Genomic DNA, 288,358 nt, shown 5'->3' with positions numbered 1-288,358 from the left:
CATAAATAGCAAGCTCAGAGGTCCCTTGCCAGTTTTTTCCATGATTAAGGGATACAGTGATACCTCGGAATCTGAATGCCCCAATACTCAAACAACTTGGAATCCGAACGAAAAGTTCGAGCAAATTTTGCCCTGGAATCTGAACGCCCTGCAAGTTGTTTGTGCGTACATTTCCCCAGTGCTCGGGCCACCCCTATGTCATAATAGAAGACCCAAAAAGGAGCAGAAAAACTTCCTGGGACAAAAAGAGGTAAGCAGGAGATGAGCAACTGTTACATTACTCAAATTAGTAGGTTTTAGGAGTGCATAAGTCTTGATTTATCAAGTACAACAATTGAGTTGTAAAGACAGTGACATTTACAGACAATGGTTCACACAGTTTTTCCACATACAATAATGCCAAAATGGGGCAGTTTTTGCTTTTAAACAGTTTTCATATTCGGTTGAAGACTTTTACCACCTTTTCATAGATACCAAAGACAATTGCAACATCTAAGCACACTCTGCCCTATTATAATTTGAGTTTGTGGGGCCCAGGAACAGATTAATCCAGTTTCTATTATTTTGAATGGGAAAAATTGTCTTGGAACGCAAACGGGTTCTGGAACGGATTAAGTTTGGATTCCAAGGTATCACTGTAGTTCTCTCCCCTATCAGGTGACTTGTATCTGGAATGGTCTACTCGTATCTCTTATTGACAAGCAGCAGCTTTCTTATTGTTTTCTTTCAGAAATACCTGATAGCAATTTTATTTCAAAAATGATTAGGAGCTCTTTTACTAAATCTTAGCATACACTGGACATTGCATGTGCCCATTACCACCTGGCCCTTAGATATAAAATAGGACATACCACATTTAATGTACACTAATGATCCATTCTGGGGATGAGCAGTTGATAAGGATTAGATTAGATTATAATAGCAGAGGGGTGCCTCCTGCTGGATGCTCATTGTTGGTAGAAGCTGACAGAGACACAGTCATTGGATCTGTTTTCATTCTCTATCCAAGCCGAAGCATACTACTTCTGTGTCACATCCAGATCAAACCTTTTAGATTCTATATCCTGCAATGCTCTATGCTACAGCTTAAGCCACAGGGCCTGAAAAACCTGTCTCTGAATATTGAATTAATTTCTGCTGATATTTGAAGCTGTTTAAGCTGCCCACTTCATGTTGGTGATATAGTTCCTGGTTTCTGGTCTATTCTTTACTGATGCTAGCATGCTATGAGTACCTAAAGAGATGGTAAACTCAAACTTTAGGGAAGGAAGGAAAGTTGCATCAATAGGAGAAACCCTGCTGGCATGTGAATGAAACTGAAGGCTTCTAACTGGCCCAAAACATCATTTCAGTGTTTGGATTGAAATATCTTCTGCAATTTGGAAAGCATGAAGAAACAGGTAGAATAATGTAGAAGCATAAAAGAAGCATTGGTTCCTTGTTAGCTAATCAGCTGTTTGGCAAACAGTCAAGAAGTACTTATGGTCCAAGTGTGAACCCCACAATTTTAATTGGACACATAGGTCAGTACTGAGCAGAACTCAGTGTTTTATTTTGTTTTTCTAAATGCCAGCTGCTGCAGGTAAAACAATCTGGATATTCAGCACTTGTATCTGGATACTGGACACTGCTGAATATCTGGATAGGGTGGTCAATGTCAGCCTTATCTGGAGAGCAGCAATTATGTCTGCTACCTAGATAGCTAATCAGATCAAATTAAGACGGCCTTTTTGTTGTCCTAACGTTATCCAGACAATTATCCAGTTAGTGAACTGAATATTATTGCTAACTAGCAGTGGCGTAGCAAGGGTAGGAGGTGCCAGGGCAGTGGCCTCATTCTGTATCCTCCTTTCCACCCCCACAATCGCACCCTCCCTTCTCCCGCACCACTTTCAGAGGCCAGCAGCAGGCCGGAGAAATTATTTGCGCTGGCAAAGATTAAAAAAGGTACGGGAGTGGAAAGGGAGGGTGTGAGCATGGTGTGAGGAGGGCGGAGAGGTGCCGTTGCCCCAACCAAGATAGCACTTGGGGCATTCATCCCCCCCTCCCCTTACTACCCACTGCTAATCAGATAAAGCACAATTACTTACTGTAACAGGTGTTATCCAGGAACAGCAGACAGATATTCTCACCTATGGGTGACGCCATCAACGGAGCCCCGGTACGGACCACTTTAAAAGTGCATTGCCACTTTAAGAGTTTAGAAAGTTCGAGATAGCCTGCACCGCGCATGCATGAATGCCTTCTTGCCCGACGTAGGGTGCGCGATCCCTCAGTTAGGATAAGCCAGCTAAGAAGCCAACCCAGGGAGGTGGATGGGTTGTGAGAATATCTGCCTGCTGTCCCTGGATAACACCTGTTACGGTAAATAACTGTGCTTTATCGGAGGACAAGCATGCTGCATATTTTCAAGCTAACAGAAATGAGATGGTGGGAGTGTTGGCCTTAGGAAAATAAATTATGTAATACAGATAGGCAGAAGTGCCCATCCCATCTGGAGAAAAAAACTTCAGACAATAGTGAGAAATGTATGTATGAACTGAGGACCAGGTAGCAGGACCAGGTGGCAGCTTTACAGATTTCCTCAATAGGAGTAGATCTGAGGAAAGCCATAGAAGCTGTCTTAGCTCTAATTTTGTGGGCTGTGACAGACTCTCCAGTGTCAGGCTAGTCTGAGCATAAGAGAACGAGATGCAGGCAGCCAGCCAGTTGGAAATCGTCTTTTTATAAACAGGATGGCCCAACTTATTTGGATCAAAAGATATGAACAATTGGGGAGATGTTCGATGAGGCTTTGTCCGGTCAATGTAATAGGCTAAAGCTCTTTTACAGTCCAAAGTATGCACAGCAGTTTCTCTAGGATGAGAATGAGGCTTAGGAAAAAACACTGGTAGAACAATTGACTGAAGTGAAAGTCAGTGACAACTTTTGGAACTTTTGGATGTGTACACAGAACCACTTTGTCATGATGAAAATGGTGAAAGGTGGATCTGCTACTAAAGCTTGTAACTCACTGACCCTTCTGGCAGAGGTAAGAACAATAAGGAATACCACTTTCCAGGTAATTAACTTAAGATGAGCTGTAGCCATTGGTTCAAATGGTGGCTTCATTAAACTGGAAAGGACTACATTAAGATCCCAGACGACAGGTGGAGGTTTGAGAGGTGGTTTCATATTGAAAAGTCCCTTCATGAATCTGGAGACCAAAGGATGAGCAGTAAGAGGTTTATCCTCGACTGGCACGTGAAAAGCTGTAATAGCGCTGAGATGGACTCTGACAGATGTAGATTTGAGGCCAGAATCAGAGAGATGAAGCAGATAATCCAACACCAAATCCACTGATAATGAAGTTAGATCATGATGATGATGAAGACACCAGGAAGGGAACCGAGTCCACTTTTGTTGATAATATTGTTGAGTGACTGGTTTCCTGGATGCATCAAGAATTTGACGAACAGGCTGAGAAAGATGTAAGTGAGATGGATTCAGCCCAAGAGAAACCGAGATTGCAGGTTGGGATGTAGAAGTGATTCCTGATTCTGAGTAAGCAGAGCAGGACATACTGGAAGAGGTATGGGCTCCCAGGAGCTGAGTTGAAGTAGAAGGGAGAACCAATATTGCCTGGGCAACCATGAAGCAATGAGAATCATGGTGGCTGCTTCTCTCTTGAGCTTGAACAGAGTTCTCAACATGAGAGGTATTGGAGGGAATGCATATACAAACAGGCTCGTCCGATCCAGAAGAAAAGCATCTGTTTCCAGACGGAGAGGAGAGTAAAGTCTGGAGCAAAACTGGGGCAACTGGTGTTTGTGAGGAGCTGCAAACAAGTGTATTTGAGGGGTGCCCCATTGAGCAAAGATAGACTGCAGAGTTGAGAGTCCATTCGTGAGGCTGAAGAATTCTGTTGAGGTTGTCTGCTAGGGAATTCTTCTCCCCTTGAATGTAGACAGCCTTCAAGAACAGATTGCGAGCTGTCGCCCAAGTCCAGATATTTTGAGCCTCCTGATGCAACAGGAGAGAGCCCGTGCCTCCTTGCTTGTTTATGTAGTACATTGCTACTTGATTGTGCAAAGGAGGAGGACTTGAGGGCAGAAAAGATGTTGAAAAGCTTTGAGGGCATAAAACATTGCTCTGAGTTCCAGGAAATTGATGTGAAATTTTCGCTCCCTGATGGTCCAAAAACCCTGAAGATCATCCAGATGAGCCCCCCAGACATAAGGGGATGCGTCCATTCTGATGACCTGGTGATGAGGGGGTAACTGGAAAAGGAGACCTCTGGATAGATTGAAGCGACTGAAGAAGAGATGATGTCACAGATATATGTTGTGAGGGATGATCCGTTGCTTGAGACCACTGAAATGCAAGGGCCACTGGGGAGTGTGAAGATGTAGTCTTGCCAGTGGTGTTACATGGACAGTGAAACTATGTGGCCTAGAAGAATTACCATGTGTCTGGCAGAACTGGTTTGAAGAGGAAGCAGCTGCTGAGAGCCTCAAGAGAATCTTGAGGTAAAAACGCTCTCATGAAAATGTTTTCTAGGATGGCCCCAATGAATTGCAGACGTTGAGTCGGAAAGAGATGTGATTTGGGGAAACTGACTTTGAATCCAAGTGATGAAAAAAAGAAAATGGTCTGAGATGTTACTTGGATCACTTCTAGAGAGGAAAGAGCCTGCATCAACCAATCGTCCAGGTTAGGAAAAACTTGAAGGCCCGGAGATCGGAGAAATGCGGGCACTAAACTCAGGCACTTCATGAAGGCTCTGGAAGAAGATGCCAGGTCGAAAGGAAGTACCTTGTATTGGTAATGACACTGATTGAGTCGGAAGGTACTTTCTGGAAGCCGGAAGGATTGGGATATGCGTGTAGGCTTCCTTGAGATCCAGATAGCAGAGCCAATCGTTCCAATTGAGGAGAGGATAAAGCAGGACAAGGGAGAGCATCCTCAATTTCTCCTGGACTAGAAATTTTTTGAGAACTCTGAGATCTGGGTACCAAGAAGTAACGAGAGTAGAATACCCAACACCGCTGATCGAAGGGAGCTTCCTCGATGGCATTCAGCTGGAGAAGAGATTGAACTTCCTGAAGAAGAAGGGAGGACTGTCCAAAACAGACTTGCTGGGAAGATGGTCTGAAGGCAGGGTGTGAAAATTGAGTATGTAACTCTGTCGTATGATGGCGAGAACCTAGAGAGCTGATATGAGGAGCTCTCAGCGATCTAAGAAGAACTGAAGACAGCTTTCAATGTGTTGAGGAATAGACTGAAGGATGGGGATATTGACTATGCTCTGAAGAAACATGTTAAAAAAGGCTGTATTGATTGTTACGGAGCAGCCCATGGCTTGTGTTGTTGCTGACGTAGTTGCTGTTGTGGCCTTTGACTCCTGGATTGAGACTGAAATGGAGTCAACGGTTTTGCAGGAAATCTTCATTGAGAAGAAGATTGTAGTCATTTTGGACTTGACTAGAGTGTCCCACATGGTCTCGTGGGCAGACAACGTCTGTGTAGCTGTGTCCATGGAAGAGCCATGAGTTTGTCCCCCAAACAAAGTGCATATGCTAGCCTGTCCTGGTGGTTAGGGTTGAGCTGAGATCCTCTAAACCAAGTAAGGCACCTCATAGCAACTGGCAGTACTGCTGCACCAGAGGTCAAGTCAAGGGTGGCATATGCTGATCTGACCATGAACTGGCAGAGCTGAAGCAAGTCTGATATGAAAATGTTATGAAAAACTGGGAGCTTACGTTCCAGAAGATATTTTGGAATGTGGTGAAGGAAAAATGGAAAGTGTATATACCCGACTGGTTGGCCAACGTAGCAGCCAAACCGATCCATAGTCTTGCCTGCTCTGCCAGGAGGTACAGATGCACAGACCCTTACTCTGGAGAAGAGATGCATGAGGAAACTGTGGCCCACCCTGAATAGTGAGTTCAAATTGCGGGGAGCCACCGGTACTGTTAGTGGAGTTTCAAAGTTTGAGGAACTCTTCGGGTGGCTGATCATAAACTAAAGCATCTAAAAATAGGTTAGAAGTTTTAGAATCTGCCTCTAAAAGAATGGATAAAGCCCCAGACATCTCTTGGATAAATGTGGTAAACGAGCTGCCTGAGAAGAAAGGTAAGTAGAATTATCCCTTGAGGAGCCCTCGGCGTTGGAGAGCAAAAGTTCCTGTTCAGAAACCCCCTAGAGATCAGAATCTCTAGCACTGTGGGATAGTGTTGAATAGTCAGAACTGAAGGCTCCAAATGCTTTGACTTGCTGAGAGTCTTGGTAGACTGCACCGATACGGTCTCTGGTAATATCTGTGAAGAAGAGTATCGGCGTCGAGAAGCTGTCAATGTCAGTTCCCGTACCAGAATCAGTGCCGCTACTGGAGACTCCTGGGTAGGGACAACTGGAGTCGATAGCTCAGACTGAAGCGGCACCGAGAGAGTCGATGTCAACATGGGAGTTGGCATAAGTAGCTGAAATTCCTCCCGTAAATCCTCTTGAAGCAATACTGTTATTCGCTGCATTAGAGAAAAGCACCTGTACTGTTGGCATTTTAGCTGGTACCTTCGGCGCCGCTCTAAGCTCTGGAGATGAGAATGCCAGTATCGAGGCACTCATCGATACCGGAGCGGAGCTATAGTTGGGGCTGCTAGAGGTCGGCAGGACTAGACTCACTGCTACTATGACCGGAAGCCCAGAGGGAGCAGGGAAAAAGTTGGCAGCTGGCTTACCCACTGTGAGGTGCAACACCACAGACAGCATAGGAAGATCCACTGTTGGCACCGATGTAGTTGGTGTGGGCTTGATTAGTACGGCCAGTGTTAAAATGCGGTGGGCGCCAGATTCCCGACAGCGCAGAACAGGAGCTGCTGCTGAAGTGGAGTGGGATTGCGCTGCTGAAGAAAAGAGCAGAGGAAGCAGAAATCGGCAAAGTTGAGAGCCAGACATTGCAAGAAGCAGCGGTGGATGGCGGTGACCACAAGTGCCCAAGCACAGCCACTGCCCATGTTGAGAACTATCGGCGGGAGGGACAGTAACAGTAAGACAGCCATAGGAAAAACGAACGCTAGGGCAATCTATAAAGGCCTGCCGAACTCAAGCCAACAATAACAAAAGAAAAGTAACTATAATCTCTTTTTCGGGGGGGGGGGGTATTATTAAAACTGAAAAATAAAAGAAAAGAGAACTGACTGAAAAGTCAGAAGCCGCGAGAGGGGGAAGGTAGCATAACAAAAAAAATTTTTCAACAGCTGTTGAAAATGCGACTTCTTAGCTCTGCGGAAACTAAGAAACTGAGGGACTGCGTGCCCTATGGGGGGTGGGAAGGCACTCATGCATGCATGGTTCGGGCTATCGCAAACTTTCTAAAGGCTTTAAGGTATGGATGCACTTTTAAAGTGGTCCGTCGGTGATGTCACCCATACGTGAGAATATGCTGCCTGCTTGTCCTGGGATAACATATAATACCAAGGCAGCTTATAAAGATAAAAAGGAAAAAATCCAAAGTACAGAAAACAATCTTCATATAGAAGACAATCCAGTAGGAAAAGTAGAGACAAATAGATGCCTCTACATGAGTCAGAGGGCCTGATGGCAGTGGCGTACCAAGGGTGAGGGGGAGTATAAAAAAATGATGGGCCAGGAGGGGTGTCAAAAAATGATGGGCCGGGGGGGTGACATAAAATGCCTCGGGTGTCACATACCCTAGGTATGCCACTGGAGAAAGGTATGAAAAGTTTATACTTTTTCGGTGGGACTATTCCATTTATTCATTAACAGAAGATCCGGTTTTCATAAGAACATAAAAATTACCACACTGGGATAGACCAAAGGTCCATCAAGCCCAGTATTCAGTTTCCAACAGTGACCAACCCAGGTCCCAAGTACCTAGCTAAATCTCAAGTAGTAAAACAGATTCTATGTTGCTTATCCTAGAAATAAGCAGTAGATTCTCTTTTAGGAAATTATCCAAGCCTTTTTTAAACCCCACTAAGCTAACTGATTTCACCATATTCTCCGGCAACGAATTCCAGAGTTCAATTACACATTGTGTGAAAAAAAATTTTCTCTGGTTTGTTTTAAATTTACTACTTAGTAGCTTCATTGCATATCCCCTTGGAAAGTGAACAAGTGATAAATCCACTCAGTATTTTATAGACGTCTATCATATCACCCCCAAGTCATCTCTTCTCCAAGCTGAAGAGCCCTAGCTGCTTTAGCCTTTCCTCATAGGGAAGTTGTCCCATCCCTTTTATAATTTTTGTCACCCTTCTCTGTACATTTTCTAATTCCGTTATACCTTTTTTGAGATATGGTGACCAGAACTGCACACAGTATTCAAGGTGCGGCCGCATAGGAAATATCTGTACCCTTGAACTACAGTGTTGCAATATTAGACTCCTGAAAAAGGCACTTTTTTGTGCCGAAACACTGGCCATGTAGAGTCTATTTTCTTATCATATACACATATGAATAAATATTACTGTGAGACTTTGTGATCTCAAATGGCGGCACTTAGGGCTCCTTTTACTAAGATGCGCTAGCGTTTTTAGCGTGCGCTAACCATGCGCTAAATGAAAAATACTAACGCAAATTCTATGGAGGTGTTAGCATTTAGCGCATGCAGCATTGTAGATATTCAATGGCAATTATCCGTACTGCTAACTAGATAAGAACCAACAAATATAGAACTCAACATTCACTCTTTAAGCAACATAAAAGAATATCAGAAATGTGACTAAAATGCTGTTACATTGCTTCACTGAGTGACACATACAAAGAATTACTGTTACCTCTACCTCTACCAAGGAGTAGTGACTTGCCTCCAGCGTTTCCTGCAAGGCCTCCATTAGGCTGCGAAGTTCCTTCTTCTCTTCCTCTACTCCTCCTAGAGACCGAGCTGTCATTTCCAGCTCCCTGGTGTTAGAGATGAAGGCAGAAAAAAATTAATTTGCAGACGTGGAAAAAAGTTGTATGAATCTATTAGAAAAAAGAGGGGTGGGCAGGGGAGGAGACATGAGACCATTTACACCCCTGAGGATGTGGTACATGGCACCCCACCTTGCGCATTTGAAAATAGATTTTCTACAATTTATTTCTGAAGCAAGAGTGGGCAGAACCCCCATACACATTGTATTTTTTGTTTAGCTTTGGATTTTTGCATCTGTAATTATCCTGAAGAACTAATAGAAAATGTTAAAGTGATCTATTTGATTACAAGCTGGCTGAAGTCAGAAACAATAGGTGAAGTTTGTCCCACTTCATGTAAGTGTAAGCCTGTTCCACTCACAGAGTCCATGGGAACCAGCTAAGCTCTTTGGGACTAGTATCTGGGACCAGGATGTACAAAACACAGTTCAGGTTGTTGAGCTAGGCGCAGGCCAGCACCAGGCTAAATCCCAGCAGGCTGCGGGGGTGTAAAGCACCACCTTTCTGGTTGTAGCAATGTCCCAACAGAAGAAAAACACACTTGCACACTGATTCTAGAACTCTGCAAGATGGCAGCATCAACCTAAGCTCCGTGTAAGCCTATCATAAAAGTTTCTTTTTTAAGAAGGTCCACCTGCATCTTCGGTAGTATTTCTTCCAGAGATGAGGTAATGTTGAATGGGCAGAAGTGAGACAGAGGGATATGGGATATTGCTGGATGCAGAGAAAAGGGTAATTCTGAATGGGGAAAGCGAGAAAAAGGGAGGCTAATACTGGATGGGGGAGAAGAAAGACCTGGGAACAAGAGATAGGGAATAAGAGGACCTGGATAGAGTGAAAGATATGGAAAGCTGTAGGTAGATACAGTGAATAAAGGGAGATTGAAGACTGGCTAGTAAGAGTGAATGAAATTTGAATAGACAGGCAGAAAAACAGAAGAAAGCTGGAAGGAAAAGATCACTGTCAGAGATGGATGTATTGGAAGAAGTGAAAAAGACAGGAGGAGTTAGAAGAAAACCAAACAGGAGACCCTGGAAAGAGAGCTAAAAGAGATACTTTGTGAATGAGAGCTCAGAGTGGATACTTTCAGTGATCGCCTGAAAGTGTGACTTTGCTAGCTAAACATCATCTGAAAGGAACGATATGACAGTGGAACTCTGTTTCTTGTTTACTTTACTGTTTTATCTGATATTGGCAGCTAGAATCAGGTCTTTAGGCAGTTATCATAGAAGTCACTAGTCTACCAATAGGTGAGAATTTCTACTGGCAAAATATTATTTGAATTAACTGAGTTAATATCTGTGAGAAATGAAAATGCTAATATATTTTCTAATGGTGTTAATTGTTGCAAAATAATGCAAAGGTGTGAACATATAAAACATAACACTTATCCTCTATAATAAAACCCTAAGCGCGAATGTGCACTTAGGACAGCGTGTTCCCTGCGAACGTGGTGTCTGGGTCCGTGCCAAATTCAATTTTCAAACACGGAGGCAGGGAACATACCGGCAACTCCCCCCTCCCGCCTTCCCGCACCGCTGATTCCATAGGCATCGGAACCCGGGGGGGGGGGGGGAGACACAGGCACCTCTGCCAGCATCTACTTCTCACCCTCCTCACCTCCTCACCCGCCCGCTGTCGCTGGCCTCGCCGTCTTCTTTCCATTGTGGCCCGCCCTCTGACAACTTCCTGTTTCCACTAGGGCTGGCTGCAGTGGACAGAAAATGCCAAGGACAGCAACAGCGCAGCGTAGCGCTTTTCTTTGAAGTTAAACACGGCGGATGGATGAGCAGGCAGGAGGGAGGAGGGGAGGAGGAGTAGATGCCGGCAGGGGTGCGTTACAGAGTGAGAGAAGCGGAGGGAAGGGAGAAATGGATATGGAAGAGGCAAAATGGGGAGAGGGAGAGAGATTCAGGGAGGGGACAGAAGGGGAAGGGAGAGATAGGGACAGAGGAAGTAAAAGAGGGAGAAATGGACATAAGGTTCGTACCAGTGGGCCAGAAGGGGTGCTGCTGGACAGGGGGAGCAGGAAGAGGTGCTGCTGGACAGGGGGGGAGGTAAAATGAAGGGAGAAGGGCTGCTGCTGGACAGGGGGAGCAGGGAAGGGGTGCTGCTGGACAGGGGGGGGAGGTAAAAGGAAGGGAGAAGGCCTGCTGCTGGACAGGGGGAGCAGGGAAGGGGTGGTGGTGGACAGCCGAGGAAAGAGAGACAGAAAGAAAGAAAGACAAACAGACAGAAAGCGGCCAAGGAGAGAGAGAAAGAAAGACAATCTATTCTAGCACCCATTAATGTAACGGGCTTAAAGACTAGTATATAATATCTAACCAGGTGTGAGAAACCAAAAGTAGAGAAACCACAAACTAAAAGACATTACTAATACATATGATTTTAACAGGGCAGAGTGTCATATAATTAAGTACCTTGAAGAGGTAACATTACAAATAAGGATATAGTAGTAAAAAGTAGAAATTACTTATAACAGGACCCATTTTTTGGTAGATAAGTGGCTATAAATGAGATTGCCTAAGAATACTTGCAAAAAGTGGTAAGTGGTAATGAAAATTAAATAAAATACTGATGAAACTCTAGTAGAAGGAATTTGTCTAACACTGTGTGCATATAGAAGTAGCAAACATTTGCTGATTCAGAGAATGGGAGGAGTAAGCATTCCTGGGACAAAATATTGTTACTACATACAATGCCTGCAGTCAAGTTAACATTGAATTAGAGGAGTCAGCATAACTAACCACAAGGGCTATTGTTTGAAGAGCTGATTTAAGCATGTCAAATGACAGGCAAGCTTGTGAGAGGAGGGGACAGTGCCCAAATATGAGCAACTGTATATATGGTCGGAGGTCCATGGAATAATGGTAATGGGAGAAGTAATTAGGGGTGGAGAAAGAAGAAGTAGGTGTGAAAGAATCTGATAGGCTGTGAACTGTCTTTGCTCTATCCAATGAGCAGACAGGCAGGAGGGTCTACCAAAAGTTTGTACTTACTATATAAACAATGAATGCACTATGCCAAGTATGCCTACCTTACCGTTTCTTTGTGCAGATCGACACCCTTTTTGGCCAAAAAAGTAAATAAATTTAGCAGCCTTGGTTTACCTAAAATCTCTGAGAGTTTTTCTCATCCTGTGGGCAACGCATTTCTCACATGTGGTTCAGTCTTATTTTACTTTTACTGCGATTTTTTGAGATCCGAGCTGGTCTCCTTAAGCATTGAGCTTTTTGCAAGTATTCTTAGGCAATCTCATTTATAGCCACTTATCTACCAAAAAATGGGTCCTGTTATAAGTAATTTCTACTTTTTACTACTATATTGCAGTTGTTCTTCAACCTCAGTCATCTGTTGTTGTGCTTGTTGGTTGTCATGGCAACCATTAAGCTTAGACGAGACAGTTCCATTGATCTTATTATCAGCAAATAATCTATAACAAATAATCTAGCAACTCAACATCAGCTTCAGTTTTTGTGACATAATCTTGGTAAATACTGCCTAATAACTATTGGTTTGAATTGATTTTATTAGAAGTTAAGCTGATCAAAAAGGATAGATCTGGAAAACATCACAGCAACCAGCACTTTACAGGCTTTACTAACTTGCTGATTTCCACCCTGATTTCCACCGAGTTGATGCTACAAGCCACTTGTCACCTGAATTAATGGTTGCATGGATATGGAACATTCTCTCTCAGAGTTGGAATATATCAAAGTTTTAATTCTGCAAGACTTATAGTGCTACTGGACACCTGATTAACCGTTGTACTTACTGCCCAGGAACAAAAATCATGTTACATAGTGTAACCAATGTAAGGTTTTTAGCACGGGCATGGTCCTCTCCTTGTGCTAACTGAAGTTTGTACAGTAAGTTAACTGGCAGGGCAATAAAAAGCACATTATAGTAGTGAGGAAGAGAATCACTTTTTGAAAATGCTTTATCCTCAGGATACATAGATCTTGAATCAGCTGAAACTGTCTACCCTCTTGGCTATATATTCTGCAGTTTTGATAACTAGTGCCCTACCAGACCTGGTGTAGAAACTTCTTTACCTTTTAATCTGTTCCTGCTCACACCTGAGTTCCTGGACCACCTCCTCAAACTTGTGTTTTTCTGCTTCCAACACTTGATTCAATCGTTCAAGCTCCTAAGAAGAAAGGACACAGAATGCTGAAATACTATCTCATTTTTTCTCTTTTGAGAGAATACTCTAGCTTTTAACAGACTTAGACTTCTTTGGTCAAACTAGAAGGATGACAGGCTGCCAGACACTTACCTCTTTCTGTTCTCTCTGCAGACACAGCTCCTCTGTCTCTTCCATCAGTTTATCTGCAAATACACAGGTAAAAGGCAAGACAAAAATCAATAGTCATTTAAAAGTTTAAGGAAGGACCCTTAGCAGAACTGCCATTGGAAATGTATTAAATGCAAAATCTTGCACCACAGAGTGCTGGCTATGTTATATGAAGCAGCTCAGGCATGTATTGTTTTATTCCTATATTCTTCCTATGCATTTGCTTTTTTCAACCTTTAGCATTCGTATTAGAGAACACTAATTATACTCAAGTAAGTGTGTAGCTGTGATATGCTGGGGTGATACCTGTGAGAAAAGCCATGTTTATTTATTTATTCAATTTTCTATTCCCAAGGGAGCTCAGAATGGTTTACATTAATTTATTCAGGTACTCAAGCATTTTCCCAGTCTGTCCCGATGGGCTCACAATCTGTCTAATGTACCTGGGGCAATGGGGGGGGGGGGATTACGTGACTTGCCCAGGGTTACAAAGAGCATCAAGGGTTTGAACCCACATCTTCAGGGTGGTGAGGCTGTAGCTTTAACCACTGCGCCACACTCTCCCCCGAGTGTGCAATGTAGACCAAAAAATGTGTTAAGATGGAAGGAGGAGGAGGGTATAACTGTTGACTGATTTAATGTATTTATCCAGGTAACCTATCCCAAAGTAAGAGACTGTTATTAGCTCCTCAAAATCTATACCACAAAGCAGAGCTCATCGAACCTAAATATTCCTGTTTCTCTTTGGCAAGCTGGAGGCCCTGGGCTTCTAGACTTTCAATCATTGCTTCTCCCAGCTGGGCATTCTGCCATGTCCTGAAAAAGAGAGAGAAGTAGGTCAGAAGGAAGATCGCCATGAAGCTGGATCTCAACTTTTTCTGTACATAACAGTGGGAAGTGCAGGAGGGTCACCACTTTCTCACTATCTCCCAGTCTTCCAAACTTGCTTTAGTTGTTTAATCCCTTCTGCACAGCTCTTGGACCTGCATATTGGAGGCAGTAAACCACATGGTTGGGAATCTTCAGTCACTTGGCACTGCCTCAAAAATGCTAATCACAGTTTCTGCCCTCTTTTCACAGATGTTCACTTTTGACCTTTTCCTACTATCAGTACCATGAATGATAGTTTTGTGGACCATACTTGCATCATGTAATGTCATTGCTGAAGATAATGGACAAGAGTCTCTTGTGTTTATGTCATTGTGTACATTGTGAACGAAATACTATTTTTATCTTTCCTGCTTACAACAACTGTCTCAATCATTGCATTATTTAAGAGATGAAGCAAGTATATATTTTTTAAATCTATTCACCTACTGCATTGACTTTGCAAACCCAAATCCCATTATCTTCCTCGTCCTTCACACATCATGACCAGCGCAATAGATGAACTACAGACCAATCACTATGGCTCAATGTTAACAGTGACAAAGAAGGTAAAAAAGATAATGTTGTAAGCAGATTTTTTTTTTGGGCTAGTACAGTCACGCTGCAATGCAGATAACAGATCAAGTCTGCCTTGCTCTTCCAATGTGTCATGAATCAAAAGTAGATCCAGAATTTTGGACTAGAGCAAAGGAAGTATTGGACCTGGGTTAAGTTAAGTGCCAGATGCCTGGTTGCTAATGTTTTCTTTAATAATTTATTAGATGTAATAGATTTTCTAGAAATGCAATGAACCGCAGTAAACCTTTGATTGTAGGAGGGGAGGATGAGGCCATCCCTTTTCAACTGAGAGTGACACTAAGACAGCCAAGTAGTTGAAAAACATTTTTTTCTGCAAAAGAATGCATCCTGTCTGATGTCTGATGAGTATCTGACAAGTTTCTCAAAGAAGCACAGTAAATGTTGGCAGATAAAGACTATCATAGGCCATCCAGTTTGCCCAGAAAGGCAGGTATGGTGTACTTGTAACTCTATTCAGGTTACACCTCCCCCACCCCACCTCCCTTAGGGTTGTAATTGATGCCTTGTGCAGTCTACCCCTTCTATGGCTCTTTTTTTTTTTTTTGGTAGTCTTTAAAGCGTGATCTGTACTGGAACTGGTGCTGTTTAACATATTTATAAATGATCTGGAAATTGGAATGACAAATGAAGTGATTAAATTTGCAGATGACACTAAACTGTTCAAAATTGTTAAAATGCATGCAGACTGAAAAATTGCAGGCAGACTTTAGGAAATTGGAAGACTGGACATCCAAATGGCAGATGAAATTTAATGTGGACAAATGCAAAGTGATGCACATTGGGAAGAATATCCAAATCATAGGTACCAGATGCTAGGGTCCACCTTAGAGGTCAGCACCCAAGAAAAAAAAAAGATAGCATGCTGAAACCTTCTGCCCAGTGTGCAGTGGCAGCCAAAAGAGCAAACAGGATGCTAGGAATAATTAGGAAAGGGACAGTAAGTAAGACCAAAAATATTATAATGCCTCTGTATTGCTCCATGGTGCAACTTCACCTTGAGTAAGCATTCAATTCCGGTCGCCATATCTCAAAAAAGATATAGCGGTTCAAAGAAGAGCAACCAGAAGGATAAAGGGGATTGAGTTTCTCTCTTATGAGGAAAAGCTAAAAAGGTTAGGGCTCTTCAGCCTGGAAAAGAGATAGCTGAGGGGATATATGACTGAGGTCTACAAATACCTGGGTGGTGTAGAAGAGGTATAAGTGAATCAATGTTTTAATCTTTCAAAAATTACAAAGACTAGGGGACACTCGATGAAGTTACATAGAAATACCCTTAAAACATATAGGAGGAAATATTACCCTGCACCATGTAGGAGCTCACACTGTTTGCTCAGCTGTTCTCTAACACTGCTGATTCCAGATGTTATCCATCAGGTTTCTTTGTATGTGATACACATTAGGACCCCTGAGGAAGGAGTGTCGGGTCCTGGTTTGGATACAAACTGTTTCATGACTATATTTATATTCATATATATGATTGTTAATTAAAGACTTGGCGTCCTATATACACCATTAGTGCAGTTTTTGCTTTTGTTTTTCGATTCAATATTTCACTGCAGTTCTGTTGGATTTTTTGCTTGTTGCTTTTAATACATTTTCCACCGTGTAACCTCATTTCATGTCCTCTAGTTCTATAGTCTCTCAGTTTCTGGAAAGAGTTGTTTTGTTCCTTATTATCTTTCAAGAATTAAAATATCTGTATTACATCTCCTCTATCTCGCCTGTCCTCCAGGTTATACATTTTCAAGATTTCAAGTCTCTTCCAGTACAGACTCCATATTATTTTGACTGCTTTCATCTGATCAGACTTAAGCCTTTTTACATTCTTGACAATATGACCTCCAAAACTGAACACAATACTCCTAATGCAGTCTCTCTAATGCAGGGATCTCAAAGTTCCTCCTTGAGGGCCGCAATCCAGTCAGGTTTTCAGGATTTCCCCAATGAATTTGTACTGAAAGCAGTGCATGCACATAGATCTCATGCATATTCATTGGGGAAATCCTGAAAACCCGACTGGATTGCGGCCCTCAAGGAGGGACTTTGAGACCCCTGCTCTAATGACTTGTACGGGAGCATTATCACCTCCTTTGTTCTGCTGGTTATGCCCCTCTCTATAAAGCCAAGCATCCTTCTGATCTTGGCCACCACCTTGTCACATTGGCCTAGATTCACTAAGTCCACCGATCGTGTCCCGACCAGTTTGCGACCCCAACCCGATTCACTAACCTTCCTCCCGATCTGATCCTCACCCGATCCGCACATGCAAATGAGAGGAAACGGCATGCAAAGTAGGAAGGGCCTCGATTCACTAAACAAATTCGACTGGGCTGGCTGATCAAAAAAGAAGTGACTGCTGAGGACCAGACGCTCACGTCCTTTCCTGCTCTCTGCCTTATGCAAAAACCCTGCTATCTGTCGCCCTGCCTCTCTGCGAGTCCGTGGTTTAAACCCGCGGGCTTACAGCGGGGCTGCACTACAGCATGTTCTGTTCTGTTCCAGAACACGCCGCAGTGCAGCCCCTCTTTAAACCCACGGGTTAAAACCACTTGCTCACGAATAGTTCTCAATCAAAACCGCGCCTGCCTTTAACATCCAGTGGGATTTTTCTGCCCTATCATAAGAAGTTAAAAGTCTGTAGCCCTCTAGGGTAAAAGCAACACCCCCCCCCACCCCCACCTAGAAAAACACTGTCAAGGAGATAGGATGTCAGAAAAATTGTCTCTGTTAGACATCCTCTGATATCAGCAATTGATTTCTCACTGTATGTAAAGAACAAAAATGCCAAAGCCAGCCAACTTTTTTTTCTGTGTAGAAAGACCAAGATATAACTGGTATTCAATAACTCACTGCCTCTCTCAATTAAAGTTTTCTGCCTTCTTACAGTAAAACTACCGTACAATTTCCTCAAAAGATTTTCACGTATTTGACACCTGACAGTGTCAAAGTAGGTTGCAGAAGAAAATTGATTAAACATCCAGCCTTTTTTTGGTTGGCATAGCAGACATTCTGATCTATATAGCAACAAGCGCATGCGCAGACCATCTACAGTCGCTGTAGGTGTGCAAGGGTGCAGAGGTGTAGGGGTGCAGGTGTGCAGGGTGTAGGTGTGTAGGTGTGCAGGCGTGTGCCTCTGATTGAGTCAATTTACATGCAGACTCATTGTGAATCGGTTGCCCGGCCCGGGATCGGATCGCCCACGGATCGGTAAGGTAAGGTTAGTGAATCTAGGCCATTGTTTTGCCACCTTCAGATCCTCAGATACCAACACCCTAAGCTCTCTTTCCTGGTCTGTGCATATCAGCCTCTTATTTCCTATTGTATAGAGTTCCTTTAGATTTCTGCATCCCAAAATGAAATCCCAGCATTATCACCTAACTGAACCCATTGTACTGCTCCATCTTCCGAGGAAGAAAAGTACAAGTTTTGTGCATAGGATGTATTATTTTTCCCACAGAAAGTGGAAAATAATTTTCAAAGAAGTCTTCAATGGATAAAAGGAGAAGTTAGGTTATTACCTGCTAATTTTCTTTCTGTTAGCCTGTAGACTGGTAAAGTCCTTACGAATGGGTTATATACCTCACTGCTACCAGCAGGTGGAGACTAAGAACAAACGTGTATATCAGGATAGCTTCCCCTCTTGCAATCCAGTCTACCGAATAGCCAAGCAGAACCTAGGAAAGACTTCAACTGAAAACAGTAAAACACACTCCGAACAGGAGTGTAAAAACAACAAACACTGGTAAACAACTGTTGGAACATGTGTAGTACTAAACCCTGGTATAGAAAATATCCCCACAGCTCATCAGCTGAGCCATAGCCGCTGTTCTTAATTCTCCCTAGAAAAATTCTAGAACCCATACAAAAAAAAAATCTGCACGCGAGCAAAACAAAAACCCGCAATCACCGCACATAGACAGATAGGGTGGGGGACTATACCAGTCTACAGACTAACAGAAAGAAAATTAGCAGGTAAGAACCTAATTTCTCCTTCTGTAGCACCTGATAGACTGGTATAGTCCTTACGAATGGGACGTACCAAAGCAGTACCCATTAAGGGTGGGACCCCGAAGGGTCGACACCAGAACATGTTCACCGAATAAGTTTCAAGTTTCAAGTTTATTAGGTTTTTATATACCGCCTATCAAGATTATCTAAGCGGTTTTACAATCAGGTACTCAAGTATGTTTCCTTACCTGTCCCGGTGGGCTCACAATCTATCTAACGTACCTGAGGTTATGGAGGACTGAGTGACTTGCCCAGGGTCACAAGGAGAAGCACGGGGTTTGAACCCACAACCCCAGGGTGCCGAGGCTGTAGCTCCAACCACTGTGCCACACACTCCTCCATCCCGATGCGCTTGAACCTCCACACGGTAGTGTCTGACAGAGGAATGCAGAGAAGACCAAACTGCAGCCTTGCAAATATCCACTGGAGGCACTAGAGAAGACTCAGCCCAAGAAGCTGCCTGACCCCGAGTGGAATGAGAAACTCTGGAACAGACTTTTTCTTCAAAAGATAAGTGGAAGCAATAGTCTCCTTGATCCAACGTGCAATAGTAGCTTTAGAAGCGTTATCCCCCTTAAGAGGACCCGCTAGAAGGACAAAGAGATGATCGGATTTCCTGATCTTATGGGTCCTCTGCACATAAGAGTGAAGGACCCGTCTGACATCCAACTTACGCAACTGTCTCCGCTCGAAAAAGCCCAACCGGCTACCCTTGGTCTGACCATCTCTGCGACGACTGAAGAGATGTGACGTTGACACATGTGGCCATCAGGACCATGAGGGGCTGACTCCAAGACTGAACTATCAACTGAAAGGCCACAGGGCTTAGACACCACTCTCCGGGATCTAGCACGTGACGACTTAGGAAGTCCGCTTGAACATTCTCCACTCCAGCTATGTGGGAGACTAAAATTTCTTGAAGGTGCAACTCTGCCCAGACCATGAACAGAGCCGCCTCCTGTGCCACCAAAGTGCTCCTGGTGCCCCCCTGATGATTGACATAGGCCACCGCCGTGGCATTCTGTTCTTTCTCATTACCGCCCAATCGCTAATATACCTTTACTTACAAAAATGCTAGAATCAATTGTAGCTAGTTAACTTACTGATTACCTGGAAAAATTCTCTTTACTTCAGTCATTTCAACATGGATTCCGTTCCAACTTTAGTACTGAAACTCTATTGATCTCTCTTCTCTCTAAAATTCAACAAATTCATTTTCAAAATAAATACTCTATTCTACTTCAATTTGATTTATCTGCAGCATTCAACATGGTTCATCACAACATTCTGCTTCAGCTGCTTTCAGATATAGGTCTTCACCAAACAGTCTTGGACTAGTTCTCTAAATTTCTCTTGTATCGCTCTTATTCAGTGAATCTTGAAGGTAAGTCATCTGTTTCTTGGCAGCCCTCTTGTTGAGTCCCTCAGGGATCTCCACTTTCCCCAATATTATTTAATCTTTACATGACTACCCTTAATATTTTTAGGTTGTCTACCTGTGAAACTCCACTTACCTATGCAGACGACATTTTCATACTGACAGAGATAGAGCCGGATATCATCGATTTAGAATCTAAAGTCAATCTTTGTATCTTGAAACTCCAATTATGGGACCAGGCCGTTCAGATGAAACTAAACACGTCTAAGATGAAGTTATTGTGGCTAGGCCCAAAATTGGACTATCTGCCTAGCTCTGTGACACTAGCTTCTGGATCCTCCTTGCAGATCGAGTTTTCTGCCAGGATTCTGGGAGTCTTTCTTGACTCCTCACTTTCTTTCAAGGCTCAGATCAATTTTGTGATTAAGAAATGTTTTTTCAATTTGCTTGTGTTGAGGAAGGTTAGACACCTTTTTCATCAACATCACTTCTCCATCCTAGTTCAGTCAATCATTTTGTCATGTAAACCGCTCTGAACTATTCTGGTACTGCGGTATACAAAAATAAAGTTATTATTATTATCTCACCTTGACTATTGTAATGTCTTTTATCTTAGTATTACAAAAACCTGCCTTTCTAGACTGCAATTGGTCCATAACACTGCTGCTAAATTGATTTTCGGGAAGCATAAGTTCGATTATGTGACACCATTGCTTCATAATCTTCATTGGCTCCCTGAGTATTTTAGAGTTCAGTTCAAATATGCTTGTGTCATCTTTAAAATTCTTCATAGCATTTTCACTCCCCTAGTCCTTTTATCTTTGAATCTTTATAGATTCTCTTTTGCAACGGGTGACCAACAACTCAAACTATCCTATCCTTCTAGTAAAGGTATCAAAGGAACTAAGATCTTTGGTCACTCTTTGTTTTTTAAGTTTTCTCAACTCTAGAATAATCTCTCACTCTTTTTAAGAAGTTCCATCTCCTTTTCTTTTTTCGTAAGTCTTTGAAAACTATCCTGTTCACTGAGCATTTTGGTAACTAACTACTTTTCGATTTCCCTTCTCTTAGTCCTTTTTAGCCTAAACTAGTTATTGTACACCAAGACAAGCTTTCCTGGATTGAAGTCTTGGTATACAAAGCCAAGCATTAGATTAGATTAGATTAGATTGTCCGAAAGAACCCTGACTGACTTGCCCATCAGAAAGGACTGGAAGGCTAACAGCGCCAGATGGATAGCTCTGGTCTCCAAGACATTGATCGACCAAGAAGCCTCCTCCATGGACCAGGTGCCCTGAGCTGAGTGACCTAGACACTGAGCTCCCCAACCAAGAAGACTGGCATCTGTGAGCAGCACCGTCCACTGCGGCTGGTCCAGACTCGCCCCTTGAACAAGATGGGAGGTCTGGAACCAACAACGAAGACTGCACCGAGCCAAGCCTGGAAGCGGAACAGGATGATCCAGACTGTGCCTCTGAGGCCACCACCTCCGAAGAAGAGCATACTGAAGAGGATGCATGTGGGCCTGCGACCACCTCACTACATCGAGGGAAGCCGTCATTGACCCCAAGACTTGGAGGAAATCCTGCACCCGAGGACACCGGGACACCATAAGCAGATAATCTGGGATTGCAATTTGCTTACCCAGGCCTCCAGAAGGAAGACTTTCCCCAAGGAGGTGTCGAACAACACTCCTAGATACTCCAGGTGCTGAGATGGAGACAACCAGCTCTTGGAAAGGTTGACTACCCATCCCAGTGACTGCAGAAACTCCACCACCCGAGCCATGACCCTGGTGATCTCCTGGAACGACTTTACTCGAATCAACTAGTCGTCCCCGTAGGGATGAACTAGAATGCCCTCTTTTCCCAAAGCCACTACAATGACCACCATCACCTTGGTGAATGTCTGCAGAGCTGTGGCCAGACCAAAGGGAAGTGCACAGAACTGATAGTGTTGCCCCAAGACTGCAAAGTGCAGGAAGCGATGATGAGAGGCCTGAATAGGAATGTGAAAGTAGGCCAGATCTAGAGAGATCAGAAACTCCCCCAGCTGAACCACTAGAATCACAGACCACAGAGTTTCCATGCAGAAGGAAGGCATGTGAAGAGCCCTGCTGACCCCCTTTAAATCCAGGATGGGCTGAAATGTCCCTTCTTTCTTTGGCACCATTAAGTAAATTGAGTACCAACCTGTGTCCCACTCCTGTGGGTGAACTGGAACCACAGCGTGGCGACTTAACAATCTTTGAAGGGTCTGGCGAAAGGCCTGCTGCTTCCATGCGACCTGCGAGGGAGAAGCAAGAAAATGGTCTGGCAAGGAACGGGCAAACTCCAGAGAATAACAGTCCCGAATCATCTCCAGGACCCACTAATCGGACGTGATGTCTGCCCTCTTCGGATAAAAATCCCTCAGCTGGGCACCCACCGGAACCAAGATGCGCGCTGGTAAGGAGTAATTGGGCAGGACAGATGGCGGGGGCACTACCAGCACCCGGTGGGGCCCACAAAAGGACTGCATGCGCTGGAAGAACCTGCCTCTGGAGAGCCCATGAGACTGGAAAGAGGCAGCCCCTCGACCAGGGCAGAAGTGGCGGAAATCACGCCCATGCCCACGAGCAGCACCACCTCGAGCCAGCGGCCTAGGCCTATTCTCAGGCAAACGAAGCACTTTAGAATCAGTGAGAGTCTGAACTAACTTGTCCAGGTCCTCACCAAACAAGAAAGATCCTTTAAAAGGAAATTTGTCAACTTAGCTTTGGACGCCGAATCCGCTGACCAAGTGCGAAGCCACAAGGTACGGCGAGCTGCCACTGCAAACGCCAATGACTTGGCAGAAGCTCGCAAGAGGTCATACATGGCATCTGAAAGATAAAAGGCACTCAATTCAATCATTGCCACCTCGCACTTGAGCAATTCCCAATCCTCAGATTTACTGTCAAGCATATGCTCGGCCCAGCGAAAACACGCCTGAACCACCAGCAAGTCACACATTGCAAGAGCTGTCACATCAAAACTCTGTTTAAGGAGAGACTCCAACTTATGCTCCTCTGGGTCCTTCAAGGCCTCACCACCCTCATCAGGCACGGTCTGCCTCTTAGAGATGGCCGAGACCACTGCGTCTACCACAGGCGACTTCAGAGTCCCTATCCCCTTTAGGAATGGGAAACAGGTAGGTCATGGAACATGCAAAATGAAAGGGAGCTTCTGGCACCGGCCACTGTGAGAGCATAATGTCCTGATGCATAGGAAAAGAGCGGGAAGCAGAGCGTATCCCTTTAAGCAAGGGGTCCATCGTACATGGGGGCTCCGACACATTGTCCTCAAAGTGAAAAACTGAGGAGACCTGAAGAATTAGCTCATGAGGCTCTTCCCGCTGAAAAATGCGCATCACAGACGCATCTTTGCTGTGGAATCCGACCCCCCATGAGGATCCTGGAAATCTCTCCAAGGGTCCAGGTCCTCATCAATAACATCTTGCTCCTCTGGGCAAAAATCCTCATCCCAAGAAACCCTCGGGCGCTTGGATGTGAGGAGTAGAAGGGGGGCAAAACCACCGATGCCTGGGGCCACACCAGGGAAGACATCAAGGGCAAAAAAAACCCTGAGACCCCTAGAGTGGACATGAAACCTCCAGCCGCCAGCACATAAGCTTTACAAAGTGCTAACATAAATTCAGGGGGAAAACCCCCGGCGGCCCCAAGGGACTCCCTGTCCCAGCAGGGGACCCTGCCATACCTTGTCCCTGTATTTCCAGAACAGAGGGAAGGTCACCTGAGATAACAGAAATTAAGAAGGAGGTTCCTGCCAAAATTGGACCTGAAACTGCCAAAATTGGAGCTCCTGTGGCCTGTCTTGTCTGAAAAGCCTGGGACTTTCCTGATGCTGAGGCACCGCCCAACACGAAAAGGAAATCCCCAGCTGCTCTAGCAGTAAAAGAATCCTTCACGAGGTACATGTGGTGGGGTGCCCTGGCCGCCAGCAACCGCTGCCGACGAGACTCCCCCACCACTCCAGCCTGCACAACGCTTGCATAGACCGGATGCGAGTAACTCGTGTCTGGAGCACAATGAGCTTTCCTCCCCCCCCCTTTAAAATGCTCATTGTGCTGAAAAATGCCCTAGCTGTAATAAAAGTGCCAGTTAAATGAGAAATAAACAATACAAATGGCAGATTTAAAGGGAATTGAGCCCTTTAGACCGGCACACCTCAGAATTTTTTTTTCACTTAGACAGAATAGACTCCATGGCTCTCAAAGCTGGAGGGCTGACCAATCAGGGGGTCAGGCCGCCGGCCAAGGCACCTCTACAAAAATGTGGGGAGGTGGAGGAAGGTGGGGGGAGGGATCCAGCGAGTTTAACAACCCCAAGGTCAGACGGATCCCCAAACAGGACCCCTCCAAGTTCTATCCAGCACAAAAGGGGAACCCAGGAGTCCAAAACAAAATTCCAACAGTACTAGAGGGGAGCCAAATTAGTCTTACTACTTGCTTTAATGGAGCCTGAAGAAGACTGGATTACAAGAGGGGAAGCTATCCTGATAAACAAGTTTGTTCTCAGTCTCCACCTGCTGGTAGCAGTGAGGTATATAACCAATTCGTAAGGACTATACCAGTCTACCAGGTGCTACAGAAGCTCATTTACCTGAAGAAATCTCTTTAAAAATGGTTCCATATTGAGTATGTAAATGCACATTCATGTACCATATTGATATTGATGTATATACACACATGTTGTGGTCACGCTTTTGCTAGAGTTTCCTATCCATTTGTCATTTTTCTCTTTTCTCCTATCTTTTTCACTTTCTCCAATATATCAATCCCCAACATTGATCTTTCCTTTCACCTTTTTTTCATTTATTTTTCTGTCTCTCTGTCCACAAAGATTTAATTCATCTCACTATCTAGTCTTCAATTTCCCTCTTTTTATTGCATCTACTTAAAGCTTTCCATTTTTTCCCCTCACCCTGGCTTTCTCATTCCTCTTATTCCCCAGTCTTGCATCATCTCTATCTTCTCTACCCCTCTCCTTTCAATCAGTACCTCCTCTCTTTATTTCTCCCTCCCCTTCAATCCAGCATACCCCCCTTTCTCTCTCTGAACCTCCTTCCATCCAGTATCCACTTCCATTATGCAGCTCCTTTCTGATAGTCTGGCTCAGTTTGTCTAATGCACACTGTTGTATCTAAGGATACATTCCAGCTGTCAGCCATAAAAGCCTGACTACTGAAAGAACAATTTTTAAAGCCATTTTGGTATGTAAAGCTGTGATTTCTTTGTGAAAACAGGTACTTACCAAACTGCATACCTGCTCATTGAGATTTAGTTTGCATCTTTTCATTGATAGCTCAAGACAAGTTTTGGTCAAGTACAGTAAATATTTCCCTGAAGCAAAGAAGAGCAAATTGACTTTTCAAGGTCAAAATGAGTGTCAGTGAGATGAGTACTATGCTATTCTTCAACTTCAGCCACCTTTCATATTTTCTCTTTTTTGTCCTCTAACATTTAGCATAAATGAAAATATGGGCTTCTCTAAACAAGCAACCTGGTGTTTCCCTTTTCCCCTACCATATGACATTTATCCAGCCTCTCCACCCTGTTCTTTCCACTCTCATGTATTGTGTGTCTTACATGAGCTACTTCATTTCTGTTACAGCATTGATTTCCATCACTGCTAATGTAAAGAAATACTTGTTCATAGTTTCTCTCAGCCTCTTCTTATCCAACTTTATATCATGATGCCCTTGTCCTTGAATTGATTTTTGTATGGAAAATTGCAACTTCTTATATAATAAAGCCTGCCAAACATTTGAATGTATCTGTTATATCCCTCCTTTCCCTTCTGTTCTCCAGTAAGTCCACGAATAGGCTATCTATTACCGACAGCATCATTTTAATAACCCTTCTCCAAATTGTCTCCATCCTCTCAATGTCCCTACAATGGCCTTCAGAATTAGATATACGGCCCAATATGCAAAGCGATTTAAGCCAGTAGGAGCCTCTCCAGCCAGCTTAAGTCACTTCCTGCTGCCTAAGTGGGGCTATTCAGTGGCACTTAATTGGAGAGTGCCATTGAATATCTCCACAGATCACCCAACTAAAAAGTGGGCAGGTCAGCGATGGCACTGTGGATGAGCACACACTAATCTTTAGAGCTTGCTAAATCAGTTAGCGCACCTTAATAAAAGGACCCCTAAATTCAGTAAATGGCACCCAAATCTGGGTGCCAAAAAATGCGCTCTGAGTCGGGCGCCAGTTATAGAATAGCGTATAGTGTTGAGATCCATTCTCAATTTTTAGGCACAAGGATTTACATCAACTGAACCATGTTGAAAATCCCTATACCTTAATTAAGCAAGATCCCATGAATAGCATGTGCATCTTTAGTGAACACCCTTGACCTACCCATACACCTCCTGTGGCCACGCCCCCTTTTTAGGTGCTCGCTAAAGGATTTGCCCACACAACTTTATAGCCTAGCACTTAGTATGATGTGCGCATAAATCCAATATCTTGCCAGTGTTCATAAATGATTGTTAGCATCCCAGTGAAGGAGCATTAAAAGCCTTTCTTTTCAAAGATGCTTTTGAACAATAAATATCTCCTTATTTTGTCACTTCTGTGACAACCACTATTGTCCCTGGTACACTGTTTCTACGTGAGCAGATTGATTCAAATTTTCGAAACCTACTCTCTCGTTTTTCCCTTTGCATGTTTACTTTTAACTTTTATTGTAGTTTTACCTTCCTTTTGTTCTTGTAAGTCCGTTATTGTCCAAGTCATTTGTTGTTTTTTTATATATAAGTTTTGTTTTTAACCTATATCCCTTTTTATGTACAACGCTTAGAATCTGTGATAGATGTTCAATCAAAAGTTTTAATAAACTTGAAACTAATACTCTCATTACTCATTTAATTGGGCAGGCGTCTAAATTTGCACACACAGTTTTAAGTGCCATTTATAGAATTCCCCTGCACATGTACTTCTGTTACTAAATTATTGTTAATATTGGGTGAAGGACAGAGAAAACAGTCTAATTACTTACACTTTTCCTGATTCGTGCAGCATTTCTAGCCACTGAGCCTGCTCACACTCAGACTCTGCTGCTAACATGATATTACCCTGGAGGAGAGAAACAAAGCATCATGGGAGATAGAACTTTCAATGCACATGAAAATATTAGAATTTATGTTTCCTATTGAAGGTGCTCTGACATTTTCAGAACTGAAGCACTAATGGGTGGCGTACTACGTTCCCTTTAAGATGAGCACGTGAGCAATTGCTCATACATTCTAGGAGCATCGCTCACAGATTTTACATGGTTGCTCACAACAATACTTGCAAATTTGGAGAATTGTTGGTTTTTAAAACTTGTTGTTCACACACACAAAATTTTTTTTTAGAACCTGTCGCTTCGATGAGAAAAAATTTGCACCTACCCAGCCAATCCTTGGAGAGAGCATTGGTGGCATATCAGAAGTATATAATGCTGTACCATCATCTAATGGGTAATCGCTATTCCTTGGAACTTAGAGGGTTATTCTATACCAGCGTGCCTATTTTTAGGTACCTAGGGATGTTTCTATACATTGTGCCTAAATCATAGACGCCTAGGAAAACGGTGCTTTCGCGTGTCAGTCTTTAAGTTAGGCACCGTTTATAGAATCCTACCTAATAGTGCAAAAGCATAGTTGCTTACCAAAACAGGTGTTATCCAGGGACAGCAGGCAGATATTCTCACATATGGGTGATGTAACCCTCAAAGCCCCGGTACGGACCACTTTAAAAGTACATCCGTATTTTAAGTCTTTAGAAAGTTTGCGATAGCCCGAACCGCGCATGCACGAGTGCCTCCCCGCCCGACGTAGGGCACACGGCCCCTCAGTTAAGATAAGCCAGCTAAGAAGCCAACCCGGGGAAGAGAGTGGGTTGTGAGAATATCTGTCTGCTGTCCCTGGATAACACCTGTTACGGTAAGTAACTGTGATTTATCCCAGGACAAGCAGGCAGCATATTCTCATGTATGGGTGACCTCCAAGCTAACAGAAATGGGATGGTGGGAGTGTTGGCCTTAGGAAAATACATTTTGTAATACAGATTGGCTGAAGCGCTCGTCCTGTCTGGAGAAAGACTCCAGACAGTAGTGAGAAGTGAAGGTATGAACTGAGGACCAGGTGGCAGCTTTACAGATTTCCTCAATGGGAGTAGATCTGAGGAAAGCCACAGAAGCTGCCATAGCTCTAATTTTGTGGGCTGTGACATGACTCTCCAGTGCCAGTCCAGTTTGAGCATAACAGAACGAGATGCAGCCAGCCAGCCAGTTGGAAATTGTTCTTTTAGAAATAGGATGCCCCAACTTGTTTGAATCAAAAGAGACGAAAAGTTGGGGAGATGTTCAATGTGGCTTTGTCCGCTCAATGTAATAGGCCAAAGCTCGTTTACAGTCCAAAGTATGCAAAGCGGTTTCTCTAGCATGAGAATGAGGCTTAGGAAAAAATACATTGGTAAAACAATTGACTGATTGAGATGAAATTCAGTGACAACTTTTGGAAGAAACTTTGGATGTGTATGCAGAACCACCTTGTCATGATGAAAAACTGTGAAGGGTGGATCTGCTACTAATGCTTGTAACTCACTGATCCTCCTGGCAGAGGTGAGAGCAATAAGGAAGACAACTTTCCAGGTGAGAAACGTAAGATGAGCTGTGACCATTGGTTCAAATGGTGGCTTCATTTAACTGGAAAGGACCACATTAAGGTCCCAGACGACAGGTGGAGGCTGGAGAGGTGGTTTCACATTGAAAAGTCCTTTCATGAATCTGGAGACCAAAGGATGAGCAGTAAGAGGTTTTCCCTCGACTGGTGTGTGAAAAGCTGTAATAGCACTGAGATGGACTTTGACGGGAGGAAGACTGGATCGGCTGGTGACCTGCCTACCGGGAGCCAAGGTAGAAGACATAGTGAGCCGCATTGACAGGATCATCAACAGTGTGGAAGAAGAAGATACGGCGGGGGTGATCCATGTGGGGACAAACAACGTGAGCAACAGGAACTACAACAGGGAAGTACTGGAGGACCAGTTCTGGATGCTAGGAAGGAAGCTGAAGACCAGAACGCAGAGGACAGCATTCTCGGAGATCCTGCTGGTACCCAGGGCAGATGAGAAGAGACAGATGGAGTTCCAAGCAATCAACGCGTGGATGCGGCACTGGTGTGAGGAAGAAGGATTCCACTTCATGCGCAACTAGACGGTGTTCTGGGGGAAGAGCAAGCTATACAGGAAGGATGGACTCCACCTCAACAGAGATGGAACAAGGCTACTTGCAAGCAACATCAAGAGAGAAGTTGAGAAGTTTTTAAACTAGGAAGAAGGGGAAAGCCGACAGTCGACCGAGAGAGAGTCGTTTGTTCGGGAATTAGTATACCTGGAGGATACCATGCAGAAAGATAGAGGGGAAGACTCACCAGAAAATACCGTACAGGAAGATATAGGGGAAGGCCCACCGGATTACAAGCAAGACAGATTGAAAGGGACACAAGAGGGTAGGAAATGCAAGAAAGGAACAGGTTGTAAACCCAAGTGTATGTACACAAGTGCAAGGACTCTAAGGAATAAGATAGGTGAATTAGAAGCTATGGCACAAAAAGATAACATTCACATCATCAGCATCACAGAAACATGATGGAATGAGGAAAACGTCTGGGAAACTGTGCTACCAGGATACAAACTACACCGCAGAGACAGAGTGGCTCAAAAAAGTGGGGGCATTGCCATATATGTCAAAGAGGGAATTGAATCAACTGGAGAGAACACACCACAACTGATGGATAAGTTAGAGTCTCTATGGATCAAAATTCTAGGAACAAATGGACTGGAAACAAAGATTGGCCTCTACTACCGACCCACAGGGCAGTCCGAAGAAATTGATGGGGAAATGACAGACGAGATTAAGCGCAACTGCAAGGGAGGCAACGTAGTTATCATGGGTGACTTCAACTATCCAGGGATAGACTGGAGCCTAGGCACCTCCGGCTGCGCTAGGGAGACCAAGTTCCTGGATACTGTAGGCGATTGCTTCCTGGAACAACTCGTCAAGAAAAATACGAGAGGAAATGCAATTCTGGACTTAATTCTAAATGGACTACGACCGGCACAACATGTAGAAGTGGAAGGGACGCTGGGAAGCAGCGATAAAAATATGATCCGCTTTGACCTAGATGTAGGTGAGAAACATTGGTCCAAAACGACGGCCACGGTGCTGAACTTCCGAAAAGGGAATTACGAAGGGATGAGACTCATGGTGGGGAAGAAGATTAAGAAGAGGATAAGCACTGTAAAAACGCTACAGCAAGCTTAGCCCCTTTTTAAGGACACAGTCACCGAGGCACAAAATCTATATATACCGCATATCAACAAAGAATCCAAGAGGAAAAAGAACAAAGAACTGGCATGGCTCACTGTAGAGGTGAAGGAAGCGATCAGAGACAAGAAAACTTCGTTTAAGGAATGGAAAAGGTAAAAAACTGATGAAAACTGGAATAAGCACAAACAACATTAATGCAGGTGGCATAAGGTGGTAAAAGGGGCCAAAAGAGACTACGAGGAAAAAATAGCCAAGGAGGCGAAAAACTTCAAGCCATTCTTTCGATATATTAAGGGGAAACGACCCGTGAGGGAAACGGTGGGGCCGCTGGATGACCGTGGAATAAAGGGTGTGCTAAAGGAAGACAAAGAGCCTTGCGAGGGAACCAGAAACGCCAAGTAATTCACTTTTCTCTTTTCTTGTTTCTCCTTTTTCTATTTTCTCTCTCTTACCCACAGCAGGAGCACACCAGCACTTCACGAGAGCAATGGAGGACCCAGGAACCCAGAGGTACTTTCCAGTATACTGCACAGAGTGTTATATGTACGACTACCTCCCCTTGGGAAGGCGGGAGTACATATGCAGTCGGTGTCAGGAACTGGAGAGCCTGAGGAAGGAGGTCGGCAGATTGAGGGTCAAGGTCCAGGAACTCGAGGGACTAGAGGGACTGAGAAACACAGAGGAGACGAACTGGTCAACCAAGGACACAGACGGAGCAAACCCCATGGTGGACCAGGTGAGGGACCTCGAGAGATTCATCGAGGAGGCCTATAGGAGGAAGGTGGAGGAACAGGACCATCAGCTGCACGGACATATGTCGGCAGACGAGACCCAGGATCCACAAGGCGACACCGGGGAAGGACCTAGCGGAGGAATCACGCAAGAGGAGGAGATCGTGATCCACCGGGAACCCGAGGGAGAGACACCACATTACACTGAGGACACAGACCTGAGACAGAGGAGGTTGCTGAGGAAAGGGAAGTCTGCTATTGTGGTGGGAGACTCGATCTTGAGAGAGGTAGATAGTCACGTAGCTGGAGGAAGGGAGGACCGGCTAGTGACTTGTCTCCCAGGGGCCAAGACACGAGATGTCACTGATAGGATCGAGAGGATCCTGGACGGAGCAGAGACAGAGGAGACTGCGGTGATAATCCACATCGGAACGAATGATGTGAGCCGGAGGAACTTCAGCATGGCCACACTGACTGACCAGTTCAGGGCCCTGGGACGAAAGCTGAAGCGGAGTACCCGGAGGATAGCATTCTCAGAGATCCTGCCTGTACCGAGAGCAGATGCAAAGAGGCAGGCAGACCTCCAGGCTGTGAATGCATGGTTGAGGAGATGGTGCCAGGAGGAGGGCTTCCACTTTGTGAGGAACTGGACGTCCTTCTGGGGAAAGAGCCAGCTCTACCGGCGAGACGGCCTGCACCTGAGCACAGCGGGAACTAGACTACTGGCAGCAAATGTGAGGAAGGAGATCGAGAGGGCTTTAAACTGAGGAGAGGGGGAAAGCCGACAGCTGATCTGATGTTGACGCTTCGGACAACAGTATCCAGAACAGATGCTGAACGGGCTGACTGCAAGGAGGAAGTAGAGAGACCGGTGAATCTTATGATCAGACAGCGAGGGAAACACCAGGTAAAGGGAGCTTGCTGGGAGGAGACTAAGGGGCATAGAGACACAGGGGGACTGGGTGGCACGAGGGCGAAAACTGAGTGCAATATAGGGGTGCCACAAGGCGAGGGGGATCAAACAGAGCCTCAAGGGATGATAGCCCAGGAGGAGACCGGTAGGGCTAGAAAACCCAGTGGAGAAGCTGGAGATAGGGGTGGCGGAAATGTGGGGAAACCGAAATCTGCGAGAGTAAAGGCTAAGGGCAAAGCAGAAGCACAGGGAACAGGAGAACTGCCCGAAATTCAAGGGGAGGCGGCCCAGGTAAATACGGAGGTGGAGGAAAAACGACGGGACCTGCGGTGCTTATACGCCAATGCAAGAAGCCTCATGGCCAAGATGGGTGAACTAGAGGTCGTAGCCAAGGGGGAGGACCTGGATATAATTGGAATTACAGAAACATGGTGGACAGAGGAGAATCAATGGGATGTGGCGCTGCCGGGGTACAAGCTCTACAGGAGGGACAGGACCCACAAGAAGGGGGGAGGCATAGCACTATATATAAAGGACTCTATCTACTCGGTCGGGATGGATATGGCAAAGAAGGCAGAGGGGCTGGAATCGCTATGGGTCAAATTGCCGGGAAACAAGGGTACAGGCATAAAACTGGGGCTGTACTATCGCCCACCTGGTACGCCGGAGGAAATCGGACACGACTTGGAAGCTGAACTGAGACAAGAATGCAGGACTGGAAGTGTAACAGTGATGGGGGACTTCAACTACCCTGGGATTGACTGGAGTACGGGTCACTCCAACTGCACCAAGGAAACAGGATTTGTAGAAGCTGTGAGGGACTGCTTCATGGAGCAACTAGTCAAGGAACCGACGCGAGGGAGTGCTACTCTTGACCTCATCTTAAATGGATTAGGGGGGCCTGCAAGAGGGGTAGAAGTGGGAGGACCACTAGGCAACAGTGACCACAACACGATCCGATTCACATTAGAAAGGGGGACACCCACAGTAAAGAGGACCGCAACAACTGCGTTCAACTTCAGGAAAGGGAACTATGTTGCTATGAGGGAAATGGTGGAGAGGAAGCTCAAAAACGTCCTTAGGATGGAGACTGTAGGAAGCGCCTGGACCCTATTCAGGGACACCCTGCAGGAAGCACAAAGAATGCACGTCCCAAGTTTCAGGAAAGGCGGCAAGAACAAGCGGTCAAAGGACCCGGTTTGGATCTCAACAGAAGTAAAGAGGGCATTAAACGACAAGAAAGTGTCCTTCCGGAGATGGAAAAAGGACCCAACGGAGGAAAATCACCAGGCGCACAGGAAATGCCAAAAGGAATGCCACCGAGAGGTTAGAAAAGCAAAAGGGAAATATGAAGAGGGGCTGGCCAGGGAGGCGAAAAACTTCAAGGCATTCTTCAGTTACGTAAAGGGGAAGCGACCAGCGAGAGAGGAGGTGGGGCCGTTGGACGATGGGGATAGGAAGGGAGTGATCAAGGAGGATAAAGAGGTAGCTGAGAGGTTGAACACATTCTTCTCGTCGATTTTCACGAGAGAAGACACATCTAACATACCAGACTCAGAGGAGCTCATGAGTGGGGAACAGGCTGAAAAATTAGAACACATAGAGGTAAGTAAGGAGGATGTCCTCAAGCAGATAGACAGGTTAAAATGCGGCAAATCGCCGGGCCCGGACGGGATCCACCCAAGGGTTCTGAAAGAACTAAGACAAGAAATAGCGGGCACAATCCAGCATGTTTGCAACCTATCCTTGAAAACTGGTGAGGTACCAGAGGACTGGAAATTGGCGAATGTCACACCTATCTTCAAGAAGGGATCGAGGGGTGACCCCGGAAACTACAGGCCGGTGAGCCTGACTTCAATTATAGGGAAGATGGTGGAAGCTATGATCAAGGATGGTATTTGCGAGCATATCGAGAGATATGGCCTACTGAGAACAAGCCAGCATGGATTCTGTAAGGGAAGATCATGCTTAACGAACCTTCTGTACTTCTTTGAGGGAATAAGCAGTCGGGTGGACAATGGGGAACCTATAGACATCATTTACCTTGATTTTCAAAAGGCTTTCGACAAGGTGCCACATGAAAGGCTGCTTAGGAAACTGTGGAACCACGGGGTGGGAGGGGATGTGCACAGATGGATCGAGCACTGGTTGTCGGGTAGACTGCAGAGGGTCGGAGTAAAGGGACAATACTCTGACTGGCAGGGAGTTACAAGCGGTGTGCCACAGGGATCGGTGCTAGGGCCGTTACTCTTCAACATATTTATCAATGACCTGGAAAAAGAGGCAAAGTGCGAGGTTATAAAATTTGCAGACGATACCAAATTGTGCGGCAGAGTCAGGTCTAGGGAGGAGTGTGAGGACCTGCAAAGGGACCTGGACAAGCTGGAAGACTGGGCAAACAAATGGCAAATGCGCTTTAATGTGGAAAAATGCAAGGTCATGCATATAGGGAAAAAGAACCCGTTGTTCAAATACAAATTGGGGGGGGCATTATTGGGAGACAGCAGTCTTGAGAGAGACTTGGGTGTGCTGGTGGATGCATCACTGAAGCCATCTGCACAGTGCGCAGCAGCCTCGAAAAAAGCCAACAGGATGCTGGGCATCATAAAGAGGGGCATAACAACCAGGACGCAGGAAGTCATCATGCCATTGTATCGAGCTATGGTGCGTCCACATCTGGAATACTGCGTTCAATATTGGTCGCCGTACCTCAAGAAGGACATGGCAGTGCTTGAGAGAGTCCAAAGGAGAGCAACGAAACTGGTAAGAGGGCTGGAACACTGCCCATACGCCGAGAGGTTGGATAGGCTGGGGCTCTTCTCTCTGGAAAAAAGGAGGCTCAGGGGAGATATGATAGAGACCTTCAAGATCATGAGGGGCATAGAGAGGGTGGATAGGGACAGATTCTTCAGGCTGAAGGGGTCAACAGGCACGAGGGGGCATTCGGAGAAACTGAAGGGAGATAGGTTCAGAACAAATGCAAGGAAGTTTTTCTTCACCCAAAGGGTCGTGGACACTTGGAATGCGCTACCGGAGGAAGTGATCAGGCAGAGTACGGTACAGGGATTCAAACAGGGATTGGACGGATTCCTGAGGGATAGGGGGATCGTGGGATACTGAGAGAGGTGCTGGGATGTAACACAGGTATAGAAAGCAAACCAAGTAATAAGTATAGAAATCCAACCAGGTCGTGCATGTGCAAGACCGGAGGGTTAGGACTTCGATGGGAAGATAAGACTCAATGGGAAACCAAGGTGGCAAGGGGGCCCCTTCTGGTGAATCAGACAGGCCGTGACCTGTTCGGGCCGCCGCGGGAGCGGACTGCTGGGCAAGATGGACCTGTGGTCTGACCCAGCGGAGGCACTGCTTATGTTCTTATGTTCTTAAAGAAATTACCGACAAATTGAACACATTTTTTGCGTCTGTATTTACCGAAGAGGATATACACAGCATACCGGAACCCATCAGGCTATAGGCTGGAAAAGAAGATGGGAAACTGACACGGTTGACGGTCAGTCTAGAAGAGGTATGCAAGTAGATTGATAGGCTTAAGAGCGACAAATCCCCAGGATCAGATGGCATCCATCCGAAGGTCAACAAGGAAATGAACTGCTTCAGCTAATAGCCAAACTGTCGATCAAATCGAGAAAGATTCCGGAAGACTGGAAGGTGGCGAATGTTATGCCGATCTTCAAAAAAGGTTCAAGGGCAGATCCAGGAAACTACAGACCGGTGAGTCTGACCTTGGTACTGGGAAATATGGTAATGGCGCTGATAAAGGATCGCATCATTGATCACCTTGACGGACACAATCTGATGAGGACCAGCCATCACGGTTTCAGTAAAGGCAGATCTTGCTTGACGAACTTGCTGCACTTCTTCAAGGGAATAAATAGACAGATAGACAAGGGCGACCCAGTTGACATTGTATATCTGGATTTTCAGAAGGCGTTCAACAAAGTTCCACATGAATGACTACTTCGGAAAATTGCATGCCATGGAATCGAGGGTGAAATACTCATGTGGATTAAAAACTGGTCCAAAGGCAACAAGAGGACATCCATGGAAAATCAGGGGTGGGAAATTGCACGGTGACACCAGGAAATACTTTTTCACCAAGAGAGTGGTTGATCACTGGAATAATCTTCCACTGCAGGTGATCGAGGCAAGCAGCGTGCCTGATTTTAAGAAGAAATGGGATCGTCAGTGGGATCTCTTCACAGAGTTAAGAAGGGGAGGGTCATTGAGGTGGGCAGAATAGTTGAGCCGTGGCCCTTATCTGCTGTCTATTTCAATGTTTCTATAGGAAACAGAGAGTATGGGTAAATGGACAATTCTCAGACTGGAAGAGTGTCACCAGCGGGGTGCCGCAGGGCTCAGTGCTTGGACCTGTGCTCTTCAACATCTTTATAAACGATCTGGACATTGGTACGACGAGCGAGGTGATTAAATTTGCAGACGATACGAAGTTATACAGAGTAGTGAAGATACAGGGGGATTGTGAAGATCTGCAACGGGACATAATCAAGCTTGAGAAATGGGCATCGACATGGCAAATGAGGTTCATTGTGGATAAGTGCAAAGTGATGCATGTTGGGAACAAAAATCTCATGCACGAATACAGGATGTCCGGGGCGGTACTTGAAGAGACCTCTCAGGAAAGAGACTTTGGAGTTCTGATCGACAAGTCCATGAAGCCATCTGCACAATGTGCTATGGCAGCGAAAAGGGCGAACAGAATGCTAGGAATGATCAAGAAGGGGATCATGAACAGATCTGAGAAGGTTATCATGCCGCTGTACCGGGCCATGGTGCGCCCTCACCTGGAGTACTGCATCCAGCACTGGTCGCCGTACATGAAGGATATGGTACAACTCAAAAGGGTCCAGAGAAGGGTGACTAAAATGGTTAAGGGGCTTGAGGAGTTGCCATACAGCGAGAGATTAGAGAAACTGGGCCTCTTCTCCCTTGAAACATTCAAAATACTGAAGGAAATAGACTTAGTAGAGAAAGACAGACTGTTCACCCTCTCCAAGGTAGGGAGAACGAGAGGACACTCTCTAAAGGAAAGGAAATTCTTCTTCACCCAGAGAGCGGTAGAAAACTGGAACGCTCTTCCTGAGTCTGTTATAGGGGAAAACACCCTCCAGGGTTTCAAGACAAAGTTGGACAAGTTCATGCTAAACTGATGAGACTGGACTCATTTGGAGCACTGGTCTTGATCTTGGGGCCACCACGTGAGTGGACTGCTGGGCAAGATGGACCATTGGTTTGACACAACAGCGGCAATTCTTATGTTCTTATGTAGATTTGAGGCCAGAATCAGAAAGATGAAGCAGATAATCCAACACCAAATCCACTGATAATGAAGTTGGATCATGATGATGAAAAAGACACCAGGAAGAGAACCGAGTCCACTTTTATTGATAACATTGTTGAGTGGCTGGTTTCCTGGATGCATCAAGAATTTGATGAACAGGCTGAGAAAGATGTAAGTGAGATGGATTTAGCCCGAGAGAAACCAAGCTATCAGATGTAGTGATTGCAGATTAGAAACATAGAAAATGATGGCAGAAAATGGCCTCGACCCATCAAGTCTGCCCATTCTAATGACCCACCCCCCAACTTCACCCCCCAAGAGATCCCACATGCCTATCCCATTTTTTCTTAAAATCTGGCATGCTGCTGGCCTCAATCACCTGCAGTGGAAGTTCATTCCAATGATCAATCACCCTTTCGGTGAAGAAATACTTCCTGATGTCATCATGAAATTTCCCGCCCCTGATTTTCAGCGGATGCCCTCTTGTGGCCGTGGGACCTTTAAAAAAGAAGATATCATCTTCTACCTCGATACGGCCCGTGATATATTTAAACGTCTCAATCATGTCTCCTCTCTCTCTATGTTCTTTGAGTGAGTATAGCTGCAATTTACTCAGTCTTTCCTCATATGGGAGATCCTTGAGTCCCGAAACCATCCTGGTGGCCATTCGTTAAACCGACTCAACTTTCAGCACATCTTTTTGGTAATGTGGCCTCCAGAATTGTACACAATATTCCAGATGAGGTCTCACCATGGATCTGTACAATGGCATTATGACTTCGGGCTTACGGCTGATGAAACTTCTGCGGATACAACCCATTATTTGTCTAGCCTTGGATGAAGCCTTCTCCACTTGATTGGCAGTTTTCATATTTTCACTAATGATCACTCCTAAATCTCGTTCTGCTGTAGTCCTAGCTAAGGTCTCACCATTTAGGGTGTAAGGTCTGAACGGATTTCTGCTGCCAAGGTGCATGACCTTACATTTCTTAGCATTGAAACTTTGCTGCCAAGTTGAGGACCAATGTTCCAGTAAGAGTAGGTCCCGCGTCATACTGGCGGGCAAAGTGCTTTTACCTACTATGTCGCATAGTTTGGCGAGATCGGCGAATAATGTTATTTTACCTTGAAGCCCCTGAGTCAGGTCTCCTATGAATATGTTAAAGAGGATTGGGCCCAAGACCAATGTTCCCTCTAAGCTGAGCGCATGAGCGATCGCTCACTATTTTCATTGGCGTTGCTCATAATTTTTCTCGTGTCGCTCACTAAAATACACAGTGGGCGTGACTGGAATCGAGCGCGGGTGGAGGTGAGAGGAAGCGGCAGCAGCGGCTCAGGCCAAGCGCCGGCACGGCACCGCATCTTAATTGATCTGAGTATGGGGAAATGAGGTCAGTGGAATGCATAAGGTCAGTAGATTTCAAAAGTAGACAGTTCTGATTTGCGGGATTGTGATGATCTCCTCGGATGATGCTGTGCCTCCGCGTCCTCCTCGGAGCCTTGTTTTTTCCATCCGCCGCTCCGCACTGCCGCCTGAAATGTTTTTTGAAGCTTCGGTCTGCCCTGCTCGCCTTAGTGTATTTTAAGTTGAAAGATGCAGCGGCGGCTCCTCTCAAGATCCCCGACTGCATCGGACTTCCGACGCAGGTGGGGATCGTGAGAGGAGCCACTGCCACGTCTTTCAGCTTAAAAATACACTAAGGCAAGGCAAGGAGCAGGGCAGACCGAAGAACAGCATGAACATACAAGTAAGGCTGGGGACTCACGCATGCGCACTCCTGCGACCACGGACCTACACCTCACAGAACACGCAGATAGGAGTGCGCATGCGCGGCTAGCGTTTTATTATATAGGATTAAGTTACTTTAAAAATCAAAGTATTTAACCCTCCCACAATCTCACGGGCACTCGTCCTCCGCGCCTGCTCATAAATTTGTGGAGTATGTAACTTGTCGCTCATGCATATTTTTTTTGCACACACCTCATCAATCCTTAGAGGGAACATTGCCCAAGACCGAGCCCTGCGGCACTCCACTGGTCACCCTTGATGTTTCGGAGAGGGTACTGTTAACCACTACCCTCTGAAGTCTACCGCTTAGCCAGTCATTGACCCATGCAATTAATGTTTCTCCTAATCCCATCGAATTCATCTTGCTCAAAAACCTGCGGTTGGGATGTAGAAGTGATTCCTGATTCTGAGTGAGCAGAGTAGGAAATACTGGAAGAGGTATGGGCTCCCTGGTGCTGAGTTGAAGTAGAAGGGAGAACCAATGTTGCCTGGGCCACCATGGAGCAATGAGAATCATGGTGACTGCTTCTCTCTTGAGCTTGAACAGAGTACTCAACATGAGAGAAATTGGGGAGGGAATGCATATAGAAACAGGTCCGTCCAATCCAGGAGAAATGCATCTGCTTCCAGATGGAGAGGAGAGTACAGTCTGGAGCAAAACTGGGGCAACTGGAGATTGTAAGGAGCTGCAAACAAGGGATAGAGGGAACAACACTTAATCCTTCCTCTGAACAAACATTAATGTAATGCTTCATAGTGGGTCTGGAGGGATAGGCACATCTCTGCCAGGCAATAACTATCAGATTCAGAGTTGTACACAAATGGTAATCTTAGAACAGGTCACCAATGAATGAAGGACCTACAGGCATCCATTTTTAGCCTGTTTTATAAAGATGCAAATGCCAATGTGTCTTTAGAAAATATTAGGGGGTAAACCTGCAGAAATCATAACTAGAATGCAGCCACAGACACTTTTGGGCATAAGTGTTCATATGTACAATACATATAGCAAGTACATGTTTAACATATGTGCTAGGGTTACCAGACATCTGGGAAAACTTGGAATGTCCTCTTTTTAGAGGACTGTCTTGACTCCTGGACAGACTTTCCAAAGCCCAGCAGTTTGTCTGGAGGGCCTCTGAGCATGTGCGGATGATGTCACATCCATCCGCACATGCTCCAAGCCCTCCAGATGCAGCCAGAGTTCATTGGGGAAGAGAGGAGGCTTTGAGGGAGCGGGGCTGGGAGGCAGAATAGGGCAGGTCTGGAGGCTGAACTGGGCGTGGCTGGGGCAGAACGGGATGGGGCTGGAGGTAGAACAGGGCAGGGTCATGTGTCCGGGGTTTTCTGGACTAAAATATGGTAACCCTAATTTGTGCACATGTTTATACCAACTTCAGAATAGGAATAAATGTGTGTCACAAGGGCGTAGCTATGGGTGGGCCTAGGTGGGCCTGTCCAGTTTCACCTCAGGTTCATTCAGTAGTAATGCGCACCATTGGTATAGTTGGTGGGGATCTCTAAAGCCTTATCAGCTGAAAATATTCTCAGCCTGAGCCTCTAGGTCATAAAAAAAAACAAAACACCTTGGCATTCAGTGACTGTGCTCCCAGCTGCTGATGCAAGCATTCTGCACATTCTCAGGGATCTCTGCCAGCCAAGGTATTCCATTTTTTAAAGTCTGGTTGTGGTGCTGGTAGGAGGGAAATTGGACAGGAGAAAAAATGCCACCTGTTGGTGCACCTAAAAATCACCTCTTGGCTACACAATTATCAGCATTTGTGGGGAAGGGGTAAAACGCGGACCTCATGGACCTTTCGGATCTAAAACCGCACGTCCTTAAAAATCTGAGGTTTGTGCCATTTGTAGTTTCTGGCTCTGACAGACCTCTATGACATTTTAGCTCTGATGGATCCTAATGCTTTTCCCTCCCTATGCTGAGACTAGCGGCAAAACTTTTGCCCTGTGGTCTGTGCCACTTTTCGTCTCAGCATAGGGAGGGAAAAGCATTAGGATCCGTCAGAGACTAAAATGTCATAGAGGTCTGTCAGAGCCAGAGACTAAAAGTGGCGTGGACCTCAGATTTTTTAAGGATATGCGTTGTGCAGTTCAGATCCCTGAGGTCCGTGAGATCAGATGCACTGCAGACCTTTGCACACATTTTTTAACACCCCCCCAAACCAAGCTATTTGCCATCCAGTGTCATATCACGGGGGCTCTCAGAATCAGTGCAGAGGGAGAGATCTGGAGGAAGGGACGATCGGGCTAATTAGCAAAAGCAAGACAGAGGAGGGAGCCGGCAAGACGGTAAACACCCGGGGGCAGCAGAGGAAAACACCGCATCACCCTTGACCGGGGCCGCACAAAATTCTTCACAGGGCCGCAGGTTGGACACCCCTGCACTAAAGCATGCATCTCTCTGTCACTGTCCAGCAAGATTTCACCAGGATCTTCATAGTTCTTCTGAAGAAGGATATTAACGATATATTCTGAAGACCAAAGTCACTTACATGAAAGTCTTTGTGAGAAATTGTGATTGCATATGGCATGTTGGGTTCTTCTTTGGCATCCACGGCACAGCCTCCCAAAGGAATAACACCCTATTAACCAAAGTATGTGATTATTTGATAAGGAGTCAGTATACAATAACAATCAATACTCCACTCATATGAAATGATCTATATTCAGTCACTCATTCTTATACTCGTCTTAAACCAGTTGATTAGTCATGTGTTGAGCATTTTATAAGCATATTTTTAAGCACACTCTTTGTGCAGGAAAAGGCCTCAGAGTTAAGGAGTACTACGCTTATAGTCTCATCGACATTCATAGTCCAGATTATACTCCATACTATAATCACTGGCCAAAAACCTGCTTAGTGTATTTTTACTATTAGTCTTTAACTTATAACTCTTTAACTATTTTTAACCTATTTTATCTTTTTTTCTTGATTGTAGCTTGTGATTAATATATTCCACACTGGAGCTCTGAATACAGACCACTTCACAGTTTGAAAAAACTAACAGAGGTTTACTTATCTTTAGTGTTTGTAGTTGTTCAGTTTTCAATCATAGATTTCATTTACTATGTGCCACCACAAACTACCGGAACCAGGACCGGAGCTGTTCCCTGCATTGTGCAGTTCAGATCCCTGTGGTCCGCGAGGTCAGATGCACTGCAGACCTTTGCACACATTTTTTAACACCCCCCCCCCCCCCCAAACCAAGCTATTTGCCATCCAGTGTCATATCGCGGGGGCTCTCAGAATCAGTGCGGAGGGAGAGATCTGGAGGAAGGGACGATCGGGCTAATTAGCAAAACCCACGGTGTGCCTCTTCCCTCCTTAGCCATTAGGGAAGGCAGAGCCGGGGGCCTGAGCTGCAGGGAAAGTGGTGGAATAAGGGTCTGGGTAAAACAAGCTAAAAGGCGGGCTTGTCAATGCACGGACCTCAGATTTTTAAGGACGTGCGGTTTTAGATCCACGAGGTCCGTAAGGTCCATGAGGTCCGTGTTTTACCCCTTCCCGCATTTGTGTGCTATTCTGGCTAGATCTGAGCTTATTTTCTAAACCCAATTTTATGCATGCTAACTCATCTCTCTAATTGGTTGGCACATATAGCATAGAACAGAACAAGAGTACAATACAAGCAGAGGAAGTGGTCAAGTAGTTAACACATTGGACTGAGAACCAGTGAAACCAGGGTTCAAATCCAATATTTATCATTTGTACTCACTGTGACCCTAAGTGAGTTGCTTTATCTTCTATTGCCTCAGGTACCCACTTATATTGTAAGCTCTTTGGGGCATGGAGGTATTGTATGTGAACATTTATAACCACTGTGCAGTGCTATGTATCTCCAGAAGCACTATAAAAATAAGTATTATTTTTTTATTTGGATTTAGCTCACACTTTGTTCAGTAATAGCTCAAGGTGACTTACGTGCAGATACACTAGGCAATTTCTTGTCCCCAGATAGCTCACAATTTAAGTTTAAACCTTATTTATAGCAGAGGATTTTTATCAGGATATGCTGTTCTCACACTGCATATTTCATTGCAATACTAACCAGTGGGCTAAACTTGTTCAGCATCCAAGGCGAAAAAACTCAGTCTCTTAAATTTGCAACTGTTTATAACATATACTTAAACAAGGTACTTCCTATAGATAGTTAAATCCAAGAATGCAGCACTGTTTCTTGTTCGATACAAATGGCCTGATATTCAGTGCTATTTAGCAGGCAGGGAACAGCTCTCGACCAGCTAAATAGCATATAGCTTGCTATCCGCCTTGCTATCTCCCTTTGAATATCCCGTTTGGTGGATTGCCCTGTGACTGGTTATGTCGTATGACATAGCTAGTCACCGCCAACATCCAGTGGCTCATCAGCTAAGTTCAGTGGCCAGGTAGACCCGCATAAAAAGTAGGTCTATCTTTGGCTGCTAAGACTTAGATGGTCAGCCAATGAATATCAGCTTAACTGGCTATGTCTCGGCCGGCCAAATCTAAACCAGAAATTCAGTGCTGGTTGACAAATATGGTACCAGCACTGAACTTCTGGTTTTACTGTGGACTAAGAGAGATTGCTATCCCCTGCGTTCTGAATATTGAGTGGAAAGTCCTTTTGCTGAATGGATAACTGAATGATGTTCAATTGACTGACTGTGGCTGGATGCTGAATTAACTGAAGGAATGGACGAACGAAGGATTGGATGTTGAATTAACTGAAAAGATGAACATTGAATCAATTGGTGAAAAAAATGACACATATTCCAAGAGTGGAGAGGGAGAGAAAGGCTACGGAGTATTTGCTTTCTATGCACGATAGAGATTTTTCCACTAGAGAAAGGGGTGCAAAATTTGCCCAAAAGTACTAGGGGTTCTGGAACTAATAGGGTCAACGTTTGTACCTTGGGTTGAAGCATGAAGCCAGGTAGGACTCAAGGTGACTGGAGGGAATGGGTCACATGCAATATTACAGGCTACAGGAACCTAGCGGGAAGCTGCTCCTTGGGTACTATACAAAAAACTGCCTTGATTGTATATAAGAATTGCTACTGCTGGGTCAGACCAGTGGTCCATCGTGCCCAGCAGTCTGCTCACGTGGCAGCCCTCTGGTCAAAGACTAGTGCCCTAACTGAGACTAGCCCTACCTGCATACTTTCTGGTTCAGCAGGAACTTGTCTAACTTTGTCTTGAATCCCTGGAGGGTGTTTTCCCCTATGACAGACTCCGGAAGAGCATTCCAGTTTTCTACCACTCTCTGGGTGAAGAATATCCTTACGTTCGTATGGAATCTATCCCCTTTCAACTTTAGAGAGTGCCCTCTCATTCTCCCTACCTTGGAGAGGGTGAACAACCTGTCCTTATCTACTAAGCCTATTCCCTTCAGTACCTTGAATGTTTCGATCATGTCCCTTCTCAATCTCCTCTGTTCGAGGGAGAAGAGGCCCAGTTTCTCTAATATTTCGCTGTACGGCAGCTCCTCCAGCCCCTTAATCATCTTAGTCGCTCTTCTTTGGATCTTTTGAGTAGTACCATGTTCTTCTTCATGTACGGCGACCAGTGCTGGACGCAGTACTCCAGGTGAGGGCGCACCATGGCCCCAGGCAGAATTAATTCGTCGAGGGCCCCTAGGCACACAAGTACACTGGGCCCCCTGCCCCGCCCCACCCCACCATGCGCCCAGGTGGAAACAGGAAGCTGTGTCAGAGGGAAGCTTTGGGCAAGCAGCACCGCTTGCACAATTACAATTCCCGTTGCCTTTCTTACCTGTTGCCGATCGGGGAGGGGGGCCACATTGCCGATCGATACAGGAGGGGCCCATTGCCGTTTAGAAAAACAATGTTGATGCCCTCCTTCATCGGGCCCCCCTGACCATTTCGGGCCCTAGGCACGTGCCTACTTGGCCTATTAGTTAATCCTGCCCTGCATGGCCTGGTAAAGCGGTATGATAACATTCTCTGATCCGTTCGTGATCCCCTTCTTTATTATTCCTAGAATTCTGTTTGCCCTTTTCGCTGCCACCGCACATTGTGAAAGGTAGTACAGTATATCAAGTGTTAATAAACATAACTGCTCCTTGTGATCCTGGGAAAGTCACTTAATCCCCATTGTCCCAGAGTGTGAGCCCACCAGGACATATAGGGAAAAATGTTTGAATACCCTGATTGTAAACCTCACTCAGAACCTCTTCAGGACAAGGAGCAGTTGAGGTCTGGGTTACCTTTCTGTTAGCTGTGCTTCTAAAGTGAAAGTGATGTGAGATACACAGGGCCGGATTTTCCTATAGGCTAACTAGGCTTCAGCCTAGAGCCTCAAGATCAAGAGGGGCCTACATTCAAATTGTTAGCAAAATTAAAATTACACTATTCTAAAAACAGTGAACAGTAAAACACTAAACCGAAAATATGGAGAAATTCTACGCTTCAGGATCGGAACCGGTTCCGGCCGCAACGGGGCGCCGACTCGGCTTTTCCCTTTCTTTTTCTCGCCCTGGGAGGAGGATCAGGGAGGGAAAGATGTCAGTCTGCAAACAGCTGGGCAAAGCCCAGCCCCGCAGGGAGAGAGGCAAAACGTGGATCCGTCAGGACAGGGCGGCCCAGACTGGCATCGGGGGGTGGGGTGGGGGTTTCAGTGGAAGGGGGATGGGAGGCAGGCAGGCTGGCATCGGAGGGGGGGTGGGGGGTTTAATGGAAGGCAGGCAGGCAGAATGGCATGGGAGTGTTCAATGGAAAGGGGAAGGGAGGCAGGCAGGCATCGGAGGAGGGGGGTGAGGTGAGGAAGGACGCACTGGGAGCACTATGGACATAGGAAGGGGCAATGTTGTGTGTTATGTTTGATTAGTTATTGTTACAAGTACTATATATGGTGCTGAGAATAAATAAGTGTTCTTGACTTTTTTTTATTTATTATCCGTGTCACATTTTTTATAAAGGTTAGTACCAATAACAACATGTTTCATTTAACATATTGATATATATCACAGTAATGATGTATTTTATTATCTCTCATGTAATTTACAAACTTAAAAATGGGAGGTGAAAGGGCCTCATGAGTGGAATAGCCTAGGGCCTCTTTTCATCTAAATCCGGCCCTGGAGATACACCTTCTGGATGAGTCACCCTGTACTGCCTTTTCATTTTAATCAGACACTATTGTTTAGCTGAAAGGCAGTTAAACAAAAGAGCAGTTTCTAAATGCCTAACTGAAAAGACCTGAAAGTTACCATTTTTCTCAATAGAGGAAGGTAAATAGTGGAGTGCCGCAGGGATTTGTATTGGGACCGGTGCTATTTAATTTATTTTTGCATGATTGGAACAAACAAGTGAGGTACTGTGTTTCCCCAAAAATAAGACACTGTCTTGTATTAATTTTGGGACCAAAAAAGGCACTAGGTCATATTTTCGGGGTAGGTCTTATTTTTTTCATGTACAATGATCATCTCTCCCTTCCTCTCCTCCACCCCAATTCTTCCTATTTTCTTTCTCTCCCCCACATGTGCAGCATCTTTCCTCCCCTCTCACCCATCCCCTTGTGCAGGAAAACCCTTGTAGCTTCTATCCCTCCCATCCCTTGTTCAGCAGAACCCTTGCAGCTTCTATCCCTTCCTTCCTCCCATCCCCCCATGCAGCATCTTTCTAACCCTCCCATCCCCCCGACACTTTCATTTCTCCCTCCCATCTGAACCCCGACCGTGAGACCAAAATACCTGGCAACAAATGGCCGTGTCGGCAGCACAGGCTGCATCTCAGCCTGCCCTTCTCACACCCGGGCGTTCCTCTGCTGCATCACTGATGATGTCATCAGCAACACAGCATGGAGCGCCAGGCGTTTGAAGGGCAGGCTGCAATGCAGCCTGTGTTACCAGGTATTTCAATCTCGTGGTCGGGCTTCGGATGGGAGGGAGAGATGGAAGAGTCAGCGGGGGGCATGCAGGGGGATGGGGGGGAAGTGTTGCTGCCGGCGACTAGGGCTTGTTTTCGGGGGTAGGGCCTATATTAAGACCTACCCTGAAAATCATGCTAGGGCTTATTTTCAGTGCAGTCTTATTTTTGGGGAAACACGGTAATTAAACCCTCTTTTACATAACCACGCAAGAGGTTTTTAGCGCCAGCTGGCACACTGAATGCTCTGCACTGCTGTGATGGTCAGAGTTCCTATGAGCATCAGAGCAGCACAGAGCATTCAGCGTGCCAACTGGTGCTATAAAAACTCTTGCGCAGTTTTGTAAAAAGGAGGTGGGGGGGGCGGTAAATTGGCAGATGACACAATCCTATTCAAAGTTGTCAAAACACATGGAGAGGCATAATCAAAATGTCTAAGTTCGTTTTGGGCCTAGGGCGCTAGTCACCCAAAGTCAGCAGTGACCAAAGTCCATTCTTGAAAAATACATCCAAAATTATTTTTTCAAAAATCGTCTACTTCTACGTTCAGCCGTTTGATCTCCAGACCATTAATACGTCTACATTCTCATCCAAAAAAATCATTCAGGTCTCAAACGCCTAGAACAAAACCTTTTGGGAATGGGAGGGGTCAGCAAAGTGACGGACTGGCCACCCAGACATGGCAACAGAGTAGTAGGGCACCTTACAGGGCACTGCTGTGAACTTCACAAAAAGGGTGCTCCATAAACATCTCACCACAACTCCCTTGCAGGTCATGGTGAGCCCCCCCAAAACTATACTATATCTACCTGTCTACAACCCCAATAGCCCTTATGGCTGCAGGTGCCACCTATATGGCAGTAGAGTAGGGTTTGTTTGTTTTTTTGGTGGACTCACATTTTCCACCATGAATGCAGTGGTTAGAGTGGCTTATGGGCCTGGGTCCTCCTCTCTATGGTTCACTAGCCTACCCCCCAGACTACTTAAGCCACCTCTGTGCAGCTCTACTAGGCTTTCCTATGCCAGGTGCTGATGTTCTGGAGGCAGGTATATATGTTTTTATTCTGATTTTTATGGCGGGGGAGGGGGGGGAGGGAGAGGGTCAGTGATCACTGGAGGAGTGTGTGGGGGTCTGTACTTTGTGTTTGCAGTGGTTATATGGTCACTATGGTCACTTTGGATGCCTTCTGGGCACTTAGACCTGTTTTTAGATCGCCTAAGTCACAATGTATAAGTTCCGTTCAGGCAGCCTCGTAAAACTTTTGATTATCCCTGCAGTACGAATAAGTTTAGGTCGGCCCACATCCTGTCCTAACCACTCCTTCAAAAATACCCCTTTCAGCTCAGGGCACACAGCAGGATTCAGAGGCCTAAAAAATCTCTGTATACATCTAAAAACCCGTTTCAATTATCGGCATTTGGACGACCTGACTTTTAGGTCTTCTGATTTGGGCGGGTTTTTAGACGTATTTCTCTTTCAATTATGAATCCCATGAGGCCTACATTTCAGGTGCCTAAGTTTTTGCAAGAATACCTTAGGAAATTGGAAGACTGGGCATCCAAATGGCAGATTAAATTTAATGTGAACAAATGCAAAGTAATGCACATTGAGAAGAATAATTCAAATCATAGTTACCTTATGCTAGGGTCTACCTTAGCATTCAGCACCCAAGAAAAAGATTTGGGTGCCATTGTAGACACTGCTAAAATCTGCCCAGAGTGCAGCTGCAGCAAAAAACAAACAAAAAAGATGCTAGGAATTATTAGGAAAGGGATGGTAAATAAGACCAAGAATATTATAATACCTCTGTATCACTCCATGATGAGACCTCACCTTGAGTATTACGCACAATCCTGGTCGCCATAACTTTAAAAAAGATATAGCGGAATTTGCAAAAGTTCAAAGAAGAGCAACAAAATGGTAAAGGGGACAGAACTCCACTCATATGAGGAAAGACTAAAAAGGTTAGGACCCTTCAGCTTGGAAAAGAAATGGCTAAGTGGGGATATTATTGAGGTCTACAAAATCCTCAGTGGTGTAGAATGGGTAAGAGTGAATCAGTTTTTCACCCTTTAAAAAGGTACAAAAACCAAGGGACATTCAATGAAATTACATGGAAATACTTTTAAAACAATGGGAGAACATATTTTTTTTAACTCAAAGAATAGTTAAGCTCTGGAATAGAGAATGACACGGTGACAAAATTCATCACCGTCCCCGTCCCCACGGATAACCGCGGGAAATAATCCCATGTCATTTTCTAGTGTCTATTTCAACCTCAATCCTTCTACACCAGCATTCTTCAAAGCAAAGCTTGAGGGTCAGTGGTTGTGGCCATTCATACTCCGATTCTTCCCTCTCTCCTTAAAGAATGACATGAAGATGGTTTCCCGCGGTTATCCGCGGGAACGGGAACGGTGATGAATTTTGTCACCGTGTCATTCTCTACACTGGAACTCATTTCCAGTTGGCATAGTTGGGTTTAAGAAAGGTTTGGACAATTTCCTGGAGGAAAAGTGCATAGGCTGATATTAAGATAGACATAGGGGAAGCCACTGCTTGCAATGGATCAGTAACATGGAATGTTACTACTATTTGGGTTTCTGACAGGTACTTGTGACCTGGACTGACCAATGTGGAATCAGGAAACTGGACTAGATGGACCACTGGTCTGACCCAGTATGGCTATTCTTATGTTCTTATGTTAAAGCTAAGAATCAATTCACATAACCACCACATAATCGCCATAAAGCTAACCAGGGTGACACATCTGTGGGAGAGCAATTTGCAAGACCAGAGCGCTGAACCAATTACTGGAGAAAGATGAGAATATCATAGTAAAAAGAAACCCAGAAATATAAGGCAATTAGGATTATTTCCTATCATATTACTTATTAAGGCCAGAACCCTCATTAACTGTCAAACAAATCACCTAGCCTCTCTTTTTATAAGCAATTTTTCCAGTTGAATAGGATTAAAAAAATATAATTGGAATCAGGAAATCTAATTAAACACTGACGGGGGAACTTTGAAAAGAAGCTCACTTCGGCAGCCAGAACACATGGTTTCAACTTAAGAAATACTTACGTTATTGTGTGGCCCGAGCCAAATCCGGAAATATCTGAAGTTTAGTAGCACAAAACAAGAAATCTTTCAAAAATTAAAGGTCTTTTAAAAACTGGCTCTTCAAGGACGCTCTCAATTGAGCTGCTCCAATTCTATAGAACACAAATTTTTCAGTGAGCTAATATCCTCTAAATGAAAATTAAGTGGGTAACAATTCCCTATCCTACTGTTCTAACCCTATATGTTCCCTTTTCCCTTAAAACATTGTACTTCAACCCATTCTCCTCCTGTTTCGTGTATTGTTATAGTCTTAAAGCATATGTGTCTTTTACTAAAACCCTGTTTTTATATTTGTAAATCACATTGGATCACGATATTGTGATCAAATCAAATTTTAAATAAACTTGAAACTTGAATTACTTATTGGGAGATGAACTATAAAATGATCATGAGACTCTATGCATCTCCCAAGTAGGTCCAACAAATTCAACTGCGACAAGATTCTAAAAGCCGGCAGCCAGAGGTGGACTTAGGTCATATGTTTTACTTCTGCAAAGCAATCAAACATTTTTGGCAGAGGGTTTTATTTTATTTATTTATTTATTTTTATTTCTTATATACCGCTATACCGTGAAGTTCGAAGCGGTTTACAATATAGATACATTTTGACAGTACATGGGATACAAGTGGGTTACAATAAGGGTTACAATAAAGATTCGTTTTGTCAGTACATGGGTCTGTAACCCTCAGAATATTAGTGTATGATTTTAATTGTAATGTTTCTTGGGTTTCAGTTTTCCCCATGTCGCCTTGACAAAGAATCCGAAACGCGTTGGCGTTCAGGGGAATGATTTCAAGGCTGAAAGCTAAGTATCATTAACCGATAAGCATTTGACACAAAACATTGTATGGAATAATAAGATAAATCACCAGAAATTATTAAGAGCAAATGAAATATTAGAAAAAAAGAATAAGTATGGAGGAGGAGGTACCGTGGGGCAAATGAAGATTTAATTCCCTTCAAACTAAGTTGTTTGTCGGGCTGTCTGATACCCCTTCTGGACCTCATATAAAATCTATATCATTACTGCAAGGATTATATCTCAGTGGACTCTGTGAATATTTATGTGTAGCCATATGCTACATGATGAGGTGTGTCTGTGGTCTCTTCATTCTGCTCTGATCAATGAGGTCACAGGTGCCCACTAATGCTACCACCCAGCAGTGGAATCTTAAAGTACCTTGTTTCTCTCTCAGGAATCACAGGTAGGAGCAGGTGCACTTTTAATCTCTTTGGTAGGCCCTGATTGATATTACAGGGGCTGATTAACACTATCACCCAACAGTGGAATCATCTAGTAAGAAATCTCTCTCTCTCTCTCAGGTACCACACTACTCTTTTCTCTCCCTCCTTTCACATTATAAACCATAAAATTATACTGCTTTGTCACCTTGTGATCACCCATCTACTCTCCCTGTTGCTTGTCCTCATCCCACCCTATGAATGTGATTGGAGTGTTTTTAAGTTTCACTTGTATATATTCTGATATTGTCATCTTTGCTCATTTCTGACCTGAAAACATTGCCTTCGATAGCTAGTCAAAAAATGAATTGTTAGTTCAATATAATAGGCATCATCTTACTTATTTTGTTTTGTTTTCTATTTATTAACTTTGAAGTGAGCTCATATGGCAACCACATTATTTTATCCAATAAGTTTGAAGTACTCTTGGAGGGCTCTCTGGTCTTATTGTATTCCACACACTTCTCACTAATCATCTGACCTTTAACGGGGATGGGTGGGAATATTTATGAATTAGGAGAATGGAAAATAGAGGGTTGCCAGAAGAGAGAGGAAGATTGGGTATCAAGCTGAGAAAGGAGGAAGAAGAGGCAGGGGTAGGAATCAAGCTGGGGAGGGGAGGGATGGGTCATGTCCTCCAGAATGTTCTAGACCAGTGATTCACAACCCTGTGCTGGAGAACCACCAGCCAGTCAGATTTTCAGAATAGCCCTAATGAATATGCATGGGGCAGATTTGCATGCCTGTCACCTCCATTATATGCAAATCTCTCTCATGCATATTCATTAAGGGTATCCCGAAACCCTGAGTGGCTGGTGGTCGTTGGGAACCACTGTTCTAGACTATAGCTCCCAAAAGGTTATGATCACTTTGGTTGTACAGAAAAGCTATTCTCATGGCTTTGTTCTACAGAGTTTGGAATATATTATCTCTCATACAGATCTTGTCTGTCTAATTAGAAAGACTGAACCAACTCTGCTGCTATTTCTTCAGGTACAAAAAGAAAAGTAGCAGACTGTACAGAGCAAGAAGTTAGTGCCACGAGCTCTCTCACCTTTGGATGGATGTTGAAGTACTTATTACTTTCAAAACTTCTTTTTTCATTTTCAGCATAGTAAAGCAAAAAACTGTCTTTTATAATAAAGAACCTGGAAAGAAGAGAGCAAATACTGTAATGATTAAGTTCAATAATGAGGCAGCCTGAAGCTTCAGTTTTTTGTTCCAACCATGTAAACAAACTGCCTAGTTGTAGACAGTATATAAATTTTTTAAATAAGAAAGAACTAGATCTACACTAGATTGCATGGCAAGCAAGCTACCAAAACAAATTTGGTTTTGGATTCCCCCCCCCCCACACACACACTGGATACCTATATAAAGCATTCTTGTGGCTTTCCAAGTAATTAATGCCATCTTCCCTAATTTACTACCCAAGCCCGAGAAGAGTACACCTTCCCCCGATATGCAATGCTATTTCACTGGCCAGGAATGGCTCTTGGCCAGTAAAATAGCGTTTGGCTGGCTAATCACTAATGTTCAGTGGGAGGTACCTGGTTATCTCTGTTAATATTTGCAGTTAGCAGCTAGCTGGTTATGTTGCATGACTTAGCCAGCTAGCCGCAAATATTGTTATGGTTATATCGAGGGTGGGAGGCGCCTGGGTCCATGACACCCCTGCCCTCTTTTCCACCCTTGCTTCTTCTAAGCTCCGCCTGCCACACACATGTGCCCCTTCCCTTCCCCCGTACCTCTTTAACTTCCCTGGTGCGAGCAGCATCTCCAATTTGCTGCCCACATCAGTCTTTGACATAACTTCCTGGTGCCACAACCAGGAAGTGGCATATTTACTTAGCCAGTTAAGTTAGAGACAGCCAAAAAAAACTTGCATATTCAATGCTGGCTGCCAGAAATGGCCTGACATTGAATATCCAGGTTTAGCATTAGTGTCAGGTGGACAGCATGCTGCCCAGCACCAGCTGAATATTGGACTCAGAGTGTTCAAGGCCGCTAGGTAGCAATTAGCCAGACTGGTCAATAGCAGCTTCTACTTGGTTAACTTCCGCTGACCAGGTCCTTTGCCTGTTATTCAGTGGCACCTAATTGGTAGTGCCTCTGAATATCAGGTATTCTTCAGTGTCTGAGGAAGAGCTAAGGAGGACACAGAAATTATCATGGCAAGACCAATATTCTGTGCCAGTACCCAGGTACTATCTGGGCATGTAAGACCACCTAAATAGCTGTCCCAACTTGCCCAAATTACTAGCTGGGTATCAACACTGAATATCAGCGATATCTAGATAACTTCAACCATCCTCTGATTCAGCATCGGTAACCACTGAAAGTCCAGGTCTAAATTAGCCCATGGTGGTCAACACTGTTCCCTCTAAGATGAGCAGGAGTCCTCCAATTGCATTGCTTTCAGTGGGGGCGATGCTTCAATATTGTGTCTTCTATCACTAGGCAGGTTTCCCAGAGCTCTGTAGAGCTTCCCTGTTTCTCGCTATTGAAAATATTATAGTGAAACAGTGCCCTATACTGGCAGGACTATAAGTAGAGGACTCCCATTCAGTTTAGAGGGCATAGTGCTGGCTAGTGCTTTAAAAAAAATCTGCTACACTCCAAAGGTTGACTATTCCCCCTATAAATACTGCTCTCACTCACAAACCATTAATGTATTGCTTTTTATTACTAGGTTTATGCTTATTGTGAGAATATGCTATAGTGCTGGTCATATCTAAATATGAAATTAGTTTACAATCAAGTAAAAAGACAGAAGAAAGAAACTCCAGTGATATGAAAAGATAGCTAATAGTGAGAAGCAGAAAGACAAGATAATAAAAACAACAGAACTTCCTCATAGATTCCCAACTTGCATCAAAGCTGATCAAACACCAAACTGAAAAGAAGAGTTTAACAACGCAATTTAAAATTTGTATTTAGATTTTAGCAAAGCATTTAACGGTGTTCCACACAGGCATCTAATAAATAAACTGGATGCCCTCGGGATGGGCCACAAACTGATAGACTGGGTCAGGAACTGGCTGAGTGGATTTGGCAGCTAAGATTTAATGCTAAGAAATGTAAAGTCATGCATTTGGGATTTGGGAGAGATAGTATGTGATGATCTTAAGGTGGCCAAACAGATCAAAAAGATGACGGCAAAAGCTAGAAGGATGCTAGGGTGCATAGGGAGAGGAATGGCCAGTAGGAAAAAGAAGGTTTTGATGCCACTGTGAGACCTCATTTAGAATATTGTGTACAATTCTGGAGAATGCACTTTCAAAAAGATATAAACAGGATAGAGTTGGTCCAGCGGAAGGCTACTAAAATAATCAGTGGGCTTCATCATAAGGCATATGTATAGGGACAGGCTTAAAAATCACAATCTGTATACTTTGGAGGAAAGCTGGGAGAGGGGAGATATGATAGAGACGTTTAAATACCTATGTGGCGTAGGAGGAGATAGTGGATGCTGAAGATGGCAGACTGGATGAGCCGTTTGGCCTAAATCTGCCATCACATTCTCTGTTTGCATAAGAAAGCTCAGTCCATATTTTATATATCAATCACAGAGAAAAGATTAAGGGGCATAGTTATCAACATGAGCTACCATTAAGGTATGTGATTTTTCCACTAACTTGTACTATTTTAACACAGATCCCATTTTATGCCACGAGACCTAGTTGCTAATAACGGTGGCTAACAGTAAAATAACACATCTAACTGTAACCCACGTTGATAAGTTTGCCCCTGAATGTAGCAGTGCAAAAGAAGTCATAGAACCACAATGAGAGTTGGGAGTCTGCTTTCCTGATGACTTTCCCAAACTGTTCAGCCTTTTCTCAACTAAGAATACAGACATTCACATGTGACAAATCAATTTTAATAAAAAGAAAACACAAATAATTCCAAAAAGCTAAGTGATATCTTTCCACATTAAAAATAAATAGCAGAAAATCATTCTGTGCCATAAAAAGGTCACATTTTGAACTGCGGAGGATATAATAGCATCAGAGTAACCCACAAAATGTTTATAATGTCATTAGAATTCTAAGCCTTGCTTATCAAATCACCATTACCTTCATGCTGATTGTACAGACTCCTTTTTCTTCACAGACCTGCTCTTTTTAGCAATGTACTTAGTGCATCTGCAGTCACTGAATAGGTAAGAAGCTATATACTAAAATTTTGTGTGGTATTCAATTGCTGGCAAAATCTCTCAAGCATACTAAATCTAACCAGTACACATATATAGTTTCTGACTGAAACTCCTCTTATACCCTCTGGAAACTGCGCACCATCAAACGCTACTTCGACCACCAAGCCTTCCGTCTACTCGTTCAATCTCTGGTATTAAGCATATTAAACTACTGCAACATTATTTACCTGGGATCCTATAAAAATACCATCAAACGTCCTAGAACAGTCCAAAATGCGGCCGTCCGCCTCATCTATGATCTCAAAAAATACGACCATGTTAGCCCCTACTACACCAAACTCCATTGGCTTCCAGTAGAGGCAAGGATCATCTTTAAGTTCGCCTGCCTCTGTTTCAAAACTCTTACAGGATCTTCCCCAATCTACTTGTCTGAGCACCTTGAAATAGCAGGCCCCTCTCGCACACGAAACGCCCACCTATTCACCTTTCCCTCCCTAAAAGGCTGCCTCTACAAGAGATTCATTGATAGAACCCTAGCATTCCAAGCGGGCAAATGGAACAATTGCCTTACCGCCCTCATCTCCAACTCCCCGCCCTACCACCTGTTCAGGAAGTCACTAAAAACCTACCTCTTCGACAAATTCCGCTAACGCTGCCTTCCCTCCTTCCCTGCACCCTCCTGACCTCGACATGCCTCCATTCCCTCTGACTACGCCCCCCTCCCAAGCCACTATGGCCTCTCTTTCTCAATCTCTGTTTTATCTAATTGCCCTGCCTTTTCATTGCCTCCATTTAACATCACTGTAAATGTACCACCGCTATAACATGTAACATCGCTGTATACGTACAGTCTCTTCTTTAGTATATGCCTTTTTATTACTGCTATTTATGTAACATCTCTGTAAATGTAACAACACTGTAATATGTATCATCGCTGTAAATGTACAGTCTCTTCTATTGTTAACCGCATTGAACTTCCATGGTATTGCGGTATACAAGAATAAAGTTATTATTATTATTATTATTATTATATCAGGAAAAGTGGTTTTAGGGTCTGTTTGCTAAAGTGTGGTGAATTTTTAAATGGAAAAGAAAACCAAAATCTAATACAGAGCTGTTGTGAAGCCTGTATCTAATTTACGGGAGCATGCCCAGCTCTATCCAGTGCAGCTGAAAAAGGCTCATTTACTGAAGGACATTGGGCTACAATGTGTGCTTAGTTCATGAAAACAGGTATTTTGCATGTTTGCGCACACCAAACCACGCATTACTTATTTTTTTCAAATTTTTTTTTTTTTTGGGGGGGTGTCATTGTCAGAGAAAGGATAAAAATAATATATAAAAAAAGAAGTGTTAACTATCTAACATAGGGTTGCCATATGGTTTTAGAAAAAGGAGAATGGCTTGAGACATCTGGGCTTTACTTCCATGGCTTTCAAACCTGGTTGTCTCAATCCGTCCTCCTTTTTCTGGAGCCATATGTTAACCCTAATCTAGCACATTAGGATTACTATGGGCAGTGGCGTAGTAAGGAGGGAGGGTCTGTCTCGAGCGCCCTCGGTGGGGGATCCAGCACCCATCCTCCTCTCCGCTTCCCTCTTCCCTTCCTCGTACCTTTTTAACGTTTGCCCCACGAGCAGCAGCCCCAACCTCCTGCTCGCGCAAGAGTCAGCTCTTCTTCTAATGTCACTTCCTGGACCCATGCCTAGGAAGTGACGTCAGAGGAAGAGTCGACGCTGGAGCAAGCAGCAGCTTGGGGGTTGCTGCTCGCACCGCAAACGTCAAAGAGGTATAGGAGAAGGGAAGGGGCATGCGCACGTGGCAGGAGGGGGTAGGGAAGAAGCAAATGGGGATGGGGTGGTAGAGAAAAAGGCAGGGGTGGGGCACCACTGCCCCGGGTGCCTCTCACTGACTGTGTGCTAACTCATCAACTCTGGCTTAATGTGGGAGCACTTAACACCTCCTAAATAGGAGGCAGTAAGTGCTCATGCGTTACCTTTCTGCAGGTACCATGTGTTAACAACAACCACTATTTCCTCTAAACCGAGTGGAAGTCCTCCAATTAAATTGCTGCCCTTGGGGGGGGGGTGCTTCAAAATTGTGTCTTCAATAGCTAGGGATAGGCAGGCTCCCTGGTGTCCTGCAGAACTTGTGATAGTGCTCCCACTGGCAGGACTATAGGAGGAGGACTCCCTTAGAGGAACAACAAGAACAATAGCTCACAACCTACCAAAAAAAAAAAAAAAAGCTTTAAAAAACGCCAAGTAAAATCTGGGCTTAATGCACGGGAAAGTCCCATATTAAAACGTGCTAAGTCCAAATTTTACCACACGTTAGTAAAAAGGTCCCAAGGGGCTGATTCTGTACGTGGCGCCTACCGCGTGTCAATTACAGACAGGTCTGCTTCCAGAATTGGAGATACCAGCGCCTAGCAAGGACCCTAGGTGCCGAAAATGTAGGCCAAAGCCTATATTTCCTATATATAGGCCTATATGTAGGCCAGAGCCTATATTTCCAACGCCTAGAGTCCTTGCAGACTCAGGGCCAGCCGCGCCTACTAAATTTGAAGTCCAGCGCCACCGCTAAACACAACCACTTCCAGGCTTAGGCGTCGGACCCGGAGGGTGCCCAGCGGCACCTCATTTTTTTCAAATGAGCTTTTGTTTTTTAATGGCACAACCAATTATCATGCCATTTAAAACCAATTAATACTGAAGTTAGGCACCAACAAGCTTGATTCTAGGCACCTGCCAGCGCCTAGCTTCCGGCATCTTTTAGAGAACACGGGCCTGAGTGTATTTGCAATTAACACAAATGCACTTTTCTCCCTCCTCTCAAGGTGGCAGTAGGTGCACCGTGCTAACTGCATAAATGACAGCGTACAGTAGAGTACACTAATTGCCATTGGCAGTCCACGCCCATGCTCTGTCCATTTCCCTCCCCATTGCGCAGTATGAAATTAGCATGTGCTGTCTTGTCACTGCAGCAACAGTTACAGTGCTCATTTGCTAATTCACATTTTATCTGTTTAGTGCACTTTAGTAAACACACACTCAAGGTATTTATATTGCCATCTAGGCACATTCTATCAGCATGGTCTGAAGAATAATCATTTGAACTCAAAAATACTGTGTCTAATGAAAATCACACACACTTTTTGTATTAAGAACATAAGAATTTGCTTCCGCTGGGTCAGACCAGAGGTCCATCGTGCCCAGCAGTCCGCACCCGCGGCGGCCCATCAGGTCCATGACCTGTCATGTTATCTTGATTTAGCCCTATAGCCCCCTTGTTTTTATCTATACTCTTTCCATACTCTTATCTACTCTTATCTGTATCCCTCAATCCCCCTATCCTTCAGGAATCCATCCAATCCCTCTTTGAATCCCCGTAGCGTATTATATAGTATATAGTTTTATTTTTTTAAAATTCTTTATTCATTTTAAAACTTTCAATAAGTGCAATACAAGATAAAAACATTTTACACTTTAAGATCACTTAGGGCTCCTTTTATCAAGGCGCGCTACAGGGGTTAGCGCGTCGGACATTTCATCACGTGCTAACCCCCACAGCAGCCTAAAATCCTAATACCTCGTCAATGGAGGCGTTAGGTACTAGCGCGGCAGGCAGTTTAACGCTTGGTATTCCACGCGTTAAACCGCTACCGCGTCTTTGTAAAAGGACCCCTTAATATTCTATCAGAAACTAATTCAAATCAAATATCCCACCCCCCAACAATTATCTTCAGTTATAAGAAAACAAAAATTATCCCCCTCCCCATCTTGGACGTGTATGTTCAAAGGGAAAAAGTAACATTCATTCTTTACAGTTTTTTGTTAATAGGTCCCAAACATCCCTAAATTTCTTAAAATGCCCCTGTTAAATAGCTATAGCACACTCCATTTTAAAAATGTGGCATAAAAAAATTCCACCAAAAATTATAACTTAGCCGATCCCAATTTTTCCAATTATTTATAATATGCTTTATGGCAACCCCTATCATAATAAGTAGTAATTTATTATTATTAGATGAAATTTGGCTCCTTGCTCTCATTGATGTACTGAATAGCACAGTATCATACGATAAAGCCACCGGACTTTCCAGTAAATTATTTAATTGACTCCATATGGATTCCCAAAAAATATGTATCAATGGACAATAGAATAGTAATGATCTAATGTTCCAGCTTCAAGATGACAGTATATAGTTTTTAAAAAATGGAGTATTTATTGAATTACACATATAGTAATCAAAAATAGTATTTGAGAAAGAAAAGGTGTACAACAGCAGTCAATTACATATTGACACAGAAAAAGAAAAAAAAATGAAAGCTTAATGTATACTTCTTAGCCCACAGAAGCAGCAAGGTGGGGGAGGGGAAACCAACGGTCTTAAGAGCTGAATCTATTAATCATTAACAAATGCAGGAACCTAGTAACAGAGGTTGCCATATTATAATGCCCTTCATTCATGGATAATAACACCGGACCAGGAGAAGCCCTAGCATTAAGAAAACTCCTTAGTTGTTTATAGTCAGTAAAAGTAAACCTATAATGTATACCCAAGTTTACTAAGTCCTTACACAGGAAATGAAGACGAAAAGTTGCATCCATTCTCCATGGACAAGCAGTATAAGTCAGCCCCACTTTTGGTGACGTCATCTACGTTCCCATATCGGAATTGCTCTCCCAGAGCTCAGGTGAGGCTTTGGGAGCCTCATCTGAGCATGTGCAGGTAGCCCTATATATACATGTGCTGTCCCTCACTAATCCAGTTTAGTTAATCCGCCCTTCCCAAACGGACGGATCACAGCTCTCCATTCAAAAACAAAAAAAACAAAAAACCCAGAAAGAAAGAAAAGAAGAAGAATGGCAAAAAACAAACAAAAAAAAAACCGAAAAGCCTGCAGGAAAACCAGGTTTCAAGAAGTGCCTGGACTGCAAACGAAAAATTAGCTCCTTGGACCCCCATGAGGTGTGTGTCCATTGCCTAGGAGAAGCACACCTCATGGCAGCCTGCTCTCAGTGCCCAAAAATGTCACACCAAAAAATCCGGGCTATAACCAGTATAATCAATAGAATTCATTGGGGCAAGGATCTGCACACCCCTGAATGCAGCTTTTCTGCCCCACTCAAGGGGACAAGCAATACAAAAACTGGTTCAGCAACTATCAGAGACACACACAGTCACAGCAAGAACACGCATACATGTTGTCCCACACGCCAAATTCCACATGCGACCCCTTCAGTGGTTCCTCAGAAAGAATTGGAACCAACACACACAGCCTCTGTCTCACAGAGTCCCAATGGATCAGAAAATCTGCAACAACCTCAAGTGGTGGACACAACAACAGAATTTGTACATGGGCAAGCTTTTCCAGCAGCCACAACACCAACTGACACTCACCACAGATGCCTCAAAACCGGGGTGGGAAGCCCACCTCCTCCATCTGAGAACCAAGGGCCCTGGTCACCTTCCGAGGCCAAACAACACATCAACCCACTAGAACTCAGGGCAATTGGGAATGCCCTACAAGCCTTAGCTCCCTGGATCTCCAACAAGACCTTACTGATCCAGACAGACAATCAGGTGGCAATGTTCTATATCAACAAACAGGGAGGCATGGGCTCACTCACCCTCTGCAGGGAAGCCCCAAAAAATCTGGACATTTGCTTTATCAACCAATACTCTCATCCATGCCACCTACCTCCCAAGCCTGAACAACGCCCTGGCGGACAGCCTCAGCAGAAAGCTGGACCCCCACGAATGGTCCCTCCATCCGGAGGTAGCCCAGGATCTCTTCCACAAATGGGGCCTCCCAACAAGGGACCTCCTCGCCGCAGAGGACAACAAGAAGTGCCCTCAATTCTGCTCCAAAAGACCGACACAATACAGTCAAACCAGGGACGCTTTCTCCATACGCTTTTCCCCCCCATACCACTCATCCACAGAGTGCTACAGAAGATCAGGCAGGAGGCAGCCACAGTGATCTTCATTGCACCCTACTGGCCGAGACAGGTGTGGCTCCCCTGCCTATATCAGATGTCGGCACAGCCGCCAATCAGTCTACCGCTGCGACTGGACCTCATCACCCAGGACCAGGGACAAACTCTGCATCCCAGATTGAAAGCACTAACACTGACAGCATGGATGTTGAAAAGCTAATCCTGGACCTTTTCCACATGTTAACCGGGGTGACTGAGGTACTGCTAGCAGCCAGACGCCCGACAACTAGGAAATCATACAGGCTCAAGTGGAAAAGGTGTGTCTCGAAAGGAGAAGATCCACTCACATGCCAGGTCCCAACAGTACTCCAATACTTATCCACAGCAGGCCTGAAAACATCCCCCATAAGGGTCCACTTGAGCACTATATTAGCATTCCACAACTGCATCGAGGACAGGACCCTAGCCACACACCCAGTAGTGTCCAAATTCATGAAAGGGCTTATAAACCTGCACCCCCCCACCCACCGCCAGCGTGGGACCTGGGCATCATCCTCCGCAGGGTAACAGCGCACCCCTTTGAGCCATTGGAGGATGTGCCAATCAAATTCATCACCTGGAAAGTAGTCTTGCTCATTGCCATCACATCAGCAAGGCGCATCAGCGAGCTACAAGCCCTGGTGACATACCCACTAGACACACAGATCCTTCATGAGCACGCAGTGCTGAGAACTCACCCAAAGTTCCTACCTAAGGTAGTCTCACCTTTCCATGTAAACCAATCGATAGTGCTCCTCTCCTTTTGCCCGGGACCACATATCAACAGCATGGAACAACTCCTACACACCTTGGACTGCACCCGTGCACTTCGCCTATACATTCAACGAATGCAACCCTGGCGAAAGGCAGTACAACTATTCGTCTCCTTTGACCCCAACAAGCCAGGAACACCAGTGGGGAAATGCACTATATCCAACTGAATCTCAAACTGCACTGCCTCCTGCTACGAGCAGGAGGGAGTGTCCCTCGAGGGAAAGACCACAGCACACCAACTAAGAGCCATGGCCGCAACATTGGCAAACCTCAGCAACACGCCACTTCAGGACATTTGCAGAGCAGCCACATGATCTACCCCACACACCTTCACCAGACACTATTGCCTGGATCGCCCGAAAACAGACCTCCAATGACTTTGGTCTCAACATACTACGAATGGTGACCAAAACGGACACAGCAAAAGACACCAATACCTGGACTAGCTGAACAGGACTATCTGATCTGTCTGAATCAGACAGAAGAGATTATTAGACAGCTTATATTCTGCCATGTTGGCACAATTTGCACAATCCAAAAAAAAAAAAAAAGCTGTTACTCAAACACCACATTGGTGATATATATTTGTTATAATCGCTATCTGTTATTGAGATACATACTCTACCATGTTGGTAGATTTAAAAAAAAAAAATAAAGAAAGAAAGAAAGGGAGTGTTGGTCCAGTTCTAAGGAGCAACATAAAGTTCCTATTGTTTACAACGCATAACCTCTGACTGGTCTCAGTAACTGGGGCTTTGTCTCTGTCCCTCACCTGACATTTATGCAGCCTCACCCTACCGCAGCGAGGTAGCGTGTACGCAGAGGGGACCATCCCCGATGGGGACCCCGTCCTCTTACACCCTCTGCATCACACAGCTGGAGAGTCACCAAAAGTGGGGCTGACTTATACTGCTTGTCCATGGAGAAAGCGAAGTTACTTACCTGTAATGGGAGTTCTCCGTGGACAGCAGGATAAGTCAGCCACACTGACCTTCCCTCCTCCCCTATGGGTGACACTGCAATAAGACTCAAGCTAGGGGAATCACTGGATTAGTGAGGGACAGCACAGGTATATATAGGACTACCTGCACATGCTCAGATGAGGCTCCCAAAGCCTCACCTGAGCTCTGGGAGAGCAATTCCGAATTGGGAACGTAGATGACGTCACCAAAAGTGTGGCTGACTTATCCTGCTGTCCACGGAGAACTCCTGTTACAGGTAAGTAACTTCGCTGAACTGTACACTCCTGGAACATTTTGAGGCACTGGCTTGTCATACTTCCAGAAAAAACCCAGATGTGCTTACCCAAAACAAAGCAGAAACCAGGTGAAAAACCTCCACAAGCAAATGAAGAATCAACAAACAGTAGAGGTCCAGAATAATGTTGGTGTGTAATTTTATTCATCAAATCACAAATCCTCTACGGCCTGCCTCAGGAACCTTTATAAATCAAAACTTTTTTGGTGTAAGCAGCACGTTTTAACATTTCAGGTTTGTATTGTGATCTGTTCATATCTACAAATAACCACGTTTTGATATGTAAAGGCTCCTGAGACATGCCGTAGAGGCCGAAACATGTGCATGTCGAGCCACCACACAAAATTTTGTGATTTGAGCAATAAAATTACACACCAACATTATTCTGGACCTCTACTCTTGTTTGTTGATTCTTACCCAAAACAAATCATTCTTACAGCTAAAGAATGATTTCAATTTCTTCTCCCAATCATTTTGCAAATCATACAGGTCTAACAGGTTTCTAGCTGCCACTTCAGCTTCTAATGGTTTCTTCAGAGACTGTCCAAGTTCAAATCACATATCCTACCAGAGCTCCCTGTTCCTCTCTTTTACTAACTAGAATATAAAAAGCTTTAACCACGAGGGGAAAGGGAAAGACAAGATTATCCAGACTCATCAATATCTTGTCTGACAGAGAAATATTAGCTGCTGGAGGACAATTCAGAAACCTCAAGATCAGTCGATGTGGGTAATTCTCCAGTGTCTGGTCTACAAGGAATACTGATGTTATGTTTGGTTTCTGCATGCCCAGCTTGTATAGATTTAGTCTTCTGCTCAGCATCATTAAAAAGATACTCACCTTGAAGCTGTAAAGCCTTCTGATTAGTCCGAGTCTTATGATAATTCTCCAGTGCAAAACAATGTCATTAATACTGATAGCAACTGCTCTCTCAAGACTGGAGACTTCATCAGAAGAGTCTCCCATCCACCAATCAGTTCCAAATATCACACTAGCGGGGCTCCTTGTTCTCTGGCTCTAATGTTCCCAAGTTTCCTCAAAGATCATCCTGATCAACAGACAAATCAAAGGTGATGATCATTTCCAATAATAAGGAACCAATACAACTTTCCTGTGCTTTTGCTATCGATAATACCCAGCTCCCCTAGTCATGAAACTTAAGATCCTAGGTGGCACATTGAATTCTAAGCTGTCTTTTAACTGTCACATTAGTTCAGTGATACAAAAATGGTTTTTAAACTCAAATTAATCTGCTTTGAGGATCCTAGTCAATGAATTGGTCTTAATTCATCTGGAATACTGCAATACCCTGTTCTATGGTCTATAGGCTAAATCAGGGGTGCCCACACTTTTTTGGCTTGGGAGCTACTTTTAAAATGACCAAGTCAAAATGATCTACCAACAATAAAATTTTAACAAACACAAAGCACACTGTACGCAGAGAAAATGTTAATTATCTTTTGTATTCGGGGGAGGGGTTCAGAGGTCAAGGCAGATGACTTTAAAATATGCAATGTCACCTCAGTAACAATTATACAAAAATAGACAAATATAGCCCCTCCCCTTTTACTAAACCGTGATAGCATTTTTAGCGCAGGGAGCTACGCTGAATGCTCCTCGCAGCTCCCGATGCTCATAGGCTCCCTGCGCTAAAAACCACTATCGTGGTTTAGTAAAAGGGGGCCATAGTGCAAAATATAGACAGCAGATATAAATTCTCAAAATGGACACATTTTGATCACTCAATGGAAAATAAAATAATTTTTCCTACCTTTGTTGTCTGGTGATTTCATGAGTCTCTGGTTGCACTTTCTTCTTCTGTAAATCCAATATTTCTTTCTTTCTGCCCCCTCCTCTTTTCTTTCTGTCTCTCTTTTTCTCTCCCCCTGCCCCCCAAGCAATCACACCAATTTCTCCACTTCCCTGATTCTTTCCCTAAACCCCCCCCCCCTCCTCCAAGCCACCACACCAATTTCTCCCTGCTTCCCCGAGCCAGGCCTGGCGCGTACAAGAGCCAGGCACACAAGCCTTCGCCTCCGACATCAATTCTAAAGTTGGAGAGGAAGTTCCAGGCCAGCCAGGCAGCAGTTAGATGGCCCAGAATTTCCTCTCCGATGTCAGAATTGACGTCAGAGGTGAAGTCTTATGGGTCCGGTGTTGTAGGCACCTGGCCTAGCTCGGGGAAGCAGGAAGAAAAAGATTACAAAGGCAACGTGATCGACTTGCATTGCCTTTGCGATCTACTGGTCGATCGCGATCAACCATTTGGGCACCCTTGGGCTAAATAGATCAGATGTCTACAATTAATACAAAATACGATCAACAAACTGATTACCCACACCAAGAAATATGATCACTCCATAGTGAGCACAAGCTTCCTGTATCAGTAACAATCAGAGTCAAGATACTAATGCTAGTACATATAATACATAACACAAGACTCCCAGGATTTTTTAAATCACACTTTCTTCTCTACTTACCTACCACTCAACTAGAATCTTCTCATAATCCTCTCTTTCAGAGTTATCTGCTTGGACATCATCAGGCATGCTATTTTCAGCATGGTAGGGCTGTCCATGCTAATTGCGCTCCCAAATTTTGATTTACCCATTTCAAGTGCGCCGGGCCGGGCTGAGCCTAAGGAAGTCCCTGATTGGTCAAAGCAATAGCCAATCAGGGACTTCCTAAGGCTCAGCCCTAAGGAAGTCCATGATTGGCTCAGGCGCCCCAGGCCCCTCCTAAGGTGGGAGCCTGAGCCAATCAAGGCCTTATGCTCCTCTCCGTGCATCACATGATGCAACGGGGCAGGGCCTAAAGCCTCAGAGTCGTTGCTTGAGTCATTGGAGCAGGAGGGGTTGAGCATCCCTCCTGCTCCGTTAAAGGTACGGGGAGGGGGTGGCAAGGGGGCTTGGAATGGGTAGGGGGTGTCCAGAGGGTGGCAGGTGGGAGTTTGCATCCCTCCTGCAGTTTGTTTATGGGTGGGTGGGTGGCGGCATGACTTTTAATTTAGAAACAGGGAGGTAGCTGGGTCGGGCCGGGCCCGTCCAGACAAGATCAGCGTGTGGGGGCATCACGACTTTTTAAAAAACTTTTTCTTTTTTAAACTTTTTTGTCGGGCAGGGATCCTGTGGTTTTAACCCACTTTAATCAGCGGGTTAAAACCACAGGCTCCCTTCGGGAAGGGCAGGAGAGATTCGGGGCATGCGCAGGAGAGTCGGGACAGGCAAATTCGGAACATAGCTTCAGGGCAACAGAGAGCAGGCTGCGGTGTCCGATCTCTCTTGCCTGCTTGCCGGACTCTCCTGCTCTCTGCCACCTTCTCCGCAGTGCAGGCCTGCTTTAAAACCACGGGCTTGCACTGCAGGGAATGACGGCAGAGAGCAGGAGAGTCCGAGATCAGGTAAGAGAGATCTGTGCTGGGCTGAGCCCTGACAGGAGGCTGCTTCTCCTGTCACTACTGTCAGGGTGTGCGCATGAGTGGGGATCGCTCTGGCCGTGAGTAGGGGGCGTGTAGGGGGCGTGCTAACGATCGTCCCCATTTGCATGCAGGCCTTTACTGAATCAGTCGGCTGGCATGCAATAGGAAACGGATCGTGCACTGTTTGGAGGTTTAGTGAATCCTGCCCTAAATTTTACAAATACAGAGTGAATACAGAGACTGCTTCTGTGCTCCTGTGAATGAGAGAGGACAGACAAAGAAAAGAATCCAAGGGGAAGAAAGACACGTTAAAGAGGTGATAATGAGACAGAGTAGTGTGATGTTCCAGGTAGAGCAAGAAGGGGGGTTGATGTTGAGAGGGGGCTTTTTATAACATATAGAATCTATTGAACTTCAATAGAATCTATTGAAGTTAAATATCCCCATCCTTAGTAAACTGAAACAATGGTTAGTTTCACTGATTAGGAAGGTGAATGAGGAGTGCTAGACTGTAGAAGAATAGACTGGAGTCCAATGTACTTTCCAGTATGCTTCTGACAATAGTTTCTGATTAATCTTAGTTATCTATGCACCTGGACCCATTGTACCTCTTAAGCTGTCCATCTTAAGCATCAGACATTAACACATCTTCTTAACACCTCTTAGCTGTCTTTAGCACCTTTTTACTGCCAGGTCCTCTAAGCACTGATTGAATTAAAGTTGTTGCAATGACATTCCCTAAGGTCAGACATGAATGATATGATCTTCCATAGGCCTTTGCTGACATTGATTAGGCTAACCGAAAATGCTGATTGCTAGCAATGCTAGGCTGACATTCCCCTCTCCCACCTTTCCTCCAAAGTATACATATTGAGATCTTTAAGTCTGTCTCCGTACGCCTTATGCTGAAGACCACTGACCATTTTAGTAGCCTTCTTCTGGACCAATTCCATCCTTTTTGAAAGTGTGGTCTCCAGAAAAATGAGGCCTCACCAGAGTCTTATATAGGGGTATTAATAACTCCAGTAGCGTAGCGAGGGCAAGTAGCAACCGGGGCGGTGTGGCACCCTTCTCCCAACCTCTTCTCTGCCAACCTCCCCTCCCCCGCTCCTTTACAATCCCCCCTTCCGTGCGCACACCCCCTTCCCTTTTTAATTTTCCAGGCAGGAGCAACATTGCAAACTTGTCGCCAACATCATGTCAGCTATCCCTCCGACGTCACTTCCTAGGCACAGGGCCCGGAAGTGACATCAGAGAGAAGCAACAATGATATGGGCAGCAAGTTCATAATGCTGCTCATGCAGGGAAAATTAAAGAGGTCTGAAGGAAGGAAAGGGGCGCACGCATGCAGGAGGGGGGCGGAAAAAAGCAGGGGGGGGTGGAGAGGAGAACGGGTGCCGGCAACCCTACCAAGACCACGCCCGCGGCAGACTGCCCCCCTTACTATGCCACTGAATATTGAATACTATACCTCCTTTTTCCTAATGGCTATTCCTCTCCCTATGCGCCCAAACATTCTTCTAGTTTTCACTGTCGCCTTTTCTACTTGTTTGGCCACATTAAGATCATCACATACTATCACACCCAAGTCCCGCTCAGTCCTGCTCATCTTTAAAACACAAAAGTTCTTCACTCCCCTAACTGTACTATTCTCTTGTTTTTTTTGCAGCCTAAATGCATGACCTTGCATTTCTTAGCATTAAATTTTAGCTGCCAAATTTTGGACCATTCTTCATGCTATCAGGGATGTCTACTATATTGCACATTTTGGTAACACCCACAAAGAGGCAAATCTTACCTTACAGCCCTTTAGCAACATCACTTACAAAAAATGTTAATCAGAACAGGCCCAAGAACTGAACCTTGAGGCATACCACTGGCAACATCCCTTTCCTCAGAGCGATCTCCATCGACTACTATCCTCCGTTGCCTCCCCACACACACATTTAGCTCACCTTTCACTCCACCAGTTCTTAATTCAGTCTGTCACTTTGGGGTCTATACTGAGGGCACTGAATAATCAGGGCTTAGGCAACACAGGGTGATCTAAGTGGGCAAGAGCCTCTCCTGTCCACTTAAATCACTTTGAATGGGGATTGTGTCTAAAAATTTTCAAACAAGGCACATCAGCACTCCCATCATAGCATGACGTTCAGAGGTTGACATCTTTTCTAAACAAATGTCCAGCATTTCAACTGACAAAACTGTGTCTTCTAAAGCGGAAGCTGTTGGATGTCCGACTCCAATCCCATACCATACCATACTTGCTTTCATAGCCACAACAATACAAGTTGTTAATGACCAGGAGTCTATAGCTGACGTGCCTGGAACTAGAATGCAAAATATTGGTCATTAAAATAATCAGAAATGTCTATAATAGTGTATTTTCATTCTATAAACACTCTTGTGCTTAACTTTTAGAATTATTCATGTCTTAGCGCCTCCTTCTATGTGGTCACTAGTCAAGTTATGTACCTCTGTAAGACAAATTAGAATACTGGCATTAAAAAGTTGGGTCAGCCATACCCCAAAGAATTTCTGCATGTGAACTCATATGATAAAAGTCATAAATTCTAGTGCCATGTGTCACTGAAAACAGCTTCCCTTTTGAGATGCATATTAGTTTCAGATACTAAACCATGCCTTTTCCAGCAGCACTTCAGATAAGAATGTTGATGTGGATTCTGTTACTGGAGTTAGGGTATAGCGTGTCCTCTCTGGCTAATATTCAAAACTAGCACCTAACCGTGGATATTCAGAGGGAGCTAATTGGATAGTGGCATAGTATGTAGTTAGTGGCTAGCCGTTAATCAGCTATATCACGTGACATAGCCAGTTAGGCACGGATGGGAATGGGACCATTCAGCGCCACCCTTTCATCATGGGACTGTTCAGTGCTGCCCTTCATGTTGGATTGAGGTGAAGCGCTGGATCGGGGTGGGTGTGTGTGTGTGGGGGTATTGCCGGATCGAGGTGGAGTGCTGATGGGTGGCTACTACATGTCACATGCTGGAGCCTCGGGCCAAGTTTAAAAGTCCCGTGATGAAAGCACAGCACTGAACAGTCCCTTGATGAAAGGGCCACGCTGAACTGGCAGCTCTTAAATGGCTGTGATGTATCATTCTAGATCCAGCACAGATATTCAGCACCAAATTGGCTATGTTTAGTGGTTTAAAAAAGCCACATAAATAGCAGGCCTGTCTTTAACCATTAAGCACTTAACTGGTTAGCAATGAATAGCAGCTTAACTGGTTAAGTTGCCATGGTCAAAAATGAAATTGAATATTCATTGCTAGTCACTGAATGTGGCCTGGCACTGAAAATCCAGTCTAACCACTAGTGTTGGGCAGTCGCTGAGTAGCCTGATGCTGGCTAGATATCAGGAGGAATGTCTCTACTATATGGAAATCTCTCTTATGCATATTCATTAGGGATATCTTGAAACTCTGGCCCATTTGCAACTCTTGAGGACTGAACTTGGACAAGTCTGGCTTAAGCAGTCTATGAGAAGAAAACGAGGCAGGTTCATAACTGTGCCAAAGAAGATAGTAACATATAGTAACATAGTAGATGACGGCAGACAAAGACCCAAATGGTCCATCCAGTCTGCCCAACCTGATTCAATTTAAATTTTTTTAATTTTTTCTTCTTAGCTATTTTTGGGCAAGAATCCAAAGCTCTACCCGGTACTGTGCTTGGGTTCCAACTGCTTAAATCTCCGTCAAAACCTACTCCAGCCCATCTACACCCTCCCAGCCATTGAAGCCCTCTCCAGCCCATCCTCCCCCAAACGGCCATATACAGACTCAGACCGTGCAAGTCTGCCCAGTACTGGCCTTAGTTCAATATTTAATATTATTTTCTGATTCTAGATCCTCTGTGTTCATCCCACGCTTCTTTGAACTCAGTCACCGTTTTCCTCTCTACCACCTCTCTCGGGAGCGCATTCCAGGCATGGAGTTAAGCAGGCTGTTGTAGAGGAAGAAGACCCTGTCTTCAAGAAGCCATGGCTGAGGAAAGAGGCCATGTTGTTCATAGGCTGCACTAGAGAAGCAGTGGAGGAAGACAGCCTATCTTATTTATTTATTTAGATACCACTTATATCCTAAGTGGTTTACATTCAGGTGATCAGTGGAGTGCCGCAGGGCTCGGTCCTGGGCCCGATTCTATTTAACTTATTCATAAGAGATATGACGCAAGGACTTAGAGGAAGGGTATCACTGTTCGCCGACAACACCAAACTTTGCAACATAGTAGGCAAAAGCTTATTACCTGATAATATGACACACGACCTACTGTTGCTGGAACAATGGTCAACTACTTGGCAGCTAGGCTTCAATGCTAAAAAATGCAAGATAATGCACCTGGGTAAGAGAAACCCGCGTAGAACTTATGTACTAAATGGTGAGACCTTGGTTAGGACCACGGCGGAACACGACCTAGGGGTGATCATTAGTGAGGACATGAAGGTTGCCAATCAAGTGGAGAAGGCTTCCTCCAGGGCAAGACAAATGATGGGGTGTATCCGCAGAGGTTTCGTCAGCAGGTGACCTGAAGTTATGATGCCGTTGTACAGAGCCATGGTGAGGCCTCACTTGGAGTACTGTGTTCAGTTTTGGAGACCACACTACCGAAAGGACGTGCTGAGGATCGAGTCGGTTCAGCGAACGGCCACCAGGATGGTCTTGGGGCTCAAGGATCTCACGTATGAAGAAAGATTTAAAAAATTGCGGCTGTACTCACTTGAGGAAAGAAGAGAACGGGGAGATATGATTGAAACATATAAGTACATCACGGGACACATCGAGTCAGAAGATGATATCTTCTGGCTCATGGGACCCTCGACCACCAGAGGGCATCCGCTGAAAATCAGGGGAGGGAAGTTTCATGGCGACTCCAGGAAGTACTTCTTCACCGAAAGAGTAGTGGATCATTGGAACAGACTCCCACTCCGGGTGATAAAGGCCAGCAGCGTGACGGATTTTAAGAGAAAATGGGATACTCACGTGGGATCTTTAAGGGAGTAAATTCAGGGGAGGGGATACTTGGAATGAGCAGACTTGGTGGGCTATAGCCCTTTTCTGCTGCTTTTTTCTATGTTTCTATGTTTCTATCATATTTCTCTATCTGTCCCAGCAGACTCAAACTCTATCTAGTGTACCTGGGACAATGAGGGGATTAAGTGGCTTGCTCAGGGTCACAAGGAACAGCGAGGGATTTGAACCCACAACCTCAGGGTGCTAAGGCTGTAGCTCTAATCAATGTGCCACACACCCATGGTCTCAGAGTGATCATATACTGAGCCCCTGGGGAGGAGAGGAGTTGACAATGGCTGCTGAAGCCTGGAAAGAAGGTGGGGGAGGAGAGGGGGAGTTGTCAGAAAGATAGCTGCTGATGTCTGGGTGGGGAGTTGTAAGAGTAACTGCTGGAGACAGGATAGGAGGGAGAGGGTCTGAAAAAGATAGAATGACATTGCCTAGGACATAAGGAGGGGATGAAGATTGAGAAAGAGAGGGATCATTGGAGACAAGGAAGAAGAGGCAGCTCAGAGAGAGGGGGTACTTCTGGGTTTGTGTTTTAGCTGGGGCTTGGTAGCTGAAGAGGCTGATGTTCACGACAGAGGTGATAGGTTTAGACCAGTGTATCACAAACTGTGTGCCGTGAGACGCTGGGGAGGAAGAGAGGCGCCAGCACCGACTGACTGTCTATAGGATGTGCATCTCGCGGCGAGAGGTACATCTTGTAAGCAGTCAGCCAGCGCCTCTCCTCCTCCTTGGCATCTTTCCTCTCCATGCTTCTTCTTTTCTTGCACCCTCCACTGGTGGCTCAGGGTCCTGTCTGGAGGGCCTCCATTCATGCGCGGATATTGTCAGGATGATGTCATGTATGTGTGTGACATATTAACATCCGTACCCTTCCAGGTGTCCTCAGGCCACAACCACCAGTTTAGTGTGCCACGGCTCGCAAAGTTTGCGAGACACTGGTCTAAACTGGAGGGAAGGTGACTCAGCAAAGATAAGGGGACTAAACATACTTTATTGTGATGAAACGGTGAATCAGTTGCAAAAAGCCAATGTTCAGACAAATAATGCTGCAACAATAACATCAGCTATAGCACTAACTATATGTAGGTTAGTGTTTAAAGGGGGGGAAAAAAAGACCTCAGAGGCCTTCATTCAGGCAATCAAGACTGCTGAAAGCAATTTGTAAAGCAGGTCGTAGGCTCGATCATTGGTCAAAAAACCCCATATGATAAATATTTTTAAATATGTTTATAAAGTGCATAATCATTAAATGCAAAAAGCAATGGCGTTACTCAGAAAAAATGAGAGATAAGTGCTTCTAAGTTTTGGCGCTATCTTATGTTTTTTGAGAAAAAAAATCATTGCTTTTTGCATTTAGGGCTCCTTTCTTCAGCAGTTTTAAGCGCGCTACAAAGCTGCATGCGCTAGCCGCTACCACCTCCTTTTAAGCAGGCGGTAATTTTTCAGCTAGCGCGCGCTATAGTGCACGCTAATCTTTTACGTGCGCTAAAAACACTAGTGTACCTTTGTAAAAGGAGCCCTTAATGATTATGCACTTTATAAACATATTTAAAACTATTTAAAAACAAACATAAAATATAATATATTTATCATATGGGGTTTTTTGAATGATGATTGAGGCTACGACCTGCTTTACAAATTGCTTCCAACAGTCTTGATTGCCTGAATGAAGGTCTCTGAGGTCTTTTTTTCCCTTTAAACACTAACCTACATATAGACTAAACATTCTTCTCTAATGAATTTCACCGTAGTTATCTACCAAGCAGCATCATGGGGTAAAGACCTAGAACAATTACTTTCGCCCTCTACTTATGAGGTATTTAGGAAACGTCTAAAAACACACCTGTTCCTAAAACATCTTGACAACTGATCCACTTATCTCTTTCCTCTCAATAGCAACCTACTGTCCTTTTAATCACTTTTCTCCTCAACAATGAATTTCCTGTCTAATTACTTCTCTTTCTTCTTCCCCTCTTGAAGTCAGTCAATTTGTACCTTTGCTTAATCTTTTGTAAACCGCATAGAACTTCACGGTATTGCGGTATATAAGTTGTTATTATTATTACTTTAGAATATTTTAATGAAGAGATTCACTCAAAGTGGTATATAGCACTACAAAGCGCTGCAAAACCAAAGCACAACAGACAATGTAGAGGAACTATGACAGACTCTAAAATCTACCCTGCAAGGAGCAACCAACATATACATCAAAACCAAGTGCAAACGATGCAGACAAAGGGGAATTTGGAGGACCCATTCCAGGACATGCGAGTGAGATCCACCAAGAATTATCAAAATTAAAAGTAAACAAAGTTATGGGCCCGGATGATCTACACCCTAGAGTACTTCGAGAACTGAGGGATGTCCTGGCAGAGCCATTAGCTGTGCTCTTCAATCTTTCCCTAAAAGAGGGAAAAGTTCCCCTGGACTGGAAAACTGCCAATGTTATCCCACTCCACAAAAAGGGATGCAGGTCAGAGGCTGAAAATTATAGACCGGTGAGTCTCAAACATAAATAGTGAGTAAACTCATGGAGAAGTTGATCAAGAACAGATTGGAACATTAAGGGATCCTCACCAGCATGGCTTTACAAAGGGAAGATCTTGTCAATCCAACCTGATAAGCTTCTTTGACTGAGTAACGAAAAAACTGGATGAGGGTGAGTCCCTGGATATCGTGTATTTAGGCTTTAGCAAGGCTTTTGATAGTGTTCCACACCGTAGGTTATTGAACAAGATGAACTCGTTAGGACTAGGAAAAACACTGACGGCATGGGTACAAGACTAGCATAGCAGCAGACTTCAAAGAGTAATGGTGAATGATATCCCCTCAAAAATGTCAAAAGTGACCAGCGGAGTGCCACAGGGTTCGGTCTTGGGCCCGATGCTATTTAATATCTTTATTAGGGATCTAACTCAGGGACTTCGAGGCAAAATTACATTATTTGCTGATGATGTTAAACTATGCAACATTGTGGGCAGAGCAACAGAACCTGATAGCGCAACCGGGCTCAGCACTATGGAGCAGGACCTACTTTTGTTGGAACAATGGTCCAGTACTTGGCAACTAAACTTTAATGCCAAAAAATGTAAAGTAATGCACCTTGGGAGGGGAAACCCATGCAAAACATACACCTTGAACAGTGAAAACTTTATCAAGAACCACTGCAGAAAGAGACTTGGGAGTTCTCATCCGAGAAGATATGAAAGCTGCCAATCAGGTGGAGAAAGCTTCAGCAAAGGCAAGACAAATGCTGGGTTGCATCAGAAGGAGCTTTATCAGACGAAAGCCTGAAGTCATACTACCATTATACAGATCAATGGTGAGACCTCACCTGGAGTACTGTGTCCAGTTTTGGAGGCCACATTATCTAAAGCAGTGTTTTTCAACCGCTGTTGTGCCGCGAGATGTTGCCTGGTGTGCCGCAGGGCCGCCATCAGGGCAGTACTACCAGTCCTGCATTCAGGGGCCCGGAGCTGACAGGGGGCCCGAGGCAGGGGTGCCAGTAGCTCGCCAAGGCAAAGTGAGTCGATCACCCAGGACTCACTTTGTCTTGGCGATCTAATCTATCGAGCCGATAAGTCTTCTTCTCCCCGAAGTCAATTCTGCAGTCGGAGAGGAAGTTCGGGCCAGCCAATCGCTCCCTGGCTGGGCGGAACTTCCTCTCCAATTGCAGAATTGACGTCAGGGAGAGCATGCGTCGGTGTCGGCTTTGGGGCCTATTATCCATTGGTGGGTCCTGTTCCCCGATGGCAGCGGCAGTGGCTTGGGGAACGGCAGGGAGAAAGAAAGAAAGGGGGCAGGCAGGGAAACAGAAGGAAAGAAGAGAAACAGAAAAAAAGAAAGAAAGGTCAGGGAGAGAGGAAGAAAAAGTTGGGGGAGGGAATGAGGTGTGGAGGAGAGAAAGCATACAGGCTGATAGAAGGGAAGAAAGATTGGATGCACAGTCAGAAGAAGAAAGTGCAACCAGAAATCACCAGACAAGGTAGGAAAAATGATTTTATTTTAAATTTAGCAAAGTGGAGGCAGTATTACCACAGTTTTCAAAGGAATTTGCCCAAATAACTTAATAGTTAACTGGGTAAATTCCCAGAGATGAAAACTTCCCTTCACTTACTATGCACAGTTCTGAATTTATATCTGCTGTCTATATTTTACAATATGGTCACCTTTTACTAAACCGCAATAGTGGTTTTTAGCGCAGGGAGCCTATGAGCGTCAAGAGCAGCACTGGGCATTCAGCGCAGCTCCCTGCGCTAAAAACTGCTATTGTGGTTTAATAAAAAGGATGGAGGGTATATTTGTCTATTTTTGTATGCTATAAAAACCAAATACAGAGAGAGACTGAGAGCTGTTGACGAAGAGCTACGTGTGTGTCTTTCTTCGATTCCAGCCAGAATATCAGCTTTGTGTTCAGCCAAACAGGCCCAGGTTTCGCACTGAATAAAGTATTTTATAATTTTTCACTATTCTGTTTACTTAATATTTCATAATAAAGTAATTATAAAATACTTTCTTTGTGTTTATTTGATTCCTATTCAAGAGAATTACTTTATATATAGTCAATATAGGCACAGAGTTAAATTTTTTAACATTTTCTAATGGTGGTGTGCCTCGTGATTTTTTTCATGAAACAAGTGTGTCTTTGCCCAAAAAAGGTTGAAAAACACTGATCTAAAGGATGTGAAGAGAATGGAGTCGATCCAGAGAATGGCCACTAGGATGGTCTCAGGACTTAAAAACAACCCATATGAAGAACGTCTGACCAGACTGCGCTTATATTCTCTCGAGGAGCGCAGAGAAAGGGGGGACATGATAGAAACATTCAAATACATCATGGGTCGCATTGAAGTGGAGGAAGAAATATTTTTTCTTACGGGTCCCACGGCAACAAGAGGGCATCCGCTAAAACTTAAGGGGGGGGAAGATTTCATGGTGACACCAGGAAATACTTCTTCACCGAACGGGTGATTGATTGATGGAATAAACTTCCACGACAGGTGATTGAGGCTAGTAGCGTGCTCGACTTCAAAAGTCGATAGGACAAAAAGGTGGGGGTGCTACAGAGTTATGCATAAAAGATGGGTATTCCAGTGAGGGATGGTTCTTGAGTTGGCAGACTTGTTGGGCCGCCGGCCCTCTTCTGCCGTCATACTCTATGTTTCTATGTTTAGCAGGTAATATTTTCAAACATATTATATGAAATCTATTCATATGAAATATATATATATAAGGACAACCCTTTCTCACAACAGTGCAAAAGTATTCTACCAAAGATCTAGTAATGTATATTTGAACAGAGATTGCAGGTTCCAATGAAGATCAAGGATCTACATTTTTTGCTTTTATTAAGTATATCTTGGTGCTACCTTTTGACAGAAGCATCATATCCTCTGTAAAGCCAAGCTGTACAATACCCCAGTAGAAATATTCATAACCATTAATGCTCTGTATAATCAGATTGCACCATAACTTGGCAAAAATACTCATGAACATTAACTGTCTGGCAGGTCACAGAAATCTGATTGATGGGGGAGAAGTTCAAAAGCACTTATATAATCCATTTTCACACATCACCCACTGACATCCAAATACAAAGCTTACAAAAGGTTATCTGAATTCCAAATGCAGATGGGTTATAAAAACTATAATTGCCGTAATAAACTTGAAGCAAAGTTTCTGCTGTAACAGTACTTGAGCTTAGCTCCTTAATGTTAATACTGGGCTTGAACCTTCAACATACAACCTGAGGCTCCTTCATACTACAGTAAGGCTCTATTTATTGAGGGGCTCCCAAGGCAGGCATAGAATTGAAGTAGCCCCCAAACCTAGTTTTAGAACAGGAAGATGACAAAAATGATAGGGGGGTTTGAGCCAAAAGCCATATAAGAAAACACTGGAAGATCTGAATATGTATACTCTAGAGGAGAGAATGACAAGGTGGATGTTACCCGCAGCTAACCGTGAGTAGCCGCAGGTAACCCACCAAAACGGTGGAGGGGGAAAAGGTGCTCACCGCAGGTGCGGGGACAAGGCCATCCACCACCCAGTGGAGCGGTGAATGTCCTTGTCCCCGCAGTTAAGGGAGGGAACACGCGCGGCCCCCTCCCTCCTTCCTACGAATCTATCTCCCTCCCTCCCTCTTTCCTTTGCGGTGTGTTTTAAGGTTTCAGAGTACTTGTTGAAAGCCGCTGGAGCCTACGTGCATCCCGTGCATGTGTGGGCAGAAGCTTCTCCTCTGATGCAACTTCCAGTTGCGCCAGAGGAAAAGCTTCTGCCCACACATGTACGCGATGCACATAAGCTCCGGCGGCTTTCAACAAGTATTCTGAAACCTTAAAATGCGCTGCAAAAGTGAGGAGGAGGGAGAGAGATGCACGGACCGTGCGAGGGGTGCCGAAGGGCAGTGAGGTGGCGAGAGGGAAGGGTGGATGCTGCGGAGACGAGGACAGGGTGGTGAAGGGGTCGGCAGGGCCGGGGCCAGCGGGGATAGGGTGGTGAAGGGGACAGTGATCCGGTGATGGGGCAGTGAGGGGGACAGATTTTTTTCCCCGGGTCATTCTCTACTCTAGAGTAGAGGAGGGATAGGGGTGATATGATACAGATGTTTAAATACTTGAAAGGTATTCCTATAGAACCAAATCTTTTTCAGAGAAGGGAAAATTACAAAACTAGAGGGTTTAAATTGAGATTACAGGGTGGTAGATTTAGAAGTAACGTAAGGAAATTATTTTTCATGGAGAGGATTGTTGATGCCTGGAATGCCCTCCTGAAGGAGGTGGTGGAGAGGAAAATGGTGACAGAATTCAAAAAAGTGTGGGATGAACACAGTGGATCTCTAATTAGAAAATGAATGACATTAATTGAAGAACAAGGGCCAGTACTAGGCAAACTTGCACGGTCTGTGTCCTATATATGGCAATTCGGTTTAGGATGGGCAGGGAAGGGCTTCAATCGGAACTCCAGTAATTTAGAACATGAGGAAGGTGCTGGGCAGACTTTTATGATCTGTATCCTACAAATGGTGTAACTCCAGTAGTTCCAGGTGGACTTCTACGGTCTAGCACCCAGTAATATCAAAGAAAAAAGATGATTCAAGCATGAATTTATAATGAGCGTAATTGTTGGGAAGATTGGATAGACCATTCAGATCTTTATCTGCCATCATTTACTATGTAACTACGTTTAGATTAACACAATAGACTAACGGGTTACAGAAAAGTATCATTCAGATCAATGATCTTTGCTCTTTCTTACGAGGAGTCACTAAATCAGGGGTGTCCAACCTTTTGGCTTCCCTGGGCCTCATTGGCCAAAAAATAATGTTTCTAGAGCCGCACAAACACGCAAACGCTGCAGCAAGACAGAGGAGAGAGCTGGCAAGACGGTAAACACCCGGGGGCAGAAGGAAAACACTGCATTGCCCTCGACCGGGGCCGCACAAAATACTTCACGGGGCCGCAGGTTGGACACCCCTGCACTAAATGGTACCATTTCCACTTTAAGCATTTCCTGATAATAGGCAGGTATATCTGGGAACAAAGCAGGTTTAAAATCAGAGATAATAGAAAGGTACTGAGAGGAAATCACGCTTAATATCTCCCTTCATCTCCATGCTTCACAAAATGTTTTTAATGTCATTAGAAAACCCCCCTTCATCCCCAAACTTTGCACAATGTTTATTAATGCTGTTCAAAAAGCATCCATGTATTCATGGAGCCAATTCTGTTTTAAAACTGTTTACAATTTAGATAGGCTTTAACAGCCTTTGACCTCTTCCTATTGTCTTCAGGCAAAAACAAAACCCAACAACCACACAATATTGATTGTAATAAATATTTTTCAACAATTATTTTTATAGGACTAACTCATTTATGTGAAAATCACTTAACATTTAAGTTGTAAAAAGAACAGAAGCATAATGTTTGATGCCACAGGCTCCCTTGGGTGCCTTCAGAATTGCCATAAAAGTACAGATTATTGAAAACTCCTGGGGTCTTACTATCAGACTTTAGTGAGAACGGTGCTATCTTCTATAGGCCATTTGCTATGTACAATCAAAACAATTTTGGTAAACTCCACAAAATTTTCTTCACCTCTTTGATTATGCACAAGATGAAATACAGGCATCCAGACTGACACAAGGAGCCAACTTACTGAACAGTATAAATTTCTACTTTTTTTTTGTTTAATCTTTATTGATTTTCAAGTAGTAACAGTAATACATATGAATCTGAACGTATAACAAATTTGAAATTACAAATACTCGAAAGTAATCTTTTCCCCCACCCCCCTCCCTCCCACTCTTAAGAAGTATTTTTGATATTCATGGATAGATTCAGGCCAAATAACCAGAACATTTCCGTATTTTAATAAGTTTCCTAACGCATGGAATCCTATGACTGACGCAAAGAACGCATAAAAGCTATGCTATAAACCAGGTCCTTTAACGTGCAGGAATGTAATCTGGCTCATTAATTTCTCTTAAGAGACTATGGTTGGAATAGCTCTGCCCTGTTTCCTCAGATCTATGAAAGGTGGGGAAACAAAACAGTCTAAAACGTAAGCAGACGAGATAATTGGGGAAACAAAGAAAAACATTCTAAAAAGAGATCAAGCAAAAATAAGAAAAAATAAACTTCGTAAATAGCTATTTTAAAGCACTGGTAGTTTTAGGGAAACTGATAATAATGAGGAATTTCATGCCCAAACTCTCTCTCTCCCGCCACCCCAGTCTAGCCTGTCTAAAAGCATCCATCTGTCCCATTTCCTCCAAATTCTGCCTCTTACCTTCGGGACCATTTTGTGGACTGCCTGCCAAAGGGTCTCTTCCAGAGCACGCCATACAGCTGTACTTTGGTGCTGATGTCCAGGGCATCCGTGTCTGCTGCCTGGTCCATGGAAGGAGACGGAGAGACCGAGGTGGATTTGGACGTGAACATTTCTCGGCGTCCTGCTTGTGCTTCGGGAAGCCAGACGGACGGCAGGGAAGCAGCGTAAGAGCATCAGAGAGGGCGAGACCGAGAGAGATGCTCAGAAGCAATGTGTAAACTGCTGAGTCAAGAGCTGCCTTCCTGGCAGAACCATGACGAAGCAGAGAGTGTCCTAGGCAAAGAAGAGAGGAGCAGCAAAGAGCTACAGCGCAGTACTCACAGGGTTAACTTGAAAAATGTCCTTCATAAATGGCAGCACTGGAGAGTTCAAAAATATCACAGTTGTACACGGAACTGTCAGCACTGGGAAAGTGTACTCCGTCGAGTGCATAGAATTCACAAAGTGCTCTTTACATTCTGTGTGAGCGTCTGCTCAGTCCCTAGTGTTTGCTCTTCCCCTTTTTCCTCTCCATCAATCCTCAGCCCTCTCTCTCCTCTCCTGCTCAATTCACACTTCCCTCCGTGCCACCCCCAAGCCTTAATCATCCCTCTCAATACTCCTCAGCAGCCCCCCTTTCAGCCTTAGGTTCCGCCCCCTCATACTTAAGTTTGACCCCTCCACTCTCAGTCTTCCCTCTCGGTGGCTGATTCTAGGAGCAGAATGGGTGACAGCCCCCACCCCAACCAGCTTCAATTCCCCTCTCTGTTTCAGTGCCCCCAACACAACCTCAATATCTCCCTACCTGAGCCTGGCAACTGCTTCAAAAGTTGATTGACTAGCAAGATACTTTATGACGTCATACGCCTTTTATGGGAGAGTGACAGAGAAGAAATTGGCTTTTATTATGCATTGTTTACAGTACCCTGTGGAATGCCTTATGCGCCTGGCTATGTGTTCATCTGGGCAGAGACATCAGAACGGAAGGGGCAACATAGCATCAGCAACTAGAGAACTGAGGGACAGGGGGGAAGATTGATTTCTTTGGCTCCTCCAACCTGCCCCTGCATCTGGTTAATTTTTCATGGATTTTTCAGGAACACACAATGTGGAATTCTCCACTATATATCCAGTGGATGAAAAGTATGTAATCTACATTTATTTATTTATCAATTTTCTATACCATTCTCCCAGGAAAGCTCAGAACGGTTTACAAGAATTTATTCAGGTACTCAAGCATAATTCCCTATCTGTCTCAGTGGGCTCACAGTCTATCTCATGTATCTGGGGCAATGGGGGAGCAGGTGGCTTGCCCAGGTTCACAAGGAACAGTGGGGGGCCTTGAAGTCTGTGCATTTCTCTGCATCTGCACAGAACAGCTAATAGTCTCATAACCACTGCTTTTAATATGCTGTTCACTGGTGTTTAATGTGTGGCTTTGCATAAGGTTAATATCTGTGTGAAACTCTTTTCTGTAATCATGCACTCCAGATGTGCTAAACTTATGGCAACATCTGCACAGTTTTGTTGCATCAGCCCTAGAGCGGAGCCTATAATCTTAGTGATGATTTAAAATTTCACTGAAATTATATGTTCTAGTTATCACCTGAAATAGGGCCACTTTGAACATTAAGAATATAAGAACATAACAATAGCCATACTGGATCAGATCACTTGTCCATCTAGCCCAGTATCCTACTTCCATCAGTGGCCAATCCAGATCACAAGTACCTGGCAAAAACCTAAATAGACAATAAATAATAATAATAATAACTTACCTCTCATTGACTTTCTAATTTTTAACATGTATTATATATATATATATATATATATTTTTATTTATTTATTTATTTATATATTTATCTGTTATGTCAATATATATTTGGTTTTCTTATATAAGTACTCCGGATATACATTGGTACTGCAGACTTAAAAATTATTGTTCAATATACCATTTTTAGTTTTATTGTGTTATTTTAAACATACACATTATATAACCATTATTTTTGCCTTTTTTTATACATTATTTTTAATGTATTGTTCCATTCATGGTTTTTGCTTTTTAAAGATTCTAATGTTTCTGTATGTCTCATATTTATATTAGTTTTTATCTGTTTTTGTTGACCTCCATTTAACTTTAGATTCCTGAGGTAGGCCTTCTGAGCTGAAACATGATTCATGTCGATTTAGTCACCATTTCTGTGGAGCAAGCACCATTGAATTGTCGACCCTGTGAGATAAAATGTATAGTATCTATCTGAATACCATCAGCACCTACTGGGTTTCAGTCTACTCCTTAAGATCAGAAGAAAAGTGTAGTTACTTACCTGTAACGTAGGTTCTCCGTGGACAGCAGAATAGTCAGCTACATATGGGTATTGTCCCAACAGCCCTACCCATTTCCCCCTGCTTCCCCCTAATCCCCAGGATGTTCCTAGCTGTGGCCGGGTCGGCCGTATGGGGAGGCGGGTGGGTTGTGTGGCTGACTATCCTGCTGTCCATGGAGAACCTATGCTACAGGTAAGTAACTACACTTTCTCCTAGGACAAGCAGGATGAGTCAGCCACATATGGGTGACTCCCTAGCCGAGGAATGTACCGACTGGACCTGCGACTTAGCGCTCTGTGCATCCCTCGCCTGGCTGTGGAGGCCGAGCCGGGCAGGGTATTCAGGCGAAGCAGGTGAAGTTGAGGAAACAAGGTTTTAGATAAAGTGCTGTGTTAACTGAGCAATAATACTCACAGAACAGTGAAACTGGTCAATGACAATCAACGAACAGTGAGAAACCAACTGGTCAACAGTGACAATTCGTACTTGCATGTGAGAATTCATACTTGCCTATTTCACATTCAGTCTAGACAGGAGTGCTGGAAGACCTACTTAACTCACAGAACAGTCAAACTGGTCAATGACAATCAATGAACAGTGAGAAACCAACTGGTCAACAGTGACAATTCGCACTTGTATGAGAGAATTCATACTTGCCTATTCCACATTCAGTCTAGACAGGAGTGCTGGAAGACCTACTTAATCAATATCTATAACACCCTACTTGATCAGTGTTTGTCAAGGCTGTGCTAGTGGTTGCTGTCCCTCCCGGGAGGGAAGAGCCACTTCCAAGACTGCTCGGCCGAATGCATTTGGAGCATGGAATGCTATGTCGAGGCAGTAGTGCTTGGTGAAGGTGTGCATGGAGGACCAAGTGGCTGCATCGCAGATGTCCCCTATTGGTGTGTGGCCAACTCACAGACAGACCGTCGGGGCTGAGACGGCGATGGGTTGATCTCTTTGCGCAGAAGGTCAAGTATTTTGAGTTCAGTTCGGTTGTAAACAGGTCGATGCTCGGTGTGCCCCAGGTGCTGACAATCTTCTTCGTCGCCGCTGGGTTAAGACACCACTCATAGGGATCCAGCTGGTGGCTGAGGCTTTCTGCCAGGTCGTTCTGCTCCCCCTGGAGGTAAGTTGCCTGGATGGGGCATTGAATGGAGTTGGTGAACTCCCACATGCGCAAGCTTCCTTGCATAGCGAGGCTGACCCTGTCCCTCCCTGCTTGTTGATATAGTGCATGGCCACCTGGTTTTCTGTTTGGGTGAGGACTGCCCTACCTGTCACCCATTGTTTGAAGGTTTCGAGGGCATTCCTTATGGCCCTGAGCTCCAGTAGGTAGATATGGAGTGAGGACGCCTGGCCGACCATATATCCCCTGTGCGAAGATGGAGAAGGTGTGTCCCCCCTCCATGTTTGGAGGCATCCATGGTGGCCACCAGCTGGTGATGTGGTAGTCTGGTTTCCCTTTCGCTAAGTTATCTCGGGCCGTTCACCAGTGAAGCGTCTTGTGTATGGGCTGGCGAATGGGTATCTGGGTGGTCAGAGGTTGGGTACACTGGTCCCAGTGACGTCTGAGGTGCCCTTTCAGGGATCTCATGTGTAATCTGGTGTGCTGGACAACAAAGACCGCAGCTGAGACACAGGAGGGAGCGTGCTGACGATGAGCTGCTGGCAGGGATGCACTGGGGCCAGGGATGTCATGGCGTCGATCTGGTAGTCCCGTAGGACGGCCTTGGTCTGTGTGGTGTTGATGACTGCCCAGATGAACGATATCCCCTGGGTGGGTATCAGGTGGGATTTCATGTAGTTGATGAGGAACCCCAGTTCTTGGAGGAGGGTTATGGTGGTTGTCGGGGCTGCCAGCTGTCGAGATAAGATAGGACGCACACCCCTTGAAGGCGAGGAGGTGCCACTGCCACGCACTTTGTGAACGCTCTTGGAGCCGTTGAGAGTCCAAGGGGTAGGACCTTGTACTGGAGGCGTCTGTCTTGGCTTTAGAAGCGACGATGCCTCCTATAGGCTGGGTGCATGGGCACGTGAGTGTATGCATCATGTAAGTCCAGGGATACTAGCCAATACTCGGGCTGTAACAGGGCCAAGACTGTACCCAGAGAGTGCATCTGGACCTTGTGTATGCACCTGTTGAGTTTGCAGAGATCCAGGAACGAGCGTTGTCCTTGTCCATGGTGACGCGGGGGTTCCTGGAGTAGAAACCCCTTGGTGATCTCCTCTGTTCGTCACTGCCTCTATTGATTCTGCCGAAGCTGCAGGAAAATTGGGTCGTCAGATGGAGGGTGCCCTGCCCATTCTGGGGGGGGGGGGTGGCGGGAGTGGAGACAAATTCGGAATCCCTGCTTGATGATGCTGAGGGCACACAGGTCGATGGTGATCCTGGGCCAAGCCTTCGCAGACAATCTGATCCTGCTGGGCCGGAGGGTGGTCAAGGTTCTGTTTTTGTCTTGGGGAGAGGGCTGCCCTTGGATGCCCCTGCCCCTCGGGCGGTGCTTGTTTGTGTAGCAGTTATGTTACTGTTGCGAGCGCTGGGGCACAGACTGCTGCCAGTGTGGACTGGCTCGGTGGTGAGCTGGAGTCCCTGTTTTATTTTATTTATTTATTTTCTCTCACTGGCCTCCTGATAAAGCCGCATCTGGAACTGAAGCGCAGCAATTCGTGCGCTCAGCATTGCGCCCTCGAAGGTCTTTTTTCCCGTGGAATCCAGGGTTTTTCAGGTCCTTCCCTGAGGGGGGGGTCGTGCTGCCCTGTTTCTCTTAAGCGCCAAGGCTACCGCAATGTCCATGTATGGCTGCTGCGGGTTGTCGAATCCCCGGGCCGGAAAGATCTGGTACTTCAGTCCCAGTCTCCTTGATGTTGGTTGCCCTGAAGAGGGAGTCAGCCAAATCTCGTCTCTGCAGTCCAGGAGGTTCTTGTGGACTGGAATCGCCACTGCCTGTGTGAAGTACTGGTACTGGTAGTTCAGGCCTTGTAGTACTCTGTCTTGGGTACTTGTTGTCCACCCACGTGGATCTTGAGAAAGGCTGTGAGTTTCTGGAGGGACTTGGGGTGAGTCCTCGTTTGTGGGTTTTCTTTTTTTTTTTTTTTTTAATAGTTAATTATTTATTTATTTTTGTGGGTGGTGACTCGGGGTGTGGCTGGAGGCTGGTGTGTTGCTTGTTGCTCCGTTGCTTGGGTGCATGGCATGCCGCTGGAACGCGCCATGTTGTTGTGCGTGGCTCCCTCTAAAGGGGGGCATTGGGGGGAGTGTTGCCCGCTGAGAGAGGAGTGGGTCAGCAGGAGGATTAACTCTTGCTGCTGGTCCCACCCCTGGTGGTTCGCAGGTTCATGTGCTACTCCACTTGACTGGTTGGGTGGCTCCATGTACCTCACCGACATTCTCTGTCCTTCTTGAGAGGGGGGGGAGAGCCTGCAGAGAGGGGGCAGGATGCACCCCTTCATCTGTGCCAGTGCTCCTGGCTGCGTTTCCCACTGTGCCTGGAGGCAGAGAAAGAGGAGTGATGATGCCTCCTGTGTGGGCTTCTCCTGCTGTACTGCCTATTGTATATTAAACTGTACAGCGCTGCATATGCCTTTCAGTGCAATAGAAATCATAAATAGTAGCAGAGTCCCTCATGCTGGCTGGAAAAGCACTCTGTGCCTAGGTATCTGAAGTGCAAACTGCTCTTTAGGCGGAGGAGTTTCAAACCCCCACCTTTGGGGAGGCGTGGTCTGACATGCCGCATCACTGATGACTTCAGCACCATGCTTTGTGAAGAGTTCCCCGGGACTGCCCTTGTTGCTGGGTAGGAAGAAAAACCTGTGTTGCAATTGGTTGCCAGCAGTTTCCATCATAGCTGGTAGCTAATGTGAAAGGCAGACTCCTCGTTCCCGACATGAGGGGGGGGGGGGGAGAGGTCTGAACTGCAGACTCTGCAGGACCTCAAGAGGGAAAGAAGCATCGAGTTTATTTTATTTTTTTAATTATTTTTTATCAGCATGTGGGGAGATTGCAGGGAGGAGGGGCAACCCCCTGCCCTGTACAAGCTGTCTACTGCTGGTGGGAGAGGTCTGCAGGTCCCCCCCAAGGGAAAGAAGCATGGGAGTTTCTTTCTCCTTAAATTCAGATTGGGAGGAGGGTGGGGCAGAGCCCTCGGGGCTGCAAAAGATTATCAGAGGTTTTCCCAAAAACAAGCAGATAGGACTTACCTTTGGGGCTGGAGGGGGAACCCCAAACGGCTCCCTGCAGAGGCTGGCTGTATGCGGCAGCATGCAGTCGGGAGGGCGAAAACCCTGATCTGCTGCCTGCAGAGGCTGGCTTTACGTGGCAGCATGCAGTGACTCCTGGAGAGATCTCTCAGTCTGGTGAGACTCCTATCAGCTGCCCTGCAGAGGCTGGCTGTACGCGGCAACATGCAGGGACTCCGGGAGATATTTCTCTACCGGGCCGAGTGCAGGTGGGGGGATTAGCTAAGCCAGGGCATCCTGGAGGCTCCTTGCCGCTGTAGCTTGTGGATCCCCCGCTGCTGCATTCTGATGAGGATGGCTGCTGGAGGAAGAATCTCGGGCCTCACTTCTCTTCATGAAGTGTCTCAGTGCCCTCTTCCTTAGCTTGCGTGCACGTGGTGACATGTGCGCACAATGCAAGCAACACGGAAACCTCGAGCGCCGGATCCAATCAGTGGGCGCACAATTCATGAGGATCCAGTGTATTCATCCTTCTCCTGCATCCCAGTCGTTTCTTTAGATGATTCAGGCATCTTCAAGGTGATGAGTAGAAAAGTTGTAATGGAGAACTGTAGAAAATCCGACCGATGGGAACGGGCGGAAACTAAAGACTGGGGATTAGGGGGAAGCAGGGGGAAATGGGTAGGGCTCGGGCATGCCCAGTGTGGCCCGGGCACTGCACGTGCTCAGAGAAAAAAAAAATCTCTCTGAGCTATTGGAGAGCTTATCCGCAAATTGGGAGCTGTTGGGATAACACCCATATGTGGCTGACTCATCCTGCTTGTCCTAGGAGAACATGTCATTTTGATATTCCAGCTTTAAGAAAAGTTCCTTTTGGGGAAACCTGTAAGGTTTGTTTGGAACCAGTTTTCTTTGAATATCAGGATGACTGCAGACACTGCAGCATTTAATTATTGAAATGTAATTTATTTGTAATATGAAGTACACTTGTGCATATTCTTTTTAGCTCAGGTGTGTTTAGGGGTAGATTTATTTCTATTGTTAAGCATGGGATATGGATATTTGTATGGCTAGTAACAATGTGGCAGCATTTGTTGTATATTTGTTTTATTGTTTCTTTTTTTTTTTTTCAATTTTATAGGTTTTTTTATGCAATTGTATTTTACTTTTAGTTGTTTTCTTTTCCGATTATGTATGTATTAGGGATGGGCATCCAGAACATTTTTGCTTTGTGTTTTCTATGACATGTAGGGGAAAAAGAGATTATGTTCTTACCTTGATAATATCTTTTCCAGTAGATAGATGTGTCATTCTGGACAAGCGGGTTATCTTCCCATGGCTGTGAGACATCTGCAGAAGGAATCTACTCTTACTCCACAAAAAGCTCTACTGCCACCTACAGTTAATTTCAAAGCATGCAAGATCTCCTCTGAGATCATAATAATAATAATAATAACTTTATTTTTCTATACCGTCATAGTCAAGCGACTTCTAGGCGGTTCACATTGAAAGAAGGCTGGACAGTCAGCGAAATAACAAGAAGCTGGAGAGATTTCTTAGCTTCTTCCCTTGATGAAGCTACACTTCTGGTTGAAAGCACCTTAACAGAAACAGGGGACCGTTTCCCATAGATAATAATGTAGGCTGACAAAATGGCCTTATAGATCCATCTGGAAATCCTGGCCTTGGAAGTGGACGCACCTCATTTAGATAAATGAGTCAGCACAAACAGATGGTCAGAGAGTCTAAATGCATTAGTGACCTCTAGATACTTTAGAAGCACTCTTCTTGCATCCAACTTCTTTATAATCTGGTCCTGTTTCTTGGAACCTGTGGACTGAAATGCTGGCAAGTGAACCCTGATTGTAATGTTCCTGGCGTGAGCAGCAACACCCAAGCTGCTGTCAGGCCAGCATTGGCTCTTCCTCTGATGTCACTTCCTAGGCATGGATCTAGAAAGTGACAATAGAGGAAGAGCTGGTGCAACAGCAGGTTGGGGGTTGCTGCTCATGCCAGCAACATTACAGAGGTATGGGGAATGGGAAGCGGCACACACGTGCAACTGTGGGGGCAGGGAAGGAGTGGGGGTGCAGAGAGGCGGGGGAGGGGCAGAGGCAGGGGGCAGAGAGGAGGACAGGTGCCCTCAGCAAGATGTGCCCGGAGCAGACCACCTCCATGCCCCCTTACTATGCTACTGCGCCGAGGTCACAGCTACCAGAAAGACCGCCTTTAGCATCAAATCCAGTAGGGACGCTTCTTCTAGTGGCTCAAAGAGCTTTGTTGAGACCCCACAGAATCACATTAAGACCCCATGAAGGGAACAGTGGTTTGAACGGTGATCTGATGTAGAAAGCACCCTTCAAAAATCTAGCTATGTCTGAATGAGTTGCCACCATAGGTCTGTGGTCCGGAGCCCTGAAACAATAGAGTCCTGCAACTTGTACCCGAAGAGAAGCCATGCTGAGTCCCTTGTCAAGGCTGGCTTGGAGAAAACCTACCACCACAGATACTGGAGCTGAAAATGGCTCTGCACACTCTTGGGTGCAACAATGCTGAAGTCTTCCATGCTTTAGCATAGGCAGAGACTGTAGTTGGCTTCTTAGACTTGAAAACAGTGGTAATAACCATTTTTGAATATCCTTTCCACTCTAGCGCTTTGCGTTCAAGAGCCATGCTGTAAGATCACAGCAATCCAGATCCTATACCGGACCCTGAGACAAGAGGTCCTAAAGCACAGAGAACCAGAGACCGGGAACCGTTTGAAAATGCATCACATCTGCATACCATGGTTTGTGGGGCCAATCTGGAGCCACCAGAATAACCTTTTCCTGATGACAGGCAATCCTTTGAATGATTCGGCCTATCATGGGCCAGGGAGGAAAGACTTACATGAGTAGGCCAAGGCCACAGCTGAACTAGAGTGTTTAGACCAGGGATGTTCAACCTTTTGGCTTCCCTGGGCCGCACTGGCCGAAAAAAGTGTTTCTGGGGCCACACAAATGCGCAAACACTGCAGCAAAACAGAGGAGGGAGCCAGCAAGATGGTAAACACCCAGGGGCAGCAGAGGAAAACACTGCATCGCCCTCAACCAGGGCCACACAAATTCCTTCACGGGGACGCAGGTTGGATACCCTTGGTTTAGACCCTCACTTCCGGGCCCGTATCGTCGAATGAAGAACCTGTCCATCTTTTTATTCTTTGCTGTCGCCATGAGGTTGAATCAAGGCCGACCCCAATACCAAACAATGGCTTGAAATACTGTCACTGACAGCGTCCACTTGCCTGGATCTAAGGCATAGGCAGTCCAAGCCTGTCTGCTGAGGAAATCGGCTTGGACATTGTCCACTCCTGCTACTTGCACTGCCAAAATTGCCTACAAATGACATTCCACCCAGTGGAAGAGGAGGCGTGCTTCCAAACACATATGGGTGCTCTTGGTGCTGCCTTGGCGATTGACATAGGCCACCACTGTAACAATGTCGAAGAAGACTGACTGCTTGGCATTCCAGAGTCTTTTGCAATTTCACCAGAGTTAGCTGAATAGCTCTCAGTTCCAGCCTGTTGACTGACTATTCCTCTGAGAGGGCAACTAATGCCCTTGAATCGATTGATGGTTGAAAAGAGCCCTTCAGCCATGGAGACTGACACCTGTCATTACAACTACCCAGGAAGTTATCTGAAGGAGCATGCCCTTGGTAAGTGACTGAGTGCAGCACCACCAATCCATGCTGGCTCGAGCTTCCAGTGTCCAGGGTAGAGACTTCTGCAGAGTCTGACTGCAGGGATCAACTTGAGAATAACATATGTTGGAGAGGTGCCAGAATGATGCTAGGTTGTATAGTGAGAGGCGTGACCAGTAGAAGAAAGAAGGTGTTGATGCCCCTGTACAGGTTGATGGTGAGGCCCCACTTGGAGTATTGTGTACAATTTTGGAGACCGTATCTGGCAAAGGACATAAAAAGACTTGAAGCGATCCAGAGGAAGGCAACGAAAATGGTAGGAGGTTTGTACCAGACGACATATGAGGAGAGACTGGAAGCCCTGAATATGTATATCCTAGAGGAAAGAAGGAACAGGGAGATATGATTCAGACATTCAAATGCTTCAAGGGTATTAACGTAGAACAAAATCTATTCCAGAGAAAGGAAAATGGTAAAATCAGAGGGAATAATTTGAGGTTGAGGGGTGGTAGATTCAAGAGTAATGTTAGGAAATTCTTCTTTACATAGAGGGTGGTGGATGTGTGGAATGCGCTCCTGAGGGAGGTGGTGAAGAAAACGGTGACAGAGTTCAAACAAGCGTGGGATGAACACAGAGGATCTCTAATCAGAAAATAATGGGTATACATTGAAAGAACTAAGGCCAGTACTGGGCAAGCTTGCACGGCCTCTGTCCCTTATATGGACATTCAGTTGAGGACAGACTATGGAAGGTTTCTATGGCTGGGATGGTTAAGATGGGCTGGAGTGAGCTTTGATGGAGACTCCAGTAGATGGAACCTAAACACACTACTGAACATGTATGGTTGGGCAGACTGGATTGACAGAACAAACTGTCTCTATGCGAAAGCACGGAACTTTGAGTGCTGCATTTATGTGACTAAGGTCCAGATTAGGTCTCCTAGAGCTTGAAGTGATCTTTTGAATTTTTGACACTGGATTGCTTGGAAGGGTGGGAGGGGGTGGGTGATTGGAGGAGAGGTGGATTCTTGGTTTGCTATTATTGAAATCTTTGAGTCTCCGTGAAGAAACCACATGGTAGACTTTCTTGTCTGTTTGGTCTTGTACGTTGAGTATTGTTGTGCTAGTTGTAAGATTTACTGCACTGTAAAAATTTTCAAAATAAAAAAGATTATTAAAAGTTACAGCATTTAGATAGCATTCTCCGGTTTGGGTGAGTTCCAGTGAGTTGTGGCCAAACAAAGGTATGAATAGTTAGTATTTGATATTATGTTTTTTAGTAAGGTGATTGATTGATATTCATTGAAATTATTAATGTCAGGGGGTTTTAATGGGGACAAATTATCTGTTTTAGCGTCCTCTCCTGAAGAAGCAACGGTGGGCGAAACTCGAGTCGGGGGGTCGGCTTTAACAAGACTGCAGCTTCACGTACATTCAGGAAGCACTAACATTTATGTTTGATGTCTTGATGTCATTAGAGTGGTTGCTGAGCCAGCCGAATATAGCCAAGCATTGCAGATAAGTGAAATAAGATCATATTCTTACATTGATAGTTCATATACAATAACATGGCATTTTGGGACAGTGAAACGATATGATGGTCCCAAAAGCAACCAATGTGGTGTTAATTCTTCCGTTCTTTTTGGTTGAGGGTCTGAGCACTTTATTTAATTATTTCAAATATTTTTGAATTATTGAGAACTCTGATTATATTTGATTGATATTACCAAATGAAACCTTGTCCATTTTTGTTCGCCAGTGACAGGAAATGACTGCTCATCCCCAGTATGTATAATATGTAATCCACCTCGGTTTGGGGGGAATATAAATTTATAAGCCATGACTATAACTATAACTAGATGCTGGCATTTAAACCTGTGTAAGACCTCCCACCTTTAAATAGCACATTTTTGGCTACTTGTGCCAGTCTTCTATAAAGAAAAGTAAACACCTACGGAATAAGTTTGAAATAGGTATCATTCATAACTAGCTCCTTAAATAGGTGCCCTGTTACAGAATTACTCGTGCGTAGATACAGTGGTGCTGCATTTTTAAATCTGTTTTTGTCAAATGGAAGCTTGGTAACCAGGCAAGCCTTTCTAAGTTTTCGCCACTTCTAGTCAGCACTTATTTGCATCTACGGGCTTTCAGACACTTCCCTGAGGGTCTAGACTACATAAATTAATTCATGAATTATAGACCGAGATTGCTATTTATAGGCACTTTTTATAAAGTGTTCTACCTAGGACTGAGCGTCACAAAGAGTCCGGGGGTCTGGGCTTCTTAAAGAAACAGTTTTAAAAACACATTTTCTCATCTAATAACGTCTTAGGAAATCAAGCAGTTTGAAATTGGGAACCTTCAGCAATACAGGACAGGCTGCACCGCACAATAAACAAGCAGTCTGAGAATTAAGTGCAGCTAGCTGCCTGCCGTGGAATCCAATTAAAATGTCTGCTGGCCTGCGCCACAGACTCATGGGTTATTCCTCTGATCCAATGAGATTCTCAATAGTGAAAACGGAGTCCAATCAGCATAGGGAGGAAATGATTAAAAAAAAAAAAAAAAAAATAGCCCTAAAGATCCGTCTTAGTGGAGTTCACGTGTGTTCTTTGCTGAGTTTTAGTTTTCTTCCCACGTGGGGATTAGCTGGATCTTGTATCATGCGACCAGGCTTCAGTTTTCGTGGAGGCCGAAGTGGTTCTGGCGACCGTGGTGGTGGTAGAGGAAGAGGCCGTGGCGGGTTTGGGGACCGTGGAGGCCGAGGAGGATTCCGAGGCGGTAGAGGAGGCGTTTTTAGGTCTCCTGAAGGTGGATTTCGGCGTGGAGGACCTGCCCGTGGAGGAAGAGGGGGCCGTGGAGGAAGAGGAGGATTTAGAGGAGGAAGGAAAGTGACTGTGGAGCCTCACAGACATGAAGGAGTTTTTATTTGCCGGGGAAAAGAAGATGCCTTGGTAACAAAAAATCTGGTTCCTGGGGAGTCTGTATATGGAGAGAAAAGAATTTCTGTGGAGGAGGGAGAAAACAAAATTGAGTACAGAGCATGGAATCCCTTCCGTTCAAAGCTTGCTGCTGCAATTCTGGGAGGAGTGGATCAAATTCATATGAAACCAGGTACCAAAGTACTGTATTTAGGAGCGGCATCTGGCACCACTGTATCGCATGTCTCTGACTTAGTTGGGCCGGAAGGATTGGTGTATGCTGTGGAGTTCTCACACAGGTCTGGCCGAGATCTCATCAATGTGGCCAAGAAACGCACCAATATAATTCCCGTGATTGAGGATGCTCGCCACCCTCATAAATATCGCATGCTAGTAGGCATGGTAGATGTCATATTTGCTGATGTTGCCCAGCCAGACCAGACTAGAATTGTAGCTTTGAATGCACATAATTTCCTGAAGAATGGTGGACATTTTGTTATATCTATTAAGGCCAACTGTATAGATTCTACTGCTGCTCCTGAGGCTGTCTTTGCTTCAGAAGTGAAGAAAATGCAGCAAGAAAACATGAAACCACAGGAGCAACTGACACTGGAACCTTATGAGAGAGACCATGCTGTAGTGGTTGGAATATACAGACCTCCTCCTAAACAGAAGAAATAAGTGGACATGCTTTTCCTTAAGGACTACATAGTCTGCTAGTTACAATGAGTTTTGTTCAGTCTATAACAGCCTGTCTACTTAAATGAATCATATCTGGGATGGCTGCATCCAGGGATTATTATACAGTTTTTCTCGTTGGAAAGATTTCAGACTATATCCATGATTGTACCCAATATTTTGAGATCTTATTACTCTTTATTTTGTAAATGCAATTATGTTTAAACATGTAAAGAAAAAAAAACCATTTGTATGTAGTTACATTGGTTAAGCATTATCACAATTTACCTAATTGGGGGCCTGATCTGTATAAATAAAAATATTTGTATGTTTTAACATTATTAAAAAAGGCCTGTGGCATTCTGGACACAGTACCAGTATTATTGCTGACATCTAGTTGACAGAAGAGAGAATTGCTAACTCTCCATGCTGCTAGTGTCCCTGAAGCTGAGAGGCCTTTGCTGCATATTGTTTTTGTTATTACTCTTTATTTTGTAAATGCAATTATGTTTAAACATGTAAAGAAAAAACCTTTGTATGTTAAGCATTATCACAATTTACCTAATTGGGGCCTGATCTTTATAAATAAAAATTTTTGTATGTTTTAACATTTTTAAAAAATGCCTGTGGCATTCTGGACACATTACCAGTATTATTGCTGACTTCTAGTGGACAGAAGAGAGAATTGCTAACTGTCCATGCTGCTAGTGTACCTGAAGCTGAGAGGCCTTTGCTGCATATTGTTTTTGTTATTAGTCTGTTTCATAGTTTTGTTTTGGGGTTTTTTATCAGAATTTCCATCAAAATAGGAAAGGAATAAAGCACAATAAAGACAAAATATTAATATTATTATAATCAATTTATCTCTTACCAGCCCACATCAAGAGAAGTAAAGGAAATCCTTTTCCAAAACCACATTTAAATAAGAAGGTAGGATAATCTATCCATGAAATAGTGCATATTTCCCATTAGCTCCTAATTCCAACAGTTAGTCATTTTCCGCTTAAGAAAGTATGATGCAATTTCTGGTTACCTACATCAACTACATTGGCTTTACCATAGCACTAAGAATCTACTTCAAAACATCCTTTACCAGATATGCCATTCAAACTCAGCTGAAGCAATAACTCAAATCTTCTCTGATCTCCAATTCATGTCTGCCAGACTCTTTGACACCTCCAAGATAATTCTCCCCTTACCAAAAGGAGTCAGATACAAACGCATATTCAAGTCACTGTTCATCTATGTCTCAATAACGAACTAGAACAGCCTTCCTCCAGATATGAGATCTGACCCTAATTACATGAGTTTTAGAAGAAAGCTGAAAACATTTCTCTACAAAAAACACCTAGCAGCAGGATGACCCTAATAGACTTCTCAGAATTATCCAAATTTTGCTTTCAGCAATCAACATTTCAACTATCCAGCATGATTTACTTGCTCACTTTTGTTTTATGACTGTAGATTCCTGTAATGTAATCTCTGTAAGCTCCCATCACATGTTCAGCTGTTCCCTCATATGCTGTTTTTTCAATTTGTAATCTGTTGCCACTACTTCTTCTGTACAGCACCCTTGTTTGAATGGACTCATGTGCAATTGTAAATCATCTTGAATCCTTATAGACATAGAGCTATCCACAAATCTTAGACTAAATTCTTCCATTAGTGCATGGGCATTGGCAAAACAAAAAATTTGAGAACACTTAGACCAGGGGTGTCAAAGTCCCTCCTCGAGGGCCGCAGTTCAGTCGGGTTTTCAGGATTTCCACAATGAATACGCATGAGATCTATTAGCATAAAATGAAAGCAATGCATGCAAATAGATGTCAAGCATATTCATTGGGGAAATCCTGAAAACCCAACTGGATTGTGGCCCTCGAGGAGGGACTTTGACACCCCTGACTTTGGCCCTTTTTCTAAATATGGCATTTGCTGGTAGGTGCCTAGATCGGCATGCCTACTAAGGCGCCTAACTTAATTTTTTAAAAATTGGCATGGTAATTGAAAGCGCCATTAAAAACATTAAAAATTATTTAACTAATTAATTTTTGGATAGGCAGCTACTGTGAGGCGCCTATCCAATAAGTGGGCATGGTTAGGAGTAGAGTTTGGGCTATAGAGCTGCACGGGGATCCCGCAGGTTCCCCCTTTGGGTCCTGGGGATCCCGTGGGGATGCCTCCTAGGGTCGCAGGGATCCCGTGGGGACGCCCCCTAGGATCGTGGGATTCCGGCGGGGTTGGATGCACTCGAGCCGCGAGGCTCGTCTTCTTTTCCCTACCTGTCCTGCCGCAGCACACAGCCGACCGGAAATCTTCCACGATGTCAGTGCTGACGTCGGAGGGAGGGTTTAAGCAAAGCCCTCCGACATCAGCGCTGACATCGGGAAGACTTCTGGTCAGCTGTGTGCTGCGGCAGGGCAGGTAGGAAAAATTCAAGGGGGGGGCAGTCTGCCCAGGGGCAGCTTTAGGGGGGGTGCAGAGCCGGCTAGATCCCCTTACCTTCGTGGCGCTTTCCCCCGACCGACCGACCGACAACAGGCCCGGTCCGACAAACCTCTAAATTACCTTCTTACAGCAGCTGGATTCAGGGCAGGGAGGTTTGTCGGACCGGGCCTGTTCTGTTGTCGGTCGGGCGGGGAAGCGCTACGAAGGTAAGGGGCAGGGAGGGAGAAAGGGAGGAAAGGTGGAGTGGAGAGGAAAAGACACTTAAGGGAAATGGGTAAAACTGAGGGGGGAGAAGGACGCTGAAAGCACATGGGGAAGACAGAGGGAGGAGAAGGATGCTGACAGGACATGGGGAAGATGGGGGGGAGGACGCTGAAAGGAAGTGGGGAAGAGAGAGTGGAGCGAAGATGCTGGCAGGGAAAAAGACAGAGATGCTAGACTATGGGGGGAGCGGAGGGAAGAAGATGGGTGCCAGACCAATTTGGAAGGGGGGAGAGGCACAGTAACAGAGCAAATGGAAGACACAGAGAGAAGAGAGATAGTGGATGGAAGGAATTGAATGAGAACATGAGGAAAGCAGAAACCAGGCAACAAAGGTAGGAAAAAAATTCTATTTCTTTTTTTTTTGCTTCAGGATAAAGTAGTATATTAGTTGTGTTGATAAAAATTTATAAACATTAGAGGCTCTGGTAGAAACCCATTTACAAAGTATGTATTCTTCCCAATTAATATTTCCAAATTAATAAAGTCTCTTTGCTTATTTGTAAATGGGTTTCTACCAGAGCCTTTAATTCAGTAGCATAATTAAATGAAATAACTATTTCTGAAGTTTATAGGGACGGGCGGGGATTCCTCGGGGAGTGGGTGGGGATGGAGGGATTCCTCACGGGGACGGGTTGGACTTTGACAGGGTGGGATTTCTGTCCCCGTGCTACTCTCTAGTTTGGGTGTGGACTGCCTTAGCACTGGTGGGCGTCAATGTTAGGTGCTGGTAAATTAAGCCAACAAAACCCTGGCCTAATATAGCACTAACATCAAGAAACCCTGGCCTAATATACCAGTATCTAATATGATGCCTAATATGCCTGTACTGAAATTACCCAATGCTGATTGCTAGCAATGCTAGGCTGACAATTATATGATAAAAAAATTAACACAAAAATTATATGTTAAAAATAGTTAATTACTCTGAGGTTTTTGAGTCAATGATAGATACCGGAACCCCATATTGATGCGAACATATATTATCCCTGGTGGGTGGTTCGTGGGGTTACTGAGACTCTTTTTCCTCTGGTCTAATTGCCTATCTTTGATTTACACAAGAGTGTTTGGGTTAGGTTATTAGCTATACATTATCTCTTGTGGGTTATTGGCTGAAATTACATCATACATTCCATTCTTTTAGAGAATTCTGCCCCCCCCATAAATAAATAGAAATTCTGAGCACAATATTTTAAAATTCTAGACTTTATTTCTTCATATAAAACAATATAATTGACTGTTTAAGTAATAATTTATAATTCAATACAAGAAAATTATTACTCAGCTTTTTTAAATTTTTTGTGCAGTTTTCTCCAGTCATAAGGCTTGCCCCCTCCCCACCATATCACTGTTGATCTCACCCAGGCTCAAAACTCTCATCCCTTCAGCTCTCTGCTATCCCCACCCCCCTCCTCATCTTGAAGCCTTCGTCACCCTTCTCCAAGGTTACTTAATAACCACAAATTTCCTTCCAGGCTCAAAACCCCTTCAACATTTAAGTCTTTTCTCCCCACTCCCCTAGTTTTCTCTTTCTGTACTATACCCCAAGATTAACCCCTCCTCCCCAACTAAATTCCCAACTTTTCTCATCTTCCCTCCCAAGCTCCCCCAGACTTTCCCTGCTTTTTGGTCCATACAGACCAACATGACTGCCACAATCTCCTCTTTCTTTTGGACCAACACTGCTCCTTGTCGCTCATGCTGCTGACCCCAATACTCCTTTTTGCTTTTTTTTTTCTAGCCATCACTTTCTCCTAGTCCCTACACCAGTCTGGAGAGCAAATCTGGGTTTCTGTGTGGGAGGGGAATTTTGTGCAAATTCTGCATTATGTAGGAATTCCCCCCCAAATAACCCTAGTGACAATGGCCGAATCACACTTACTAGTCTGCTGTTATGTCTATTATGTGGGGGAATCCATATCTTAAAAAAATTAAGATGTACATTTTCTCCCCTATTGAAATGTCTGCCACAGTTAACAGCAAATAAGAGATGAATTTAAACACAAAGATAATTTCAAGATATGATTTTTGAATTCAAAATAAAGATACTTTTAGTGGCCAAACCTTGTGCAAAAATTACACAGAGAATGGTACACTGCCATCTTTTGCAGGCTCTGTGCCTCTAAGTTTACAATGATGTCTCAGAAACATAATTAACTCAGAAAAAAACAAACCAATCTTGATAATGCACCTAGTTAAAATTTATTATCATCATAACAAAAACAAAAAAAACTACTATATACAATTGAAATAGAAAATAATAAGACAGCCATAAATGGAATGATATCATACAAAATGAGTTAGAAGACACCTTGGGAATGCTGTATTCCTGACAAATTAAAGGTTGTAGGAATCCAGCCATAGAAAATTCAGCTCCATCTTAAACATATGAGATCCAATGATCAGAAAATCATTGGGTTTATCTGAATTTCAATTTCTTTTTGTTTCAGAATCACACTAATAGGAAATGAAGCAGATTTTACGTTTATCAACTGTTCTCTGAAAACAGCAATTCACCAGTTACACAAGGCCCGTATGACCACACGCGGCAATGAACACATGGAATCTTTCAGAGATTTCTGCAAAGGCAAAAAGGCATTTCTCTTCTATATCTAAAAGCACTTGTGCTGCCATAGCCCTGCAGTTTCCCTCCATTCCAATCATTATGTTTCAACTTAGGAGATAACTCCTCCCAGGGGTACTTGGATGGGTCTGTGATTTACCTTCAAATAACATCTGCTGTAGGCAGGAAGTAACTATGCTTTTCCCAAAGAGAAGACAACAAGCAAGTTTATACCAAAGGGTTCATTTTCAAAGCACTTAAACACACAAAGTACCACAGAATCCTATGGTACTTTGTGTCTAAATGTTCTCAAAATGAGCCCCTAAGTCAGCTAAGGACTGTCTTCAATAACCAGAAGTTGGAAAGTATACACTTACATTGTGATATGTCAGGTTTCTGCTTCCTCCATTTGCCAACTCACGCATGTCTGGTCAGAGACCGGGTAGGAAAAAGACATTGTAAAGTATGCTACATTAGGATGATAGGGGATGTCTCTATTTTTATGCATAGATGCAAACAGGCAGATGGATAGAACCTTCCCAATGGGCACTATCACTTGGGCAAAATGAGCTTAAAACAGGACAAAAACAAAAATATTGCATCTATGAGTGAAACAAAATTGGAGGGGGAGTGCCTTTTATTTTTCACACTTTGGAGGATTAGTGGTCTTGTTTCAGATAACTAATTTGAGGCCTTATCGGAAGGAGAGAGGGGTTAGAGCTGCTCCCTCACTACCCTGAGAACATAATAGCCTTACTAGGTCAGACCAATGGTCCATCAAGCCCAGTAGCCCGTTCTCACGGTGGCCAATCCAGATCACTAGTACTTGGCCAAACCCAAAGAGTAGCGAACAGAATGCTAGGAATGATAAAGAAGGGGATCACAAACAGATCGGAGGTTATCATGCCGCTGTACCGAGCCATGGTGCACCCTCACCTGGAGTACTGCGTTCAGCACTGGTCGTTGTACATGAAGAAGGACATGGTACTACTCGAAAGGGTCCAGAGAAGAGCGACTAAGATGGTTAAGGGGCTAGAGGAGTTGCTGTACAGTGAAAGATTAGAGAAACTGGGCCTTTTCTCCCTCAAACAGAGGAGATTGAGAGGGGACATGATCGAAACATTCAAGGTGCTGAAGGGAATAGACTTAGTAGATAAGGACAGATTGTTTACCCTCTCCAAGGTAGAGAGAATCAGAGGGCACTCTCTAAAATTAAAAGGGGATAGATTCCGTACGAAAGTAAGGAAGTTCTTCACCCAGAAATTGGTAGAAAACTGGAACACTCTTCTGGAGTCTGTCATAGGGGAAAACACCCTCCAGGGATTCAAGACAAAGTTAGACAAGTTCATAATGAACAAGGATGTACGCTGGTAGGACTAGTCTCAGTTAGGGTGCTGGTCTTTGACCAGAGGGCTGCTGCGTGAGCGGACTGCTGGGCATGATGGACCACTGGTCTGACCCAGCAGCAATTCTTATGTTCATGCTACCTATTCAGGGCAAGCAGTGGCTTCCCCCATGTCTTTCTCAATAACAGACTATGGACTTTTCTTCCAGGAAATTGTCCAAACCCTTCTTAAAACCAGCTACACTATCCGCTCTTACAAGTTTGATCCCAGCCTGCTCCTTCTGACTCTGGGCAAGTCACTTAACTCTTCATTGCCCCAGGTACTACAGTTTCCCACACTTGGCAGAACACAGAATAGAAGATGGCCCAGGAATGGAAACCAGGACTTACGTAAATCAGCGTGCAGCACTGCCACTGAAATAGCATGGTAATGAACTTCTGGTCCCTTAAAAGCAGAATGTGAAATCACTGGCCTGCATTTTGGAACATGGTGAGGAAAACAAATGAAGCAAATCATAGAAATTGACGGCAGAAATGTTTGCTTTTGACAGGAGATAGTCTGAAAAGAAAACAAATTTGGCAGGGTGTCCTCCTGGTGATGGCTTATTGATGGAAACCGAAGTTTCAAGTTTAATAAAAATTTGATTGCAAAATCGTAATTCAGTATGATTTACAAATAATAATAAAATTGGGGTGAAAAGAAAAACACATAATCAAACCAGGCGGTTAAAACAACTTTAGACCAACCAAACACAGAAGGTTAAAAAATAAAGGGTTAAATACAATTTATAAACAAATAAAAAGGGCAGGGTGATGAAACAATAGGATGGGGAAAAGGTTACTGGTCAATTTTCACCTATTAGCATTACTAGTACTCTAACACGCATCCTGAATATATAAAATTCGCATAACTCAGTTAAAAGCGTCCTTAAAAAGCCTGCTTTTCAGGAGACTTTTAAACTTACTAAGACTGGCTCAATATTGTTGAAGAAAATAAAAGTTAAGCCAAGCAACCTAACAAGAATAAAACTAAGTGAGGAGGGGAGCAGAGAAGACAGCAGAAAATCTAGGGAGAGAATTTTCTACAGAGCTACAGCACAAGGAAGACTTATCCAATCATTTGGAGCTGTGGCAGTACTATAAGTATCACAAATGCTTTAGCCTTTCCAGAAAGCTCTTAAAGATTCACTTCATTTGTCACAGAGTATGATCATGCAACCACTTGTGTGATTTAGGGAATCTGCTTATCTTCCATGAAAAACAGCATTACTAGCAGTATTTCAAAGCACTCACGACACACAAAAAAAAATGTTTTTAAGTTATGGTGCATAATTATGATATCATCACCTTCAAATACAAAATACTCCAACAAAATGGCTTCTTGAGCTCCTGGCAGAGGATGGAAGGTATTTCAGATAAAGTTCTCTTACATGTGGCGCAAGAGCAGCGTTTGTTGGTAGATCTTAATCTCATATCAAATGCAACAGAATAAGTTATCTGGGTGTTTATTCTTCATACTGACACCCAAAAAATGTAGATGGACTGAAGTAGCAGCTGATTTCACTCCTTGGTTTCAGAAGCAGAAGAGCCATTAATGGTGAAATTTTAGGTAATGAAGTGGTTAAAACATGGAACCAACTCATCTGGCTTCAGCTTTAAGTCCATATCACAAGCGTATTCAAGGCTTTGGAGATCAATAATGCTGTATCATGCGACAAATTCTGTGTCTGGGCCATTCAGAGGAGAATAAATTAATTTAATTGATAAAATACAGAAAGCTTAGCTTTTAGAGAGGGTGCGTAACTCCACACTTTTGCTATCAACCTCAACTCCCCAATCATCAGCGCAGCAGTTTCTTCCATGAAGGTCACCTACTGATGAGATGAATATCACAATAACAAAAAGAATACAGGCATGTTTAAGCTGTTTGAAAAGAAACTGACCCCATAGAGAATGACACGATGACAGAATTTGTCACCGGCCCTGCGGATAACTGCGGGAAACCATCCCCATCTCATTTTTTAGGGAGAGAGAGGGAAGAATCAGAGTATGAATGGGCACAACCATTGACCCTCAAGCCTTGCATTGAAGAATGCTGGTGTAGAAGGCCTCAGGTTGAGACAGACACTAAAGAATGGCACAGGATGGTGTCCCGTGGTTATCCGCAGGGACGTTGACAAATTCTATCACTGTGTCATTCTCTAGGGTATATGCTTCTGTTTTAAAGCAATGTAAAAGAGAACAGAGAGTTTATAATAACTCCCTTCAGGTGTACAGCAGCCTTCCAATTTTGGGGACACCCAGGATGGACTGGGGGATCAACACATTCTCCTCCTCTGCCATGCTCTAAAGATACCTTTGCAGAGAGGAGATGCCAAAGCCCCGCCAGCCAGTCTCTAGCTGCTCCATTCCTCTTGGTACTGCTTAACACAGAAATCACCGGAATGCCTCCAGCCACAGGCGAGACTTCTGAAGCATGCTCAGTTTGCAAACTGAGCATGTGCAAGAAATCCCAGTGGTAGCTGGAGGCATGCTGCCAACTAACATGTTAAAGAAGCAGTGCCAGGTGGAAAAAGAGCGGCTTGGGAAGTGGCTGGCGGGCTTCGGCATCCCCACCAGCCTTTTGAAGAGAGTCCTGCAGTTCTGGAGGGCCCCCCTTCCTCCGAGTCCAAAGTGGGGTTAGGGCCAGGCCCCCAAGGTGTCCCCCCCACCCCCGTGGCTCTGCCACTGACTCCCATACTAGTCCAGCAGTTTTAAAAAGGGAAGAACGTGCAGCTAAAGAAAGCCACAGCTGCCTACAAAGTGAGGGAAACTGTTCATATTTCACTATTTAGAATGGATTTTTGGCATCTACAAACCATTCCATTCATATTCTAATCAAGTAAACGATTAAAGTCATATACTGAACTGTACAAGCACCATCCTAAAATATGAGCAAGAGTGGGAGTGGAAGGTATAAAAGGCATCTAATTTGGGAATTTGGGTATAAAATATTTAAACTCTCAGGCTCTATTGTTTATTAATGTCGCATTTTATTTTGCAACACTAAAGGGGGAATTCATCAACAGGCAATACCGCATTACAGTGTGCTAAATGTTAAAGCTGCCAATAGGAATATAATGGGCGTCTTCAGTGGTTAGCATCTGTTGATGAATTCTCTGCTATGGGCCTCTTTTACAAAGTTGTGGTAATGAGTCCCGCGCAGTAAATGCAACACAGCCCATTTCATTCATATGGGCTATGTCACATTTGCTGCACCATTCCTCATTACCATAGCTTTGCAAAAGGGGCCCCAATACTACTATTAATGATAACGCTCAGGAGGCAACTGTTTATTTAGAATTTTGAGATACAAATTATTGAAAATAAGACTTAATAGGTTAAAGATCTGTTAGAATAAAAAAAAATGTACCACTGGCATACAGCAGGCTGTCTCAAAAGCACATACAGCTAGAAATACATAGATCAATTTAAAAACCATTTACCAGATATTATTGTAATTTTTTTAAGCAATTTGTTTTAGCTCCCATCTTCACTTAGAGAAACATGTTTATTTAAAAAAAGGAGTCAGGCTTTTTTTTTTTTTTTTACATAAGCCATCCTACTTACAGATGAAGTATTTCAGTTAACAAGTAGAAGGGAATGGGGTGTCAAGCTAACCTATAATGCACATACCCACAAGGACATTTGGCACCAGCAGAATAACAATACAGCCTACAGACACACAAGCATGAAGGGAGATACTCATGGAAAAGGATCCTCAAAGATCCTCCCAATAGACATCCCATTCCAGATGTACTTCGAAATTATGCATTCACTTCAGCTTCCAATGTTAATACTTTTTCTTTTGTAAAACATCTGGCTTTCTCTTGGATCTACCCTTGAAATGCTTCCACAATGTCCAGTTGTTATCGCGTTTCAATCTCTTGATCTCAAAATAGACTTAGAAAAGAAAGAACATGAACGTGTTTCCAACATATAAAAAGTTTCTCTAGTCACAGGACCATTTTGCAACTCTCCAAACACATCTTTCAAGAGAGATGCTTTATAAATACAACTTGTGTCAACCAGATGGCTGATGAAATACTCTTTCCTCTTCTATGAGTTCTATTCCATCATTCCACAGAACTTCACTTAATAAAAACCAAGGGTAACCAAACCAGCTCTTTGTTTCTTGTGGGTTTTAAATCCATAAATGCACCTGCTCAACCATAGTTGTTGCATTGCTGACCCTTTGTAGGGTTTGTGTTGGAACAGTCTCAAGAAACAGTAGCACTTTGACAAGGCCACATTAAACAAAAGATGTTTTCCTGGAAAACTCCCCAAGTTTTTTCAAGTGAATTCTACCGTCTCTAATTCACATGTGCAAGATATATATATATATTAGAGTTTCATGATAAACTGTCTTATTCATCCCCATTCACTTTTTCTTCACAAAAAATTTCATATTCCCTGAGGACAGGGGGAGCAATTATACACAAATAATTAAAACATCACACTGCTGAAAAAAAAACCTCAATTATATACAGAATCAGGCTGGCACGTTAATGTTTTCTAAATTATTAAAATGAATTTCTCATTAATAAAGCTTCCTGCCATAAAACAGGCAGTGGATAGGTAAATGGGGCAGAAGAGAATAGATGATTAAAGAGATTATGACTAACAGAGCAACAGGAATTTGCTGTTCAAGTCAGACCGACTGGAGAGGAACTGTGGACCCTGTTTTCTTTTTCATTCTTTTTCCCCTTTTTAGTGCTGATGTCCAATTGATAAAATAAGCGGGATGAGGCAACCCACGACTAGTGCTGCCACCTCAATTCGGCTAAGTCCCTTCCCACCGTTGGAATCTGGTTTGTGGCTGTGGCCCATTCCTCCTACTTCTGGGAGAACATGTACAGTGGCAACGTAGAGGAATGTCCCAGCAGAAAAAAGCATGGCAACGCCTGTAGCATTCACTTCTGAAAGGGCTTCCTTGCTGCTCTATGGGATGAAAAAAAGAGGAGAGAAAACATTAAGAGTAGAATTGCAGAATCAATTTGATCACAGTCAACCGTTTCTGGTACCATAGCCAAGAATTCACCTGCAACCTGAGTAACTTGTTGACCACTAAGCTGTGTTCCCTCTAGGCTGCACACATGTGCAACTATGTACCATTCTACACCTCCACACACACACATGGCCTAAGGAAGCCATACTGCTCCTGCTGGCACTTTTTCCCAATCTGTACTGCTGCTGCTTCTGCAGTGTGCATGTTCAAATCTTGCAAGCTGGTCCTTCCCTCATGCTGATTTTGTGAAGAAAAAAACATATCAGCATAAGACATACCTGTCCATAAGTTTTTAGCATGCTTGTAGTGTAGGCATAGATAGGGAAAGGCTTGGGTTCCCACCACTAAGCTAAGATAGAGATAGGAAGGCCCTGCTGAAGAGGGAGAGATGAGAGAAAAAGGAAGGAAGTGATAAGCCCATTTTGGGAGGGAGGGGAGAACAAGCAACATGCATCAGAGGCAAGCAAGGACTGGAACATTTACTATGAGAGTAGGAACTTGGGGACTCGTTAAGAAGACAGATGGCAACTCGAGGAGGGAGAGAGCAGGGATTTAGATTGAAGGTAGCGGAAGTAGGGCATGGGAATTCACATGAAGGGGGACAGCGAGGACTAGGAGATGAGATGTTAGAGAAAGATATCTAGGGAGACGAATGTAGGTACTCAGACTGGAGAATCAGTAATTGAATGGGAAAACAGAATGCTGGGAAGGGACTCATTGTGTGGAGGGTGTGTGGGGACTGGGGATTTTATGGAACAGAAGGGAAATAAAGTCTCAGCTGAGAAGAGAATGATGTCTGGCTGGAAAAAGATCTGAGCAGGGTTTCAGATTTTTTTTTTTTTTGGCTGGGGGAGGAGAGGAAAGCAAAGACTGTGAGACTGAGTGGGAGAGCACAAATATGGATAATGGGGGGAGTGGAAGACTGGGGAGGGAAAAAGACACCTCTGGGAAAGAGAGAGCAGGATCATAGGAACTAAGTTTTAGAGAGGGGGATAAGTAGGGACTAGCAGTTTTAATGGGAGAATGGAAATTTGAAGAGGGAGCAAGGATTGTGAAAGGTACTGTTGCCAGCACAATGGATTCTTAAACACTCCCAATATTAAGCAACCTGATGGAGCTAAGGGCTCCTTTTATCAAGCCGCGCTAGCGGTTTAACACACATTAAACGGCCGGCTGCGCTAGCCGCTACCGCCTCCTCTTGAGCAGGCGGTAGTTTTTGGACAGCACAGGGGTTAGAACGTGATGAAAAGTCACGCGCGTTAACCCCGCTAGCATGGCTTGATAAAAGGAGCCCTAAGTTTAGCACCGCCCCCAGGACGAGCAAGACAAAGGGATTGGGTAGAAAAGCCTAACAAAAGATAGGTGGCAAAATAATGAAAGGTTGAAAACAAAAGTTTAAAAATTTTTTATTTTAGTGATTGGAATATGCCAGCTTTTAAAATGTGAATCTCTTAAGCATTGGTAGAATTAGTTTGAACACAAAAATGCAGAAATTCTGTGCACTTTATATGTATTAAAATAACATAACTAGATCTGAGTAATTTAATTTAAAAATGCAATACATTAAAAATGTATTATCATTTTGTGACACTTGATATTATGAGTTGTACATTTATATATTTTATGGTAACTACTGATTTTATGTTCTCAATTACCCAAAAATGAGATGATTAATAATTGGAATGAATTTTCTCTTCTCTCTCTTCCCTCCTTCAATCAGAACCTATTTAGGTCTGCCCTCTTTCTATCTCACCTCCCAAACTTCACCCAGGTCAAACTGCCTCCACTCTCTTGCCTCCCTGTTAGCCTGAACTCTCTTTACCCTTTCTTTCCTCCCTTTTTCTTCCAGATCCAACCTTTGAACTCTCTCCCTGCCAGGCTCAACTCCTCCATGTATTCCTTGAACCCCCAGGCTGTTCTAGCCTTAAGAATATAAGAATAGCCATACTGGGTCAAGCTCCATTATCCTGTTTCCACAGTGGCCAATCCAGGTCACAAGTACCTGCCAGAAACCCAAATAGTAGTTAACATTCCATGCTACTGATACTAGGGCAAGCAGTGGCTTCACCCATGTCTATCTCAACAGCAGACTATGGACTTTTCCTCCAGGAACTTTTCCAACCCTTTTTTAAACCCAGATACGCTAACTGCTGTTACACATCCTCTGGCAACGAGTTCCAGAGCTTAATTTGTTGAATGAAAAAAACATGTCCTCCTATTTGCTTTAAAGGTATTTCCATGTAACTTAATTGAGTGTCCCCTAGTCTTTGCAATTTTTGAAAGAGTAAAAAAATCAATTCACTTTTACTTCTACACCATTCAGGATTTTATCATCTTAGTTAGGGAAGGAGTGGGTAAGAATTATGCACCCTTCTGACTTCAAATACAACTTTCTCTAAATCAGTCCCTTTATTTTCTTACTGCTATTACTCTATGTGTTTACCTTTATTTACACTTTATGATATCTGTAATTGTCTGTTGGCTATGCTCAACTTATTCTTGTTGTATACCATTTTGGGTGATTTTTTTTTTCAAAAAGGTGACATATAAATCTTAATTAACTGACTAATAAAACAAACTACTATTACTACTACTACTAATCACTTATATAGCACGGAAAGGCATACGCAGCGCTGTACAGTCCCTGCTTGGAAGAGCTTACAATCTAACTTGGACAGACAGACATGACATAGAGGGTAGGGGGATACAGAACCCAAGGTGAGAGGAGTTAGGAGCCAAAAGCACTCTCAAACATGTGGGCTTTTAAATGGGTCTTTAACACTGTCAGGGATGGAGCTCCAGTCCAAGCAAATCTATCATATCTGTCTCCAAAATCCCCTTCCATATAGGGGTGCTTTGCACAAATTCTGCATGGAATACTTCTGCAAAATTCCACTGGAATAAAATAGGTTTTGTTTCTCTTTCCCCCATGTTGTGCCATTTAAAAAGTCTGTCTTTTGGGGGTTTACAGTTCAAATTTTAATTGCACAGTTTTACTTTCTACTTTGGTGAGTCTTTCTGAGTAAGGGGGGTGGGGGTGGTATGTGTGTGTGTCTCCGAAACAGTCCCTGTCCAAGGGAAAGGTTTCTCTCATTGTATATTTTCTCTCTAGATATCTACCGTGTTGTGAAAAAGATTTTCTCTCCCTCCTGACTTCCCCTATAATTGCATATTTTATTTATTGGGATTTATTAATCACTTTTTAATGAAGAGATTCACCCAAAGCGGTTTATAATACATTGAATAGTAATCTTAAGTACTCAAGTACTCTTAAGTATTTTCCCTATCTATCCCAGCAGGTTCATAATCTAACTCTGGTACTTGGAGCAATCAAGGGTTAAGTGACTTGCCCAGAGTCACAAAGAGAAGGCTGGGATTGAACTCACAACCTCAGGGTGCTGAGGCAGCAGCTCTAACCACTAGGTCACTCCTCCATAGGGTAAAGGGTGGCCTGCAGTTGGAGTGGAGAAGTAGCCAAATGGTCAGTACAGTGGGCTGATAACTTGACCAACTAGGTTCAATTCCTATTGCTGCTCCTTGTGACCCTGGGCAATTCACTTAATCTAATCTAATCCTTAGGTTTGTATACCGCATCATCTCCATGTTCGTAGAGCTCGACACGGTTTACAGTAGGAGAAATAGGAAGGAACTACAACAGAGGGTTAGAGGTAGAAGTGTGAAGAAAATTTAGAGGACTTGGGATGCCAAGATATAAGAGTTTCCTTGATTCCTAAGTTGGAGGGAGACTTACATTTTTTGAGAAAAGCCAGGTTTTCAGATGTTTGCGGAAAACTTGGAGAGAGCTCAAGTTCCGAAGAGGGGAGGTAAGGTTGTTCCAGAGCTCAGTGATTTTGAAGTGGAGGGAGGTCCCTAGCTTTCCTGTGTGGGAAATGCCTTTTAGCGAGGGGAAGGATAGTTTTAATTTGTGGGAGGATCTGGTGGTATTAGGGTTTGAGGAATTCCAAGAAAGAGGGATAAAGGGAGGGAGGATACCATATAGGATTTTGAAAGTTAAACAGGCGCATTTATAGTGGACCCTGGCGATTATCGGAAGCCAGTGGAGCTTGGCAAGGAGCGGGGAGACATGGTCAAATTTACTTTTAGCGAAGATGAGCTTGGCTGCGGCATTCTGAATCCGTTGGAGTCTGTGGAGGTTTTTCTTAGTTAGGCTTAAGTAGATAGAGTTGCAATAGTCCAATCTGGAGAGGATGATGGATTGGACAAGGAGGGTAAAATGTTTTTGATGGAAGCAGGATCTAATTTTCCTCAGCATGTGAAGGCTGAAAAAGCATTTTTTTACCAAGGATTGGAGGTGGTCATTGAAGGACAATGTGGAATCAATGATGATGCCCAAGACCTTGCTCGAGAACTCAAGCTGCAGAGAAGAGCCAGAGAGTAGTGGGATGGAGGTGGGTAGGTGATCAAGTTTTGGACCGAGCCAAAGAAGTCTTGTTTTGGACTCATTCAATTTCATTTGCACAGTGCGGGCCCAGGATTGTAGGTTCATTATACAAGAGGATATGTTCTTAGACAGGTCGGTGAGGTTCGAATCGGTCTCGAGGAGGACGAGGATGTCGTCTGCATAAGTGTAAATTGTTTCAAGGGGGGATAAGTGGAGGAGTTTTAGGGAGGACATATAGATGTTGAAAAGGATAGGGGATAGTGGAGAGCCTTGCGGGACTCCACAATTCGGTTTCCAGGGGGAGGTTCAATCAGATTGTGAGACCATTAGGGACAGAGAAAATACCTGTATATAATAAATGCAAAACTGTGTTGGTTTTTACCACAGAAAGGTAGTATATCAAGTCTAAGACCCCTTTATATATATCACACTGAATGCTTTGTAATCTTTAAACAAAATGAAATTTTAGAAAAAGGGAGCATGAATAAACACATAATACAATTCTTAAATTCTTAAAGTTTTCCAACATCCATATCTAAAAGTAACCACCCCCTATACTTAATAACCATTTGCATCACCTGTAGCAGTGATAATTGTAACCAAATTCTTCTTATAATTTGATATCAGTCTTTCACATTGCTGTAGAGCAGGGGTGTCAAAGTCCCTCCTCGAGGGCCGGATTCCAGTCGGGTTTTCTGGATTTCCCCAATGAATATGCATTGAAAGCAGTGCATGCAAATAGATCTCATGCAGATTCATTGGGGAAATCCTGAAAACCCGACTGGATTCTGGCCCTCGAGGACCAACTTTGACACCTGTGCTGTAGAGGAATCTTAGCCCACTCTTCTGAACTGCTTTAATTCAGTGGTGTAACAACGGGGGGGGGGCCTAAGCAGGCCCTGCCCGCCCAATCTCGGCTTAGGCTTGGCCAGTCTCTCCCACCTCTAATCTTGCACAGCTGCAGTCAGCCTCAGCCATGTGCAAGGCAGCATCCATTTTAGCAGATAATGGCAGCACCATGGTACAAACAGACAGAGGAAACTTTTTTTATTTTTGGAGATGGGAATGAGTGTACTATTCAGCATCAGGTGTTGGGCCGGTGCTGGATCCAGTGCAGCTCAGTTCTTCTGAACGCTTCCTCCGGCTTGTGGCCCAATCAGTCTTGTAACAGCACTCTCTGCAGCCCGCAATTCTCAGCACTCCTTGTGGCTGCAGCAAAAGGGCAGTTAACAAAAAGTGTTCACCCAGCTTTCGCTACTGAGTTGGATTTCCCCACATTCCAACAGGCATTGAAGGAGCCAGCTTGGGTCACAGGCACACTGCACAGAAGGGCCCACCAACCCTTGTAGAGAAGCAAGAAAAAAGCACAGGTAAAAAAAAAATTTACAAAATTGTGTAGTGGTGGTGGGCTTTGGAGGAGATAGGCTCTGGACTGCCCAGATTAAAAACAAAAATATTATATTTAATGTGTTTCCTGGGTGGGGTGGACTCTACAGTGCCTAGGATATTTTTACATTTTTTTAAAAATTTTTTATATTTAATGCTGATGGTGGTGGGGGGAGGGCTGATGCTGGGCTACAAAGAGGGATGGGGTGTAGAAAAGGGTAAAGCTGATTCCGGTCTACAGGAATGGATGGGAGGTAGGACGGGAAAGGCTGAGGCCCAGATCCACTAAACTCTCTGATCGCCTAACAATCATCACTAAACCATGGTTATCCGTGCGTTCGTACATTCTCCAACACTGCCATAAAAACAACTTCATTAACATGCCTTAAATCTAATGATGGTTGCTAAGGGCCCGAGATTACCAACAGGTCTGCCATTTTTTTTTTTTTGATGGGCACAGATGTGTGTGTGTGTGTTACACACGCATAAATCTGTCCCTAATAATTAAAAAAAAAAAAAAAGTCATGCCAGCACCCCCCATCCCTCGATGATGCATTGGAACAAAAATTAAGAGGCAGCATGAATGCACACTCCATCCTGCCTCGATTACCCAAACCCCTCCACATTCCCAATCCCCCCCACTCCAATGTCACGCCATCCGAACCCCTCCACACTCCCTATGGACTCCCCCACTCACTCCCGACCCTTCTCCACACCCTGCGAAGATTGCGACCACCTGCACACAACTTCCCACCCCGCCCCTGAGGATCGCAGCCCCTGTGAAGATCCTTGGCAGGAGGGATGTCCATTCCCTCCTTCCTCTGCCACTCAGCTCCCCCATACACCCTGACCCATCTCCATATCTTATTTGGAAGAAGAGAGCAGGAAGAATGCCCACTCCCTCTTGCCTCTGCCACTCTGCTCCCCACCTGACCTGCTCCTGTATCTTCTTTGGAAGAAAAGAGCAGGAGGGATACGCAGCCCCTCCTGTCAGGCCCACCTCTCTAAAATGGCAGGCCTTCCCTTTCCTGATGCATCCTGGGATGTATTGGGAGGAGCCTAAGGCCATGATTGGCTCAGGCACCTAAGGTTCTTTCCACAGGGGAAGGGCCATAGGCACTTGAGCCAATCAAGGCCTTAGGCCCATGCCCAGTGCATTCCAGGATACACTGGGAGGAGCCTAAGGCCCTGATTGGCTAAGGCATCCAAGGCCCCTCCCCTGTGGGGATATGGTTTAATTTAATGAGCATAATATTTAAGGGCCCTTTTTAGAAAGCCGCAACAGTGAATACTGGCATAACAAAAGCGATGCAACCCATAGGAATTGAATGGGCTTTGGCGCATTTGTCACCAGGGAATCACTAATGTGGCTTTGTAAAAGGAGCCCTAAAGTTTTTTAATATGTTTTCCTGTAAATATACTCATTTTGATAAATGTTTGCCATTATGGTGGACTTATATCTGGTCAAGTTTAAGATATGGGATAATGCAACTATATTTAAAAATGTAGTTTATGTTGATGCAGGATAGCTGTTGAGCAGACTATTTACTTAGAAATCCATCAAGGGCACTCTAAGACATTAATTAATAGTATACCACCATCCTTACCTTGCTTAATCCTAAATACGTTAGCATGGATAGGAGAGGTGCTGCCAAGGCAAAGACCAACAAATGTTTCCTGATTCGATTCCTCTCCAGACCAGCATGCATGAGGAAGGATACCAAACCAAAGGCAGCTGGAGCCTGAAAATGAACAGCAACAATTAATACATTTTGCTCCAGACAAAGGAGAATTCATTCAGGCTCGAAAATATAAAGAAATACAAGCTTAAGTACTGTTTCATGTTCACTGACCTTAAAGCGATAAAAGCAGCAATCCTTTGTTGACTTAGAGGATCATTTTCAAAACACTTAGACACACAAAGTACCCTTTATTCTGTTGTCTAAATAAAATTGTCAAGATCCTATTTTTTTTCTCATTTTATTTCAAAGCAAATGTTAGCATTTAAAGATTTTGAATGCTCTTCCCCCCTTAACTATCCTTCTTATGACTGTAAGTATATAATTGTTGTGCTGCTCTTCATCAGACCCCCAGGCAGGCATCATATTCACATGAGAATACAGAGAAAATAACTGTCCGGGTAGTTTTTTAAAATTAGGCAAATTTGTGTTTGTCCAGGTAAAAAAACAAAAAAACCCCAAGCTGCCCGCAAACCCGCCTACCCACTTTGGGCTGAGCATATTAATGCATCCTACTCTCCCTCCACCACCACCGAAGTCTGGCTTATATTCCTCTCTAATCTCTCCCTCATCCCCCCCACCCCCATGGTCTTCCAAGCCTTGTATCTGTTGCCGGCAGTGTCAATGATTAATTCATCCACTGCCAGCCAGCTCCTGAACTCTTCTCTGTGGACAGGTGATTGTTACAGCCACATAAGTGGCGACGTCACCTGGATGGAGCCGACCTCGGCCTGTTGTCAGAGAGGCCAATATCCCTTGCTCATCTGGCTTTTATTTTGGAAGGGGGAGGGGACAAAAAACACTGGGGGATTAAGGGGCAACCTCTCTTAATCCCTCCAATGCAATGCTCCTCATTGGAGCAGTTTACCAAAACTTAAAATGTACTTGGTAGCAAGTATAAATCCTGATGCCAATGTGTACTCCTCCTGAAATGGAGAATAAATGTGAATATTCTAGGCACGTCTTAGTCTCACCCAAAATATGCCCAGATCATGCCCCCTTGCTATTTTGCACACACTTGGGGTTTTGATGTTACTATCGCAGATTTGTAAAGTGGGAACTTAGATGTTTATTCAATATAAACATTTGTGTGCTGTTTATGCACATCTCAAATGGCTGCATTGTGATCACTCTAAACATCCTTTCAAAGAGTACAATGAAATGGACCCGAATAAAGCCTGGATGTTGGAGACTCACCTTGTGCAACATGATTGCAACAAACACTATGAGCTGTACACTGGTCTGGGATGTAGAAGCTGCTGCACCCAAGGCAACACCATCAGCTGTTGAGGTTACAAAAACAAAACAGACATTACATTGGTTCTTATATTCCACAGCTACAACAAAAAATTCAGTGCAGATTGCAATAAGGCGTAAATAGCCAAGCAGACCCTGGGAATTAATAATATAAGCAAAATAACTAGTGTGAGCACTGATAAGCAGGTTTATTTTATTTTTATTTCTTTTATCAATTAACAATCACACGTAATAATGCTGTGATAATAGACATAAAGGAAAAAAGAAATTCCAAAAAATTACAGATAGGAAATAAAATTTCAATTTTGACTACCATTTGGGATCCAAAATTCACAAACACAAAAAACACAAATTAACAGCCAACCACAGTAGATTGGAAGGGTTACATGGATTCTCTGCTCTTCTTTTGCCACAAGGAACTTAAGACAGTTGCTTAGGTTCAAAGAACATATACGACTTATTCTCATCAAGAATAGCACATAAGCATGGAAATAGCACATTTATATACCGTAACTGGTGTTATCCGGAGACAGCAGGCAGATATTCTCATATGTGGGCGACGTCATTCATGGAGCCCCGGTACGGACAGTGGTAAAGTGTACTGTCACTTTAAGCTTTTAGCAAAGCTTTGAGATTGCTTACATCATGCATGCGTAAGTGCCTTCCTGCCTGCCGCCAGCTTGCAAGTCGTTAGTTCTATGCCCAAGTGAAGCCAATCAGGGGAGGTGGGAGGGTTGTGAAAATATCTGCCTGCTGTCTCTGGATAACGCCTGTTACAATAACTAGTTGTGGTTTATCCTTAGACAAGCAGACAGAATATTCTCACATGTGGGACTCCCTAGCTTTAGTAAAGGGATGGAGGGAGAGTTGGCCTCTAAGGAAACAAACACGTGTTGCCTCGCTAGAAAATCAGGTATACTGTCTGATACGAATAGGCTTGGAGGCAAGGGAATGAAATAAATACAAACTAAGCAGAAGAACCCTATCCTCAAGAAGAGGATAAAGGGAGGAACCCAAGGAATACTATAGTAATGGAGGTTGTAAATAATAGACAACCCCATAGTGGCAGGGGAATCCAAGCATAGGCAAGACATGCCAGAAAGATTCAGAAAGAAATGGGCAGTAGGGTAAGATATTCTAAAGAACAGTGTGAATATCTTTTTTTAAATTTATTTATTCAATTTTCTATACTGTTCTCCCAGGAGAGCTCAGAACGGTTTACATGAATTTATTCAGGTACTCCCAGAGTACTGTAGTAGCAAGAATGGTACAGTGGTAGATGTTATGTGTTGAAGAAGCTAGTTGATCCTAGTGAGGGAACCCAATCAATGAATCATCTAGATAGTATTCTGCTTCAAGCTTCAGCGGAGAATATGGATAAAGAGCCAGTAAATGAAAGAAAGGCAATCCAATAGTGGATCTCTGACAATGAAAAAATGTGAGAGGGTAGTCAACTTAACAGGCGCTATACCCAGATTGGATCTCTCCATCAGACTCCTGGTACTGTAATAAGCAGAGTTATGATGGATGGAATAGACGATCCATCCCAACCCGTTTTACAGTTTAGACAGAGTGAGCATGATGGAGTAACAAACAGAAGTGTCGTGCCATGCTTAATAGGCTCCAACCCATGCAGAAAAAAATGACCTGTTTAGTTCATAAGAACATAAGAACATAAGAACTGCCATCTCCGGATCAGACCTTCGGTCCATCAAGTCCGGCGATCCGCACACGCGGAGGCCCTGCCAGGTGTACACCTGGCGTAATTTATAGTCCACCATATCTTTATATGCCTCTCTTAAGGAGATATGCATCTAGTTTGCTCTTGAAGCCTAGGACGGTCGATTCCGCAATAATCTCCTCTGGGAGGGCAATCCAGGCGTCAACCACCCTCTGAGTGAAGCAGAACTTCCTGATATTAGTCCTGAACTTGCCCCCCCTTAGCTTCATTACATGTCCTCTAGTCCGTGTCAAATTGGACAGTGTAAATAATCTTTTCTGCTCTATTTTGTCGATTCCTTTCAGTATTTTGAAGGTCTCGATCATATCCCCACGCAGTCTCCTTTTCTCAAGGGAGAACAATCCTAGTGTTATAAGTCTATCCTCATATTCCAGTCTCTCCATACCCTTCACCAGTTTTGTCGCTCGTCTCTGCACCCTCTCCAGCAGTTTTATATCCTTCTTTAGGTAGGGAGACCAATGTTGGACGCAGTATTCCAAGTGTGGTCTGACCATTGCCCTATAAAGCGGCATCATAACTTTCTCCGATCTACTCGAGATTCCTTTCTTTATCATGCCCAACATTCTATTTGCCTTCTTTGCCGCTGCCGCGCATTGTGACGACGGCTTCAGGGTCCTATCTATCAGTACACCCAGGTCCTTTTCTTGTTCACTCTTCCCCAGAGTTGCACCTGACATTGTATACTCGTATTCCTTATTCTTATTTCCTAAATGCATTACCTTGCATTTCTCCACATTGAACTTCATCTGCCATTTCTCCGCCCATGTTTCTAACCGACACAAGTCGCTCTGGAGTTTCTCTCTATCCTCCTGCGATCTGATCGCCCGGCATAGTTTTGTATCGTCTGCAAACTTGATGATCTCACTGGATGTTCCTTCCTCCAGGTCATTGATATAAATATTAAAAAGGATCGGCCCAAGTACCGAGCCCTGGGGTACTCCACTAGTCACTTTCTCCCAGTCGGAGAACTTCCCATTTATGCCCACTCTCTGCTTTCGGTTTTCCAGCCATTTGCCTATCCATCTTTGTATATCTCCCTCTATGCCATGGCTTTGTAGTTTCCTGAGAAGTCTTTCGTGTGGAACTTTGTCGAACGCTTTCTGGAAGTCCAAGTATATTATGTCCACAGGCTTCCCACTATCAATTTGCTCGTTCACGGTCTCAAAAAATTGGAGTAAATTCGTCAAACACGATTTCCCTTTCCTGAATCCATGTTGACTGGGTTTCATCAAGTCGTGTGCGTCCAAGTGCCGGACTATGCTATCCTTGATCAGTGCTTCAACCATCTTGCCGGGGACTGACGTAAGACTCACTGGCCTATAGTTGCCCGGTTCCCCTCTCGATCCTTTTTTGAAAATTGGCGTGACGTTCGCTATCCTCCAGTCGTCCGGTATCTGTCCAGTTCTGATTGTCAGGTTTGCAAGTTTTTGCAATAACTCTCCGATTTCAACCTTCAATTCCTTTAAGACTCTCGGGTGAATTCCATCCGGTCCAGGGGATTTGTCACTTTTAAGTTTGTCGATCTGATAGTATATCTGGTCTAAGTCCACTTCAACTGTGGTGAGGCTGTCTTCTATTTCTCCTGGAAACACTTTCTCCGCTTCAGGTATTGTTGAGGTGTCTTCCTTCGTAAAGACAGACGCAAAGAAGGAATTTAGTTTGTCTGCGATTTCTTTATCTTCCTTGATGTACCCTTTTCTTCCCTGGTCATCCAGGGGTCCCACTGCCTCTTTAGCAGGTTTTTTCCCTTTCACGTGTCTAAAGAAGGGCTTGAAGTTTTTGGCCTCCTGGGCTATTTTTTCCTCATAATCCTGTTTGGCATCCCTCACCGCCTTGTGACATTTCTTCTGATCATCTTTATGTTTGTTCCAGGCTTCGGTTGTCTTTATGCATTTCCATTTTTTGAAAGAGTCCTTCTTTTCTTTTATGGCTTCCTTCACCTGTATGGTAAGCCATGCCGGTTCTCTTTTGCTCTTTGTTCTCTGATCTTTGGAAATCCTCGGAATGTAGAGATCTTGTGCTTCTGTGATAGTATTTTTCAGTAGGGACCATGCCTGATCTACCATTTCAAGTTTGTCCACCATCTTCTCTAGTTGTTTTTCTACCATGGCCCTCATGCGATCGTATTTACCCTTTTTAAAGTTTAAGGTGGTGGTTAAGGTTTTGGTATGTTTCCCTTTCCCGATGTCAAGTTTAAAGTTGATTACATTGTGATCACTCGTTCCCAATGGAACCACGACTTCCACTTCTGTTATCGGTCCCGTGAGGCCATTAAGGACCAAGTCCAAGGTGGCGTTGCCTCTTGTCGGCTCTTTTACCATTTGTTCCAGGAAGCAATCCCCTAGCACCTCCAGGAACTTGGCCTCCTTGCCGCAGTTGGAGGTTGTTAGTTTCCAGTCTATCCCTGGGAAATTGAAGTCTCCCAATATAATTACATTGCCCGTCTTGCATTCTTGTTTGATTTCCTCCATCATTTCTGAGTCAGTTTCCTCCGCCTGTCCTGGGGGACGATAGTAAAGGCCAATTTTCGTATCTGCGCCATATTGACCAGGAATTTTGATCCAAAGTGACTCAAGCTTCTCTTTCATTTCTGTTGTAACCATTTCAACAGAATCTATTCCCTCCTTAACATATAGAGCAATACCTCCACCTTTCTGCCCTACTCGATCTCTTCTATACAGTTTGTATCCCTGAAGTACTGTGTCCCATTTGTTTTCTTCATTCCACCATGTTTCTGTTATGCCAATGATATCCAATATGTCATGTCTCGCTATTGTCTCTAGTTCCCCCATTTTGTTACCTAGGCTTCTAGCATTCGTATACATACATCTAAGTTCCCTTCGTGTTACCTTTTTGGACCTTCTACTCTTGGCCGTCCCTATAGTTTCAATTACGGTATCCTTTACTGCTCCTGTGTTATCACCCTTGTTTGCTGTGTGTTCGTCCTCTCCTGTGTCTGAGTTGTCCATTCCTGCTTTTTCTCCCTTATTGGCTGTGAGGTCGTCTTCTCTTGTGTAGGAGTAGTAGTCCTTGGCTTCTTCGCCGGGGCATCCTGCTATCCGTGCCATCGACCGGTGGTCGACTGTCGGCTTTCCCCTATCTTTCAGTTTAAAGCCTTCTCGATTGCCTTCTTCATGTTGCCTGCCAAAACTCGTGCTCCTTCCTTGTTGAGGTGTAGTCCATCCCTTCTGTAGTACTTGCTTTTTCATGGTTATAATGCACAGAAAAAAAAAAAAGAAGGGAAATACCACCTTAGAGGCTCTACATCCATGGTGGATCCCCGCAATAGTATTCAATGGTCCAATCCAATCTTTAGTTTTATATACCGATTCCTCCCTCAGAAAGGACTCAACTTGGTTAACAAGATTTCCTTAATCAAGTGGAGAGAGAAAAATAGTCTCTACTCTAACCATTAATTTAAAGCAGATGAATCTATCAAAGATTTCTGAAAAAAAAAGTGTTTTGTTTTTTTTTAATAAATCTTTATTCATTTTAAATACTAATACAAAGTGCCATGAAGCATACAAACACTAATAATCAACATAAGCAGTTAAAATCCATAAATAACATTACAGAAGAAAAATATCCCTCCCCTTTCTTCCAACAATTCAATCAAGAAATAAACCAAAAAGAAATCCCCCCACCCACCCACCCCGTCCTGGATATATGTAAAAATAAACAGTAAATGAAATAAAAACAATTATGTTGAATTAACAAATGATGTCATTGGCCCCCATACTAATTTAAATACTTTGCTCTTCCCCAATATATCCGCATTCATCTTTTCATATTTGTATCCTAAACATAAACTGGCCCACCAAAATGAAGTTGAGGCGGTTTTTAACATTTTCCGGAAGAATGGTATTTGACAAAGTAATCTAATCTCAGATGGAAGCTTATTCCAAATTTTTACAAATGAGAAGACAAAAGATTGACTGAATGGTGCTGTGAATGCAAGTATGTGCAGCAGAGAAGAGAACCATGAGTAAAAGTTCCAGTGTCAAAGTATAAATATCACATCAGGGTTACCAATGGAGAGGCCGCTGCTAGCCCCTCCAATGTATTTTAATGACCTCACACTGACAATCCAATTGCTGTATATAATATATGTTTAATAGTAATAAACAAGAGACAGCTTACATTGATGCATCCAAATAGGATATAGCAATACAGCAGTTAGGCTAATGGAAGAATAACACAGAATACCGGTATGTCATGTGCTGCCCATTCCGTTCTACCTTTTAAGGAACTAAGCTGGACCATTTATAACCAAGCTTAGTAGCCTGGGGTCCAGAGTCTTGCATAACTACTAATTACATACTTAATTTTCATTGGATTTTCACACTTTATCATATTTAATGATTGGCTGATATATATATAATTGCAAATGAGTCATAATGAAGCTTGGTGCCACCTGCTGTCAAATATGACTTCTCTAGTTTCCCTGACAATGCATTCTTAATACTAACGTCAAGGATCCCTGAAGGTGGGCACCCTCCCTCCTAATCTTGCTTGTCGATTGTCAGCAGCTTTATTTACAGATCATGTCATTTTGACCTGACATTGTGGCTTTCTTATGGCCCAAGCATTTCTTGGAAATTCTCTTAATAGAATAACTAGTAAGTGTCACAGTCTGAGCAGACAGCCATCAGCTTCTAGGGCAAAGATGAAGTTCTCCTGCAGAAATATTCATTTGTGCTGAAAGAAATGCATGCTCTGTCTAGCTCATAGGTCTGATTATAAGTCATGTCTCATTAACACTAAGTCTCTCCTGAGGGTCTCCTAAGGGCCTTTTTTCCTCAATCTTTCCTCACAACTCAGGAAGATCAGCATGTACAGTTTGAAATCCAGAAGCTTTCAATTGAGGGTCGAAGATAGTCAAATGTATTGGGAGCAACAGCACGAGAAAGAGGAGTCTCCCAGCTCATCTGGTGCACCAAGAGAGACTATGTTTCTCTTCACATCCGCACAGCAGGTAACAAGCCCAGTGTCCGCTTTCAAAGCTATGATACTCTCAACCCCTCCCCCCCCTCATCCTCAGTTTATAACACTGCTGTCCTCCTTATCTCGTCCCTCCTCTCCTTCTGGCAATCTAAGATCAACTCTCTTCGATCTTTCTTCCCTCCACTATCTTGCCTCTTCCCTCCCCATCCTCCCCTCCAATTTAACTGCCACCATCGGCCCTCCTCTTTTCCCTAATTCTGGCCCTTCCACAGTTTTCATTCTCAAGCCATTTCTCCCAAACTTCCAATTATATCTGGTTTGCCACAGGGTTCTATTCTTGCTCCTATTTTTTTAAATATCTTCTAGGTCTCTCTTCTTACTCATACCCAGCCTCATCAGTTTATCCTTTTGCTATGCAGATGATATCCAGATACTTTATCATATTTCCACTTCCAGTTTTGACATAGCAATCTTATCTTTGCCTTCAGGAAGTATCCTCCTGGCTAAAAGATCATCATCTTTATCTGAATATTAAAAAGAGTGAGTATTTGCTTCCCTTGCTCGACATTGCCATCTCTACCACTTCCTGCTTCAAATCAACTAGAACTCCCTTATAAAGAATCTGTTAAAGTCCTTGGGGTTACTTTTGATAATCGGTTTACCTTTAAGGCTTTCCATATAAGATATATAAGATCTCTGCTTATGCAGATGATATATTGCTTCATTTGAAGAATCCTGGTTCCACCATTCCGCATTTGCTGGAATTGATTAGATAGGTTTGGCAAATTCTCTGGATACAAAATAAATTCTGAGTAAATGGGAGGTTCTTCCGTTAAACGTATATTGTACAAAAGGATTATTTGATTCATTCCCTTTCCTTTAGAAGGAAGAGGGTATAAAATACTTAGGCATTATGATTCAAAGAACTTTAGAAGACACAATGACAGTAAATGAAAAATCTTTATTGCTGAAAGTCAAAGAAATGTGTGAGCATTGGAACCCATTACATCTTTCTTGGTGGGGGAGAGTCCAAACTGTCAAAATGATAATTTTACCCGTGGTTTGTTATCAAAATGAGTATGTTACCAGTTTATTTTCAAAGTTCCTTTTATAAAAAATTGAATCGCATTCTTACTAAATTTATTTGGCTAGGTAAAACTGCTAAAATTGCTTTAATATCTTTGCAAAAACCAATTGCAGCGGGTGGGGTAAATTTTCTAAACTTTTACAGATACCATCAAGCATTTATTTTGCATCAGGGTATGTATTGGGTCTTTCCTGAGCTCATAGAACATCTTCCTGATTGGCTGTAATTAGAATGCAAATTATGTCCCCATTACGGTTGTTTCATGTGTTGAATATCAAATTACCCAGATATGCTAAGGACAATATTTGACACTTGGAAAACCTTGAAATTTATTAATAAATTAACAGATATTTCAATAGAGAAATCTACTTATCAATTCTTGTGGCTAAACTCCAAGATTTAAATTGGCGAGTCTGGGATTTTCTGGAAGCATTGGATGCAGGCAGGCATTCGTACACTAGGTGATGTTATATCAAATGGGAAAATGCTTGATTTTTCACGACTGCGACAATCATTCGGCATTTCAAAATCTCAAAATTATAGATGGTTGCAGTTGAAGCAGGCCATTCAGAGTGGGTTCCCTGACTGGCGAAATCTAAAAAGTCATTATAGCTTGCAGGTCTTATGCTTCCAGACAGATTTGCTAGGACATCAGGCTGCTCAGTGGTATAAATTAATTGCTGAATTCTTGAATAAAAAACCAAAAAATAGTCTTAGATACATTTGGAGCATTGAGGTAAAGCAATATAATTCTGCATCTCAATGGCCACGAATTTGGACTTGGAGGATGAGATGTATAGCATGGGGGTTTTTGTTACATAGATCTTTTTGGACCCCTGTTCGTTTACACAAATTAAACAGTTCTAATTCTAATAGATGCTGGCACTGCCATCTGGACATAGGGACATTGGATCATCTGTTGTTCTATTGTCCGTTGATACTCAACTTTTGGAAGTCAATATGGGGACAGATTAACATCATACTGGAATCAACAATTCCATTGACATATGAGGTAGTCATTTGTGGAACAATACTGCATATTAAGCCGGACTGCTATAAATGCCGGCTTTTCCTAATTATGACTGGGGTAGCCATGCAAATGGTGACTCGTAATTGGAAAAATTGGGATCGCCTTAGTTATACTTTTTGGTGGGAGAACTTATGTTTATGTTACAAGTATGAGAAGATGAATGTTGACATGCTGGGGCATAGTAAGTTGTTCAAATTAGTTTGGGGTCCATTAATATCTTTTGTGGCTTCGTTATAGTTGTGTTTTTTATTTTCCAGTGTTTTAGTATACACACATCCAGGGAAGGGAGGTTGGGAGGGTATTTCTTTTGGTCTGGTTTTATTCCTTGATGAATGTGTTGGATGGGAGAGGGGTTTTATTTTTTCTGGATTACTATTGACTGTTTATAAGTGCTTATTATGATTATTAATATATGTATGAATATTGTTGTGCACTTTTGTTAGTTTTGAAAACTTAATAAAGATTTATTAAGGAAAAAAAAGGTTTTCCATTGTGTACCTTCTCTTCATTCCTTTTTCCCCTTGTCTGCTATTCACACTCTCCTCCTGGCACTAGTCATTACTCATCTTGACTACTATAATTCTCTGTACGAGTATGCTAGTCTCCCCTTTTACTCCCTTAAATATCTACAGTTAATACAATCAACTGCCATCCATTTGATCATATTACCCCTCTACTTAAAAGAGAACATTTTTCAGTTTTCGTAAACAATTTAAATTGCTAGTACTCGCTTGTAAGGGTCATTTAGTTGATGCTCCTTATCTACATTGCCTCTTGATCCCTTAAATGTTTCCCTGCTCACTTTGCTCATCTTCTGCTGGCCTACTTTTCCTCCCTTCTTTATGTGTAATTTGTCTGGCTCCCACACATAAATCTGCCTTTTCCTACATTGCCCCCATACTGTGGAATGCCCTTCTGACCCACTTTTCCCATAAAACCTTCCTTTCTGCCTTCAAAGCAGCTCTCAAAACCTACCTTTCCAGGCTAGCTGTCACCTGATTCTGCTTTCTTTCTACTCTTATAATTCTATGCCCTCCCTCTTCGCAGCTATTTAAGTGTAAACCACACAGAGACACTTTGCGGTAGGTATATTAAGACAGTAAATGATAATGATAATAGTAAGTTAACGAAGTGGTGTATAAAATCTTAAACTCACAGGAAGAAAACAAAGTGGTTCAAGATTTAGCAGACTCATATGCTATTTTTCAGAAACGAAAATTTAATCCATAAAATAAGTACACCCAGGTCAGGATGGAATTAATGCCATAGACTGTCCCTGCTGTTCAGAATTCAAGTTTCAAGTTTATTCATGACTTGATATACCGACCATCACATGTATCTGGGCAGTTTGCAATATTACAAATTAAAAAGATCTAATATAAGTAGGTAAAATAAAATAAATTAGGGTAAACCTAAAACTATGACAATTGAGACTGATTAGAAACAAGAGGGTTTTTAGGGGATAGGGAAGTTTTAATTACAATGATAAATAAAAATAGAAGGGAGGGTAGAGAGAAAGGGTGTAATGAGAGGGAGGTAGGGATATTGCTTCTTAAAAGCGTTTTTTTTTCCCCTCATTTATTTCCTACTTATTGGTAGGCATCTTTAAAGAGAAAGGTTTTGAGATTTGTTTTAAATTTAGTTAGGGAATTTTCATTACAAAGATGAAATGGCATTGCGTTCCAAAGCGAGGGTGCAACTACTGAAAAAATGGAATTTCTGGTATAGTATAGGTCCTTTATTGATGGTACTGTCAATAGGTTTTGATTCGTAGATCTGAGGACCCTAGAAGGGGTATGTGGAGTGAGATGTTTGTCTAAAAATCCAGGAAGATAAGAGGTCTTGATTTTAAAAGTCAGGAGGAGAATTTTATATGTAGTTTGGTGAGAGACCGGTAACCAATGTAACTCCCGAAAAAGTGGCGTAACATGATCATATTTTTTGGTCTTATAAATAAGTTTGATTGTGGCATTTTGGATCAGTTGTAATCTATGGATTTCTTTTTGAGTTATACTGTGGTAAAGAGAATTGCAGTAATCTATGTGTGTGATGATTAGAGAATGAATTAGGGTTTGGATCGAAGAGGGTTCAAGAACTGAGGTTATAGATCAAATTAGACACAGTTTGTAAAAGCAATTTTTGGTCACGGAACTGATTTGATCATGGTAAGTAAGATCTTTATCGAAAATAGTTCCTAATAATTTGAGCTTGGGTTCTATTTGGAGGGGAATTGTATCAATAGATATTTGTCCGGTTAAAGAATCTTTATTTTTATGAGGGAAGAGAATTCCTCATGTCTTTGCTACGTTTAGCGATAGTCTATTAATTCAGAGCCAAGAACTGATTTTATCGAGTTTGATTTCCTGGATATCATTGATATTGGCCGGGTTGAGTAGATGAAGGAGTTGGATGTCATCGGAATAGGCGAATGGAGTGAATCCGATAGACTAAGCTTATGTCAAAAGTGGGGCTAGAAAAATGTTGAATAGTAGGGGGTAAGGACAGAGCCTTGTGGTATACCATAAGCTTGAAAGATTGGGGCAGAAAATTTCCTTTGGAGTGGACTTGGAAGTTCCTATCTGCAAAGTAAGAAGAGAACCAGAGGAGAGCGGAGTACGACAAACATAGCATAACATACAAGAAAAAGATTCCCCCTACCGTTGTTGTCTCTCTCCCTCCATGCTGTGCCGTGCGTTGCCTTCTGGCCTGCCACCCAGTGTTATCTTCGGGCCGGTCCACTGTGAGATCAATGCAGCGTCTTCGGGCCGGCTCCCTGAGTGCAGCTTTGCACAAAGTTGTGGGCAGCGCGCGTCCCGCCCCCTCATCTGGAAGCCTTCCCTCTGACGTTGCGACGTCAGACAGAAGGCTTCAAGGTCAGGCACAGGACACGCGTAGGAGCCTTTTCCCACTGTGGCACTCAAGAGAGCCGGCCCCAAAACGCCGTGTTGATCGCACTGTGGACTGGAGTCTGAAGAACACCGTCTTTTGCCCGATGGACGTGCCAGCCCTGTGGACTGGCAGAAAATTTCTACGGGCCAGCACCGGTCCACGGACCGGCGGTTGAAGAACACTGGCATAGACCATCCACCCTACTCACCAGATCTTGCTCCATCTGACTATTTTCTGTTTCCAAACCTTAAAAAGAGTTTGAAAGGTCAACAATTTTCGAGTGATTCAGAGGCGATTGAAGTGGCGGAGTAGTTCCATCTTAATATCTAACAAAAATTGGTCCACAGTCAACGTTTATTCAAAACAGGAAAAAAGATTGAAAAGGACAGATGACTAATAAATAAATAAGTAAAAAAATAGTTGTATAAATGTAACTATGATCCCCAACCCTTAAACAAGATAATGCTGTCGAATTTGTTGTGGATTTGTATATATTTTTGTTTTTTAACTATAATTTTTTATATTTATATATATATTATTTATTTTATATTATTTATTTTTTACTTTTTATTTGTTTAATGGACATCAGTATGAGCCATGTGAAAGGTGCCCAGTATAAGGCTCAGGCAGTAACTTTGCGATGACTAGCATCATCCAGATAGTATCTGGATAAAGATTGCTGCCTCATACATCATGTTTGTCCATGGCCAAAAAAAAAACAAATCCACAGAAGTGAAAAAATGAATCACCAAACTGTCCCTTGCAATCTTAAATCCCCGAGATATGGCATATAACCTCCTAAGGGTGAGTTAAATAAGGTATCTGTGGCAAAAAATGCTAAAGCTAAAATAAAATGTTATATGGTATAAATAACTGAAAAAAGTGCTGATGAAAAAAATTGAAATGTTCAAGACTAAATAATGAAAAAAAGTGAACACGCCCACCAAGAAAAAAAGAAGAAAAAATGAAAAAAGTGACAAGAAGTCCAAATATACAAAATCACATGCTTAAAAGAAGGGACTAAAGATTCATGCAGTAAGATAAAAAATGACTGGCAGTCAATCCATTAGGTCTGAGTGAAAAGCGCTGAACAAATCCAAATCAATATATTTCAAAGTCCAGCAGTTCATATGAAAAATTCTATAGGTCATCACTTGAATGCACATATGTCCCCGATTTGAGAAAATGATGAATACTTAGCTTCCATTCACTCAATGTAGAAAAGCGAGTGTTTCTGAAATCAATCTCCACTCGCAAGAAATCTCCACTCCATGACATCAAAGTATTCTGGGGGGGTTACAGAAACTTCAGACATGTAAGTTTCATGGCTCCACATCATTCCATTCTTGGTAGGGCTGAGAACTTTTCAGCACCCCTTCGTACTGTTTTGGGGTTTTTGCATGATCTGGAAAAGGGAGCAATGAATGAAGAAATCAAATTTGCTGATGACAAAAAATGATTCTAAAGTAGTTGAATCATGAGCTGATTGTGAGAAGCTGCAGGAGGACCTTCGAAGAGCGAGAGTCAAAACTGGCAGCTGGATAAAATGCAAAGCGCATACGGGGGGGGGGGGGAGGGGGGAGGAATAATCCAAATTGCAGGATCAAATCCTAAAATCACCGTGCAACAGCGGTTCGAAAAGCAAAGAAAATGTTTAGGGAGTTACTTGGAAAGAAATCAGAGGATGTGGATTCATTAAAAGGCGGAGAGTAGAAGCTGATCTGGGGGAGGTGGGGGAGAGGGCAAAGGCAGGAAACTGCTGAAAGGCAAATTCTAAGTTAGGAAAAAGATATTATGGACATTGATTTCCCGGCTTCCAGCGGGGGAGCACCGTCCTCGTGCGCGTCTACGTGGGGACGTCTAGTGCGGGCGTCTACGTGGGGACTAGGGCACTAGGGCCAGCAGGAGTGAGGTACATAGTTAGAGCTGTCCCTATTGCAAGGGAGGAGTGAGGTTTTCCCTCGCCTTTTCTTCAGTCCTAAAGTTCACATTTTCTGGCTTCAGCAGTCATGCGACCGGGTAACAAAGCCCCCTGACCCTGCACGCTGTCTGATTCGGCTGCTGTTGAACAGTTTGCGTGCCGGAACCCTTCTCAGGCTGAGTGGAATTTGGGTTATGAGCTGCAGGGAGTGGTTGTGAATTTCTCCGTGAGAACCTTGTGCATCCTCCTCCAGCTTGAGTCCGCACTAGACGCCCGCACTAGACGTCCGCACTAGACGTCCCCACGTAGACGTCCGCACTAGACGTCCCCACGTAGACGTCTAGTGCGGACGTCTAGTGCGGACGTCTACGTGGGGACGTCTAGTGCGGGCGTCTAGTGCGGACGTCTACGTGGGGACGTCTAGTGCGGGCGTCTAGTGCGGACGTCTACGTGGGGACGTCTAGTGCGGGCGTCTAGTGCGGACGTCTAGTGCGGACGTCTACGTGGGGACGTCTAGTGCGGGCGTCTAGTGCGGGCGTCTAGTGCGGACGTCTACGTGCGGACGTCTAGTGCGGGCGTCTAGTGCGGACGTCTACGTGGGGACGTCTAGTGCGGGCGTCTAGTGCGGACGTCTACGTGGGGACGTCTAGTGCGGGCGTCTAGTGCGGACGTCTACGTGGGGACGTCTAGTGCGGGCGTCCTCGTGCGCGCGTCTTACATTCAGCACCAAGTGGCAGAAACCTAAACCCCAAACTCAGATAAATGCATTCCCAGGCCTTGTTCTCCCCTCCTCCAGGTCAGATTGCTGTTGAAAGCTGAGGCAACAGGAAATACGTCAGCCTCGGGGAGGATCGGAACTCAAGCTGGTTCTCACGGAGAAATTCACAACCACTCCCTGCAGCTCATAACCCAAATTCCACTCAGCCTGAGAAGGGTTCCGGCACGCAAACTGTTCAACAGCAGCCGAATCAGACAGCGTGCAGGGTCAGGGGGCTTTGTTACCCGGTCGCATGACTGCTGAAGCCAGAAAATGTGAAACTTTAGGACTGAAGAAAAGGCGAGGGAAAACCTCACTCCTCCCTTGCAATAGGGACACCCTCCTTCTCCCCCCCTCTACAGCTCTAACTATGTACCTCACTCCTGCTGGCCCTAGTGCCCTCCATCACACACAGATCTACTAATATACCCCATTCCTTCCTCGCAGTGCCTTCTGGTACTCACAAACACACCCCCCCCCTCCAGTTCTGCCAACCTTCTGTTACCCCAGTACTGAGAACTCCTCACTCTCTCCCCCCCCCCCACACACACACACACACAACACAGCTCTGCCAATGCACCTCATTCCTGCCTTGCAAAAAGTAGTATAGATATACATGTTCCATATTAAGCTTCAAATCGCACCAAGACCTCAAGGCCTCAAGGCCACTGACTGCTAATGATTCTAAGCGAAGCTAGTTCCTACTTGCAAAAAGGTTAAGTGCCTTATCTTTGGGTGCTTCTAGCACTGCCTAAGCAAGAGAAGCTTGCAGACACAGCCCAGCGCCAGCCAAGCATCCTTACATAAAACCAAAGCGCCACCCACTGGGCAAAGGCCTCCATTGCCAGGCAAAGTCCCAGTGCTATTTCAGGAGTTAATACAAACAGAGTGAGGTTCTTGTCTGTAATGGGGATTCTCCAAAGACAGCAGGATGTCAGCCATAAACAGCTAATAGTCTCATAACCACTGCTTTTAATATGCTGTTCACTGGTGTTTAATGTGTGGCTTTGCATAAGGTTAATATCTGTGTGAAACTCTTTTCTGTAATCATGCACTCCAGATGTGCTAAACTTTATGGCAACATCTGCACAGTTTTGTTGCATCAGCCCTAGAGCGGAGCCTATAATCTTAGTGATGATTTAAAATTTCACTGAAATTATATGTTCTAGTTATCACCTGAAATAGGGCCACTTTGAACATTAAGAATATAAGAACATAACAATAGCCATACTGGATCAGATCACTTGTCCATCTAGCCCAGTATCCTACTTCCATCAGTGGCCAATCCAGATCACAAGTACCTGGCAAAAACCTAAATAGACAATAAATAATAATAATAATAACTTACCTCTCATTGACTTTCTAATTTTTAACATGTATTATATATATATATTTATTTATTTATTTATATATTTATCTGTTATGTCAATATATATTTGGTTTTCTTATATAAGTACTCCGGATATACATTGGTACTGCAGACTTAAAAATTATTGTTCAATATACCATTTTTAGTTTTATTGTGTTATTTTAAACATACACATTATATAACCATTATTTTTGCCTTTTTTTATACATTATTTTTAATGTATTGTTCCATTCATGGTTTTTGCTTTTTAAAGATTCTAATGTTTCTGTATGTCTCATATTTATATTAGTTTTTATCTGTTTTTATTGACCTCCATTTAACTTTAGATTCCTGAGGTAGGCCCTCTGAGCTGAAACATGATTCATGTCGATATAGTCACCATTTCTGTGGAGCAAGCACCATTGAATTGTCGACCCTGTGGGATAAAATGTATAGTATCTATCTGAATACCATCAGCACCTACTGGGTTTCAGTCTACTCCTTAAGATCAGAAGAAAAGTGTAGTTACTTACCTGTAATGTAGGTTCTCCGTGGACAGCAGAATAGTCAGCCACATATGGGTGTTGTCCCAACAGCTTCCAATTTGCGGATAAGCTCTCCAATAGCTCAGAGAGATTTTTTTTTTTCTCTGAGCACGTGCAGTGCCCGGGCCCCACTGGGCATGCCCGAGCCCTACCCATTTCCCCCTGCTTCCCCCTAATCCCCAGGATGTTCCTAGCTGTGGCCGGGTCGGCCGTATGGGGAGGCGGGTGGGTTGTGTGGCTGACTATCCTGCTGTCCATGGAGAACCTACGTTACAGGTAAGTAACTACACTTTCTCCTAGGACAAGCAGGATGAGTCAGCCACATATGGGTGACTCCCTAGCCGTGGAATGTACTGACTGGACCTGCGCCTTAGCGCTCTGTGCATCCCTCGCCTGGCTGTGGAGGCCGAGCCAGGCAGGGTAATCAGGCGAAGCAGGTGAAGTTGAGGAAACAAGGTTTTAGATAAAGTGCTGTGTTAACTGAGCAATAATACTCACAGAACAGTGAAACTGGTCAATGACAATCAACGAACAGTGAGAAACCAACTGGTCAACAGTGACAATTCGTACTTGCATGTGAGAATTCATACTTGCCTATTTCACATTCAGTCTAGACAGGAGTGCTGGAAGACCTACTTAACTCACAGAACAGTCAAACTGGTCAATGACAATCAATGAACAGTGAGAAACCAACTGGTCAACAGTGACAATTCGCACTTGTATGAGAGAATTCATACTTGCCTATTCCACATTCAGTCTAGACAGGAGTGCTGGAAGACCTACTTAATCAATATCTATAACACCCTACTTGATCAGTGTTTGTCAAGGCTGTGCTAGTGGTTGCTGTCCCTCCCGGGAGGGAAGAGCCACTTCCAAGACTGCTCGGCCGAATGCATTTGGAGCGTGGAATGCTATGTTGAGGCAGTAGTGCTTGGTGAAGGTGTGCATGGAGGACCAAGTGGCTGCATCGCAGATGTCCCCTATTGGTGTGTGGCCAACTCACAGACAGACCGTCGGGGCTGAGACGGCGATGGGTTGATCTCTTTGCGCAGAAGGTCGAGTATTTTGAGTTCAGTTCGGTTGTAAACAGGTTGATGCTCGGTGTGCCCCAGGTGCTGAAGATCTTCTTCGTCGCCGCTGGGTTGAGACACCACTCATAGGGATCCAGCTGGTGGCTGAGGCTTTCTGCCAGGTCATTCTGCTCCCCCGGGAGGTAAGTTGCCTGGATGGGGCATTGAATGGAGTTGGTGAACTCCCACATGCAGCAAGCTTCCTTGCATAGCGAGGCTGACCCTGTCCCTCCCTGCTTGTTGATATAGTGCATGGCCACCTGGTTTTCTGTTTGGGTGAGGACTGCCCTGCCTGTCACCCATTGTTTGAAGGTTTCGAGGGCATTCCTTATGGCCCTGAGCTCCAGTAGGTAGATATGGAGTGAGGATGCCTGGCTGACCTGTGCGAAGATGGAGAAGGTGTGTCCCCCCTCCATGTTTGGAGGCATCCATGGTGGCCACCAGCTGGTGATGTGGTAGTCTGGTTTCCCTTTCGCTAAGTTATCTCGGGCCGTTCACCAGTGAAGCGTCTTGTGTATGGGCTGGCGAATGGGTATCTGGGTGGTCAGAGGTTGGGTACACTGGTCCCAGTGACGTCTGAGGTGCCCTTTCAGGGATCTCATGTGTAATCTGGTGTGCTGGACAACAAAGACCGCAGCCGAGACACAGGAGAGAGCGTGCTGACAATGAGCTGCTGGCAGGGATGCACTGGGCCAGGGATGTCATGGCGTCGATCTGGTAGTCCCGTAGGACGGCCTTGGTCTGTGTGGTGTTGATGACTGCCCAGATGAACGATATCCCCTGGGTGGGTATCAGGTGGGATTTCATGTAGTTGATGAGGAACCCCAGTTCTTGGAGGAGGGTTATGGTGGTTGTTGGGGCTGCCAGCTGTCGAGATAAGATAGGACGCACACCCCTTGAAGGCGAGGAGGTGCCACTGCCACGCACTTTGTGAACGCTCTTGGAGCCGTTGAGAGTCCAAGGGGTAGGACCTTGTACTGGAGGCGTCTGTCTTGGCTTTAGAAGCGACGATGCCTCCTATGGGCTGGGTGCATGGGCACGTGAGTGTATGCATCATGTAAGTCCAGGGATACTAGCCAATACTCGGGCTGTAACAGGGCCAAGACTGTACCCAGAGAGTGCATCTGGACCTTGTGTATGCACCTGTTGAGTTTGCAGAGATCCAGGAACGAGCGTTGTCCTTGTCCATGGTGACGCGGGGGTTCTTGGAGTAGAAACCCCTTGGTGATCTCCTCTGTTCGTCACTGCCTCTATTGATTCTGCCGAAGCTGCAGGAAAATTGGGTCGTCAGATGGAGGGTGCCCTGCCCACTCTGGGGGGGGGGGGGCGGCGGGAGTGGAGACAAATTCGGAATCCCTGCTTGATGATGCTGAGGGCCCACAGGTCGATGGTGATCCTGGGCCAAGCCTTCGCAGACAATCTGATCCTGCTGGGCCGGAGGGTGGTCAAGGTTCTGTTTTTGTCTTGGGGAGAGGGCTGCCCTTGGATGCCCCTGCCCCTCGGGCGGTGCTTGTTTGTGTAGCAGTTATGTTACTGTTGCGAGCGCTGGGGCACAGACTGCTGCCAGTGTGGACTGGCTCAGTGGTGAGCTGGAGTCCCTGTTTTATTTTATTTATTTATTTTCTCTCACTGGCCTCCTGATAAAGCCGCATCTGGAACTGGAGCGCAGCAATTCGTGCGCTCAGCATTGCGCCCTCGAAGGTCTTTTTTCCTGTGGAATCCAGGGTTTTCCAGGTCCTTCCCTGAGGGGAGGTCGTGCTGCCCTGTTTCTCTTAAGCGCCAAGGCTACCGCAATGTCCATGTATGGCTGCTGCGGGTTGTCGAATCCCCGGGCCAGAAAGATCTGGTACTTCAGTCCCAGTCTCCTTGATGTTGGTTGCCCTGAAGAGGGAGTCAGCCAAATCTCGTCTCTGCAGTCCAGGAGGTTCTTGTGGACTGGAATCGCCACTGCCTGTGTGAAGTACTGGTACTGGTAGTTCAGGCCTTGTAGTACTCTGTCTTGGGTACTTGTTGTCCACCCACGTGGATCTTGAGAAAGGCTGTGAGTTTCTGGAGGGACTTGGGGTGAGTCCTCGTTTGTGGGTTTTCTTTTTTTTTTTTTTTTTTTTTTAATAGTTAATTATTTATTTATTTTTGTGGGTGGTGACTCGGGGTGTGGCTGGAGGCTGGTGTGTTGCTTGTTGCTCCGTTGCTTGGGTGCATGGCATGCCGCTGGAACACGCCATGTTGTTGTGCGTGGCTCCCTCTAAAGGGGGGCATTGGGGGGAGTGTTGCCCGCTGAGAGAGGAGTGGGTCAGCAGGAGGATTAACTGTTGCTGCTGGTCCCACCCCTGGTGGTTCGCAGGTTCATGTGCTACTCCACTTGACTGGTTGGGTGGCTACATGTACCCCACCGACATTCTCTGTCCTTCTTGAGAGGGGGGGAGAGCCTGCAGAGAGGGGGCAGGATGCACCCCTTCATCTGTGCCAGTGCTCCTGGCTGCGTTTCCCACTGTGCCTGGAGGCAGAGAAAGAGGAGTGATGATGCCTCCTGTGTGGGCTTCTCCTGCTGTACTGCCTATTGTATATTAAACTGTACAGCGCTGCATATGCCTTTCAGTGCTATAGAAATCATAAATAGTAGCAGAGTCCCTCATGCTGGCTGGAAAAGCACTCTGTGCCTAGGTATCTGAAGTGCAAACTGCTCTTTAGGCGGAGGAGTTTCAAACCCCCACCTTTGGGGAGGCGTGGTCTGACATGCCGCATCACTGATGACATCAGCACCGTGCTTTGTGAAGAGTTCCCCGGGACTGCCCTTGTTGCCGGGGAGGAAGAAAAACCTGTGTTGCAATTGGTTGCCAGCAGTTTCCATCATAGCTGGTAGCTAATGTGAAAGGCAGACTCCTCGTTCCCGACATGAGGGGGGGGGGGGGAGAGGTCTGAACTGCAGACTCTGCAGGACCTCAAGAGGGAAAGAAGCATCGAGTTTATTTTATTTATTTAATTATTTTTTATCAGCATATGGGGAGATTGCAGGGAGGAGGGGCAACCCCCTGCCCTGTACAAGCTGTCTACTGCTGGTGGGAGAGGTCTGCAGGTCCCCCCAAGGGAAAGAAGCATGGGAGTTTCTTTCTCCTTAAATTCAGATTGGAAGGAGGGTGGGGCAGAGCCCTCGGGGCTGCAAAAGATTATCAGAGGTTTTCCCAAAAACAAGCAGATAGGACTTACCTTTGGGGCTGGAGGGGGAACCCCAATCGGCTCCCTGCAGAGGCTGGCTGTATGCGGCAGCATGCAGTCTGGAGGGCGAAAACCCTGATCTGCTGCCTGCAGAGGCTGGCTGTACGCAGCAACATGCAGGGACTCCGGGAGATATTTCTCTACCGAGCCGAGTGCAGGTGGGGGGATTAGCTGAGCCAGGGCATCCTGGAGGCTCCTTGCTGCTGTAGCTTATGGATCCCTGCTGCTGCATTCTGATGAGGATGGCTGCTGGAGGAAGAATCTCGGGCCTCACTTCTCTTCATGAAGTGTCTCAGTGCCCTCTTCCTTAGCTTGCGTGCACGTGGTGACATGTGTGCACAATGCAAGCAACACGGAAACCTCGAGCGCCAGATCCAATCAGTGGGCGCACAATTCATGAGGATCCAGTGTATTCATCCTTCTCCTGCATCCCAGTCGTTTCTTTAGATGATTCAGGCATCTTCAAGGTGATGAGTAGAAAAGTTGTAATGGAGAACTGTAGAAAATCCGACCGATGGGAACGGGCGGAAACTAAAGACTGGGGATTAGGGGGAAGCAGGGGGAAATGGGTAGGGCTCGGGCATGCCCAGTGTGGCCCGGGCACTGCACGTGCTCAGAGAAAAAAAAAAATCTCTCTGAGCTATTGGAGAGCTTATCCGCAAATTGGGAGCTGTTGGGACAACACCCATATGTGGCTGACTCATCCTGCTTGTCCTAGGAGAACATGTCATTTTGATATTCCAGCTTTAAGAAAAGTTCCTTTTGGGGAAACCTGTAAGGTTTGTTTGGAACCAGTTTTCTTTGAATATCAGGATGACTGCAGACACTGCAGCATTTAATTATTGAAATGTAATTTATTTGTAATATGAAGTACACTTGTGCATATTCTTTTTAGTCAACCAACGAATAGAGGACAAGTAATAACAAGGCTTCTTGCTATTCTATACTGCTCTCAGAAACCTGTGATATTCAGGACACTTGAGTGTCCAGACATAACTGGTACAGGTACAAAGTATCTTTCATCGAGCCAGTATTTTCATGTGCAAAACTACAAATGTGCAAAAAGCTGTAATAAAGTGCTACGTGAAATAAATACTATAAAAAATTGGCACTTAGCTTTTAAATGTACTTGATTTGTAGTGGATCATTGTAGTAAACAAAAATTGGCTAAACGCCCTACGGGACCCGTTTCGCCACAGTCAAGGGCTTCATCGGGGGTCTTGTATTTATAAACTACAATAAACAAAAACATGAAGCAATCAGTATATCTCTAATACACTCATGCAAGAAAACTCTCTAAAATTGTCTATGAAAGAAGTACTCACTGTGCAACTTTGTTTGAGCTGACACATATTCTTTTTAGCTCAGGTGTGTTTAAGGGGAGATTTATTTCTATTGTTAAGCATGGGATATGGATATTTGTATGGCTAGTAACAATGTGGCAGCATTTGTTGTATATTTGTTTTATTGTTTCTTTTTTTTTTTCAATTTTATAGGTTTTTTTATGCAATTGTATTTTACTTTTAGTTGTTTTCTTTTCCGATTTTGTATGTATTAGGGATGGGCATCTACAGTTAATTTCAAAGCATGCAAGATCTCCTCTGAGATCATAATAATAATAATAATAACTTTATTTTTCTATACCGTCATAGTCAAGCGACTTCTAGGCGGTTCACATTGAAAGAAGGCTGGACAGTCAGCGAAATAACAAGAAGCTGGAGAGATTGTCTTAGCTTCTTCCCTTGATGAAGCTACACTTCTGGTTGAAAGCACCTTAACAGAAACAGGGGACCGTTTCCCATAGATAATAATGTAGGCTGACAAAATGGCCTTATAGATCCATCTGGAAATCCTGGCCTTGGAAGTGGATGCACCTCATTTAGATGAATGAGTCAGCACAAACAGATGGTCAGAGAGTCTAAATGCATTAGTGACCTCTAGATACTTTAGAAGCACTCTTCTTGCATCCAACTTCTTTATAATCTGGTCCTGTTTCTTGGAACCTGTGGACTGAAATGCTGGCAAGTGAACCCTGATTGTAATGTTCCTGGCGTGAGCAGCAACACCCAAGCTGCTGTCAGGCCAGCGTTGGCTCTTCCTCTGATGTCACTTCCTAGGCATGGATCTAGAAAGTGACAATAGAGGAAGAGCTGGTGCAACAGCAGGTTGGGGGTTGCTGCTCATGCCAGCAACATTACAGAGGTATGGGGAATGGGAAGCGGCACACACGTGCAACTGTGGGGGCAGGGAAGGAGTGGGGGTGCAGAGAGGTGGGGGAGGGGCAGAGGCAGGGGGCAGAGAGGAGGACAGGTGCCCTCAGCAAGATGTGCCCGGAGCAGACCACCTCCATGCCCCCTTACTATGCTACTGCGCCGAGGTCACAGCTACCAGAAAGACCGCCTTTAGCATCAAATCCAGTAGGGACGCTTCTTCTAGTGGCTCAAAGAGCTTTGTTGAGACCCCACAGAATCACGTTAAGACCCCATGAAGGGAACAGTGGTTTGAACGGTGATCTGATGTAGAAAGCACCCTTCAAAAATCTAGCTATGTCTGAATAAGTTGCCAGCGTAGGTCTGTGGTCCGGAGCCCTGAAACAATAGAGTCCTGCAACTTGTACCCAAAGAAAAGCCATGCTGAGTCCCTTGTCAAGGCTGGCTTGGAGAAAACCTACCACCACAGATACTGGAGCTGAAAATGGCTCTGCACACTCTTGGGTGCAACAATGCTGAAGTCTTCCATGCTTTAGCATAGGCAGAGACTGTAGTTGGCTTCTTAGACTTGAAAACAGTGGTAATAACCATTTTTGAATATCCTTTCCACTCTAGCGCTTTGCGTTCAAGAGCCATGCTGTAAGATCACAGCAATCCAGATCCTATACTGGACCCTGAGACAAGAGGTCCTAAAGCACAGAGAACCAGAGACCGGGAACCGTTTGAAAATGCATCACATCTGCATACCATAGTTTGTGGGGCCAATCTGGAGCCACCAGAATAACCTTTTCCTGATGACAGGCAATCCTTTGAATGATTCGGCCTATCATGGGCCAGGGAGGAAAGACTTACATGAGTAGGCCAAGGCCACAGCTGAACTAGAGTGTTTAGACCAGGGATGTTCAACCTTTTGGCTTCCCTGGGCCGCACTGGCCGAAAAAAGTGTTTCTGGGGCCACACAAATGCGCAAACACTGCAGCAAAACAGAGGAGGGAGCCGGCAAGATGGTAAACACCCAGGGGCAGCAGAGGAAAACACTGCATCGCCCAGGGCCACACAAAATCCTTCACGGGGACGCAGGTTGGATACCCCTGGTTTAGACCCTCACTTCCGGGCCCGTATCGTCGAATGAAGAACCTGTCCATCTTTTTATTCTTTGCTGTCGCCATGAGGTTGAATCAAGGCTGACCCCAATACCAAACAATGGCTTGAAATACTGTCACTGAAAGCGTCCACTTGCCTGGATCTAAGGTCTGTCTGCTGAGGAAATCGGCTTGGACATTGTCCACTCCTGCTACTTGCACTATCAAAATTGCCTACAAATGACATTCCACCCAGTGGAAGAGGAGGCGTGCTTCCAAACACATATGGGTGCTCTTGGTGCTGCCTTGGTGATTGACATAGGCCACCACTGTAACAATATCGAAGAAGACTGACTGCTTGGCCCTCCAGAGTCTTTTGCAATTTCACCAGAGTTAGCTGAATAGCTCTCAGTTCCAGCCTGTTGATTGACTATTCCTCTGAGAGGGCAACTAATGCCCTTGAATCGATTGATGGTTGAAAAGAGCCCTTCAGCCACGGAGACTGACACCTGTCATTACAACTACCCAGGAAGTTATCTGAAGGAGCATGCCCTTGGTAAGTGACTGAGTGCAGCACCACCAATCCATGCTGGCAAGAGCTTCCAGTGTCCAGGGTAGAGACTTCTGCAGAGTCTGACTGCAGGGATCAACTTGAGAATAACGTATGTTGGAGAGGTGCCAGAATGATGCTAGGTTGTATAGTGAGAGGCGTGACCAGTAGAAGAAAGAAGGTGTTGATGCCCCTGTACAGGTTGATGGTGAGGCCCCACTTGGAGTATTGTGTACAATTTTGGAGACCGTATCTGGCAAAGGACATAAAAAGACTTGAAGCGATCCAGAGGAAGGCAACGAAAATGGTAGGAGGTTTGTACCAGACGACATATGAGGAGAGACTGGAAGCCCTGAATATGTATATCCTAGAGGAAAGAAGGAACAGGGAGATATGATTCAGACATTCAAATGCTTCAAGGGTATTAACGTAGAACAAAATCTATTCCAGAGAAAGGAAAATGGTAAAACCAGAGGGAATAATTTGAGGTTGAGGGGTGGTAGATTCAAGAGTAATGTTAGGAAATTCTTCTTTACATAGAGGGTGGTGGATGTGTGGAATGCACTCCTGAGGGAGGTGGTGAAGAAAACGGTGACAGAGTTCAAACAAGCGTGGGATGAGCACAGAGGATCTCTAATCAGAAAATAATGGGTATACATTGAAGGAACTAAGGCCAGTACTGGGCAAGCTTGCACGGCCTCTGTCCCTTATATGGACATTCAGTTGAGGACAGACTATGGAAGGTTTCTATGGCTGGGATGGTTAAGATGGGCTGGAGTGAGCTTTGATGGAGACTCCAGTAGATGGAACCTAAACACACTACTGAACATGTATGGTTGGGCAGACTGGATTGACAGAACAAACTGTCTCTATGCGAAAGCACGGAACTTTGAGTGCTGCATTTATGTGACTAAGGTCCAGATTAGGTCTCCTAGAGCTTGAAGTGATCTTTTGAATTTTTGACACTGGATTGCTTGGAAGGGTGGGAGGGGGTGGGTGGTTGGAGGAGAGGTGGATTCTTGGTTTGCTATTATTGAAATCTTTGAGTCTCCGTGAAGAAACCACATGGTAGACTTTCTTGTCTGTTTGGTCTTGTACGTTGAGTATTGTTGTGCTAGTTGTAAGATTTACTGCACTGTAAAAATTTTCAAAATAAAAAAGATTATTAAAAGTTACAGCATTTAGATAGCATTCTCCGGTTTGGGTGAGTTCCAGTGAGTTGTGGCCAAACAAAGGTATGAATAGTTAGTATTTGATATTATGTTTTTTAGTAAGGTGATTGATTGATATTAATTGAAATTATTAATGTCAGGGGGTTTTAATGGGCACAAATTATCTGTTTTAGTGTCCTCTCCTGAAGAAGCAACGGTGGGCGAAACTCGAGTCGGGGGGTCGGCTTTAACAAGACTGCAGCTTCACGTACATTCAGGAAGCACTAACATTTATGTTTGATGTCTTGATGTCATTAGAGTGGTTGCTGAGCCAGCCGAATATAGCCAGGCATTGCAGATAAGTGAAATAAGATCATATTCTTACATTGATAGTTCATATACAATAACATGGCATTTTGGGACAGTGAAACGATATGATGGTCCCAAAAGCAACCAATGTGGTGTTAATTCTTCCGTTCTTTTTGGTTGAGGGTCTGAGCACTTCATTTAATTATTTCAAATATTTTTGAATTATTGAGAACTCTGATTATATTTGATTGATATTACCAAATGAAACCTTGTCCATTTTTGTTCGCCAGTGACAGGAAATGACTGCTCATCCCCAGTATGTATAATATGTAATCCACCTCGGTTTGGGGGGAATATAAATTTATAAGCCATGACTATATAACTATAACTAGATGCTGGCATTTAAACCTGTGTAAGACCTCCCACCTTTAAATAGCACATTTTTGGCTACTTGTGCCAGTCTTCTATAAAGAAAAGTAAACACATACGGAATAAGTTTGAAATAGGTATCATTCATAACTAGCTCCTTAAATAGGTGCCCTGTTACAGAATTACTTGTGCGTAGATACAGTGGTGCTGCATTTTTAAATCTGTTTTTGTCAAATGGAAGCTTGGTAACCAGGCAAGCCCTTCTAAGTTTTCGCCACTTCTAGTCAGCACTTATTTGCATCTACGGGCTTTCAGACACTTCCCTGAGGGTCTAGACTACATAAATTAATTCATGAATTATAGACCGAGATTGCTATTTTTAGGCACTTTTTATAAAGTGTTCTACCTAGGACTGAGCGTCACAAAGAGTCCGGGGGTCTGGGCTTCTTAAAGAAACAGTTTTAAAAACACATTTTCTCATCTAATAACGTCTTAGGAAATCAAGCAGTTTGAAATTGGGAACCTTCAGCAATACAGGACAGGCTGCACCGCACAATAAACAAGCAGTCTGAGAATTAAGTGCAGCTAGCTGCCTGCCGTGGAATCCAATTAAAATGTCTGCTGGCCTGCGCCACAGACTCATGGGTTATTCCTCTGATCCAATGAGATTCTCAATAGTGAAAACGGAGTCCAATCAGCATAGGGAGGAAATGATTAAAAAAAAAAAAAAAAGATAGCCCTAAAGATCCGTCTTAGTGGAGTTCACGTGTGTTCTTTGCTGAGTTTTAGTTTTCTTCCCACGTGGGGATTAGCTGGATCTTGTATCATGCGACCAGGCTTCAGTTTTCGTGGAGGCCGAAGTGGTTCTGGCGACCGTGGTGGTGGTAGAGGAAGAGGCCGTGGCGGGTTTGGGGACCGTGGAGGCCGAGGAGGATTCCGAGGCGGTAGAGGAGGCGTTTTTAGGTCTCCTGAAGGTGGATTTCGGCGTGGAGGACCTGCCCGTGGAGGAAGAGGGGGCCGTGGAGGAAGAGGAGGATTTAGAGGAGGAAGGAAAGTGACTGTGGAGCCTCACAGACATGAAGGAGTTTTTATTTGCCGGGGAAAAGAAGATGCCTTGGTAACAAAAAATCTGGTTCCTGGGGAGTCTGTATATGGAGAGAAAAGAATTTCTGTGGAGGAGGGAGAGAACAAAATTGAGTACAGAGCATGGAATCCCTTCCGTTCAAAGCTTGCTGCTGCAATTCTGGGAGGAGTGGATCAAATTCACATGAAACCAGGTACCAAAGTACTGTATTTAGGAGCGGCATCTGGCACCACTGTATCGCATGTCTCTGACTTAGTTGGGCCGGAAGGATTGGTGTATGCTGTGGAGTTCTCACACAGGTCTGGCCGAGATCTCATCAATGTGGCCAAGAAACGCACCAATATAATTCCCGTGATTGAGGATGCTCGCCACCCTCATAAATATCGCATGCTAGTAGGCATGGTAGATGTCATATTTGCTGATGTTGCCCAGCCAGACCAGACTAGAATTGTAGCTTTGAATGCACATAATTTCCTGAAGAATGGTGGACATTTTGTTATATCTATTAAGGCCAACTGTATAGATTCTACTGCTGCTCCTGAGGCTGTGTTTGCTTCAGAAGTGAAGAAAATGCAGCAAGAAAACATGAAACCACAGGAGCAACTGACACTGGAACCTTATGAGAGAGACCATGCTGTAGTGGTTGGAATATACAGACCTCCTCCTAAACAGAAGAAATAAGTGGACATGCTTTTCCTTAAGGACTACATACTCTGCTAGTTACAATGAGTTTTGTTCAGTCTATAACAGCCTGTCTACTTAAATGAATCATATCTGGGATGGCTGCATCCAGGGATTATTATACAGTTTTTCTCGTTGGAAAGATTTCAGATGATATCCATGATTGTACCCAATATTTTGAGATCTTATTACTCTTTATTTTGTAAATGCAATTATGTTTAAACATGTAAAGAAAAAAAAACATTTGTATGTAGTTACATTGGTTAAGCATTATCACAATTTACCTAATTGGGGGCCTGATCTGTATAAATAAAAATATTTGTATGTTTTAACATTTTTAAAAAATGCCTGTGGAATTCTGGACACATTACCAGTATTATTGCTGACATCTAGTTGACAGAAGAGAGAATTGCTAACTCTCCATGCTGCTAGTGTACCTGAAGCTGAGAGGCCTTTGCTGCATATTGTTTTTGTTATTAGTCTGTTTCATAGTTTTGTTTTGTTTGGTTTTTATCAGAATTTCCATCAAAATAGGAAAGGAATAAAGCACAATAAAGACAAAATATTAATATTATTATAATCAAGTTATCTCTTACCAGCCCACATCAAGAGACGTAAAGGAAATCCTTTCCAAAACCACATTTAAATAAGAAGGTAGGATAATCTATCCATGAAATAGTGCATATTTCCCATTAGCTCCTAATTCCAACAGTTATTCATTTTCCGCTTAAGAAAGTATGATGCAATTTCTGGTTACCTACATCAACTACATTGGCTTTACCATAGCACTAAGAATCTACTTCAAAACATCCTTTACCAGATATGCCATTCAAACTCAGCTGAAGCAATAACTCAAATCTTCTCTGATCTCCAATTCATGTCTGCCAGACTCTGACACCTCCAAGATAATTCTCCCCTTACCAAAAGGAGTCAGATACAAACACATATTCAAGTCACTGTTCATCTATGTCTCAATAACGAACTAGAACAGCCTTCCTCCAGATATGAGATCTGGCCCTAATTACATGAGTTTTAGAAGAAAGCTGAAAACATTTCTCTACAAAAAACACCTAGCAGCAGGATGACCCTAATAGACTTCTCAGAATTATCCAAATTTTGCTTTCAGCAATCAACATTTCAACTATCCAGCATGATTTACTTGCTCACTTTTGTTTTATGACTGTAGATTCCTGTAATGCAATCTCTGTAAGCTCCCATCACATGTTCAGCTGTTCCCTCACATGCTGTTTTTTCAATTTGTAATCTGTTGCCACTACTTCTGTACAGCACCCTTGTTTGAATGGACTCATGTGCAATTGTAAATCATCTTGAATCCTTATAGACATAGAGCTATCCACAAATCTTAGACTAAATTCTTCCATTAGTGCATGGGCATTGGCAAAACAAAAAATTTGAGAACACTTAGACCAGGGGTGTCAAAGTCCCTCTTCGAGGGCCGCAGTTCAGTCGGGTTTTCAGGATTTCCACAATGAATATGCATGAGATCTATTAGCATAAAATGAAAGCAATGCATGCAAATAGATGTCAAGCATATTCATTGGGGAAATCCTGAAAACCCAACTGGATTGTGGCCCTCGAGGAGGGACTTTGACACCCCTGACTTTGGCCCTTTTTCTAAATATGGCATTTGCTGGTAGGTGCCTAGATCGGCATGCCTACTAAGGTGCCTAACTTAATTTTTTAAAAATTGGCATGGTAATTGAAAGCGCCATTAAAAACATTAAAAATTATTTAACTAATTAATTTTTGGATAGGCAGCTACTGTGAGGTGCCTATCCAATAAGTGGGCATGGTTAGGAGTAGAGTTTGGGCTATAGAGCTGCACGGGGATCCTGCAGGTTCCCCCTTTCGGTCCTGGGGATCCCGTGGGGATGCCTCCTAGGGTCGTAGGGATTCCATGGGGACGCCCCCTAGGATCGTGGGATTCCGGTGGGGTTGGATGCACTCGAGCCGCGAGGCTCGTCTTCTTTTCCCTACCTGTCCTGCCGCAGCACACAGCCGACCGGAAATCTTCCACGATGTCAGTGCTGACGTCGGAGGGAGGGTTTAAGCAAAGCCCTCCGACATCAGCGCTGACATCGGGAAGACTTCTGGTCAGCTGTGTGCTGCGGCAGGGCAGGTAGGAAAAATTCAAGGGGGGGGGCAGTCTGCCCAGGGGCAGCATTAGGGGGGTGCAGAGCCGGCTAGATCCCCTTACCTTCGTGGCGCTTTCCCCCGACCGACAACAGGCCCGGTCCGACAAACCTCTAAATTACCTTCTTACAGCAGCTGGATTCAGGGCAGGGAGGTTTGTCGGACCGGGCCTGTTCTGTTGTCGGTCGGGCAGGGGAAGCGCTACGAAGGTAAGGGGCAGGGAGGGAGAAAGGGAGGAAAGGTGGAGTGGAGAGGAAAAGACACTTAAGGGAAATGGGTAAAACTGAGGGGGAGAAGGACGCTGAAAGCACATGGGGAAGACAGAGGGAGGAGAAGGATGCTGACAGGACATGGGGAAGATGGGGGGGAGGACGCTGAAAGGAAGTGGGGAAGAGAGAGTGGAGCGAAGATGCTGGCGGGGAAAAAGACAGAGATGCTAGACTATGGGGGGAGCGGAGGGAAGAAGATGGGTGCCAGACCAATTTGGAAGGGGGGAGAAGCACAGTAACAGAGCAAATGGAAGACGCAGAGAGAAGAGAGATAGTGGATGGAAGGAATTGAATGAGAACATGAGGAAAGCAGAAACCAGGTAACAAAGGTAGGAAAAAAATTCTATTTCTTTTTTTTTGCTTCAGGATAAAGTAGTATATTAGTTGTGTTGATAAAAATTTATAAACATTAGAGGCTCTGGTAGAAACCCATTTACAAAGTATGTATTCTTCCCAATTAATATTTCCAAATTAATAAAGTCTCTTTGCTTATTTGTAAATGGGTTTCTACCAGAGCCTTTAATTCAGTAGCATAATTAAATGAAATAACTATTTCTGAAGTTTATAGGGAAGGGCGGGGATTCCTCGTGGGGATGGAGGGATTCCTCACGGGGACGGGTTGGACTTTGACAGGGTGGGATTTCTGTCCCCGCGCTACTCTCTAGTTTGGGTGTGGACTGCCTTAGCACTGGTGGGCGTCAATGTTAGGTGCTGGTAAATTAGGCCAACAAAACCCTGGCCTAATATACTAGCACCTAACATCAAGAAAACCCTGGCCTAATATACCAGTATCTAATATGATGCCTAATATGCCTGTACTGAAATTACCCAATGCTGATTGCTAGCAATGCTAGGCTGACAATTATATGATAAAAAAATTAACACAAAAATTATATGTTAAAAATAGTTAATTACTCTGAGGTTTTTGAGTCAATGATAGATACCGGAACCCCATATTGATGCGAACATATATTATCCCTGGTGGGTGGTTCGTGGGGTTACTGAGACTCTTTTTCCTCTGGTCTAATTGCCTATCTTTGATTTACACAAGAGTGTTTGGGTTAGGTTATTAGCTATACATTATCTCTTGTGGGTTATTGGCTGAAATTACATCATACATTCCATTCTTTTAGAGAATTCTGCCCCCCCCCCCCCATAAATAAATAGAAATTCTGAGCACAATATTTTAAAATTCTAGACTTTATTTCTTCATATAAAACAATATAATTGACTGTTTAAGTAATAATTTATAATTCAATACAAGAAAATTATTACTCAGCTTTTTTAAATTTTTTGTGCAGTTTTCTCCAGTCATAAGGCTTGCCCCCTCCCCACCATATCACTGTTGATCTCACCCAGGCTCAAAACTCTCATCCCTTCAGCTCTCTGCTATCCCCACCCCCCTCCTCATCTTGAAGCCTTCGTCACCCTTAATAACCATTACTTAATAACCACAAATTTCCTTCCAGGCTCAAAACCCCTTCAACATTTAAGTCTTTTCTCCCCACTCCCCTAGTTTTCTCTTTCTGTACTATACCCCAAGATTAACCCCTCCTCCCCAACTAAATTCCCAACTTTTCTCATCTTCCCTCCCAAGCTCCCCCAGACTTTCCCTGCTTTTTGGTCCACACAGACCAACATGACTGCCACAATCTCCTCTTTCTTTTGGACCAACACTGCTCCTTGTCGCTCATGCTGCTGACCCCAATACTCCTTTTTGCTTTTTTTTTTTCTAGCCATCACTTTCTCCTAGTCCCTACACCAGTCTGGAGAGCAAATCTGGGTTTCTGTGTGGGAGGGGAATTTTGTGCAAATTCTGCATTATGTAGGAATTCCCCCCCAAATAACCCTAGTGATAATGGCCGAATCACACTTACTAGTCTGCTGTTATGTCTATTATGTGGGGGAATCCATATCTTAAAAAAATTAAGATGTACATTTTCTCCCCTATTGAAATGTCTGCCACAGTTAACAGCAAATAAGAGATGAATTTAAACACAAAGATAATTTCAAGATATGATTTTTGAATTCAAAATAAAGATACTTTTAGTGGCCAAACCTTGTGCAAAAATTACACAGAGAATGGTACACTGCCATCTTTTGCAGGCTCTGTGCCTCTAAGTTTACATTGATGTCTCAGAAACATAATTAACTCAGAAAAAAACAAACCAATCTTGATAATGCACCTAGTTAAAATTTATTATCATCATAACAAAAACAAAAAAAACTACTATATACAATTGAAATAGAAAATAATAAGACAGCCATAAATGGAATGATATCATACAAAATGAGTTAGAAGACACCTTGGGAATGCTGTATTCCTGACAAATTAAAGGTTGTAGGAATCCAGCCATAGAAAATTCAGCTCCATCTTAAACATATGAGATCCAATGATCAGAAAATCATTTGGGTTTATCTGAATTTCAATTTCTTTTTGTTTCAGAATCACACTAATAGACAAGAAATGAAGCAGATTTTACGTTTATCAACTGTTCTCTGAAAACAGCAATTCACCAGTTACACAAGGCCCGTATGACCACACGCGGCAATGAACACATGGAATCTTTCAGAGATTTCTGCAAAGGCAAAAAGGCATTTCTCTTCTATATCTAAAAGCACTTGTGCTGCCATAGCCCTGCAGTTTCCCTCCATTCCAATCATTACGTTTCAACTTAGGAGATAACTCCTCCCAGGGGTACTTGGATGGGTCTGTGATTTACCTTCAAATAACATCTGCTGTAGGCAGGAAGTAACTATGCTTTTCCCAAAGAGAAGACAACAAGCAAGTTTATACCAAAGGGTTCATTTTCAAAGCACTTAAACACACAAAGTACCACAGAATCCTATGGTACTTTGTGTCTAAATGTTCTCAAAATGAGCCCCTAAGTCAGCTAAGGACTGTCTTCAATAACCAGAAGTTGGAAAGTATACACTTAATTGTGATATGTCAGGTTTCTGCTTCCTCCATTTGCCAACTCACACATGTCTGGTCAGGGACCGGGTAGGAAAAAGACATTGTAAAGTATGCTACATTAGGATGATAGGGGATGTCTCTATTTTTATGCATAGATGCAAACAGGCAGATGGATAGAACCTTCCCAATGGGCACTATCACTTGGGCAAAATGAGCTTAAAACAGGACAAAAACAAAAATATTGCATCTATGAGTGAAACAAAATTGGAGGGGGAGTGCCTTTTATTTTTCACACTTTGGAGGATTAGTGGTCTTGTTTCAGATAACTAATTTGAGGCCTTATCGGAAGGAGAGAGGGGTTAGAGCTGCTCCCTCACTACCCTGAGAACATAATAGCCTTACTAGGTCAGACCAATGGTCCATCAAGCCCAGTAGCCCGTTCTCACGGTGGCCAATCCAGATCACTAGTACTTGGCCAAACCCAAAGAGTAGCGAACAGAATGCTAGGAATGATAAAGAAGGGGATCACAAACAGATCGGAGGTTATCATGCCGCTGTACCGAGCCATGGTGCACCCTCACCTGGAGTACTGCGTTCAGCACTGGTCGTTGTACATGAAGAAGGACATGGTACTACTCGAAAGGGTCCAGAGAAGAGCGACTAAGATGGTTAAGGGGCTAGAGGAGTTGCTGTACAGTGAAAGATTAGAGAAACTGGGCCTTTTCTCCCTCAAACAGAGGAGATTGAGAGGGGACATGATCGAAACATTCAAGGTGCTGAAGGGAATAGACTTAGTAGATAAGGACAGATTGTTTACCCTCTCCAAGGTAGAGAGAATCAGAGGGCACTCTCTAAAATTAAAAGGGGATAGATTCCGTACGAAAGTAAGGAAGTTCTTCACCCAGAAATTGGTAGAAAACTGGAACACTCTTCTGGAGTCTGTCATAGGGGAAAACACCCTCCAGGGATTCAAGACAAAGTTAGACAAGTTCATAATGAACAAGGATGTACGCTGGTAGGACTAGTCTCAGTTAGGGTGCTGGTCTTTGACCAGAGGGCTGCTGCGTGAGCGGACTGCTGGGCATGATGGACCACTGGTCTGACCCAGCAGCAATTCTTATGTTCATGCTACCTATTCAGGGCAAGCAGTGGCTTCCCCCATGTCTTTCTCAATAACAGACTATGGACTTTTTTTCCAGGAAATTGTCCAAACCCTTCTTAAAACCAGCTACACTATCCGCTCTTACAAGTTTGATCCCAGCCTGCTCCTTCTGACTCTGGGCAAGTCACTTAACTCTTCATTGCCCCAGGTACTACAGTTTCCCACACTTGGCAGAACACAGAATAGAAGATGGCCCATGAATGGAAACCAGGACTTACGTAAATCAGCGTGCAGCACTGCCACTGAAATAGCATGGTAATGAACTTCTGGTCCCTTAAAAGCAGAATGTGAAATCACTAGCCTGCATTTTGGAACATGGTGAGGAAAACAAATGAAGCAAATCATAGAAATTGACGGCAGAAATGTTTGCTTTTGACAGGAGATAGTCTGAAAAGAAAACAAATTTGGCAGGGTGTCCTCCTGGTGATGGCTTATTGATGGAAACCGAAGTTTCAAGTTTAATAAAAATTTGATTGCAAAATCGTAATTCAGTATGATTTACAAATAATAATAAAATTGGGGTGAAAAGAAAAACACATAATCAAACCAGGCGGTTAAAACAACTTTAGACCAACCAAACACAGAAGGTTAAAAAATAAAGGGTTAAATACAATTTATAAACAAATAAAAAGGGCAGGGTGATGAAACAATAGGATGGGGAAAAGGTTACCTGCTCAATTTTCACCTATTAGCATTACTAGTACTCTAACACGCATCCTGAATATATAAAATTCGCATAACTCAGTTAAAAGCGTCCTTAAAAAGCCTGCTTTTCAGGAGACTTTTAAACTTACTAAGACTGGCTCAATATTGTTGAAGAAAATAAAAGTTAAGCCAAGCAACCTAACAAGAATAAAACTAAGTGAGGAGGGGAGCAGAGAAGACAGCAGAAAATCTAGGGAGAGAATTTTCTACAGAGCTACAGCACAAGGAAGACTTATCCAATCATTTGGAGCTGTGGCAGTACTATAAGTATCACAAATGCTTTAGCCTTTCCAGAAAGCTCTTAAAGATTCACTTCATTTGTCACAGAGTATGATCATGCAACCACTTGTGCGATTTAGGGAATCTGCTTATCTTCCATGAAAAACAGCATTACTAGCAGTATTTCAAAGCACTCACGACACACAAAAAAAAATGTTTTTAAGTTATGGTGCATAATTATGATATCATCACCTTCAAATACAAAATACTCCAACAAAATGGCTTCTTGAGCTCCTGGCAGAGGATGGAAGATATTTCAGATAAAGTTCTCTTACATGTGGCGCAAGAGCAGCGTTTGTTGGTAGATCTTAATCTCATATCAAATGCAACAGAATAAGTTATCTGGGTGTTTATTCTTCATACTGACACCCAAAAAATGTAGATGGACTGAAGTAGCAGCTGATTTCACTCCTTGGTTTCAGAAGCAGAAGAGCCATTAATGGTGAAATTTTAGGTAATGAAGTGGTTAAAACATGGAACCAACTCATCTGGCTTCAGCTTTAAGTCCATATCACAAGCGTATTCAAGGCTTTGGAGATCAATAATGCTGTATCATGCGACAAATTCTGTGTCTGGGCCATTCAGAGGAGAATAAATTAATTTAATTGATAAAATACAGAAAGCTTAGCTTTTAGAGAGGGTGCGTAACTCCACACTTTTGCTATCAACCTCAACTCCCTAATCATCAGCGCAGCAGTTTCTTCCATGAAGGTCACCTACTGATGAGATGAATATCACAATAACAAAAAGAATACAGGCATGTTTAAGCTGTTTGAAAAGAAACTGACCCCATAGAGAATGACACGATGACAGAATTTGTCACCGGCCCTGCGGATAACTGCGGGAAACCATCCCCATCTCATTTTTTAGGGAGAGAGAGGGAAGAATCAGAGTATGAATGGGCACAACCATTGACCCTCAAGCCTTGCATTGAAGAATGCTGGTGTAGAAGGCCTCAGGTTGAGACAGACACTAAAGAATGGCACAGGATGGTGTCCCGTGGTTATCCGCAGGGACGTTGACAAATTCTATCACTGTGTCATTCTCTAGGGTATATGCTTCTGTTTTAAAGCAATGTTAAAGAGAACAGAGAGTTTATAATAACTCCCTTCAGGTGTACAGCAGCCATCCAATCTTGGGGACACCCAGGATGGACTGGGAGATCAACACATTCTCCTCCTCTGCCATGCTCTAAAGATACCTTTGCAGAGAGGAGATGCCAAAGCCCCACCAGCCAGTCTCTAGCTGCTCCATTCCTCTTGGTACTGTTTAACACAGAAATCACCGGAATGCCTCCAGCCACAGGCGAGACTTCTGAAGCATGCTCAGTTTGCAAACTGAGCATGTGCAAGAAATCCCGGTGGTAGCTGGAGGCATGCTGCCAACTAACATGTTAAAGAAGCAGTGCCAGGTGGAAAAAGAGCGGCTTGGGAAGTGGCTGGCGGGCTTCGGCATCCCCACCAGCCTTTTGAAGAGAGTCCTGCAGTTCTGGAGGGCCCCCCTTCCTCCGAGTCCAAAGTGGGATTAGGGCCAGGCCACCAAGGTGTTCCCCCCACCCCCGTGGCTCTGCCACTGACTCCCATACTAGTCCAGCAGTTTTAAAAAGGGAAGAACGTGCAGCTAAAAAAAGCCACAGCTGCCTACAAAGTGAGGGAAACTGTTCATATTTCACTATTTAGAATGGATTTTTGGCATCTACAAACCATTCCATTCATATTCTAATCAAGTAAATGATTAAAGTCATATACTGAACTGTACAAGCACCATCCTAAAATATGAGCAAGAGTGGGAGTGGAAGGTATAAAAGGCATCTAATTTGGGAATTTAGGTATAAAATATTTAAACTCTCAGGCTCTATTGTTTATTAATGTCGCATTTTATTTTGCAACACTAAGGGGGGAATTCATCAACAGGCAATACCGCATTACAGTGTGCTAAATGTTAAAGCTGCCAATAGGAATATAATGGGCGTCTTCAGTGGTTAGCATCTGTTGATGAATTCTCTGCTATGGGCCTCTTTTACAAAGTTGTGGTAATGAGTCTCCCGCAGTAAATGCAACACAGCCCATTTCATTCATATGGGCTATGTCACATTTGCTGCACCATTCCTCATTACCATAGCTTTGCAAAAGGGGCCCCAATACTACTATTAATGATAACGCTCAGGAGGCAACTGTTTATTTAGAATTTTGAGATACAAATTATTGAAAATAAGACTTAATAGGTTAAAGATCTGTTAGAATAAAAAAAAAATGTACCACTGGCATACAGCAGGCTGTCTCAAAAGCACATACAGCTAGAAATACATAGATCAATTTAAAAACCATTTACCAGATATTATTGTAATTTTTTTAAGCAATTTGTTTTAGCTCCCATCTTCACTTAGAGAAACATGTTTATTTAAAAAAAGGAGTCAGGCTTTTTTTTTTTTTTTTTTACATAAGCCATCCTACTTACAGATGAAGTATTTCAGTTAACAAGTAGAAGGGAATGGGGTGTCAAGCTAACCTATAATGCACATACCCACAAGGACATTTGGCACCAGCAGAATAACAATACAGCCTACAGACACACAAGCATGAAGGGAGATACTCATGGAAAAGGATCCTCAAAGATCCTCCCAATAGACATCCCATTCCAGATGTACTTCGAAATTATGAATTCACTTCAGCTTCCAATGTTAATACTTTTTCTTTTGTAAAACATCTGGCTTTCTCTTGGATCTACCCTTGAAATGCTTCCACAATGTCCAGTTGTTATCGCGTTTCAATCTCTTGATCTCAAAATAGACTTAGAAAAGAAAGAACATGAACGTGTTTCCAACATATAAAAAGTTTCTCTAGTCACAGGACCATTTTGCAACTCTCCAAACACATCTTTCAAGAGAGATGCTTTATAAATACAACTTGTGTCAACCAGATGGCTGATGAAATACTCTTTCCTCTTCTATGAGTTCTATTCCATCATTCCACAGAACTTCACTTAATAAAAACCAAGGGTAACCAAACCAGCTCTTTGTTTCTTGTGGGTTTTAAATCCATAAATGCACCTGCTCAACCATAGTTGTTGCATTGCTGACCCTTTGTAGGGTTTGTGTTGGAACAGTCTCAAGAAACAGTAGCACTTTGACAAGGCCACATTAAACAAAAGATGTTTTCCTGGAAAACTCCCCAAGTTTTTTCAAGTGAATTCTACCGTCTCTAATTCACATGTGCAAGATATATATATATTAGAGTTTCATGATAAACTGTCTTATTCATCCCCATTCACTTTTTCTTCACAAAAAATTTCATATTCCCTGAGGACAGGGGGAGCAATTATACACAAATAATTAAAACATCACACTGCTGAAAAAAACCCTCAATTATATACAGAATCAGGCTGGCACGTTAATGTTTTCTAAATTATTAAAATGAATTTCTCATTAATAAAGCTTCCTGCCATAAAACAGGCAGTGGATAGGTAAATGGGGCAGAAGAGAATAGATGATTAAAGAGATTATGACTAACAGAGCAACAGGAATTTGCTGTTCAAGTCAGACCGACTGGAGAGGAACTGTGGACCCTGTTTTCTTTTTCATTCTTTTTCCCCTTTTTAGTGCTGATGTCCAATTGATAAAATAAGCGGGATGAGGCAACCCACGACTAGTGCTGCCACCTCAATTCGGCTAAGTCCCTTCCCACCGTTGGAATCTGGTTTGTGGCTGTGGCCCATTCCTCCTACTTCTGGGAGAACATGTACAGTGGCAACGTAGAGGAATGTCCCAGCAGAAAAAAGCATGGCAACGCCTGTAGCATTCACTTCTGAAAGGGCTTCCTTGCTGCTCTATGGGATGAAAAAAAGAGGAGAGAAAACATTAAGAGTAGAATTGCAGAATCAATTTGATCACAGTCAACCGTTTCTGGTACCATAGCCAAGAATTCACCTACAACCTGAGTAACTTGTTGACCACTAAGCTGTGTTCCCTCTAGGCTGCACACATGTGCAACTATGTACCATTCTACACCTCCACACACACATGGCCTAAGGAAGCCATACTGCTCCTGCTGGCACTTTTTCCCAATCTGTACTGCTGCTGCTTCTGCAGTGTGCATGTTCAAATCTTGCAAGCTGGTCCTTCCCTCATGCTGATTTTGTGAAGAAAAAAACATATCAGCATAAGACATACCTGTCCATAAGTTTTTAGCATGCTTGTAGTGTAGGCATAGATAGGGAAAGGCTTGGGTTCCCACCACTAAGCTAAGATAGAGATAGGAAGGCCCTGCTGAAGAGGGAGAGATGAGAGAAAAAGGAAGGAAGTGATAAGCCCATTTTGGGAGGGAGGGGAGAACAAGCAACATGCATCAGAGGCAAGCAAGGACTGGAACATTTACTATGAGAGTAGGAACTTGGGGACTCGTTAAGAAGACAGATGGCAACTCGAGGAGGGAGAGAGCAGGGATTTAGATAGAAGGTAGCGGAAGTAGGGCATGGGAATTCACATGAAGGGGGACAGCGAGGACTAGGAGATGAGATGGTAGAGAAAGATATCTAGGGAGACGAATGTAGGTACTCAGACTGGAGAATCAGTAATTGAATGGGAAAACAGAATGCTGGGAAGGGACTCATTGTGTGGAGGGTGTGTGGGGACTGGGGATTTTATGGAACAGAAGGGAAATAAAGTCTCAGCTGAGAAGAGAATGATGTCTGGCTGGGAAAAGATCTGAGCAGGGTTTCAGATTTTTTTTTTTTTTGGCTGGGGGAGGAGAGGAAAGCAAAGACTGTGAGACTGAGTGGGAGAGCACAAATATGGATAACGGGGGGAGTGGAAGACTGGGGAGGGAAAAAGACACCTCTGGGAAAGAGAGAGCAGGATCATAGGAACTAAGTTTTAGAGAGGGGGATAAGTAGGGACTAGCAGTTTTAATGGGAGAATGGAAATTTGAAGAGGGAGCAAGGATTGTGAAAGGTACTGTTGCCAGCACAATGGATTCTTAAACACTCCCAATATTAAGCAACCTGATGGAGCTAAGGGCTCCTTTTATCAAGCCGCGCTAGCGGTTTAACACACATTAAACGGCCGGCTGCACTAGCCGCTACCGCCTCCTCTTGAGCAGGCGGTAGTTTTTGGCCAGCACAGGGGTTAGAACGTGATGAAAAGTCACGTGCGTTAACCCCGCTAGCATGGCTTGATAAAAGGAGCCCTAAGTTTAGCACCGCCCCCAGGACGAGCAAGACAAAGGGATTGGGTAGAAAAGCCTAACAAAAGATAGGTGGCAAAATAATGAAAGGATGAAAACAAAAGTTTTTAAAATTCTTATTTTAGTGATTGGAATATGCCAGCTTTTAAAATGTGAATCTCTTAAGCATTGGTAGAATTAGTTTGAACACAAAAATGCAGAAATTCTGTGCACTTTATATGTATTAAAATAACATAACTAGATCTGAGTAATTTAATTTAAAAATGCAATACATTAAAAATGTATTATCATTTTGTGACACTTGATATTATGAGTTGTACATTTATATATTTTATGGTAACTACTGATTTTATGTTCTCAATTACCCAAAAATGAGATGATTAATAATTGGAATGAATTTTCTCTTCTCTCTCTTCCCTCCTTCAATCAGAACCTATTTAGGTCTGCCCTCTTTCTATCTCACCTCCCAAACTTCACCCAGGTCAAACTGCCTCCACTCTCTTGCCTCCCTGTTAGCCTGAACTCTCTTTACCCTTTCTTTCCTCCCTTTTACTTCCAGATCCAACCTTTGAACTCTCTCCCTGCCAGGCTCAACTCCTCCATGTATTCCTTGAACCCCCAGGCTGTTCTAGCCTTAAGAATATAAGAATAGCCATACTGGGTCAAGCTCCATTATCCTGTTTCCACAGTGGCCAATCCAGGTCACAAGTACCTGCCAGAAACCCAAATAGTAGTTAACATTCCATGCTACTGATACCAGGGCAAGCAGTGGCTTCACCCATGTCTATCTCAACAGCAGACTATGGACTTTTCCTCCAGGAACTTTTCCAACCCTTTTTTAAACCCAGATACGCTAACTGCTGTTACACATCCTCTGGCAACGAGTTCCAGAGCTTAATTTGTTGAATGAAAAAAACATGTCCTCCTATTTGCTTTAAAGGTATTTCCATGTAACTTAATTGAGTGTCCCCTAGTCTTTGCAATTTTTGAAAGAGTAAAAAAATCAATTCACTTTTACTTCTACACCATTCAGGATTTTATCATCTTAGTTAGGGAAGGAGTGGGTAAGAATTATGCACCCTTCTGACTTCAAATACAACTTTCTCTAAATCAGTCCCTTTATTTTCTTACTGCTATTACTCTATGTGTTTACCTTTATTTACACTTTATGATATCTGTAATTGTCTGTTGGCTATGCTCAACTTATTCTTGTTGTATACCATTTTGGGTGATTTTTTTTTTTCAAAAAGGTGACATATAAATCTTAATTAACTGACTAATAAAACAAACTACTATTACTACTACTACTAATCACTTATATAGCACGGAAAGGCATACGCAGCGCTGTACAGTCCCTGCTTGGAAGAGCTTACAATCTAACTTGGACAGACAGACATGACATAGAGGGTAGGGGGATACAGAACCCAAGGTGAGAGGAGTTAGGAGCCAAAAGCACTCTCAAACATGTGGGCTTTTAAATGGGTCTTTAACACTATCAGGGATGGAGCTCCAGTCCAAGCAAATCTATCATATCTGTCTCCAAAATCTCCTTCCATATAGGGGTGCTTTGCACAAATTCTGCATGGAATACTTCTGCAAAATTCCACTGGAATAAAATAGGTTTTGTTTCTCTTTCCCCCATGTTGTGCCATATAAAAAGTCTGTCTTTTGGGGGTTTACAGTTCAAATTTTAATTGCAGTTTTACTTTCTACTTTGGTGAGTCTTTCTGAGTAAGGGGGGTGGGGGTGGTATGTGTGTGTGTCTCCGAAACAGTCCCTGTCCAAGGGAAAGGTTTCTCTCATTGTATATTTTCTCTCTAGATATCTACCGTGTTGTGAAAAAGATTTTCTCTCCCTCCTGACTTCCCCTATAATTGCATATTTTATTTATTGGGATTTATTAATCACTTTTTAATGAAGAGATTCACCCAAAGCGGTTTATAATACATTGAATAGTAATCTTAAGTACTCAAATACTCTTAAGTATTTTCCCTATCTATCCCAGCAGGTTCATAATCTAACTCTGGTACTTGGAGCAATCAAGGGTTAAGTGACTTGCCCAGAGTTACAAAGAGAAGGCTGGGATTGAACTCACAACATCAGGGTGCTGAGGCAGCAGCTCTAACCACTAGGTCACTCCTCCATAGGGTAAAGGGTGGCCTGCAGTTGGAGTGGAGAAGTAGCCAAATGGTCAGTACAGTGGGCTGATAACTTGACCAACTAGGTTCAATTCCTATTGCTGCTCCTTGTGACCCTGGGCAATTCACTTAATCTAATCTAATCCTTAGGTTTGTATACCGCATCATCTCCACGTTCGTAGAGCTCGACACGGTTTACAGTAGGAGAAATAGGAAGGAACTACAACAGAGGGTTAGAGGTAGAAGTGTGAAGAAAATTTAGAGGACTTGGGATGCCAAGATATAAGAGTTTCCTTGATTCCTAAGTTGGAGGGAGACTTACATTTTGAGAAAAGCCAGGTTTTCAGATGTTTGCGGAAAACTTGGAGAGAGCTCAAGTTCCGAAGAGGGGAGGTAAGGTTGTTCCAGAGCTCAGTGATTTTGAAGTGGAGGGAGGTCCCTAGCTTTCCTGTGTGGGAAATGCCTTTTAGCGAGGGGAAGGATAGTTTTAATTTGTGGGAGGATCTGGTGGTATTAGGGTTTGAGGAATTCCAAGAAAGAGGGATAAAGGGAGGGAGGATACCATATAGGATTTTGAAAGTTAAACAGGCGCATTTATAGTGGACCCTGGCGATTATCGGAAGCCAGTGGAGCTTGGCCAGGAGCGGGGAGACATGGTCAAATTTACTTTTAGCGAAGATGAGCTTGGCCGCGGCATTCTGAATCCGTTGGAGTCTGTGGAGGTTTTTCTTAGTTAGGCTTAAGTAGATAGAGTTGCAATAGTCCAATCTGGAGAGGATGATGGATTGGACAAGGAGGGTAAAATATTTTTGATGGAAGCAGGATCTAATTTTCCTCAGCATGTGAAGGCTGAAAAAGCATTTTTTTACCAAGGATTGGAGGTGGTCATTGAAGGACAATGTGGAATCAATGATGATGCCCAAGACCTTGCTCGAGAACTCAAGCTGCAGAGAAGAGCCAGAGGGTAGTGGGATGGAGGTGGGTAGGTGATCTAGTTTTGGACCGAGCCAAAGAAGTCTTGTTTTGGACTCATTCAATTTCATTTGCACAGTGCGGGCCCAGGATTGTAGGTTCATTATACAAGAGGATATGTTCTTAGACAGGTCGGTGAGGTTCGAATCGGTCTCGAGGAGGACGAGGATGTCGTCTGCATAAGTGTAAATTGTTTCAAGGGGGGATAAGTGGAGGAGTTTTAGGGAGGACATATAGATGTTGAAAAGGATAGGGGATAGTGGAGAGCCTTGCGGGACACCACAATTCGGTTTCCAGGGGGAGGTTCAATCATATTGTGAGACCATTAGGGACAGAGAAAATACCTGTATATAATATATGCAAAACTGTGTTGGTTTTTACCACAGAAAGGTAGTATATCAGGTCTAAGACCCCTTTATATATATCACACTGAATGCTTTGTAATCTTTAAACAAAATGAAATTTTAGAAAAAGGGAGCATGAATAAACACATAATACAATTCTTAAATTCTTAAAGTTTTCCAACATCCATATCTAAAAGTAACCAACCCCTATACTTAATAACCATTTGCATCACCTGTAGCAGTGATAATTGTAACCAAATTCTTCTTATAATTTGATATCAGTCTTTCACATTGCTGTAGAGGAATCTTAGCCCACTCTTCTGAACTGCTTTAATTCAGTGATGTAACAACGGGGGGGCCTAAGCGGGCCCTGCCCGCCCAATCTCGGCTTAGGCTTGGCCAGTCTCTCCCACCTCTAATCTTGCACAGCTGCAGTCAGCCTCAGCCATGTGCAAGGCAGCATCCATTTTAGCAGATAATGGCAGCACCATGGTACAAACAGACAGAGGAAACTTTTTTTATTTTTGGAGATGGGAATGAGTGTACTATTCAGCATCAGGTGTTGGGCCGGTGCTGGATCCAGTGCAGCTCAGTTCTTCTGAACACTTCCTCCGGCTTGTGGCCCAATCAGTCTTGTAACAGCACTCTCTGCAGCCCGCAATTCTCAGCACTCCTTGTGGCTGCAGCAAAAGGGCAGTTAACAAAAAGTGTTCACCCAGCTTTCGCTACTGAGTTGGATTTCCCCACATTCCAACAGGCATTGAAGGAGCCAGCTTGGGTCACAGGCACACTGCACAGAAGGGCCCACCAACCCTTGTAGAGAAGCAAGAAAAAAGCACAGGTAAAAAAAAAAATTTACAAAATTGTGTAGTGGTGGTGGGCTTTGGAGGAGATAGGCTCTGGACTGCCCAGATTAAAAACAAAAATATTATATTTAATGTGTTTCCTGGGTGGGGTGGACTCTACAGTGCCTAGGATATTTTTACATTTTTTTTTTAAATTTTTTATATTTAATGCTGATGGTGGTGGGGGGAGGGCTGATGCTGGGCTACAAAGAGGGATGGGGTGTAGAAAAGGGTAAAGCTGATTCCGGTCTACAGGAATGGATGGGAGGTAGGACGGGAAAGGCTGAGGCCCAGATCCACTAAACTCTCTGATCGCCTAACAATCATCACTAAACCATGGTTATCCGTGCGTTCGTACATTCTCCAACACTGCCATAAAAACAACTTCATTAACACACGCACAAATCTGTCCCCAATAATTAAAAAAAAAAAAAAAAAAAAAAAGGTCATGCCAGCACCCCCCCATCCCTCGATGATGCATTGGAACAAAAATTAAGAGGCAGCATGAATGCACACTCCATCCTGCCTCGATTACCCAAACCCCTCCACATTCCCAATCCCCCCCACTCCAATGTCACCCCATCCGAACCCCTCCACACTCCCTATGGACTCCCCCACTCACTCCCGACCCTTCTCCACACCCTGCGAAGATTGCGACCACCTGCACACAACTTCCCACCCCGCTCCTGAGGATCGCAGCCCCTGTGAAGATCCTTGGCAGGAGGGATGTCCATTCCCTCCTTCCTCTGCCACTCAGCTCCCCCATACACCCTGACCCATCTCCATATCTTATTTGGAAGAAGAGAGCAGGAAGAATGCCCACTCCCTCTTGCCTCTGCCACTCTGCTCCCCACCTGACCTGCTCCTGTATCTTCTTTGGAAGAAAAGAGCAGGAGGGATACGCAGCCCCTCCTGTCAGGCCCACCTCTCTAAAATGGCAGGCCTTCCCTTTCCTGATGCATCCTGGGATGTATTGGGCGGAGCCTAAGGCCATGATTGGCTCAGGCACCTAAGGTTCTTTCCACAGGGGAAGGGCCATAGGCACTTGAGCCAATCAAGGCCTTAGGCCCATGCCCAGTGCATTCCAGGATACACTGGGAGGAGCCTAAGGCCCTGATTGGCTAAGGCATCCAAGGCCCCTCCCCTGTAGGGATATGGTTTAATTTAATGAGCATAATATTTAAGGGCCCTTTTTAGAAAGCCGCAACAGTGAATACTGGCACAACAAAAGCGATGCAACCCATAGGAATTGAATGGGCTTTGGCGCATTTGTCACCAGGGAATCACTAATGTGGCTTTGTAAAAGGAGCCCTAAAGTTTTTTTAATATGTTTTCCTGTAAATATACTCATTTTGATAAATGTTTGCCATTATGGTGGACTTATATCTGGTCAAGTTTAAGATATGGGATAATGCAACTATATTTAAAAATGTAGTTTATGTTGATGCAGGATAGCTGTTGAGCAGACTATTTACTTAGAAATCCATCAAGGGCACTCTAAGACATTAATTAATAGTATACCACCATCCTTACCTTGCTTAATCCTAAATACGTCAGCATGGATAGGAGAGGTGCTGCCAAGGCAAAGACCAACAAATGTTTCCTGATTCGATTCCTCTCCAGACCAGCATGCATGAGGAAGGATACCAAACCAAAGGCAGCTGGAGCCTGAAAATGAACAGCAACAATTAATACATTTTGCTCCAGACAAAGGAGAATTCATTCAGGCTCGAAAATATAAAGAAATACAAGCTTAAGTACTGTTTCATGTTCACTGACCTTAAAGCAGCAATCCTTTGTTGACTTAGAGGATCGTTTTCAAAACACTTAGACACACAAAGTACCCTTTATTCTGTTGTCTAAATAAAATTGTCAAGATCCTATTTTTTTCTCATTTTATATCAAAGCAGATGTTAGCATTTAAAGATTTTGAATGCTCTTCCCCCCTTAACTGTCCTTCTTATGACTGTAAGTATATAATTGTTGTGCTGCTCTTCATCAGACCCCCAGGCAGGCATCATATTCACATGAGAATACAGAGAAAATAACTGTCCGGGTAGTTTTTTAAAATTAGGCAAATTTGTGTTTGTCCAGGTAAAAAAAACCCGAGCTGCCCGCAAGCCCGCCTAACCACTTTGGGCTGAGCATATTAATGCATCCTACTCTCCCTCCACCACCACCGAAGTCTGGCTTATATTCCTCTCTAATCTCTCCCTCATCCCCCCCACCCCCATGGTCTTCCAAGCCTTGTATCTGTTGCCGGCAGTGTCAATGATTAATTCATCCACTGCCAGCCAGCTCCTGAACTCTTCTCTGTGGACAGGTGATTGTTACAGCCACATAAGTGGCGATGTCACCTGGATGGAGCCGACCTCGGCCTGTTGTCAGAGAGGCCAATATCCCTTGCTCATCTGGCTTTTATTTTGGAAGGGGGAGGGGACAAAAAACACTGGGGGATTAAGGGGCAACCTCTCTTAATCCCTCCAATGCAATGCTCCTCATTGGAGCAGTTTACCAAAACTTAAAATGTACTTGGTAGCAAGTATAAATCCTGATGCCAATGTGTACTCCTCCTGAAATGGAGAATAAATGTGAATATTCTAGGCACGTCTTAGTCTCACCCAAAATATGCCCAGATCATGCCCCCTTGCTATTTTGCACACACTTGGGGTTTTGATGTTACTATCACAGATTTGTAAAGTGGGAACTTAGATGTTTATTCAATATAAACAATTGTGTGCTGTTTATGCACATCTCAAATGGCTGCATTGTGATCACTCTAAACATCCTTTCAAAGAGTACAATGAAATGGACCCGAATAAAGCCTGGATGTTGGAGACTCACCTTGTGTAACATGATTGCAACAAACACTATGAGCTGTACACTGGTCTGGGATGTAGAAGCTGCTGCACCCAAGGCAACACCATCAGCTGTTGGGGTTACAAAAACAAAACAGACATTACATTGGTTCTTATATTCCACAGCTACAACAAAAAATTCAGTGCAGATTGCAATAAGGCGTAAATAGCCAAGCAGACCCTGGGAATTAATAATATAAGCAAAATAACTAGTGTAAGCACTGATAATCAGGTTTATTTTATTTTTATTTCTTTTATCATGGAGATCTCCTGCATCGGAGTGTTTCATCGGAGGGGATTGTGCCTCTCTCCCTGGCTTCCTGCAGCAGCGGTTCTGCTTCTAAACTACTTGTTCCTGGCAGGCATCTTCAGAGACGGACCCCTGACGTCACCGGGTCCGTCTCCAACAATTTAAAACCAGAACGCCGCCGCGGGAGACTCGGGAGATCTCCTGCATCGGAGTGTTTCATCGGAGGGGATTGTGCCTCTCTCCCTGGCTTCCTGCAGCAGCGGTTCTGCTTCTAAACTACTTGTTCCTGGCAGGCATCTTCAGAGACGGACCCCTGACGTCACCGGGTCCGTCTCCAACAATTTAAAATCAGAACGCCGCCGCGGGAGACTCGGGAGATCTCCTGCATCGGAGTGTTTCATCGGAGGGGATTGTGCCTCTCTCCCTGGCTTCCTGCAGCGGCGGTTCTGCTTCTAAACTACTTGTTCCTGGCAGGCATCTTCAGAGACGGACCCCTGACGTCACCGGGTCCGTCTCCAACAATTTAAAACCAGAACGCCGCCGCGGTTGCGGCCGCAGCCGCGCGGCCGCAGGGCGTGGCCGAAGGGGCGTGCCCTAAGGGGCTCGCCAGGCCCCTTGGGAGCCCCTTGGAGCCACGAGGAGCCAAGGAGTTGGAGATTATTTATTTGCCTATTGGAATATAGGTACGAATACAGGAGATCTCCAGATCCAGGATATATGATTTGACTTGTATCAGTGCCTGGTGAGACGCTGAGGGTACGATTGGTTATATTTCACAGCGATTAGACTTTTTGTTAGTCGCGATGCCGAAGAGACGGGGTAAAAGCGCCGCTGCAGCCTCGCGACGTCTTGAACACCCCCCTCTCGCTTCAATTGAACACTTTCTTCAGCGACTTCAGAGGGAGTCAGTAGGTTCGGGGACTCGCCCGCTGGACTCTGCGACGTGGAGTGATGCCGGATCGGAAGTCCTTGGGCTGGATACCACGCTGAGCCCCGACCAGAGGAGTCCACCTCCCCCACCGCTGAGTGCGAGCTCCCCATGTGAAAGGAGTGGGCCAGGAGTAGCAGCACTCTCTGATCATGAGGCTGTAACATCAGGGAGCCAGCAAGGTGAAGTCTCTATGGCTTTGTTAAGTCCAGAGACGGTTCCAGCGGATAGAGAGGAAGGAGGAAAAAATCCAGACCAACAGACAGAAGGCAGTCAAGGTGAGTCTTCCCCAACTTTACATGAGACTTTCTTTAAATATCAGAAACCAGCTGAAGTGACTCTTGATTCAATTTGGGACCTAGTTTCCAAACTGGGAGACTCACTAACTAAACAAATTAAAGAAGGTGAAAAGAATATAAAAATTCAAAAACAGACAATAGAGGAAAATAAACAGGAAATTTCCAATGTCAAAGAAAAATTGGGAGGTATCGAAAATGAAGTGAAAATGATTAAACAAGTTCAATCTACAATAATAAATGATAATCAAAGTATTAGAAAAAAATTGGAAATTATGGAAAACAACTATCGGACTAATAATCTACGACTGTTGAATTTTCCCAAAATCTTATCAGTAAACCCGAGAGAGATGATAAAAAGGTACTTCATGGAGATATTTAATATTCCTGAGGAATCATTGCCTCCTCTCACTCGAGTATATTATTTGCCTATGAACGCAAGGGGTCAACATTCGGAGGATAAGAGACAGGAAATACAAGACCTTCAACAAAATTTGACAGCAATTTTGGAAACATCAGATAAAGATTTGGTTAAACCAGCAACTCTTATACTATCTGTGGCATTGCTGCCGGATAAAGATTGGATTTTGAAAATGTTCTTTAGGAACAAGAGTAAGGAGTTTCTGGGTTTGAAAATTCAAATGTTTCCAGACGTTAGTAGAGAAACTCAGAATCGTAGACGTCAGTTTCTTTTGTTGAAAGCAGGAGTTACACAGCTGGGTGGCATTTTCTTTTTACGTTTCCCATGTAAATGTATAGTAAGATATCGAGATAATAAGTATGTGTTTTTTGAGCCATCTCAACTTACAGCTTTTCTGACACTGAAACGTCTGGAAAAAGAGAGTATAACAACAACTACCACAATAACAACTAAGTAATTGTTGGACTTGGTATAGAATAATTCCTCAAATCAGACACATGATACTGTTCTTTATTATATAGAATTTACAATTGATTTCCTTAAAAGTTCACTCTTTTATATATATCTTGGATCACATAATTATTGAGGACTTGAGATTATCCGATTTGAATTTTGTTCTTATTATGTTAATGATTTACTTATTATTTGTGTTCGATTTGACAATCTTTCAGTACAAAATGTTTTGATTTTGTTAAAATTTTTAAAATGATAAATAAAGGAAAAAAAAAAAAAAAAAAATAAAAAAAAAAAAAAACAATCACACGTAATAATGCTGTGATAATAGACATAAAGGAAAAAAGAAATTCCAAAAAATTACAGATAGGAAATAAAATTTCAATTTTGACTACCATTTGGGATCCAAAATTCACAAACACAAAAAAAGGAAAATTTTCAAATTAACAGAACATATTTCTACTGCAAATTGCCTATCAGCCAACCACAGTAGATTGGAAGGGTTACATGGATTCTCTGCTCTTCTTTTGCCACAAGGAACTTAAGACAGTTGCTTAGGTTCAAAGAACATATACGACTTATTCTCATCAAGAATAGCACATAAGCATGGAAATAGCACATTTATATACCGTAACTGGTGTTATCCGGAGACAGCAGGCAGATATTCTCATATGTGGGCGACGTCATTCATGGAGCCCCGGTACGGACAGTGGTAAAGTGTACTGTCACTTTAAGCTTTTAGCAAAGCTTTGAGATTGCTTACATCATGCATGCGTAAGTGCCTTCCTGCCTGACGCCAGCTTGCAAGTCGTTAGTTCTATGCCCAAGTGAAGCCAATCAGGGGAGGTGGGAGGGTTGTGAAAATATCTGCCTGCTGTCTCCGGATAACGCCTGTTACAATAACTAGTTGTGGTTTATCCTTAGACAAGCAGACAGAATATTCTCACATGTGGGACTCCCTAGCTTTAGTAAAGGGATGGAGGGAGAGTTGGCCTCTAAGGAAACAAACACGTGTTGCCTCGCTAGAAAATCAGGTATACTGTCTGATACGAATAGGCTTGGAGGCAAGGGAATGAAATAAATGCAAACTAAGCAGAAGAACCCTATCCTCAAGAAGAGGATAAAGGGAGGAACCCAAGGAATACTATAGTAATGGAGGTTGTAAATAATAGACAACCCCATAGTGGCAGGGGAATCCAAGCATAGGCAAGACATGCCAGAAAGATTCAGAAAGAAATGGGCAGTAGGGTAAGATATTCTAAAGAACAGTGTGAATATCTTTTTTAAATTTATTTATTCAATTTTCTATACTGTTCTCCCAGGAGAGCTCAGAACGGTTTACATGAATTTATTCAGGTACTCCCAGAGTACTGTAGTAGCAAGAATGGTACAGTGGTAGATGTTATGTGTTGAAGAAGCTAGTTGATCCTAGTGAGGGAACCCAATCAATGAATCATCTAGATAGTATTCTGCTTCAAGCTTCAGCGGAGAATATGGATAAAGAGCCAGTAAATGAAAGAAAGGCAATCCAATAGTGGATCTCCAATAATGGATCTCTGACAATGAAAAAATGTGAGAGGGTAGTCAACTTAACAGGCGCTATACCCAGATTGGATCTCTCCATCAGACTCCTGGTACTGTAATAAGCAGAGTTATGATGGATGGAATAGACGATCCATCCCAACCCGTTTTACAGTTTAGACAGAGTGAGCATGATGGAGTAACAAACAGAAGAGTCGTGCCATGCTTAATAGGCTCCAACCCATGCAGAAAAAAATGACCTGTTTAGTTCATGGTTATAATGCACAGAAAAAAAAAAGAAGAAGGGAAATACCACCTTAGAGGCTCTACATCCATGGTGGATCCCCGCAATAGTATTCAATGGTCCAATCCAATCTTTAGTTTTATATACCGATTCCTCCCTCAGAAAGGACTCAACTTGGTTAACAAGATTTCCTTAATCAAGTGGAGAGAGAAAAATAGTCTCTACTCTAACCATTAATTTAAAGCAGATGAATCTATCAAAGATTTCTGAAAAAAAAAGTGTTTGGTTTTTTTAAATAAATCTTTATTCATTTTAAATACTAATACAAAGTGCCATGAAGCATACAAACACTAATAATCAACATAAGCAGTTAAAATCCATAAATAACATTACAGAAGAAAAATATCCCTCCCCTTTCTTCCAACAATTCAATCAAGAAATAAACCAAAAAGAAATCCCCCCACCCACCCACCCCGTCCTGGATATATGTAAAAATAAACAGTAAATGAAATAAAAACAATTATGTTGAATTAACAAATGATGTCATTGGCCCCCATACTAATTTAAATACTTTGCTCTTCCCCAATATATCCGCATTCATCTTTTCATATTTGTATCCTAAACATAAACTGGCCCACCAAAATGAAGTTGAGGCGGTTTTTAACATTTTCCGGAAGAATGGTATTTGACAAAGTAATCTAATCTCAGATGGAAGCTTATTCCAAATTTTTACAAATGAGAAGACAAAAGATTGACTGAATGGTGCTGTGAATGCAAGTATGTGCAGCAGAGAAGAGAACCATGAGTAAAAGTTCCAGTGTCAAAGTATAAATATCACATCAGGGTTACCAATGGAGAGGCCGCTGCTAGCCCCTCCAATGTATTTTAATGACCTCACACTGACAATCCAATTGCTGTATATAATATATGTTTAATAGTAATAAACAAGAGACAGCTTACATTGATGCATCCAAATAGGATATAGCAATACAGCAGTTAGGCTAATGGAAGAATAACACAGAATACCGGTATGTCATGTGCTGCCCATTCCGTTCTACCTTTTAAGGAACTAAGCTGGACCATTTATAACCAAGCTTAGTAGCCTGGGGTCCAGAGTCTTGCATAACTACTAATTACATACTTAATTTTCATTGGATTTTCACACTTTATCATATTTAATGATTGTCTGATATATATATAATTGCAAATGAGTCATAATGAAGCTTGGTGCCACCTGCTGTCAAATATGACTTCTCTAGTTTCCCTGACAATGCATTCTTAATACTAACGTTAAGGATCCCTGAAGGTGGGCACCCTCCCTCCTAATCTTGCTTGTCGATTGTCAGCAGCTTTATTTACAGATCATGTCATTTTGACCTGACATTGTGGCTTTCTTATGGCCCAAGCATTTCTTGGAAATTCTCTTAATAGAATAACTAGTAAGTGTCACAGTCTGAGCAGACAGCCATCAGCTTCTAGGGCAAAGATGAAGTTCTCCTGCAGAAATATTCATTTGTGCTGAAAGAAATGCATGCTCTGTCTAGCTCATAGGTCTGATTATAAGTCATGTCTCATTAACACTAAGTCTCTCCTGAGGGTCTCCTAAGGGCCTTTTTTCCTCAATCTTTCCTCACAACTCAGGAAGATCAGCATGTACAGTTTGAAATCCAGAAGCTTTCAATTGAGGGTCGAAGATAGTCAAATGTATTGGGAGCAACAGCACGAGAAAGAGGAGTCTCCCAGCTCATCTGGTGCACAGTTAATACTATGTTTCTCTTCACATCCGCACAGCAGGTAACAAGCCCAGTGTCCGCTTTCAAAGCTATGATACTCTCAACCCCTCCCCCCCTCATCCTCAGTTTATAACACTGCTGTCCTCCTTATCTCGTCCCTCCTCTCCTTCTGGCAATCTAAGATCAACTCTCTTCGATCTTTCTTCCCTCCACTATCTTGCCTCTTCCCTCCCCATCCTCCCCTCCAATTTAACTGCCACCATCGGCCCTCCTCTTTTCCCTAATTCTGGCCCTTCCACAGTTTTCATTCTCAAGCCATTTCTCCCAAACTTCCAATTATATCTGGTTTGCCACAGGGTTCTATTCTTGCTCCTATTTTTTTAAATATCTTCTAGGTCTCTCTTCTTACTCATACCCAGCCTCATCAGTTTATCCTTTTGCTATGCAGATGATATCCAGATACTTTATCATATTTCCACTTCCAGTTTTGACATAGCAATCTTATCTTTGCCTTCAGGAAGTATCCTCCTGGCTAAAAGATCATCATCTTTATCTGAATATCAAAAAAAGAGTGAGTATTTGCTTCCCTTGCTCGACATTGCCATCTCTACTACCACTTCCTGCTTCAAATCAACTAGAACTCCTTTATAAAGAATCTGTTAAAGTCCTTGGGGTTACTTTTGATAATCGGTTTACCTTTAAGGCTTTCCATATAATATATATAAGATCTCTGCTTATGCAGATGATATATTGCTTCATTTGAAGAATCCTGGTTCCACCATTCCGCATTTGCTGGAATTGATTAGATAGGTTTGGTAAATTCTCTGGATACAAAATAAATTGGAGTAAATGGGAGGTTCTTCCGTTAAACGTATATTGTACAAAAGGATTATTTGATTCATTCCCTTTCCTTTAGAAGGAAGAGGGTATAAAATACTTAGGCATTATGATTCAAAGAACTTTAGAAGACACAATGACAGTAAATGAAAAATATTTATTGCTGAAAGTCAAAGAAATGTGTGAGCATTGGAACCCATTACATCTTTCTTGGTGGGGGAGAGTCCAAACTGTCAAAATGATAATTTTACCCATGGTTTGTTATCAAAATGAGTATGTTACCAGTTTATTTTCAAAGTTCCTTTTATAAAAAATTGAATCGCATTCTTACTAAATTTATTTGGCTTAGGTAAAACTGCTAGAATTGCTTTAGTATCTTTGCAAAAACCAATTGCGGCGGGTGGGGTAAATTTTCTAAACTTTTACAGATACCATCAAGCATTTATTTTGCATCAGGGTATGTATTGGGTCTTTCCTGAGCTCATAGAACATCTTCCTGATTGGCTGTAATTAGAATGGCAAATTATGTCCCCATTACGGTTGTTTCATGTGTTGAATATCAAATTACCCAGATATGCTAAGGACAATATTTGACACTTGGAAAACCTTGAAATTTATTAATAAATTAACAGATATTTCAATAGAGAAATCTACTTATCAATTCTTGTGGCTAAACTCCAAGATTTAAATTGGCGAGTCTGGGATTTTCTGGAAGCATTGGATGCAGGCAGGCATTCGTACACTAGGTGATGTTATATCAAATGGGAAAATGCTTGATTTTTCACGACTGCGACAATCATTCGGCATTTCAAAATCTCAAAATTATAGATGGTTGCAGTTGAAGCAGGCCATTCAGAGTGGGTTCCCTGACTGGCGAAATCTAAAAAGTCATTATAGCTTGCAGGTCCTATGCTTCCAGACAGATTTGCTAGGACATCAGGCTGCTCAGTGGTATAAATTAATTGCTGAATTCTTGAATAAAAAACCAAAAAATAGTCTTAGATACATTTGGAGCATTGAGGTAAAGCAATATAATTCTGCATCTCAATGGCCACGAATTTGGACTTGGAGGATGAGATGTATAGCATCAGCATCTATGAGACAAACATGGGGGTTTTTGTTACATAGATCTTTTTGGACCCCTGTTCGTTTACACAAATTAAACAGTTCTAATTCTAATAGATGCTGGCACTGCCATCTGGACATAGGGACATTGGATCATCTGTTGTTCTACTGTCCGTTGATACTCAACTTTTGGAAGTCAATATGGGGACAGATTAACATCATACTGGAATCAACAATTCCATTGACATATGAGGTAGTCATTTGTGGAACAATACTGCATTTTAAGCCGGACTGCTATAAATGCCGGCTTTTCCTAATTATGACTGGGGTAGCCATGCAAATGGTGACTCGTAATTGGAAAAATTGGGATCGCCTTAGTTATACTTTTTGGTGGGAGAACTTATGTTTATGTTACAAGTATGAGAAGATGAATGTTGACATTCTGGGGCATAGTAAGTTGTTCAAATTAGTTTGGGGTCCATTAATATCTTTTGTGGCTTCGTTATAGTTGTGTTTTTTATTTTCCAGTGTTTTAGTATACACACATCCAGGGAAGGGAGGATGGGAAGGTATTTCTTTTGGTCTGGTTTTATTCCTTGATGAATGTGTTGGATGGGAGAGGGGTTTTATTTTTTCTGTATTACTATTGACTGTTTATAAGTGCTTATTATGATTATTAATATATGTATGAATATTGTTGTGCACTTTTGTTAGTTTTGAAAACTTAATAAAGATTTATTAAGGAAAAAAAAGGTTTTCCATTGTGTACCTTCTCTTCATTCCTTTTTCCCCTTGTCTGCTATTCACACTCTCCTCCTGGCACTAGTCATAACTCATCTTGACTACTATAATTCTCTTTACGAGTATGCTAGTCTCCCCTTTTACTCCCTTAAATATCTACAGTTAATACAATCAACTGCCATCCATTTGATCATATTACCCCTCTACTTAAAAGAGAACATTTTTCAGTTTTCGTAAACAATTTAAATTGCTAGTACTCGCTTGTAAGGGTCATTTAGTTGATGCTCCTTATCTACATTGCCTCTTGATCCCTTAAATGTTTCCCTGCTCACTTTGCTCATCTTCTGCTGGCCTACTTTTCCTCCCTTCTTTATGTGTAATTTGACTGGCTCCCACACATAAATCTGCCTTTTCCTACATTGCCCCCATACTGTGGAATACCCTTCTGACCCACTTTTCCCATAAAACCTTCCTTTCTGCCTTCAAAGCAGCTCTCAAAACCTACCTTTCCAGGCTAGCTGTCACCTGATTCTGCTTTCTTTCTACTCTTATAATTCTATGCCCTCCCTCTTCGCAGCTATTTAAGTGTAAACCACACAGAGACACTTTGCGGTAGGTATATTAAGACAGTAAATGATAATGATAATAGTAAGTTAACGAAGTGGTGTATAAAATCTTAAACTCACAGGAAGAAAACAAAGTGGTTCAAGATTTAGCAGACTCGTATGCTATTTTTCAGAAACGAAAATTTAATCCATAAAATAAGTACACCCAGGTCAGGATGGAATTAATGCCATAGACTGTCCCTGCTGTTCAGAATTCAAGTTTCAAGTTTATTCATGACTTGATATACCGACCATCACATGTATCTGGGCGGTTTGCAATATTACAAATTAAAAAGGTCTAATATAAGTAGGTAAAATAAAATAAATTAGGGTAAACCTAAAACTATGACAATTGAGACTGATTAGAAACAAGAGGGTTTTTAGGGGATAGGGAAGTTTTAATTACAATGATAAATAAAAATAGAAGGGAGGGATAGAGAGAAAGGGTGTAACGAGAGGGAGGTAGGGATATTGCTTCTTAAAAGCGTTTTTTTTCCCCTCATTTATTTCCTACTTATTGGTAGGCATCTTTAAAGAGAAAGGTTTTGAGATTTGTTTTAAATTTAGTTAGGGAATTTTCATTACGAAGATGAAATGGCATTGCGTTCCAAAGCGAGGGTGCAACTACTGAAAAAATTGAATTTCTGGTGTAGTATATAGGTCCTTTATTGATGGTATTGTCAATAGGTTTTGATTCGTAGATCTGAGGACCCTAGAAGGGGTATGTGGAGTGAGATGTTTGTCTAAAAATCCTGGAAGATAAGAGGTCTTGATTTTAAAAGTCAGGAGGAGAATTTTATATGTAGTTTGGTGAGAGACTGGTAACCAGTGTAACTCCCGATAAAGTGGCGTAACATGATCATATTTTTTGGCCTTATAAATAAGTTTGATTGTGGCATTTTGGATCAGTTGTAATCTATGGATTTCTTTTTGAGTTATACTGTGGTAAAGAGAATTGCAGTAATCTATGTGTGTGATGATTAGAGAATGAATTAGGGTTTGGATCGAAGAGGGTTCAAGAACTGAGGTTATGGATCGAATTAGACACAGTTTGTAAAAGCAATTTTTGGTCACGGAACTGATTTGATCATGGTAAGTAAGATCTTTATCGAAAATAGTTCCTAATAATTTGAGCTTGGGTTCTATTTGGAGGGGAATTGTATCAATAGATATTTGTCTTTATTTTTATGAGGGAAGAGAATTCCTCATGTCTTTGCTACGTTTAGTGATAGTCTATTAATTCAGAGCCAAGAACTGATTTTATCGAGTTTGATTTCCTGGATATCATTGATATTGGCCGGGTTGAGTAGATGAAGGAGTTGGATGTCATCGGAATAGGCGAATGGAGTGAATCCGATAGACTAAGCTAATGTCAAAAGTGGGGCTAGAAAAATGTTGAATAGTAGGGGGTAAGGATAGAGCCTTGTGGTATACTATAAGCTTGAAAGATTGGGGCAGAAAATTTCCTTTGGAGTGGACTTGGAAGTTCCTATCTGCAAAGTAAGAAGAGAACCAGAGGAGAGCGGAGTCTGTTATTCCGCTGTCTTTGAGATGCTTGAGGAGTAAGTAATGGTCGATTGTGTCAAAGGCAGCCAATAGATCGAGAGAGATCAATAGTACTGATTTCCCATGGTCATGATAGTAAAAGATAGTGGTAGTGAGACCTAGAAGAGATAATTCTGTTGAGTGGTTGGAGCAAAATCCAGTTTGGTTAGGGTGCAATGCATTTGTTTTTTCAAAAAATTCAGAGATCTGAAGGAAAATAATTTTTTCCGTAAGTTTAGAAATGAAAGGAAGGTTAGCAATGGATCGATAATTGGAACTGAGAGTTTGATCTAAATTTTGATTTTTTTATTTTGGGAAAGACTAGTGCTGATTTCCAAAATTTTGGTACTGTGTTACTTGAGATGCTTTTAGTTACCATTTCTAAGAGGTATGGACCAAATATTGAAACAAATTTCTTTATCACAGTAGGTGGGATATTCTCTAGAGGGTTATTAGAAGTATTCACAGAAAATCAGTATAGGCCTACCTGCAGCATGAACTACAAGTCCGAGTGTTGTTGTGATTTTAGAATTACCAGCTCTTGCTGCTTCTGGATCTGGAAAAATTACAGAAAACAAGTAATTGACAATCCAATGCATAAAGCTTTATCAGTTAAGGAAATATAAGCCAGTAAAAAGTCAAAGGTAACTAACTACACAAACATTTAACTGAATTAAAAACAAAAATCACTTAGCATCAATGACCATAAAGCAAGGAAATAAAAGATGATATGCATATATTTAAGTCTTACAGGGAATATAAATGCATAGAAAACCAATAATTCTATTATATACAAAGGCATGAAACCAGATTTCAGCATAGCTGATGCTGACCATGCAGATGCAGTATTAAAATATAACATACTAAAACATGTGGACCGTTCAGATCTTTACCTGCCATCATTTACTATATTACTATGTATGTGGAACAAAATTGTTTTTAATCTTTCCAGTCCTATGGATTGTTGAAAAGGAATTATATATAACAGGTTGAATGTGTCACTCTGGAGGCAAACTAACTCTCCAAAAGCTTAATAGAAGGGGGGAAAAAAACAGGGAAAGATGTCAAATTTGAAAACACTCAAACTCACAACACTCAACTTGTGTTGAGATTTTTTGGACATCCTTTCTTGTGTATTTGGATTTTTGTGATAAATTTGAAAACACCTCATGTTAGACTAGGAATTCTAAAGAGAGTCTCCAAAAATGACCCAGGAAGGGAGAGGGAAGTTCCCAGCACCTCCACCATAGAAACACTACTGTTAAGCATTGTTTATTTTAAATTGCCCTCCCCAGCCACACACAAACACACTCACCCAACCATCCACAGAATAACACAGTAGCAGAGGGTAGATAAAGATCAGCATGATCCATCTAATCTGCCAAAGGAGATAGCTAAAGGCTTATCTGATGCTCTGTATAGAACATCCAAATTGACTCCTCTGTACCTTTGTTTAGGATTGTTTGTACTGAATTTGCTGTTCTGTGCAGGATACACCCTCTTGGGTCTAGATGCACTAAAGAGGATCGGAAAGGCCATGTGGGTCTCTCAGATCCGATGTTTTGGCCGATTCAAAAAGAGCTAAAAAGCTTGCATGCAAATGTTTCTGGCAAATTTACACACATGAATGAAATAGATAATGTGCCATTCAAGGAATAAAGTGTTTATGAACAACTTGAAAAATTGGTTGGCAAACAATGGGACTGGACGGGATTCATCCCAGGATATTAAGGGAGCTCAGAGAGGTTCTGGCAGGCCCTATTAAAGATTTGATCAACAAATCTTTGGAGATTGGAGTGATTCTCCACCCTGCGCGAGAAAAAAAAATGACAAGAGGGATGCCCACTTCCTCCTGCCATAGTGACTTCGCTCCCATGCAAGAAAATTAGCAGGATTCCCTCCTGCCAACGGAGCCCCCCTCTCCCCCTGAACCATTCCAGCTTGCCACACACACATTTCAAACAATAGTTGTACCAGTTTGCTTTTTCTTTCTCAGCTATTCTCTGAAATGTGTGTGTGACAAGCTGGAATGGTAAAGAGCATCCCCTGATGCAGCTTCGGCAAAACAAGGACAGGTTTTCTTGTGGTTTTTCTGCCTTGACTGTTGGAGTGCACCTGGTGCTCAGGTGTTGGTTTTGAAACAGCAGTGCCTAGTGAAACATCTTTGGCATCTAAATATTGAGTCTCTTTGCCTAATTTATGGTTTGGAACTGTGCTTGCAGTTTTCACAAGTGGACTCGCTTCTTGGGCTTACAGTGTTGCCTTCCACCTTTGCAATTAAATAAGTTGAAGAAGCACTGGATTATCTCTAAGAGATAAGTGGAGTTTTTTCAACCACTGAAGTCGAACCGAAGTTTTTTTTCTCCACTTATTTCCTTTTTTCTTTGTTTTGGATTTCATTAAATGCTGGTATTGTGTATCGGGGTGGTTGTAAGCTCTATAAGCCAGTTGGGATCCTTACTGTTTCCTTATGGGGGTATGATGTTTGTGTGTGAATGATTATATGTACCCTCTCCTATAACTTTTGGTAACTGAAATCACCCATTATTATACTGTTGCCCAATTTGCCAGCTTTTCTTTTTTTTAATTCTTTATTGAATTTTCAAAATTATTTTCCAAGCTTAAACATCTTGTACAGAAAGTGTAATCTAAGACATAAGATTTTAAACAAAAATCATCAAAGTAAGAAAAGCATTTCTTAATATACTCAAGTCCTCATAAGTGATCCAAGAAGTAAGATAAGAGTAATTACTAAGTCATAATAATATAATAAAAATATGTATACCTGCTGCTGAAACAAAAGGCATATTTAATTATACAGGAGCTGTTACACCTTCATTCTCCAAGCGTTTTAGAGAGAGAAAACTAACTAGATGGGAAGGGTCTACAAAAACATATTTTAAAGAGCGGTATCTAATAATATACTTGCAGGGATAACGTAAAAAGAAAACACCCCCTAATTGGGTTACCCTTGGTTTCAAAATTAGAAACTCTCGTCTTCTCTTCTGCGTTTCTCTCAAAACGTCAGGGAAAATCTGTATTTTGAACCCCAGGGAGTCCTTTAATCTATTTTTGAAGAACAATTTGAGGATCCAATCTTTGTCTGGGGATAAAGCAACAGTCATCAATAAAGTTGCTGAAACAGCTGTTTCAGTGACGGATTCCTCCAAGATTGCGGTAACATCTAATGGACCTTCCTGATGGTCACGATGCTGACTCACACTGGCTACTAATTCAAGAAAGAATACAATTTAAATTCTACTGCATGCTATTTAAATCTTTAAAGGAGACAACCCAATCTACCTAAACAACCGCCTCTACCAAACTAAGTCACCCAGACAAAGAAAAACACACACTCCTTTCACACATCCTCCAATCAAAGAAGTCAAATGGAAAAAACTGTATTACGGCCTCCTAGCAACACAAGCAGCAAAACTGGATAAGCAAGTCTCCAACCTACTGATAACCACCCCCGAATATAAGATATTCAGAAAAGAAATAAAAACGATGCTCTTCAAGAAATCACTGAAACACTCTTAACATCTCAATTACCTTCCATCCTCCTGCCTTCACCCCGCTCCACAGATACTACCTGTTCTTCTCAACTTCTCTTGAATTCACCAATGATCTTCTATTGTAACCCACCATTTATAACTTTTGTAATCCGCCTTCTCAACTTCTCTTGAATTCACCAATGATCTTATATTGTAACCCACCATTTATAACTCTTTTGTAATCCGCCTTGAACCGTAAGGTAATGGCGGAATAGAAATCTCTAATGTAATGTAATGTAATGTAATGTAATTTTGAGTTTCTTGAGACTTTAGAGGTAAATAATAAGCCCTTGTTAGGGGAGGTAATGAATTTTCTGGTATTCCCAATATCTCCATAAAATAACGTCTGATCATATCATGAGGAATAATCGAGGGGACCTTAGGAAAATTTATCAGCCGCAAGTTGTTAGCACAATTACTGTTCTCAAGTGCCTCGAGCTTCCTCCTCAGGATAATATTATCTTTCACCATTAAGTCTTGATTTTGTTTAATTGTTATTATCTCTTTTTTCCCTTTTTTGACCATCTAATGTCACCAGAGATAAGTCTTGTTTTAAAAGCTTAATTTCCTCTTTCTAAGTTTTTAATTCTTTGTCCAAATGCTCTATATGTGGACTAAGAGAGTTACTTAAATTTACCACAAAGTCCTAAAGAGCATCTAGGGTAACCTCCGGGGGTTTAAGTACAGAAAACACTTTTGCAGGTGTGGAAAGATACTATTCTTTGGATTGTTTTTACCTCCTGAGGCGCTTGTGCCTCTTTAGCCTGAGATGTTCCAGCCACAATTCCGTCCAGAGAAGAAAAACCCTTTAACATATCTGAAGAAACAGTTTGAAATTTTGTGCTTCCCTGGCTAGCCTCTCTTCATATTCTCTTTTTGCTCTTCTAACCACGAGGTGGCAAGCCCTCTGAAGTACTGGCCTCCGAGAATGAGAAAACTTCCTCTTCCAGGGTCATCTCATCTCGCAGGGAGCTTGCTCTTTGCGGAGTCGGCTGCAGAGGCGGAGTGCTAATGTCGGGGCTCAGAGTAACATCGAGCCCAGGGATAGCTGCGGCGGCATTACTCTCTGGCAGCGGCTCCAGCGGGCGATTCACCGATGATAATTGCCCATGTTGGAGGCATTTGAGAAAGTCGTCTATTGTAATCAATGGCAGTTCTGAGTGTCGGGAGGCTCCACCAACGCTCTTCCGACTTCTCTTCGGCATAAGTGGGAAATACTTTTCACGGCTTGCAAGAAAATAGAACCACGATCAAAGGCGTCCTTGCAGCTAGTGGCGTCCATCTTGGATCCTGCCAGCTTTTCTAATCTCTGAAAACATTTCTTCATCTGTCTGCTCATTCTGTCCCAGGGGATGGTAGTATAACCTTACCATTATATTCCTTCACACATGGAATTTCTATCTAAATGGATTTCACACTACTGTCTGTATCGTGCCAAATGTTTATTTGATTTGATTCAATTCCCTCTTTAACATATAGCACAACCCCCCCTCCCTCACCAATTTGATCTACCCTATCCTTGCAATATCATTTGTACCCAGATAATAATACATTGTCCCATTGATTGTCCTCCTTCCACAAGGTCTCAGAGATGCCTATTATATGTACCTCATTATTCAGTGCTATATACTCTAAACTCTCCTATTTTATTTTTTTAGGCTTCTAGCATTTGTATACAGACATTTCAAATTGTGGTTTTTCCTTGTACCTACAAGGCTGCTGAGATGACAGGGATAACTTACATCTTTACTCTGCTTCCCTCTTAAGCACTCTTGGCTTTCTTTCACCATTTTTGAAACCTATTGGGACTCCCTAACTGTTCTGATTCAACAGTATCCTTCAAGGATATTCCACACCGAACCATCTGCTCCTGGGTGACTGTTGTCTTCCCCCCCATGTTAGTTTAAAAGCTTCTCTATCTCCATTTTAAACACTAGCGCCAGTAGCCTGGTTCCATCCTGGTTAAGGTGTAGTCCATCTTTTCGGAAGAGGATCCCCTTTTCCAGAAGATAGGCCAGTTCCTAACAAATCTAAATCCCTCATCCATGCACCATCGTCTCAACCACGCATTGAGACTTTGGAGCTCTGCCTGCCTCTTAGGTTCTGTGTGTGGAACTGGAAGTATTTCTGAAAATGCTACCCTGGAGGATCTGGATTTCAGCTTTCTACTACAAGTCTCTTGCGAATACCGTAAATTCTCGAATAAACATTCCCTACACATTCAGCAACTCTCAGGGGTAGGGAGACCGGATTCCTGGAGGCTATACAGAACTGCTTCATGGAGCAGCTTGTCAGAGAACCGACGAGAGGGAATGCCACTCTGGATCTAATCCTAAATGGGCTAAGATGTCCTGCAAAGGAAGTGGAAGTAGTGGGACCGTTGGGAAACAGCGATCACAATATGATCAAGTTCAAAGTCGAAGTAGGAATATCGAAGGGAAAGAGAACCACAGCGATAACTTTTAACTTCAAGAAAGGAAACTACGAAGCGATGAGAATAATGGTAAGGAAGAAACTTAGGAACAGCTCAAAGAAATCGCATATTGTAGAGCAAACCTGGTCTTTATTCAAGGACACGGTGAGCGAGGCGCAAAATCTGTATATCCCCAGATTTAGAAAAGGATGCAAAAAGAACCGAAATAAAGACCCGGCATGGATAACTAAAGAAGTGAAGAAAGCGATAGAAGATAAGAAAAATTCATTCCGGAAGTGGAAAAAGGACAAAACCGGGGAGAACTGGAAAGAACACAGGAAGCATCAAAAGGAATGTCACCTTGTGGTTAGAAGAGCAAAAAGAGAATATGAAGAGAGGCTAGCCAGGGAAGCACAAAATTTCAAACTGTTTTTCAGATATGTTAAAGGGAAGCAGCCGGCAAGGGAGGAGGTGGGACCACTGGATGACGGAAATAGGAAAGGAGTGGTGAAGGAGGAAAAAGAAGTGGCGGATAGACTAAACATGTTCTTTTCGTCAGTATTTACAAAAGAGGACACAGCCAACGTGCCGGAACCTGAAAAAAATCTTCAAAGGAGATCAAGCAGAAAAATTAACATCCATGGAGGTAAGCCTTGAAGACGTACACAAGCAGATAGATAGATTAAAAACTGACAAATCTCCGGGTCCGGATGGAATCCATCCTAGGGTATTGAAGGAACTAAAAGGAGGAAATAGTGGAACTACTACAGCGGGTCTGCAATCTATCCTTGAAAACAGGCGTGATCACGGAGGATTGGAAGATAGCTAATGTTATGCCCATCTTTAAAAAAGGATCGAGAGGTGACCCGGGAAACTACAAACCAGTAAGTTTGACTTCAGTTCCAGGGAAGATGGCAGAAGCGTTGATAAAAGACAGCATCGATGAGCATTTAGAAAGGAATAATCTGATGAAAACAAGCCAACATGGCTTCTGCAAGGGAAGATCGTGACTAACGAACTTATTGCACTTCTTCGAAGAAATTAGCAAACGGATGGACAAAGGGAACTCCATAGACATCGTATACTTAGATTTCCAAAAAACCTTTGACAAGGTACCCCACGAATGCCTACTATGGAAACTGAAGAACCATGGGGTAGAAGGAGACGTACACAGATGGATCAAAAATTAGTTGGCGGGTAGAAAGCAAAGGGTAGGAATGAAAGGCCACTACTCGGACTGGAAGAGAGTCACGAGTGGTGTTCCGCAGGGGTTGGTACTCGGACCGCTGCTGTTCAATGTATTCATAAATGATCTAGAAACAGGGACAAAGTGCGAAGTAATAAAATTCGCAGACGACACCAAACTATTTAGTGGAGTTAGGACTAAAGAGGACTGTGAAGACTTACAAAGGGACCTGAACAAACTAGGAGAGTGGGCGACGAGATGGCAGATGAAGTTTAATGTAGAGAAATACAAAGTCTTGCATATAGGCAATGGTGCGCCCGCACCTGGAGTACTGCATCCAATATTGGTCGCTGTACCTTAAGAAGGATATGGCGATACTCGAGAGGGTTCAGAAAAGAGCGACACGATTGATAAAAGGTATGAATAACCTTTCATATGCTGAAAGATTATTAAAACTGGGGCTCTTTTCCCTGGAAAAGCGGAGACTTAGAGGGGACATGATAGAGACTTACGAGATCATGAAGGGCATAGAGAAAGTGGAGAAGGACAGATTCTTCAAACTTTTGAAAACTACAAGAACGAGAGGGCATTCGGAACAATTAAGAGGGGACAGATTCAGAACCAATGCTAGGAAGTTCTTCTTCATCCAAAGGATGGTGGACGCCTGGAATGCGCTTCCAGAGGTTGTGATAGGACAGAGTACGGTATTGGGGTTCAAGAAGGGATTAGATAATTTCCTGAGGGAAAAGGGGATAGAAGGGTATAGATAGAGGATTACTATACAGATCCTGGACTTGATGGGCTGCCGCGTGAGCGGCTGCTGGGCATGATGGACCACTGGTCTGACTCAGCGGAGGCACTGCTTATGTTCTTATGCTCTGTTCCGGGCCCAACCACGCTGCAGCAAAATTCAGACACACATTTCCCTTTTCTCTCTGCAACCCTCGGGAGACAGAGTCAGCTGTGTTCTGGCCTTGACAATGTTTCAGCAAAACAGTCCGTTCTAACAGGCGAGATGAAACCGCATGAGTGAGGCTGCTTTAGCAAATTCTTTTTACAAAATTTAACTTACAATATTTATTGATGGAAAAATCGTGGATAACTAAACCCACGAATGCCAAACCTGTGAGTATGGAGGGGAGATATACCGTGTTTCCCCCATTATAGGACCTCCTCCTTTAGTAAGACACCCCCCTTTTTTTCCCCACCTGGGAAATATAAGGCCCCCCCCCCGAAAATAAGGCACTATTTGGCAAGCATGTCTTGGCGATCCAGAGTACTGGTACAGTACCGTATGCGTGGTCACACAACTTCATGCTTCCGCTGTCCAGGAAAACAAGCCCAGGAACAGCCTCTGTACACCGAGGCCCTGATTCTCCAAAAGTGCGTCCCGATTTTAGGCAGCTGTAGACGTCCTACAGCTGTCTAATCAGCCAATCGGGATGCACGTTTTTTAAAAAAAAATGCTCCCCAGGCAGGCCGCCCGGGAGAGGCGTCCTATACTAAACGCCGATTCTGTAACCGGCGTCTTTAGAGAATCGGGTTAAATTAGATGCGGCCGCTATACTTATGGCAGCAAGGGATCTCCCTGCTGCAATATGTATAGCGGCCGCGGTTGTTGCGGCCGCCTGTCCCATCACCGACAGGAGAATGCCTAACTCCTACTGTCGGAACCCCGAGCCCCCTCCCCCCCAAACTCGTAATCGCCGACAGGAGGATGCCCAACGCCTCCTGTCGGAACTCCGGACCCCCCTCCCCCCCAAACTCGTAATCGCCGACAGGAGGATGCCCAACTCCTCCTGTCGGAACCCCGGATCCCCCTCCCCCCCCAACTCGTAATCGCCGACAGGAGGATGCCCAACTCCTCCTGTCGGAACCCCGGAACCCCCCCCCCCCCAAACTCATAATCGCCGACAGGAGGATACCCAACTCCTCCTGTCAGAATCCCGGAACCCCCTCCCCCCCCCAAACTCGTAATCGCCGACAGGAGGATGCCCAACTCCTCCTGTCGGAACCCCGGAACCCCCTCCCCCCAAACTCGTAATCGCCGACAGGAGGATGCCCAACTCCTCCTGCCGGAAAGCCCAACGACCCCCCCGCCCCAACTAATCTCCCTCCCCCAACTAACCTTTCAATGTTGGTCAGCTGGACGGGTCTTGCTGCCGTCCAGCCGAAGGGTCTGCCTCGTGGAAATGAGACGGCACGCCCCTTCCCGGCCCATCCCCGCTAAATCTAAGGCCTGATTGGCCCAGGCTGTAGAAGCCTGGACCAATCAGGCCTTAGGCATAGCGGGTCCGCCCATCCCCACTAATCCTAAGGCCTGATGGGCCAATCAGGCCTTAGATTTAGCGGGGATGGGCCGGGAAGGGGCGTGCCGTCTCATTTCCACAAGGCAGACCCGTCGGCTGGACGGCAGCAAGACCCGTCCAGCTGACCAACATTGAAAGGTTAGTTGGGGGAGGGAGATTAGTTGGGGCGGGGGGTCGTTGGGCTTTCCGGCAGGAGGAGTTGGGCATCCTCCTATCGGCGATTATGAGTTTGGGGGGGGAGGGGGTTCCGGGGTTCCGACAGGAGGAGTTGGGCATCCTCCTGTCGGCGATTACGAGTTTGGGGGGGGAGGGGGTTCCGGGGTTCCGACAGGAAGAGTTGGGCATTCTCCTGTCGGTGATGGGACAGGCGGCCGCAACAACCGCGGCCGCTATACATATTGCAGCAGGGAGATCCCTTGCTGCCATAAGTATAGCGGCCGCGTCTAATTTAACCCGATTCTCTAAAGACGCCGGTTACAGAATCGGCGTTTAGTATAGGACGCCTCTCCCAGGCGGCCTGCCTGGGGAGCATTTTTTTTAAAAAAACGTGCATCCCGATTGGCTGATTAGACAGCTGTAGGACGTCTACAGCTGCCTAAAATCGGGACGCACTTTTGGAGAATCAGGGCCTTAAATGTTTTTCTGGTTTGTGATACAGTTTTTTCTGGTTTGTGATACAGCTTTTCTGATTTGTGATGACCTGTACCATATACAGGTAATAAATGTCTTTTTTTCAGCAATAAATGTGTACTGTATTCTTCTTCATGGAAAAATAAGACATCCCCCTGAAAATAAGACCTTGTGCATATTTTGGAGTTTTTAAAAATATAAGACAGTGTCATATATTCGGGGAAACAGGGTACTATTACTGATCATATGGTGAACCTGTGGGGTAATTTTATAAGAAGCTGTTCACATGCGAGAAATGCTTTATAAAATTATCAAAAATGGACAAAAAACTTTAACTTATATCTGACTCAAAATGTAAAGAGACCTTTGATAAAAAGTGGTGCTCAAGTACTTCTAGGCTTACCAAGGGCAAGAGAGTGTGAAATACAGCAAAAGGATACAAGATACTTCACTAATTATGTTATTATTTAATTAAAAAGAAATATATAGTTTACAACATAAATACTTGCCTGTTTTAACGTTCCTTCCTTAACTGGAGAAGGAAAATTTTAAATTTAGTTGTCCCCAAGAGAGGGAAAATAACTGATATTCTAAAAGGAAAGTTCTTTACAGTGTGTTGCATCAGGAATCGAATCAATGGATTCTAGATCAGTGGTTCCCAAACCTGTCCTGGAGGAACCCTAGACAGTCAGATTTTCAGGATACCCACAATGAATATTCATGAGTGCATGCAAATCTAACTCATCAATATTCACTGTAGGTTTGAGAACTTTTCTGGTCTAGACTGATGAGTATAAGAAACCTTTACTTACCATCTGCTGAGTGCACATGGGAGCTGCCTATCTGATCAACCAAAAGCATGAAAACAAATCCCAGGACTAAGGAGACACCAATGTAAGCATGTAACGTGGCATGGTCATGTTCATGCACCACTGTCATCTCCACTTCCTTTTCAGCTTCCACCACCTTCTGAGTCTGAGTGACGCCATGGTGCTTCCCTAATACACACACACACAGACAAAAATACTTTCAGCAAACTTACTGTACGGTTACTATACCTGAACTATTTAAGAGCAAGATGACTACCTACCTACCAAAAAGATCACTGCACTCTGAGAATTCAGCCTTATTAAAGGCAAATGTTAACCCAAAATATGTTGAGACCAGCGCGCAATGACCTTTTGTTGTGCAGGGGTTAAATTGTGGAACTCACTAAACTAAAACTTAATTTTATAAACCAGGTTATCAATTTGGAGCTCGACATTAGAAAAGGAACTAGACTAGAAAAAAAACTAAAACAGGCACATTTAGGAAATTACTTAAAACACAATTATTCGTAATAAATGCCTTTCTCTAGATATTGATTCCTCATGACTGCTGATTTTTGAGAACCTCTTCATAATTGTTTGTATAGGCCTTTTTTGGTTTTGATCCTTTGAGGATTTGCTCATTTATGTTTACATGTTCTTACTTTGTTTTACAAATTTATGTATGTAGTACTATGTAAACCAATTAGGCCTTAGACGGTATAGAAAGTTTTAAAATAAATCAATCAATCAGTATACTGTATATTCTATGGAGGGAGGGGGTAGTTTGTGAGATTATTCTTTTGGTTTGGAACAGATTAAGGAAAGGGATAGTTTTCAGGTGTAAGGCAGTTGTAAAGTAGAGGTCTGCACGGGAACGGGGATTGCGGGCACCCACGGGTATTTCCCCCCCTCCTCCCTGCTACACGGGACTCCCACAGGGATCCCACCCTGGTCAACGGGATTCCCACGGAGCCCCCACACAACCACGGGACTCCCACAGGGATGGAATCGGGATTTCAGAGGCCTACCTTATTCTCCGTGACCTCCATGGATCAAATTGAAATTTAATTAAGAGACCGGCGCTGCAGCGAGAACAGCAGACTGGAGCCATGCTGAGCAGTGAGCTCAGCACGTATGCACACGTACGCAGACAGGGAGCCTTGCTGCTGATTGGCCGAGAGATGTCACATGCAAGGCTAGAGTGGGAAGACAGCCAGTACTTAATGAGCCGACCGATACCCCAACCAAAGGCCCCGACAGAGACCTACACCTGACCTGAGGAGGACCCACTGGACCGGAACCGAGCCAAGGAGGAGCCCAGCCACCCGACCTGAGCCGATACCCCGAAAGGGACAAGGGAGTCGAGGAGGAGGACCAAGGAGGCCCCGAGTGACCTGAGGAGACCCTCACCAGTGACCAGACCCGAAGAACCCCATGCCCCATGCCAGGACCAGACCCGAAGATCCCCGGGCCCTGACCCAACCCGAGCCCCCAGTTGAGGAGGACCACCCAACTGAGCTGCTGATCTCCCCCTCCAAAGACCCCGACAGAGACTGAGGAGGAGCCTTTACGGACAGACCCGAGCCGATCCCCCCAAAGGGATCCAAGGAGGACGACCCTCGAGGACCCAGCTGATCCCTCCAAAGAGAGACCGCACCCGACGAGGAGACCAACAGACCTGGAGGAGCCGGCCTGAGCCCTGCCCCTGAGCCGAGGAGGACCGTCACCCGACTGAGCCCAAAGGCCCCGACAGAGAGAGACCCGAGAACCGGAGGAGCATTTAGAGCAGTGAGAGGAGGACCACCTCACGTCACCTGACCTGACCAGAGCCACAAGTTGAGGAGGAGACCGAGATTAGGTAATACATTTTTGGGTTTCTTTTGTAAAGGTTTGTTTTTTGCTTATTATTTGCTGTTTTTTCAACACACATGAAATGCGTTTCCCTTTCAGCACATATTTATGCCTAAATGTTTTTTATGATATATTATTATTCATTACTTTTATGTCTCAGTATTTGTATTACATTTATATACTGTACATATCTTTATTTGTTCACATTTGTATATTTATATACTTGGACGTCCTTTATCTGATTATGTTTTATTTGCTAAAAATTATTTATGGTCTATTTTTATTATCACAACACCCTTCTACTATGGTACTCATAGGCAGTAACCTCTGTCTTTTTATATTAATAAAAAGAAAGAAGTTACTGCCTATGAGTACCATAGTGGAAGGGTGATGTGTCATTAACAAAAGTTGAATAGGATATTACACTTTTAAATTATATTGAGCAAATTGAATCCATGCCAGTTTCAATAAAATATGTTTTAATAATAAAATACTAGTATATTACATAAATAGAAAAATACACACTTGGGGCAATATTCCTGTTTTGTGTGTGAGCTCGTGTGGACTTATGTTGTAACTGGAGCCTTCTGTGATAACAGAAAAGCAAGGGCAGATATCTGTATGGCCTTAATACGAGTATTATTATAAACTGCTTTGCCGCACTATTAGTGCTAAGAGTGGTATAGCGCCTAAGTATTTTGCCAATTAACCCCCTCTTTTACATAGCCACACTAGTGTTTTTAGTGCTGGCCATGACGGTAACAGCTCATGAACGTCGGAAGTGTTACTGCGGCCACCGGCGCTAAAAACGCTAGCACGGCTTTGTAAAGGAGGGGGCAAGTTAGGTGCTTAAGAGGTGCCTAACTTTAGGTGCCCTTTACAGAATCAGTCCCTATGTATTTCTAACTGTGACCTAGCTGTATTAATAACTGTACTGATCTACCTGTACTAGAAACTGGATTGAATGCCCGTGTCAAACTGTCCATTATAACTTCCTGGGTAACTGACCCAACCTCTTGTAATGTCATCTTACCTTGATCTGAATAGGTAAAGGTGGAATAAAAAGCCTGCTTAACATACTTACTTGCCAAAATCTCAGCATTTACTTATGCATCTGTTCTATAGGAACAGGTATTTAGACCTAGGGCTCTTTTTACAAAGGTGTGCTAGCGTTTTTAACGCGCACTAGTCGAAAATCTACTGCCTGCTCAAAAGGAGGCAGTAGCGGCTAGCGCGTGCGGCAATTTTGTGCGCGCTATTCCGCGCATTAAGGCCCTAGTGCGGCTTTGTAAAAGGAATCCTGAGAGTTCCTTTCATAACAGGTCACCTATATGAGCAGTCTAACATGTGCCTGTTTTATAATGGCAACCCATTTTTATTAACCCCTTCTACAGTAGGTGGTGAAAACAGAAATTAGTGCTGGCTCAGTATTGTTTGGCCAATTTCCAGCAAATAAGACTTACTGCCCGTTTTCCAATTCCTCCTGGGAATCCAAGTGAATGAAAATGTCTCAATGTCTATACAGAGTTTTATAAATTGTAATCATTAGAATCAAGTATTAATTTATTGGCGTGGATTTCATATCTTCAAGAATAATCTCATTTCATTTGTTTGCACTGCATTGGGTTTGTCCAGTGTGATACCAGGGGCTCAGGCTAAACACTGGTCTGTTTGTAATGACAGTTAGGGATCCTTTTACTAAGCTGCACTAGCGGTTTTAGCGCATGCTGCAATGCCACACGCACTAGTAGCTAACGCCTCCATTGAGCTGCCGTTAGTTTTTCTGCGTAGCGCGGGAGTTAGCGTGCGCTAAAAATGCTACCGCAGCTTAGTAAAAAGAGCCCTTAAAGTATTAGCACTGAGGGGATGGTCTATTTCTCTCAAGGTGATCATAAAGATTGTGTGACCTGTTATCAGGAAGTTACTATTATGTGGATCAGATCAGATCAGAGTATAAATAATTTCAAAGCTTTCATAAAGGTTTTATTGGGTAACGGTTTTGTTTTTAAAAGATATACAAGCAATTTCCAAAAATCATTACAATTAGAATAAATGTACAATAAACATGATTATTTTTGAGGCAATATGAGTCAATATTCAAAATCATTTATATGGTTAGTTTTGTTTCAAATGGGAGATGCCATCCGGAGCCTAGAGACCACATTTTGCTCAGTACAGTCAGAAATACATTTTAATTTTTCCTTTTATATTGGTTACAGAGACTGATTTCTGTTATTTGTTGTGATGGAGAAGAAAACTGGAGTTCAGAAACTTGTAGATTCAAACAGCGACCGTATTTCATATGCAACAAATAAGGGCAAGAGTGAAGTATGGAGATTTTTTAAAGTGGTAATGGTTGATAGCAAAGAACTGCCTTTTGCACTTTGCTCAAGGTGCAAGACAATTCTCTCTTGGAGATCACGTGATGGAACCAATGGCTTATGGGCTCACAAGGACTATTGTGCAAACCGGATGCCAGCAACAAAGATTACAGCACTACCAGGTTTTTCTCTGTCAAATAATACCAATTAAGTACCTGGTAATCTAAAATCTGAGGTAGCTGATGTTTTGGTTGCTATCTGTGCAACAGATGTCAGGCCTTTTTCTTTTGTTGAAGGGGAAGGATTTAGGAACTTGTCAATGAAGCTCGTCTCCATAGGTGCTAAATATGGGACTGTTGACCTGGACAAATTCCTGCCCTGTAGGTCAACTATCTCTCGTCATCTTGATGGTGTTGTGGAGAAACAGAAGATCACACTCATCGACAAGTTAGCCTCAGTACCTCAGTTTGAGGTAACAATTGATCTCTGGACACACAAGCAAAGCAACCACAGCTACATAACTGTGACTGTACAGTATGTTACTAACTGGCTAACTGACTCATGTATCTTGGCTACTCGATTACTGGATGAATATCATACACCTGAAAATATAAAATGGACAGTAAAGTCAATTCTGGATGAGTTTAGGGCACATCATCAAGGCAATGTGTTCACCACAGACAATGGCAGTAATATGAAAGCTGCCTTTCGAGAATACATGTGGATTGGATGTTCATGTCATAATCTGAATCTCATTTTGTCACATAGGACTGCAGCAGACTAATTTGCAGGGCACTGGTTTGCCACACGAGGTCGCCAAACTTATTGACACCTCGAAAGAACTGGTGACATTGGCAAAACGCACAAAAATTAACAATCAGCTGTTAACAACACTTAAGCAATGTGTATCAACGCGATGGAACAGTGTGCTGTTGACACTGAAATCAGTATCATCCAATTTTTTTGATCTTCATGCATTGAGCACAGTGCCAAATTTTAATAGAAATGATTTGCGTCTGCGGGCTGATATCAATGAAGACTTGTTGGCTGATGTCATTCAGGTTTTGGAACCTGTTGATGTGGCTGCAAAATGCCTCTCAACTGACAAGAGCCCCTCATTGCATCGGGTATTACCTACAAAAATAAAGCTGCAAAAGCACTTCGCTGCAAAGCCTTCTGACAGTTGCATCATCATACAGCTGAAAACCCATCTGCTTAACATGTTGGATAAATACTTCCCAGTTCATCAGTTACATTGTACTGCTGATTTGCTGGATCCACAGTTAAAAGGCAATTTCGGAGTATTAGCACCAACAGAATATGCGTGGGCATTGTCCAGTTTGAAAGAGATGGTAGATAGGCCAGCAGCAGACACTCAAGATGACTCATCTGTCTTGCAGCATCACAATAAAAAAATAAAACTAGATGAAAGTTTCTTTGAAGACATATTCTTCAACTTCTTCAAATATGTCTGAAGTATGTATATATTTTCTTTACATAGTTCAATATTTTATCTTATGACAATATTACTAGCTAGATACACCTTCTAAACTATGTAATCTGCTTTTCTCAGGTGGATGCATACTTGTCGTCTACTGAAGAAATCACAGAGGATATCTTGTGTTATTGGAAGACAAAATCTACAAAGTGGAGAAAACTTTCTGAAGTTGCCAGACGAGTCCTTGGAGTGCCTATTGCCAGCACATCATCTGAGCGGTCTTTTTCATCGGCTGGGCGTGTTCTGGAGGATAGACGATCACAGCTTGGACCACATACTGTTGATGGACTTAAGAAATAATTATCCCTGACTTACTTAAGTGTTACCAACTTTTTTTTTCCAAATATCATTACAATCAGAATATATGTACAGTCAACATGATTATTTTTGAAGCAATATGGGTCAATATTCAAAATCATTTAAAGTTTAAACTTACTGCACATTTTTCTTATGCAACCATTATACTTTAAACTAATGGCCTCTTTAACAAAGCTGCGCTAACGGCCCCGAAGCCCATAGAGATTTAACGGGCTTCAGGGATGTTGCCGCGCAGCTTTGTAAAAGAGGCCGTGAAGTTTAAAGTGCCTTTTCGGTGATGTATGTATCTCTTATTTCTATTCAGTTATTTGTTTATATTGTATTTTATGGTTGGTTTAAATAAACTAAGACTTAAAAAAAACCAACTTTCTGAAGTAATTGCTGCTTTTTATGAAGGCAGATAACTTTTATGGGCAGAAATGGGTGGTATTCCTCGCGGGGACGGGTAGGGACGGAGGAGATTCCAGTGGGGACGGGTGGGATTTCTGTTTCCGCACAACTCTCTATTGTAAAGTAGTAGTTTTTAGGGGTAAGTGACAGTTTGTTGTGATAACTTTTGGAAGTAGGATAATTGCAGAGGGTACTTTTTGGGTGTGCGGCAGTTAACAGGGTGATGCAGCATTAGTGTAGGTAGTTTGTGAGGGAAGAAGCAAGTTGAAGAATAATGATAGAGTTTCAGGGGGCAGTTTGAGAGGTTTGGGGCACGTTTCAGGGATAGTTTGTGGGGATGTAGGCAGGGTGTGTGTATTTTTTGAGTAGGGCTGATTGTGAGAAGCACTGCATATGTCTAGTAGTGCTCTAGAAATAATTAATAGTAGTAGTAGTAAGTTGGGACAGCTTGCTGGAAGTGGGGCAGTTTCAGGTGTTAGTTTTTTAGGGTTGCAAGACGTTTGTGCAAGAGGGGTTTTTTTAGGGGGGGAATAGAGAATGGGGAGAGGCCATTTGAAATAACTCTCTAACTGCTATGTTTCAGAGGAGGGGGCTTATTTCTCTGGGGCTTGCAATCCAATCTGACCTATTTTCAAATTCACTACGTCTTTTTACCAATTTTTCTCACATACAAAGTTTCATCCTATCCCAATAAATTTTTGGAAAATATTTTGGCCATGAACAGACATTCTTAGCCCGTCAGAAATACATAAAAAAGAAGGGAAAAAAAAAGAATTCAGTTGAGAATGGGCTGGGGAGGTCTTCAATGGCTGGGATGGTTAAGATGGGCTGGAGTGAGCTTTGGCGGAGACTGCAGTAGATAGAACCTAAGAAACTACCAGGCAGGGCTCTAGGGTTCTGGCCCAGAAATATCTAAGAAAAAGAACCATTTAAATTAAATAGAAACCTAGAAGCATGATGGCAGATAAAGGCCAAATGGATCATTCAGTCTGTCCATCTGCAGTAACCATTATCTCTTCCTCTCTCTAAGAGATCCCATGTGACTATCCCAGGCTTTCTTGAAATCAGACAGTCTCTGTCTCCACCACTTCTACCGGGAGATTGTTCCACACATCTACCACCCTTTCTGTAAAAATGTATTTCCTTAGATTACTCCTGAGCCTATCACCTCTTAATTTCATCCTATGCCATCTCATTCCATAGTAGAGAATGACACAAGGGAAAAAATTTGTCCCCCTATCCACCCCATCCCTGCAAACTTGGTCCCCATCCCAACACCATCCCCGTGAGCTCGGTCCCTGTCCCCAACCCATCCCCATGAGCTCGGTCCCCATCTCCACCCTGTCTCCGCAAGCCATCTGATCCCATCCACACAAACCTCAAATAGTTTTATACTGAACTTATTTTATTAAAGTATAAAAAGAAACTATTGTAATTTTATAAATCAGAGTTCTGGCGGCCGAACTAAAGGATGAGATCTTCAGCTAGCAGGGCTTTGTTTATAAATGTTTATCAATGCAGCTACAATACTACTTTATCCTTAAACAACAAAAAAAATAAAATAAATTTTTTTTCTACCTTTGTTGTGTTTTTGCTTTCCTCATCTTCTCGTCATTCTCTTCCTTCCATCCACTGTCTGCCTTCGCTCTGCCTTTTCCATATGGCATCTGCTCTATTTCTATGCCTCTACCAGAAACTATAGGCCTCTCCCTTCTATTTCTCTCTCCCTCCCCTCCCCCCATTGGTCTGGCACCCATCTTCTTCCCTCTGCTCCCCCCATGGTCTGGTATCTCTGTCTTCCCTTCCATCTCTCACTCCCTCCCCCAGGTGGTTTTTAGCATCTCTTTCCTCCCTTCAGATCTGGTATCTGTCTCCTCCCCCTCCCCCAATGTTCTGGTATCTCTCTTTCCTCTCCCTTTCCCTTCCTTTATTGCTCTTCCTTCTCAATTTGTTTTCTACCCCTTGTCCACTTTCTTACTTTCCAGTCCTCAATTTCCCTTTTATTATGTCTACCTACAGCTTGCCACCTCTTTCCTTCACCCCTTCCAGTATTTCACTAACTCTATCCTCTTCACCCAATCCAGCATGTGCCCTTTTTCTTTATCCCCTCCTTCAATCCAATATGTGTTCTCTCTCTTCTCTCCACTTCCTTCTAGAGACTGCTCTCCTCTCTTCTCTCCCATCCAGTGTCTGTTCCCCTCTCTCTCTCTCCCCCTCTCATCCAGCGTCTGCTCCCCTTTCTCTCCTCCCCACTTCCTTCCTGCTCCCTCTCTCTCTCAACTTTCAGCATCTGTTCCCCTCTCTCACTCTCCCCTTCCAACCAGCATCTGCTTCCCTCTCTCTCCCTTCTCCACTTTCATCCAGCGTCTGCTCCTCCCTCTCTCTCCACTTTCCTTCAGCGGCTGTTCCTCGCTCTCTCCCCTCCTCACTTCCCTTCAGCACCACTCAACCTATTCCCCTTGTCTCGTCACCTCCCTCTCCCTTCCCCTCACCTTCGTGGGTGTTCTTCAGAATGTTCTCTTTCTGAGGTGTTCAGACATGGTAACCGTTCTCACAAGTGCTTGCCCCAAAGCTTCTCCGCTGAAGCAAGCCACCCAGGCGGAAACAGAAGTGTGTTAGCAGAGAAGCTTTGGGGCAGTCGCTCGGGACTTGTGAGAACAGTTACCATGTCCATACACCTCAGAAAGAGAACATTCTGAAGCACGCACGTGAAGGTAAGGGGAAGGGAGGTAGGTGGCTAGACGAGAGGAAGAGATGCCTGGATGTTGTTTTGGGGGGTTTTGTGCCGCTGTCGGGAGAGAACAAGTGTTGCGATCGCAAGGAGGGCTAACGACTAGGAGGGGTGGGAAGGGAAGCAAAGCGGCAGATACCTTACTGCGGGGACAAGGCCACAGCAACCAGTTTTTTTTTCTTCACCGTTTCAGCTAGCCACGGGTAACCGTCATTGTGTCATTCTCTACTCCAGAGCTTCCTTTCAAATGAAAGAGGCTTGACTCATGCACATTTACATCACGTAGGTATTTAAACGTCTCTCAAGAATACTAATTGAAATAACAAAATATAAATTCAAAATTTGTATAAGAATGTTATTAGCCAAGTGGTAGGGATACCCCCAGAAAAACCATTTATATTCAGTGGAGAAAAAGCCTCAACTATCAACAATATACAGATGGCTACCCAATGAGTTTTTCAGCCAGTCTAATTCTGTATCATAGGCAAAAAACTCCCTGTGCACAGTGGTGGGATTTTTTCCCAGTTTGAAAAACTACATTTGAAAAATTTGTGGAGTTTTTTTTCCTATGATACAGAATTAGACTGGCTGAAAAACCCATTGGGTTGCCGTCTGTATATTGTTGATAGTTGAGGCTTTTTCTCCACTGAATATAAATGGTTTTTCAGGGGGTATCCCCACCCCTTGGCTAATAACATTCTTATACAAATTTTGAATTTAAACATCTCTTATCATATACCCCCCTCTCCCTCCTTTCCTCCAAAGTATATAGATTGAGATCTTTAAGTCTGTCCCCATATGCCTTATGATAAAGACCATGCCCCATTTTAGTAGCCTTCCTCTGGACCGACTCCATCCTTTTTATATCTTTTTAAAGGTGTGGTCTCCAGAATTGTACACAATATTCTAAATGAGGTCTCAACAGAGTCTTATACAGGGGCATCAATACCTCCTTTTCCCTACTGGAGCATGTATGGTTGGGCAGACTGGATGGACCATTCAGGTCTTTATCTGCCGTCATTTATTATGTTACTATATAGCACAGTTACTTACCGTAACAGGTGTTATCCAGGGACAGCAGGCATATATTCTCACACATGGGTGACGTCATCTACGGAGCCCCAGCGCGGACAGCTTTTTCAGCAAACTTGCTAGAAGTTTCAAGTTTGCACACTGCACCACGCATGTGCTAGCCTTCTCGCCACTAGAGGGCGCATCCCCACCTCGTGGTCCTCCGTTCCATATCCAGCAAAGAAAAGCCATCCCCGGGGAGGTGGGCGGGTTGTGAGAATATATGCCTGCTGTCCCTGGATAACACCTGTTACGGTAAGTAACTGTGCTTTATCCCAGGACAAGCAGGCATGATATTCTCACACATGGGTGACCTCCAAGCCAACCAGAAAGAGGGCAGGTGGGAAGATGGCAATTTAGGAAAACAGGTTACGTAACACCGACTGGCCAAACCGGCCGTCACTCCTGGACAAGGAGTCCAGACAGTAGTGGGAGGTGAACGTATGAACCGAAGACCAGGTGGCAGCTTTACATATGTCCTCCATAGGAGTAGAACGGAGGAAAGCAACCGAAGCTGCCATCGCCCGGACCTTATGCCCCGTGACTCGACCCGAGAGCGGGAGACCAGCCTGAGCGTAGCAAAAAAAGATACAAGCAGCTAACCAGTTGGACAAGGTACGCTTGGAAACCGGATGTCCTATCCGATTAGGATCAAAGGACAAAAATAATTGAGGAACCTTCCGATGAGACTTAGTACGTTGGAGATAAAAAGCCAACGCCCTCTTACAGTCAAGCGTGTGAAGCGCCGTTTCACCAGGATGAGAATGGGGCTTCGGAAAAAAGACCGGAAGAACAATGGACTGATTGAGGTGGAAATCAGACACAACCTTAGGCAAAAATTTGGGATGGGTGCGAAGAACCACCTTGTCATGATGAAACACCGTGAAAGGAGGGTCCGCCACCAAAGCCTGTAGCTCGCTAATCCGACGAGCGGACGTGAGCGCAATCAAAAAGACTACTTTCCAAGTGAGAAATTTAAGAAGAGCTTTATCGATAGGCTCAAAAGGAGGTTTCATCAGTTGAGCCAAGACCACATTAAGATCCCATACCACAGGGGGAGGCTTGAGAGGAGGATGAACATTCACAAGACCCCTCATGAAACGAGAAACCAGAGGATGCAAAGAGAGGGAACGACCCTCGAGATGTTGATGAAATGCAGCAATTGCACTAAGATGCACTCGAATGGAAGTCGTCTTCAGACCAGAATTCGACAGATGCAACAGATATTCCAGGACCGAAGACACAGGAACTGAACCCGGGTCAAGGTGGTTGGTGGAGCACCAGGAAGAAAATCTGGTCCACTTCTGGGCATAACAAAGCCTAGTCGACACTTTGCGAGAGGCCTCTAGGATTTCCCGCACTGAGTGAGAAACCGGAATCGAAGTCAAGGGGAAAGGAACCAAGCGGTCAGATGTAACGACTGAAGATTGGGATGTAACAGCGAACCCCGACTCTGAGACAGCAGAGAGGGAAAGACAGGCAGAAGCAGAGGCTCCCTGACACTGAGTTGAAGAAGCAGGGAGAACCAGTGTTGTCTTGGCCAACGAGGCGCAATGAGAATCATAGTTGCTTTGGTCGATTTTAGATGAACCAGCGTTCTCAAAATTAGAGGAAAAGGAGGGAACGCATAAAGGAACCTCCCCTCCCAGTCGAGAAGAAAAGCATCGGCCTCGAGACGGTCCCGGGAGTACATCCGAGAACAGTAGAGGGGTAGTTTGCAAGTCTCGGGCGAAGCAAACAGATCCACCTGAGGAGTCCCCCATCGGTCGAAGACCTCGCGTAGAACTCGGGAGTTCAGCGACCACTCGTGCGGCTGGAGGAGACGACTGAGTTTGTCTGCCAGACAATTCAGCTCCCCCTGAATGTAAACCGCCCGCAAGAAAATGTTCTGAGAGACGGCCCATGTCCAAAGCCGCAGGGCTTCCTGGCACAGAGGCCAAGAGCCCGTCCCCCCTTGCTTGTTGACGTAATACATTGCCACCTGGTTGTCTGTCCGAACGAGAACCACTCGATCGTGCAGGAGGTGACCGAAGGCCCGAGCGGCCAGATAAATGGCACGAAGTTCCAACACGTTGATGTGACACCGACGATCCGTGGCCGACCATAGGCCTTGCGTTCGTAAACCGTCTAGATGAGCCCCCCACGCATACTCCGAAGAGTCCGTGGTCAGGACCTTGCAATGCGGAGGGACGCGAAAGAGCAAACCTCCGGACAGATTGGTAGAGTTGGTCCACCAACGGAGCGAGCGTCTGAAAGACGGAGTCACAGTCAAACGTCGAGACAGCGGGTCGCGGTCCTGATGCCATTGCGAGGCCAAGGTCCACTGAGGAATCCTCAGGTGCAACCGAGCAAATGGGGTCACTTGGACCGTCGACGCCATGTGCCCCAAAAGCACCATCATGCGTTGAGCCGACACTACCTGCAGTTGCGAAACCTGCCGGCCCAGGCGAAGCAGGGCCTCCAGTCGTGGAGAAGGAAGGAAGGCACGGAGGAGAACCGTGTCCAGCACGGCCCCTATAAACTGGAGGGATTGAGTCGGCTGCAAGTGAGACTTGGGAAAGTTCACCTCGAACCCTAGACCCTGAAGAAGCGTGATAGTCTGTTGGGTCGCTGAAATAACTCCCTCCCTTGTCGGGGCCTTGATCAGCCAATCGTCCAGATAGGGAAAGACCTGCAACCCCCGGGATCGCAGAGCAGCCGCGACCACCACCATGCATTTCGTGAATACCCGAGGGGACGAAGCCAGACCGAAGGGTAGTACACGGTATTGTAGGTGCAAGTCCCCGACCTGAAATCTTAAAAACTTCCGAAAGTCGGGATGCACCGGAACATGGGTGTACGCTTCCTTCAAATCGAGGGAGCACATCCAGTCCCCCTCGTCCAACAGAGGATATAGAATCGGAAGCGATAACATATGGAACTTCTCCCTGACCAGGAACTTGTTGAGCTTCCGGAGGTCCAAAATGGGGCGCAAGTCCCCGGTCTTCTTCGGGACCAAAAAGTAACGGGAATAAAATCCCCGGCCTCGCTGATCGAGAGGCACCCTTTCGACCGCCCGAAGGCTCAACAAGGCCCCGGCTTCCTCTCGGAGAAGGGTCAACTGGCTTCGATTGGACGGGCACGCCCCGGGGGGCATGTCTGTAGGCTGCCTGGAGAAGTTTAACGAATAGCCCTCTGAGACGGTCCGGAGCACCCATGCGTCTGACGTAATCCCAGACCAAGCCCTGGCAAAAGCCGTGAGCCGACCCCCGATGGGGAGGGGGTTGAGCGACCTCGCGGCGGGGGCCAGCCCCCGGCCGCTCATCCCGTCAAAAAGACGGCGCCGGCTTGGACGCCCCCTGCGCAGCGGGTTTGGCGGGCCCCCCTCTACCCTGTTGGGTAGGGCGACGGGGTGGAGGCCTCGAAAAGGCCGGTGTGGATTTTTGAGGGTACCGCCTAGGCGGCTGTTTAAAAGGTCTCTGAGCCGGCGGCTTAGGCTTTGGACGAACCAGAGACGCCAGAGAGCGCTCTTGCTCAGAAAGCCTCTTGGTGGCCGCATCCAGGGAGTCGTCGAATAACTCCGACCCGACGCAGGGTAGATTGGCCAATCGCTCCTGCAGGTTGGGGTCCATCTCGAGGGTCCGTAGCCACGCCAGCCGGCGCATGGCTACCGCACAAGCCGAGACCCTCGAGGCAAGCTCAAAGGCGTCATATACCGCATGAAACAGATAGAATCTGAGCTGGGACAGGTTCGACGCAAAGGTGGCAAATTTATCCCTGTGCGACTCCGGGATCACCCCCTGAAAATCCGGCAGATCCTTGACCATGGACCTGAGGTAGGAAGAGTAGGCGAAAGCATAGTTGAGGACCCTTGTGGCCATCTGGGAATTCGCGTACAGACGACGGCCGAATTTATCTAGGGTCCGACCCTCTCTCCCCGGGGGGACAGCAGCCGAGACTCTAGAAGGCTGCGTGCGCTTAAGAGCCGACTCCACCAAGAGCGACTGATGGGAGAGTTGTCCCTTGTCAAACCCCTTAGGGGGAAGGGTCCGGTATTTGGATTCCATCTTGGTGGGCACTACCGCCACTGTAAGAGGGGTCTCAAGGTTCCGCAGCAAGGTTTGAAGGAGGACCTTGTTAAGCGGGAGGCGGGGGGATTCCCGCTGAGGGGCAGGAGAATCCTGTTCCTCCAAAAATTCTTTGGTATAGTGTGACCCTGCCGACAGGTCCACCCCCAAAGCCTTCGCCATGTCATGGACAAACTTTGAAAAAGAAGATGTCCGTGCAGGCGGGGAGGGTGACCGAGACTTCTCAACGGAGCCGAAAGGAGAGGCCTGGCGAGAATACCCGAACTGTCCCCCGGACCCCGAACCCCAAGAGGCACGCTCCCGTGACCTCGAAGGAGTCGGGGACACCGTCCGCCGAAGAGACCCCCGTGGGGAACCCCCCGGGGTACGGGGTATGGAGGCCCGTCCTTTCCGCCTCGGTGAGGAGGCACGGGAACTCTCCCTGATCGGGGACCGTAAAAGATCTGGGTTGTCGAGGCGGAGTTCCTCGACACGCAAGGCTCCGGTCTCGGGCGGGGTCGAACGACGACTCCTCAGAGGCGAGGCTCGAGACCGCTTAGCCTTTTTAAGGCGGTGCTTCGCCCGAGGCTTACTCGAGGGCGAGGAGCCCCGTGACGACCTCGGGGACGAGGACGAGGAGATCCGGCGTACCCGGCGCTGCTTGTCTCGGGATCGCACACTGACCTCGGGCTGTCTCACCGGGGTCGGATCCGAGGGAAGCGTCGAGGTCGAGGCCGAGGGAGCTTCGGCCGCTGAAAGGCCGGTGCCCGAGGCCGAGGTCACCAACTGCGGGGCCCCAGAGACCGAAGGCGAGGCCGAAGCCTGCTGCAAGGTCTCAATGGCCCCGGAAAGCTCCGAGGAGATTAAAGCGCGAAGCAACTCCTGGAACGCCGGGATAGTGAGACCCGGAGGCAGCACCTGGGGGCGCTCCGCAGAGGGCGACCTCGGTTTCGAGTATTCCCTCGGGGCTAACCCCTTCGACACCTTGGGCTGGGTCGAGGTCGACGGTCCCGCCGCCGACGAGCCCGAGGATGGCTTCCTGTTAGATGAAACTGAGGAAGGAAGTGGAGACTTACCCGGGGCTTGCTTCTGCGAGGCAACCGACTTCGCGGGAGCCGAGGGGTCCGATGTCGAGGCCGAGGTCGAGGCCGGGGCCGAAGCCGAGGCCGAGCTCGAGGCCTTCCCCGTCGGGGTATCGACGGCAAAGAGATCAGCCATGCGGGCCTTGCGACGAGTAAGGGCCCGTTTCTGGAAGGTGGCACACTTAGGGCACGATGCTGTCGGGTGATGGGGCCCCAAACACCGAATACAGCACCTGTGAGGGTCAGTGATGGACAAAAGTCTATCACACTTACCACACTTCTTAAAACCCGTTACGGGCCGGGACATGGGCCCAAAACAAGGCCGGGAACAAGCGAGGTTCCTCGGCCACGGCTACCGGGAGCCCCCGGAGCGAAAAGAAAATTGAATTTTTTTTTTTTTTTTTTTGAGAATTAAAGAAAACAAAGAAAGAAAATAAACGTAGCGCAGCGACCGCGCCGAAAATCCGAACACAGCCGCGGCGACAGAAGGCAATAATAGCACAATTTTATCCACAGGGCTTCTGGCTCCGCGGATGAAAATGAACTGAGGACCACGAGGTGGGGATGCGCCCTCTAGTGGCGAGAAGGCTAGCACATGCGTGGTGCAGTGTGCAAACTTGAAACTTCTAGCAAGTTTGCTGAAAAAGCTGTCCGCGCTGGGGCTCCGTAGATGACGTCACCCATGTGTGAGAATATCATGCCTGCTTGTCCTGGGATAATATGTTACATCTCAACAAGATCTGCTAAATTCCTCTGCATCCAAGTGTGAAACAAGAGAAGAGCACAAAATGCTATGAAGCAGAACAGAGATAACATGAAATTTTCTAGTTTCAAATAACCAATTATTCAGGAACATAAGAATAGCCTTACTGGGTCAGACCAATGGCCCATCAAGCCCAGTAGCCCGTTCTCATGGTGGCCAATCCAGGTCACTAGTACCTGGCCAAAACCCAAGGAGTAGCAATATTCTATGCTACCAATACAGGGCAAGCAGTGGCTTCCCCCATGTCTTTCTCAATAACAGACTATGGAATTTTCTTCCAGGAACTTGTCCAAACCTTTCTTAAAACCAGCTACGCTATCCGCTCTTACCACATCCTCTGGCAACGTGTTTCAGAACTTAACGATTCTCTGAGTGAAAAAAAATTTCCTCCTCTTAGTTTTAAAATTATTTCTCTGTAGCTTCATCAAGTGTACCCTAGTAATTTTTGATGGAGTGAAAAATCAATCCACTTGTACCCGTTCTAATCCACTCAGGATTTTGTAGACTTCAATCATATCTCCCCTCAGCCATCTCTTTTCCAAGCTGAAAAGCCCTAACCATTTTAGTCTTTCCTCATACAAGAGGAGCTCCATCCCCTTTACCATCTTGGTCGCTCTTCTTTGAACCTTTTTTAGTGCTACTATATCTTTCTTGAGATAAGGAGACCAGAATTGAACACAATACTCCAGATGAGGTCGCACCATGGACCGATACAGGGGCATTATAATATTCTTAGTCTTGTTAACCATTTCTTTTTAAATAATTCCTAGCATCCTGTTTGCTTTTTTGGCTGCCGCCGCACATTGAGCGGAAGGTTTCATCGTATTGTCTACAATGATACCCAGATCCTTTTCTTGGGTGCTAACCCCCAAGATGGACCCAAGCATCCGGTAACTGTGATTCAGGTTATTCTTCCCAATGTGTATCACTTTGCATTTGTCCACATTAAATTTCATCTGCCATTGGACACCCAGTCTTCCAATTTCCTAAGGTCCGCCTGCAATTTTTCACAATCCACATGTATTTTAACAACTTTGAACAGTTTAGAGTCATCTGCAAATTTAATAACCTCACTTGTCGTTCCAATTTCCAGATCATTTATAAATAAGTTAAATAGCACCGGTCCCAGTACAGACCCCTGCGGCAATCCACTATTTACTCTCCTCCATTGAGAAAAATGACCATTTAGCCCAGCGGTCTCAAACCCAAACCCTTTGCAGGGCCACATTTTGGATTTGTAGGTTCTTGGAGGGCCGCAGAAAAAAATAGTTAATGTCTTATTAAAGAAATGTCAACTTTGCATGAGGTAAACTCATTATAGTTTATAAATCTTTCGTTAATTGCTTCTGATAATTTCAGCTATACACAGCTGAAAACAGTGCAACATGCAAAAAAGTGAAGTTTAGATAGTTTATCATTTTCTGCATGTTGCACTGTTTTCTTTCAGCTGTGTATAGCAAAAATTATCAGAAGCAATTAAGGAAAGATTTATAAACTATAAAGAGTTTTACCTCATGCAAAAGTGTGATTTAGATTCTAAAGTATCAACTGCAAGAGACAAGATTTTGGTGCAGTCCTCTAGGCTTTTTTGCAGAGGGGAGAATCAATATCTGACTTGTGCCTGGAAAACCTGGGTCTTAAGTGTCCGGTGGTTGCATCCGCACCTTCAGCTCTCACTTCCTCCACAACCACCATCTTACATCAAGCAGTCACTGCCAAGAGAGGTGCCGAATTTCGTGAGAGTTCATAAGATTACGTACACATGCACAAGCTGCACTGCCTCCAATGGTTACCTACCTAATGTTCTGGAACGTTGCCCGCTTCACTACTGTAACCTCATGCAAGCGATTCCTGTGTCTGTACGCGATTGTCCTCTCTACTCCACCTCACAATCGCGTACAGATGCAGGAAAGCGCTTGTGTGAGGTTACAGCAGTGAGGCGGACAATGTTCCAGAACAATGGTAACATACCAAGGGCCTCAAAATAGTACCTAGCGGGCCACATATGGCCCCCAGGCCATGAGTGTGAGACCACTGATTTAACCCTACCCTCTGCTTTTTATCCGATAAACAATTCTTAATCCACAACTGAACTTTGCCACCTATCCCATGACACTTAAATTTTCACAGGAGCCTTTCGTGAGGAACTTTATCAAAAAGATTTCTGAAAATCTAGGTATACTATATCAACCGGCTCACCTTTATCCACATGTTTATTCACACCTTCAAAGAAGTCAAGCAAATTGGTGAGGCAAGATCTCCCTCGGCTGAACCCATGTTGACTCCGTCTCATTAAATCATATCTGTCTACAGGTTCCACAATTTTATTTTTTATAATTGTTTCCACCATTTTGCCCGGCACTGAAGTACATAAGAACATAAGAAATGCCTCTGCTGGGTCAGACCCGAGGTCCATCGTGCCCAGCAGTCCGCTCACGCGGTGGCCCAGCAGGTCCAGGACCTGTGCAGTAATCTTCTATCTATACCCCTCTATCCTCTTTTCCAGTAGGAATTTGTCTAATCCTTTCTTGAACCCCAGTACCGTACTCTGCCCAATCACGTCCTCTGGAAGCGCATTCCAGGTGTCCACTACACGTTGGGTAAAAAAGAACTTCCTAGTATTTGTTTTTAATCTGTCTCCTATCAACTTTTCCGAGTGCCCTCTTGTTCTTTTATTATTCGAAAGTTTGAAGAATCTGTCCCTCTCTACTCTCTCTATGCCCTTCATGATCTTATAAGTCTCTATCATATCCCCTCTAAGTCTCCTCTTCTCCAGGGAAGAGACCCAGCTTCTCCAATCTCTCAGCATATGACAGGTTTTCCATCCCTTTTGTCAGACGCGTCGCTCTCCTCTTAACCCTCTCGACTAACGCCATATCCTTCTTAAGGTACGGCGACCAATATTGGACGCAGTACTCCAAATGCGGGCGCACCATTGCCCGATACAACGGCAGGATAACCTCTTTCGTTCTGGCTGTAATACCCTTTTTGATTATACCAAGCATTCTATTCGCTCTCTTAGCGGCCGCTGCACACTGTGCCGTTGGCTTCATTGTCATGTCCACCAATACCCCCAAGTCCCTTTCCTGGGTACTCTTATTCAATAATATCCCTCCCATTGTATAGTTGTACCTCGAGTTTCTGCTCCCCACATGTAATACCTTACATTTCTCAACGTTGAACTTCATCTGTGAGGCTTACCGGTCTGTAATTTCTCGGATCTCCCCTGGAGCCCTTTTTAAAAATCGGCGTAACATTGGCCACTCTCCAATCTTCAGGTACTACAGATGATTTTAGCGACAAGTTACAGATCACTAAAAGCAAGTTAGCAATTTCATGTTTGAGTTCTTTTAGTACCCTGGGATGTATACCATCCGGTCCTGATGATTTATCACATTTTAACTTGTTGATTTGGCTTGGTACATCTTCCAGATTCACCGAGATTTCTTTCAGTTCCTCCGCATCATCATCCTTGAAAACCATTTCCGGTTCAGGGAGATCTCTTAACAGCAGTAAATCAGAGATTCAGGACTACCAGAGATTCAGGACTACAAGGAAGTGTAACACAGTTCACTAGAAAATATCAGACAGTAAACTTAAGAAATAGTATAATGATAAAAAGATGGTGACTAATCCTCTCACTGCACACCACTGATTAGCAACAGCAGCCAGAAGGCAGCTGTTACAATACCAGCTTACTAACTGGTCAAACTGCTTAGTTTATTTTTAATTGGCTGTTATCCAACTTAAACTCCAGTAGAAAACATGAAATGTTCAACAATTTTCCTCCTCGCACAAATATTTTTCCTTGAAATAAAAAAAACCCTGAATTCCCCCCTCTCTCACACACACACACACACAACATAAGAATTGCCGCTGCTGGGTCAGACCGCTCACACGGCAGCCCCTAGGTCAAAGACCAGTGCTCTAAATGAGCCCAGCCTCACCTGCATACTTTCCAGTTGAGCAGGAACTTGTCCAACTTTGTCTTGAATCCCTGGAGGGTATTTTCCCCATGACAGTTTTCTACCATTCTCTTGGTGAAGAAGAACTTCCTTATCTTTCTACGGAATCTATCCCCTTTCAATTTTAGAGAGTGCCCTCTCGTTCTCCCTACCTTGGAGAGGGTGAACAACCTGTCTTTATCTACTAAGTCTATTCCCTTCAGTATCTTAAATGTTTCTATCATATTCCCTCTCAATCTCCTCTTTTCAAGGGAGAAGAGGCCCAGTTTCTCTAATCTCTCGCTGTACGGCAACTCCTCCAGATCCTTAACCATTTTAGTTGCTCTTCTCTGGATTCTTTCGAGTAGTACAGTGTCCTTCTTCATGTACATACAAGTTGATTGACTCTCTCCCCCTTTACAAAACCGTAGTGCGTTTTTTAGCGCCAGCCATGGCGATAACAGCTCTGACGCTCATAGGGATTCTATCAGCAAAGCTGATTGATGTTTGTAATGTATTGGAAAATGTATGGTAAAATTTGACCTCTACTGCGTATGTTTACTTCTATGCCGCTTAGGAAATAAGCGGATAATAAGTTCTTTAAATAAATAAATATCCCAGAAATTCTCCTGTTTTGAGTTTTAAAAATGGGGGAACTTTACAGCCAAGAATATACAGATATGTAGAAGGTTCAAGTCTCACCCTCAAGAATATCTTCATAAAGTGCATGTACTCCTTCAGGCACAATGACAGCTAATGCAGTCCCACAGAGCAGCCCGGCACCCAGAACAGTCACCAGCTTTAATCTCTCCTACACAGGAATAAAAACAAACCATTCCTGGTTACTTTTATGTATACACAGCATAAGCATCTACATTTTTGTGTGTTAATATCTACAAAAAAAACCCCACATGCAGTTCTACTTTCTGTTCAAATATATGTATACAGTAAAACCTTGGATTGCAAGTAACTTGGTTTGCAAGTGTTTTGCAAGACAAGCAAAATATTTTATTAAATTTTAACTTGATATACAAGCAATGTTTTGCAATACAAGTACATACAGTATACACACATCACAATTGAGCCAATGGTTCTTCTCTCTCGCTGCAGGAGTATAGTGACTGTTTTAAATGAGCGAGGTCTTGCAATACAAGTACGTATAGTATTTTGTATTAAATTTTTTGGGTTGTGGAACAAATCATCTGAGTTTCCATTATTTCCTAATGGGAAATTCGCTTTGATATACGAGTGCTTTGGATTACTAGCATGCTTCTGGAATGAATTATGCTCGCAAACCAAGGTTTTACTGTACATTGATGCTATAAACAATGAACAATAACGGGTCCTTTTACTAATCTGCATTAGATGTAAAAGCTACAGGATGAACTCAGGCATCCTATGGTAACTGCCATATCTACATGCACTAACAGCATGGTTAAAGATTTTTTTTTTTATAGGGGACATGTCAGGAGGCAGAGAGTGGAGGTTCCTGTGCTAAACAGTTTGAACATCAACATTAGTTTACTGTAACTGGTTAGCTCAGGCTTACTGCATGGAGTGGAGGAGGTGGCCTAGTGATTATAGAATGAAACGTCCCCGCAGGAACACAATTTCCCCATCCCCCGCGTGTTTTGTCGCTGTCCCTGTCCCATTCCTGTAAGCACTACCTTAACTGCACAAGCCTTGAATACTTATGATTTTAGTGTTTGAGGCTTGTGCAGATGAGGATGGAGCTTGCAGGAATGGGGCAGGGACAGGAAAAAAAAACTTGCCGGAACACAATGGGAAAATGAGTTCCCGCGGGGACAGGGGAAAATTTGTCCCCATGTCATTCTCTACTAGTGATTAGAGCTGCTTCCTCAGCTAGAGAATGACATGGGGACAAAGTATGTCCCCGTCCCCCCAGTCTCTGTCCTCATCCCCACAGTCTCTGTTCCCACTCCCACGAGTTCTGTCCCCATTCCTACTGACTCTATCCTCATTTGCACAAGTCTCAAACACTTATGATTTTATATTTAAATATTTTTATTAAAGTATAAAAAGGGACAATATTCTGTTTATAAATCACAAATAGAGTCTTCCATTCCGATATGGTTTTGCTACAACTTTCCCAAAGATTCAGTTGACTATGTTTTTACATCACGTAGGAAGGTATTTGGATTGTCTTTTAGACATGGATGTTGCAACAGGGAAGCTAAAAAGACTGCTAACCCAGTCAAAAATACAGCTCTCAAACCTGCAATCCCTAAAATAAAGCCTGTACACCCTGCTAAAAGCCCTAGTTTAGTACAGAAAGAAAAGAGAAAAGGCAGGGGATTCCCCAACCAGAAATCCAGGCAGGGAGGGCACACAAAACAATATCTATCCCCTGTTACTCCTTTCCCAGAGCTGAGGGGAAACAAAGAATCAACACAGCAGGGGGTGGGATTAACCAGAGGCTTGCAGTTACTTCAGCTTGAAGACAGACTGAAAGTGAATAAATTAACTCCAGCTGATTCAAACTGGAGCAGAGCAAGGCATACGGAGGGCAGTTTCCAAACTTCTCTTATTCACCAGAAAAGAGGCTTTTCTCCAGGCCAGCCGAGAAGGACAGAAAGCCTGACTCCAGGGAGGTACAGTAGTTTTCCAATTGAGCCTTGGGGGCAAGGGCTGGAAGTTTGTTAAAAGGATGAAGAAAACTGCTCAGAAAAGCTCCCAAGCACTCAAAGCTGTATTGTCTGTTCCCCTGATGAGCCAAACATTGGTTGTTGAGAATATTAGAGAAGACTTGACAGCGTTGGAGCTCAAATCGTCTTTTGTCAGCTAAGTCCTTGAATGTGCCTCCGGGTGACTTTGCCCTTTTCTAAACCTGAGCTGTTCTATGAGGCAGGTTTTTTGCCAGTGGAAGTATTTAAAGCAGTTTGATTTGTACCTTTTGGTTCTATACTGCTACATTACTCTGAGGCTTTGCAGGCAACTGAAAGCTAAGATGTAATGACATACAGATATGATGTCACTTTTTATGCAAATTTTTGCCATTTTCAGGTGCAAATATCTCTGTTGTATAGTTTTTAATTTTTTTCCTTTTTATGTCATTTGAAAGAGAATCTTTTTTACTGCAAAAACTAGCCTGTTTCATCTTGCACCAGGCATTGCTTTGGTCAGAATTAAAGTCCCAAAGACATGCATCATTTGCATGCGCAGAGCCTTCTTTGAAGCCCTATTATGTAACATGCAAATGAGTTAGAGATGTGACATTTTACAATGCAGCTAAGCTTTTGTGCTTACCATGCTTTTAGCTTATGACACATCTTGCTTTGCCATGTACTTTTATAATTGACCCCTCAAAATGGACGTTAAGTTGTGCTGTTTTATTTACTGCACACAAGCTGAAACATGCAAAAATATCACCTTTGCAAGAAACTGTGATGTTATATCAAACTGTCATGTTAGCAGTGTGTTGAGGCAGAGATTTTGGGAACATGCCCTGCCTGTTATACCATTATGCCCTTTTATGGCTGCCATGATGATGTTTTATTTATCTTGATGAAACTATGACTTAGGCATCCTATTTCCATCTGTTCCTTACTGTTCCATCTGTTTGACTTTACTTTTGCAACAAAAGTTGTCACTGGTATCAAATTTCTTTATCCCAAGGAGGACACCCAATCAATCAGACGTGTTCAGCATGAGAGCTTTAGCAAAGGTCATTCAGTTGCTGGGATAAGGGAAAAATCATCAATTCAAGCCCATTGATGCAACTAAAATATGCATTAGCAAAATTTCAAATGATACCACCTTATTCATTGCAAGTATTCTGGAACATGAATATTTTTCTGACCTTCAAGTATTCGGCCTCCAACTTGGTCAGTATTTAGGTCCATCTAAGAGAATTCTGGGTGAATTAGCCACAACTGTGAGATCTCAAATGAGGAACGTAATGTCTTGGTCAATGTTTTGCACCCCCAAGATCCTGCCAGATTATTTTATTGGCCACCCCATTGAAACACCTGTTGGTTTCCAGAAGAGCATATTATTGCTACCCTTGATGAACCCACAATAACTTTAATCAGGCACTCTCCCCCCCTCCACACTTGATCTCACACTCGCTAGCGCGTACCAACCCTTCCTTCTGTCTTACCACTACCCCTGCTAAATCTCAGCTATAGTTTTTTTCCTCTCGCCCCCCCCTTCATCGCTTGTAATTTTTTGTTACAATTCTGTAATTTTGTAGTTTTGACAGTTCTGTAACTTCGTTACAACTCTGTAAATTTGTAATTTTGTCAATATTTTGTAATTTGTGTAAATTTGTAATTTTGTCAATATATTGTAAATCCGTGTATCACCGCGGACTGTAATTAATGAATGTGAACCGCCTAGAACTTTTTGGGTATGGCGGTATACAAGAATAAAATTATTATTATTATTATTATTATTTATTCATAAGCTACTTTGTCAATCACTGATGGAGATATTCAATAGCATTTGCAAGTCAGGAGAAAAATGAAGTGTTCCTTTTACAAAACTGAAGTAGTGGCTGCTACTGTGGTAATCGCTCCGACGCCCATAGGGATTTAATGGGCGTTGGAGCATTTGCTACATGGCAGCGGCTACCGTGGCTTTATAAAAGGGGGTACAAGTGAACCTGCAGTTTAAGCAATTCTGTTATGTTGTGCCTTTTCTTGTCTTATACTCAAATAAAGATTGAAAACTCATGGCTGATACCTTGCCTGGCTATCAGGAGTGGCCCAAATGTGATGGGGTTGTCAATTTTGCTGAACTGAAAGTGGCTCAACCACCACTGACCAACGCAAAGTAATTAACGCACCACAGTTTTCTGCAACAACATTGATTATCAATTTATGAAAATACGTCTGAGTAAAAATGCTTAAAGCATGGTAAGCACAACAAGCTTAGCTGAACTGTAAATGTCACAAATCTAGCTCATTTGCGTGTTACACAATAGGTCACTAGAAATGACTCTATATAAAACATACCCCCCTCTTCTACGAAACCGCGCTAGCAGTTTTTAGCGCAGTTTTGTAAAAGAGGGGGATAGTGTATCCGCGCATGCAAATGATGCATGTCTTTGGGACCTTAATTCTGACCAAAGGAAGGCCAGGTCCAAGATGAAACAGGGTGGCTTTTGCAGAAAAAAAAGATGTTCTTTCAAATGACATAAATGAAAAAAAAAGAACTACACATAAGAGATATTTGCACCCAAAAAATGGTAAACATTTGCATAAAAAGTGACTTGTCTTTATATCATTATATCTTTGCTTCCAGTTGGCTGCAAAGCCTCTTAGTACAAATCCTAGACGTGCACCATGGGCTATGATTTACTGGTCCAGTTATGGCCTGAAGCTAAGTATAGATCAGGAGCAATGAAGAGTCAAAGTATTCCTTAAATTTCTTATTGTAATATTTTTCAAACTAGTGTTTAAGCCCGTTAGATTAACTGGTGCTAGATGACCGCCTCTCCTGCTTTTGAACCTGGGCAGGGGCAGAGGCAGAGCCGGGGCAGGAGGGAGTGACGATGGGAGAGCAATTTCAAAGCCTCGGCAGCGGCGGCTCCTTGACCAATCCGCGCTTACAACGTCCCCACACTCGCGGTCTGGCTGGCTCCCCCACCAAAGCCCTTTGCAGCGGCAGCCCCTCCCGCATCCGTCCCATTGTCCTAAGCCTCTCCGAAGGCCAGCTCCCACGAAAATGGTACCCCTCTGTCCAAAGCCACGGCGGCAGCCTCCCTCAAGACACATTACAAATCTGACATATTGTAATCACAAAACAGAAAATAAAATTATTTTTCTTACCTTTTGTTGTCTGGTCATTATTCATACCATATAGGGGTCCCAGGCTATGGTTGGCTTTTGATAACTCGCTTGCCAGGGCCCCTTCTTTCTTCTTCCCTCCCTCCATCCCTGCAGCTGAAGACAGGCACCTCCCCCCAGTGGTCTGAGACAGGAGGGAGCAGTTAGGAGAGGGTCTGAGGGCAAAGAGGGGCTCAACAGCGCACAACCACCTTTCCTTCCCTCCCTCCATCAGGTGCAGTGAATCCACCAATGTTAAAAGGAGCCGCGTCGAAATCGGAGCCCTGCCACTGCCGTAGCACTTTCCCCTCTGCCTTGGTCCCGCCCCTTCTCTGACATATGGGACCGCGGCAGAGGGAACGTGTTACGGTGGCGGCAGGGCTCCAATTTCAAAGCAGCTCCTTTTAACATAGGCGGAGCTGAACTGTACCTGATGGAGGAAGGGAAGGAACGGTGGGGCAAATTTCGGCAACGGCAGGAATTGTTTGGCGGGCCAAGCACCGTGAAACTTTGTTTCTTTAGGCAGCCCCGGTTGTTTACTTGGATTCAATGTGAGCCGGGTGAGGAAGGCCGTCGCAGGCTCGCGGCTAGGTAGGGGGACAACAATGGCGCCTATGCTCAAGGCCCCGCCGCAGCTCCTCTCTCGATCCTGGTGCGTTTCGAGAGAGGAGTCGTGGCGGCGGTTTGAGCATAAGCGCGATTGTTGTCCCCCTACCTAGCCGCGAGGCTGCGGCGGCCTTCCTCACCCGGCTCTCACGGCTGGCGAACCCTAATGCTGACATTGAATCCAAGTAAACAACCGGGGCTGCCTAAAGAAACATGGTAATCATATTCTGTCCTGAAAGCCCCCGCCACAGCTCCTCTCTCGATCCTGCTGCAGTTCGAGAGAGGAGCCGTGGCGGCAGCTTGAGCACAGTGCACAGTGAGAGCCAGGGGCGCGCATGTGCAGTCGTTTTTCCGTGACGGATCAGGGAACACATTTTTTTAGTGCGCATGCGCGGCCTATTATTTTATTATATTAGAAGATGCCACCCTTTTACAAAGCCACAGAAGCGTTATTTTAGCACAGGCTGGCGCACTGAATACTCAGTGCTGCTTCCAATGCTCATAAGAACCCTATGAGTGTCGGGAACAACACAGAGCATTTAGCGCGCCGGCCTGTGCTAAAAACAGCTTCCACAGTTTTGTAAAAGGGGGTTGGGGGGGCGATAGTTTGCTGGCCCATAAAAAGGGAGGAAAGCTCATGTAAGGTTCCAAACTTTGCAGAGGAACCAAGGTGGATGTAATTTAAATCATGATTTATATCAATTTAAATCATGCCTGTGACATTATGAATAGATTACCAGTAATGGAAGTCATTTAACAAAAAATTTAAACATTGCATGAATATACAGCCTCATGCTACGTAAATTAAAAACTAATCTTTAATTCATGATGAATAACTTTTGGACTATAATGTATCAAATACATTTTCCCTCAAAAAAGTATTTTATTTATATTAAAAAAAAAAACCCAATCCAAAAACAAATTTAAATTTAAAAATCCTATTTTTTTTTTTAACTTTTTATAAAAGATTATTGATTTTTATCCACACTTGACAGGAACTTAGTACCAGGCTAGTACTAATTCAAAAAATTTCAGTCCTCTGATAGGTTTTGTTGGGCTGTAGTGCCTGATCAAAGTGGCCATTTTGTGATATGCGGACTCGGAGCCTGGCACTCTGAAGGTGACCGCCATTCAGCTGCCTGTAAGTCTCAAGCTAATAGAGATTCAGCCAAAAATTTTTTGCATGCTTTAGTTTGAGACCCTAGTGAATGTCCACACAAAATTTTATTCAATTTAGAGAAGGCTGAGCGTGGATGATTTTCAAAATTGGTCCATTTGATGTGGAATGATTCGTATTTCGGTGTTATTTATACATGCATATTGCACACACAGCACTATGTTTTGTCAGCTCAGATTAAATTTTCTATTTAGGAAAAGTATTTACAGAAGAAACATAAAATTATAGTATATCATACATTTGGTTTGTTTTGGAAACATCTGTTCTTCAGTCAATCTTGTTGACACATGTGACAAAGTATTGGTTCATTTACATTCATGTGAGCCATTGTAATATGGTGACCATGAAAGGAACAATGCTCCCAAGCTTACCTTGAATAACCTGCTCCATTTGGTCCCAAGTACAAACTACCCTCAGGTGAGGTTTAGTAATCTTAGTAATTATTCTTTAATTTCTGGAGTACAGAGAGAACCCCAACTTTTGCCAGCAGAAGCACATGCGAGTTGTGGTGAAGAAGGGAGGAATTAGCAAGTAGGGACCCAACTCTCACTGGCACAAGAAGCATAGGAGAGCCCTGGCATTGACGGTGGAGCCCACTGCTGGCTGGAATAGGTGGGGTGGAAGGGAGAGGAAGTGAGTGCAGGAAGAGTTGGGGGCAGAACCAGGGGGTGTGAAAGCCTACATACCCCCAATATACACATCCTTTGACACACACATGCTCCCCTCCCCCACATACATAACATTTACACACCATACTAAAATCCACAACAAATACATTCCCCCCTCCTTCCACAATCCTACATATACGGCCCTTGCTACTCTGAGACACTTTACTATGACTCTTCCCATTCGGTCTCCAACTGAAGTCATGCCCAAGTCTCAACTAAAGTAACGCCTGAGTCTGCAAATGGCATAAAGGGAAATGCAGGACAAATAAAAAAGCAAGGGCCATCAAGTGAGGGACAATAAAAAAAAATAAAATTTATTCATGGACCCGACACATGTCATATTTAAGAACATAAGAATATAAGAATTGCTGCTTCTGGGTCAGACCAGTGGTCCATCGTGCACAGCAGTCCGCTCACACGGCATTCTTTAGGTCAAAGACCAGTGCCCTACTTGAGTCTAGCCTTACCTGCGTGCGTTCTAGTTCATCAGGAACTTATCTAACTTTTTCTTGAATCCCTGGAGGGTGCTTTCCCCTATAACAGCCTCTGGAAGAGCGTTCCAGATTTCTACCACTCTCTGGGTAAAGAACTTCCTTACGTTTGTACGGAATCTATCCCCTTTTAACTTTAGAGAGTGCCCTCTCGTTCTCTCCACCTTGGAGAGGGTAAACAATCTCTCTTTCTCTACTAAGTCTATTCTCTTCAATATCTTGAATGTCTCTATCATGTCCTCTCTCAGTCTCCTCTTTTCAAGGGAGAAGAGGCTCAGTTTCTCTAGTTTCTCATTGTACGGCAACTCCTCCAGTCCCTTAACCATTTTTGTCGCTCTTCTCTGGACCCTTTCGAGTAGTGCTATGTCCTTTTTCATGTACGGTGACCAGTGTTGGATGCAGTATTCCAGGTGGGGTACAGCCCGGTACAGTGGCATAATAACCTTCTCCGATCTGTTTGTGATCCCCTTCTTAATCATTCCTAGCATTCTGTCAATCCTATCGATGTGTCTCACTATAACCTCAAACGACTTCCCATCTGTCAAATGCCTGCATCAGGTATCAATCACATTGTTAAGCAAGCAGTGCTGATTTCATTATACAAAAGATCAATAGCTAGCCTGTGAATTTTGAAAATACTGTTGCTACCACAAATCAACAAATGCAGTATGGTATGAAGCAGACACATACAAAAATGATGTAAGATAAGCCTATCTTTTTCAGGCACCAAGATCATCTAAAGTAGCATTTTCCAACCACTTCAAGCCAAGTACCCCCCTAGAATGAAAAAATGTTCAGTCGAGTATTCCCCCTGAGCTCCGAGCAGCAGAGATTTTGAAATGGTCATTTTATTGTTAAATAGTAACTAACTAGGCAACATATATAACAAATACAGGTCACTGAAACTGGCATACAGACCAAGACATACTTGGCATTTTCTATTTCACTCTCATATAAACTGGCCCCTTGACAGGTGGTGTGTCATTCTTACAAACTTAAGTGAAAATGAACAATGACAGACGGGGCTTATTTGTAAGATCAAGAGAAAAGGAAAACCTCAACAAAAGTTGCCATTAGTGACCAATAGAGTTTCAGAAGGATTGATCACTATGGGCAAATTCTCACACACACATCCCACCTGCCCTCAGCCACCGTCTCTCTCTCAAACACACATATCACATGTCCTAAGCCACTCTGCTCTTCTCCGTCTCAGACACATCCCACCTGCCCTCAGCTACTCTGCTCTTCTTTCTTACACACCATATGTGCCCTCAGCCACCCTGCCCTATTCTGTCTTTCTCAGACACACCCACCCCACGTGCCCTCAGCCACTCTGCCCTTCTCTTTCAGACACACACATACCATGTTCCCTCAGCCATCCTCCCCTTCTCTCTCTCTCAGACACACATACACCCGAGCTATGAAGTGGGAGTCATGGAGTCAGAGGCAATTTTTGGGTTACCGGAGTCAGAAAAAACATCCCAAGTTCAAAACGGCCAAAATCAATCCATTTAGACATACATGGGGCCACCATTTATACTACACTGGCCAAACAGTCATGCAAGCAGAACTGTGGGCCACCTTCAGGGACACTATAGGGTTCCAGGTGTACATCTCACCACAACCCCTTATAAAGTATGGTGAGCCCTCCAAAGCTCCCACAAAACCTACTATTACCACCCGTCTACCACCACAATAACCCTTAAGGCTGGCTGCAGGTGTAACCCATATGGCAGCACAGTTTTTTGGTGGATTTTGGTAAGCTTACACTTTCCACCATAAACATAGTGGGTAGGATGGGATATGGGCCTCAGTCACCCTCTCTATGGTTCACTACACCACCCACCAGTTTACTCCAGACATTTGCTTACTGCTCTACCAGAATTTCCTATACCAAGTACTGCTGTTGTAGAGACAGGTATGTACTGTTTCTTTCACATCTTTGGGGAGTGGGAGGGAATCATTGTGTGGAGGATCAAGACTTAATTCCACCAGTGGTCATCTGGTCAGTTTGGGTACCTTTTTGGTACTTAGATGCTTTTAAAACAAGTCTGGTTCAGAACATCTAAATGGCATCTTGAACTGCAAGGTATAGGCGGAATAGAAATCCGTAATGTAATGTAATCTTGGACGTCTTGAGAAATGTTTATCACTGCAAGATGTCCAAGCGCTAAACATGCCTAAATCCTGCCCATAACATGTCTCAAACATGCCCCCTTGAACTTTGGATGCACTGTGGACAAAAAGTCTAGCAGGATTTCTAGGAAGTTGGTTTTGAAAATAGGCACCTGGATGTTTTGAATTAAAACATCCAAGTAGTGCTGCCCGATTCACGATTCGAATCGGTTCACCGATTCACTTCAGGTGAATTGATTCAAATCGATTTAAAACAACAACAACAACAACAAAAAATCGCCTTCCCGATTCAGCTGACCCTCCCCCCTCGCCCCCTAAAGCAGGAGCGGCAGCACTGCTCTTGCTGGCCGGCCGCTGCCACACCTGCTTTAGAGGGCAAGGGGGGAGGGTCAGCCGGTTAGTGCTGGTGTCCAGCTTCCACCCCCCCCGGCGTCCGGTTTCCCCCCCGGCCTCCCCGCACTGTTTACCTTATAGAAGCAACCTGCAGACAAGATCGTGATGCTAGCGATCTTTGCACTGCTTCTGAGCTATTTCCTCCGTCGCGATCCTGCCTCTGACGTCAGAGAAGGGGCGGGACCGCAGCAGAGGAAACAGCTCCGAAGCAGTGCAAAGATCGCTAGCATTGCGATCTTGTCTGCAGGCTGCTTCTATAAGGTAAACGGTGCAGGGAGGCCAGAGGGGAAGCCAGACACCAGTGGGAGGCCAGGGGGAACATGCATGCCTTCCCGGGGGGGGGGGGTGGCAGGCCTTCAGGGGGGACGGGCAGGCATGCCTTCAGGGGGGACAGGCAGGCCTTCAGAGGAGAGATGCAGGCCTTTAAGGGGGGGGGGGACAAGCCTTCAGGGGGAGGAGACAGACCTTCAGGGGAAGGGGGCCCTGGTGTAGAAGTACATGGAGGGTGGGAGGGAAGGGGGGGTTCAAAGAGACGTGCATATGCCGAACTTTGGGGGGAAGAAATAATGGGTCTAAAAATAGAGGAGAGGGAGAGAGATGATGGACAATGGGATTTAGGAAGGGAAGGAACAGAAAGGGAGAGAAGTTGGACACAAGGGATGGTGTGGAGAGTGGGACAGAGATACTTAATAGGAGGGTAGTTGGGAAAAGAAAGGGAGATGGTGGACCCTGGGGTGGTGGGGAAGGAGGGAGAGATACTGGATGAAAGGGTAGTTAAGAAAAGGTGGATCTGGGGAGGGAGACAAAAAAAAGAAAGTTGCCAGACCTCCGGGGAGGGAAGGGAAATGGAAGGGGAGGACAGAGATGGTTAGCACGGAGAAAGAAGAAAGAACGAGACCCTGGCAAGCAAGTTATCAGAAGACAACCAGAGCCTGGGACCAACAAGATTTGAATAACGACCAGACAACTAAAGGTAGAAAAAATAATTTTATTTTCTGTTTTGTGATTACGGGTCCCTTGGTTTGTAGTAAGGTAATATCAGCAACTACATTAATATTTGGTACAAATAAACATAGCCTGCATCTTGTACATTTTGATCTGCAGTTTTTTCTTGTTTTTTGCTCTTGCCTATTGTACTGCAGACTTTATTGGATCTGTTTGTTGTGTGTTGTGATTACAATATGTCACATTTGAAACGTGTATCCTGCCAGAGCTGGTGTTAGACCGCAAACGTGAGCTAGGATTTAACAGAGAGAGGAAAACTCTTTTTTGTTTGTTTGTTTACACCACAGTGCCAGTGTGATTAGGAGAAGGCAAAGGGGGTGAAGAGGCTATAAAATAAACCCCTAATAATTTGTTTTGAGGCACAAACGTGAGACTGATAATAAATATATTGAAAATACGTTTTGTCAAATTCAGTTATGAGCAGGGATTCATCCAGACCAAAAGTACATAGATAAAGCTGACAAACTAAAAATCAAAAAGATGAAAAGGAGAAAAATAAACCTCAATTGAGGGTCGTTGGGACTACACAAGTACCCAACCATCCACTCATCATCACGGGTTTATAAAAAACTCCAAAACATGTATAAATAATCAATTCTCACATCTTTCATTCACACAAAATCTTCTTTTTGTTATTTTTCACAGTCTTTTTTATATATATAGTTTCAGTTTAAATGTCAAGCAATAAAAATGGCCCGAATCCCAAGCTTAACCACATTAATTGGCGAGGACTGCAGCTGAATGTAATCAGTATAAGCAGTTTTTAGAGATATGCAGCATGTATCTGAAATCGTGAAAAAATACACTCATCTGAAATCGAGGGTTTTCACCAAGAGGCTTCCAACTCAAGGGATTATTATAAAATAAACCCGCCAGGATGCTTGAAAAAAACACTCAATTGGGCAGGAAAATCGAATCGAATCAAAAAAACAATTCAATAGGTTGAATCGAATTGAAATTTTTTTTCCTGAATCGGGCAGCACTACATCCAAGAGCCAGTTTATACCTTTTTTGGACATCTTTCTTTTTTGAAAATGAGCCCCTTAGTCTCTAGACCAGTTTCTCTCAAACGGTGTGCCCCAAAGAGATTTCAGGTGTGCCACAAGTAATTCCAGAATTTTACTCGATTTTTAAAAATTTCCTTCATAAGTATACATTAGAATAGAAGACATGAACATCACATACACAACAGTCTTTCAATGTTATGAGCGTCTGTGTGCATAATACAACTGTCCAGACAAGCGTTATGGTTGCCGTTTGGATCTTCTTATCTTTGCGAACTTGGATTTTCAACTCTGACACAAACTAAATCGAAAAAAAGAGAACGACTGCAGGTGGTGGATGATGAAATGAGTGTTTGCTTGTTGACTATTGAGCCACGTTTTGAGTTAATTTGAACTCAAAAACAAGCCCATCCATCATATTGATTAGCAATTCTATCCACTTTAGTTTCACCATTGTGACAATTACCTATTCATAGCTTAAAGAACTTTAATAAATAACTCTCAAATTTAAATTTTTGTTGGTTTTGCAATTTTATAATTTCAATTATATGTGCCGTGAAAATCATTTGCTCCATTTAGTGTGCCGGAGCTAAAAAAGGTTGAGACAGTGGTTAAAGCTACAGCCTCAGAACCCTGAGATTGTAGGTTCAAATCCCACACTGCTCCTTGTGACCCTGGGCAAGTCACTTAAGGGCAAACTCTATAACAAGCGCCCAAAAGTTAGGTGCCTAATTAGGCACTGTTCAGCGCGATTCAAGTAAAATTGGGGGCTGTTTAATGAATCACGCTGAGCGGAACCTATTTTGGAGGCGCCCAACAAATAGGCCAGCTCTAGGCACAACTAAAAGTTAGGCACCTAGTTGAGCGCTTAAGCACGCTTAAGAGCGGCGATTCTGCAACAAGGTGCCTAATATGTAGCCACGCCCATGCCTAACGTGCATAGCGCCTAGTTTTTTGAAGACCGCCTACATTTTTAGAGATGCCTTGTTGTAGAATCACTCTCTTGATAGGCGCCTAAGTTTCAATTATTGCTGATTAAAAAGCTTCATTGAGCTTGTTGCTCGATTTAGATAAGCGCCTATCTAGATGGCGCCTCCAAAATAGGTGCCTAATATTAGGCGCCAGTTACAGAATTTGGGCCTTAATCCCCCATTGCCCCAGGTACATTAGGTAGCATGTGAGCCCACCAGGAAGATAGGGAAAAATGCTCAAGTACTAATTATCCCCCGAGTACCTGAATGTAAACCACTTAGGCTATAAGTTCTATATAAATTTTAAAATAAATAAATAATCAAGCAGAATTAAATCCAATGTTCCCTATCAATGATTAGGCTGATGTATGCATAAACTTTTAAACCAGGTAAAGTTAAAATGATGAAACATTTCAACCTCCACCAGAGAGGATTAAAATATCAGGATTTCCTATCACATTATAACCATAAAATTACACAGTGTTGTCTCTCTCTGATCACACATCCAACTCTTCCTGTTTTTGGAATGCTTGAGCTTGCCTTACAAAACTAATCACAAGATGTATTTAAAAAAGGATTTCATCTAATTTTATCTTCTTTGTTTTATTTCTAATTATTACTTTTATAAGTGGACTACATGGCTACCACATCACTTTACTCAAAGCAGGTATTATATTTCTTTCCCAGTCACAAACACAGCAATAGCATTAGGAAAAGAACATTCCAGATTGTACTGCAGACTGTTATTTTCCTTGCTGTTCTGCTAGACAGACTATTTTTTTGCTAAATTATTAACAAAACTGTTAGCATAGCAACTCTACTGTGCAAAGGCCTTGTACTCCAATGTAAATAAGAACTTTAATCCAATTAGCCATTTCCTGCTACCTAGCAAAATTCTGGCTTTGAAACCAGAACTATGAATAAGGTAGAGAGATTCTCTGTTCAGAAATGCTCATTAATCACTTTTAAAATTAAAACAATAAAATTAGCAGAAAATTATTCACTGGGTCTCACATTTTCAACATTAACTCTAAACTGACATTTTCAGACAAAATATTTTGTATGATCCTTACTTATTTGCCACAGCCTATAGAAATGTATGAGCAGTAGTATCCTTCTGTAACCAGGCACTACCAATTTTAAAATGCTTGACATCAATAGGTTTCAAAAATATGTTTTCTTCACTTCTCTATCCAATGGAAAAGAGCAGAGCAAGCCTGGTCTTCAAAACCCACTTTAATAGTGATCAATAATAAAAACTATGTATAAAAAACAGTCTTGTCAATCATAAGGAAAAATTATGTCCTTACCTGATAATTTTCTTTCCTTTAGTCACAGCAGATGAATCCAGAGACTAGTGGGATGTAACAAAGCAGTCAAAACTTAGGGAGGGAAATAAACACCGCTCTCCCAAGCCCAACGCACCGACGGCCACTCCCTAGGTAGCCCCACACCCAGACCACTACTGTGGACACTTAGAGAACAATAAACAAGCCATTGTGAAATCCTCCGCTTCCAAATCATGCCCTGCAGCCAATGTCCAAGAGGATATGAAAACACAGAGTGTATGTATCCCACAATTATACAGAGGCTAACCTTCAGAATACATGTGAGCAGGAGCAATCATCGCCTGAGAGCCCTATACTACGGAATTCACAGCTGCTGTGATCCTCCACGAATAGAATGACTGCAGAGCACCAGACTTTTTTTGACTCCAAGGCTCCATACAAAATTCCTGTTGATTGAATCCGCAACATCTGGCAATGGTCCTAGCCTACGGCAAAGCTATGACCTTCCAAAAACAAAAGCACACTCGCATAACAGCCCCCCTTCCCCTTGCACGGTTCTAGGGCATCAAGTCTGTAACACAACAAGCGATAGCACACCACCTAAAGAAGATGCCATTCCAAGTCCGAGGCCAACAGATCTCTCAAAAGAGGCAAACTGCTGAACAAATTCAAGTAGAAATCCTCACCTAACAGAGAAAATGACCCATACTTGTATACCCCAAATGCTAGAGGGGAGGTATGGCCGAACCTGAATTTCAGTACCTCACCTTCCCAGTAGAGGTTCAAGTCGATTAACAAGATGCCCATGAGGATGCATGGAGAATGGCTGGTACGTCGCATCTGAGAGAATAATAATGGAAGAAAGCTGGTGGAACATAGAGGAATCAAACCAGCTAAAATGAGAATACGTGATACTACAGGAGAGAAATAAATTTGGTATAAGTAGAATCGTACTGACTGGTTATATCGCAACCAAGACGACAGAGCACCTGAGCGTCCTCTCACCAAAGAGTCATCAGGGAACTCACAGAGCGGTTGTCCCCTGGCCCCACCTAGGTTGGGTCAATAATATTCAGATGAATGAAATTATCCACTGCGATGTAGACACCTTAAACCAGGGAATGGCCACCAGAGAACCTGGGAAAGCCAGGCAACAACCTGGAGAGGACTAGCATGGCAAGGACCAAAGATCTCATATACCTAGTCCTATCTGAAGCCCAAAGGATGCCCTCGTGCAGCTGCTGAAGAACTGCCTAGTAGTCAGAATAACCAGAATCGTAGCTGCTCGAGCTCCAGAACTCCAAGAGAGTAATCTGCCCATACCTGCAAAAGCTATGACCTGAGGCAAAAAAACCCCAAGAGGAAAAGACTGCCTGTCTAACCAACCAAAACATTCAGCTAGACCAAATCAAAGAAAGACACTGCCCTGTGTCCATGAGAGAGAGAGAGAGAGAGAGAGAGAGAGAAAAGTAGACTCAGAGCCCTACATACGGATACCATGCGGACCAGAGAACTGCCCAAAACAGGAGGAAATAAAGTGTGTGATGCAAGAGTAGGGAGACAGAACCCCTGTGGCAATGCAACAAAGAATCTAAAAGAGCACTAACTCCTAGAGCCTACTCTGTCTACCCTAAAAGGATATTATAATCAACTGAGAGAATTTTTCCTCACAGCATTACTCCTTCATTCACACATGTAGTTAATCATTCACTGTTCCTCAGCGGGCCACCATGCGCTCAAACAATCTCATTGAGCATGGCTTTACGCCCCCCCTCCTCATCGGAACCAGCGTGTTTTACTCTTATTTTAAATTTATTTAGAGTTTATAGTTAAAGTTTCAATACTTAAAGTACTTAGCTTTGTGCTAGATGTTAAACCGGGGAGTTCTAGTATGTACCACCGACATGTTTCGCCCGTATAAATTGCTGGGCTTTATCAAGGTTCATGCTCCCTGCAAAATATAAAACGGAAAAGCTAAGTTCCCACCAATAACATTCCTAATTTCGTGTAAAGTGATTTAAAAAACATTAAACCCCTACCTTACCTCATTTTACTTTCATTTAAAGTAAAATGAGGTAAGGTAGGGGTTTAATGTTTTTTAAATCACTTTACACGAAATTAGGAATGTTATTGGTGGGAACTTAGCTTTTCCGTTTTATATTTTGCAGGGAGCATGAACCTTGATAAAGCCCAGCAATTTATACGGGCGAAACATGTCGGTGGTACATACTAGAACTCCCCGGTTTAACATCTAGCACAAAGCTAAGTACTTTAAGTATTGAAACTTTAACTATAAACTCTAAATAAATTTAAAATAAGAGTAAAACACGCTGGTTCCGATGAGGAGGGGGGGCGTAAAGCCATGCTCAATGAGATTGTTTGAGCGCATGGTGGCCCGCTGAGGAACAGTGAATGATTAACTACATGTGTGAATGAAGGAGTAATGCTGTGAGGAAAAATTCTCTCAGTTGATTATAATATTAATGTGAGCTTCATTCTAAGTTTCCTAGTAAATAGTGCTGAAAGTTACATTTACCCTAAAAGGATGGCATAGAAATATACCAGCCTCCAGCTGTAAACCTGAACAGTATGCCTAAGCAACCGAACAGAAAACCCAGAAACCCCAACCGCCCAGAGTAAGTGGTGTGACTGTGATATGAAAATATCCTGACCAGAGAGGAGAAAATAACAAACCCTCTGCAGTATCCCACCACACTCTCGAAAGGACTCATATGCACTGTATTACTGTAGCACTTATGCCAGTAGTATCTGTATGGGTTCCGTAGGTACCTTATGGGTTCTGGGACTTCCACCACCAGTGGGATAAGAGACTGGGTCCCCTTCTCTATAGCCCACTGCCTGGACCACTAGGCCACTCAAAAGACATCAGAGAAAGAGTACCAAGCTGAATCCGAGAACATGGAACTAGCGCTCAGTGACAGCCAGACCGGAAGGGAAATTGCCTGGGAAATCAAGAGAAAAATACTATCTAAGCAGGTGCAGCCGCAGAAGCCTAGTACCATGCAAGTTCAGGGAAATAGCAGGCCAGGGGATCCACCGAAGTCCCAAGGGAAGCCTTAAGCAGTAGGTAAACACGACCTGACCAGCCATTGTCAACCAACAAGCACCAGCATACCCGAACTCCCACCCTTACTGTTATAAGGTAGCCCTGGCTACCTCCACAAGGACAAGAAAAAACTCATGTCCTCCCCCCCCCCCCCCCCCCCCCGAAGCAGTCAAAGATTTGCTTATTTGTACTTGAGGTGGAATTAAGAAATTTACCCAGGAACACAAGGAGCAGCATGGAATTGACTCTCTAATGCCAGGGTGCTGAGATTTAAGCTTAACCATCGTGCCACTCTCTCCCCTGTTGACCCCCAAGCCAAGGGTACCCTCTGCAGCCAACAGCCTACTGTTGTCCATCTGGTCTGACAACATAACAACCGAAAGAAATTTGGCCTACTCTGGCCAGACCAGCCGCCATTCACCCGAGCCCAACCCAACCGCGAGCTTCAGGCAATTCAGAAAAGAGGTAAAGCCCTCCACTGCCAGCTGCCAATCATAGCACTCAAACACTGACCAAGAGATGGTACCCCTAGAAACCCAGCTTCTGTGTTACACCAAACTTACAGAGGAAGGAGCACCGTTCAAACAAGAAAGAACACTCCCCCCCACAAACAGACAGGGAGGGCGGCACTGGAGGACCAAATGCCCGCCTGCTAACTAACAAACGCCGATAGGGTAAGGCCCAGAAGAGGCATGCAACAAATCCCCGGCCGAAACGCACTTTAAATCTTGCCAACGCTAGATAATCCCACTGAGCGCCGGTGCACTCTAACTCCCGAGACTGCGCCGCTAAATAAGAGTGTCAAGTCAAAACAAAAGTCTAATTTCAGAATGAAGAAAACAGGCAGAAGCATCTCTGGTACCCTGCTTCACTAAGGATATTATATGGAAAGGCCTTAATCATATATCAACCCTATAAGTATAAGCAAATAAGATGAAGGGAAGATAGTTGATCATATATAATCGATTCATCAATTCTAATGTCATTCACAACTTCAAATAAAGGCCAAAATGGCATCTAATGTAACAAATCTAAATCAAATTATTTATTAAAGGTATCATAAATGTCCGAATTATGGTAAGAATAGAATCTTAGTCCTTATTGAGTATTCAAAAAGAAGTGTGGTGGACATATCATTAAATTATGCAGCCTTAAATCTTGAGAACCTCTTATGATATATACCATTCCAGGTTCCTGTCTTGTACAGTGTTATAATCATTTATGTCCACCGCCCCCTGCCAAAATGGATTTATTTATTTTAAATTTTTTTTTACTATGAATTGCATTTAATATCCTATAATTATTATGATCACTCAATTTATTAGATTGGTTGTTACAAAAGCTAAACTTAAATATTTGAGAATAGAGAATTCCTAATTATATAAAGTGCTTGTGCATGAAATCTAATTAAATAATGTGCATAAAACCTAATTAATTGGTATATATAAAGCCTAAATAATTAATGTAAGAAATGTAAATTTAAATATAAATATAGAATTTATCAAAATATCGCTATGAGTGAAAAGAACAAAAGAAGCTAGAAAGACATGTTTGTAGGAAATTCATATTCATATTTGTAGGAAATTCATATTACTTAGGTTCTCTTAGACAATGTGAATAGAATATAAAGCTTATATATTAAATAACTGTATTCAATGAAAAAGGCAACACTTAGCTTGCTATGTGGTGGAACCTGCCACCATCAACGTTGATGTGGTGAAGAAACTCCCGACGCCATTAATTTATACAGGCGTTTCAACCCTAATGCGGGTCTTCTTTGGAGGGAATTTTTGAAACCAACACTGCCTTGCTGTGTCAGATATACAGGCAAAAACAGTTAAACAAATCCATGCATTCAGAAAACCATTGATAAAACGTTAGAAAACATAACAGACCAAGAACTCTATAACCAGTGAGATAGAATAGAATAAATGAGTGGTGACTTGTACAAAAATAAGACCACGAAACTCCCACAACAAACCCAAATGTACATATTGTGCCTAATGTATGCTGAACAACCGACGTGAAACACAGGAAACAAACATCACCAAATATTTGCTTACTTACCTAAGAGCAGAGAAAACTAAACTTTGACGGACGTGTGCTATATAAGCTTAACTAAGTGTGATCATAATATTTATAGGATAGCAAATGTAGCCCATTAATTAGGTCTTATGCACAAGCACTTCATACTTTTAAGTTTTTTAATTTTAAAATATTTAAAGTTAATATTTATAACAGTAAATTTAATAAATTGAGTGATCATAATAATTATAGGATATTAAATACAATTCATAGTAAAAAAAAATTAAAATAAATAAGTCCATTTTGGCAGGGGGCGGTGGACATAAATGATTATAACACTATACAAGACAGGAACCTGGAATGGTATATATCATAAGAGGTTCTCTTGAAGTCTGTATAATTTATGATATGTCCACCACACTTCTCTTTGAATACTCAATAAGGACTAAGATTCTATTCTTAACATAATTTGGACATTTATGATACCTTTAATAAATAATTTGATTTAGATTTGTTACATTAGATGCCATTTTGGCCTTTATTTGAAGTTGTGAATGGCATTAGAATTGATGATTCGATTATACATGATCAACTATCTTCCCTTCATCTTATTTACCCTGCTTCACTAAGACATTAGAAGCTCCTTCTCTGCAGGGAATCCCTGCTTCTATTGACAGCTGTCATTTTTTCATCAATCATTTATCATCCATTGTATCAACCACTTATTGATACACTAAACCATTTTCTTCCGTTTGGGGCTTAATTTAAAACAGAACATTTATATGAGAAGTTTAAAAAGGCACCTATTATATAAAAGGTATCATAGGTGTATATATGCGCTAATAAAATAGACTCCCAAATCTCACCCCAATAGTATATAAATGCCAAGGCACAAATTTACACCTGCTTTTAAAGTGTAAATGTGTATGTGTACTTTACAATGCATATTATAGCACTTAAACTATGCTCTAGGAGCCCTTATACGTAGATCCTACAATAGTAGGCAAAACACTTTCCGTGTGTCCACTTTACACATTTATGCTAACATACAATTTTATAAAAGCCCTTCGGCATGCCTCAAGCTTAGTCCATTTGCTCGTTAAATTGTAAATAATCGGGGTCGGCACATGACGTATCTAGCACTCTAGGACAATATATGACCCTACATATATCAAACCCGAGAAATGAGTAAATTGTTATTTTCTAGGGAAAATCCTCCACGTCCTTAAATCATGCTGATCAGTTACCCTTCTTGCCCTAACTTACCTCAGAGAAGTTAACGGCCAAGGGGATGGTGCCTGCCACGTAACATCCGACAAGCATAGCGAGGGAAAGAAGGCTGATGGAGCTAAAATCATCCATGCTATCTTCTTATAATAAAGCACAGTGACAGAAAAGACACAAAGGATAACAGCTTCGTTTTTTTAGATACAGGGCACCCAAACTGAGGGGGGGGGGGGGAGGAGGACCCTCCAGAAAGGTTGCCTCTGGATCCCAGTCGGTCAGCGATTCCCTCCACAAGCAGCTAAGACTCAGCACAGAACAAGTTCCCTCTCAACAGCAGCACTCTAAAATCTCCATTTTATTTCTCTCTCCGAGAACGAGAAACCTTTCCACGAGCAGCCGCTGCTTCCATAGGTGCAAAGCGACCACAGAGATCAACTTCCGGCTCGGGACTGCATCATATCCGGATCACACTGGCAAGCTCGATGTCTACCTGTCCAGCAAGTGCAACGTAATTAGAAAGCCTAATCGGAAGCCATCTTTGATAAGGGTGGATAGTTGCACGGTAGCTTCATCCTTACCACACCAGGCGTCTTGACCTTTGTCCTTTGCTACCCGTTAAGAGCTTCCAGTATTTTCAACTTTCAAAATAACATCTGCTGCACTTGCATCTTCCACTAAGTCGACGTAGTTCTATAGCATGTGGTATAAAGAGGGACGATTTGGTGGCTTGGACGATCAGATCGGCAGGACGTATATTTAGACGATTTTCGAAAGTAAAAAAAAGTTGGACGTATCTTTCAAAAATGTGTTTTAGGCTCTTTTTGGAAGACTTGCGAGATGGACGTAAACGGACTTAGACGTCCCTTTCGATTATGCCCCTCCACCTGCTTTTACCATAACTTCTGGCCACTTCATTTTTAAGCTTAGATCTTTCCTTCCAAACAGAGACCTTGCTAGATGTCAAATACAGAACAAGGTAACTTCACAGGGACTTAGCTGTGCAGGAAATGTGAATCTCCTCATACACCCACCATATAGTTCAAAAATGTGCAAAGGTCTGGTTTTTTCTTTCGATCACTACATAGCCTAATGCCACACAAGCAGCGCTGTTACAAATATATTCTGAAGGTCAATGCTAAGGTTAACAAAGTTTCCTTCCTTGGACCATAAGGAAATACTGACTGGCTATTATTATTTAAAATATATTTGTAAATGTCAGTACTTCTGTTGTACTAAATGCATTGTCATTTTCAAATTCTTTTAGATAGATAGATATTTAGATAACGTCAAATGTTCAAAATAAATCATTGCCAAACGTTTCATTCGACTTTGTGGACTGCAGAGCTATCAAGTTACCTAGTTCAAGGAGAGAAACATTTTGACCAGTCCTGGTTTTAAACCTACTGCTCATTTCAATGCGTGCAATCTAGGACTATATAAGTTCTGTAAGGCTAGATTCACTAAGCCCACCGATCAACTTCCGACCACATAGCGACCCCTTTATGACCCGATTTCCCTCCGACCCAATTCACTAACCTCTGTCCCAATCATCCTCCGATCCGCGCATGCAAATGAAGGGGAATGACATTCAAATGCAGGCAGGAAGTGATTCACTAAAATAAAAAAGCAACACCGACTGGGCTCGCCAATCCAAAAATAAGCGACTGCTGAGGACCAGTCGCTGAGGTCCTTTCTGACTGCCCTGCCTTCTGCCGCCCTGCTTCTCTGCTTTCAGCCCCGATCTCCTGCTCTCTTCTGCCTGCCCCAAATCTATTCTTCTCCTGCCTGCTCCAAATCTCTCCTGCAGCCCTGCTCTCGCCCCAAATCTGTCTTGCCCTTCCCCGCACTACGAGTCCGTGGTTTTAACCCATGGGTTAAAACCACAGGCTCGTAATTTAAAAAAGAAACAAAAGTAAAGTTTGAAAAAAGTCGCTATTCTTAAGCATGCGCAGACCATCTAGAGAGCGATCCTGACAGTCGTATGGGGGCGTGATTCCAATCGCCCTCATCGATCCGATCCGATCCGTGCCCTTTGTGAATCTAGCCCAAAGTTCAGTGTTTCTCATCCTTTTCAAGCCAAGTACTCCCTAAGCCAGGGGTGTCCAATGTCGGTCCTCGAGGGCCGCAATCCAGTCGGGTTTTCAGGATTTCCCCAATGAATATGCATGAGATCTATTTGCATGCACTACTTTCAATGCATATTCAATGGGGAAATCCTGAAAACCCGACTGGATTGCGGCCCTCGAGGACCGACATTGGACACCCCTGCCCTAAGCCTAACAAATACCAATCAAGTACCCCCGCCCAAACTCCACCCCGACTCCACCCCCATAATAATAGTACTAATTGTAATGCAATTTCTTCCATCCATTTTTCATATACACAATATAATCTTATTAATACATAATGGTAACCACAAAATTAAAAAAAAACAAAAAGCACACTGTACACAGAGAAAATGTTAATTATCATTTATATTCAGCGTTTTTTCAAAGATGTCAAGGCAGATAATATTAAAATATGCAATGTCACCTCAGTAACAACTATAGAAAAATAGACAAATATAGTGCAAAATATAGACAGCAAATATAAATTCTCAAAACTGACACATTTTGATCACTAAATTGAAAATAAAATCATTTTTTTACCTTTGTTGTCTGGTGATTTAATGAGTCTGTGATTGTACTTCCTTCTAACTGTGCATCCAATATATCTTTCTTTCTTTCTCCTGCACACTTCCTCTCCTCCAGACCTCATTCGATTCCCCAACCAACATCTCTCTCTGTCCCTCCATGAGTCCAACTTTTTCTTCCTCTCTCCCTGCCTGCCTCCCCCCTACTGAAACCACCATCGCTGATTTTTCCGTGTCCCTGCCCCACCCCCAAAGCCGACCCTGCCAACAAACACACTCCATTCCCCCCAAACTTTTTCTTCCTCTCTCCCTACCTGCCCCCCCACTGAAGTCACCATCAATTCCTCTGCCCCACCCCCCGAAGCCGACCCTGCCACCCGACATGTTCCATTCCCACCCCCAGTGCTGCCACCGCAGTAACAGGGACGGGCCAAGCACGTGCAGCAACTACATGTAGCCAACCCACAAGCCTTCCCCAGACGTCAATTCTGACGTCGGAGAGAAGGTTCCGGGCCAGCCAAGCAGCAATTGGCACTACAATGTTGTTGCTTATTCCTTTCTAAATCAGCCTTTCAACATAGTGCTTCAGCATTTTACTGCTCCCCCACACCCACTCCAGCTCTTCTGATTGATTGGGGGGAGGGATTATGACAGACTCATTGGCAGAAAAACTAATCATAAGAACTGCCACTGCTGGGTCAGACCAGTGGTCAATCGTGCCCAGCAGTCCGCTCACGCGGCGGCCCCCAGGTCAAAGACCAGTGCTCTAAATGAGTCCAGCCTCACCTGTGTACGTTCCAGTTTAGCAGGAACTTGCCCAACTTTGTCTTGAATCCCTGGAGGGTGTTTTCCCCTATAACAGACTCCGGATGAGTGTTCCAGTTTTCTACCACTCTCTGGATGTAGAAGAACTTCCTTACGTTTGTACAGAATCTATCCCCATTCAACTTTAGAGAGTGCCCTCTCGTTCTCCCTACCTTGGAGAGGTTGAACAATCATATTATGCGTTCAGATATTAAAAATAAAACCCGCCTATGGAATTATTTAATCCCTTTGGTTGAACTGCCTTCTCTGGCACTTACATGTGGCAGGTATGTTTAAATTCCTCAGCAGTTTTGTTGTCAGCTGAATCTGCCTCCCTGGAAAGCTTACATTTTTTAGCTCATATCACTTTTTAAAACATACTAGCCAACCTGAACTTACAGAAAAGGTTTCACGTTTTCCTGCCCCTGGGTAATGTGTTTGTAAATGTCTCTGGCTTTCATCCTGACAACAATGCTGTCCACTGTGCTCTTTTTCTCATTCATCATTTTCATTATCCACAAATTTAGCCACTTCTCCATCTTTTCCATTGACTGATCACAAACCATAGATGTTGTTTTGGAACTTTCAGTGTAGCTTTACGAACAGACCAATGAATATCTTTCTGTTTTGAACTCATGGCTGACAGCAGAAACAGATTTGCCAAAATGAAGCCTGTCTAAAACATGTATTTTGTCACTCAGACACATGACATGCTTCTTTCTTTTTGGAGCTGTACCTGCAAATGTTTGAAACTCACTCTCTTATGCTTCTAACTCGCTCTCTTGAGGTTTGGTGGCCATTTCTGGAAGCAAAGCCATAACCAGAAATGAAAGAGAAAGGAAAAAAAGCTTTTTTTCTAAGGTTGGAGGTACGTGAGCACATGGCACGAATAGTGGTCACAATTCATGCAACCACGGATACACGAAATTGCGAATTGGGAACATGCAAATAACGAGAATGGACTGTATTGTTCTGGTTCTCCCAGAAGATACAAGCAGTTAAACTTTTAGTACAGTAGTCTCAAAAACATTACCAGATTGGACCCTAAGTTCTTTAGGAAAATTTTCCATTAATGCAAACTTAAAGAAAATGAAAGATTAGGTTCTTACCTGGATAATCTTCTTTCTGTTAATCTACTACAGATTCCGTACATATGCTGTTCAATCCAACCTGTACATAACTACACCACTTTTCCTCTGCTGCCTTTCTGATATTCTCTCCAATATATTCTGATCTTTGGCTGTTAGCTTCTTTTTATGGGGGGTAATACCTTTGCTCAACCAGATAATGTCATCATACTCTCTGATGATCCACACTTCTTGCAATTTGAGATATTCTTAATTAGTGATGTTTCTGTCATAGACCAGACACTTAGGTCTAGATGCACTAAAGTCAGTGATCGTCACTAAACCTGCTTTCACAGCTTTAGCAGTGATCACTGTTAGCAGCAACCTGATGCACAAAACGGCCTTCTTGTGTTTTTCCCCTCGATCACCTATTTTCTGATCTGGCCATGCAAATTAGCTAAAATCCCATGCAAAATAGCCAAGCAATTGATGCATTAACATCGCTTGGCTACTCCAAATGGGGTTTTAGCGATTGTAAAAACTGATTTGTCCAGGTCTGCCTGGGTTTTTTTTTCATTTTTTTTAAATGTGACAGATATTTTGCCAATGACAGCCCTCCCCAACGACACCCAACAAACACGGCCCCTCTGAGCCAGACACTCCTGATCCACTGTTCTCTCCCCCCAAATCCAAAACAAATGGCAGGAGGGATGCCCAATCACTCCTGCCAACCAAAACACCCCCCACGCCATGCCCCCCCCCCGTGCCAGGCACTTATGCGCTACTGCCCCCCTGAACCCAAAACAAACCGCAGGAGGGATGCCCACATCTTCCTGCCACCAGACACACACCCCCACGCCCCCAAACCTCTCCCGTACCTTTTTAAAACATTGGAAGCAGGAAGCCCATTCTCAGGCTCCTGCTTCGGGCCGCCTGTCTAAATGACTTCCTGGTGAATCATGTGATGCACAGGGAGGGGCCAGGATACTGAGGGAGGAGCCTAAAGCTCTAGATACATGATGATGGTCAGTATATTAAAATGTAAATAAACTTGGAAACTTTCCACTTGGGCTGCTTTTGATGTGGTAACAAGAGCCTTGTCTGCTGATCACACTCCTACCATCTGCAACATCCTTCCATCACTGCCCAGTTGCTCAAGAATCTTACTGTTACTGCAACAGATTCATCCATCATTGCTAGCATCAAGGAGCATCTCCAGCATTTAATAGGCACTTATTTTCCTGTTCATCTACTACACTGTGTTGATTCTCTTCTACACCCATATTTGAAAGACAATCCACTTATCTTCCCAAATGAAGTAAAAACACAGACAAACGAATTTTTGGAAAACTGTACCAAAACCACATTGAAATGGAAGGCACTATTTATGATTTACAAACAAATCAGTTCCGTGGTCTGCAAATGTTTCTTTAAACTCAAATAGATCCGTTCTCTATCCTCTCTATTGGACACAAAATCCCTCAATATCCTTATTCATTCGTTAGTAATCTCTTAATTAGATTACTGCAACTCAATCAGGACATCATGCACTTAATCAGGACATCTGAAGGATCCAAATCATACAGAATATGTCAATTAAAATAATTTATAAAGCCAAGAAATATGATCAAGTTGCATCTCTTTTAAAAGATGCCCCACTGGCTGCCTGTAGCACACCAAATTACTTTTAAGATATTATTCCTTACATTCAACATACAATTGAAATACTTGCCAGTGTTCATTGACAGACTCTTAACACCCTATACTACACCAAGAGCACTAAGATCAACTCAACAATATCTTTCTACCCCCTCCATGTGCCAAAGAGTATATGACACCTCCCGGAAAACAATCTTTTCTGTTGTACCACCTTCACTGTGGAACTCTCTTCTCATTGACCTCAGACAAAAGCATTGTTTCCCAAAATTCAAATCAGGCCTCAAGACTTTTTTACTTAAAGATGCTTTTGGTACCTAATTTATAACACTGATCCTAGAATATAACTCTAGTCCTTTTCCAATCCTTTTTATGTCTGTCTCCTTTCTTCCTTCTCTATTCTTTTCTTCTCTCCTTTTCGTTTCTTCCCTTCTTCCGTTACTCACCCTCCTGGTCTGTTCCCTTTCCTCTCCATTTATTTTAAATATAATGTATCCTTTTATTGTCTGTCCCTTCTGTGTCTAATATGTGGTTTTATATTAATCCCTGTATGTCAGGTATATTTGTATGGAAACCACTTAGGCTTAAATAAGCTGTTTGTCAAAAAATAATAAACCTGAAACTGAACAGAATATTGCATCTTTTTATATTTTAATAAAAAGATTTAAATATAAAATAAGTGTTTGAAGATTGTGCAGATGAAATCAGAGTTTGTGGAGACAGAGAGCCAACAGGGATGGGGACAAACTTTAGCCTTCTGTCATTCTCTAGTCATAGTTTCTGAATGTCTCATCCATGCATTCTTGAGTTTTGTTCCTATCACAATAGAAGGTCCTCTGCTTTGACCAGAGCCCAGAGGAATATTATGCTTGTTTAATTTTATTTAAGGAAAGATAATGCATTAAACTTTACAGATATAAATTGCTTAGGATTATATCTTCTACAGGGCAATCTACAAGTCCACAAAGGAGATTTTAAACCAGTCCTGGATTTCTGATAACCTCATTATGGGACCTACCACACTGATTTAAATGTGTAAAATCGGAGACTATAAATCCCAGACTGCTTTGCGATGAAAGTTCAAAACTGAGAAAAGCTACTCTCTTTGAACCGGGTAACTACAGAAGGAGCGAGGATGTTTGAGTACATTCTTTATTTTCGACCAAGCACGTTGGTTCTTTTGCCCACATTAATGACGGCCAAATTCAATCCTTCCACTACACCACGGCTCCTTCACCCGGATGCAATTCTTCGGCTTTTTTTTTCCGCTTCCGTGTCTGTCACTTCCGCTAACGGCTCCCTTGTGAGCATAGTTGCTGGGTCGGACAAACTGCGGCGTGTTGTGCGAGCGCGGAAGGATGGTGAGATTATGGGGGCGAGACGGGCCTACTTATCGTGTCCGTTTGTAGGGGGAGGAGTTCAGATGAAACGCAGCTCTCAGGTCTTCGCTTTTGGCCGCGGCCTCGCCGGGCCGATGTCGGTTGAATGAGAGGCGTGGAGAGGGGTATATGATGAGAGGGCCGAAGGAGTCCGCCCCGCTCTTATGCGCGCCCGCCCTGGTTCTCTTTTGGAAACGGCAGTATCGTTTATTCCCGGCCGACTGGGTAGTAATATAATAGAAAAAAAGCGCTTGCCGTTGAGAAAAGGTCCGAGTTTTATGCCCACCGGGGGAGGTGCGGTACAGCGGGTGGCCTGCAAGTACCACCGCGCTCTTTTGGGAGACGCCGAATCTCGCGCATTTATTTATGTACAGATTTATTTTCATTTTTCACTTAAGTTTTAGGATCAGCTAAACTTGATAACAATGTGAATTACAGGGGGTGCTGAAAAGTTCTCAGCCCAACCAAGAAGGGAACAACGTCGAGTCATGAAACTTCCAAGTTATTACACATATTCACTCCTAGTTCAACACACTTGGCACATTGTGTCTGAAGTTTCTGTATCTCTTCCAAAAATAAATACCGCTCTGCTGCTGTAATCACCTCCAACTCACTCAAAATTGTCACCCTTTCAGTCTCTTTTTAAAGTTTGGAAACTAAATAGATGGAGCAAGATCTGGTGAGTAGGTTGAATTGTCTATGCTCTGGAACATCAGCTGTCAAAACATCCATCCTTTTACCAGCCTTGTGAGAGGTGCATTGCCTTGCAAAAAGAGAACTCCTTTCCACAACTTCCCTCTCCTTTTCTTTCAATGCCTCCTTTAATTGGCACACAAATTACAGTAGGATTCTGCATTAACTGTTTGGCCCCTTAGAAGATAGTCATTACAAAACACTTGGCCATGACCTTTCCTGATGACTTTTGAGTCTTGAATTTCCTTGGCCTTAGAGAACTTTAGTGCCACTATTGCATGAACTGTTGTTTTGTCTCAGGATCATAGTAGTGTAACCATGTTTCATTATCAATAGCTGGTCATTCCAAAAAGTTGGTACCAGCTTGCTAAAAATGCTGCAAAATCAATTTGGAAGTGTCCACTTGACATTGTTTCCCATCAGTAATCAAACATTTGGGCATCTACTTGGCTCACAGCTTCTTCATACCCAGCTGTTTGTGGATTATACACCCAACACCCTGGATGTCCATAGTGTCTCAGTAATTGTTTTAGTCAATATTTACCGATCTGCCAAAATCAGGTCATGGACATGGGCAACAATTTTAGAAATTGGTACCGTTGAGGCCTCCCAACATTGCTGCATCTTTGGTCTCAAAATCTCAACACTGAAAGTTTGCACACCATTTGTTAACTTTGGAGTATGTTGGGCATTTGTCATTCAGGGGTCCTTTTACAAAGGCGCGGTAGCGGTTTAACATGCAGAATACCGCACGTTAAGCAGCCTGCTGCACTAGTACCTAACGCTTCCATTGACGAGGTTTTAGGATTTTAGACTGCCGTGAGGGTTACTATGTGATGCAATGTCCAACACGCTAACTCCCATAGCCCACCTTGATAAAAGGAGCCCTCAGTGTCTGCATATAATACATTCATGGACTTCTTTGGGCGTTTTCTTCTGCAGGAATAGGAACTTCATGAAGGCTCAGAGTTCCACACTTGAAAATTCCACACTTTTCATTGATATGATTCAATCGATGATCTGAAACAATGTCAAAAGATAGCATTACAATTCTGCAAATTGGCACGTGGCAAAATAACATTCAGAATTTAGGAAGTTGGTTGGGCTGAGAACTTTTCAATACCCCCTCGTAAGTGTGGTCTGGCAACCTCAAACGCCAGGCCTGTGTTTCTATGCAAGTTCTAAGCTGCTGCTTTCTGAATGATCCTTTCTTTTAGTTCTGCCTCTGTCAATGCTGTTACTTTGCGGGTAAGAATCAACGTACACCCTGTTTTAGAAATTTTCCCACAAAATATAATTGCTTATAGCGCAACATCAATATCTTGCACTTTAAATTACATTTTGGTCCCCAATCAGAAAGGAGGAAAGTGGCTTTAGAATGACAGGCTGGTGGATATGTTTATTAAAATTTGATATTCCGCTATACCTTTCACAAGTTTTAAGCGGATTACATACAAATGCAAATTACATATTAAAATAATTTAAATATAACACACAAAATAAAATAAAGAACTCCATTGTAAAAGAAAAGACCATAAAATTAACACATTGAAGACACAATCATATTTGCATGCTAAAAAAAAGGGTATTTTATCCATTTGCCCTTCTGATTAATGAATATGTTTATCTGGGGTAGAGTTAATGCCAAAAGCCTTTTTAAGAAGTTTTGCATCTGTTATTTCTTCTTTCTGTCACCTTGGCCAAGTTACTCCCTGACTCATTTCCTTGGATATCCAGTTATATTGTCAGTTCTTTGAAGTGTCAAATTGTTGTACCTATAACTTTGGCTAGTTTACAGGAAGAAGCCTCAAAATTTAACTGTTCTCCAACTAAGAAAAAAATTCCCATACTTTGGGGTTTTTGTTCTAGGTTCCACTTCACATGGTGTTCAAGGACTTAACCCTTATGGCCTTAAAGTTTGGAAGTATACATATAATATTTTTACTCTTCTTGAAATGATGTAGCGCTTAATCATATTCACTTCTATCCTGTGGTCGGAGAAGAGCTGGTAGTCTCAGCGATGGAGACAGCAATCAAAGAAGGGAAGAGGTGAGGCAAAAGATGTCAATTACTCAGCACTGGGTTACCCAAAGTGTACGTTTATTGAAGAATAGCACAGTATCAACAAATGGACTTGACACTGGCAGTGTTTCGGCAATCCTGCCTTTGTCAAGAGTCTATGGTGGCTGGTCTTTATCCTTATGGTGCTGGGTATACAACACCATAAGGTCACAGGTCACATGCACAAATTGTCTCACATGTTTGCCGCCTGTGATGTATCCAGCACCATAAGGATAAAGACCATCCACCATAGACTCTTGACAAAGGTAGGATTGCTGAAAGACTGCCAGTATCAAGACCATTTGTTGATACTATGCTGTTCTTCAATAAAAGTACGCTTTGGATAACCCAGTACTGAGTGATTGACATCTTTTGCCTCACTACTTCCCTTCTTTGATTATATCCTGTGGAACATTTTAACTTGATTAACTTTCTCTTCCTCTACCCCATACACATAGAAAGAAAGAGAAAATGTTTGTTATTCAAGCTGAAATGGTTTTAGATAAATGCAATCAGTCTAAAGATGTAATTATAGAATTTGTTAGTGCTTTGAAAGTGTAAAGGCTCTTCCATATGTATTTTCCTCTTTCTGTTCAGACTATTAATACAACGTTCCTTCCCTAGGGGACCCAAAGCTGAAAAACTCATTACCATAATAAATCAGTACAACATGATAGAATTTATCAGTCATAGAATAAAACAAAATACAAATTCTTCACATTGCTTATTGCATTCTCCTTTCTTACTAGAAGCTTGAAAAGCAATATTTAAGAAAATTACATGTCATATTAGACATTTATTACATTATTAAAAAGTAATGTAAAAAATGTATATAATAATGTATATTAAATATCCCGTTATACATTTCCTACCTTCCCAAATAAGCAAACCACTGTGGAAAAGAGGTGGGAGTTCTTGAAAGGTTAATTAGGGGGTTAGGCGTCCGTTTATTACAGCAGACACAATTCTGCATAGGACGCCGGTGCCCTGATTGGCTCAGATGCCTAAGGTCCCTCCCATAGGAGTCAGGCCACGTCCATTTTATCCTAGGATGCATTGCGAAGGAAGGGCCTTAAGCCCATCCTCGGGAAGGCCCGTCATTTTGAAGAGGCATCGCTGCCAGCCAGAGGGAGTAGGTATCCCCCCCTACCTTCAGAAAATAGAATTCAAAAAAATAAAAGGAAGAAAAGCAAAATAACACCCCCCATTTTTTTTTTTACAAAAGCGCAGAAAAGATTTTTTGTGCCAGTTGGCACACTGAATGCTCTGCGCCGCTCCAGCGCTCATAGGAGCTTGATGACTGTTGGAGCAGCGCAGAGCATTCAGCGCACCAACTAACGCTAAAACCTTTTCCGCACTTTTGTAAAGTGGTGGGAAAAGTTTTTAAACAATAGAAATTCAGCAACAGTAAATAATAGCAGCAGCAGCAGTAAGTTAAAAGTAACATGAAGGTTTAACACCCTCCTCCCCCCTCCCGTGCTCTTCAATCTTCAGACTTCTCTGAATTGACTACCTGAAAACACTCTGAATTGACTACCCAGTCATTAGTAGCGGTATAGAAGCTTACAATACACAATAATGCTTGGGTTTTCTAGGTTTTCCAAATATATTTTTACCACTGGCTTATATATTTGCAGATTGCAGCATTGTGTAAAATAGTTTGCTGCAAAGTTTTCTGCTGGTAACCAGTTTTGAAATGTAGAAGCATCATATATACTCGAATATAAACCAGGATTTTTGGGCCAAAAAATTGGTCCAAAAATGGGAGTCCCGGTTTATGTTCGGGCCAGCGCCCACCCAATCCCCTCCCAGACTTATTGCAGGCCTCTGCTGGGCCGCCAGACTCTGCACCTTGTCTCAAATTCACAGGAGCCATTCAGGAAGCCAAGCAGTGCCAAAGCATACTTCTGCTCGGTACCGCTCAGTGGCTGAAGCTGGAACTCGTGGCAGCGACCAACCGGGTTAGCAGTGGGGCAGGAGTGCAGAAAGCTCGCTCCTCCCGCTACACCTCTAGACCACCAGGGATTCCAGCGGCAGAGGAGGTGTAATGGGCAGGGAGGGGGAACAGGATGCAATGCCTGAATAGGTGGGAGGGAGGAAAGGGGGCTGGGTGCAGAGCCTGACAGGAGGGAAGCGGGCTGAGTGCATAGCCTGACAGGGGAGGGAGGGGATGCTGGGTGCAGATCCTGGCAGGACAGGGCACTTGCCTATTAAGCCACCTGACTTTTATTCGAGTCAACCATTTTTCCTCTTTTTTAAGGAAAAATGGGGATCTCGACTTATATTTGAGTATATACGGTTTCATTGTTTTTTTGCAGGCTTCAAGTATTTTGTGGTCTAGAAAAGTATATTTACAGTATAGATTGTATTATCTCACTGTACATTAGAAAATCTGGAACAAATACAAATTCTTTACATTGCTGATTGCATTTACTTTTAAAATGCAACGTTTCCAAGCATAGAAATGACCTGTAAGATGTCTTATCAATATAGAAATGAATATGCAGTGTAAGCTGGCAACAAAGCAATTGACCTTAATTTGTTACTAAGCTCAAAAATGTAAAAGACCTTTTTAAGAAAAGCACAGATGGCTACTGAGAATCAGCTGAACATTCTGAAAGCCTGAATTAATTTTTTTTTAATGTATTTGTGTGTGTGTATGTTCCTACAGTCTCACACAATTTTGCTAGTTCAACCCACTAAGCGGCCAGAGGGCAGAACGTATGCAGATTATGAATCGGTAAACGAATGTATGGAAGGTGAGTTTTTCTTTTTAGTTCTGTTGTATTGGAAGTTAGGAGTAGTCTTATAACTCGTGGGGGAGGGGGCCTTTTAATAAAGTTTAGCTCATGTTATCTGCTATAGGGCTCATTTTATTCCTATGGGCCCTGTGGCAGATAACCAAAAGTAAGGGATATCTTTTTATAAAGATTAGCACATTAGATAGGCATGTTTAATTATGTTGACCTGTTTACATCTGTTATGAATATATTCCACTTTTATTTTTTGGTTCTTTCCTTAAATCTTGTAATGAGTAAAAGAAAATTAGTTCGGAATAGTTTGCATCTGTGCATATCGGTTCATAGACAAAACCACCAAAGACAAAGGCGCGCGCCGACAACTGAGCGCAAGACGGAAGCGCGCACCGAAGAAAAACAGTGTTTTTAGGGGCTCCGACGGGGGTTTTTGTTGGGGAACCCCCCCACTTTACTTAATACAGATCGCGGTGGCATTGTGGGGGGTTTGGGGGGTTGTAACACCCCTCATTATACTGGAAATTTAACTTGTTTCCCTGTTTTTTAGGGAAAAAGTGAGGTTTTCAGTAAAATGTGGGGGTTACAAACCCCCCACAACGCGGCGCGATCTGTATAAAGTAAAGTGGGGGGGGGGGGGTTTCCCCCCCAATATTACATATACTCTCAGGAAAAGGGTCAGTTAAACTCCAATAATATTACCTCTAAATCAGAACCCTATATGGACAACAAACCTCCCCTCTGCAACACTAACAGGCTTTAATTTCACACACACACAAGCCAATCACACAACAGGTAGTAACAGGGAAAAAGAAAGGTGGAGAAAAAGCCTCAGTTCAGTTTCATTTGGCACAAAACTCCACCTTTCAAGGCTAACCCTGTACTCCAAAATATAGAACCAGTAGAAAAAGCTCTATGGTAGCCTGCAGGGAGATGTTACAAAACACACCGGGACACACAGCCCTCAGTTGTGAAAAAATGGGTAAATCAGCACTGTAGCAAAGTAGTCCAGGATTCAGCGTGGAACACAGCAAAAAAAGAGAACAACTTAGCTGCTTTGGCATCCATGATCTCTCAGTCCTTCACCTCCTGAGCCCTGCAGCCACTGAACCCTGCATCAGGGGTTTCAACTTCACTGCTTCTCATACGCTCTATCCAGACCCACCAAGCTTTTCAGGTTCTCACACCACTTCACAGAACAATACCGGTGCTAAGACACTCCACATCCTCCAGCTAGAAATAGCATACAAGCTCCACCTCCAGACACGATCCACCAATCACAGGCATTCAAACGCCAAAGAAGGCTGTCCACTCAATTTGGGCATTCATAGAAACATAGAAATATAGAAAGATGACGGCAGAAAAGGGCTATAGCCCATCAAGTCTGCCCACTCTACTGACCCACCCGATAAGTCTAGATGCTAGTGATTCGTCCTACGTAGGGATCCCACGTACATGTCCCATTTACTTTTAAAGTCAAGCACGCCGGTGGCCTCGACCACCTGCACCGGAAGCTTATTCCAGTGATCTACCACCCCACAGGCTGAACAGATTGCAGAGTGAAAATCCATTTTTGCTCTTTCTGCCAGAGTAAACGCCTCCAATTCCCCTGGCGAGCAGGGTAAGCAGTGTGTTCAATTACTGTGCAACGTAGAGCCCCAAATTCATGATTAGCTTCCAAACAGTGCTGATTTACCCATTTTTTCACAACTGAGGGCTGTGTGTCCCGGTGTGTTTTGTAACATCTCCCTGCAGGCTACCATAGAGCTTTTTCTACTGGTTCTATATTTTGGAGTACAGGGTTATCCTTGAAAGGTGGAGTTTTTTGCCAGATGAAGCTGAACTGAGGCTTTTTCTCCACCTTTCTTTCCTTTCTTTTTTCCTGTTACTACCTGTTGTGTGATTGGCTTGTGTGTGTGTGAAATTAAAGCCTGTTAGTGTTGCAGAAGGGAGGTTTGTTGTCCATATAGGGTTCTAATTTAGGGGTTCCCACACCCCCCGTCGGAGCCCTTTAAAACAGTAATTTTCTTCGGCGCGCATCTCCGCGTTGCGCTCGGTTGTCTGCGCGTGCCTTTGTCCCGGCACGCTTTTGACCTGACACCGTGCATATCTGAGTCTTTTTTTTGTTTGTCTGTTATGAATGATAAAATGTAGCACAAAGGAAAGAAGAAAACCAAACATTCCCACAAAACCCAATGGAAAGTCAAACCCAGCAGGAATGATAACAGCAGATGTACCAGCATGAATATGGACAAAACCTTTTATCAATTGTTCAGTACTTTATTTGTATGTATGTTGGTTTCCTCTTTATGACATCTGCCAGTTTGCATTCTGTTCCAGTGTGCTTGCCACGTAGCCTCGCATTTAAACCGCATTAGCATTTTTTATCGCCGGCCAAGGCAGTAAAAGCTCTGCCGCTCATAGAATTCCTGTGAGTGTCGGAACTTTTACCGCTGTGGCCAGCAATTAAAAAATGCTAAGCGGCTTCATAAAGGGGAGGGGGTTAATTTTAATAGTATATGCCCAGCACACTTGCTTTGTGCAATTTGTATATTTTGTCACCATAGAACATCGATTAATTCTTTTGGATAAGGCTGAAGAAAGCTTGATAACTGAAACATGGCCTGTGTTGAGTTCATCTATAATCAAGTTTAGTTTTTTCTAAATCTAGAGTGTTTTATCAAGTACTGAAACCGAGTGATTTTTATTAAGAGTGTTGTCTATATACATCCTGGCACATCTGCTGTGATACAATGTAGCAAACATCTTAACGTAAGCATTTGTCTTCAACATGTTTCTGTATCAAGGACTTTTGAAGAGTCTAAGAAGTTTACATTCTGCATGTTTAATGAATAACTGCAGTATCCAGAAAACAGAACTCAAACACTTAACATATTTAGAATGTCAGCATGTGATTATACAGATTGAGACAAAATAAAAGTAACTTCCTAGAGTGTTTTGCAGTTTTCTTAGAATTTTGATGCAAAATTTTATAGGTTTTTATTTTTTGTTACTATCTATGTTTATTTGCTGAGTGGAATAAGATTATCTATAAACATGGCAAAGTTACTGACTTTTTAGCATGACCACCCAACAATTTTTGCATATTCAAAAATATTTGCACTGAAAACTACCATTACCGTATATGTTCGAATATAAGTCGATAAGAGTATAATTACCCTTTTTTCCTCCCAAAAATATAAGATGGGGGATTAATGTGCTCTGAGCCCTGCCCCCTTACTCCCTCACCAGGCTCTCCACCCTGTTCCCCTCCCATCTTGCCAGGTTCTGCACTTAGCTCCCAGGGCTCCCTACCCTGTACCCCCTCTTTCCCGATGTCCTGCAGGCCTCCGGCTCTGCCGTATGACATGGTGAGCCAGAACAGTAGGGATCTCTCCTGTCCTGGCCTTCTCCTGCGTACCTTTTCAAATTCCTGGTGATCCAGTGGTGTACCAGACAGGAGCGAGCTTCTGCACTCCTGTCCCGCGCTGAGCCCCTCCCTGAATGGCCGCCTTGAGTTCTCACAGCTCAGATGTGTACCGGGCATGAGCAACCTTTCCTCTCTCCTGGCCGGCACTGAGCTGCTTGCTGAATGGCTGCCCCAAGTTCTCACAGGAGGGAGGCAAAAAAAATTGTAATAGTTGTCTGGTGCTGGAGATGGGAGGGAATCTTCCTGTTTCGGCCAACCCCACCAGGCCAGCGGAGGCCTGCAACAAGTTCAGGAGGGGGAGGGGGAGTGGGTGGGCAATGACCCGAATATAAGTCGATACCCCCATTTTTGGGCACATTCTGGGCCCAAAAATCTCAGCTTATATTCGAGTATATATGGTACTTAAAAAATGGTGTACCAGCTTACTGTTAATGATGTCAGTGACATAGACTTTTGTTTGGGGAGCGATTGTGAAGGCCTATCGCAAGCTACAAGCAATGGTTGAACTCGAGAAACTGTTGCAGATGATCTGGGACGACGTGCCATAGGGAGTGATCGACTGAAAGCCTATGCTCTCATTTGTTCTGCCCTTTTACTTAAAACTTAGATGTACCCCTTAAATTTTAAAATCTAAAGAGAGAGTGTTTGCAAAATGTAGTAACATAGTAGATGACGGCAGATAAAGACCCGAATGATCTATCCATTCCTCAGCAACAGCAGCAGATGAATCCAGAGACTAGTGGGATAGTACACATCTACCAGCAGGTGGAGATAGAGAACTGATTAACAGGTGGTCCTATTGGTTGGCACCCTCCCTGTATCCTCAGTATTCTCTATCTCCCAGCAGGTGATGGTCGCTGTTCCACGAGCTCCTGGATTCTGGCTGGATTCTTGTTTATTCTTCTGTTGAGAGTTTTTCTCTTCAGATAGATCGGGGTGTTTGGCTGAGTGGTGCCAACTTTGGGAGTCACACCTGGGCCCCCCCCCAGGTCCCTGATCAACCCTCCTCTCCAGTGGATTGAGGTTTATTCCTGGTCCTCTGTTTTCTTCTTTCCCAGCCAAACCCCCCCCCCCCCCCACCAAAACAACCTTTTTAAGAGGCCAGTGTGCTGTTGCTGGACGGTACTTTGCTGTCTGTCCCAGTCTGATACTACCAGCCTTAACAACGGTGGATTCAGGTGCAACATATTCGTCCTCTTCTTAAAAAGATCTGTCCGGAGTGGAGTCTTAAAGTAGTCCTTGGTGGGTTGCAAAAGCCTCCCTTTGAGCCTTTGTCCAAAGCGACTTTGAAGGATGTGACGTTGAAGGCGGTTTTTTTTGTTGCAATGGCTTTGGCTAGTTTGAGTGTCTGAGTTGCAGGCATTGTCTTGTAGAGATCCTTTTTAGTGCATTTTGGATTCGGGTGTGTCGGTGCGGACTGTTCCATCTTTTGTTCCTAAGGTGGTCTCCACCTTTCATGTTAACCAGTCTCTCTTTCTTCCAGCCTTCAGAAAGGAGGATTGGGGAGAAAAGTTCTCTTCTCTGAGGTTCCTAGATGTCCGTAGGATGCTTCTGCATTATCTCCAACTTACTAACGACTTTCGCCATTCTGATCACCTCTTTCTGTTGTTCGCCAGCCGCAACAAGGGTATGGCTGCCATTGCTCGCCGGCCGCAACAAGGGTATGGCTTCCATTGCTCGCTGGGTCAAGGAGACTATTGCTTCCACTTACTTGACGTCTGTTAAGCGGTTGCCCGACAAACTTCATGCTCACTCCACTAGAGTGATGGCTACTTCTTGGGCGGAGTCCAGAGGTTTTTCTTTGGAGGAGATTTGTCGCGCAGCTACTTGGTCTTTTAAGAATACTTTTTCTAAGCATTACCGTTTGGATGTGGCGGTGCGTGCGGAGGCTGCTTTTGGTGCGTCGGTTATTGCCGAGGCGGCATTCGCTTCCCACCCTGATTGAGGTTTGCTTTACTACATCCCACTAGTCTCTGGATTCATCTGTTGCTGTTGCTGAGGAAGGAAAAATTATGTTCTTACCTGTTAATTTTCTTTCCTCTAGACGCAACAGATGAATCCAGAGCCCCACCCTTTCTGGCTATTGGATCCCTGTTCGTGTTTCGCTTTTTTCCGCGGTTTTGTTATTGTTGGTAGTTCTCTCTATTATTACCTTTGCGATTTGTGTTGGGAAAGAAGTTTTTTACATGTTGGACATATTCTGGTTCCGACTGCTTGGGCAAGGAGCAATACTGAGGATACAGGGAGGGTGTCAACCAATAGGACCACCTGTTAATCAGTTCTCTATCTCCACCTGCTGGTAGATGTGTACTATTCCACTAGTCTCTGGATTCATCTGCTGCGTCTAGAGGAAAGAAAATTAACAGGTAAGAACATAATTTTTCCGTCTGCCCAACCTGATTTAATTTAATTTTTTTTTCTTCTTCTTAGCTATTTCTGAGCAAGAATCCAAAGCTCTGCCTGGTACTGTGCTGACAGATTGTACCATTTGAATGATGTTATTTTACTGTGTTTTAACACAGGGAGTGTGTGGCGCAGTGGTTAAAGCTACAGCCTCAGCACCTTGGGGTTGTGAGTTCAAACCCGTGCTGCTCCTTATGACCCTGGCAAGTCACTTAATCCCCCATTGCCCCAGGTATACTAGATAGATTGTGAGCCCATCAGGACAGACAGGGAAAAATGCTTGAGTACCTGAATAAATTCATGCTTGAGTACCTGATCTCCCTTGGGAGAACGGTATAGAAAATTGAATAAATAAATAAATAAAATCGCCAGGTAGTAATGCTAAAATGTCGTTAACATCAACATTGTTTAATATAATTAAATATTTTTTTAAATAATACGTAAATATAACTACATAAAATTTCTCGTTGAAATTCAGAGCAGTTGCTGAGAAAATTGCAAAAAAAAAAAAAAAAAAAGCCTCCAGGAGGATTACTTTTTTGCTGTTGCACATCACTGAAACTGAAGTCCTAAAATATCTCCAGCAGTAAAGAGAATTAATCTTGTTTCATACTGGTGGAGAATTTAGTTTTTATTGTATAAAGAAAGCTGCCTTTCTGAGCTAAACTAGAAAAAGACCCCATGTCGGAGTTCTGGTTAGTAACAGTGGTGAGTGCTCTCTGGTCTCAAACTTGCAGTCCACTAGGTACTATTTTGAGGCCCTCGGTATATTTATCATAATCACAAAAGTAAAATAAAACAGTTTCTTGATCATATGTCTGTCTCTTTTTAGCTATAAATTACAATATTATTACTTAGCCAAAATGAAAGATTTATAAACTATAAAGAGTTTTACCTCATGCAAAATTGTCATTTCTTTAATAAGACATTAACTATTTTTTTCTGAGGCCCTCCAAGTACCTACAAATCCAAAATGTGGCTGTGCAAAGAGTTTGAGACCACTGTCCTATAGCATGTATTGTATTGAAAACTAAGTCAAAAACTTTTTTAAAAAGTGGCACTTTTTTCAATAATCTTGAAAACTCTGCTATCTCAAGTGCGCTCTGCTGTTGCTGTAAGAGTAAATTTCAAGCATAAAAGTATAAAAGAAAAGGATGAGTCCATACAAATTCACAACCTGTCTTTTGACAGGCTAGAAGAATGATTGAAAAGGGTGCTTAACTATAGCTCATGTCCATATATGCAACTTATATACATATACAATCATCATCTTAAACTGTGTGGTTCCCCCCACTCCCCCTTTTCGCAGCACAGTTTTCTGGGAGTTGAGGTTCAGTCCGACTGACAGCCAGAAGACCTGGTTTGTCTAGTGTATCTCTGAGGCAGATTTCTTCTCCCTTTGATTCCAGCTGAAATCATATGCTGAAGCAGGCAGGTGCTACATGGCACAGTGAGTAAGGCAATTATATTTATTATATTTGATATACCGCTTGTACATGAGTATTAAGCGGTTTACAAAACTAAATACATAGGCACTTTGGACTTCAACCTCTATCCTGAACGGGCTCACAATCTAAAGTGCCTAAGAGAAAAAGAACATCATTCATATATTCAAAGATAAAAATAGAAAGAAGGAGCCCCAGAGATGTAGAGAACCAGGGAAAGTGAAGCAGAATGGATACATTGTAGAGACAAAGAATAGTAAATCTAACAAGATAAATATAAATAACTATACCAGGCAGGAGAAATAAAAATAAAATAAGACAAACCCAGCAAAATGAAAACAAAATAAGGTATGAATAATCAGAGGTAGAAATTGCAATTAGTGAGAGACGCTCGTTTGCTGATTATGGAGAGTATTGCATAGAATTCCATAGTGTTCATGAAATAGAATTGATTTCAGTAGTTTTCAGAAGGAGAAGTAGGATGTTTCCTCGAGGAAGCCGTGAAGCATGGTGTTTCAAAGGTTCTTGTACAGTCTATTATTTCCGTCCACCCGCCAGGACTTTGTAGGAAGCCTCAAACTTCAGAGACTTAAACCCCTCTCCCTCTTACTTCATCACTGTCCCCGAAACGCCAGTCTGTCTTCCTACAAGCCAAGCTGTAGGAGCTTGTCTTTTCTGCTCATGTTTTATTTATAATTTCAGTCTTTGCGGTCGCGGCGTTCACCCTTGTGCTGCAGAGGTTCCCTGCAGGGACACCTGCGACTGTGGGAGATTGCAGACTTTTGGGAAAAGTTTGCTTCTGGAGGGTTCTCTGCTTGTTAATAAGCCCTTTGGACAGCCTGCACATCAGATCAGGGTTCAGGGATCGTTCCCTTGGGAGATAGCTCACCCCAGGTTCCTCATGCTAGTGGATCAATGGAGGCACACCTGGGTTTGGAGCTGGACTGCGTTCCTCCGCTAGGTGTACTATTCAGTGTGTCCAGCAGTGGGAGAGAGTGGGCATCTCTCCTGTTGCCGTGGGGGAGGGGGGATCTTGACTTCGGCGGCAGGAGGGAGTGGGCATCCCTCCTGCCAATCTTCAATTTGGGTTTTTAATAAAATTTTTATTTGCGTTTTTCTGCTCATGTGCCTATGGGCACATGCAAATTTAGAGAATCTTTGCTGCTCTCCGCCAACCTCATTTGCATACATGGTTTTTGAAGGATGACTCGCCTCTTTGAAATAGCTGTAATAACAGCTGTGACAGCGGCCCATCAGTTTTTACTGCAAATTTTTAGTCTAGCCTATAGTTACAAGTAGGTCATCATTGGCTCTTCGTTTTGTCCCAGGAGTTGCATTAGACAGTTTAGAAATGGGCTTGTATAATTGTCATTCAGTTACTTCAGGGTTGGCTCCCTGTCTTGGTAGAAAAATGCTTTTAAAAGTTTTCTGAACCTGAGATAGTGGACACAAGATGATAGTGTAAGCAGTAGTTGGTTCTAGCATTTTGCTAATTGATATTGGATGGCTAAGGTAATTTTCCTGATAGACTTTGTTGTTGCATGATGGGATTTTAAGTGGAAAAGATTTCTGGTGGAATATCTGTTGGAGGTACCCTGGAGTAGGGTGGATAACTCTGTTAGGTAGGCAGGGGCATTCCCTCTTAGGCTCTTAAAGGCAGTGATGCCTAATTTAAACTTGATCCTTGCAGTTAAAGGCCACTGATGTGGTTTCATATAGTAGGGCTTTAGTTGTTCCGATTTCCATAATATGAGTCTTAACTGCATTTGGAGTTGGTTGAAGATGTGATAGTAACATTTTAGAGCAGAGAACTAGTGCTAACATTACAGTAGTCTACTCGAGATAGGATTAGGGAATGCACTAACATTTGGAAGTATGGTGGGCTCTTCTTTAATAATAATAATAATAATAATTTATTTTGTATACCGCCATACCCAGCGAGTTCTAGGCGGTTCACATCAGTAAATCAAAGGTACAAACAATGAAGTCGTTGAAGTTAGCAGGTTAGAACGTACAATAAAAAAGGAGCAGGAAGAGATTCCTGGCAATTAGTGGATGGAAAGCCGTTCGGATAGGTGGAGAAAGATAGTAGAAGTAAAATGTATTAAGGGTTCAGTCTGTGGAATAAGTGTGCAGGGATGCACAGCATTCTTCTAGGTGGCATGGTGGCTAAAGCCTTATAGGCTGCTAAGGGATAGCATTCTGCAAAGTGGTAGTATGCTTAGCCTGCTTGCTGGCAGGTGTTATCCTTGGAAGCTATATGGTACACTGTTCTCTTTTGTTCTGTGATGTTTGTAGTTGTGGATTCCATATAGTGGCAGCGTCATTATAATAGTGACAGTATCATTACAAACAGTAAATAGTATTGTCTTGATATACTGCAAGAAGACAGCCTCCCTTTTATGCTGCTAGAGATAGTGCATTAGGCTACTCCTAAGAACCAGGAGAAACTGAGTTTGTTTCCTAGTGCAGCTCCTTGTGACTCTGGGCAAGTTACTTAACCCTCAGTTGCCCCAGGCACAAATAAGTATCTGTATATAATATGTAAACCACTTTGATTATAATCTCAGAAAGGTGGTATATCAAATACTATCCCCTTTGCCTTGTGCAGCTAGTGGCAGCCTTCCTTTTGCATTACTAGTAGCAGCCTGTTTATATGCCTTTTTAAATGTAGAGGTCTTCTTAAGTGTTGCCCAGTGCCAGCTTCCTTATATTCTTCATAGGGGCAGCATCCTTTACACTGCATGATAGCAGCCTTCTCATCTGCTCCATGAGAATAGCATTCTTCATTTCTTCATGGTAGCAGTGTTCTTATCCGCTGCATGATGGTGGCATCCTTATGCCGCAAGGTGACAGCATCCTAATGGGCTGCAAAGTGGCAGGCAAAGACTTTAAAGAGGTCAGTTCAGCACTTTTATTCTTTCAGTTGTATGGTGGCAGCATTCTCCTAAGTTATACATTGTTGATAGGCTGAGTATTCTCAGTAGCCTCATAGACTCTACAATGGCAGCAGCCTTCTCTGTCATGTTACATAATGCTAGTTCGAACTTTTGGTCTATGACAGTACACTTCCCTCTCCATATTCACAGTGGTTAGGGACACAGCCCCCAAGCGAGTAAGAAAATTTCACAAATAACTTTAGGGCCAACTCTGAACTACCTCTCTCCCACTTCCTGGACCTCTCCACACTTTACTTCTAAAGCCTGGTGGTCTAGCAGTGAAGTGGGGGCAGGATGATCTTTTTACACTCCTGCCCCCTGCTTTACAATGCAGTTCTACAGTTCACTCAGTAGAATCTACCTCTTGTTTTGTGGTTCTGTTTTATCAGGATTTTCACTGCTGCTTCACTCACAGTTATTTCTTGTCTATAGCATGTTCCAGCTTGGCTATCTAAAGCAGTGTTTCTCAACACTTGGAGTATGTGAGCTGTGGCACCAGCGCTGTATGTTTCCCAGCTTCCTTCTGGTGTTGCGTATATGTGGTGCCAGCGCTGTATGTCTCCCTTCCTTCTGCTGTCACATATCTCCCAACTTCCTCGTCTTCTCTCCCCAGCTCCCCCCACCCCCTCTCGGAACAGCAGCAGCAGCTCAATCTGTGTTTTTAACTTCTCCACACAGCATCCACTAATGTTAGTTTAGCTGGCGATTCCATCAGACAACCTCAGGCCTTTGCTAGGCTGGTTTTTTGACTATCTCTGTGTTTGATCTTAATTCATTGATTGCCTTAAGTTCCAAGTAAGTCAAATTCTGTGTGTGTTTGACATATTGGTTTTTCTTCTCTAGATTTTAAATGTCTCTCAGTACACAATCATGAAATGTTGAGATGAGTGGATCACATGTTCCTGGTAGTATCCATTTGGACTTTTTCTTTAAAACCGATTGATCGGCATACATATTGATGGTGTCTGAATTATTAAAGAAATGGTGAATCTGTAGTTTGCGCTTAAATTTAAATAGATCTCTTGTTTGGAAAGAGTCATATCTTGTTGTTGGCACAAATGATGATCCTTTGCGGAATACAGATGTCTGTGAGGGGCTAAGTGTGATGGAGGACAAATTGAAAATGGGGATCTCTTCTACTGCCTTTTCTGGCTGTAATAGTATGGGCCCCTCCCCCTTCTGGGAACCTCTGTATGGTATGGTCCTCTCTGTATGTCTCTCCCACTCTGTATATATTGTTCTTGTTGCGGTGGCCTCTGTGTTATTCTGGGATTCTGCGAGGACCAGATTGTCTAAAAAAATTACTGGCTTGATTAATGGTCGAAGGGCTTGATGATACTAGTGCTCTTGTCATAGGACTTGTGGGTGGCAGGGTGTAGTCTTCGTCCGAACAGCTTCTAATCCGTTACTTCATGATTAGTCACACTGATATGTCTTTTTTGTCCAGTTTGAGATTGCTGTTGTTTCTTGTTCCTTGAGATGGATCTGAGTGACTGTTTTCTTCTGTTGTAGATCTATGATCTCGACCATGGATATATGTTACCATTTTTATTGTCTGTAGTGTCCCTCTTGAGCTTCTCCATTTTTCCTGATTTGATATCTCCTTTGTATTCTATCATTTTGGAATTGACATCTAAAATATTGTCAAAATCTTGATCTTCAATTTTTCTAAGTTGATTCTAAAATTGTCTGATCTTTTCTTTGATGTTTCAATTAAAAGGATCATCAGATCCAGTGAGCATTTGTAAAAAATACTGCACCATTGGTCTAAAAATTCCTTGTCATCCTTTTACATTGTAGGGGCCTTCATAATTCTCAAGCCTCTAGGGATCATCTGTTTCCGACAGTATTCCAATAAAAATTCTAAATGGACTACGAGGACTGGCGCAAGGTGAAGAGTAGAAGGGATGCTGGGAAACAGTGATCACAATATGATCCACTTCAACCTGGACATGGGCAAAACATCGATTCAGAACGATGGACACGGCAGTGAACTTCCAAAAAGGGAATTACAAAGGGATGAGAATCATGGTGGGGAAGAAGATTAATAAGAGGATAAGCACTGTAAAAACACTAGAGCAAGCATGGCCCCTTTTTAAGGATACAGTCACCGAGGCACAAAATCTATATATACTGCGTATCAACAAGGGATCCAAGAAGAAAAATAACAAGAAAATGGCATGGCTCATTGTAGCGGTGAAGGAAGCGATCAGAGACAAGAAGACTTTGTTTAAGGAATGGAAAAGGTCAAAAACGAATGAAAAATGGAAAAAGCACAAACATCAAAGCAGGGGCCAGAAGAGACTACGAGGAAAAAATAGCCAAGGAGACAAAATATGTCAAGCTGTTCTTTCGATATACTAAGGGGATATGATCCATGAAGGAAGCGGTGGGTCCGTTGGATGACCATGGAATAAAGAGAGTACTAAAGGAGGACAAAGCCATCGCAGACAAACTGAACACATTTTTGCCTCTATTTACTGAAGAGGATATATACAATATACCAGAAGCCGACAGGCTATAAGCATGAAACGAAGATGGGAAACTGACAGGGTTGATGGTCAGTCTAGAAGAGATATGTAGACAGATTGATAGGCTTAAAAACGATAAATCCCCGGGACCGGACGACATCCATCCGAGCGTAATCGAGGAACTGAAAGGGGTTATAGCTGAACTGTCGATCAAATCAGGAAGGATTCCGGAAGACTGGAAAGTGGTGAATGTTACACCGATCTTCAAGAAAGGTTCGAGGGGAGATCTGGGAAACTACAGACCGGTGAGTCTGACCTCGGTACCGGGAAAGATGGTAGAGGCACTGATAAAGGACTGCATCATTGATCACCTTGATGGACACAATCTGATGAGGACCAGCCAGCACGGCTTCAGCAAAGGAAGATCTTGCTTGACAAACTTACTGCCCTTCTTCGAGGCAGTAAACAGGCAGATAGACAAGGGTGACCCGGTCGACATTGTATATCTGGATTTTCAGAAAGCGTTCGACAAGGTCCTGCATGAACGACTACTTCGAAAAATTGCGACCCATGGAATTGAGAGTGAAATACTTACGTGGATTAAAAACTGTTTGGTGGATAGGAAACAGAGTGAGGGTAAATGGACAATACTCGAACTGGAAAAGCGTCACGTGGAGTACTACAGGGTTCGGTGCTTGGGCCTGTTGTGCTCTTCAACATATTTATAAATGACATGGAAATTGGTACGATGAGCGAGGTGATTAAATTTGCAGACGATACGAAGTTATTCAGAGTAGTGAAGACGCAGAAGGATTGCAAAGACCTGCAACGTGACATAAACACGCTCAAGAAATGGACCGCAACATGGCAAATGAGGTTTAACATGGATAAGTGTAAGGTGATGCATATCGGTAAAAAAAATCTTATACACGAATACAGGATGTCCGGTGCAGTACTTGGAGAGACTCCCAGGAAAGAGACTTGGAAGTACTGGTAGATAAGTCAATGAAGCTGTCTGCGCAATGCGTGGCAGTGGCAAAAAGGGAAAACAGAATGCTAGGAAAGATTAAGAAGGGTATCACAAACAGATCAGAGAAGGTTATCATGCCACTGTAACGGGCCATGGTATACCCCCACCTGGAATACTGCATCCAGCACTGGTCGCCGTACATGAAGAAGGACATTGTACTACTCGAAAGAGTCCAGAGAAGAGCGACTAAAATAGTTAAGGGACTGGAGGAGTTGCTGTACAGTGAGAGATTAGAGAAACTGGGCCTCTTCTCCCTTGAAAAGAGGAGACTGAGAGGGGACATGATCGAAACATTCAAGATAATGAAGGGAATAGACTTAGTAGATAAAGACAGGTTGTTTACCCTCTCCAAGGTAGAGAGAACGTGAGAGCACTCTAAAGTTAAAAGGGGATAGATTCCGTACAAACATAAGGAAGTTCTTCTTCACCAAGAGAGTGGTAGAAATCTGGAATGCTCTTCCGGAGGCCGTTATAAGGGAAAACACCCTCCAAGGGATTCAAGACAAAGTTAGACAAGTTCCTGCTGAACCAGAACGTACGCAGGTAAGTCTTGACTCAATTAGGATACTGGTCTTTGACCTAAGGGCCGCTGTGGCAGTGAACTTCTGGACACGATGGACTACTGGTCTGACCCAATAGTAGCAATTTTTATGTTCTTATCAGTTCTGATGACTTCTTTGTTGAGATTCACGATATCTCGCCATTTATCCAATGGAGGTAGTGAGATGGAGTCCTCATCATCCAATGGTAAGTGATTCTGTTAAAGAAGCCTGAGGCGTTCATCAGGTAAACTTGAGTATATGATCCCAGGCTGTGAAGGCCATTTTGATAAAAAATCCGTAAAGCAAAGCAAGAAGAAACCAACGGGAGCTGCAGTAAAAATGGAACGCAAAAACCCAAACTGCAGAAAATGTACAAGGTGCTGGAATTTATTGAATCAAAATCATAAAAAGATGGTAATAATAATAATAAAATAAAGGAAATTGTATCCAAAGATTTGTTCTTGTGGTAAAGCATACTGGACCCAACATGGTCCGTGTTTTGAAAATACGTCTTCCTCAGGGGTCCTACGGGAAATAATAATTTGGTATGACGTGAGATAATAGGTATGAAAATTGTGCTACACCAATAGTGCATAAGTGGTGTGATGGGTAAGAATGAAGGAAAATGTGAAATTGATGGTGCATAGAGGGACCACTCAGAATGGAGGATTATATGCTAGTCAAGTGTCCAAGAGAAGGCTAAGATTAATAGAAAAATAAACGCCCAAAGTAAAACCAAACTTGGTGAGAAAACTGGACAAAAAGACATAAATGTGAAAAGCATGCCATGATGCTGATACTAAATTATGGTAACAATTTGTAGTAGGAGATTGAAAACTTGTAGAAAAACTCGTAGAAAACTCATAGAAAAGAGGTAGCTCTGTAAGGAGGCCATACATACCAGGATGTACAATGCATAGATACTCAAGGACCATATGAATAAAAACAATTGTACAAAGATTCTGCAAACAAACAAAAAAGAAAAGGGGGTTATGATGTCAGTAGGATCAGGAGAAAGGGATATACAAATAGCTAGTGGTCATTATCGCTCTATCGGGGCGGTGGAAGACCTTGTTCCCGTTCCTTCTGTAAGTTGGCTACATTTCTTCCCATTTTTGTGGGCTAACCGTGGGTTGCCAAGGTTCATTGTAGGAATCCTTCTCTATGTCATTCTCTACTCGTAAGGACTTTGACAGAATACTTGTAAGCGAGCAAATTGTTCTGGATCTAATTTCTCAACTAATTCTCCTCGATTCCTAAGCCTGTAGATCCAGAAATCAATTGGTACAACTGGGTCACCCTCTCTGAGACCACCTACCACTCCCTCGCCCCACTATCCACTAAAACTGTCTCATACTCCTGTAAGACCCCTTGGTACCTTCCATATCACCAGAACTGAAGCAGAAATGTCGAGTACTAGAGCGCAAATAGACAATCCTGGAGGGTCAATATTAAGTTCTACAATACAGTACTAAAAAAAGCAAGGAAGAACTTCTACGGTGATAAAATCTCCAGATCCAATAACCAGAGTAGTGCATTGTTTAACATCTAGCGCTCCTTAACCTCTAAAAATGACTCCACCATGCTCCCCTCCTCTCCATCAGCTGATGATCTAGCAAAATTCTTCAACAAAAAAGTCACTGCCTTAAGATGCTCCTTCCCACCAGCAGTCTCTTACAACTCTCTGGTGCCCACCGACCCAAACCCTACCCTACCCGTCTCCAACCTTATCCCAGTCGACAGATCCTGGACTGCCTTTGAGCATGTATCCGAATCCCAGATCTCTAAACTCTGCCTCAAACTGAAATCCTGCAACTGTACCTTGGACCCATTCCCCTCCTACCTATACGAGAAAATTCTCGCACAGGCCATCTCATCTCTTACCAAACTTATAAACTCTGTCCTACTATCGGGTCTATTTTCTGCAGAAATGGGACATATTGCCTTGACCCCACTACTGAAAAAAGCTGATCTAGACCCTTCCACACCATCCAGCTATCGCCCAATAGCAAATATTTCTCTCCTGACCAAGATGCTAAAGTCCATCATATCTACCCAACTCTCATCTTATTTAGAGAGATTCTCCATCCTCCTTCCTTACCAATATGGCTTTCAACCTAACTTCAGCACCGAATCCCTACTGGCCTCATTAATCTCAAAGGTTCAGCAACTTCATTCTCATTATAAGTTCGCTGTTCTTCTACAATTCTGCAGCTTTTGACGTTGTCCATCATGATATTCTAATTTTTCAATTTTCTGAGATTGGCATTAACTCCACAGTCTTAGACTGATTCTTGAAATTCTTACATTCCCACTTGTACACTGTTAACATGAACAGCACCTCATCCTCTCCTTGGAAACCGATTTGTGGAATCCCACAGGGTTCACCTCTATCCCCTATTCTCTTCAACATCTATATGTCCTCCCTGAAACTCCTCCATCTATCCCCCCTGGAAACTCTTTACACTTATGCTGATGACATCCTTGTCCTCCTTGAGACCGACTCGAACCTCATTAACCTCTCTGAGAACATATCCTCATGCATAATGAACCTCCAATCCTGGGCCCTCACCGTACAAATAAAACTGAACGAGTCCAAAACAAAACTACTTTGGCTCGGCCCAAAATTAGATCAACTACCTATCCTCATCCCACTGTCCTCTGGCACCACACTGCAGCTTGAGTTCTCAAGCAAAATTCTGGGCATCATCATTGACTCTACACTGTCCTTCAATGACCACCTCAACTCCTTGGTAAAAAAATGCTTTATCAGCCTTCATATGCTGAGGAAAGTGAGATCCTGCTTCCATCAACAACACTTTGCTGTCCTCGTACAATCCATCATCCTCTCCAGACTGGACTATTGTAACTCCATCTACTTAAGCCTAACAAAGAAAAGCCTTCAAAGACTTCAGCGGATTCAGAATATCGCGGCTAAACTAATCTTCACAAAAAGTAAATTTGACCATGTCTCCCCGCTCCTATCTAAGCTTCACTGGCTTCCAGTAACCTCTAGGGTTCACTTTAAATGCACCTGCCTAACTTTCAAGATCCTACATGGCATCCTTCTTCCCCTTTTTCCACTATTTTGGAATTCCTCGAATCCTAATACCACCAGATCCACCCCAAAATTCAAACTATCCTTCCCCTCATTAAAAGGCATATCCCATGCAGGAAAACTAGGGACATCCCTCTCCTTCAGAATCACAGAGCTCTGGAATAACCTTACTACCTCCAACTTTTCTGAAAACATCTGAAAACTTGGCTATTCTCAAAAATGTAATACTTCCTCCCTCTTTGGTATACTATGTCCCTCTAAACATTCTCTATACTAAGTCCTGTAACCCTTCATTGGAGTTCCTTCTCTATACCAATTCCTGTAAACCGTGCCGAGCTCTACGATTGTGGAGAGGATGCGGCATACAAACTTAAGGTTTAGTTTAGTTTAGTTAGAATGTAATGTAGTAACTCTCCCTTGCACTTAGAATAGAGAGTTGCGTGGGGACAGAAATCAAACCCATCCCCGCTGGAATCAAATCCACCCCTATAAACTTCAGAAGTAGTTATTTCATTTAATTATGCTACTGAATTAAAGGCTGTGGTAGAGACCTGTTTACAAATAAGCAAATACTGTACACTTTATTAATTTAGAAATATTAATTAGGAATAATACATACTTTGTAAACAGATTTCTACCAGAGCCTCTAATGTAAATTTAAATACTCAGCTGATGAGAACTCCCAAGCTGTCAGCTGAGGATTTCCTCTGCAGTTGGCCAGGGATCCCTTTTGCCAAGCTTGGCAGGCAACAGTAGTGTCCCTGAGTCATAGATGCTGGCACCTCGGTGGCTCATGGATGCTGCCAGTGACTGCTGCGCTTGGTGGAGGGGAGTTCTGGCTGTCTCTAGAGGAGGTCCTCTGCTGGCGGTGCTTAGGTTTCAAGGTTTATTAATATTTGATGAATCGCTGAATCGGTTTACAAAGCGATGTACACAATTATGGAAGAGAATAAGATTATAAAATACAAATTCATTAACATTGAATTTAAGACAAGACAAACTTTAGCTGGAGGGGAAGGAAGGCAAAAGTTACATCTGTTATATCGAGAAAAACAAATAAGGAAAAAACAAAAGGAAACAGGGTAGTTAAAAAATTAAAAATAATATGAAAATCTAAAAAAATTAAGTATTAAAAGCATCTTTAAAAAGGTGCGTTTTTAAGGATTTTTTAAAAGAGAGGAGATCTTTTTCATTTTTAATGTGTTGTGGCAGAGAGTTCCACCATTGTGGACCAATTACAGAAAACATATCAGATCTTCTTGTACCTATTGTTTTCAGTGAAGGTATGTATAGCTAATAGATTTTGAGAAGATGATCTGAGTGAACGTGCAGGGTTATGAGGAATTAGCATTCTTGCTATAAATTGGGGTTCGTTGTAGACTAAGGTTTTAAATATAAGCAGCATGACCTTAAACAGAATGCGATGATTGATGGGAAGCCAATGAGCATCGATAAATAGTGGCGTAACATGATCATATTTTCTAGCGTTGTAAATCAGTTTGATAGCAGTATTTTGGATAATTTGAAGACATCGCTTTTCTTTTTGAGATCTCACCAGCCACAGCAAGGGTCAGCAAGTACTTCAACACTGTAGAAATAAAACCAGAAATGCATTTCCTTTTCTTTTGAATACAATACAAAGACATCTGCTATATATATTTCCCAAAGCTAACATATTTTAGTCAATAAATTCCATTTTTTACCTTTGTTGTCTGGAGTTTCTTTTTTCCGCTTTCCTGCAAATTCTTCTGTTGCTGTCCATTGGTTCCTCCTACCATGGTCCAGCATTTATCCCTTTCTCATCTTTCACCCCTGCCCACCAGCTCCACACCCAACATTTCTACTATCACCCCTCTCCAGCACCATGCCACATCTCTCTCTCCATTCCTTTCACCACTATGTCCAGCATTCCTCCCTCTTGCATCCCTTTCAATATGTCCCACTGTTCCCTCTCCACCACATTTCTCCCTCTCATCTTTTTCTTCCCTATCATCTGTACCTCACTTCCTCCCTCTGAGCAAAAATTCTCCTCTTTCTTCCATTCCCCATGTACACTATCTCTCCTTCTCACTGACACACTCATGCCCAATTCTCCCTTTCTATTCCCTCCCCCACCTCAATATCTCTTTCCCTCCCTTCCTCTGTCCTCTCTCCCAAGTTTATGCCTTCTGTGTCCAGAAAGCAAAAACGCACTCCCTCCCCTCCTGTGTCCCGCGTTTGGGCTCCTCCCATGTCCCAACTCGTTTCCTCCTAATTACAACGTTTGCGTGCCCGCTCGCTCGCTCGCTCCTTTGTTTTCTGCCCCTCTCCCAAGCTGAACTATTTAAATGTAACAACAAAAAAATATATATATATCTTGCACATTAATAAGCTGCTCTAATTCAACAGGCACCCTGAGACACCCTCAGAATATATTGGGTCAGACAGTTTCCAAAAGTAAATGTGTGTACTGTATATCTCCTTTCAAAGATGCAAACTCTGATATACTATAAAATAAACCCTTATATCCTTGTCCTCATTATTTTGGCTTAACAGAGTCTACTATTTGACCTGTACCTGCTCAATTTCATTAATACCTAATACAGTTCTAGATAAAACAATCACAGGTTTTTCCTGACATTTTAGTGGGTAGCTGGAAACTTGAAAATAAGAGTTGGTAGTAAATGAGTTTCACATTGTCTTAATTAATGAGGTTGGTTATTACAGAACACCTTATAGTCCAAAGGATAAACTAGTTTGCTGATAGCTCAGGCAGAGAGAGTTGAATTTAATTATCAGAACCCAGTGCCTCATTCCCATGTAGTAGTACCTCAAGGCAAGACACCTCTTGGTGAAAATGAAACTTAATAATAATAAAAAAAGAACAAACCCAACAAAAATGCTACACATATTTATAACTACACAAACCAGGCTCATGGCATAATGTATTACAGCTCCACAAACAATCAATACAAATTATTGGATATTAAATTACTTTTTGATGACCACTGTGAAAATACAACTTGTCCAAGTCATTTCTCACACCGTCATAGATTTTTCAACATTTCTTCTATTGCATTCTTCAACTGTTAGTGTCAATGTTTTAAGTCTTCCCTGTACACTAAAATATTAAGCAAATTTGTGTAGAGCAAAATTTAAAAGTTTTATGTTCCTGACTAGCTTTCAGGCTGTTTGTGGATCTTATGTTCTGAAAAATCGGTTTATATTTTTCTTTCATCAAACTAATTCTTTGTTTTAAATGGAAGACATCCTAAAATTATACTGAAAGTGCATTGAAGCTCCCTCTCTCCTTTTCTGCCCTCTTCCCGCAAGATTGTATCTCTCCCGAGTGCTGCACTTCTTTGCAGGGCAGTGGGCCCTGCCTTTTCTGCTCCCCTCCCGCAAGACTGTACCTCTCCTGAGTGCTACACTTCTTCACAGGGCAGCGGGCCCTGCACACTCCACATGACTGACACGAAGCCTTGCCTCAGATGTCAGCTCTGACGTTGGAGGAAGACTTCCAGGTCAGCTACGTGTGGTGTGCTGGGAGCGCTGCAGGAGGGCAGGAAAAGAAGATGAGCCACTCGGTTCGAGCTGCCTTCCAACCCCACAGGATCCCCGAGACCATAGGATCCCTGCGACCAGAAGGTGCGTCCCCACGGGATCCCTGCGGGTCCCGCAGGATTCCCATTGTCCCCGTTTAGCTCTCTAATTTAAAAGCATGGTTAATAATATGCAGCATCCACTTTATGTATTATCTGCATGATAGCCCTCCCCAAAATGCAGGGAACTCTTCAACAGTTAATACAGAGATTTTGCAGAAAATTTTAGGTCTTGATACCAAGCAGCAATACTTTTGTGTGCTCTAATATTTAGAGGCTCCTCTGAGCTAAGAAATAGGCAGATTGCTTGGGCAATACCTTATAGCCACTGCTTTGGGACCTGCTTCAGCAGTGGTTTTCATCTTATATCTTTTATGTTCTGTGTGTCTGGTTAACCATTCATTATTGGAGCTACTAGAAGATTTCTTTATTGTATCAAGTGATTCAAATGTACTAAGAATGTGTCTGTTTCTCCAGGAGTCTGTAAAATGTATGAAGAGCATCTGAAGAGGATGAATCCGAACAGCCCATCAATCACATACGATATCAGCCAGCTGTTTGACTTCATAGATGACCTGGCAGACCTCAGCTGTCTGGTGTAAGTCACAGGCCTCAATATGTCTAAGAAAAGGCTGCTTTCTTAGCTCGTTACTCCTGGAGGTTAATTAACCTTTTAAACAACAGATTTGACTGCTGTCCAAAATAGCTGATAAGCATCTATTCTTGTTTCATGTTTTTAAAAATTCATAGATGTTCTGGAAACTGCCTTCAAAGTAGAGATTATTCTCACCCGCCCAGTAGTGATATATTTATTTGAATTCTTACCACCCATCCAACAACAGTACAGCATGTTGTAGACATTTGTGATGAAATATTTTAATTTGTTTAAAATAACAGTAATTGTGGTGCAATGTGTCTAGGAGTCCTGACTATAGGTAAAATTTTATATTATTCAACTCTGCCTCCTCCAGAGGCTGTAGTGCCCCCCCCCCCCTTCAGTTTTTTCTTGTGCAAGCGAGTTGAGAAGGTGGTTTTCTGATCTGCTCTGATCTTTTTTCTTATTTTTTCGTGCTTTTATCCGAGTCTGGAAATTTTGCGGTGCTCAAAAAGTTCTCAGTGGCTCTGGGATAGTTCTGCCTGGGAGAGGACGCACACTCCTAGGAAAGAAATCTGCAACTAGAAGGGAAACCCTTGGGGTACTTGTCTGTCTAGCCTGCAGTAGAACTTGTATAGCTTAGGGTTTGTTCCCCTGGAAGCTAGCTTGCAACCTGATTTATCAGGTGCTTAAGCGCAGGCTGTTTGGCCTGCGTTCCAGTCAGGCTTTAGCGAGTGCTGGCTGCAGTTTCCCTCCCCACTTGTCACATGGATTCATGGAGGTTCTGGTCTCAGTCCGACTGACAGTCCGAAGATCACAGCATGTGATCTTGATTTGGCTGACTGGGGCAGTGTCTTCTTCAGATTCCAGCTTTTCTGTGACAGCTGAAGCAGGCTAGCATAAGCATATTGAAATAGCATATTTGAAGCATTTGGGGGGCTGGATATAAGGTCCCCACCTTCAAAAATCTTTTCCTATAATTTTTTGACCTTTGGTTTGGTTTTCCTGTGCTGTTTTTGGCACTGCTATGGTGGCCATCTTGGATTTCCCAATTCCTTTTGTTTAAAAGCCTCCAACTGCCTCAAAACCCTTCAATTATGCTTAAAATCACTTGGGATAGACCCATCAGTCTGTGATACCTCTATATCATGGCAGATTTGTACTGGATGGTTGGCTGAGGAGCATGCAAGAGGGGTGGAAATCTTGGGCTTAGCCTCTCCTGGTACCTTCAAGGCTGGGGGATCACAGATGGCTCCTTTGTTTGGGAAAAATCCCCTCCAGAGCTTCTGAATAGTGATCAGGCAAAGCGCAGGTGCTGGATGCCTTGGAGCCCAAGAGGAGACCGCAAGAAGCCCTGAAGGGGTCCTTGAGGCCCTCTAGTTATGGATTTACCCCTGAGTTTGTAAGCTGAATGTGAAAAACCTACATAAATTGTCAGGGTTCCCAGGCTCTGGCGAAGGAGCGCCAGTGGTTGTGCAAGGGGGCCTGCCCACTTCAAATGCACACCCCCAGAAGAGGTCACTGGGCAGGATCCAGAAGTCCAGTCAGATAAGGACTGGGAGTCTGAATCTATGTCTTCGCTGTCCCAGAGTGAATCTTCCCTTGTTGGAGGTGTGGAGGCCTGGGCATAGACCGTGAGTTCAGAGGCAGTAGCAGCACTGGACCAGGGAGAAGACCCAACTGTACACTGTCTATTTAAGTCAACAGCCTTGTTGGAACTTATTACTGAGACTCTACGAGAATTAAAACTAGATTCTTCCTAGGCATCTGCTATACAGTGCTCTGTTACAAGTGCTTCCCAGGCTCAGACCTTTTTTTACCTTGCATCTTGATCTCACTTCCTTAATTACGGAGCATTGGGAGATCCTGGAGGGCTCCCTACAGGTTGCTAAAACAATGACAAAAGTTTCTGGAGGAAAAGTTCATAGTCAATTATTGAGAAAGACATGGGGGAAGCCACAGCTTGCCCTGGATCGGTAGCATGGAATATTGCTACTCCTTGGGTTTTGGCCAGGTACTAGTGACCTGGATTGGCCACCGTGAGAACAGGCTACTGGGCTTGATGGACCATTGGTCTGACCCAGTAAGGCTATTCTTATGTTCTTACCCTTTAGCTCTTGAATTTCAAAAGTTATTTGTCCAGCTGAGGGTGGATTAACTGATAGCACAGGTTACCAAGTTTACTTCCCTCCCTAGTGAAGAGGGAGTAATGTTAAAGGATGCACAGGACCACAGAGTGGATGTAGTTCTTAAATGGCAATTTGAAGCCTTAGCCTTGGGAATTAAAGCAACATCAGTAGCCTCATTCATGGCATGCGCCTGTCATACAAGAGTCTGTCAGATTCCTGTCATGGATGATATCTACCTCCAGCTGGTAATTGATTAAATGACATTGAGTATTGAGCAAGGTGTCTGCTTATTCTGTCTATGCCCGCAGAATGTTTTGGATCAGACTATGAGTGGAAGATTTGGCTTTGAAAGCCACTCTAAGCAGGCTCCCCTTTAAAGGGCAGATAGTCTTCAGTAAAGGATTAGATAGCCTTATGGCTAGTGTGGCTGACTATTGACCTAAAGCTCTTCCAGACAGCAGATCTTGTGCCCCTTGAGGGTTGAGTCAGGGTAATTTTTGTGTCTCAAGGTGCTTTTGCCAGTACTCCAGAGAGCATTTCAAGGTTCTTGGCAGAAGTATGGAAATTCAAGGTATACTCAGTCCTCTGGACAGCGCACCCCTGCATCCTCCAAAATGTCTCTGTGACACCAGGTCATTAGCCATGGCTCCACAGATAGGACGGAGGTTAACGGTCTATTGGGAGGCGGCGCAAATCAGTTTGGATTGCTGAGTGCTGGAGATAGAAACTGGGTGCTGGAGATAGAAACTCAAAGATAATATGAGACGGATAGAAACTCAAATTCGGCTACCCTCTAGCAGATTACTTTATGGATTCTTCAGCTGGACAGCCCAAGAAAAACTAAGACGATTAGAGATTGATCCTGGATCTGAAGTCAGTCAATGCAGCACTAAAGGTACCATGGTTCCGCATAGAGACCGGTCATTGCAGCAGTCAAACCAGGGGAATTCCTAGCCGCCCTGGATTTGTGGGATTATCTCCATATTCCTATATTTCTGGAGCACAGAAATATCTTAAGATGTGCTAGGGAGACATTTTCATTTCTCTGCACTTTCCTTCAGTTTGGCGACAGATCCACACACTTCACCAAGGTGATGGTAGTGGTGGTGGCTCACCTCAGAAAGGAGGGAATTCAAATACATTCTTACTTGGACAATTGGTTGATCAGAGCCTCATCCAAGACATATGGAGAGAGAGCAGTGTCCCAGCTGGTCCAGCTGTTGTAGGAGCTGGGCTGGATTGTCATCTTCCAAAAGAGTTACCTGGAGCCACCCCTGATGCTAGAGTATTTGGGAATCCATTTCAATACAGTGAAAGTTTGTGTCTTTCTTCCTGAGCCATGCAAATGGAAGCTTGCAAAGCAGAGTTCAGCCTTCTTGAAATACCAATTCCTATGGCATGGCACTATCTCTAGGTAATAGGATCCATAGACCAATCATTTTCAAAATGTTGAGATACCAACAAGCAATAGAGATACTAAATGCTGCAAAAAAAGATAAAAACTTAAATTATAAAGGGTCAAGATTATGGTTTTTACCAGACTTCGCCAAAAACACAGCAACTAAAAGAAAAAAACTACTAGACATGAGACCCCTACTCAAAGAAAAAGGATTTAAATATGGTCTATACTACCCGGCGAAAATGAGAGTGTCATCTGGAGACAAGTCCTTATATTTTGAGGATCCCGAAAAACTAAAAGATTTTCTCTCTAAACCAGAACCTATGATATATTAACATAATATATGAAGATGGTTTTGAAGACTCTATAAAAAATTAGAAAATATAACATATCAAAATATTTGAAGAAATGGAGGAAAACAATACAAAGAAAAGACAATAATAATTATATGAAAGAAAGAACAGAATATAAGAAAATTATTAAATAATACACTGCATATATGTTTAAAATAATTATATGTTGAAGTCATAATACTAAGGAAATACAAATTAACATATTGTTAAATGGAAAATGATACATTAATAAAATGTTATGGAAAATGATTAAATAAATATAAAAGATCAATATAGATAGATAGAAGGGAAATTTGTTTAAACAATTGAATATTGATTGCCTGGAATGGGGAGAATGTTAGGACTACAGTTCCAATGTGTATCCTTAAGCAGCCAATGTATTGGGTGGGAAAGGGAGGGATAAGGAGAATATTTATTAGAATAATTAAGGGAGATACATTAGGGTTAAATATGTGTGTCATGAAGAAAATTTTTTGGATATTAAATATGAAGGAGGAAGGGAAGAATAAGATAATGAAAAGTACTAAAATATATAATGTCTTTTAAAATATATTCTATTAATGTCAATGGCCTGAATCACGTAATTAAAAGGAAAAAAATATTAACATTTTTAAAAAAACAAAATGCAGATATTTACTGTCTGCAAGAGACCCATCTTAATATGAAGGAATCACAGAAATTATCAGGTGGATGGATAAAAGAATGTTTTTTTGCTCCAGCAGTGGGTAAAAAAGCAGGGGTTGCAATCCTTATAAATAAAAAATGTATGGCCAATATAAAGGTAAAAAATTCAGATCCACATGGAAGATGGATACATATCGATATAGGTATGGGAAATGATACCCTGACGTTATTTAATATATATGCCCCTAATTCGAATCAATCAGAATTTTTCAAAAAGCTACAAAATATGTTATTACCACTGGCTGCCTCTAATTTAGTGGTGGCTGGAGATTTTAATGCTGTAATGGATCCATTATTGGATAAAAAACCAGGTAAAAATATTAAATCTTTAGGTCTAGATAATTTAGTTAGTTCATGTGATTTGAAAGATATATGGCGTATTCTTCATTTTAATGATCAGGAGTATTCATTTTGTTCACAGGTTCATAAATCATTTTCAAGAATAGATTATATTTTTGTTTCAACAAATAAAGTGCAACAAGTGATTAAAGCCTCCATTGATCCTATTATCATTTCGGATCATGCGGGAATATGGATAGAATTACAATTAGATCAATTAGAAAATAATAGACCTCTTTGGAGATTTGATAATGCATTGCTTGTGGATGACAAATTTTTGGAAAATTTTAAAACACAAATTAATGAATTTTTTCAAATAAATTTAGTGGAAGATACATCTATAGAGAATGTATGGGATGCATTTAAAGCAACTATGAGGGGTAATATCATATCATATTCAGCTTTTATTAGGAAACAAATTAAAAAACAATATATGGAATTAGAAAAAGAAATAAAAATATTAGAAGCTAAATTGATAAGTAAATGGGAATATGAAGTTTTACAAGCTCTTTTGAAAGTAAAAGGTAAATATAATGAATTAACTTCAAAAATGATAAGAAAAGATTTGTTTTCCAAACAAACGGTGTATTATGGAAATTCTAATAAGGCGGGAAAATTATTAGCAAATTATCTTAAGGCAAAAAAAAGGAGAACTAATATTAATGGAATAAAAGATGATAATGGTATAATAACAAATCAAACAAATATAATATTAAAACAATTTTTAAATTTTTATAAGGATCTATATTCTTCCGAACCTTATTTGGAGAAACAAAAAGATGGAAAAAAATTTTTAGATTTAATAAATGGACCTAAGATTCCTGATCATATAAAACGAAGTTTAGAAGAACCTATATCAATAAAAGAATTAGAAACAGCATTGAGATCTCTTAGAGTTGGATCCGCTCCAGGTGGTGATGGTTACACAGTAGAATTTTATAAAACATTTCAAAATATCCTCTCCCCACATTTATTAAAATTATATCAGACACAACTTATAAAAGGTAATATAAAAGGTACTATGGCTGAATCAATAATAATTGTTTTGCCTAAGCCAAATAAAGATCCTACTTTGGTTTCAAACTACAGGCCTATATCTTTGATAAACGTTGATAATAAACTTTTGGCGAAAATTTTGGCTTTGAGATTAGCCAAAGCTCTCCCACATATTATAGATATGCATCAAACGGGTTTCGTTGCTAAAAGACATTCCTCCAATAACTCTAGACTATTATTTCACATGCTAAACTTATCAAAAAAAATGGATGAACCGGCTTTTACAGTTTCATTAGATGCTGAGAAAGCATTTGATAGGGTAGAATGGAATTTTATGTATCAGGCTTTAGAATGGTTTGGTATAGGTTCTGGATTTATACAAATGGTAAAAACATTGTATAGCTTCCCGATTGCAAGATTAAATATTAATAATAAGATATCTGATGGTTTTCAATTGCAGAGGGGAGTTAGACAAGGTTGTCCTTTATCTCCTTTGTTATTTGATATTGTATTAGAACCCTTATTGTTAGCAATACAGCAAACGAGGGAGATACAAGGAATTCCATATTCAGATATGGAATATAAAATTTCGGCTTATGCTGATGATATTTTGCTTTATTTGAGAAATCCAGAGTCTACCTTATCTTCTTTATTGGAAATAATTGATAAGTTTGGCAAATTTTCAGGTTATAAAATTAATTGGAATAAATCTGAAATTATACCCTTGAATGTTTACTGTGTAAAAGGATTATTTGATATTTTTCCATTCATATGGAAAGAAGAAGGATTTAAATATCTAGGCATTCAAGTTAAAAAAACAATTGAAGATACTGTAAAAGAAAATGAAAAATATGTATTAAAAAAAGTAATGGAGTTATGTGAACAATGGAACCCATTACATATATCTTGGTGGGGCAGAGTTCAAACTATTAAAATGATGATGTTGCCTGTGGTTTGCTACCAAATGAGTATGATACCTATTTATTTTCAGGGGTCCTTTTATAAAAAGCTTAATAGAATTTTAACAAAATTTCTTTGGCTTGGTAAAACACCTAGAATAGCTTTAGTAACCTTACAAAAATCAATTAAGGAGGGAGGGGTAAATTTTCCAAATTTCTATAGGTACCATCAAGCCTATATTCTACGTCAGGGTATGTATTGGATCCTCCCAGAACTTATAGATAATGCACCAGATTGGTTATATTTGGAATGGCGCCTTATGTTTCCCCTAAATTTAGTTCATTTACCAAGTATTAATATACCTAAAAGATACAAAGAAAATAAAATAATAATGGATACTTGGAAAACATTGAGATTTATTGATAAATTAACACCCATCCCAATATATAAATCAACTAATCAATCCATATGGATAAACTCCAAGATCAAAATTGGCGGAGCTCAAATCCTTTGGAAGAACTGGATTATTGCAGGAATTAGATCTCTAGATGATATTATTTCAGAAGGTAAACTGCTGGATTTTTCACAATTGCAACATAGATTTGGTCTTAATAAAACACAAAGTTTTAAATGGTTGCAATTGAAGCAGGCCATTCAGGTTGGGTTCCCTGAATGGAAATCATTAAACAATCAATATAGTTTAAAGTTCTTATGCTTTAAAGCAGACTTCCTAGGACATCAAGCCGCATTGTGGTATAAATTAATATCTGGATATTTGAATAAAAAACCAAAAAATGGTCTAAGAGACATTTGGAGCATTGAGATTGGACATCAAATTAATGCATCTCAATGGCCACTAATTTGGTCTTGGAGAATGGGATGTACAGTGTCAGCGTCTATGAGACAAACATGGTTCTTTTTATTACATAGAGCTTTTTGGACCCCTACTCGTTTACAAAAACTAGACAGTTCTAAGTCTAATAGATGCTGGCACTGTAATCTAGAACCAGGGACATTAGATCATTTATTATATCATTGTCCTTATATTAAAATTTTTTGGAATTCAATTTGGCCACAAATTAATAAATTAATGGAAAATCATATTGCAATATCATATGATACAATTTTATTTGGAACAATGATGAGAAAAAAAAGTCAAATTTCACCAGAAAATAATAAGCTTTTATTAATTATGACAGGGGTTGCCATTCAACATATAACTAACAATTGGAAAAATTACAACAACCTAAATTACACATTTTGGTGGAATACAATATGCCATATTTTTAAAATGGAAAGAACAATAGCAATACAAAAGGGGACATATAATAAATTTATAAAAATATGGGGGCCATTGACAAAATACTGTAATGATTAAATAATGGAATACTTTTTCTTCTTTTCTTCTTTTAGAGATTTTTTTTTTTTTATGACACACATATAGGGGGGGTAAGGAAAACAAATTATATATAATAAATTATAATATATGATACAAAATGTAACATATGATTAAAAAATAATAGAAGGGTGGGGGGAGGGAAAATGAATAAAATTTATCCAGAATATATTGTATTAGATATAAATATGTTATTGAATAATTATCAATTATATTCTAATATGTTGTATACTTTTATAAAATTTGAAAATATTATATTAAAGCAATAAAAGGGTGGGGGGAGGGTGAAGGGGAAAATCAAATCCAGACATACATTGTGTTAGATATAAAAGTGATACCATGCATTTATCAACTGTATTTTATTATTATGTACACTTTTTGTAAAATTTGAAAATAAAAATATAATGGAAAAAAAAAAAGGTAATAGGATCCATGATAGCATCCATAGTAGTCATCCCTTGGGCAAAAGCTCATATGCGTCCTCTCCAGGACTCTCTATTGTCCTAATAATCCCCACAGATGGATTTGCTCCAGACGCTGCTAGCCTGGATGGTGGAAGCACAGAAGAGTTGTGTTGGTGGCTCCAACCAGAGTTGTTGGGGAAAGGCATACCACTGCACTTTTCATCTTGGATAATTCTGACGATAGAAGTCAGTCTCTAAAGCTAGAGGGGGAGGGGGGCATTGCCCCGATCACCCAGTTCAGGGCTGAAGGACACTCGCAAAGGAAGTGGTCCGACTGGAGCTGTGAGCCATTCTGCTCACCCTGCAAATGCTGAAAAAATCACTGGAAGGCAAAGTGGTCAGGGTTTTCTCAGACAATGCCACAGTGGTGGCTTATGTCAGTCGACAGGGAGGCACCAGAAGCACTGACCCTCAAGGTGGACCCTAGCATCCAGTAACTATGATTTGGATTATTATTCCCAATGTGCATCAATTTGCATTTGTCCCCATTAAATTAGAGAGCTGCACGGGAACGAGGACGACAAGAATCCCGCGGGTTCCCCCTTCGGGTCACGGGGATCCCATGGGGATGCCCCTAGGGTCGCGGGGATCCCGTGGGGACGCCTCTGAGGGTCGCGGGGTTCCTGCGGGGCTGGATGTACTCAGTCGCGCGGCTCTTCTCCCTACCTGCTCTGCTTGCAGCACAGAGCCGAACGAAAGTCTTCCCGACGTCAATGCTGACGTCGGGAAGACTTCCGTTCGGCTCTGTGCTGCAGGCAGGGCAGGTAAGGAGAAGGAGAGTAGGCTCGAGTGGCTACCAAGGGAGGGGGGCGGTCCGCCCCAGGTGCAGCACAGCCGGCCAGGTCCCCTTACTTTTCTGGTGCTTCCCCAACCGACCGACGGACCGACAACAGCCCCGGTCCGACAAACCTCCCTACTCTTAACCGCAAATCTAAATTACCTTCTTACAGCAGCTGTAAGAAGGTAATTTTAGATTCGCGGTTAAGGGCAGGGAGGTTTGTCAGACCGGGGCTGTTGTCAGTCGGTCGGGGAAGCGCCACAAAAGTAAGGGGACCTGGCCGGCTGTGCTGCATCCGGGGCGGGAGAGAAGGAGGGGGGGGAGAAGGACGCTGAAAGCACTGTGGAAGATAAAGGGGTGGAGAAGGACGCTGAAAGGACATGGGGAAGACAGAGAGGGAGAAGGACGCTGAAAGGACATGGGGAAGACAGAGGGGGGAGAAGGACACTGCAAGCACATGTGGAAAACAGAGGGGGGAGAAGGACGCTGACAGGACATGGGGAAGATGGGGGGGAGAAGGACGCTGAAAAGAAATGGGGAAGAGAGAGTGGGGAAAAGACGCTGGCAGGGAAGAAGACAGAGATGCCAGACTATGGGGGGAGCGGAGGGAAGAAGATGGGTGCCAGACCAATTTGGAAGGGGGAGAAAGGGAGAGGCACAGTAACAGAGCAAATGGAAGACGCATAAGGAAGAGAGACAGTGGATGGAAGGCATTGAATGAGAACATGAGGAAAGCAGAAACCAGGCAACAAAGGTAGGAAAAGAATTCTATTTCTTTTTTTTTTTTTTGCTTCAGGATAAAGTAGTATATTAGTTGTGTTGATAAAAATTTATAAACATTAGAGGCTCTGGTAGAAACCTGTTTACAAAGTATGTATTCTTCCCAATTAATATTTCCAAATTAATAAAGTCTTTTTGCTTATTTGTAAATGGGTTTCTACCAGAGCCTTTAATTCAGTAGCATAATTAAATGAAATAACTATTTCTGAAGTTTATAGGGATGGGCGGGGACAGAGGGGATTCCTCACAGGGACGGGCGGGGATGGAGGGGATTCCTCGCGAGGACGGGTGGGGACGGAGGGATTCCTCACGGGGACAGGTGGGAACGGGTGGGACTTTGGCGGGGACGGGTGGGATTTCTGCCCCGCGCAACTCTCTACATTAAATTTCATCTGCCATTTGGATGCCCAGTCTTCTAATTTACTAAGGTCTTCCTGCAGTTTTTCATAGCCCACATGCATTTTAACAACTTTGAACAGTTTAGTGTCATCTGCAAATTTAAATCACCTCACTCATTCCAATTTCCAGATCATTCTTACAATTCTTTAATTCCCAGAATCTCCCATGGAACCCTTTTTAAAAATCAGCATAACATTGGCCTCTCTCTAATCTTCAGGTACACAGATTTTAGCGGCAGGTTACAAATCACTAACAACAGATGAGCAATTTCATGTTTGAGTTCTTTCAATACCATCCAGTCCAGACGATTTATCACTCCAGACGATTTGGCTTTATATGTCTTCCAGATTCACTGAGATTTCTTTCAATTCCTTCGCCTCATCACCACTGTTCCCTCTAAGCTGTGCGCTTGTGTGCGCGCACACAACTTGCCGAACCCGCGCACACAAATTAAAATAGTGCGCACAAAAAAAATAAATTTTTGCCTAAAATGATTTTCACTGCTAAAATAAAATGTTGCAGAAGACCAGATGTTCCGATTTCCCATTTATCACATTTATTGAAGTGCTATAATATAAATTTTTAGTCATTCATGTGATTCCATTATCTTTGGCAGTTGAACTTGACACATCGCATGCCCCATAGGGCTATAGCCTATGGCCCATAGGATATGAAACACTTCCGATTCTTTGACTTTCTGAAGTTCTGCCATATTGTTTATTTAGTGGAATCGTAGTGTGCAGCGTGGTACTGCGGTTGTATAACTGTATTCGTTTATTAAATTGCAACCAGATATAACTAAAATGTCTAAACCGCGAATGGTGAAAAGTGTAAAACGCAAGAGAGCTGCAACAGCTTTTAGGCCTGAATGGCTTGAAGAAATTGTTGAAACGGAGACACCGGAATCTCGAAATACAATGCGTGTTCGACTGTGTGAAATATTTACCTATGACGAAGACGATGGAGTTGTGTGTTGTTATTGTCAAGATGCCAAAGCAACTGGAAAATTCTCTACTAGAAAAATATGGGATGATGTTTGGAAACTGGACTTTCTGAAACGCCATCTATCAAGTAAATCTCATACCGACAGTATTAGGAAACTCAGAAGTAAAAATCTGAATTTAAGAGGGGGCCTGGTTAACTTGTTGCTTGAAAGCCCAACCAAAAAAGAAAACAGGCAAATTAGTAATGAACGGAAGCGTTCCAGTCCTGATGAAATTAAGGTTCTTGTCGATAGTGTTGTGCTGGCCATTAAGATGAATATCTCAATGCTCTCTGTTCAAGATATCAATGAGCACATGACGAATTATGTTAGTATACCTGATAGCTGGAGAAGCAAAAACTATGCGTTTGAATTTCTTGGAATTATCAATGGCATCGTGCAAGATGATCGTATGGCAGACATTAAATTAGCAACGTATCATATGTTAACTGTTGATGAAAGCACAGACATTTCTGTCAACAAGTACTTAATACTCTACTTTAAGGATCGGCCAGTCAATTCAAATGAGTATAGGACATCATTTGATGGGATGCTACAGTTGAAAGCATGTGATGCTACATCAATAGTAACAGCAATTAGGGAATTCTATAGGAAACATGAACTTGACCTGAATAAAATGATTATGTTCACCTCTGATGGTGCCTCTGTTATGTTGGGCAAAATAGATGGTGTTGCAGCACATCTGAGAAAAGACATTCTAAATTTAGTGCAGCAACATTGTGTTGCACATCGGGAAGATTTGGGGCTTTCGGATTCATGGAAAGAAGTAAAATTGATGAAAGAAGTAGAAACTGTAATGAGAACTGTGTACACGGTGTTCTGTCGGTCTTCTACTAAACGATGCAAATTTCAAGAAATAGCAGATGCCTTCTCAGAGATCCTGCCAGTACCGAGAGCGGACACAAAAAGACAGAGCGAACTACAATCAATTAACGTTTGGCTGAGGAGATGGTGCGAGGAGGAGGGTTTCCACTTTGTTAGGAACTGGACTACTTTCTTGGGGAAGAACAAGCTCTACAGACGAGATGGACTGCACCTTAGCACAGATGGGACGAGGATGCTGGCACGCAACGTCCAGAACGTCATAGACTTGGCTTTAAACTGAGGAGAAGGGGAAAGCCGATAGTCGACCTGACCTTGACACATCGGACATCAGTACCTGACAAGGATACTGAACTGGGACATTGTAAAGGAGGACTCGGGACTGAGCGTCTATGTTTTGAAAAGGGACCTAAAGATGCTTTGCAGGGATCAAGGGTACAAATGGACCTGGTAAGCGGCACCAATACAGAACAACAGGAACCAGAGGGACAAAGACATAGTGTAAAAGAGCCCAGGACTGAGTGGGAATTAGGAGAGCAGGAGATGCAAGGGAAGCAGGCAGAGGACGTCACACACACACAGCAGGAGGAGGACGAAGCTCAGGGGCTGGTAAACCATGAAGAAAACCGCAAGAGTACCAAAGCACGAGGGAAACAAAATGAGAGGACAAAAAACAGGGTCTTAAACTGCCTATACACAAATGCTAGGAGCCTGAGGGCCAAAATGGGAGAACTGGAATTCACTGCCAGCAATAAGGACCTAGACATAATTGGAGTCACAGAAACGTGGTGGACTGAGGAAAATCAATGGGATGTGGCCATACCAGGGTACAAACTGTACAGGAGAGACAGGACACATAAAAAGGGTGGAGGAATAGCGCTGTACATAAAAGACTCCATACCATCAGCCAAGATGGAAACAACAGTACGGGTGGATGGCTTGGAATCACTATGGGTTAAACTACAGGGAGGAGCAGGGGCAGACATTAAATTGGGTCTGTACTACCGCCCACCTGGACAACCGGAAGAAATCGACCAGGAGCTGGAAGCTGAACTGAGGCAGGTATGCAAAAGCGGAAGTGTGCTGGTGATGGGGGACTTCAACTATCCTGGGATAGACTGGAGTATTGGGCACTCAAACTGCGCAAGAGAGACCAAATTCATAGAGGTCACGAGGGACTGTTTCATGGAGCAACTGGTCACGAAACCAACACGGGGCGATGCCACTCTTGACCTAATCTTCAACGGCCTAGGAGGGCCAGCAAAGGAGGTGGCGGTATTACCCCCGCTAGGTAACAGCGATCACAACACGATCCAGTGCAGGCTTGAAATTGGATCATCAAAGGGGAAAAGAACCACAACGACGGCACTCAATTTCAAAAAAGGAAATTATGATGCCATGAGGAAAATAGTGGGAAAGAAACTCAAAGGCAACATAGGGAAGACGGAATCCGTAGAACAAGCCTGGACCTTACTCAAGGAGACTATGCACGAAGCGCAAAACCTATGCATCCCCAAGTTCAGAAAAGGGTGCAAAAAAAATAGAACGAAAAATCCAGTGTGGATAACAAATGCAGTGAAGAAGGCAATAAGCGACAAGAAGGCATCGTTCAGGAAATGGAAAAAAGACCAAACAGAGGAGAACCAAAGAGTGCACAAACAACACCAGAAGGAGTGTCACCGAGTGGTTAGAAAAGCAAAAAGAGAATACGAAGAAAGACTTGCAGAGGAAGCAACAAACTTCAAGTCGTTCTTCAGATACGTCAAGGGGAAGCAACCAACGAGAGAAGAAGTGGGACCATTGGACGATGGTGACAGAAAGGGAGTAGTAAAAGAAGAGAAAGAGATAGCTGACAGGTTAAATGAGTTCTTCACGTCAGTCTTCACAATGGAAAATATAACTAACATTCCGGAACCCGAGGAGATCGTAATAAGAGACCAAGATGATAAGCTGGTCGATTTAGAAGTAAGCCAAGAGGATGTACTTAAGCAGATTGACAGACTAAAGAACGACAAATCGCCAGGTCCGGACGGCATTCACCCAAGGGTACTCAAGGAGCTAAAAAATGAAATAGCGGAGCCATTTCGACAGATATGCAACCTATCCTTAAAAACCGGTGAGATCCCGGAGGATTGGAAAATAGCAAATGTCACACCCATCTTCAAGAAGGGCGCAAGAGGAGACCCGGGAAACTACAGGCCGGTAAGCCTGACCTCAGTCCCGGGAAAGATGATGGAGGCACTGATCAAAGACAGCATCTGTGAGCACATCGAAAAAAATGGGCAGCTAAAACCGAGTCAACACGGCTTCTGCAAGGGTAGGTCATGCCTCACTAACTTATTGTACTTCTTTGAGGGGGTGAGCAGTCAGGTGGATAAAGGGGAATCTATAGACATCATTTACCTTGACTTCCAAAAAGCCTTCGACAAGGTGCCACACGAGAGACTGCTTAAAAAGATATGGAACCACGGGGTACAAGGGGAGGTCCACCGATGGATCAAGGTCTGGCTGGCAAACAGGAAGCAGAGGGTTGGCGTAAAGGGCCACTACTCAGACTGGAAAGGGGTCACGAGCGGAGTTCCGCAGGGGTCGGTGCTGGGACCGCTCCTGTTCAATATCTACATAAACGACCTAGAGGCGGGAATCAAGTGTGAGGTCATTAAATTTGCAGATGACACCAAACTATGCAGCAGGGCTCAAACCAGGGAAGACTGCGAAGATCTTCAAAAGGATCTAACACAGCTGGAAAAGTGGGCCGAAAAATGGCAGATGAGCTTCAACGTGGGGAAATGCAAGGTCATGCACGTGGGGAAAAAGAACCCGATGTTCACATACAAAATGGGGGGAACATCACTAGGGGTCAGCAACCTGGAGAGAGACCTGGGAGTGATGGTAGATGAAACACTGAAGGCATCAGCACAATGCGCCACGGCCTCAAGGAAAGCAAACAGAATGTTGGGTATCATTAAGAAGGGTATTACAACCAGGACGAAAGAAGTCATCATGCCGCTATATCGTGCAATGGTGCGGCCGCACCTGGAGTACTGCGTCCAGTACTGGTCGCCGTACCTCAAGAAAGACATGGCGGTACTTGAGGGAGTACAAAGAAGAGCAACTAGACTGATAAAGGGAATCGAAAAACTTCCATATACCGAAAGATTGAAGCAGTTGGGACTTTTCTCCCTGGAGAAGTGAAGACTTAGAGGAGACATGATAGAAACCTTCAAGATCCTGAAGGGCATAGAAAAAGTAGACAGGGACAGATTTTTCAAATTAAGGGGCGCCACAAGTACAAGGGGGCACTCGGAGAAATTGAAAGGGGACAGGTTTAGAACAAACGCTAGGAAGTTCTTTTTCACTCAGAGGGTGGTGGATACGTGGAACGCGCTTCCAGAGGCTGTTGTAGACAAGAAAACATTAAATGGTTTCAAAGAAGGTTTGGATAGATTCCTAGAAGAAAAAGGGATTGAGGGGTATAGATAGGTATAGACCATTGCTCAGGAAATGGGCCTGATGGGCCGCCGCGGGAGCGGACCGCTGAGCAGGATGGACCTAGGGTCTGCCTCAGCGGAGGCAACTTCTTATGTTCTTATGTTCTTAATTGCTTTCAGACCTCTGAATGAAGTGCGCTGGTTATCTAGACACTTTGCACTTAAAGCAATTATTCAAAATTATGATCTCCTGTTAAAATATTTTGAAGAAGACAAAGATAATTATCCTATTGCAAAGTACTGCTATAAGAAGCTGAACAGTAAACAATTTCATATTACACTTGAGGTTTTGAATGATGTCTTATCAGAACTGGCTTCTTTAACCATGGCATTTCAAAAACGTGGTTTGACACCATTGGAAGCTTGTCATCTTGCACAGGGTAAATTGAACAAACTTTGAATGCAATACTTAGGTGACAAGGTTAAGTGGAGTGATAAAGTCAACAGTCTTCTTGACAACTGGATAAGGTCTGGAGAAAAAGTTTCAGTGGATAGTAATTCCATATTAACCTTCATCAACATCCTATGTTTGCATCTGGGTGAAAGATTTCCTGAAAATGAAGTTGAGGAATGGTCTGCTTTTGACTGTATAGCAATATCACAATGCAACTTTGACTTCGGAAATAGACATATCAGATCTCTTTGTTTAAAGTATAAACAATTTCTTCCGGAGGAAAGTGTTATTATTCAGCAATATAATGACTTTAAATTCCTTGTTGCAGAAAAAATCAAAAGCAATCTGATAAACAGCTTTCCAGATATGATGAAATTTGCATTTCAGAATGATCAATTTGCAGATTTAGCAAAATTGATGGACATTGGTGCCATAGTCTTAGCATCTAGTTCAGATTGTGAGCGTGGTTTTAGTCTAATGAACAATTTGAAGACTAAACAAAGGAATCGTTTACATTTAGAGCATTTGGAAATGCTGATGCTTGTTAAGAATCACCTTCAAGATGGAGGCTCAACAGATCTTGACAGAATTTATTCGGACTGGATAAATATGAAAGATCGCAGGGAAAAACTTTGAAAACTAAATTGCTGTTATTTTCTAAATTTTAAGTATAAAGTATAATGATACTTTATTTATAGGTAGCGCTCAATGAAACATAATTTATGTTTATTGAAATGAGACTTTATGTTACATAAAGTGTAACTAAATTTACATTGTGTTTTTGTTAATTCAGACTGAACTCAAAGACCTGCTCATAAATGCCCATAACTGAACTCCGGGCCCTCTGGCAATCATTTTTATAGCGCACACAAATTTATTTTTTCTTTAAAATGCGCACAGATGAATTTTTTTGCGCACACAGCCTATGAAAAATTAGAGGGAACATTGCTCATCACCCTTGTAAACATTTCCAGTTCAGGAAGATTTCTTACATCTTCCATAAAGACCGAAGCAAAGAATTCATTCAGTCTCTCTGCTATGGCCTTATCCTTCCTGAGCACACCTTTTTCTCCTTGATCATCCAACAGTCCCATGGTTTACATCACATGTTTTCTGCTTTTGATTTACCTAATAAATTGTGCTGCCGAGCTGCTCATTCCCATTCCTGTGGGTGGCTCAGTATTTAGCGTGTGCTCTTTTTTAAAAGCTCATCTAAATTAACTAAAAGCTAAATGCCACAATCGTTTTACAAGCTTTCTGAAAAGCAACTATGTCCTGCATGGCTCTCATATTCAAAGAAAGGACATTACACAAGTTTGATACCAATTTCAGAACTGTTCTTCAGAAATCTTACTTGATTTTTGGCATATACAAGTATTATTCCTGTATCAAGATTACAAATACAGTAGTTAAAATAGCACCTGTTTCATATAGTCTTAAGAGGATACAGTATGAGGCATGTTGCAGATATCCAGAATTCCTGAGAAAATTAGCAGATAATATTGTTGGTTCCTGCTATGCAGATGCATTTTGCATCAGATTTTTTTTTTCTTAGTGAAGCTTTGAATTCAGAACAATCTGTATAGTCTTTGAAAGCTAGTACACAATACACAACATCAATCCTTCCTGCAGGGGGCATTATTTGACTGAGAGTGGGTGCCATTTGTTCTCTTCTTGAGCTACAATACATGTTTTTGTATTTATGTCGAAATAAATTTTTGAAAAGATTTTATTCCTGTAATTTCATCATACCATTTGATTTGTCAATTACGGCAAAAAAAAGTATTTTGCCCATTAAGACTTGTCATTTACTTTTTATTTAAACATATATGCATTGCATTAATTTATTGTATCATATAATTTCAACAACTGAATCATTAGATCTGCTCATTTGTATGTCTTGCTGAAATTATAGTATAATCATCAAAAAAGTGTTGTTTTCTGTGTTCCTTTGAGCCTTGTGTCAAGGTCCCATGTACCTGCCTGTTTGTGATTCCCTTCAACTCATGGAGCACACAGTTGCTCTCTGATAGATCTTCCAGACACTTAAGAGCCCTTTTACTAAAGCTTTGCATGCTCTAAATCAGGGGTCCCCAAAATCCCTCCTTGAGGGCCGAATCCAGTCGGGCTTTCAGGATTTCCCCAATGAATATGCATGAGATCTATGTGCATGTACTACTTTCAATGCATATTCATTGGGGAAATCCTGAAAACCCGACTGGATTCTGCCCTCAAGGAGGGATTTTGGGGCCCCCTGCTCTAAATGGCAAAAAGCTCAAAGAGTTAGTGCGCTAAGCTTTAGTAAAAGAGCCCCTTTGTATATCAGTACCTAAACATGGAGAAAATAACTTCTGAAAATGCCATTTCTTTCTATTCATTGTATGTATCGCATTTTAGCACTATGTACCACTTCAGAAAATTTCACATTTCTGAAGATAAAATGCCTCTTTGAATGTCAGATCAGTGTCAACAGTTGATGTTTTGAAGGAGCCCTGGATAATTCCTTTGTCCCTGTAGAATTAGAGATAAGGTCTACAGCACAGTCCTGAAATATGCAAATGGTTACCTTTAGCACAATTAGGTGATTAGCTTAATCGAGTTCCTTCCTCCTCCCCTGCAACAAATTCCCACAACTGATAAGAAACTGATGTTAGAAACAACATAGCAAGCCTTATGCATATTTACACTGTTACATTTATTTCTAAATTCTGTATTGCCTTGTACTTTTATGGACTATCTGTATCCCTTTCTGGATGTGTTTGCAAAAGAATGAGTAAAATAACTAACATGGAATGAAATGAAAGTCCCTTCAAGGTCAGAATGAAAGGTAGCATTTGTATATTTTACATTCAGTATTTGTACTACTTGTCTGTCACCTGATGTGATATGCTTGCACCTTGTTCTAGTAACTAGGTGAGATATGTTGTATCTGTGATGCAGAAGTGAGCAGCTACTTTTCTTTGATTCTCATCTCTAAGGCATCCATTAGAACAAACTACTTTAACAGTGCCACCTCTGTCAAAAACACTGAATCTCAATTGCTTTCTCTTTCCATTAAGGTCTGTTGTCAGCAATTATCTGTGTTCTGAATGTAGACATTTCTACATTCTGCAGAATGTCACTGATATGAAGTTTTATACGTGACAGCAAATTGCTCAGCTAGCTAGGTATAAAAATTTTATGTAAGCAAGCAAGGCTACGCTGAGCTATAACAACTGTTTTAATGGATCCAATGGGCTATTGGCCTGGGAGAGAGGGAATGCATGCTCCTTTTCTTTGTAGCATATGTTAGTGCCATGGTAGGTTTAACTTTTTAAACAGATGTATGCAGATCTTCATTCAACAACAATCTTTCATATTTTATTTAAAATTCATCCTTCCTTAGCATCAGCTTCACTGTTCTGAACAAGAGGGGTATATCCTTATCTAGCAACAGAGGGAGAAAAAAAGATATCTTTCCTGTTATCTCACTAGTATAAGATCTGATGCCTAATGGAAAACCTCAGTATTTTTCTTTGCCTCCTCAGGGTAGAACAAAGAGAAGCAAAAGATTGAGCTTCTCTTTGCACACACAATTGAGCTAGAAGGTAGTTTAGATGGCTGGAGCCCTTGGTCCAAGTTGGTGCAAGCACATTGGCCCCATGGCCAGGCTGGCCTGCCAGCAGGTGCTATTCTGCCTCTGAGAATCATCAGCTGAGTTCAGCTGCTGACTCTCTCTGCCCCTCCTTTGACGTTCCATTTACAACTTTGGAAACAGCCCTTGGGCAGAAGAACCCCAGGTGCATTTCCCAGGTCCTGGAGACATCAGGACCTATTGTTTTTGGTGGGAATAGCAGCCATTTTGTCTCCTGCATTTTTTTTATCCTGCATTTGTCTGCAGCAGGAGCATTCTTGGCCCTCATTGGGGGAGGGGTCATTTTTCTTCCACCCATTCTGGGTCTGTCAGCAAGGGAGAGGAAGATCTGATCGAGCCCTGGATTCTTTTTGGCACAATGACTTAGCCCAGAGGGTTAAGCAAGCCCTGCAAGTCTGATCCCTGGACAAGTGTTAGGGCCTTGGGGGCCCATCTGGGGCTCCAAGGCAGGGGTCAAGCATCAGTAAGGGGCCCAAGCCATCATGGAGCTAAGTGGTTCTCGGATGATTTGGAATGTTTTTAGCCCCTCCCGAATTCAGATTTACAGCAGTATCTTTCACAGAGAGAGGAGCCAAAAGAATTGGTCACATATATCCAGCTGTTTAAGAGAGAGGAGCTGTCTTGCCTTATTGATGCAGTCTTGGAGGCCTTTGGACTCCTGGAGTAGCTGTAGCTGACCTCTCGGACGATCTGTGCTGGCGATCCCACTGAAACATTTTTCTGCTTGATAGAGCTCTCTTATATGATGTTGGCAGAATGAGAGTCCCTAGATTGGATCCTTAGAGGGGCTAAGGCCCTTGAGTGTCTTCATACTTTTGCCCCCTGAGAAGGTGAAAAAGAACTGGCAGTACCTTAATGTGGATATGCTTGTCTCAGTGGCCACAAAATAAAAAGCTGCTGTGCCAGTTCAAGAGGATTCAGCTCTGAGGGAGCTACATGACAATATAGTGAAACAGCAGTTTAAGCTGGGGTTTTCCTCTGCCCAGGTGGCTATTTGGGGGGCTGGGGGGGCCAGAGACTCCAGAAGCTTCTTGCCTGGAGTAGGGTTCATTTCAGTGGCAGCTTCATTGGTGGCTTGCTGTTGGTTGTGGCTGTGCTACTGTGGCCTTCAGTCAACTTAATTTCGAAGGCGGTTGCTGTTCAGGGAGGACCTGGAAATTTTTAGTGAAAGACATGGAGGAAGCTCAGCCTCTCCAGCTTCCTGAACTTGAGCACAAAGGTTCTTGGTGGCCTTTGGCAACTAGGCATCATCACTTTTGGGCAAGCTGACACTTGGTGACTCCAGCCTCTACTGCATACAAGTTCTTTTGGCCACGCTTCTTTTGTGGTCCCAAGAGATCCGGATACTTCAGTTCTGCCAGTGTAGCTGAGCTTTCTGCCCAGTGAGGGTACAACGAGCCCCTCAGTGGTTCAAGTGGAAAGCAGATTTTGTTTATTCCTCCATGAGTGTGCCCACATCACTTTGGATTAGTGGGTCATGGAAGTAGTCAAGAAGAAGCCTCCTGCTCTGGACTTGGAGCTAAAGCAGCAAGCTGTTGAACTTACTTACTCTTCTAATGCTGGTTCAGTAGAATCTGTTTTAGAAACATAGATGATGTCTTGGCTGCTATTATATTTGTGTTGTGGCCCTAAAGAAGGGAGGTTCTTTTTGTCCTATTCTGGTTCTGTACCTTTTGGGTATAGCATTTTTGCATGGAGACCCTCTGGTCTGTATTTGCCTCGACGCACCTGGGTGAATTCTTGACATCCTTAGGCCTCTGTGAGGACCACTCTGCATATTCCCTTTGTGGAGCAATCAAGTGGTACCACTGCTTCTGTGTTTTGGGGCATGGGCCTAAGGCTCTGACTCAGGTTGTAAGGCCCCTCCCAGAGGAGGGCCTTAGGTGCCAGAGCCAGTTAGGGCCTTAGGCCCCTCCTAGTGTAACTCATGATGCACCGGAAAGTGGAAGGCCCGCCATTATGAATAGGCGGGTCTGCTGGCCAGAGGGAGTGGGTATCCCTCCTGCCAATTTTTTTTAAGAGTGCTGGGGACGGAGGTCATTGAACGGGGGGGGGGGGGGGGGGGTTCCTTTTCTTTTTAATTTGTGGGCAGGAGGGCATTTTTTGTGATGGGGTCTGAGCTGTCAAGACTTACTTTCCTATTGGTGCCTGAGCCAATAAGCACTCAGGCACTGACAGGAAAGTAAGACTGACAGCTCAGACCCTGCCGGAAATTTTTGCCTGCAAAAAGTGGGCAAAAAGTTTAGAGTATTGACCAGATTGCTCATTTTAAAATTAATAACCTTGTTGTACTACCATTTTAATATTAATGATCTCGTACTACATTTGCATAGCATAATAATAGGCTGCTAGGAAGCATGGAAAAGACCATTGTGAAAATTCTTGGATGCTAAACTGGCTAAGACTGGTTTAGCATCCATCGTTAAATGCACGGTGAGTTTTGAGAATCTGGCCCAGGGTAATCTATCATAGCATCTCTTATTTCCTCTTAACTTTCATATGCGAATCATCTTGCTTCTGGTGAGTAGTTTGATGTTGCTTTCTTAACTTGGCTTCATTATATCTTTCCATGTAAACCACTTTCATTTGACCTCAGAGAAAGTAGTAGTACATGAATAAAAAATAGATAACTCTATCCTTCCAAATGTTTTTTAAAAAGCATCGTTTCTTTTTCTTCTTATCTTTTTGCCTTAGCTATCGGGCGGATACTCAGACTTATCAACCCTACAATAAAGACTGGATCAAAGAGAAGATCTACGTTCTGCTCCGCAGGCAGGCCCAGCAAGCGGGCAAATAGTGGGGGAACCCTCCTGTAGAGATTGGGGTGATGGGAAGGGGGTGTGTATAGTATGCTATAGTGAAAGTGTTTTGTATTATATGTTGTACTTTTTATTTTTTTTCTTTTCTCTTTACATGTACAATGATTTTTGAGATACAATCTAAATGATGACAGGTAATTTACAGTACCTGTTTTGGTTTTTAGTTGGCCATTGGTTTTCCTTTTATGTTCAAACCCCCAAGGCTGTTTCTATCTGCTTGAATTACATTCAGCAAGAATGGCTGCCTCAAAGCTAAAAATGTGGTTTGTCATTGAGACTGAATAATTTAGAGGAAAATAAAACTAGTTAATGGAAACCTTTGATGTGTTTGGGGTTGTTGGTTTTTTGTTTGGTTTTTTTGTAGAGGAAGATGGAGGGGGGCAGAGTGTGCAACTCCTTCTATTAAACTAGGATATGACTTTAGAATTGGGCAGTGAATGTCCCTGATTACTTACAAACTATATATTCATCACCCCAATGGAGAAAGTACCATTATAAAAATAGAAGCACAATATTCATAAAAATCCTGTTATGCCTGGCCTCTCACCTGTCAACTCTACTAACAGGAGAGACTGTGTATGAGGTAACACTATAGGAAAGGAAGACATACCGTACATACTCGAATATAAACCAAGATTTTTGGGCCCCAAAGTAGGGGTCTCTGTTTATATTTGATCCTCCTTTCGATGATGGTGCTTTTTACCTCCCCTCCCCACCCAACGACTAACGCTGCTATTTTCCACCCTTCCAGATATCCAGCACTGCTATCCTCTACCCTCCTCCAATGACCGGCACTGCTATCCCCCCCCCCCCTGATGACTGATATTGCTATCTCTCTCTCTCCCCCCTAATGACCGACATTCTTATCCTCCACTACCCACTCCCCATTGCCCCAGACCGACATCGCACTTACAGACCTGATGCTCTGGAAGCCGACGCCAGCGCTCTGTGCTGGGCTGATGAAGGGCCTTGAGCATCCCGCCCTCACCAGGATTCTCGAAGGGAGTACAGAAAGCTTTGAACACAGCACCGGTGTCAGCTTCTAGAGCATTGGGACTTATAAGTGCAATGTCGGCCTGGGGCAATGAGAAGCGGGTAGTGGAGGATAGGAGTGCCTAAGCCACTGTTCTTTAATTCTCCAGCACTGCTGGTGGCCTTCCTTGTACTTTTCTTTTGCCGCAGTCCACCCCCCTCTGAAGCAACTTCCTGTTTCCGCTTAGGCAGACTGCAGCAAAGGAACGGTTCAGAGGAGGCCGTGGACAGTGCAAGAGAATCACTTCACACCAGCGGTGACCTCATAGTTTTCGTGGTGAGGGAGGCTTCAGAACCGGGTGGGGAAAACATTTGGTAGAACCAGGAGCAGGGGGGAGGGAGGAAGAAAGGAAGAGGTGCTGAAAGGGAGGGGCAGAGAAGAGAAACGGGGGCACATGGTTGGAGGGAGATGAAGGAAATGGTGGCACATGGATGGAAGGAAGTGGAAGAGGAAGGAAGAGATGGTACACATGGACAGAGGGAAGGGGAAGAGCTGGAAAGAGATTTGAGATGGAGGCAGAAAAGTGGAAGAAAACTGAATATGAAAATTAGTACCAAAGAAGGATGTAGTACAAAAAGTGAAGGAGAAGAAAGAAATAGCAAATGCATAAAGTGGGCTTTGAAACAGAGTTAAGAGCACAGATAGAACAACATCAGAAAAATACAATCGCCAGATAAAGATGAGAAAAATATTTTCATTTTCAATTTAATGATGTAAATTTTCAAAATTTACATATTTCAATCTGTTGTTTTTATATTTTGGACTGTTCAGGAAAAAATGTATTTCTCTTGTGCAGAGTCTGGCATATTAGGGTTACATTTATGTACAGTAGTACTTTTAGTTGTGGGTTTGTATTTGAAAAATGTTTTTTCTGCTTTATGCATGTGTGACTGAGGCCAGGTGTTCTGGTGGGGATAGAAGTCCAGAAACTTTGGTTGGTGTCGTGGCCCTAAGCAGGAAAATATGTCAGCTCTCCTTCAGGTTTTATGGACTTGAAACAGACCAACTAAAAAATTAGTGATTACTTATGGCATGCCCAAATTTCTAACCTTAGTTTATATTCGAGTCAACTTTTACTTCCCTCCCCCCCCCCTTGTTTTTTGAGAGAAGAAAAAGGTTACCTTGATTTATATTCAAATTTATACGGTAGTCTTAAGTGGAGTAAATGGATTTTCATTGCTTCAACTTTCCTTCTGTACTGGTCTTTTTTTCCCCATTTTTAATCCAGCCTTTCTTTCTGTTCCTCATTCTCCTTTGCCCTTTCCATTTAGTCAGAATTGGGGTTAAGATATGACAATATAAGCCTTTATCCCAGGACAAGCAGGCAGCATATTCTCACATGTGGGTGACGTCATCTACGGAGCCCCAGCGCGGACAGCTTTTCAAGCAAACTTGATTGAAGTTTCAAGTTTGCTACACTGCACCACGCATGAGCATGCCTTCTTGCCCACTAGAGGGCGCATCCCACCTCGTGGTCCTCAGTTCAGTTTTTTCCGCGGAGCCAGAAGCCCTGTGGAAATTGAGCTCCTATTTTTCGGCCTTCTGACACCGCGTCTGAGTTGTTTAGCTCGGTCGCTGTGCTTTATTTATTGTTTTTCCTTTATAGTCCGTCGTTTTTTGTCGAAAAAAAAAAATTTTTGTTTCCATCCATTCGGCTCCGGGGGCTCCCGGGAGCCGCGGCCGAGGGACTTCGTTCGTTCCCGGCCCCTTTACTTTTTCATGTCCCGTCCCTCGATGGGCTTTAAGAAATGCACCCGGTGTGAGCGGTTACTATCCATCACTGACCCCCACCGGTGGTGCTTGCTCTGCCTTGGACCCGAGCATCCGACTAATTCCTGCGATCGGTGTTCCACTCTTCAGGCTAGAGCGCTCCGTCGACGCCGCGCCAGGATGGCGGAGCTTTTTACAATTGACTCCGCGCCCGGGAAGGCCTCGACGTCGGCTTCGGCCCCGGCCTTGACCTCGGCCTCGGCGCCTTCGGCGGCGTCGCGTGCCTCGACCTCGACTTCGAAGCCAACGCCTGCGACCAAACCTGCCTCGGATAAGTCCTCTTTTCCATCCCCGACTCCAGGGTCGTCGAAGAAGCCATCCTCGAGTTCCTCTGCGGCGGGTGGGTCGTCCTTGGCCCCTCCCAGGACTCCGGCCACTAATGCCCCGAGGGAATACTCGAGACCGAGGTCGCCCTCCAGGGAGCATCCCCCGGCCTCGGATCTGCCTACCATGGTTGGGATCCCGACGTTCCAGGACCTGCTCCGAGCATTGATCTCCTCGGAGCTGTCTGGCACCCTCGAACAACTGCAGCGGGCTGCGACCTCGACTGCTTCGGCCTCGGGGGCACCGACCTCAGCAACCTCGGTCTCGATTCCCTCGGTCTCGGCTACCGGGGCACCACCGACCTCGGCCTCGACCTTGCCCTCGACCTCGGGGGCCCCGTCTGCGAGCAGCGTTCGGCCCCGGGACAAGGTGCACAGAGTGAGATGGATTTCCTCCTCCTCCTCCTCGAGGTCCTCCCGAAAAAAAAAAAAATTTTGTTTCCATCCGTTCGGCTCCGAGGGGGTCAGTAAAATAAAGTTAGTTATCAGTCCTTACAAAATTTAACCAATGGCTCCCAAACATCCAGAAATTTCCTGTAACTTCCCTGCTGTTTAGCCATCAAATGTTCCATTTAAAAAGTATAACAAAGAGATTCCCACCAGAAAATGTAATTTAACCTATCCCAGTTCTTCCAATTCTTCAATATAAGTTGTATGGCAACCCCTGTCATTATAAAGAGAAGTTTGTTATTCCTAGCAGATATTTGGCGTACCAAATAGGATGGTATTGTACGTCAATGTCACTGGATTTTCCAATATTTTGTTCACCTGATCCCATATGGATCTCCAAAATTTAAGAATCAAGGGACAATAGTACAGTAAATGGTCCAATGTCCCAGCTTCGAGATGACAGTGCCAACATCTATTAGACTTTGAACTGTCTAATTTCTATAACCGAACTGGGGTCCAATACACTCTATGTAACAAGAAAAAAACATGTTTGTCTCATAGATGCAGACACCGTACATCTCAACCTCCAAGTCCAGATTCGTGGCCATTGAGACGCAATGCTCCAAATGTCACGAAGACCAGTCTTTGGTTTCTTTTTCAAAAATCCATATATTAATTTATACCACTGAGTGGCCTGGTGTCCCAGGAAGTCCACTTGAAAACACAGTACCTGCAAGCTATATTGATTTTTAAACTTTTTTCCAATCAGGGAACCTTCCTGAATGGCCTGCATCAATTGCAACCATCTGTAATTTTGAGATTTAGCCAGACCAAATGTATGTTGCAATTGTGAAAAGTCAAGCAGTTTACTATCTGACATTACATCTTACAAAGTGCGTATACCTGCCTTCATCTAATGCTTCTAGATGACCTTAAACCCGCCAATTTGAATCTTAATTGCACTTTAATGAAGTCCTTTTGAAGTCCTCAAGTGCATATGTCTATATCAAGATCAAACAGACATTGAACAGATGATCCAAATGCTTGTAACTTGTTAGAGTCCTTTAGAAATCTAAGGTTCCATTGAAATCCAGTCGGAAGTTCATTGGAAAACCAACGGCGGCTCTACCTTTTCACAAGTTGATTGCTTCATCAGGGATAAGTTACTGAAAGTGATAATTGTGCACAATTTGCCAGT

The 288,358-nt window shown here is 43.3% G+C and overlaps 6 protein-coding genes across 15 annotated transcripts in view; 3 read left to right on the top strand and 3 right to left on the bottom strand.

Moving 5' to 3' along the window:
• Positions 1-81,411, bottom strand: part of PLEKHD1 (pleckstrin homology and coiled-coil domain containing D1) — a 110,925-nt gene extending 29,514 nt beyond the window's left edge. The window contains exons 1-8 of one of the 4 annotated variants that reach the window (XM_033952356.1): positions 80,863-81,411; positions 52,488-52,581; positions 41,690-41,779; positions 27,109-27,185; positions 13,938-14,029; positions 13,196-13,248; positions 12,972-13,066; positions 8,811-8,904 (exon numbers count right to left, since the gene is read on the bottom strand). In XM_033952356.1, the coding sequence (XP_033808247.1) occupies positions 8,811-8,904; positions 12,972-13,066; positions 13,196-13,248; positions 13,938-14,029; positions 27,109-27,185; positions 41,690-41,779; positions 52,488-52,581; positions 80,863-81,014 (747 nt within the window). In that variant the 5' untranslated portion in view covers positions 81,015-81,411. Of the gene's footprint in view, positions 1-8,810; positions 8,905-12,971; positions 13,067-13,195; positions 13,249-13,937; positions 14,030-27,108; positions 27,186-41,689; positions 41,780-52,487; positions 52,582-64,449; positions 64,564-66,089; positions 66,201-80,862 lie in introns of those variants that run through there. The other 3 variants (XM_033952358.1, XM_033952357.1, XM_033952359.1) reach the window with 3 other exon arrangements.
• Positions 81,412-93,630: 12,219 nt separating this feature from the next.
• On the top strand, positions 93,631-95,281 carry LOC117363296 (rRNA 2'-O-methyltransferase fibrillarin-like). Its single transcript, XM_033950764.1, has one exon. The coding sequence runs from the start codon at positions 93,735-93,737 to the stop codon at positions 94,671-94,673; it is 939 nt and encodes a 312-aa protein (XP_033806655.1). The 5' UTR covers positions 93,631-93,734; the 3' UTR covers positions 94,674-95,281.
• Positions 95,282-104,857: 9,576 nt separating this feature from the next.
• On the bottom strand, positions 104,858-128,772 carry LOC117363947 (zinc transporter ZIP9). 2 transcript variants are annotated; one of them, XM_033952561.1, is made up of 4 exons: positions 127,015-128,772; positions 115,056-115,141; positions 113,727-113,861; positions 104,858-106,264 (listed from the first exon to the last, which is right to left on the bottom strand). In XM_033952561.1, exons 2-4 carry the CDS (start codon positions 115,065-115,067, stop codon positions 106,034-106,036), a joined length of 378 nt encoding a protein of 125 aa, XP_033808452.1. In that variant the 5' UTR covers positions 115,068-115,141; positions 127,015-128,772; the 3' UTR covers positions 104,858-106,033. The 2 variants fall into 2 exon arrangements, with proteins under 2 accessions (XP_033808452.1, XP_033808451.1); XM_033952560.1 differs by lacking the exon at positions 127,015-128,772 and adding an exon at positions 122,463-122,493.
• Positions 128,773-142,065: 13,293 nt separating this feature from the next.
• On the top strand, positions 142,066-143,444 carry LOC117363945 (rRNA 2'-O-methyltransferase fibrillarin-like). Its single transcript, XM_033952556.1, has one exon. It carries the CDS (start codon positions 142,161-142,163, stop codon positions 143,097-143,099), a length of 939 nt encoding a protein of 312 aa, XP_033808447.1. The 5' UTR covers positions 142,066-142,160; the 3' UTR covers positions 143,100-143,444.
• Positions 143,445-152,747: 9,303 nt separating this feature from the next.
• Positions 152,748-234,058, bottom strand: SLC39A9 (solute carrier family 39 member 9). Of its 3 annotated transcripts, none has more exons than XM_033952559.1 (7): positions 233,503-234,058; positions 205,180-205,288; positions 184,466-184,651; positions 174,049-174,117; positions 162,909-162,994; positions 161,598-161,732; positions 152,748-154,410 (listed from the first exon to the last, which is right to left on the bottom strand). In XM_033952559.1, exons 3-7 carry the CDS (start codon positions 184,590-184,592, stop codon positions 154,180-154,182), a joined length of 648 nt encoding a protein of 215 aa, XP_033808450.1. In that variant the 5' UTR covers positions 184,593-184,651; positions 205,180-205,288; positions 233,503-234,058; the 3' UTR covers positions 152,748-154,179. The 3 variants fall into 3 exon arrangements, with proteins under 3 accessions (XP_033808450.1, XP_033808449.1, XP_033808448.1); XM_033952558.1 differs by lacking the exon at positions 233,503-234,058 and adding an exon at positions 227,862-227,905; XM_033952557.1 differs by lacking the exon at positions 233,503-234,058 and adding an exon at positions 226,365-226,939.
• On the top strand, positions 233,562-283,965 carry ERH (ERH mRNA splicing and mitosis factor). Of its 4 annotated transcripts, XM_033952565.1 has the most exons (5): positions 233,826-233,845; positions 235,774-235,804; positions 239,289-239,376; positions 260,747-260,867; positions 283,520-283,965. In XM_033952565.1, the coding sequence occupies exons 3-5, from the start codon at positions 239,370-239,372 to the stop codon at positions 283,620-283,622; spliced, it is 231 nt and encodes a 76-aa protein (XP_033808456.1). In that variant the 5' UTR covers positions 233,826-233,845; positions 235,774-235,804; positions 239,289-239,369; the 3' UTR covers positions 283,623-283,965. The 4 variants fall into 4 exon arrangements, with proteins under 4 accessions (XP_033808455.1, XP_033808454.1, XP_033808453.1 ...); XM_033952564.1 differs by lacking the exons at positions 233,826-233,845; positions 235,774-235,804 and adding an exon at positions 233,562-233,598; XM_033952562.1 differs by lacking the exon at positions 235,774-235,804 and having other exon boundaries at positions 233,697-233,845.
• The last annotated feature ends 4,393 nt before the right edge of the window (positions 283,966-288,358 follow it).

Source organism: Geotrypetes seraphini, chromosome 7 (assembly GCF_902459505.1).
Source record: "Geotrypetes seraphini chromosome 7, aGeoSer1.1, whole genome shotgun sequence".
Taxonomy (NCBI): Eukaryota; Metazoa; Chordata; class Amphibia; order Gymnophiona; family Dermophiidae; genus Geotrypetes; species Geotrypetes seraphini.
The sequence above is the reverse complement of the archived record's forward strand: the minus strand, read 5'-3'. Positions and strand labels throughout refer to the sequence as shown.

Bases quoted from the DNA above. Each gene is read 5' to 3' on its own strand.
- LOC117363296 (XM_033950764.1), top strand. From the start codon at position 93,735: ATGCGACCAGGCTTCAGTTTTCGTGGAGGCCGAAGTGGTTCTGGCGAC.
- LOC117363947 (XM_033952560.1), bottom strand. The intron at 113,862-115,055 runs GTGAGTCTCCAA...GTTCATTTTCAG, and splicing joins TTGCAATCATGTTGCACAAG to GCTCCAGCTGCCTTTGGTTT. The intron at 106,265-113,726 runs GTAAGGATGGTG...TTCATCCCATAG, and splicing joins CGTATTTAGGATTAAGCAAG to AGCAGCAAGGAAGCCCTTTC.
- SLC39A9 (XM_033952557.1), bottom strand. From the start codon at position 226,460: ATGGATGATTTTAGCTCCATCAGCCTTCTTTCCCTCGCTATGCTTGTC. The intron at 205,289-226,364 runs GTAAGTTAGGGC...ATTCCTGTGTAG, and splicing joins TGGCCGTTAACTTCTCTGAG to GAGAGATTAAAGCTGGTGAC. The intron at 184,652-205,179 runs GTGAGACTTGAA...TGTGTGTATTAG, and splicing joins TTATGAAGATATTCTTGAGG to GGAAGCACCATGGCGTCACT.
- ERH (XM_033952562.1), top strand. The intron at 239,377-260,746 runs GTGAGTTTTTCT...CTGTTTCTCCAG, and splicing joins GGTAAACGAATGTATGGAAG to GAGTCTGTAAAATGTATGAA. The intron at 260,868-283,519 runs GTAAGTCACAGG...TTTTTGCCTTAG, and splicing joins GCAGACCTCAGCTGTCTGGT to CTATCGGGCGGATACTCAGA.
- LOC117363945 (XM_033952556.1), top strand. From the start codon at position 142,161: ATGCGACCAGGCTTCAGTTTTCGTGGAGGCCGAAGTGGTTCTGGCGAC.